We start from the raw sequence: 288,358 nt of genomic DNA, 5'->3' as shown, positions 1-288,358 counted from the left end.
TCCGACAAGGACAGACACAGACTGCAGCGAGTTGTGCGCTCCGCTGAGAAGGTGATCGGCTGCAGTCTCCCATCTATCCATGATCTGCACGTCTCCAGGACTATGGGGCGAGCAAGTCGGATCACAGCTGACCCTTCTCTATTTGCACCACTCCCCTCGGGCAGGAGGCTTCGGTCCATTCGGACCAGAACCTCCCGTCACAAAAACAGTTTTTTCCCCCTTGCAGTTGGACTTATGAACACTTCATAATCACCTCATAACCTGCCCCAGTCACTTTACCATCATTAAAATTGCACTAATGAAGCTGCACTGTTGTTGCTCTGTATATTGGATACTGTGTATTGTTGTACACACCTTGTACATTTTATATTCATATATTTTTATTCTTTATTTTTTATTATTATATCCTATGTTACGCCGCAGCAAATTCCTAGTTAGTGAACACTGTTCACTAACAATGGCAATAAAACTAATTCTGATTCTGCTTCTGAACTAAATCAACCCCAGCAATCAGTAAGTATCACATTTTATTTTGTTTTAAATGTGTGTTGTGCCATATTCCTGTTGTAAGAATTGCACGTTAGCTCTGGCTTGTTCATCTAAAGGGATTGAGCTTTCTTTTCAGTCAGTGTATTACTCTATAGCTCTGTTTTCAGTGAGAGCAAGGGCAGCCAATCAAGCAACGGCAACCGAATAGCGCCAACACCTACCTGCATTTCATAATGAGGTTGCCAGATAAGCTCTGAAACGACGCCAATAAGGGCAAACGACGCATTCTAAACCCAGCATAGTAACATAGCTGTTTCAGAGAGCCTTTTAGGGAGGTTCTGAGCCATTACAGACCCAACCAATTTTTTTTGGGCTACATATCACATCACAGAACAAGGATTAATGCACCATTCAACCTTTCTCTATCACCTTTAAGAATGTCTATCTGAATTTACTCCTATTATGTCGAGAGGAACCAGAAATCTCAGCAGCAGATACCGTCAACAAAGATGCAAACACTGTGCTTATCAGTGCGTGTCACTTTCCATCTCATATTGGATTCCAGAATATTCTGTCACTTTTGCATGAGTAAAAGCGAGTTTCGAGCTGTCCTTAGATAAGGATATTCTCTTTTTTCTATTGAACTACTGTGTATAATTTTGACTTCCAGTCTGATTCCCTCTGTATGTTATATGTATTTATTGTATTTATATATTTATTATTTATTGTTATTGTACTCTGTGTCAGAATAGCTTCATTGACACTATATCAAAACCCTGGTTATAGGGAGACAGGAGTTTATTTAACTTTCAAATACAAGTAAGAAAATCGTTTGTTTTGACTTGGTGCCGACCTGAGGTCCGTTTCACGAAGCAAGTTTAGTGAAAACTCTGAGTTGATTAACCCTGAAATAAGGGAAACTCTGAGTTTTCCGTTTCACAAAGGGAGGTAACTCAACCCCGAGAAAGAGGGGTAACTCTAGCCTGTTTCACAAAGAGAGGTAACTTAACCTCTCGGTCAGTTACCGTAGTAACAGACTCCATGAACCTAACCTGGTCGGGACCAGGTTTTATTCAAGAATCCTTGAGTTTCTCTCTGTCTCCGCCCTCTTTCAGACACACACGCCATTTGATTTCCTCATTCATTCAGTCAGCAGAGCGAGTTCTTTTACTAGATCGTAACTTTTAGTGGCACCTTTTGACTTTAGGCACATTTGCAATCGAGTTGATAGTTGCTTTTATCAATTGTCAAGGACATGTTTTTCTTTGTTGTACCTCGTCTGGATACCAAAGTTGCAACACGAATAAGCAAAAACTACTAAATTACCATTCACTTAATCCAACATCTCTCAGCATAAGAATAAAAGTGGTTATGACTATCCGGTCTTTGCCATCGCCATCGCCCCCCCCCCCAAGAAGTAACCATGTTTTAAACTTTAATTTTATATTTCAAAGCCAATTAACCAACAATCCCTTCAAGTTTGGTCAGTTTTATATTTGGATGATGCCTCGCTTAACACATTCTTATTGATTTCCCCCCTCCTCCTACCCTGTGTGTACAGAGTGCAAGTTCCACTGCACAAATGGGAATTGCTTGCGCCTGGGCTCGTTGATCTGCAACCAGCTGAATAATTGTGGGGACAACAGCGATGAGGAAAACTGCCCAGTGGTCACCCAGCACCCTCCACCAGGCATCTTCAACAGTAAGTGCTGTATGATGCTGCTACACCTCAGCTCTTTCCTGTGTGTCAGATCACAGCAGCACACTACACAATCTGCTTTTCACTCTTCTCTGTGTCTCCTTTATGCTATTTTACTTCTATTTCATCCAAGGGCTGCCCCCAATGGAAATATACAGTTTGGATACACAGTATTTTGAAAGACTTGAAAAGTGGATGCCTTCTGCACTGCATATAGTCCATTGAATTTAATACATCTGTGCTTTTCTAATAATCAGTACATAAGAAGAAACTCCTTGAGGATGGAAATGATGTTGATACTAGTGCTTCCAATTTGTGTGCTTTTTTAAATTTCTGTCAACGTCCAGATGAAGATTGTATTTGCTTGCTGCCTTGACAGCATAAACGCTATCTATAAAATGCTTTTATAAGATGAAGTCTATACTTTTGTACTAAGGACACTAACATGTAGCCCTTACTGATTTCCAAGAAAAGCCCAGAACAATACTTCTTGCATTTGTATACATGTAAGTGTCGTAAATGCTGTTGTCCTTGAACTGGTTGACAGTTGTCTTGTAGTTGTCATGTTTTATATATATATATATATATATATATATATATACATACTTGAGATCAATGAGGTACAACAAAAATGCTACGGCAAAGGGGAGCAAGGATAACAGGTCGATGATATCGTCATCCCCACCATCCAAGAATGGTTATCAAGCCCCATTAGAAAGCCCTGACAACCTTAACCTTAAGACCTGAGATGGAAGATCACGGGTTACCTAGATACTTGGATACTGTGTGACCCTTTGCCAGGGCTAAGAGCTAAAGTATCTTTTGACCGTCTGCTAGAAGGTGTGAATGCTGCACTACATACTATACCTTTTAGGACAATCGTAGAGACCAATAAGCTGATGTAGACCACAGCTTCAGTAATCTTAGAATGCTTGGTTACAAGATGAACAATAACAAGGAGCAGTAAGGGGCAGTAGCCCCATGGAGATGAATGTTTGAGGCCCAGATCAAGCAACACAGAGGGATGTTAGCCAGCTATGAGAGCTTCAGAAAGGTGAAAGGAAGAAATACAACAAACTCTCCAGCTCTGTGTGGCAGGGTAACTTAGAGGCAGAGTAAGAAGATGAGAATAGACAAAGTGAACTTTCAAAGTCAAAGTGTACTTTATTGTCAATCCAACCATGCAATCAGTGCAAGTAATTACATAGAGGATCGAAATTGCGTTTCCCCACACACACACAAAATACGCAACATACAGTAATGCACACAGGTTAGACAAAATAAACACATGCACAGACAAATGGACGGGTGAATAATTATAGGTAGATAGTGATGTGCAAAGGTGCTGTAAGTAAAGTGCAGAATGACAGAATGACAAAAGCAGCATACAGTGGGTGTGTATTTTCATGTTTATAGACTTTCTTTAAGTGAGTTGAGTAGTCTGATGGCGTGTGGGAAAAAACTATTGCAGAGTCTGGAGGTCCTGCACCGCATGCTGCGGTAGCGCTTACCAGATGGTAGGATGGAACAGTTTGTGTGCAGGGTGAGTGGGGTCTTTGGTGATGTTGTTTGCTCTCTTGAGGCAGCGGGGCGGATACAGTTCCTGTATAGATGGTTGGGCCGATCTGGTGATCTTTTCTGCTGTCCTTACCACTCTTTGTAGGGCCTTTTGGTCGGCAACAGAGCAGCTGCCGTACCAGACTGAGAGGTTGCTGGTGAGAATGCTCTCAATAGCACCCCTGTAAAAGGTGGTGAGGGCAGAAGGGGGGAGGATCGCTCTCCTCATCCGGCGAAGGAAGTGGAGGTGTTGCTGGGCCTGCACCAACCCAGGGCTGAGAATACTGGTAGAGGATATAGGAGAAGGAAGCATGACATAACACCAATGCTCCATGGCTAGTGGATCTGACAGCTGAACACAACAATATCCCGGAACAGCTAACCATCACAGTGGCAGACATCCAAGAAAGAGTCTCAAGTAGGAAGAGCTGGACTGTACCAGGCCCTGACATGACACATACCTACTGGCTAAAGAAACTAACTGCACTCTATGAATGCACAACAGCACAAATGAACCAGCTGCACTGGAGGGGACCCCGGGGAAGACCCAGGACACGTTGGAGAGACTATGTTTCTCGGCTGGCCTGGGAACCTCCTCGGGGTCCCCCCAGAAGAGCTGGAGGAAGTAGTCGGGGACAGGGACGTCTGGGTTTCTCTGCTTAAGCTGCTCCCCCCGCGACCCAACCCCCGGAGAAGATGATGGATGAATGGATGGATGTTATCATCATTGGTATCTTTCTTCACTTTGGTACAGCTTACTTTCACAAGTAATAATGTTTTGTAGTATCATCCCTCTTCTGTACACACTGAGAAATCATTCAATGATTTGTCATACCAAGTTCCTAACAGTTTGTCAGTATTCTTGGTGAAGATTTACCATTTGCATAAATTGTATTGTCAGAAGTGAGAATAATGGTGCAGCTACCTGTACACAGGATGAATGCACCATTCATTGAGGAGTATTGTTCATTACTGACTTTTGGTCTTGGAGGTCACATGAGTAATATGTTAAATAATGAGGCTGTGAGGGACCGAGCCGGTCAAGCACAAGGACAGAAATGATTTTCAAGAAAAATGTGTTTATTCCCCAAAAATAACAAACTACAAACAATAGTTACAGGGCCCTTAAAAGAGGTCAAATGAAGAGACTAAACCCAAAGCCCAAAATCAAGGTTTTAACATAAACTCAAGCTAACGGTTCAAAAGCAAACAAAACTGACCCGACACACAACAAACAAAGGGGACTTAAATATTGGCTGATCAGACCATAGTGACACACTGAGGAAGAAGGGAAACATTTACACGAATTTAACTAACAAAAGTAACTAAACACAGTTGGCTTAAGAATCAACTTAAATGACTAATAACTAAACAAAGTTAACAAAAGCAAATCACAAAAGCAAAGAGAACTAATGCAAAAATTAAAATGAAGACTCCATAGTCTTGCCCCCTCTAGATGGTATCACCCAATCAATCTGGGATTGGAGTGTGCCAGCCAGAGTGCTTTGTTTCAGCCTAGTCCGAGGTACTCCCCCACAGCACCAACAAAAGAAAGAACAACAAATTAAATATTTGACAAAACTAAACATACAAAAGCTAACTAAATGTGCACGCTACAAATATAACTAATGCATTTTGATATCATCAAATGAAAATAAACAACCTATATATTTGTGCAACCATAAACGTGTATATGTAAACTCAAAATGAAAAAGTGTTGGTGTGTGGGGTTACCGACTGTGTGGCTGCAGGTGTGGCCCTCACAGAGGCACAAACAAATTGTCATATGTTTTATTGAATTTGTGTATTGACAAAATGTGGGTGTGCGGGTCCTGTGTTGCCCTCAGCGGGGAATGAGGGGGGACCAGGCCTATAAAGGGGAAACATCCAGTTCGTTAGTAGCCTGAAGGCTCTGTGATAAGTATACATTTAGCTAAAGGATGTGATAAACTGTGACTATGCTGTCTTGTAATTGAAATATATGTGTAAAGTCACTCACCTATGTCTCCTCTCCAGGGTGCTCGGGCAAAAGAGTCTCTACATTTAGTCTGCAGCATTTGAAGGTTCCGGGTCATACCATGTGCTGATTGGTGTAGGGGCGAGTGCACCAGAATCAGTTAGGGGAAGTCTTTTTTAGATTTAGTACTATGGTTTAGACATGCTAGGAAGTATAATTGATTGATTTTATAATAGAGGGTAAATGTATTTTAAGGTTTTTGTGTGTTGTTGTTATGGGGATGTGTAATGGGAGGAGCAGGAATCCCTTAGGGGTTTGGTTGGTAGAGCCAGAGTAGGATATAAGGCTGCCAGTTGTACCACACGCGAGAGTTTTTTTTGTTTTGTTTTTTCTTTCTTTTTCCTGTTGCTAGTAATGCTGCTAGGACCACAGTGCTCCTGGTCCGCAGTATGTGTCTATGTCAAAGTCTGTCTGATGTAAATGTTGGTGAATAAAACATCCGGTTGGTTCATCACTACCTCTGCCTCAAGCCTCCTACCTTGCGTATCCAGCCGCTACATGCCCATCCTAACACTGATGTAGACCACAGCTTCAGTAATCTTAGAATGCTTGGTTACAAGATGAACAATAACAAGGAGCAGTAAGGGGCAGTAGCCCCATGGAGATGAATGTTTGAGGCCCAGATCAAGCAACACAGAGGGATGTTAGCCAGCTATCAGAGCTTCAGAAAGGTGCAAGGAAGAAATACAACAAACTCTCCAGCTCTGTGTGGCAGGGTAACTTAGAGGCAGAGTAATAAGATGAGAATAGACTAACCCAGGGCTGAGAATACTGGTTGAGGATATAGGAGAAGGAAGCATGACATAACACCAATGCTCCATGGCTAGTGGATCTGACAGCTGAACACAGCAATATCCCGGAACAGCTAACCATCACAGTGGCAGACATCCAAGAAAGAGTCTCAAGTAGGAAGAGCTGGACTGTACCAGGCCCTGACATGATACATACCTACTGGCTAACGAAACTAACTGCACTCTATGAATGCACAACAGCACAAATGAACCAGCTGCACTAGAGGAGACCCCGGGGAAGACCCAGGACACGTTGGAGAGACTATGTTTCTCGGCTGGCCTGGGAACCTCCTCGGGGTCCCCCCAGAAGAGCTGGAGGAAGTGGCTGGGGACAGGGACGTCTGGGTTTCTCTTCTTAAGCTGCTGCCCCCGCGACCCGACCCCCGGGGAAGCGGAAGATGATGGATGAATGGATGTATGTTATCATCATTGGTATCTTTCTTCACTTTGGTACAGCTTACTTTCACAAGTAATAATGTTTTGTAGTATCATCCCTCTTCTGTACACACTGAGAAATCATTCAATGATTTGTCATACCAAGTTCCTAACAGTCTGTCAGTATTTTTGGTGAAGATTTACCATTTGCATAAATTGTATTGTGAGAAGTGAGAATAATGGTGCAGCTACCTGCAGACAAGATGAATGCACCATTCATTGAGGAATCATTTCCCCAGAGATACATTACAGTACCGTTCACTTATATTTGATACAGGTTTTTCCACCTTTCTATATACAAGTTGTTTTCACATTAATCTAGCTTTCTTGAGCACTAGCCGCGTACTTCCACCTCGCCACTGAGCATGACTGTCCAGGGAACAAGATGAGAATGTTCCCTCAGCTCTTCATGATCAATAGAACCACAGAGGAGAAGAGAGGGGAAAGATGGAGGTAAAGATGCAAAGAGAGGGATGAGGAGAGAGGGGAGGGAGAGGGAGAACGAGAGGGTGAAGGACACCAATTGGCTCTGATGGCTGTCTGCCAGGCTCCTTTGATGTGCTGCAGTGTTCTCTTTCAACAACTTTTAGGAGGAGAGGGAAAACTTTTTACAGCAGCACTTTCATCCTTGGCTCTGAGTGGGTGTGTGTGTGTGTGTCTTGCGGGCTCCTCACCTTCTCCATCTTTTCCTCTCATCTCACCCTCCCTCATTCACTGCCCTGCCTCCCACCTCCCTCCCTGAAATGCTATTCACCTCTCCAACCTTGTTGTTTTGTGAATTCATCTCACTTATTTTCTCTCTCCGTCTATCTTTCTATTGCTCCACAATGAGGGGGGGGGGAACTTTTTTTCTTTTTTTGTGGTGGGTGCAACTGTGGGGGACTTATTTCAGATGGATAGAATTCTGAGCTGGATACTTAAAATATTTGGCTTTCTAGGATGAATGTTAATGTAAGTGTCTGCGACTGGCAATATGGGAAAGCTTAACAATAATTGTAATTTTCTGAGCTAGTGCACATTTTCTGGTGATGGATAAGAGACAAAGAGAGAGAGGTGGATTGGTAGAAGTAGAGGTGGAAAAGAAAACAAGGGCGAGATTGCCAAAAAAAGATTGGCAGGGGATTGAAAAAAAGTGCAGATGGACCCAAAGGGAGAGGATAGACAAAAAGGGATTGGGAAGGAAGACGGGGCTAAACACTGGCATGGGATTAGATAGACAGGGGGGGTGGGGTGGGGGATGAAGAAGAGAAAGAGGAAAGAGAAGAAGGAAAGGAAGAGGGACCTAGAAAATGTCTCTGTGGTAATTGAGTTTACCATCTTGTTGCTGCCGCTGGCTGTTGCCGTGGTGGTGGCAGACAGATGGATCATGAATACTGTCTAGACACACTGCAGCCTGACACCCCACATCTCACTCCTTGCACCTCCTTTCCTCTCCTCTCTCCTGTTCTCTTGTCATCTCCTCTCCTTCTTCCTTCTCTCTCATGACACCTGCCAGTTGTTTTATCAATTTAGCAAAAAAGTAGACAGACAATTAACCTAAAAGTACTCGTTTCTAAGACACAGCTAATTTACATGAGGATATCTTCAAAAAAAAAAAAAGATTGCTGTTGCCTATTAATGTTAGTAATTAACAGGTACTACCGGTTCAGTACCTATTTAGTAATGATAATTAACCCAAACTCTTTTCCTTAAACTTTGTATCACTCTCAATATGAACAGTTAGGTTTGACTTGGTCATTAATGTTAAAAGCTCATTTTAAAGCAAGACTGTGTAATTTCAGTAAGTCTAATGGAAAATTTTACACATTAGAGGACATTACTGAGCTGTTTTTTCTATTTTACACTTTTTGACTTTTTGATAGTTTTACTGTTGCTACAGTAACATTTAGCAGTATCCCATAATTACACTCCGCCGTTCAGCCGTGATTTTTATTCTTGTTTTAATGATTGAAAACTACCTGCTGATATTGAAAAAGAAGATTTTGTCATCAAAGGTTCAATAACCTTAGAGACGATCACTTTGATGCTGGATTGTCCAGTATGTAAGTTATAACTACTCAGTAACAAAATATGTATACCTCTGGTTACCTTGTTCCATCCATATCAAATCATGGGTGGATTTGTTTTTTTGGATGAAAATGTCAACAAGGGTAAAAAGCTCATTTGAACTTGGTGTTATTTTTTAAACTGTACTTAAGTTTCAAACTGTGTAATCATAACTGTTGATATCCATGCAAAAAAATAAGAAAAAACATAGAAACAAATTAAAAGGGAACTGATAAACTGAGAACAAAATAAAAACAAAAATTTGTCCTTACAAGCGTAGATGAACAACATCACGTGGAATATTACTCCATTTAATTATTTTTCCAATAAAAAACTGAGCCAAAATGCAAAGGCAAGGTTGCAAGGAGAAAATGTATTTTTTTCTGAAAAGAACACAGCAGCACAGCTTAAGATATCAAAGTTGCTGAATACAAAACAAAACAAAACACAAGATTTGTATAAGAATGTTTTCTGGACTTCGTGGTAGAGGTGATTGTTGGTGATTGTGACCTAATCATATTGGAGTCAACCATGAATTCATCTGTCTACCAAAGTATTTTAGTGTCACGTCAGCAACTCAGTGAGAACTGAATGACTGAAAAGAAGAATCAAGGTGCTACAGTGGCTTGAATGTCAAGTGGCAAGACCTTAAAATACCTCTGCATTGACCAATGCCTGTTAGCTTCAGTGAATTCAAGCAACATTATAAGAGTGGACCAAAATAAATGCAGGGACTATGCCTCCTTGGTCTGTGGGGTTGTTGCTGTGGGGATCACCCTGGTCGGGGTGGCTGGGGGATCCTGCACTGCAGCCCTGGCTGTGGTGTGGACGCCAACCTGCCCTGATCTGGGCGGTTCCCAGTGGTGACGGCCTCTGTGGTCATTGGTGGGCTGGCTCCTGGTGTGGACTGATCCCAAAGATATCGTTTCCTCACCTCAGCGTCAATCGTGTATGTATTGATTTTATTATTGATTTTATTATGTAAAGCACTTTTCACTGCTTTTTGTATAAACAGTGCTATATAAATAAATAATAAAATAATGATTTGATTTGATTTTGATCACATGATTTTTATTACGTCAGGGTACTTTCTTGTTCATATGATTTCATGTTTCTTTTTTTGGTAATATTACATCACAACATGAACTCTTGGAAAACTAACCATGGAGCACGAATTTGAAACACCATATAGAAACACACCGTACAATATCACTGGTTGAATTGTAGCAACCCATATTAATAAAGAATGTAACATGGAATCAAAACATACCATATCATTGTCCACACCTCATATCTTTGTTAGGGGGCAAAAGTAGTCTATATCTTTAGTCTATATTTACTTTATGGGGTACATTGAACAGCTTCTGTTGAGGGGGTTGGTGGGGAGGCTGCTGCTGCTGATGATGTCGCTGAAGGTGGGCTGTATTAATCTTAGAGTGTAGACATTAAAAAGGGGGAGAGAATAATAGCTGATTAAACAAGTGTTAGGTGATCATGACAAGATGCAAAGATAACTAACATTAAAAATGGCTTACTGTGACCCACCATACTGCTGATTGTTTGTAAGAGATTCCGTGCTGAGAGAGGCTGCAGCCAAGGCTGACTGTTTGAACTAAACGCAACAAGTTGCTAATTCCTAAACTGAAAGGGGAACATTAATGGGGGGACAAGAATAAATGAGGGGTGGAGGTACAGCCTATATCCACAAAGCCATAATTCAAGCTGTGCATTAATTTAGGACATAGGAATAATTTAGGACACACTTTGCGCAAGACAGCAAGGTTATAAAAGTTATATATTTTATATTTATGCATATTATATTTCATTTGTGTGTACACAACTGTTATAAACAAGTACTGATTTGTTAAAATGAGAGGTTGAGAAAATCACAACTCAAATTCTTCTAATTATTATTCTTATTGATGTTGTATTTATACTAATATAGTCCAAAATTATGTGAATAATGTACATTGCATAGTTTCAGTGAATTATATTATACATCTCTCTAATGCACTTTGCCCATGACAAAAGAAACATATAGAAACAAAAAGAAGCCACACATACAGACATACTTTTTCCCCTCAGCACGCTGTGTGTGGTTAATTAGCGGCTATAACTTATGAGAGTGTGTGCAGAGTCAGACGCACACACAAAGGATGCTGCTCACTTCACTAACTTTGTCAGTCATCTTGCAAGAATACACCGTGGCGTGCACATACAAATACCGCTGTAAAACCTACTTATCGGACGGTTCTGCTCTCTCTGTCTCAGGGCACATCATCAGGGCAGTGAGGGCATGTCTATGTGGATCATGTGACCAACCGAAGGTAGATCTAAATCATTATTTTTCGTTTTATTTATTATTTTGGGCCACACAGACAGAGACTTTCACACACACACTTACAAAAAAAAAACTTTTGACAAAAGGGCACTTTGGGCAGAAAGGGCCAAAGGGGCAGGTGCTCCAGCACCCACCTCCCCCTCTGCACGTGCCTGCTGCTGGAGGATTTGGCCGACAGACTTTTGGGGTTTTAACGCAACAAACATTACAGTCCATGAGGACTATCAAGCTGATCAAAGGAGTTTTATATCTCTAAACAGCAGGGAAATACAGGGCACAAAGTATTCACAGCGCTCCACTTTTTCTGCAATATCCTATGTTACAGCCTTACTACCAAATAGATTAAATTAATCTTTTACCTCAAAAATTCTACACACAAGTATTATTTATTTATTCATTTATTATATTTAGTACACGTAATAAGTATTCACAGCATTTGCTAAATACTTTATTGAAGCTCCTTTGGCAGCAATTACAGCCTCAAGTCTTTTTGAGTATGATGCTACAAGCTTGGCACACCTATGTTTGGACAGTGTCCCCCATTCTTCTTTGCAGAACCTCTCAAGCTCCATCAGGTTGGATGGGGAGCGTCGGTGCACAGCCATTTTCAGATCTCTCCAGAAATGTTCAATCAGGTTCAAATCTGGGCTCTGGCTGGGCCACTCAAGGACATTCCCAGAGTTGTCCTGAAGGCACTGCTTTGTTATCTTGGCTGTGTGCTTAGGGTCGTTGTCATGTTGGAAAATGAACCTTCGCCCCAGTCCGAGGTCCAGAGTGCTCTGAAGTAGGTTATCAGCCCTCTCCGTTGTCGGAGACGCTCTTCGTTGCTTCCGTGCGTCGGCCAAAATTCCTATCTATCCGTCGAGGAGACGGAGACTCACGGAGACCGCAAGGGTTGTGATTGGTCGGCAAACAACATAATTTCTGGAATTACTTTTCCAGTTTAGCTCCCTCCTCTCACAACAACAACAACGCCCTTTTTTGAAAGAGTTTACTGTGTACCGGTCAACATTTGGTCAAAATTATTTGCATTTCAATATCAATAAACTCCAACTCCAACAACAGTCTTTCTCTCTCGGTCGCCAACGTTCACTGTGAGGAGTGGAACAGAGCCAGAAGGTAAACAATCAATCAACAACTTTCACGATGGACGTCGCGAGATTAGGTCGTCTAGCGTAGCGACGCCTACTGATCGGGAGGGGAATTGCCTTGCGTATCCAACATCCCGAATGAGAACTTCGAAAGGTTTAATAGCCTCTGCGTGACCACGGAGTCAGATTGGTGGATAGCGACGGAGTAGCATTCCGAGGCCTTAAGGCCCTTCTACCCAAGTCGCTCAGAGTGGACGGGCAGCCAGCTCTAGTAAGAGTCCTGGTGGTTCCAATATTCATCCATTTACAGATGATAGAGTCCACTGTGTTCATTGGGATCTTCAATGCTGCAGCAATTTTTCTGTAGCCTTCCCCAAATCTTTGCCTCGATACAATCCTATCTCGGAGGTCTACAGACAGTTCCTTGGACTTAATGTGCTCTGCCATGCACTGTCAACTATGGGACCTTTTATAGAAAAGTGTGTGTTTTCCAAATCATGACCAATCAACTGAATTTATCACAGGTGGACTGCAATCAGGTTGTAGAAAATTCTGAAGGATGATCAGTGGAAACAGAATGCACCTGAGCTCACTTTTGAGGGGTCATGGCGAAAGCTGTGAATACTTATGTAAATGTTTTACTTTTTTCTTTTTTCCTTTTTTCTTTGTAATAGATTTGCAAAAGTTTCAAACAAAACTTGTTTCACTTTGTCATTTTGGGGTATTGTGTGTAGAATTTTGAGTTAAAAGATTAATCTAATCTATTTGGGAATAAGGCTGTTATACAGAATATTGTGGAAAAAGTGGAGTGCTGTGAATACTTTCCGGATGCACTGTATCTTTCTAAAGGTCTAAGTGATTATTGGCAGAGTAATTGTTATACAAACCACTATTTAGTTCATGAGAAACCTTTAGGGAGTATGTGTGCTTTAAGGAGTGTGTTCCTTTTCATATCATAAGGTGAATACTGTAGTATATGATGCCTTTTCATTTCAGCTGGGCTTGTCTCAGCTGTCTTGTTGGGCTCTGTTGGAGTATGTGCAAAGCACAGGGAAGGAGACCAGAGGATGGTTTGGATCGATGGTCAACCCTAGCTTAACCATTTATCCCAATCCAGTGTGAACGGCAATTGGCCAGCCTTCAGACGTGTCGGAGATTCATAACTGTGAAGACTCTGTATTGACTACCAGGTCAAATCAGACTGTCTGAGTACCTTAGTAAGGGCTGTTGTGTTCGACACTTTTTTACTACTGATGCAGTGGCATTTCTTTTATTTTGGAGGCATATCATTTCTGAGAAAGAATCTGAGAAAAGTAAAAGTAAAAGTAAAAGTAAAGTACCAAATTTTAGGGGGGTAAAGAAGATTGTTCCTGTTTTCCTTTTTGCCATTGCATTTTTTTCTGATATTCTCTGTAGGTAAATTTTTATCCATTTATATATGAATCAGCTCATTTGCATTTATACAGTTTTTCTGGACTTTGTTTGATTGAAATGTTTATTGAGATTATTTACCATCAGTGCTTAGATGATTGATAAACCTTTGGGAAACAAAATAAAAGTCAAGGAACAGTAAACTTGAGGTTCTTTAATTGGGAAACAGGGTCAATAAGCCAACAAATGTATGTCAAAAATTCCCTATCCTTTCATGTTTTGCTCTCCACTAACCCTTAACTGATATATCTAGATGTACTGTATAGCACCTAAGAACTGCTATCCACTCTATGTTTGATGGCTCTTTGGTACTTGGAAAATGGTGTCTAGAGGAGTATGATATTGTTGATGAAAGTGGATATTGTAAAGGCCTGAAATCAAAACTTAAATTCAAAGACACTTCAATCATCAGTAGAGATGCCAGATCTATTATTTTAATGGAATCTTCATCTAGACTGCTTTCCCTGGGGTGGTCCGTGGCGCAGTGGGTTGAGCGGGTGCCACATGTACGTGAGGCTGTCGTCCTCGCTGCAGCTGGCCCCAGTTTGAGTCCCGCATCGGACGGCCCTTTGCTGCGTGTTGTTCCCCCTCTCTCTGCCCCCTGCTTCCTGTCTCTCTCCACTGTCCTATCCAGTAAAGGCATAAAAAGCCCCAAAAAATACTTAAAGAAAATAAAAGACTGCTTTCCCAATATGCATGATATTTTCAAAAAAGTGTTCATATATTAAGCATCTCTTTACCCTGATATATTTTCCTAAAACAAGCCGACAATATAATGCTACATTGTGAATGTCACCCAATCTGCTGTGAAACAGTCCCATATGCAATTCATAGACATCACACTGAAATAGAAACCAACTGCATAACTGCAAAAGGTATGTACATGCAGCAGTTATAAGGACAGGGAAAAAAGTTTTCAGTCAAACATTTATATGTAAATGCCGATCACAGCAAACAAAAGGTGTGCAACTATTCACATAAATAACTTGCTGTACTTAAAAAAAGTATTGATTATGCAATTGCCCATATCAGCAAACAAAAGGAGTTAACTGCATACCACAGTAGTCAAAACTCTGGTGTCTTCAAATGTATTCAAACTCACATGTAAATTATTGGTAATTATGAACCAGACTTGTAAAATCCCTGTTTACGCTTGGAAGCTCAGCAGAAGAGTGAAGAAGACAGGTGCAGGTTCTGCTGTATCTGCGTCTATTATGCAGGATTCACACAGGTGTTTTCCTTTCATGTTCGACAGTGGGCAGGCCTGATGTTTGAAATTATAGTGACAATTGATCATCAGAAACATGGTTAGTCAGGCAACTTGATTGGCTGAGGCCTACTCTGCCACTTTAAAAGTTCAACTGCTCTTACCATTCCACCACAAGGCAAGCTGGCAAAGCAATGCAATGAATTCAGGTTGGCCGCACAAGACATCATCCCACAAAAAGGGAATGTAGCAAACCTGTTTTATACCTGTGCATGTGAATCCTTCCTAATTGTTACACTGCTGTCAGGAATGGAAGTTCTACTCTAATCATACGTGTCTGCACTCATTAGATAAGAATGTTGTAACAGAGATATTAAGTTTATTAGTCCCAGATAGAGCAGAACATATACCCATCTTCTGCATTGTAAATAGCGGGCGGCTGTAGCTCAGGAGGAAGAGCAGTCACCCATCAATCGGAAGGTCGGTGGTTCGACTCCAGCTTCCATGGGCTACATGTCGAAGTGTCCTTGGGCAAGACACTGAACCCCACGTTGCCTACCGATAAATCCGTCGGTGTATGAATGTTTGTGTGAATGATTATAAAGCACGTAGTGTGTATAGATGTAGACGTGCTGTATGAGTGTGTGCGATTGGGTGAAAGTGGCATGTAGTGTTAGAAGCGCTTTGAGTGGTCAGTTAGACTAGAAAAGCGCTATACAAGTACAGTCCATTTACCATTTAAATTTATGCTGGATAGTTAGGTTGAATGAATGTGTGCCAGAATAAACCTACCACATAGCCAAAATGGGCATGTACTGCTGAATGAAATACTGAAAAACTATATAGATAAATTATATTAATATGTATATATATGTGAACAAAATACAATGCTACAATGCTAAATATCATACCAGATGTTTCAGAATCATTTGGCCCTAGAAGTAAAAACATCCTTACATTTAGCTGTGCAGTTAATGTATAATTGCTGTTTAGATATTTAAATACAAACTTTCTGATTAAACATTTAGCTGTTTAGCAAGTAGAATATATGAATGGCAAAGGAAATTAACTCCAAAAAAACTCACCAGTTGAATCTGTGGTTACAGAGCCATGTCCTGGTTTGGTCATTGCAGGGCAGTTACAGCAGATCCCAGTGGTATTTGCTTTGCAAAAGCCGTGGCAACAAGCCCGTGGTCAAGCCCCGCTAAAGCCCCAGAAGTGACAGTGGAAACACAACTGGCTCCTACACGTACTCCTTTGTCTACTTTTGGCGCTATATTCTAGATTTGACTAGTGTACAGCTTTGCATGACCATACAAACTTAAATTTCGATACAAATTACTCTGACTCTTGTTATTACCATATCTAAAAGCATTCAGAACCAAGCCTGAAAGCTTACACTACCACACATCAAACTACAGTACAACCTGCAATTTTATACTCATAAACTTACATTCAGTTAAATTCAGTGCTGTTCAGTTCAGTTCAATTAAATTACATTCGGTTCACTCAAATTAAATTAAATTCAGTTGAATACTCAATACTTTATTTTCTTATTCTTTGCAAAAGGTACTCGAAAACTCTTGAAATTGGGAGTCGCTCATTGACTCTGTAGCGCCCCCTACGATGCTTAAAAATGGTCCCCGCATTGGGGTTAGTTTAGCGTGGAATGACAAATTGCATATGATCGAACTTGTCCTACAGATTTAATGCTACAGACTTCAAACGTGGCCAGGTTACTCTTAAGACATGGGGGGGAAAATTCATGGGGAAACTTTTTCAAAACTTAAAGGGCGTGGGCGTGGCGACGCCTCAAAGTTGGATGACTCGCCATCACTCGCCACAAAATATTAAGTTGCTTATAAGTCCCACATTGATTATCCAATCTGTCCCAAACTTCATACGGTGAATGCTGGACCCAGCCTGAACGCGTACATATTACCATAGTGACATCCACCTATAGCGTCATCTGCTGGCGGTTGGAAAGATCTTTTTTTTTCCACACCTCGCATTTGATCGAACTCTTCCTACAGATTTAATGCTACCAGCTTCAAACTTGACCAGGTTACTCTGAAGACAAGGGAGGGAAAAATCATGGAGAAACTTTTTCAAACCTCAAAGGGCGTGGCCGTGGCCAGGCGGTGAAAATCGTGTGATGGCGTTTGTGGTTTGAAAGCCTTATCATCATCGAAAGGTCATGAAACTTGGCACACACGTCCACCCTGACGACCTCGTACATATGTAAAGGGTATCGTGTGTGGGTGGAGCAAAATGGCTCATTGGCGCCCCCTAGAAATTTTCAAAAACCCCTCCGCATTGGGGTTATTATGTGCTCGTACGTACGCAGAGGGTATCGTGCGTGTGGGCAGAGCGGCGCGACTACGACGTCCAGCACATGCCCCAACGTGCGCACATCTCGGTCCCGCATACAGCTGCTTGCAGCTTTCTCGTTCTATTTCTATGATATCATGAAAGTAGGGCATTTAAGTAGAAGCATGCACTGGTGATTTCATCATCTTAAACAATTTATTGAAACAAAAGCCAACAACAGTGGTGGGTATACCACTACAAAAAATGTCAATCAGTGGGGTCACATGGCACTGAAAGGATCGGATTATTGGCTAAATTACAATAAGACTGAGTTAAGTTCATGTAGACACCTTAATCGGACAAGAAATTGGCTTGGATCGGATCGGATTACTCGCGATCGAATTAAGACTCCGAGATAACTCGGTTGAAAGTCAAATTAGACGTGCTTGACGGGTGAAGCACGTGGTGAATTAGACTTTGCGTTCTGCGCATGCTCGAGATTTTTTCCCGGGGTCGTGAACCGGAAGTCGGAAGAGACGATATTACTGTTGTTGTCGCCGCCATCGGAAAGAAACAAACAACGCGATGGAGAATGCGCCGTTGTGCATCACGTTTGTGCAACAAGTAGCTCATCACAGACCAAATGTAGAGGGACGTAGCTTCATCTTGCTCTTTGTTCGCCATTTTCTCGAATACCTGAGTTTGTTGTTGGTGGTGAAGCGGTCAACCGAAAGTGGCTATATTCCCACTCTCCTTGAAGGGCAGCCCTCAGGTCATTGAGATTCTGGAGTACAGATTTACGAGCCTTTACATGGCGACTCAGCTGATCCCATATGGGATTCAGGTCTGGAGAAAGTGCAGGACACTCCATTTGAGGTACCCCTGTCTCCAGCAGCCATTCCTTAAAGATGCGACCTCGATGAGCTGGAGCATTGTCGTCTGTGAAGATGAAATTATGGTTTGTGCAGGGGCACAATGACTGGATAAATTATGTTATTCAGGTAGTATGGGCTTGTAACTGACCCATTGAAAGTGTAGGGCAGTTATGTACTGACTGGACACACCTGTCCACACTGTAAGACCACCACCACCAAAGGCTCATCTGGTGACAATAGTGGTTGATGCATAGCGCTCTCCTTGATGTCTCCAACATTGTTGGTGGCCATCATTTCTGCTCAATGTGAATCGACTGTCAGAGAACAACGCTGAGTCCCACTGGTCCCTCGTCCTGCTCCCTGACCCATGCAAGACGATGACACCTGTGCCTGGTGATGTGTTCAGGTACCCTTGCAGGTCGCCTAGGAAGCAGACCATGCTGATGTAAACAGTTCTGAATCGTCTGATGTGTGTCAGGTTGTGTTCAAGGGGAGGACCCAGGTGCAGACACGACGGGAGGAAAAATAAAGTTAAAGGGTTTTTTTACAAAAGAATATAACAAAAAGCGCAGCAAAGCTGGAATATCAAAAAACTAAACTGGACATAAAACTAGAAAACAACAAACATTAGCAAAAGGACAGACTAGGAACAACCAGGGACCGGGGGGACAAGACCAGACCAGGGGACATAACAAGACTCAAGACAAAAGTATCGAAGACCAAGGTAGGGAAGGTAATGAAGAGAATCCGGCAAGGAGTGGTTGAACTAGACAGACATATATACTGGGGAGGTGATTACTGGAGTAGGAACTGGTGGTTGATTGGAAACGGGTTGCAGGTGAGTGAATGAGAGCAGGGGAGAGACTGAGGAGAGAGAGAGATGGCAGAACACAGGGGGCAAGAGAGAGCACACTAAGGGAATACACAAAAATAAAACATAACTGAATACTGAATAAAGACACAAAACCAAGTACAAGACACAACTTAAATTCCAGATCCTGACAGAACCCCCCCCTCAAGGGCGGATACCAGACGCCCACCAGTCCAAAACAAAATCAACCCAGAAAGGGTGGGCGGAGGGGGTCTCGGAAGGAGGGACAGAACCAAAAACAAAAACCCAACCAGGGTGGACGGAGGGGGCCTCGGAAGGAGGGCAGAAAAAAAAGTCTGTGGGCCTGGCACAGAGAAGCTTTAGAGTCTGTGGTTGACGGGGCCAAGAAACAGAGAAGCCAGGAGACGAAGGGACCAAGGGACCAAGGAGACGTAGAAGCCAGGAGCCGAAGGGACCAAGGGACCAAGGAGACGTAGAGGCCAGGAGCCGAAGGGACCAAGGAGACGTAGAAGCCAGGAGCCGAAGGGACCAAGGGACCAAGGAACCAAGGAGACGTAGAGGCCAGGAGCCGAAGGGACCAAGGAGACGTAGAAGCCAGGAGCCGAAGGGACCACGGAGGGCGCCGGCAGAGCACGGACCACGGAGGGCGCCGGCGGAGCAGGGACCTCGGAGGGCGCCGGCGGAGCAGGGACCTCGGAGGGCGCCGGCGGAGCAGGGACCACGGAGGGCGCCGGCGGAGCAGGGACCACGGAGGGCGCCGGCGGAGCAGGGACCACGGAGGGGACCACGGAGGGCGCCGGCGGAGCAGGGACCTCGGAGAGCGCCGGCGGAGCAGGGACCTCGGAGGGCGCCGGCGGAGCAGGGACCTCGGAGGGCGCCGGCGGAGACAGTCAGGCGGGCGGCCAGAAGACCAGCAGTGTAGAAGCCGCAGGCGGAGACGGTCAGGCGGGCGGCCAGAAGACCAGCGGTGTAGAAGCCGCAGGCGGAGACGGTCAGGCGGGCGGCCAGAAGACCAGCAGTGTAGAAGCCGCAGGCGGAGACGGTCAGGCGGGTGGCCAGAAGACCAGCGGTGTAGAAGCCGCAGGCGGAGACGGTCAGACGGGCAGCCAGACGACCAGCGGTGTAGGAGCCGCAGGCGGAGAAGCTCAGGCGGGCAGCCAGAAGACCAGCGGTGTAGAAGCCGCAGGCGGAGACGGTCGGCCAGAAGACCAGCGGTGTAGGAGCCGCAGGCGGAGATGCTCAGGCGGACGGCCAGAAGACCAGCGGTGTAGAAGCCGCAGGCGGTCGGCCAGAAGACCAGCGGTGTAGGAGCCGCAGGCGGAGATGCTCAGGCGGACGGCCAGAAGACCAGCGGTGTAGAAGCCGCAGGCGGAGACGGTCGGCCAGAAGACCAGCGGTGTAGGAGCCGCAGGCGGAGATGCTCAGGCGGACGGCCAGACGACCAGCGGTGTAGGAGCCGCAGGCGGAGAAGCTCAGGCGGGCAGCCAGAAGACCAGCGGTGTAGAAGCCGCAGGCGGAGACGGTCGGCCAGAAGACCAGCGGTGTAGGAGCCGCAGGCGGAGATGCTCAGGCGGACGGCCAGAAGACCAGCGGTGTAGAAGCCGCAGGCGGTCGGCCAGAAGACCAGCGGTGTAGGAGCCGCAGGCGGAGATGCTCAGGCGGACGGCCAGAAGACCAGAGAAGGGGTGAGCCTAGCTGGGCCACCTCAGGAACAGGGTGTGATGTGGCAGGCGTCTGTATAGCAGAACAGAAACTGGGAGATATGAGTGTGACAATGTGTGTGAGTGATACCTGAGCAGGTGCCGGGAGAGCTGGGGCAACCAGGTGGTCACCGGGAAACTCAGGAAGGCCATGAGACTTGGATAGGCTAAGAGGCTCGGACAGGCTATCAGACTCTGGGTCTCTGGGGACTCGCTCTGGGTCTCTGGGGACTCGCTCCGGGTCTCTGGGAGCTAACTTTTGCTCTCTGGGAGCTTCTCTGGAAGCTAACTCTTGAGGCGAGGGAACGCTAACTGGCTCGGTCGCGGGGAAGCTCGCTGTCTCGGCCACAGGGGTGCTAGCTGGCTCGGCCGCGGGGATGCTAGCTGACTCGGCCGCGGGGAAGCTAGCTGGCTCGGCAACAGGGGTGCTAACTGGCTCGGCCGCAGGGGTGCTAACTGGCTCGGCCGCAGGGGTGCTAACTGGCTCGGCCGCAGGGGTGCTAACTGGCTCGGCCGCAGGGGTGCTAGCGGGCTCGGCCGCAGGGGTGCTAACTGGCTCGGCCGCAGGGGTGCTAGCGGGCTCGGCCGCAGGGGTGCTAGCTGGCTCGGCCGCAGGGGTGCTAGCTGGCTCGGCCGCAGGGGTGCTAGCTGGTTCGGCCGCAGGGATGCTAGCTGGTTCGGCAACAGGGATGCTAGCTAGTTCGGCAACAGGGATGCTAGCTGGTTCGGCAACAGGGATGCTAGCTGGCTCGGCAACAGAGATGCTAGCTGGTTCGGCAACAGGAATGCTAGCTGGCTCGGCAACAGGGATGCTAGCTGGTTCGGCAACAGGGATGCTAGCTGGCCCGGCAACAGGGATGCTAGCTGGCTCGGCCACCGGAGCGCTAGCTGGCTCGGAGGTCTGGTGGCAACGGGCTCGTCTCCTCTGGACGAAAGAGTCATATTGTTCGTAGACAGCTTGCAGAAGAAAAGTGTCATTTCTGAACTGCTTAAACAGTACCTCAAAGTCTGCTCTACGACCCACCGGGAAGGCTGAGGCGGTGGCGTCGGCACGACCCACCGGGAAGGCTGAGGCGGTGGCGTCGGCACGACCCACCGGGAAGGCTGAGGCTGAGGCGGAGGCAGAACGACCCACTGGGAAGGCTGAGGCTGAGGCGGAGGCAGAACGACCCACCGGGAAGGCTGAGGCGGAGGCAGAACGACCCACCGGGAAGGCTGAGGCGGAGGCAGAACGACCCACCGGGAAGGCTGAGGCGGAGGCAGAACGACCCACCGGGAAGGCTGAGGCGGTGGCGTCGGCAGAACGACCCACCGGGAAGGCTGAGGCGGTGGCGTCGGCAGAACGACCCACTGGGAAGGCTGAGGCGGTGGCGTCGGCAGAACGACCCACCGTGAAGGCTGAGGCGGTGGCGTCGGCAGAACGACCCACCGGGAAGGCTGAGGCGGTGGCGTCAGCAGAACGACCTACCGGGAAGGCTGAGTAGGCGTCGGTCCAGCTCGCCAGAGGTGTCACCTTGTGGTCACGTTGGCGGCGACAGCGGCGTCTGCGTCGGCTGGGTGAGGAGGATGGAGGGAACTCCCTTTGACGCATAGCGTCCAGGTCAGAAGGAAGCCCCAATTCCTCCAGCAGCAGTGGAGAGGGCAGGATTTCAATGTCCCCCATATAATTTCCTTGGAGCCAACTCATTCTGCTGCTGGGCTCCTCTGTGAAGGTCTGCTGGGTCCTTTTGAGGCCGGATTCTTCTGTCAGGTTGTGTTCAAGGGGAGGACCCAGGTGCAGACACGACGGGAGGAAAAATAAAGTTAAAGGGTTTATTTACAAAAGAATATAACAAAAAGCGCAGCAAAGCTGGAATATCAAAAAACTAAACTGGACATAAAACTAGAAAACAACAAACATTAGCAAAAGGACAGACTAGGAACAACCAGGGACCGGGGGGACAAGACCAGACCAGGGGACATAACAAGACTCAAGACAAAAGTATCGAAGACCAAGGTAGGGAAGGTAATGAAGAGAATCCGGCAAGGAGTGGTTGAACTAGACAGACATATATACTGGGGAGGTGATTACTGGAGTAGGAACTGGTGGTTGATTGGAAACGGGTTGCAGGTGAGTGAATGAGAGCAGGGGAGAGACTGAGGAGAGAGAGAGATGGCAGAACACAGGGGGCAAGAGAGAGCACACTAAGGGAATACACAAAAAAAAAACATAACTGAATACTGAATAAAGACACAAAACCAAGTACAAGACACAACTTAAATTCCAGATCCTGACAATGTGAGACTTGGATGCCTCTCACCTCCCTTAAATGTGCCTTGAGTTGAGTGGCATTCATCATCCGTTTCCGCATGACACTGTTCACAATAAAGCGGTCGTCAGTGCAGGATGTGGCCAAAGGATTTGCACTTCTATGCATTTCTGTGACTTTTCCAGTCTCTCTGTATCTCTGTTGCAACCTGCTGATGACACTGTAAGCTCAGTAGCCACATCCGTCTGAGAAGCCTCGCAATAGCGAGGTACTGTTGATCAATTGTTAGGTGTTGTGGAATGTGAACAGCATGATGAGGAGGAATATTTAAATACCAATTCTAATTGAACCAGGAAATGTATTGGTCGATTCATTGTTGTGAATTTTGCCGTTAAGCTCCTTGTTAGAGAACAGCAACTTGTGCAAAAAGTACTGAATCATTGAACAGTTGGACATGTGCATTTATAAGTTTACAGAAGGTCACATCAAAGCTGCCGTCGGCAGGTTTTAAAAATTTCGAGTCTAAAATCGGAAAATTCGAACTGATACAACTTTCAGGTCCCTCCCCCAACCTCCACCAAGCTCCAAACTGCCCCCCAAACCCCTCCCCCTCTGTGGACGAGGTTGTGCACTTGAGTTCACACCAGAGTGAGCGCACACAAGCTGGGGCAGACTCACGCTCAGCAGCGTGTGCACAAGCTGTGATTGACAGGTAGCGATTCCTCCACCCTAACGTAATTGGTTAAAAACAGCCGGGAGCACTCAATTTTTGCAAGCACGATTACAGGCTTTAGAGGGAGCTACAGAATTCGGGATTTTTCCTAAACAGCCTATTTAATATTCTACTTCCAGAATCCCATGACAGTTCAAGCTAATATGACTAAAAAAAAGCTTTAAGTTCACCTGTAAAGGTAATAATGCATTTTAGTTTCATCCTGAAATTTCACCCGAAAGCTGAATACTCCTAACTTTTTGTGAGTAGTGTATATATATATATATATATATATATATATTTATGTATGTGTGTCAGTGTTAGATTGACCTATTTTTATTAAAATAGCAAATTTAGCCAATAGATCTTTCTTGTTTTCTCCCTACTGAAATGCAACCCTAAATAACTTTATTCTTTATCAAAACTTTTATCACCAAACTTTCGGTCCATGTTAAGTGAACATTTTGGTGTAGTCTTTTTTTTGTCATCCTGTTGAATTGTGTGGTGATGGTTTTTGGAACTTTTACACTGTGGCATAAATAAAGCACATGCACACAGTGTCTTCTTTATACTGCAGGCTTGCTGTTGTGCTGATTGTGTTTTTTTGCTTCCAAGGTTGGATATTCATATATGCTTTTTCAGATATCAGATGAAAGAACAGTCTCCAGTGGCAGCTGCTGCTGCCTGTGTCTGGTATGTGTGTCTGCTTCAGTGAGAAAACAGTCCTCTACAATGTTTTCCTTTCAGCATAGTTTGCATTCCAGCACAGATATAGGGTGGAGGATTTTGTCTCCAGCTACCGCTGTAAGAAAACAAAATGTGTTGTGATGTTTTTGTCCGGCCAGCCCCTCCTCAGTGGTTAGTATGCATAACGGGCACACTTCAGTGAACAGGTCAAGGTTGGAGGTCAAGGGTGAGTGGAGCTAATGCTTTCATGCTCTTGATTCAGCTCCTCTTGGGTGTAATACCCGCCTGTCAATTTGTTTGAGCGGCGGATTTACATAATGAATTTATATTAGCTAGTTTCTCTATGCACTCCCTTATTCACTATCCTATCTCTCAGTGTTGCAGTTTCTCCGTTTGCTTTCTCTGCTCCCCCACCTCCCCATCACCATCACCCCCACCACCCCAATCCTCCTCTCATCAAGTTTACCAAGTGCCCAGAGAGCAGACTGTTAAAATGCAAACGAGCCTCATTTTCAAACTGACGCCACAGCCCAAGTATGCCTTGCATACAACAGCCCGAGCCCCGCTGAGAGGTTTCGACAAGAGATGGATGGATGGAGATGACGGAAGGAGAGAGAGAGCAATGGAAATGGAGACAGGAGGGGAATTCTCGGGAGTATGTGTGAGCGTAAATGAGAATGTAGAAGAACTCGTAGGTGTCACTCGCTTTTGCCATTCCTGCCAGAGAGGAGGTGATGAACAAACTGCTGTCCTGTTAGTCACAGCATTCCTTTCATCACACAATGATGTATTTTTAATTTATACATCATTATGCATAGGAAGAGAAGCAAGTGGTACAGGGTCACCTGCAGGTCACTGAATTTATTTTCTGTATTGCTGTCATCTTCTTTAGAAATATAAAAGTTGAATATAAAAAAAGCCTTCAGCTTGACAACATCAAATAATGTGTTGCTAATATTATAACAAGTCATTGATACACTGCACTTTCATGACTGCTTATATCACTGGAAGTATATGTCTTCTAGCATTTAAAAACCATAAACCCGGCCTGTTAACAGGGTTGAAAATGTTATTTTCATTAGACATTGCATCCATGTCAGTTGCTTAGGTTCACAGGTTACTCTTGACATTGAACACAGAAATGTTAGAAACAACTTTGAGAGATCCATAGAGATATTGAAAACACTGATTGAGAAAAATGGGAAGGGTATTTAGACACATTTTTTCTTCTATTGCAAAAATCATTAAAGAATTTGGGAAAGTCTCTTGTGAGACCAAATCTTCTATTTTTCTTCCTGTGGTAATAAGAATAAAATTGATATATTTTTTTTTATATATGGTGGTTTATTGGTCACCTTGAAACTTATATCAAGTCTCTATAAAACAAGAGTCGTTTGAAAGTTCACATCTCCTCCAATAATACATAAAACACTTTTAAGTTGGGCCTTTGCTGACATCTAATTAATGCAAATTTATGTATAGTTTTTTTAATAAGACAGACAAAGAAAAAATAAATCATATCCATTACATAACCTCTATGGAACAGATGAAAAGGTTAAACAATCTTAAATGGAACAAAAAGAATTGAAGAGCAGTGCAAAGCATTAAACATGTTTAACTTGACACACCAGACATGTTTATGGAAGGCTTGTGAAACAACGATCTCCATTCTAAAAAATAAAGCATGTAACTTATTAGAAAGGTTTTTTAACGTAAAAAATACTAGTAAACAACAAGTTATCATGTAAAGATCCAATGACAAAATCGTGTGTTGTAATCTAAGTTTCTCCGTTCTATTTAGTGGTACATTTTCATGCTTGGTAGTACATCTCTTACAGTGAACAGTACTCAGACAGAGGCCACCCTTACAGAATTTACTGTATTTGAACCAACTCAGACTCTGAGAACCTCAGGGAGGGGTCTCTTGCTGGTGCCCAGAGTCAGGACTAAACAAGGTGAGGCTGCGTTTCAGTTTTATGCTCCTAAAATCTGGAACACTCTTCCAGAAGATGTGAGATAGGCCTCAACTCTGACAATGTTTAAATCCAGGCTGACAACACGTTCTATTTAGCTGTGCATATGACAACTGAAAGTATTTTATCTGCACTCTTCGCTTTTAATTTAATTAATTAATTAATGATTATTTTTGATTGATATGATTTCATTTGTCTTCTTGCGATTTTATGTAGCTGTAAAGCACTTTTAATTGCCTTGTGTATGACTTGTGCTCTACAAATAAAATTGCCTTGCCTATTTTCTAAAGTTAAAGTATTCGCTGATAAAGAGAGGGATGAAACAAGATTCACAGATTCTCTAGCTTTACTGAGATGTAGGATCCTGTGAGCTGTATGGTTCCTGTATGGTTCCTAAGTAGGTTTGGATTTTGGTACTGTTTGTTTTAGTCAATATGTTGATGCCATTCTAATTCTTCTTGTTATCACATTTTGCAAAGTAATTAAGATTTTTAGCTATCTAAGCTAAGACATATTAACAGCATATAACTTACAGTTAAAATGTCTTGAAAAAAATCATCACTCCCTTCCACATATTACAACCTGCAGTTTCAAGCTATATGTTTTAAGATTGTATGTACTGGGTTAGCAAAGAATAATCCAAATTGGTGGTGAAAAATTTAAATGTTTAAAGATTAAAATTTAAAGCTTAAAAGTAATGCATGGATATTGTTCACCCTTTTTTTTTAAAGCCCGAAATGAAAATGTCATGCAGCTAATGAAGTTCAAAATTAACATATTTTGTCCAGTAAGTCCACCTATGTCTAATGTGTAAGTAGATCTCAGTATGTACACTGGGGGGAGAGGCACCACCAAGCAAGTAGGACAATGCGGAAGAAGAAGGAGGATCCCCCAAAGGACTGGGACAAAGTTCTCAAGAAGTTCTGATTAGATTTGGGTTCAAGAGATATGTACATAACCAACAAACTTGTCAAGAAAGGGTTGATCAACACAACTCATGGACCAGAACTCCCCAGACAAGTGATAGAAGGCATTATAGTCTAATTTTGGCACAAACCCATTACAAACCCATCACTACGACAGTGAAGTTTTGAGGTGGCCTGACTGTTTGTTGCTAGTCTGTAGGCCCTAGGTGATTGGTCAGAATTAAAGGAATGATGGATGGTGTTAAATACAAATTTCTTGATCAAAAATTATTTCACTCATCCAGAGAATTTAGGCAGGAACAGAATTTCAGCACGTGAGTTACCCAGCATACTGAGAAAGTAACACTAATGGTTTAAGAGGAAACGCTTAAATGTTTTGAAGCAGTCTTGTCAAAGCCCAGACCTCAGTCTGACTCCAGCAGAACCCATCCTGCTTGAAGGAGATTGAGGAGTTTTAAAAAGAAAATAAATGTTTCCTTAATTTTCACTTGATTTGGCAAAATACACTTAATGATTCATAGTAGTCAAGTCAAGTCAAGTAAAATTTATTTGTATAGCACATTTCATATACAAAACAATTCTAAGTGCTTTACATAAAATAAAAGCACTTAGAGGTACAACATTTCAAGAAGCATTAAAAAAAGTAAAAGAATATAAAGAGAAACAAATAAAATTATAAAATGAATTAAAATTATTAAAAACAAGCAACAGTCTAGTTAAGTTAAAAGATACCACAGATTTCATGCATAGACATATGAGAAAAGAAATGTTTTTAACCTGGATTTAAAAATGTCTACCTTTGGTAAAATTTTAAATGCGGCTTCTCCATGTTTAGTCTGGACTCTGGACTGGACTAGCTGACCTGAGTCCTTGGATCTAAGAGTTCTGCTAGGTTTATATTCTTTAAACATATCACAGATGTATTTTGGGCCTAAACCGTTCTGGGATTTGTAAACCATCAGTAGGCTTTTAAAATCTGTAAAGATTTTAAAACTGGTGTGATGTGTTCAGATCTCTTAGTCCTGGTTAAAACTCTAGTGTTCTGGATGAGCTGCAGAGATGTTTAATGCTCTTTTTGGGAAGTCCAATTAAAAGACCATTACAGTAATCGAGTCTACTGGAGATAAATGCATGGATGAGTTTCTCCTGGCCTTTTTTGGTGACAGCTTTGATGTGGCTGCTGAAAGTCAGATCTGAGTCTATCAACACTCCAAAGGTTACGAACTTGATCAGTGATTGTAAGGGCCCGAGTCTCAAGATATTTACCAATGCTGACCCTCTTCAATTTGCTACCAAACAGAATGATCTCAGTTTTGTCTTCATTTAATTGTAGAACATTCTCTCTCATCCAGGTGTTTATTTCCTCCAGACACTGACACAGTACGTCTGCTGGGCTGCAGTCGTCTGGTGACAGAGACACATAACGTTGTGTATCGTCTGCATAACTGTGATAATTGATATTAAAGTTCTGCAATATCTGACCCAAAGGGAGCATACACAAGTTAAACAGAAGAGGTCCAAGAATTGACCCCTGGGGGACTCCACCAGTCATGACCATCGCTCAGATTCATAGCTGCCAATTGTAATAAAATAACTCTGGCCTTCTAAGTAGGACCTGAACCAGTTAAGGACCGCTCCAGAAAGTCCAACCCAGTTTTCCAGCTTGTGCAACAGAATTCTGTGATCTACAGTAACGCAATGCTGAGATCCAACAGAACCAGGACTGAAACATGACCAGAATCAGTAATCAACCTAATGTCATTTTACACTTTGACCAGAGCTGTTTCAGTGCTGTGATGACATCGGAACCCTGATTGAAAGTTATCAAGACTTCCACTTCAGAAAGTGGAAAGTCGTTGAGCTGGTTGAATACAACTTTCTCAATAATCTTGGATGTAAAAGAGAAGTTAGAGTCAGGTCTGTAGTTGTTCATCATAGAGGCGTCTAAAGTTCTCTTCTTTAGGAGTGGCATAATGGCAACTGTCTTTAGTGACTTGGGAAAAATGCTTGAATAGCTGTTAACTATTTGTAAGAGATAACTTTCTACTGAGGTAAAAACTGTTTTTAAAAAGTCAGATTGAATTATGTCCAGAGTGCAACTTATTGATTTCACATGCCAAACTGTTTCCTCTAGGATTTTTAAATCAACAATATTTAATTGTGACATAATGTCAGAGTTATTTCTAGGTTTTAGACACAGATTAGTTTTCTTGTTTGTGTCACGACCTGACAGACAGTGGACCCACAGAGCAGACCAGAGGCAGACGAGGTAGACGTAAAAGGAGTTTATTCCAAGTCGGTACACGGGAAGGCAGTCTGTAAGGCAAAGGTACAAAATCGCTAGGCAAAGGGGCAATCCAGAAAAACGGGCAAGGAGTCGGAATAACCAGAAATGCAATCAATATCTCGAGAAGTAGAACGCCGGAAAGCTAGCAAAATGCACAGACAATCTGACAAAGACACACTGGGGAGCAAAGGTATAAATAAACAGAACACAGGTGAAAACAATGGGCAATCAGACACAACGGGAGTCAAGAAACCTAAAATGACGCACAACAGGAAGTGAAGGAAAATAAAACAGGAAGCAGACAAGACTATCAAAATAAACCATGAACAGCTAACACAGACCCTGACAGTTTGTCTGTGTGGCGTGAATTTTTTGCCTAATTGTTTTGATTTTTTTGCTAAAAAAGTTAGCAAATTAGTTGCACTTCTCAGTGGAGAGGAGGGCTGGGTTTGACTGTTTAGGAGGATTTGTGAGTTTTTCAACCATAGCAAACAGAGTTTGAGAATTGTTGACATTCTTATTAATCATTTCAGATAAATGCAGCTGTCTGGCCTTGCACAACTAATTTTTATAACTACGCAGGCTTTGTTTGTACAGCTCATAGTGAATCTGAAGCTTTGTTTTCCTCCACTTACGTTCAGCTTTCCTGCATTCTCTTTTCAGGTTTTTGACCGTAGTCGTGTTTCTCCATGGTGTTTTCTGTTTGCTCAAGGTGCTCTTGATTCTTATCGGTGCAACAGCTTCCATTACATTCAAAATTCTTTTGTTGAAATGATCCAGCTGTCCTTCAACTGACTTTGCGCTCATTGTTGATAACATAGCTATGGCATCCCTAAACCGAGCACTTGTTTTCTCATTAATGTATCTCTTCTTAACTGAGAAGCTGGTTGTTTGAACATTTTGAGTGATCAATAAATAAAATAAAATACAAAAATTGTCAGACAAGGCCAAATCAATAACCACAACAGAAGAAATATCAACACCTTTAGAAATTACCAGGTCCAGAATGTGACCTCGAAAGTGGGTAGGTTCTTTTACATGTTGCCACAAATAAAATATGTCCAGCACAGAAGAAAATTCTTGGGCATTACCATCCGTCATATTATCTATGTGAATGTTAAAATCCCCAGTCAAAATAAAACGGTTGAAATCAGTCAAAATTACATACAATAATTCAGAAAATTCATAAAAAAAAACTTGCACAGTTGTCTCTCAGTTATCCTGGAGATTTGTAAATGATTAAGAACAGAATTTTAGGAACTCCCTTTAAAATAAAACCAAAATTTCAAAACATGTGAAATCACCAAATGAGATCTCTTTACACTGGAATGTATCTTTAAATAAAGCAGCTTCTCCCCCACCTTTTATCCATAAAACTAAAATTTAGGGGTGCTGTTTCATTAAGAACAGTAGCACTTGTGCTTTCTGTTAACCATGTTTCTGTCAGAAAAAGAAAATCTAAATGTTGCGAAATTACGAAATCATTAACTAACAGTGACTTCTGAGTTGTACATGGTACTGTTAACAGATTAGTATTACATTTATGACAGCCCATTTGTTTTAATTCTAGTTTGATCAATTCTATTCTTGTAATTGTGTAATTATTCTAATTACATAACTTCTCAAAACTTGACACAGTTAAGTTCCTACACCTTTCTTGTGATAATTGCTTTTCTGCCTTTTTTTTCAAGTATTTAAACCTTTTTAAGTAAGAATAAAGGCTCCTATCCAACCCACTATTTTACAATTTATGTAATGCATGTAACCACAGAGCTCCTGTTTTCTCTCCCACACACGTTGCCAACAGCCCTGCAACGGAAATGTGTGGTCTTTCATGTCCTGCTTTCAGCACACTCACACACAGATGCAAACAGGCACACACACACATACACCTGACAGCGACAGGGGTCTTACACCACTGTTCATGACAAGGAGCTGCTGTAAAACTTCCCTGGAGGCCCTCAGTGGCTGTGTGTGTCACAATGAGTATATAGTTCAGTAACATGCCTTGTACTGTAGTTAGCAGCTTGTCTGTCTGCTCCAACTCCTCCTCCTTCTCCTCTTTATTCTTTTTCTTTCAGTTTCATCAACTCTGCAGTGTATACTAGGTAATAAGCACCCCTCCTCCCTCCTTATACTTAATTTGATAGACTTGTCTGTTATCCTCCTCCTCTTCCTCCCTCAGTCTATTTGGGCCCAGTGTGTGTGCTAGGTAATGATGCAGCTGGGCCATTAAAAGCAGGGGGCTATTTGACAGCGCCCCATGCCATTCATTCCCTCCACACCCCACACCCCCCTCTTACATACACACGTACACAAATGCACACACATACATGGAGGGTTTGAAAGGACCCAAATGATCCCCCACAGGAGTAAATGGAGCCGTAACCCTGAAGCCGAGTATTTCTCTCTAGAAGAGGATTGTGCATTTGTTTTGAAAAAAGAGAGGGTCTGGGGGAGCTGAAGTAAGGTCTCTCTGTCTCCACCGACTGTCTCTCCCCTTCCTCTCATTCAGCCTCCCACTTTTTCTTTTTGGAAGATTTTGTATGTACGTGTTTGAAGTCGGTCCATTTGTCTTAGACGATTGTGCCTAACTTGTATTGACTATTGTCTATGAGTGTATATGTGTGTGTGCGTGTGTGTGTGCGTGTGTGTGTGTGTTAATGTGGATGGGGAACTGAAGGTGTTAAAGGCTTGATGTGAATAGGCTTCATCCATCAGCCACATAGGTCGGCAGTGTGATTCTGGTAGTTCTGGGTGGTCCATCGTTTTAATTTAGAACGCTCGCTCTACATGTACACATTTGTCCACTGTAAGAGATGTAAGGGTGGTTGGGTGTGCAAGCTCACATTTATGTATGCCCATGTAATTGTAGTTCAGATTTACATCTATGTCCAAAGTTTTGCAGGTATTGAATTATTTTTACTGGCTTCAAAGTTGGATGAAGTCTTTCTTGATGTTGTGCTAGAAAGCCCCAAGAATACTAGATTCTTCCAGCTGCTATAACAAAAATAACAATAACAAAAACAGTGCTTATTAGATGTGAAAAAATACCTAATTAACTACTGACATTATTTATTATATCTTATTCATTACATGACACGGTGCATATGCTACTGTACTTTGATCAAGAATAAAAGCAGCAATACAGTACATTTAGCTTTAAAACAGATTGGTGTATTTTGATTGGACAGTATCCTCTTCACACCAGAACAGACAACATTCTGCTGGAATTGGCACAGATGTGAGATTTGCGTTGTTATTATTATTTTTTTCTATCAGCAATATCAGTTAGGAAGGAGAAATCACTATACTATTTAAATAAATAACTTTAGTTACATTACAAATTTGCCAAAGCTACCAGCAACCACAAACCATGGCATCTGGAAAGTCTGTGATTCCTAGTGCCACTGCTTGCTAGTGCTGCTATTTCAGCCAGCTACTCTCATCAGCTTTGTATAGATCTAAACAAGAGCATGTCAACGTGCAGCAAGTGATGTTCCACTTTCGTCATCATGTTAAGTAATTTCATATTTTTTCAGTGAAACTGTTTACATTTGATATAGTTGCTGATAGCATGTATCATATATGTAGAGGCACCAAGACAACGTCATAACTTTGCATTACCTTGGTCATTATTTGGGCGGCGGGGGAGAGGAACATTTTATCAGGTGTTGTAGGTGATTTTGAACAGGTGGGTTTTGAGCTGGCTTTTGAATGAGGGGAGTGTATCGGAGTTCCGGATGGCGGGGGGCAGGGAGTTCCAAAGGGTAGGGGCAGCGATGGAGAACGCTCTGTCCCCAAGGGTGCGGTACTTGGTCTTGGTGATGGGAGTGAGGAGGTTTGCATCAGAGGAGCGGAGATGTCGAGTGGGGGAGTAGGGGTGGAGGAGGTTTGTAAGGTATGGAGGTGCAAGGTTATTGAGGGCTTTGTAGGTGATGAGAAGGATCTTGAAGTTGATTCACTGTTTTATTGGAAGCCAGTGAAGTTGTTGAAGGATGGGAGTGATGTGTTCACTGGAGGGGGAGTGAGTGAGCAGTCGGGCGGCCTAGTTTTGAACATATTGCAGTTTTTGAAGAGCAGAGGAGGGGAGGCCATACAGGATGCTATTGCAATAGTCGAGTCTGGAGGTGATGAAGGCATGGACGAGTGTTTCGGCAGCTGAGGGGGAGAGAATAGGGCGAAGGCGTTCAAATTGCATTCAAATGTTTTTTCTATTAAATTAATATAAATTGCATTTAAATGTATTGAATGCATTGGAATGAGCTATAAAGAATCCTGCAATTGATCACAAAAAAAGGTTCAGCATCAGATTTTCCCCAATTATCATCAAACTAAGACTTACATTGCAGTTGTTGCTGTCAAAAATAATGAAGGTTGCCGTTGGTTTAAGTATTTGGAGAATCTATCATGTAGCAAATGTAGCCAAATATGTCACCAAGTCTTCTGATGTGTGAAATGGCATTTTCCAATATGTTGCCCCAAAAGTTAAGGCACAAAACAACTTGAACTAAGGTTCAAGGTTTTCTTCTTTTCAAAGCTAAAGAAGAAATTCAAGATAAGAAAAGTAAAAGACAAGACCTAAAAAGGTTAAAATGGAGGAAATTCATTGTCATAATGAAAGGCCAAACGATATGACAATGATTAGGAAGTGGTCTTTGTTAAAAGTAACTATTTCAGTTTAAAGGAAAATTTAACATGATTCTGATCTTTAAAGTGACTGCTATTTCCTCTGTAATCAGGCAATGAAAAATCTAAAATTTGTCATATAGCACAATACATATTGAATATTTATGTCCCAAAAATATAATAACAGAAGTTGAAAGTTAGGAAACTGACTTCATTTTGTACCAACAAGGGAAAACAAGCCTTCCAGGGTGCTTCTTCTTTTCTTTTTGTTTCTCTTTTTTTTTACGTCAGGCTGGTGCACAGGCTTAGATTTTAAGTGGATGCCATTTGACACTGGTGTGTGTGTGTTTGCGTGTGTGTGTTGAAGCAGAGTGATAATTATAACTGTCTGACACCTCTGGGTTCCCAGACTGGGAGGCCTCACAGAGTGCCAGTCACTCAGGCATCCATGTGTGGGAGTTGTGGATGTGTATTTCTGTGTGCGTTGTGCATGTTTCTGTCTGCATCCTACATTGCCGTAGAGAGTGAGAGCGAGAGTCCCCGTGGACGCCACATAACCATAGTGCCATATTTTCTCTTCCTCTCCTCCTTGCCACCTAGGATGCCCCAACAAACACTTTTTGATTCTAAAAATGTGTACGTGGTATGCAAATCGAAAGCTGCTTTCCCTGGACCCCAGGGGGTCTAAAGTGAGTGTGTGTGATGCCATGTTTTTGTACCAAGCAGTGAACCCCTGGTGTTAATACTCATTTGTCATACATGCCACAGCCGGTTTCTACTCTTAAGTGAGATTGTGCTGCTGTAAGTGTATATGTGTGTGTCTTTTTTATCTGAGAATCCAAGTTCTACCAGACAACTGTGTGTGACTTTTGATTGACTTTTGTGTCAGTGAACTGTCACTTCCGTGTAGGAAATGAACGCTTATATCCCTGCTGACCAGAAGTGTTGAGTTTCAGTCACGGCCAGTTGTTTTGCTGCTGCAGTTACGGCTGTTTTAAACACTCTAAAAACTTTATTGATGCAGGGAACATTGACAGAGCAACAGAGTTTCACAATCTGCTGAGTTGAAAACATTTTTTTTGTTTGTTTTTTGTTTTTTCAACTGTTGGCTGATGGGCAATGCTGATAAGTCCTCTTAAGTACAAATTTGGGTTTGTTTTAAAAAATTTGATGATAATTGCTATATTATATACAGCAATTATATATATAGACTTAAGTAGTATTAAGTAGTATTTTCATAGTATTTTGATAATACCAGTTGTGACTACACTAATAGCTGAACATACATATTTGAGTTTTCAAACACATGTTTGAAAAAAGTTTAGAAAATAAACCAATAGCACTGTTATTGCAGTATTTTGTTGGTTATTTTTTTTATTTGAGAAAGCAAAGAGTCAGACTAAATGGTATCAGGGTAGAAAGCAGAAGCTCTATCCTGATTTCTAAACATTTTTTAGTTGTTGAATTTAGTTTTTTTTTTTTGGAACTCCATCCTGTGCCCTGTATTTTCAGTGGGGCTGTGGATAGCTTTCACTTTTGTCTGTTCCATGCAAGAGAAGATGAAAAAAAAAATCTTGGTTTCCATCGCTGCTTTAATGTACTGAATATTTATAAGATGTGAAAAAAACAGAAGTTAAATGAAACAATGAAAAATGAACAAACCTTTACTAATTTGCAATAAATGAATGCACTTACTCAATGTTGTTCTTGTGAATGTTTTACTTTATTTACTGTGTATATTGATCTTATTTGTAAAGCACTTTGAGCTACATTTTATGTATGAAAGGTGCTATATAAATAAATTTATTATTATTTATTATAATGTGTTTTTTGCTTGTTGCAAGGGATACTTTATGCACATCAGGGGCAAACAAACTTATGTGACTGAACAGCATCTTCCAAGATTTGATATAACTCAGATAATCCCAGAGGTTAAAGTAAATCCTGAAGAAGTGATCTCTTAATTTATCTCTTGTTGATGTTCACGACAGTCATTCTTTTTTGTCCCCAAATAGCTCTAGTTTCTTGTTGGGACAACCACTTCTATTGAGATAAAACCACTCGCAACAAACTATAGTGCTACTGTTTGCCAACACTAAACAACCTTTGTCATTTACGTACAACTAGTTTATTGAAATGTGTCGGATTCGGATTTGTATTTTGGAGCTTTTCAACAAATTGTTTGATATCTGCTTTGCCAGTGAAAAGGCACCCAGCTAATGAGATCACCCGCATTTACTTTTTACATGTAACAGATTTTACTGGCCATGTTTAGAATTGTGTTTGCTTTTTATCCAGTTAATTTGTGGGAATGGTAATTCCATCCAGTTAGCACTGTCGCTTCACAGCAAGAAGGTTCCAGGTTCCCGACTGGGGCCTTTCTGTGTGGAGTTTGCACGTTCTCCCCGTGTATGCGTGGGTTCCCTCCGGGTACTCTGGCTTCCTCCCACTGTCCAAAAACATGCATGTTAAGTTAATTGGTGTCTCTAAAATTGTCCTTAGGAGTGGTTATGAGCGTGTGTGGTTGTTTGTCTCGTTTGTCTCTGTGTGGCCCTGTGATGGACTGGCGGCCTGTCCAGGGTGTACCCTGCCTCTCGCCCATTGACCGCTGGGATAGGCTCCAGCCCCCCCGCGACCCGACCGACGAATTCAGCGGTATAGAAAATGGATGGATGGATGGTAATTCCATCCAAGGCAGGGATTAAACCTATTTGTGGACAAATAGCGATTCTAGCATCAGTAGGTCCAAACCTTTTCCTCCTCAGCTGGTGGCAGAGCAGTGAACACAGACACACCAGCAGTGTGTAGAAGTTTGCTGTTTCTCCGCACTGTTATGTTGTCTCTTTTATTCTATATCAATCTTCAGTCTCATCTTACATTTGATTTAGCTCTTTTTGTTAAAGGTGATAGAGAATGGTTGAATGGGGCATTAATCCTTGTTCTGTGATGTGATATGTAGCCCAAAAAAAATTGGTTGGGTCTGTAATGGCTCAGAACCTCCCTAAAAGGCTCTCTGAAACAGCTGTTATTATGCTGGGTTTAGAATGCGTCTTTTTCCCTTATTGGCGTCGTTTCAGAGCTTATCTGGCAACCTCATTATGATATGCAGGTAGGTGTTGGCGCTATTCGGTTGCCGTTGCTTGATTGGCTGCCCTTGCTCTCACTGAAAACAGAGCTATACAGTAATACACTGACTGGAAAGAAAGCTCATCAGAATCAGAATTCGTTTTATTGCCATTGTTAGTGAACAGTGTTCACCAACTAGGAATTTGCTGTGGCGTAAGGTGCAAACATGTAACATAGGATATAATAATAAAAAATAAAGAATAAAAATATATGAATATAAAATGTACAAGGTGTGTACAACAATACACAGTATCCAATATACAGAGCAACAACAGTCCAGCTTCATTAGTGCAATTTTAATGATGGTAAAGTGACTGGGGCAGGTTATGAGGTGATTATGAAGTGTTCATAAGTCCAACTGCAAGGGGGAAAAACTGTTTTTGTGACGGGAGGTTCTGGTCCGAATGGACCGAAGCTTCCTGCCCGAGGGGAGTGGTGCAAATAGAGAAGGGTCAGCTGTGATCCGACCTGCTCGCCCCATAGTCCTGGAGACGTGCAGCCGATCACCTTCTCAGCGGAGCGCACAGCTCGCTGCAGTCTGTGTCTGTCCCTGTCGGAACTGACCATCTACTGAGCTGCTCGGAATCGTGCAAGGTTTGTGAAACTGTACTCCGTGAAATGCGCAGAGCAAAGGAAAAGTCGGCGGTTGTATGTACTGGGGATGCTGTAAAAAATAAATAAAAGCCATTGATCGCGAACATTGCTTTCTGGGGGAAGAATATATAACGATCGTAGTCCGCTTTCACAGCCTTGGAAGGCTCACCTGTTCCTGTTTCTCGCCGAAGGGGCGTGTCTGAAACGGGGTGGCTGTGGACTTGGGTGTGGGGGGGGGGCGATTGCTGAAAAAGTGACATCACTTTTTCACAAAAACGGATTGGGGGATATTCTGGGGGCTATTCAAAAAAGGGGCGTACTAACTCCAAAAACGTGAAAAAGACGATTTTGATTCTCTATCCCCTTTAAGTGAGGGTCAATCTGGAGGGTTTTCCACAACATATTAATTGTTGGGTGGGCTGCCCAAGTGTTTTAAGGAACCTGTTTACAAAATTAAATTTTTCTTTCACTTTCAGCTTCTTTAATTTTTCCATTTAATTTAAGCACCTTAAAAAAGAACAATGGGCCTCATGCACGAACCATTCGTAGGCACAGATTTGTTCTAAAATCGTGCGTACGAGTGATTTTAGAGAATTTTCGCATTCACCAATCTTTTCGTATTTTACGTTTTCTTTCAGGTACGAACAGAATTTACGAGTGATCCAGACCTGTCGTAGGAGTTTCGTAAAATAGTCCGCTGTTCTTCCAATCAAGTTTGCTTGACTAATGGATTGTATATTTAATTACTTTGAAGCAAACATAAATAAATATATACATTATACCCCATAATGGGGTATAATGACATTATTCTGTTTGACTTTAATTTTGCACTATCCATCCATCCATCATCTTCCGCTTCTCCGGGGATCGGGTCGCGGGAGCAGCAGCTTAAGCAGAGAAACCCAGACATCCCTGTCCCCGGCCACTTTCTCCAGCTCTTCTGGGGGGACCCCAAGGCGTTCCCAGGCCAGCCGAGAAACATAGTCTCTCCAACGTGTCCTAGGTCTCCCAGTGGGACGGGCCCGGAACATCTCACCAGGGAGGCGTCCAGGAGGCATCCTAACCAGATGCCCGAGCAACCTCATCTGACTCCTCTCGATGCGGAGGAGAAGCGGTTCTACTCTGAGCCCCTCCCGGATGACCGAGCTTCTCACCCTATCTCTAAGGGAGAGCCCAGACACCCTGTGGAGGAAACTCATTTCGGACGCTTGTATTCGCAATCTCATTCTTTCGGTCACTACCCACAGCTCGTGACCATGGGTGAGGGTAGGAACATACATTGACCGGTAAATCGAGAGCTTCGCCTTCTGGCTCAGCTCCTTCTTCACCACGACGGGCCGGTGCAGAGCCCGCATCACTGCAGACGCCGCATCAATCCGCCTGTCAATCTCCTGCTCCACTCGTCCCTCACTCGTGAACAAGACCCCGAGATACTTGAACTCAACTTAATTTGAATCTGTATATAACAAGGTCAATGGGTAACCAGCGGCTGACTTTCTACTTTTGAATGCCTTAGCGCATCAGGCTCTTGAAGAGACCGTGTAGATATCCATGTGGAGACTAAGATTAAGACTGCCAAGGACTGTACTGCTGCAAATATGCAACTTGCTAGAGTCACAACTCCAGAGAAACACGTCGACCAAACCCAATTCCACCACACGTCCAGGTCCTCACCACCCTTGGATTTTTGGCCACTGGAACCTTTCAGAGGGAGATTGGAGACAGATCGGGTGTGTCCCAGTCCTCTATGAGTCGTGTGCTCCCCTTGGTCATCAAAGCTCTCATCAGTTTATCACCCATGGTACATCAAATTCCCATATACCGCTGTCCAATAAGTACAAATTAAGAGGGACTTTCATCGTGTGGCTGGACTGCCAATCATAATTGGAGCATGAGACACATATACGCATCAAAGCACCCGTGCCCCTGTCGTGGAGCGCACTGAGCTGAAGGCCAGTGGGTGTGTCTCGATAGAGCGGGGGACAAACTACTCTATAGCCCAGAGAAGGCATGCCAGATTTGCACAATGTTGCCATGAATGAGGGTCTCCTACTACCTGAACCAGACCCAGGCAGACCAGACCAGTTGTTCTTTATGCGCCTCGATGCCATTCTCATGACTCAACACTCAACACTTCCTGGCACAGGAGCGAGGAAGCACAGCCTTATATGGTAAAATTTTGGGCGTGGAGTATGCAAATTTACTATCCTCGTGCACGTGCCCCTTAAATACGCACAGGTGGCATTCATCATTTACGCAGGCCGTTTACACACTTTTTCCGAAGTTAAGAGCGTTTGTTGAATCTGACGTGGGCGTGTTCATACGAGACCGTACGAAAAAAGTAAGAGAAATTTAGAATGAAAATACGAAAATGTTCTTACATGAGGCCCATTATCTTTCTGTCCAAGATGGTCGTGTACTGCCCTCTCTGCTGCAGGAAAATCTGAGATCAGTGAATTATTGTAATGATGATAATATGGGTGTGCTTTGAATTTAAGAGCAGCTAATTTGACCCAGTTGATGTTGCAGATGACTACTCCATGAAAAACTGTTGAAAGAGTGGCATAAATCAAAAAGGAACAACATAAGGACTGAGAAGGACATGCATGTGAGAGACAATGAGGACATTTTGGTGTTTGTAAAGCTTGCTACATACACCCCTACCACCCACTCCCTGTGAACTGCCACAAGTATAATATGATTCTATGGGAAAAGCTAAGTGTGTAGACTTGGCACTAGAAAAAAACCCAACAAATTAGAATGACCACAATTGGACTTTAAAAATGCATTTGTTGACCCCTCCACATCAACGGATCTGAAGTATAAAAGGTCAGCTGCTTCAAGTTCCTTGGGGTTAATATCAGCCATGATCTTACCTGGTCTGCCCACACGGACAAGGTGGTCAAAGCTGCCCGGAAACGCTTCTTCTTCCTGAGGAGACTCAAGAAGTTTGGCATGAACCCAGTCATCCTTACCAACTTTTATAGGTGCACTATAGAAAGCATCCTGACTGGTAGCATCTCAGTGTGGTTCGGGAGCTGCACAGCCATGGACCGTAAGGCCCTACGCAGTGCGTCATTGGTAGGAAACTCCCAACCCTTCAGGATATCTACCATACAAGATGTCTTCGTAGAGCTGGCAGAATCCTAAAAGACTGCCATCACCCATCCTTCAGACTGTTCACCATGCTGCCTTCTGGTAGGAGGTACAAAAGCATCCGTTCTCGCACCCGCAGAATGGAGAACAGTTTCTATCCTAAGGCCATCGGGCTTCTAAATGTACTATAATGCACTCTCATCACTTACACATTCGACACTTTATATACTTTACACATGCCTACCTCCACTGCTGTTTGCACTGCAACTTGCAATATTGCACAATATTGAATTTTTTATTTTACCTTATGTTCTAAGTTAGTATAGGTCTTAGATTAGCATAGACTATTATGTGTATTATATGTTCAGTATAGCTCTTGTAATTAGCGTAAAACGTATATTGTAGTATCCACATTGCCTATTTATTGTTACTGTTTTTGTTAGAGTACTTATGTCATGACATGTTACGGCACGTTATGTCTTGTTATGGTAGCTGTACGGTGTCCTGTCCTAAGATTTCAGTTCCCAGTCCGACTCTGTTGTTCTGTGTATCTGACAATAAAAGACTTGACTTGAATGTTTGACTGAAATCCTAAGAAGTCGAGCTTCTCCCAACCAAACTAACTCTCCCAGATGATATGGTTGTAGCTTGATTTACACCTGCATGTGTACTCTTAATTAGATTCACGAAACACATCTAAGTACCCTGCATCCAAGTTCCATCTTTTTGCATCTTTTGTAAAAACAATGAGGCATAAGAGCATACAGCTGATTTCCCAATAAAGCTGCTCTCATTCACTTTTGTCAGGTGGTTAAGTGTGTCAGAAATCGTGACTGAAAAGAAGCCTGTTAAGATTACGTGTTAACTCACAGCATCTCCAAGTGGTCACTCTGCTCTGATTCTTCTATTCTAATTTTATAACCGCATAACAGTCAGACAAAATGAGCATTCAAGGTATTTAAGGACAACATTGTGCTGGGAATTCAGCTATACTTATTTGAACTTCTTCAGAATAGAAAGTCAGAGGCGTTTCTTGTACGTTTTCTCACAATCTACAGCAGTATCAGACGTACTTTTAACAGTTTAACAGTACTGCTGAGCACCGATCATTTTTAGATAAATTGTTTGCAAATCCTTTTGTATGACATACAATGATCCAAGTAAATGTTTGATTATAATTTCCTTTGTAAAAGTGAAATTATATTACGCTGATTTGTGATGGGTCAGTAAGCTGTGAGCTCTAATAGAGAAAATGTACCTCACATTGCCACAAATTAACCAAAAAAATGTCTGTAATCTTGTGCGACATTTGTCAACTCAGAGAATTTGAAGAATACAGTTAACCCTTTTTTTAATCAAAGTCACACGTATAGCTTGGTTTAATTAGTGTCAGTAGATGGAGTATTACTAAGGAGTTGTGCTGAAGTTTAGTCTTTGTTTTCAGGAGAAAACACTACAACTGCAAGCTGCTTGGATGCATAGTGTGTTCGGTGCTGGCATAGTAAACCCTCACTAAACACTAAACCCACATTCAACTTAATGAATCTCTGATTGTGTAATTATTTGCCCTGCAATTATTATCATAATTATTATTATTAATCTGCACCTGACAGCAGCCAGCAGATTAAGTACTGATATTCAGGAACTCAATGACATAAAGTAACCAATGTTAACATTTTTAGAGGGTTAAAACAGCTGAATGATGTTCCAAAGGAGATTTGCTGCATTGCAGCACAAAATTAGTGTCTCCATGTGCAGGTTGCCAGATGATTGCCAGCTAAGAAGAATAAAATGTTGAATTTGTAAACATGTCCAGAAGCACAGTACAGTGTCTTGTAAACAAAGGAACAGGACTTTTCAAATAATCATCTGAAAAAAATAAAGATAAATGACATTATGAAATAAATGAATAAGCTTGTCTGTTCAAGCAGACATTTCTTCATTTGAAGATTTTTCATCTGTGCCAAAGACGATGAAAGATTCACATCAGCAGTGAATTTTAGTTCAAAAAGTTCTTCTCAAGGTGAATTTGCTAGACTCATGAACAGACGTGAATAGAGACATAGAGTTTGTGTCTTGCTCTTGACATTGAACTGCTGTACTTTGCACACAATGTAGCTCAAAGCATGTTGGTGTCAATAATGCGTTGATTATGAAATTGACTACAACTCCTATCTCTTCTTAAATGGTAATTGCCAAAAGGTTTGCTCAGCATCTGTGAGGAAAAAATATGTTTAGGAGAAGCAACACAGATTGCTACCTGTCTCTTTGTCTCTCAGATGTGGGTTCACGTCACGCCTCTTTTAATGCACCTCACCAGCTTTAGAGATATTACACATAGGGCACACACCACAGCACGTTAGGGTTGGAGGTGCTGGCTCGAGGGTGGGGGCTTTGTGCGGGGGGTGGGGGGGGGGGGGGGTGCTGCAGCACAGGAATGTGGCGCTACTCCCCCCCCTTCTCCTGCTCTCCAATTTTAAAGCATCACCTATCCATAGTCACTTAGTTGGGGTTCACACAGCACAGGTTTTGGTAACACATTGTGTTTTCTGATCAGGCAGTCAGAAAACAGCCTAAACTTCAATTTCACGACACATAGGTTATGGGTTAGAGTCTCGAGGCTACTGGGGCGTGGACCTGCTCGATGTGGCCGGGGACAGGTACGTCTGCTAGATGTTTCCCATCACCTCAATCTCCCCCTCTGTGTCCCCCAGGCTTGTCCTGTCCTGTGTGGGAGCTTGACTCTTGGGGGACCGTGGTGGGGGACCTTGGTGGGGGCGTCCCATGGGGCCAGTGCAGTGCTGTCCCGGGGGGTGGCCTGCTGGCGTCGGGGGATGCTATGGGTTTTGCCTGGGTCACTCCCTCCCACTGGTGCTTTTCCACCAAGCCCCGCCAGGATGTTTACCAACTGGATCCCCAAGGGAGTTGGTGGCCCCCTCCTAACTGGGGGGCCTGTGTCGTGCGGCTCCTCTGCCCTGCGTCCCGGGGTGGGGGGCATGCGTCTTGCCCTCGGCGGAGTTGCGATGCAGGTGTGGGGGGCCGGGGTGCTACCCTCCCCCTACCCTCTGTACCTACCTGCTGGGCCGCTGGTTTACTCAGGTTGTCCTAGTCGATGTCTTTCCTGGACTCTGGGCTGGTCCTTTTTCCTGTTGCCCCTGGGGTTGAGGGGGCTCATGCCCTGGCTGGCTCTATTGCTGGCAGGGTCTGGCTGGGCTGCACGGTGCCTGCTGGGATTGGAGGGCAATCCAGAGCACTGGTGGAGGTGCGAGGCACTAGCCCAAAACACCAGCACCAGCTGGGATCCAGCCTGTCACTGGCTGTGGTCACTGGTTGACGCTGAGTAAGTGTTGAAGGTCAACATCACTGCTTTATATCTGGCTTTATCTTTCGGTGGATAGGGGGGGGTTACTTACAGACCACAACATAAACTTCCAAACATTCATCTATACGCACCACAGTACGCCTTACACACATACTTGTCATCGTCAGTTTTTTTGTCTATTGTCTTTATTTGTCCTGTCCTTTTGCGTTCCACTGCCAGCAATTCTAGTCCTCTCTGACTAAATCAAGGTTTTTTGAATCAGTAAAGCTTGTTAGATTAGATGGTCAAAGAGGGCTGGTGAAGGACACACTCACCATCACTTGCACCTATCCACAAGAAAAAAATGCAAGATTAAATTGCATATATAAGAAAAATTGTTTCTTGCCAGACCTTGGCATCAACCAAGTGTGCTTACATCTTTCTATCTTTTGCATCTCTGTGCTAAGTGCTATTGAATGCCTGTACGTTATGAGCATGTTAACCGGTAAATCTCGCCAAATAAGTTTTGAGATTCATTTTGATACATCTTGCAAAATGTGTTAACTCACTCTACACATTCTAATTGGCTTTCGTTTGAACTTGAAACTCACGAATGAACCCCGCTCTCCCTTCTGTGCAGTTCCAATTCCAATTAAGTTAATTCAGACAAGGTATGGTAGGAGCACTTAAATATTACAAGGATTTTGATTGGACCAATCAGGCCACACAAACATTCACACATGCAGTGATGTTACAGACAATCAAGAACACAAATACTCAAGCCCATTATGATAGTCATGGCAGTTGAGACTGATGTTTACAGAGTGACATCCAAATTCTGGCAAGCAGTTTATCCAAATAACAAACACTCCTTTAATTGTGCAGCGAGAGAAGGGAGTTCCACAAGACAGCCCCAAAATTCTGTTCTCCTTTTTTCCCTTTCCAGCCCTTTCTGTGCAACAGCACACACACACACACAAATCTGCTTCCTTCAGTACCCTTTTTTCATCTCTTTTACTCTCACTATCTCCCTGTCTGGCTTCCTCTTTGGTCGGAGTTGCGCTGCCCTTTTCAAAGTTATTCCAAATGCCTCAGGCCATTAGTATTCAGCTTAACACTGACTCTCTTTGTTTCAAGGAGAAATGGATAACTCTTTGCCTAATTTTGCAATCAAAAACTATATGATTCACCAGGTACTTCTTTCTTCATGTCTTTTCAACCCCCTGCCCACAATCACATGTGTTCTGCCCGCCCACCCCTCCTCAGTTGGTGCTAGTATGAATCGATTTGGTGGAGATTATTGCCATCGTGAGCTGCTTGTGAAATTTATTTTCTTCTGAAATTTGATTTTTTTTCGGCCCTTATTTTTTTCCTTGCAAACAATATGCTGCTCCACATCTACCTGCCATTTGTTTAATCCATAGGCTTTTTCATCCTCTGTTAAAGTTTAATATGTCTTACACACATAAGCGCACACTGTATAATCTGTATGGTTATTTGTGTGTTTGTCCGAAACAATGACAGTGACATATGATAAGAGCCCACTCTTGTTCCTGGAGAACTTTTTGTCTCTTTCTCGTGCAGTATGCCCATTCATCATATAACACACACTCACACACACACACACACACACACACACACACACACACACACACACGCGCACACACACACACACACACACACACACTTACTTACACTTGTCCATCCATCACACTTGATCCTTGAATAAACATGCTGAATCTACTTCACCTGTTGAGAGCCCACCACCTTCAGTCAGGAAAATGTCCAATATTTATTCAGCCTAGTGGTCTGTGCGCGCGTGTGTGTATGTACATATGTAACCCTCGACCACTTCTGGCAGTCTATGCAAAGTCTACTGTCTTCAAAGGCAGCAGGTAGTTCAACACACACACAAACCGTGTCTCCAACGTGATTTTGAACGTGAGAATCAATGTGAGAGCAGGTTTTGCCCTGTGATGCTTTCAGATATCGACTGAGATGCGTGACTGCCTGAGGTGGTATGTGTATCTGTAAATGTTCTGATGGATTTGCAGCATCGTTTAACTGCTGTATGAGTTTTTTTAACCACACAGACAGAAAGGCAGATGCACAGACACACAGGCGGTTCACTACTCATGACAGCTCACTTCTGTCTTCAGGGAATATTTACAACAGGTTGGTAGATGCTTTTAAATTGCCTAAGACTCTGTTGATAAATGTTTTATTTCTTTAACATACATTGACTCGTGAATTTTATATATCTCAAATTCAATGAGCTTTCATTACTCTTTCAAATCAGTTGATTTTGCCAATTGTGTTTTAAGCACTTGATCTTAGTGTCAGTAGTCTTCAAATTGAAATTGTTTAATTTATTCTAGTTTTTATATCATAAATATATCCATCTATATTGTTGGACATCATAAAAAAGAAACTCATAGTTACATGATCCTTTTTTCATTCTAAAATATCTGACAATGACTTGGTTTCTCATGTTACAAAACTAGTTCCAGTGAATATCATCTTCCCATGCAAGTCACTTGGTAATTTGAAAACAGATTGTCTGTTTGTTCATAAATTAACCATGCTCCTTTGTCTACGTATGTGTCACATATTGCCAATTGTGGTACAGCCAACAACAGTGTGTGGTTTCCATAGTGACATATTGATCATTTTTGGCTGTGGGACGCCATCATCTCCTCTAAGGTCCCAATGTTCATCAGAGATAATGACTAAGATGAGAAGGACAAGGTGTGTGTCTGTAGGAATGTCCCAATTTTTGTACGTTTTATATGTTTATGTTATATGTCCCAGTGTCACTCCCCTAATGCCAGCCAAAACTGCTCCTCACACCACAAGAAACATCTTTTTTCTTTCTTTTTTTTCCCCACAACCACAAGCTACCCCAGCCTCTCACCAACTGCACACCAGTCACAGCGGGGTGGGGATACAAACCCTGGTTCGGGTAGGGGGTAGAAATAGAAGAGGTAAAGATAAGTAGGAATGGGATTCAAACCCTGGTTCGGGTAGGGGCTAATGAAAGTATAGAGGGTGCCAAAGGTGGAGGCAGGACAAGGCACATTAGCAGATTCAGCAGACAAACTCACCTAAACAGTCCTACAATCACTAAAAATGCCAGCAAAAACAAAGCTATACAGGCCAACTCACCTAAAATGGCCACCTGGTTTCAAAAGGCTCACATGGGCCACACCCTCCACTTAAATATCCTGAACTTCTTCTTTGCTTCTTCAAAGAGTCTGTTTTCCATAAGTGCTCCCCCTGTTGGGCCCCCAGTTACTATTGCTTCTTCTAATCCAAATCCACTGACTGGACTTTCCTGCCTCATCTGACACTTCCTTCACTATTTTCCTCACACTCTGTCCACTTACACTCAGTTCCCTCTACAACGAGACAACAGACTTTGCAACAAATCCTCTACAGCCTACTTCCACTGGACATATCCTAACTTTCCATCCTCGCTGCTCTGCTTCTGCCCCCAACTCCAGATACCTAAGCTTTTTCCTTTCATATGCTTCTACTACTAATTCCTCCCAAGGAACACTCAGCTCTATGAAATAGACTCTCATTCTACTCCTAGACCACAAGTCTATATCAGGCCTTAGATTTGTAGAGGCTATTTCCTGGGGAACAACAAGCTTATTTCCTAAATCTACCTGCATCTCCCAATCACAAGCATCCTCTAAGCTGCCTTGCCTCGTTATCGTCTTTTTAACTTTCTCCCCCTCTTGAACAAACTGACACCTTCACCTTAGACCCTCCTAAGTTTACCTGCCTTTGTTTATCTTCTACCTGCAGCTAAGCTTCTTAATACTTGGTTTTGTCGCCATGTATACCGGCCTTGTGACAGACTAACCTTACAACCTGACAAAATATGCTTTAGAGTTAGAGTACCTTAACATAACAAACATAACGGGTCTCCATTTACCCAGAGTTTTGGGTTCTGGGGAGTTGGCAATACATCATATTCTTCTCAAATTGATTGATTGATTGAATTTTTTTGTTTGTTTATTTAGTCATTTATTATTATTATTATTATTATTAGTTAGTAGTAGTATTTTTTACTAGGATTGGTATTATTATTGTTGTTGTTAATATACAATCATTGTAAATATTTATAATTTTTTTGAGCTACTTGACTAATTTGAATTTCCCCCATTGGGGGATGAAGTATTTTTCTATTATATTCTATATGTTGCCCCTATCAAAAATCTAATACTCCTTTCCTCCATACTCCAGCTCTTTCCAACTAAGCTTTTTCTTCTCTACACCTTCCCAGTGCAACCACCATCCCTGCTTAGCCTGAGCCACTACCTTTGTACCCCTTAACATTTCCTCCTGTCTACGAACCTGCTCAACAACTAGCTTTCTCTTCTCCTTGGGACCTGCTCTACTCCACACTGGTTTGCCTGGGCCAAGCCCCAAGCCTCCCCGGCCTATTTGCACATTACCCACAATCTCTGCATGCCTACGAGTTGCTTCTACTTCCTGAGCTGCCGTTCTTGGATTCCACTTCCTCCCCTTGGTTGGGTAACACCATTCAACAGGGAACAGGGAAACACGAGTTAATGACCACAATAAGGACACATATACATAATGTCATTTGAGAAATTGAACAGGGGAAAAAGAGAGTAAAGTGAGGTAAGGTGTGACAGATGAGCTCCCCCAGCAGTCTATGCTTCCCGGACATTTACTGGCAGCTTATTCCAAAAGAGAGGGGCCTGATGACTGAAGGCTCTGCCTCCCATTCTACTTTTAGAAACTCTGGGAACCTCAAGTAAACCGGCAGTTTGGGAACGAAGTGCTCTGTTAGGAAAATATCTTATAATGAGATCTTTAAGATATGAACGAGCTCGGTCATTAAGAGCTTTATATGTGAGTAGAAGAATCTTAAATTCTATTCTGAATTTAACAGGGAGCCAATGAAGAGAAGCTAAAACTGGAGAAATATGATGGATCAACTGAAGGCTTTTCAGAGAATATGTGGGACAGCCCAATAATAAAGAATTACAGTAGTCCAATCTTGACGTAACAAATGCATGGACTAGTTTTTCTGCATCACTCTGAGACAAGATGTTCCTGATTTTAACAATATTACGAAGATGAAAGAAAGCAGTCCTAGAAACCTGTTTTATATGCGAGTCAAATGATCAATTCTGGTCAAAAATAACTCCAAGGTTCCTCACTGTAGAACTAGAAGCCAAGGAAATACCATCTAAAGTAACTTTATAGCTAGACAATTTCTCCCTAGAGCGCTCAGGTCCAAAGATAACGACTTCAGTTTTGTCTGAATTTAGAAGCAGACAGTTCTGAGTCATCCAGGTCTTTATGTCTTTAAGACATGCTTGTAGTCTGACCAACCTATTGGGTTCATCTGGTTTTATAGATAAGTACAACTGGGTATCATCAGCATAGCAATGGAAATGTATGCCATGCTGTCTAATAATGTTACCTAATGGAAGCATGTATAGAGTGAAAAGAATCGGTCCAAGCACAGAACCCTGAGGAACTCCATGACTTACTCTGGTGTGTAAGGAAGATTCTTTATTTACAAAAACAAACTGTAATCTATCAGATAAATATGACTTAAACCAGCCTAATGCAGTTCCTTTAATCCCAATAACATGTTCAAGTCTCTTTAATAAGATACTGTGATCGACCGTATCAAATGCAGCACTGAGATCCAACAGGACAAGCACAGACACAAGTCCGCTATCAGACGCTAAGAGGAGATCATTGGTAACTTTCAGCAGTGCTGTTTCTGTGCTATGATGCACTCTGAATCCTGACTGAAACTCTTCAAACAGATTATTTCTGTGTAAATGATCACAAAGCGGAGACATGGCAAGTGGGGCGTGACAAACGGGAGGAAATTTTAAATTTTATGCCCATCTTAAATGCTTTTCTTTATTGACAATAAAGATAATTCACTAAACAAAACACCCACACACAAACAAAGTAATAATAAATAGCTAAAATTATGAGAGAGCATTGGGAGACCGGGAGAAAAACGTAACCTGGAACTAAAGTGCAAAAACAATGATTGACATCGGGTTGTTAATTGCAGCTGGACAACAATTGTGGCGGGACAACAAGGTAGCAGGTAGCATAACTGTGAGCAACATGGATACATTTGTGACTCGGACCAAAAAGGAGCCAGCACCATCACAAACACACAAGACAGAGGGGCCAAGTCAACCAAAAACCCAACCGAAAAGAAAATATGATGAAAGCTATCTTGGTCTAGGATGTGTGTACCCATGAGCACTCTGTGTCTGAAGCCGTTAGCAGCAGACAGCATGAGGCCGAACAAATTAAGGAGACACCTGGAGATAACACACTAGTGATGTGCGATTCGTGAGTCAATCGTTCAAACTCGAGATTCTTTTTACTGACTCGGGAGTTACGAGTCATTGTCTCCATTAACCAGTTTACTGACTCACCGCTGCTACTGCCAGCTAACTGTAAAGAGGAGACATGCCACACGACTGTTATTCTTGCACAACTGCAATTGCTTAAATGTATAAAGCTAATTGCTGTATTAGCTCCGTGGCTGAAGTGGAGCTAATACAGCTCACAGCTCGCTCTCCCTCCCAGCTCGTAGAGCCCCTCCCATACAAGAGAAACTCGCCAGCTCTCTGCTCCGCACGGTTCAGGACTCGTGATTCATACCCGACTCACAGTTCACAGGCAGCTCACAGCTCGCTCGCTCCCTCTCCCTCTCCCATTTTGAAGGAAGCGGGAGTTCATTCATTCTGTACATAATTATTTTATTCTAATGGTGCACTGTTGAATGTTAGAATATTATTATTTTTGCACTATTGTTTAGGTTATTTAAATGTTCTATTTGTGCACAGTTTCATACATTTTATCATAATTTTGCTCTGTTTCACACTGAATGTTAATTTATTGGCTGTTTGGGTTATTTTAAGTTATTTAGAGAGAAAGAAAGAAAAACAAATGTTTCGCCTTGGAGAATTCTTGATTTTTAGCCTTTTTCACAATGATTTGGGACATGGTTTGGAACCTGATTCATTTTAGTGAGTGACTCATACAAACTCGAGTCAGTAAAAGGAATCGAGTATCCCATCACTATAACACACCCCTGTCACGTTAACAAGCCACTGGATTTCCACTAATGCCCCTTTTCCACCGCCGAGCTAGCCCTACTCTACTCGTTTCGATATAGCGCGACACTACACGGCACCATTACCATTTCCTTTTCCACACAAACCGTGACCTGGAAGTGGGCGGAGTCGGCCCGTTCACCACTAACGGGACGTCGGTTTCAGGTGACTACAAAGTGTCACGCCGCGGTTAGTCAAAAGTAAACACAACGATGGAGTGTAATGTGTAATGCAGTTGACAATTCATATTGTTTAGTTAAACCAAGCTCTTTATTAAAAAAGACAGTACAAAAGTAAACAGCAGGAGTTGTCTCAGATACAGGCGTTGACGCCAGTGTTGGTGCCGGTGGAATGCAGATAGGAGCTGTTGCGTCAGCTGCAGATTGCGATGCCAATGTCGTTTGGAGGATCTACGCTGACCTCAGCAACCGAACACTCATCGGTTGCCAAAACCGAGTCTTGAGGGAAAAAAAAAAAAAAGGGTGAACATACGAAACGCATACATGTAACCGCATAGGTGAGACACTGTGCTAGCCTTCCAAAACAGCGTTGTTTGCTAGCTCACTCAGAACAACTTACATGAGACACCTGTGTAACTTTTTACACAAGTTAAAGACTGAACATGTATTTGTTACGATATAAAATATTGCATTTGTTAAAATATAAGCGTTGCACCAAGGGAATAAGAACAACACTTACCATTTTCCATCGCCTCCAACAAAGACGTCGTCGTATCCACGCCACTCTCCTTACCCCGGTTCGCCGGGCGGTGACCGTAAATGCCGTACATTTAGTCGAACCACTTCCATGTCTTTCGGTTTGACCCACTCCGGCTGTTGTGGTCCTTTACCTGCCGGTAGTCACTCTTCAGCTTCTTCAGCTTGTCTCGGCACTGCTGAGAATTCCAGTGATAGCCATGGCTAGCCATCAGCTTGGCTATATCCTGGAACACCTTCTCATTTCGTGTCGCTCCGTCCAGTTCCTTCTGTATGCGGTCCTCGGCCACCACACACAGAAAGGTCTGCACCTCGCTCATCGTCCATGGGTTGGCTTTCCTTCTCTGGTCTTCCATCTTCGCAATTCTGTTTATTCTCTGTCGCTCTCGCAGGTGTGTTTTCATACATGGCGGGTGTTTATTTAAAGCTCCCCGAGCTTCGTCGTGTGTATGACGTAATTTCACCTGACCAATCAGTGGACAGCACTGATCACGTTTTAGGATCGGCTAGTACCAACTAGACCCACCTCTGAAGCAGGTACTAGCAGGTACTAAAAATCGTAACGGGTCCCACCTTCAACCCGCAATGGAAAAGCTCCCAATCAGGGTAGAGTCATACCGTGTGGAGCCGTACCGGTACGAAAATGTTCGGTGGAAAAGGGGCATAACGCAGGGACACTTTTATTTTCTCTTTTTGAATTTTGTGTTATTTGATGTTATTGATTTTGATTCATTATAAAATATGACGTTACTTGGTGTTAGTTCAATAAAGTTGAAATGTAATTTGTCAATATTTTTGTTGGGGCGACAGTGGCAGGTGGGGCTTTGAAATCCCCACTTGTTCAAAGTGGGGAATGACCAAAAAAGTTTGAGAACCACTGCTCTAGGGGTATTTTCTTTAATCTAATTGTAGCTTATGCTGGTTGTAACAAAGCTGCTAAGCCTTGCTACCGCTACCATGGATTGCTAGCACATGGCAGCACCTTTGGGGTCTTTGCCTCCTGTCAGCTGTTTTTCCAATCTGTCACATTGTCTTTCCCTTGTTGTCAGCTTCCCTATTCACAACAGTCACTAGCTAGGCTAGATTTGGATTTAAGGTAAACACAAGAAACTTGTGCTAAAGAAAAAAATGGACCAGACTTGGTGAATAATTCCCTATACTCCCTATATAGATCAGTGAGCAGTGCTGACCAACATGTCATTTGGGTCATCAGCTGGGAATCCCTATCAACATTTTCCCAGCTTCTGTTGATGTATCCTGAGTTTAGACCAGGCAAAACGAGATACAGTTCATAATCTCTCTAGTATGGTCTGGGTCAAGCCTCAGGACAGCATATCACCAAGTAGGCATACTGATCAAACACCCAAACTACTCTCTGTGCTTACTTCCACTGTAAAAAAAGTAGCTCCTTAATCTTTTTGAATGAGTGAGTCTAGTCAAAATTATTTGGGCCTCTTATATTTGCAACTCAAAACTTTTGAGGAATACACAAAGCCCATCACCATAGATGAGCTTCATAACATGAAAATTACCTTTGGATCGCTGTCTAGATTAACCACACCTATTTTCCTGTCAGCCTTTCTCTTTCACCCTGAGCTATATGAAATCCCAATGCTGTATGAAACAGCTGGCAGCAATCCACTGCTTCCCCGCAGACAACTGTGGCCTCATATTGTAGTTGACTCTCATTTTGTCTGCTGTAAACTGCAACGTGAACGTTGAAGATCACAACATGATAAACAGTAACAGTCATCTGCAAAAACCAGATGGAAAATTCTGAGGGCCAACTCCATTAGAATACAGTCTTGTAGTGATGTCTGTAAATGAAGGAACTGGCATTCACACAGTTTACAATTTGATCTTTTCTCTCTGAAGAAGTCCCACAACAGAGTTTTTGCAGTATATAAGATCTTTCAATCCACTTAGATCAAATTTATTGGAGCTATCTCTTCAGAACAATGATGTAAATAGTCCAAATTGATTTTATTGGTTGCTGTTACAGTTACACATCAGATTCACAAGCAGAAATACCTGTAGTTTACATTTATCTCTGTTAATTATACAATGGACGTCAAATATGACTGGTGACATTGCTCCTCCCAGGTCATGATTAATTCATCTGAACCTTAGCCTCTGTGCTGTTCCTGCTTTTCTCTCTCACCACCTGTTATCCCTTTGTGCTCTCCATGAGGGATTCACTACTTGTCATTGAAAATGAATGGAAAGCTCAGCCTAGGTGGCTTAGTGTTTATCTCCCTGCTCTTTTCTCTTCTCACCCTCCTAATTTTAGTGAGATTAGCGTGAGAAACACTAGTCACTGCCATGAAGATGAAGCTGTTTTTTTCTTTTCAAAATATTGTTTTTCATTGACCTATTGATTATTTCACTGATATTTGTGGGATGGTCTCATCATAATAGTTGTTTTATCTGAGTCACTCAAATATGATTTTATTTTGTGTCATCTTTTGGTCTTATTTTGAATTTTTCTGAATTTCTTCTATTTTTATTTTTTTTGTCATTTTGATGATTTGATGGACGCATCGGCTATGTGTGCATATTAGTGTGCTAATGAACTAGGCTAAGACAGTAAACATTCCTTGCTATGTTTTGAGGTTGTGTTCTATTTCACAATTAAATATTTAATTCCTAGGAAGTGTTACTATCGCAACCTCTGAATCAAGTGTAGAATGTCTTTTTTTTAATCTACAATCACCAGTCTTCCTAACTTATATATTTACATTTCTTTTATTGAATATAAGAAAGAGACTCCATGTGATTTCATGCTTGCCGGTGTGTCCTACCTTGATTTTGATTAGAATAACAGCTCAGACGGGCAAAAAGTCTTTTTTAGAACACAGTTACTGCTGTGATGAGCTTAAAAGTCATCTTTCAAAACCAAACGGATAAAATAACAGAAAGAGGAATATCATGTCTATTGAGAATTTTCTTTTCTTTTTTCTAGAATCAGAGGATTAACCAGCTGATTACCTTTCTTCCACTATGTGTGCCTATTATTCAGCTCAACATAATGCATGTAAAAAAATTACAGCCTCGCCAGCTTATTTGCTTCAAGTGCTGCTGCTGAGACACGCAAATGAAAGAAGATGAACTGTGCTCATGGTTTGAAATAATACAGAAAAAGGAGAGGAAAGGGGTCTTGTACTCCCTCTCTCTCTCTAAACGCAGGCCTGTGTTATTGTGAATTAAATTGAAATGGAACACAAGAGGATGAAGAGTTTGAAATGCAGGGAGTAGAGGAAGGGCAGGGAGAAGGGCGAGATAAGGGTTGAGAGGCTTAGAGAGGAAGCGCGCAGAATGAAGAGGAAGCATGGAGGCAGAGAAAGAAGTGGGGGGATGCTGAATCAGAGAGGGAAGAGAGAGATGCTGCGATAAGTACTGCAAAGAGGAAGTAGGGCTGTCAAGATGAAGACAAACTCAGACAGAGGGAGAAGAAGATTAGAGGCAAGCTTCGACATTTCGAAGAACAACTGAGGAGAGAAGGAGAGCAAATAAAATGGCAAGGAAAAAGAGTGATGAAAAGGACTAAAGACAGGCAGGGAGAAAGAGAGCGAGGCCAAGGAAGTGTCTTCAGGTTGCCAGCCAGGAGGAAGTGCCAGCCACTGTAACCACGGCAGTGGCACACGTCGCTATGGGAACTAGCAAACCCGAAAAAACACCAGTCCAGTCAACAAGGCCAAGCGGATTCGGTCCTTTTTCTCAATGAAAAAATAACAAGTAATCATCTAAAGCTCAATTCACCATTTGTAACCTTTTTATATTTTAAAGGTGGGGTATGAGATGTTTTCTGGAGCATTTTTTATCATATTGTCTGAAAACCTCCTTGGAAAAAAAATATATATATTTTAGTCCATTGTAGAGGGTGTAGCAAGAGGAAATGTCTGACCAATAGAAGTAATGATGAGAGTTACTTCTATTGGATTGTGACATGCCAATGAACCGTCAGCCCGCCCCCCCCCCCCCCCCCCCTTCCCCCCCTGCACGTTCACAGACTCGTGACTCGTTCATGTGTTTTGAAGGCGTGGTTTCGAGGGGTGGGCTGAAGGGAGAGGCAAGGTTGTGTATTTTCAAAAATATAGCTTGCAGGAACCGTTTTTCCAAGATCTCATACCCCACCTTTAACTGCAGTCACATGATCTGCTTTCACACTTAGAAGCCTACTTTGTGAGAGAAACCAGTAGTACTGGTGTGAGAAGCATGTGGTATATACAACCTGCAGCACATGTCCACACTTATTGGAAGATTGCTTTGACATTTTAAGGACAGATGGCTAAAGCCACTGCTGTCGCTGCAGGCCAATGACGATAGACTCAGACGTTCAGCTCACTCCTCTAAAATGCAGCACTTAACATCAATTGTAAAATCCTCCTAGCCCGCCTGTGTCCTGCAACACTGTTGCTCATCTTGGTAAGGCAGAAGCTGTGATGGACCATACGTCCTACTGATAGGTTTTCAGTAATACCTTTAAAATTTCTAAATACCAGGGTGCACCTTAAAAAGTTGTTCCGCAGGGTTCAATCTCAGCTAATAATGATCATCTTAGATGTGGGCAGTCATGTAATGTAGGGTTTATGCGGGTATACATGCAGGAGTATTTCCACCTATTGCTTCAGTAATGCACTCACCACTCACTTGTCACAGGTTGAATACATTAAATCCATGAATCAGGTGCAGTTAAAAAAATTGTGATACTTCCCTCCAAATGTTTTGTTTGTTTATTTTGTGTTTTATTTTCATTGTTGTTAGGAGCTTGAAAGACTATAACTGTGCAGCGTTTCACTTACAGAAATTAAGTCTGAAAAAATTCATTAAAAGAATCTTAATTTTGTATTACAGGAATTTGTTTTTTTTGGGGGCGGGGGGCTGCACAGTGGTGTGGTGGTTAGCAATATCACCTCACAGCAAGCAGGCTCCTGGTTTTTTTGGAACCAGACTGGGGCCATTCTGTCTGTAATTTACATGTTGTGCCCATGCATACATGGGTTCTCTCCAGGTACTCTGGCTTCCTCCCCGTCAGTTTTTGATACTAAAATTAACCCTAGGTGTGAGTGTGCGTTGTTTGTCTCTGTGTGACCCTGTGATGGACTGCCGACCTGTTCAGGGTGTATCCTAACTCCAAACAAATGGTAGGTGGGAAAGGTTCCTGTTATCTGTCAGTGAGCTAAGTTAAGCTTCATATTTACTGTATAGACGCTTTAGTAACAGTATCAGTGACAGGAATTATGTCCATAGCCACGAAAACCTGCTACTTATGGGAAATTGTTTGACAGAGATGGATAATTTAGACTGGATGGAAAATAAAATGGGTCAAGTGTTAACTACCATAACAGGAAAGTTGGTTTATGAATTTTTTTTTCCTAATAATTTAATTGAGTGGACTCAAGTTACAAATGGTTATCAATAAAATATAGTAACCATACAGCTGAGACGGTGACATTAACACATAGTCAGTTGCTGTCACTGTCACAGATTATTTTCTAAAATCATTAAGTAGGTCCAATTAGAAAAAGTACAAGCAAGGTGTCATATTGCACTTTGTCATGTTACATTATGGTCTTGTATCTACCAACTGTGAAAACTGTTGCATACAACATGTTATTGTGTGGCTAAGGCATGTGTACATCCTCCAAAAGAACATGAAGGCCCCATCCACACGTATCTGCTAAAACAAATATATTTTTCTACGTTTGGACCTGTCATCCACATGAAAACGCATAAAAACGCATCGTAAACGAATGTTTTTAAAAACTCCGGGCAAAGTGAAGATTTTTGAAAACTCCGTTTATGCAGCTGCGTGTAGATAGAGATAACCGGAGTTTTGCGTTTTCGAACGTCACAATATGCGCCAAAACAACAACAAATCTGCTTTAAAGTCTAAAGTGCGACCTTTGTTTACTGAAGAAGCATGGATGCCTTGAAAACTGTGGTGGTTATTATTGTGCAGGCGCTGTTTACTGCCTTGATTTTACACGCCCAAGTCGTACTCCCAGAGGAATGGCGTGACAATTTCGCATGTCCCGGTCCTCACTCCTGTCGCTGTCGGAATTATTACGTCCTCATATCGAGGGGCAGTCCACTGTCATGCGATCACCTGTCAGTGTGCTCAAAAAAGTTGCGTGCACACTTTATTATTTAGCTGACGAGGGCAGATTGCGCAAAACAGCAAATGCCTTTGGGTTGTCAAGACAGGTGAAAACGCAGATGTTCGGTTATTTGTGGAAGGTGTTTTTTTCGAAAACGAGGTAATGTGGATACAAATTATTTTATAAAAGGAGGGGGGGGAATAGTCGGTTTTAAAAATACCCGGCTACGTGTGCACATTCGTTGGATCCCACACATCTCCTATTTATCGGGCTTATTTCAGTAAACTGGTGTCTGTTTGTGTGTATGAAAGAGAGAGAAAGACCGAGAGGTTGATAAGAGCAGAACAAAAGAGAAAGAGGGGTGCTTGCATGCTGTGACTTGTCCTGGTCAAATTCAGACAGCAGTCAGGGTCCCTGTGGCCTCCCAGCAGTGTGGCGTGACACAGCTACTAACTCTCTGCACACAGATGCACACACACACACACACACTTGTCCGCATCCAGCCCAGTGCCTTCAAGCCGGAAGTAGGACAAATAAAAGAGGAGAGAAGAAAAGGAAAAACAGGGAGGCAAAAACAGGACATTTAAAATGAAAGGACGAAGAAAACAAAAATAGGCAAATATACAGAAAGAAACACACATACGCAGCCAGATTTGATAGAGGCAGCGCATTGCGTGATCTGTTCTCCAGTGCATTTATGGTGCCGGTGGAGTTGCTGAGTGTTTTTTTGAAACTAGGTCATTGTTCCTCCCACTCAGCCTGTCTGATCCAGCACATAGCCCAGCTTTTTTTTTTTTAAACCAACTAAGCACCTCTCTTGTCTCATCTTTTTGGCTGGAGGAAAAGAGGGATTTTTAAGTCAAGCACTTTTCACACTCACACTTTTTACATACACACACACACACATACATATATATACTGTATATAAATGTATGTATATATGAACAACCATGTACATACATGAGCACATGCTGACACAGATAGCAACACATCAATTGAGAGCTCAAGCACATCCACATAGATGACCAATGAGGCTGTCCACTTTACACAAAGAGGTCTTCTGAGGAATGTCCAATATATCCACCAGTGATCTCCACCCTCCTGATGGTGATGGCTCTGCACTGACAGATGAGCTTAGAGGTTTTTAAAAATTTAAGCTTCTGCATATTGACCGTCCTCAGATTGAATTATATAGTCATTTATTCATCACTCATTTCACACAAGGAAGTGTGACACACTCCCCTCGTACCAATCTGTGAGACAACTACACTCACACTCTAACACGCACTACAGGCAGAACAGACAGGAAGGGCACAGGGGCAGAGGCTCTGCTATCCAGGATGACTAATCATTGCTAACTGTGCCAGCAGAGAAGCAGCGCTAGGAGGGGAATGGTAGGGGGCAAAATGGGAGAAAGGAGAGGATGTCGGAGAAAGAAGGGACGTGAAGAGCGGTAGGTAGGTAGATAGCAAAGATCTGAATGGAGGACATGACGGAAAATGATGAGAGCAGCAACACACACGCACACGCTCTCTTTCACAAACACACACAGTCTACACACTGGTGATGCATACGAGAAGTTAATGTCAACGTAACCTAGCGCAAAAGGCTTCGATGAAGATAAAGGAAAAACAAATTCCACAATTCAACAGTGCAAACCTCACAAAATGCTTTTTTGCAGCAGCAGCATCGTAGTCTATCCATGGGTATTTATCTTTCCAGGGTTTGAAACACCCATTCCGACATCCTGCCATTCCGACATGCAAACGTCTCGCCATTCCGACAAGCAAACGTCCCACCATTCCGACAAGGCTTTCCACACAAGGAAATGTGAGTTACTCAACAGATAACAGTCCCTTCTTTCTGTTCATGCATTTTACATTTTAAGACATGTGTACAGATGTGATACAGTCTTTAAAAGCGTAATTAAAGCCTCTCCCCCTCTCTCTCTTGCCTGTTATTCTTCAAAGCTTGTGATGTTGGAATGATAATAAATTGATACTGAATGATTATTAAGGGTCAAATCTACAGTCAGAGGGGAGGATCAGGTGGATGTGGGCTTATTTCGGATTTTAAAAATAAAAATAAAAATTGATGGCACTCAGGATCCATCCATAAGGGCTCTGTTGTTACTATTCCACTATAAATCTGATGTGTGCATGTAACAGCTGTCATGTAGGTGTGTCGGATACCGTCAGATCCTGACAATGTCATGAGTCCATGGTAATTTTCAAAACGCACTCCAAAAGTAAATTAATGATATTTAAATAGTTTATTACACAAAAAGGAGCAACAAACATAGATAAACACTGTTCACTTATTGATTTAAAACTAATAAACTAATAAAAAATAATAGTAATATGTTTTGGGTAGCCTAATATATGAAATTGGTTTTATTTGCAGCACCGGAATGTCCAAAACAGGTGAGCTGTCATTGATGTCTCTAATTGCAATTATTAATGTTGCATGATGTCAGCATGCAAAAGACGCATGGGCTCTATGGAGATCTCCACTCCAGCTGGCTGCTGTGACAGGTCACTGACACTGTATTTATGCTTAATCTAACATGTTTCAGACTCGCCCGATTTACATTAATACCTGTATTTTGATATTTGAAATTTCAGGGGATTTTGATAATAATTTATTATAGTTGGTTGTGAGGTTGTGGAGTTCCTCTAAAAAAAAAAAAAAAAAGGCTTTAATAGGCTATTAAAGGAATTGTCAGAATGGCGGGACGTTTGATAGAAAATTAAGTGTTGCCATTTCGACCCATGTCGGAAATAGCGCGACGTCAGAATGGCGGCATTTAACCACCTTTCCAACTAGCTTGAAAATTTGTCCATTTTGTTGGCTAAATCAACCTCTATGCTAGTTTAACAGCAAGTTGCCGTCCAGCCTTTTTGGCGTTTTATCTGACATCACAACACAATGTGTTGATAGGTAGCGGAGTCGTCATTAGCAAATCAATGACAAGTGTAGGCTGCCTGTTACATGTGGTACTCAGGAATCTCCATGGGTGGTCCGCCCTTGAAGCACCGACGGAATAGGCGCTTAAGCATCCGGCCATTGACACGTGCTGTTCAGCTTGGACATTCAAAAGGAGAAAAAAATAAAATAAATAAAAAATGGACCAGACTCAGTGAATAATTCCCTATACTCCCTTTAAGGCAAGGCAAGGCATCTTTATTTATATAGCGCATTTCATACCACAGGCAACTCAATGTGCTTTACATAAAGACAAGGCATTTAAAAGATAAAAATTAAAACACAGTTAAAAGCAATCAAAGAAGAGGGGGGAAAATAAAAATATAAAAAATAATCATTAATTAAATAATTTAAAAGTGAAGAATGCAGATAAAATACTTTCAGGTGTCATATGCACAGCTAAATAGAACTGTTTTCAGCCTGGATTTAAACATTGTCAGAGTTGAGGCCTGTCTCACATCTTCTGGAAGACTGTTCCAGATTTTAGGAGCATAAAACTGAAACGCAGCCTCACCTTGTTTCGTCCTGACTCTGGGCACCAGCAGGAGACCCCTCCCTAAGGTTCTCAGAGCCCGAGTTGGTTCATATGGCTCTAACATGTCAGAGATGTACTTTGTTACTTGACCATGAAGAGACTTGTACGCAAGCAGAACTGTTTTAAAGTCTATTCTCTGAGCGACAGGAAGCCAGTGCAGAGACCTAATAATATATATCTAATAATATAATATTATATAATAATAATATATAGATATAATAATAGTATAGAATTTAATATAGATCAGTGAGCAATACTGACCAACATGTCATTGGGGTCATCAGGTGGGAATCTCCTTTCATCAGTGTTTCGTCTAGTTGGGCCCACGACACCTCCAGGAGGCAAGACAATGACCACTGGCATCCCAGAGTCACCCCCCTAATTTTTTTTAATTTTCATTTATTTTATATTTTTTTTACAGCCACAAGCTACCTCAGCCTCTCACCAACTGTACACCAGTCACAGCGGGGTGGGGATACAAACCCTGGTTCGGGTAGGGGGAGAAATAAAAGAGGTAAAGATAAGTAGGAATGGGATTCAAACCCTGGTTCGGGTAGGGGGTAATGAAAATAAAGAGGGTGCCAGAGGTGGAGGCAGGACAAGACACACTAGCAGATTCAGCAGACAAACTCACCTAAACAGTCCAATAATTACTAAAAATGCCAGCAAAATCAAAGCCATACAACTCACTCTCACCAACAGCACACCAGTGACAGCGGGGTGGGGATGCAAACCCTGGTTCAGGTAGGGGGAGAAATAAAAGAGGTAGAGATAAGTAGGAATGGGATTCAAACCCTGGTTCGGGTAGGGGGTAATGAAAATATAGTGGGTGCCAGCATAGCCGGATTAAAAGAATGGGCTGAAAGGGCTGCAGTCCCGGGCCTCGCCACTAGGGGGGCCTCCGGTCGCTGAACGTGAAATGACAAAAAATAATAGAAAAAAAAAAAAAAAAAAATGAGCGAAAATGTCGGGCCAAAGGAAACACGAGAGCGGAGCAAAAAAAACGAAAATTACAAGCAATCAAAAAGGAAAGAGCGACAGAATTATTACAGAAAACCCAAATTAAGATGTGGAGTAGTCAGCCTGCTGTAGCAGCTACCACCGCTAGCCAACTAACCAGCCCAACTAGCCAGCAATAGTGCTACAATCTCTGAGGAAACAAGTGATGGAGAAGAACCAGTGGGTAATGTAGCAGATAAGCCTGTTGATTCTGAGGCAGGGGTGAAAATAGATATATCAACAGATATTGCATGCTGGGGAGAAGTTACTGAGGAGATGCGAAGCTATTGGGTCGGAAAGGGAATTGAAGCACCCACACCGATTTTTCGGCTTCTGAAAGGAGCTATAAAAATCAGAAGCGATGTCTGAGCAAAACATTGTTCAGTCGCTCGCTCAGAAATGGAGAGAAGGTGGCAAGAGAATGGTTGTCTTACTCCTCATCTACTGGAAATGTGTTTTGTTTTTTTTGCAAACTATTCAGTAACGATTCGTCCGCTTTCAAGCACGGATTCTCTGATTGGAAACATTCAGTTGACTGAGTTGAGATGCACGAAGCGGGCCAGCCCCACAGAAAGGCTGTGCTTACTTGGCTTGCGCGCACGCAGGTGCGTGGGATTGACGCGGGGCTGCAGGATCAACTGAAAGATGAGGCGAATTACTGGAAAGAGGTATTGAGGAGAGTTGTAGCCGTTATAAAATTTCTGTCAGAGCGTGGGCTCGCATTCCGGGGAGAAAATGAAACACTGGGCTCAGAGCACAACGGGAATTATTTGGACATCTTAGAGTTGCTGGCCAAGTTTGACCCTTTTTTGGATGAACACTTAAAACATTTTGGAAATAAGAGGCGGGGGACACCCTCCTATTTGTCATCGACTATATGCGAGGAGTTTATTGCACTCATGGGCCAGCAAGTTCAATCAGAGATAATAATGCACCTACAACACGCAAAGTATTTTTCACTTATTGTGGATTCTACACCGGATTTGAGTCACATTGACCAACTAACATTTGTGGTGCGTTATGTGTCTCAGGAGGGCAAGATCTTTGAGAGATTTTTTAAATTTCTGCCCATTTTTAGCCATACAGGCGAGTCCCTTTTTGAATCTGTCACAGGTGTGCTGCAGGACATGCACATAGACATTAAAAATTGCAGGGTACAGTGCTTTGACAATGCGTCTAACATGGCAGGTGCGTACAAAGGATTGCGTGCCCGAATTCAGAAAATAAACCCCCTTGCTGATTGGATTCCATGCGCGGCCCACTCCCTGAACCTTGTTGGGGTCTGTAGTGTGGATTGTTACCGTGACGCCAGCTCTTTTTTTAGGCTAGTTCAATCCATCTTCACTTTTTTCTCAGCTTCGCCTAGCCGCTGGAAAATATTAATGTATGGACAATTGAAGGGCCTCATCCTGGTAATTAGCCCGGGCCTCAGAAAGTGTTAATCTGGCTCTGGGTGCCAGAGGTGGAGGCAGGACTAGACACACTAGCAGATTCAGCAGACAAACTCACCTAAACAGTCCTATAATCACTAAAAATGCCAGCAAAAACAAAGCCATACAACTCACTCAAAGCCAACTCACCCAAAATGGCCACCTGGTTTCAAAAGGCTCACATGGGCCACACCCTCTACTTAAATATCTTGACCTTCTTCTTTGCTTCTTCCAAAAGTCTGTTTACCCTAAGTGCTGCCCCTACTGGGCCCCCAGGTGCTATTGCTTCTTCTAATCCAAATCCACTGACTGGACTTTACTGCCTCATCTGACGCTTCCTTCACTATTTTCCTCACACTCTGTCCACTTACACCCAGCTCCCTCAACAATGAGACAACAGACTTTGCAACAAATCCTCTACATCCTACTTCCACTGGACAGATTCTAACTTTCCATCCTCGCTGCTCTGCTTCTGCCCCCAACTCCACATATCTAGAGAGGCACCTGGCTGCAGACCTCCACTGTCAGGCCCCTACCTCCACTGTCAGGCCCCTCCGCTGTCAGGCCCGGAAGTGAGAGAAGTGAGGACCTTTTTTGGGGGGTGGGGAGGACATTTTGGGAGGTTCATTTTCACCTCCCGTTTAAATTCGAGAGAGACCTGCGAGAACGCATATGTACGAAAAGAAGAAGGAAAATGAGCTTATTTTACGTGTAGCGGTGAGTTTCTGATTTTTATTTTCCATAGAAAGTACATGCATGCTTTCTTGTGTTCTTCGTCAATATAGATGCCGTTTTAGTAGTCGTTATAGAAGTTATTAATGACGCAAATTACCGAATGTTACATGTCGGTTTGGGTTGTCGTTTTGAAGCTAAGTTAGATGATTTCAAAGTTTACTTTCACAAATGGTGTTTAGCATCAACACCTAAGGATTGTTAACTTTTTAGTGCATAAAATAAAGTAACTGTTCGCATATTTGTTTGTATGTAACGTTATGAAACTTTTTTGTAAACTCTCTGTGCATTAGTTGGGCATGGTCACAAAGTTACAAACAAAAAATGAGCTTGATCAAGGGACCAGCCCAGCAGGAGTTACAAGTTGGGCCCAGACATACACTACTTGGCTTCAAGTTTTCTATATGTCATGTCAGGATGTATTTTCTTCATCATAACAGAACGTTTTAAATTACTTAAGTGTCTTGTTTTATCCACCTTCACTTAAGTTAGCACAACATGCTGCAGTCAGGTCCATTGCCCCCTGCGTCCCAAACACCTCTTTAAACCAACCAAACCAGGCAGAGTTCGGCAGCATTTGGAGGTCCACATCAAAAACGCCCTTACATTTGAAGGTAATGCCATTGCATTTTAGATTAAAGATATACGTGCACACACACACACACACACACACACACACACACACACACACACACAAATGTGTATCCTTATGTATGTTCATGTGACTTGTTTGTCATTCTCTAACATAAACATTTTCTTGACTTGCTCTTAGATAAGAAGACATGCCACTGCAATTTGACTTGCAGGAATGGGGGACATTATCATTGTCTCATCTGTGACACAACTGTAATTAGAAGGACAGACATGGAAGCGCATGTAAAGTCTTGTTCCATACAACAAACATCCACCTCAGCTGCTGCCCAGTCCAATCCGAGTCAGGATTCATCCTTCATCTCCCTGCAACCAAGTCCGTCTGCATCCCCATCTCCAGACCTTCTCGTGCAACAATCAATTCAAACATCTTCTATCATCCACTCCTCAGCAGACACACAATTGTCATTGTCATCTCCTTTGATTTCCTCTTCTGTTGAAACTGAAAAAGGTTGAATGTCCCCTCTGTTCACTAACTTGCCATCTGAAAAACTTGGCCAAACATATGCAGACGAAGCGCCTCAAAAAAAATCAAATTATGTAACTCAAACCAACCATTTAAAGAGTGTCTATGTGGATGCCAAAAATGGCATTTCTGCAGTCCAAAAACGACTGCAAAAAGGACAGGACAAAACCTGGGGCCGAGTACACAAGGTGCAGTGTGAGTTGGAGGATTGCAAACAGTACTCCAAAATGGCATCTAGAAGTGGATTAACTTTCACACACTGCCAACACATCCGTTCTTTACAATACAGCACAGATATAGCCACAGAAGAATTCCTCAGAGAAGATATGTTAACAGAAATGGTGCACTTAAAGTTTTTTGGTAATTCAAAAAAGTCAACCTGCCTTAAAAGGCAAAAAATATGCATAGGCAGCACATGTCCCTCTCTGTGTTGAGGTATTATTTGTGGAAAGCTCAAAGCACTTCTGTTTTTCTGTCCATGAGCCAACTTTGCACTATTACAGTTGCCTCGGGAGGATATTTCACTGCACATTGTACTGTGTATGATTGTGTATGTGACAAATAAAACAATCTTGAATCTTGAATATTTGTAACGCACAATTCCTCAGCAAACACATGGCATTGCCCTTGTGCCAAACCAAGGATGTCATGTGTCCACAACAATATCAGCAAATGGCATTTATTTCAAACGAACTGGGATATGTTCAGAACAGAAGAAACCATCTGGGGTGATCCTGAAGCCATTCAAATTCATATTTCACAACATTGAAAAAAATTTTGGCCTATTGTGAATGTCTCACTGAGTAAAGGTCTACAGAACATTTGATCATGTTGTGACTTGGTGTATTTTTTATGTTTTCTCATTGATCACTTAATAATTTGACTTGGATTATACTGTAGATATCAAGAGTTAGGATAGTATCTAGTGGTACTAAGGTGTTCCAGCAGCACATCAACATAATTAGCATAGACATAGAACCAAACATGAAATTTATGGTGGTTAAGAATAAATTTACAGAAAAATACAACAGAAAAACTAATTGAAACAAATGTATAGAAAAAGAGCAGTGCAATAAAGTCAAAATTAAATGATAATGAAACGGCAGTGACGTACTCTATAGTATGCAATAAAATGTATAGGCCTATGGCATCTTATGAGATGTTGGCTTATGAATATGGGTAATAGCTTAAGAAAAAATGTGCACTGACCAAACAAAATTTTATTATACAAATAAAAACAATATATACAATAGACCGGGAATTGATAGATTTTATGTCATACTGTTTACTATTAATTAATTTGTGAGGAAAACGATTCAACCGGAAGTGCATTCGCGATTTTATTTTGAAATATACGCTGTGCATTTCCGGGCCTGACAGTGGAGGTCTGCAGTTTTATTTTGAAATGTACGCCGTGCATTTCCGGGCCTGACAGTGGAGGTCTGCAGCCAGGACCTCTTGCATATCTAAGCTTTTTCCTTTCATATGCTTCTGCTACTAATTCCTCCCAAGGAACAGTCAGCTCTATGAAATAGACTCTCATTCTACTCCTAGACCACAAGACTATATCATGCCTTAGATTTGTAGAGGCTCCTGTGGAAGAACAAGCTTATTTCCTAAATCTACCTGTCTCTCCCAATCACAAGCATCCTCCAAGCTGCCGTGCCTCCTTATCGTCTTATTAACTTTCTCCCCCTCTTGGACAAACTGAATTGCAACTCTCTTCACCTTAGACCCTCCTAAGTTTACCTGCCTTAGTTTATCTTCAATACCTGCTGCTAAGCTTCTTAATACTTGGTCATGTCAGTATGTATACTGGCCTTGTGACAGACTAACCTTACAACCTGACAAAATATGCCTTAGAGTTGCAGTACCTGAACATAATGAACATAACGGGTCTCCATTTACCCAGAGTTTTAGGTTCTGGGGATTTGGCAATACATCCTATGTTGCCCCTATCAAAAATCTAATACTCCTTTGTCCATACTCCACAGTTCTTTCCAACTAAGCTTTTTTTTCTCTACACCTTCCCAATTCAACCACCGTCCCTGCTTAGCCTGAGCCACTACCTTTGTACCCCTTAACATTTCCTCCTGTCTACGAACCTGCTCAACAACTAGCTTTCTCTTCTCCTTGGGACCTGCTCTACTCCACACTGATTTGCCTGGGCCAAGCCCCAAGCCTCCCCGGCCTATTTGCACATTACCCACAATCTCTGCATGTCTAAGAGTTGCTTCTACCTCCTGAGCTGCCATTCTTGGTTTCCACTTCCTCCCCTTGGTTGGGTTTGGAACCACCTTACTAACTACCACATCTTTACTCCCAGCTAACAGGAGCTCTGTCCTAACTTTAGTACATGTAAACTCCTCTACTAGACTAGATACTGGGAGCTGGAGCATGCCTTTCCCATTCAGTGCCACAGTACTTAAGCATCTAGGAACACCTAGCCACTTCCTAATATAAATACTAACTAATCTTTACATTTTTTCTACAACAGATAATGGAATCTCATACACAGACAGTGGCCACATCAACCTAGGAAACAATCCACACTGCAGACACCACAGCTTCAACTTTCCTGGAAGCCCTGATTTATCTATTCTATCCAGTCCCTCAGCAACATCTTTCCGAAACTGCACTGCCCGCTCTCCATCATTCATGTCTGCCTGGTACCACCTGCCTAAACTCTTTACTGCTTTTTCCCTAATTATTGGAATGTTTTCTTCATCTTTTACAAACTTTCTATCACTTAATTTCCCTCTACTTATTGAGATACTTCTAGACTTAGTAGGTTTGATTTTCATACCAGCCCACTTTAGATTTTTATTAAGTCTCTCAAGTATTCTCTTCATACATGGCATTGTTGTAGTCACCAACGTCATATCATCCATGTATGCTCTAATTGGTGTAAGACGCATGCCATCCTGACGTCTCTCTCCACGCTCTAATAATTATCTCCATCGCCATTGTAAATGCTAATGGAGAAATTGTACACCCTGCCATAATGCCTATTTCTAGCCTCTGCCAACCTGTTGTGAAATCTGCTGTACTTAGGCACAGTCTAATATCCTGAAAATATGCTCTTACTAAGTTAACAACTACTATGGGCACTCTAAAATACTCAAACGCTTTCCAAATAAGGCTATGTGGCACTGAACCAAATGCAGAAATATAACATGCAAGTCTTTTTTCTCAATCTTGGCTGTCTGAATCTGATGCCAAATCATGCTAGTGTGCTCTAAACACCCTGTGAAACCTGGTATTCCTGCCTTCTGCACAGTAATATCTATTAAGCTATTCTTTTCTAAATAACTAGCTAATCTCTGTGCAACTAAACTAAAGAAAATCTTCCCTTCTACATTTAGGAGAGAGATCATCCGGAACCAACTCAGGTCCGAGGACTCTTTCTCCTTTGGAATAAGAACGCCTCCTGCCCTACGCCATGCTCTAGGAATAACCTGTTTCTCCCAAACTATTCTTAATTGCCTCCACAAAAACTTTAGGATATCAGGTGCACTTTTATAAAACCGGTAGGGGACTCCATTTGGCCCTGGGGCGACGAAGCCTTTGCACGCCCAACTACCTCCTCAACCTCTTTCCACCTAGGTGGTCTAACATCCATCTTATGAGCTATCTTTCCTAATGGTGTCATGTCAGGTGGAAGGCCTACTACTCTACGCTGCTCATGATCTGAATATGTATTTCTTAGATACTCTTCCACCTCTGACTTTGTTGCCTTAAGTTGCCCTCCCTTTTCCTGGTTAAACAATCCTTTAACAAACTTGAACGGGTCCCTGTAAAATGCAGTCCTTATATATTCTTTCTTCTTTCTCTTTTTCCTAAGACATTCAGCTCTACTGAGTATTGCTAGCCTGCTTCTCAATTCTTCCTGCAAAACATTAATTCCCTCTCTCTCTTCTTCTGTAGCTCTTTTCCACTGCTATCTTAAATTCCTTCTTTCCTTAACCAATTTCTCCATTTCTTTTTGCCGTCTAGACTTAACAAAATGTACTCTTTCAACCCTCTTTCTATCTTGCACCCCAAACCTTTCTACACCATAGGAGTAAATTATATCTCCCATCTTCTCTAGCCTATCGCTTGCATTTCCTCCTAACCTACCCAATATTATCGACAAATCTTTATTGACTGCCTCCCATTCTTTGTTACTATTTGCCCTAGGCCACTTAACTCTAGCTTTCTGCTCCATATTTCTCTCTATAACTGGCCTATTCACCTCAGTATCAGCTGCATCCCTTCTTAGAACCTCCTCCTCCCCTCCATAGCTGTGTTATTGATATCCTTCGGACTGTGGTTTTCAACCTGCCGCTGGACTTCATCCGACTTACTCGATTGACTTCTTAAAAAGTACTGATCGATTCGGCCACACTGCCCTTCCTTTACCACACATCTCTTTCTTCCCTGATGCATTTTAAGGCCTCTAACTGATGTTACTTGTTGCCAGCCACAAGGAAAAAACCTGGAGCTTACTTCCCTCTAGCCTACCACTTTTATTTTGTCCAACTACGCTCTCTTTCCTCTGAGAACTATTCTGGTCAGTTCTAACCCTAGAGAATAGGTCCGTGCCCCTAGCCTTCACTGAGTCGCGTATCCACCTCATAGTCATGTTCGTTCTGGACATAAGAGTATTTGTAACTTGCACCCCTATCAATCTCTCTAAATAGAAAAGTCTTGAACTGTGGATGAGAGATAACCTACTAAGGCTGAGGGGGGAAAAGGAACATAAACACTCCAAGAAAGCTCTTCAAACCTGTGGATACCCACAGTGGGACTGTCAAAACAGTGAAGAAATCTGGACGAAACAATACTCGCGAAGCTAGAAAAAACAGGCGCACACATATTGTGATTCCAGATCTGGCAGGAGTCTCAGACGAACTTAGAGGGATCTTCTCCAAACATGACATTCCAGTCCACTTCAAACCAAGGAGACAAATCCTCCTCAGACAGAGACTGGTTCACCCAAAATACAAAATACCCAAACAAAAACAGAGTGGCGTCATAAATAAATGGCAGTGTTGTGTTGTGAGAGGAAGGAGCTAAACTGGAAAAGTGATTCCGGAAATGAGATTCCGGAAATCTCCGCGAGTCTCCGTCTCCTCGACGGAGAGATAGGAATTTTGGCCGACGCACACAAGCACGGAGAGCGTCTCCGGGAGGGTTTCCGACGACGAAGAGGGCTCTCCGTGGCCTTTCCCGGTAGACTTCTATATAGGAGAGACCAAACGACAGCTCCACAAGCCAATGGCACAACATAGAAGAGCCAGCTCTTCAGGTCAAGACTCAGCAGTTCACTGACATCTCAAGGTAAAGGGACGCTCTTTTGAGGACAGTAATTCTGGGTAGAGAAGACAGATGGTTTGAGAGAGGAGTCGAGGAAGCATCTATGTTAAACTGGAAAAAACATCTTTCAACAGAAGAGATGGTCTCAGGAATCACCTTCCCAGTTACAATGGGACATTGTCTCTCCTTCCTAGAGAGTTTCACAACCATTCACACCTTGGATCCTGTGACCAAAATTCGCTCTTTCAGACAGGTGACTTGACTTAAACGACACGCACACTGGTCAGAGGGTTCAGAAACACATTTGACGTTCCGCCAAGTGTGAATGACCCCTCTCTGCAATAAGCTGATATTTTCCACCATCTACTTTAGAACTGAAGAAGCCTTTCGGATGAGGGGTGAAACGTTTTCAAGATCCAACAAGTCTGGTTGCCCTTATTCAAGCTCTTATAATTTGTATACAACTCTCCTTAACTAAATAAGAGTAACCTGTTTTCTCACTGCTCCTATTTTTCCATGTGCGATCCTTGGTGCGGTAAACCCTGCACAACATGTTCTGGACCACTTATTTCACTAAGATTTTGCTATGCTTATTTATGGTGTGACTGTACTAGTGACAACTGGATAATCACAAGATTTTTGCTTCATTGTGACACATTGCTTCCAGTTGCAACCTGTTTTAAATCATGTCTCAAATACTGGCCTATAGCACGGCAGCTATTGAGTCAAGCCATGTAAGTACTAATAATAATTTCTGCAATAATAAAAATGCATTTGCAGTTGGATGTGTGCTGGAAACAGATAAATGTCTGTGTTATGATGGTGCAGACTAGGCTATTTCAGTGGCAGCACCTACTTTGGACACAAGGACAAATTATCAGCAAGGTATCCAGCGTTTTAGAAGTGACAAAAAAAGCTATTCTTTCATGATGAACTCAGATTGCATTAATGAACAACATCCCTTTTCCTGAATGACCAAAAGAAAAATTTTGGACATAAATCTAAACAGATTACTGTTCACGGATGCACTTGACAGCAGGAGATTCTTCACTGGAGATATGTTCTCACAACTAGAGATATGCCACAGTATCTCCAAGGAGTGCAAAGGAAGTGAAATGCAAAAAGTATGTTTTGAAAATTGTAATGTTTGGTTTGGAGTGGGTTGATGATGACTATTGAGATAGTGTAAGGCAACAGACAGCAAAAAAAAACTCTGTTAAGAGTGCATTGTTTATTGTGTGTGTTTAGCCCTTGCCCCATTGTAGGAGGACATAATGAAGTGCTTGTATGGTGGTCTCAACATACTAACCTGGACCTACACAGACAAATTTCCACCCCACTCTGTCCTACCCCTACTGAGTTGGGTGATAATAGAGCACTGTGTCACTGGGCTGCAGAGGGGGAGATATTCATTACCTGACCTGTGCTGCTGTCTGGGATACAATTGACTCTGACAGCTCTGTAATGCACCGACACAGAGGGAAGTAGATGGATGACTGAGTGGAGAAAGAAGGGGCTGATAAAGGAGCCGAGAGGGGGGCAAAAGAAAGATAGAATGGTGAAAAAAGAGGGGAGAGGATAAAAAGCATGCAGATAGATGAGGGGATGTATAGAAAGAGAAAGAGAGACACAGATACACAAGAGGGGAGAGAAGTGAAAACAGAGAGTAATGGAGATTGAAAGATTATTCAGAGATATGTTTTCATCTATCAAGCTAAATGAACTCTTCAACTGTTCGAAAAAAATGTGAATCGTCTCGTCAGCTAGTTTGGATAAATGTGCAGCCTAACGTGATACACATTCACTGGCAATTTGGACAAAGATTTTGACAGATCATTTCAAGGGCTCGGGGGCAAGTTGTACTTATCGTCTAACTGATGCTGATAATAGGTCATGTTTTTTTTACAAATAAATAAAGAATGAATAAATGTACCCTACCACCTAAACTAAATCAAATTTTAAAGTGCCATGAGATGATATTTGTTGCGATTTGGTGCTTTATGAGTAAAAAAACTGAATCATTGGACCCTATAATTATCACACAAAGGATCATTTCCATCCGGTCCATCACCAGTGGCATGCGGCAGAGGAGCCACCCTTTTGATGGCCTCCTGGCGTCAGCAGCCTACATTCTGCGGCTTTCCCTGGGGCTTCAGTGTGAGGTTTCCAGCAGCACATTGGTGTCATTTGGACTAGTTAGGGTGCAAAGGTCTGTACACTAACTACGCTGCGTCCCCACAGTGACTCCTGCTTCTGGCTGTCCATCGGGAATCTTATCTGCATTTCACGGTCATAAGTGTCAGAACGTCGTGGCGTGGTGGTGGTAAGAGATAGGACCCGGATGCAGATATATAAACTGAAAACTCGATTTATTTCAAAGACTGTCACAAAAAACGCAGCTGAGCCGGAATACAAAACCTGACATGAAACTGTGATTATGACAAAACCTGACAAGGACAACACTAATTCCAGAATGAGTGATGGTGAGGATCTGACGAGGAACATGAACAAACCTGGAGACTAAATACAGAGGATGGTGATTAGTGAGTGAAGGCAGCTGAGGGAAGAAACACAGCTGAGTGAAGCTGACACCCCACCCACAAATTCAAGCAAACAGATTGATCGGTTAGTGCTCCGTTTGTGCTGGTTTGTGCCGTTAAAATTTTCGTTTGTGCTGCTTTGGTTTCTGAGATATCAAAGATTATTTTTTAGGTCATCCAAAGGTCACCATCCCCCCATCTTGCTCCAAAACAAACCAGAGTAGTCTACTTTTTTAGTGCTTCGTTTGTGCTGGTTTGTGCCGTTAAAACGGCAATGTCAATGTTATTTGCAGAAAGAGATTTTAAAAAACAAACTTACCTTATGTTCTTTCCTGCGTTAGCAACATACAACTTACTAGCCTAGAAATCTAGACGCCCCTAGCAACCGCAAATTGAATTTGTGGTCGTTTTGCGAGGCTGAAAATCGAAACTTAATCAGGCCAATCAAATCGTGAGGAGCGGGGTCGGAGGCCGGGCTACCTAGTGACGACAGAGGTGCAACGTTTCAGTGTGTAGTTCCAGAGAGAGGTAAACAATGGCTGCGCCCAGCGAACAGTCTTTCGATTTGGCTTTGGCAGCGACTCTAGAAGATTTAAATATACATTTTTCTTTGCGAGACAAACAGATAACTGCACTTAAGTTTTTGTTGAAAAAAAAGGACGTTTTCGGAGTTTTGCCCACCGGGTACGGTAAAAGTTTTATTTACTAGCTTGCTCCGTAATCCTTCTTCATCGCTCTGATTGGTTGTTGCGTGGCGTTGAGTGCAGAGGCAACTTAACAGACAACCGTTTATCCCGCCCACACTGCTATCACTAGACCCCTGTACTAGACCCCTGTCACTCCAGATCCTGACACCATAGAGAGTGTTGGAGAGAGTGTACGCTGGCGCGTCTTGCAGCCGCTGCTCCTCCGGCCTTTTGCTCCGTTTGAACGAAGATCATCTGCTTACCTGCTGATATGTCTCCGATTACTATTCGAACCTGCTATGTGTGGCTGGTTTCTGCCTGGATTATCCTGTTTTTGGTTTCTCATCCAACGACAGCACTACTCCAATACTCTGCTGCTGAGCTTCTTCAGCTCCGGTTACATCTACATGGGCCACCTCCATCAGCTCTGTTCCTGCATCGTGATATCTTGTATCTGCCCCGTCGAAAATATATTCACCGAGGCTCTCACCGGATCTTCTGCTGTGACAGACCGAACTCCATTAAAACTACCTGGTCTACTGTTCGTCGTCGATCGAGGAGATCTGGTCGCCATACTGATCACAGCGTGTTGGCTTGCCTGGCTCGGTCAGCTAACACGGCTGTCAGCTACAACAAAACCATCAACTTTGGTCTCTTCAACATCCGCTCACTTACAAGTAAGGGGGATCTTGTCCAGGATATTATCTCTGACCGTAAGTTAGATTTTCTGTGTCTCAATGAAACCTGGCAACAGCCAAATGACTTCGCTCCACTTAATGATGCTACTCCTCCGGGGTTTGTTTACATCACTCTACCCCGTGATTCTGGCCGGGGAGGAGGCGTTGCAATAATCTATCGCTCGAAGTGGAGGGTAGCGCCGATAACTGTTCCCGTTTGTCACTCGTTTGAAGCAACTGTATGTCAGCTTTCTGGATCAACTCCCACTGTTATTGCTGCCCTGTATCATCCCCCGAAGTATAACAAAGATTTTATTACTGAGTTTACAGGATTTGTAATGCAACTTTTCACAGTTTCACCAAACATAATACTCCTGGGGGATTTTAACATTCATGTGGATAGGGATAATAATCCTCTTACCAAAGACTTCATATCCTGCTTGGACAGTGTTGGACTTCACAAGTATACTAATTTTCCCACGCACATTAAAGGACATACTTTGGATTTAATCTGCTGCTCTGGTGTCAAACCTGTTGACTGTAAAGCTGACTCTTTTCCGTTTTCAGATCAAATGTTTTTATCATTTGGAGTTAATATTTCTGTGTCTAATTCTAACCCCCCACGTATTATAACTTTCCGTAAAATTGAGGACATTAACCTAGATAATTTATCTTCTTTTATCAACAGTCTTCCCAGTGTTGAATGGTCGTCCACTACAGTTGAATTGCTAGCACACTACAACAAACATTTGTAGAACCTTCTAAATAATCTTGCTCCACTTAAAACCAAATCTGTTTCATTTACTCATACAGCACCTTGGTTTACTCCCACCCTCAGACAGTTAAAAGCAAAAGGACGTCAACTTGAAAGACTCTACAGGAAAACTGGTCTAACTATACACAAAGACATGTACACAAACTACATTCTTCACTATAAGGATTCCATTTCTGCAGCCAAATCCATATATTTTTCCAGTTTAATTAGTTCAAATGAGGGTAATTCCAAGGCCCTCTTCTCTCTGCTTACAAACATCACAAAACCACGAGATTCACTCCCTCCTTATTTATATTCCTCTGATTTTTGTAATACTTTGGTATCTTTTTTCACTTCAAAAATATCACATATTCATCAACAACTGTTACCCTCTGCGGCTTTAATGTCATCAGTTCCAGTTGCCGTTACTAATTCACTTTCAGTCTTCACTCTCCCCTCAATCGCTGACGTCTCCAAATTAATTCAACAATCAAAATCTTCAACTTGTCAACTAGATCCTCTTCCAACTACTCTTGTCAAGGCTCCTCTTCCCTCCTTGTCCCCTTTGATTACAGACATTATACACTCCTCTCTCACCACTGGTGCTGTCCCTCTTGCTCTCAAAACTGCTGCTGTAACCCCAATTCTAAAAAAAACCTGGTTTAGATCCCAATAATTTCAATAATTTTCGTCCAATTTCAAATCTTCCATTCATTTCCAAAATACTTGAAAAAATAGTTTCTGCTCAACTTCATGCTGATCTATCCTGCAATAATCTATATGAACAATTTCAATCTGGTTTTCGTCCACTCCATAGTACTGAAACAGCACTCCTGAAAATCACTAACGACCTCCTCCTTGCTGCTGATTCTGGTTTATTTTCCATACTTCTTTTGCTTGATTTGACTGCAGCGTTTGATACAATCTCACATAATATCCTTCTCGACAGACTTTCCTCTTTTGGCATTGTAAATATACCTCTCAGTTGGTTTCATTCATACCTCTCAGGTCACACTCAGTTTGTTCAGTTAAAATCATTCACATCGCATTCTGTTTCCGTTACTTCAGGTGTTCCTCAGGGCTCTGTCCTGGGTCCCCTGTTGTTTATTGTCTACCTTCTCCCTCTTGGTGATATTTTTCGCAAATATCATATTCAGTTCCATTGCTACGCGGATGACACCCAGCTCTACCTCTCAGCTAAGCCTAATTCTACACTTCCACCTTCATCCCTTACTGATTGTCTCATTGAAATTAAACACTGGTTCACCTTGAACTTTCTTAAATTAAACAGTAGTAAAACAGAACTTCTTCTAATTGGCACTAAATCAATGCTAACTAAACTTCATAATATTTCTATCTCATTTGATAACACCACCATCTTTCCTTCCCCTCAGGTCAAGAGTCTGGGTGTCATCCTCGATAGCAGCCTTTCTTTCAATTCTCATGTCAATAATATTACTCGGTCTGCTTATTTCCATCTTCGTAATATCCACCGTCTCCGTCCTTTTCTCACTCCTCACTCAACTGCTGTTCTAGTCCACAGTTTGGTCACCTCTCGTTTAGATTATTGTAATTCTCTTCTGTTTGGCCTACCTCAGAAAACTTTACATAAATTACAGTTGGTTCATTCGCTTCCTATCCCATATCGTATTAACTACAAAATACTTCTTCTTACCTTTAAAGCTATTCACAATCTTGCTCCTCCGTATCTTTCAGACCTTCTTCACATTACTATACCTGCTCGTACCCTCAGATCCTCATCCTCTATTCATCTCACTGTTCCCCCCGTCCGTCTTGTTACTATGGGGAGCAGAGCATTTAGTCGATCTGCTCCCCAGCTCTGGAACTCTCTTTCACCTGATATCCGTAACGCACAAACATTACCACATTTCAAATCCAAACTTAAAACTCACCTGTTTAAATTAGCCTATGCATTGTGATTACTATTGCACTGTTTTAATTAACTTTATTTTTTATCTATTTGTTATGTATTATAAATTGTGTTTGTTTTTTATGTAAGGTGACCTTGAGTGCCTATGAAAGGCGCCTATAAATAAAATGTATTATTATTATTATTATTACAGCTTTTTGCTGTAGGGGTCTGGCTTGCTAGGCTAACAACTTACAACATACAACATACAACAACTTCCCACTGACTGAATTGGCGAAAAGAACTGACTGGAACAAAACAGAATGACTACAACCTGCAGCTGATGAAATTCATTGCCCCCGATCAATATAGTGAAGTCATTTGATCACCTGAAAGTAAAACGTAACTCAGAGACGAAAGCAGCACAAACGCCAGTTTTAACGGCACAAACCAGCACAAATGGAGCACTAAAAAAGTAGACTACTCTGGTTTGTTTTGGAGCAAGATGTGGAGATGGTGACCTTTGGATGACCTAAAAAATAATCTTTAATGTCTCGGAAACCAAAGCAGCACAAATTTTAACGGCACAAACTAGCACAAACGGAGCACTAACCGATCAATCTGTTTGCTTGAATTTTTCACGTGGGTGGGGTGTCAGCTTCACTCAGCTAAGAAACACAGGTGAAGTGGCCGAAATTCCTATCTATCCGCCGAGGAGACGGAGACTCGTGGAGATTTCCGGAATCTCATTTCCGGAATCACTTTTCCGGTTTAGCTCCTTCCTCTCACCACAACAACATCGCCATTTTTGAAAGAGTTTACTGTGTGATGGTCAACATTTGGTCAAAATGATTTGCATTTTAATATCAATAAGCTCCAACTCCAACAACAGTCTTTCTCTTTCGGTCGCCATCGTTCACTGTGAGGAGTGGAACGGGGCCGGAAGGTGAACAATCAATCAATCGACTTGCATGATAGACGTCGCGAGATTAGGTCGTCTAGCGTAACGACGCCTACTGATCGGGAGGTGAATTGCCTTGCGTATCCGACATCCCGACGGAGAACTTCGAAAGGTTTAATAGCCTCGCGTGACCATGGAGTCGGATTGGCGGATAGCGACGGAGTAGCACACCGAGGCCTTAAGGAAATCATGGCAAAACTAAAGATTAGAGAAAAACCTAAAACATTACCAAAAAATGCAAAACATAAGACTCCTAACATGACAGACATGACAGTGAGTACATTTACATCTGCATTGCTTTCATCCCACTCAGAATGAAGGATTTTTGATATTCAACAAATATAGACAGACTGCAGTCCTCCAAAACCCTAACACTGTATAGCTCTCACCCGTAACACAGCGTGTCATATACCAATTGGTTAGAAGTTAGTTTGAGCCAGAGAGGCACCAAGAACAACCAATACAACAGTATAGAACAAAGAAACAGGGTACAGAATAGTAGAGACAATAGCTGCACAAAACAATCTTATTGTAATTATAATAATTGTAACACTTTGTTTCACTCAATCACTAAGCAGTTCTCTGCCCTCCCCCTGGTGGAAGCCTGGTGGGCTTGAAATTACAAACCTACAACATTTAAAAAAACAGGATTAAGATACTAATCTATCTAAATACTCTGATCAAAAATAAGAGACTTTTTTTAATTGAACAAAAAAGGAAAAAAATAATCTGATGAATATTTCAACTTGCGTCTTTCACTGCATAAAGATTTTCATTGTGTAGCATCCTAGAGGAGGGGCAGCATCAGTTTTAATGCTCCTTATTTGTCCACAGAGTATGTGGTATGGGACTTTATTAATTGTAGCCCACCTGCATTTTCACCATGGCTCCGAGAAAAGCACACAATCACTGGAGTTACAGTTGTAAAACTTGAAGCTTATAAATGCTTCTTTTGCTTTGGGTTACATCAGAGTGAGTATGATGCAAGTGAACGTTGTGTTATGTACCAAAATAATGAATTATTATATTATTGTTGATGCCACGAAAGGAGCAGAATTTGGACTGTTGAGATAGTGATAGATAGCAAATGTGATGAACAGAAACTGTAATGTATCTACAAGATACATCCTCACACTCCCTGTGGAAAAGTAAAGAGAAAGAGAAAATATATGAAGAAAACTATGCAGCATATACCACAGGCACCTACAAAAACATTCACACTGTCGCTAATCTGTCAAGGCAACAAAGGGAGGCAAGTCAGGGTGGCATTTGCATGACAAACCTGACCCTGCTATGTTGATTGAAGAGAAAACTGTTGTAGGAGACAAGCTGACTGTGTGGTATGGTGCCTGCCACCTCTGGGTGGGCCTCAGAAACCAGAATCAGAGTGTGTGTGCAGGTAGGTGGCTGACTGATTTGCTTGTGAGTGAGCTGTGTGAGCCATGAGGTGGTAGTTAGGGGTTATGGGATTTAGTTGGATGGCAGGAAAACAGAGAAGCAAAATTCATCAGATTATTGTTTTGTGCTGTGTGCTTGTGTCTGTGAATGTGTGGGAAAAGGTATTTATGTGTGTCTCTTTACAAATGCAGGGGGGATGTGTGAGTGCGTGTTCCTATTTGTGCCTGTAAGTAATTTCTTGTTACATAGGTTCGTGTGTGGTTGTGAAAGGCAGTTTAGATGCATAAAACACTATGCTTTGTGTTGACGTAACTTAATAAAAAAAAGTGTATGTCTGTGTTTGTGTGCATGTTTGTCTTCACTCTACCTAAATCCCCAGATTGGCAGAGCTGAGGGTTCAGACATATGCTGTCCCCGTTGCTACAGTCAGGCTAATCTAATCCTATCATCACACACACACACTTTCTCTATCGACTATTGCTTGCTTTTGAATCAAAAAGGGTAGTCGCCCATGCACACCCCCTCTGACTCATACACTTTTTTCTGAAATGTCTTGCACACTGTGAAGAATCACAGTGATGCCTGGCATGGCTTGCAGTACTGTAGCTCTTTGCACACACAGGGCTTTGCTGTATGACAGATGTAGGTTGACTGTGATTTCTCTCACTTGTTGAACAGCATGTGGGTGCTCACAGTGTTTTTGTCAGCCTCAGTGTATCTGATGTCAATTCTTTGACTGTGTCTAAACAGAAAGTGCTTCACCCACATTTTCACTCATTTGCCTCACAGGCATCTAACAGAACAAATATCACTCTTTTACAACGAACCTATCTTTTGGCACAGGTGGTGTGAAGTCTTGCAGTGTGTCCACACCAGTGATCTGAAGTGTATTTTACATAACTACAAAGGTTGCTCATTGGCCTGTGAACACTTCTAAAACATAGAAAATCTACATCTTAATCCTGTTTGTCAGTGCATCCTGTGTTGACACAGAGCTGATGTTTCTGCTAACATGCCAAAGTCTTCAAATCTTCAAAGATCCATATGTAACACAGGGGGCTATTGATTTGTCTTATTTGGTTACAAAAGTTTGTGACATAAGTGAAATTACTTGGGAAGGGCAGCCATTATAAGAGCTGGTTGAGGTCTCCAGATTCTAAGGAACGGAGCTTTATTTATTTTCACCCTTAGCATAGAGAACTCTGGATCAGTCTTCATTAAAAGGAATGACATAGTGCTTCCAACAACTCCTTGTTGTAGCAAAAATCAAAGTGATGCTCAGCTACTTTTATACAGTCATACGATTAAGAACAGATTTTATTGTCATGCCTACACACAAAATTTGTCCTCCACTTTTAACCCATCCAGGTTGGCACCTGTTGACACACACATGCACATGGTCACACACTCATAGAGACAGATGCCAACCTGGAGCAGTGGGCAGCCATTCACAGCACCATGGGAGCATGGGGGCGCAGTGCCTTGCTCAAGGGCACCCCAGCTGTGACAAGGAGGTGCCCTGACACCAATCATTTTGAGTGATGAGTGTGGGAATCAAACCTGCCAACCTTGCGGTTATTGGACAACCAACTCTAACCACTGAGCCACGGCTGCCTAATACTTGGGATTCATAGATATAATTGATGATGTTGATTGTGAGCAATCATTCACAATGTGACAAAAATATGTTTTACTTTTCTCTTTTTTTCTTAATATTTTTTTTTCCTGTAGAAATGAAGAAATATCATCTCACAGTTGTTCATGTTGGGATAGACTACACGAGACACAGCATAAAATAGGTATTATATTGTTTTCAGTCCATCTTTTGGATGGATATCATTTCATCACAGCAGACCCACACTGATGCTTAAGTGTAGTGACAAACTCTTTCCACAGTTTTCTTTTGTCTAGAAGAACTTCCATTCCTGACTGTCTTCGATCTCATGTTTTCAATGGAGGTCAAGCAAAGTATTTAGAAAAAGACCAAGGAGGTTGGTAGTTTGACTAATGGTAGTATCCCCACTTTGATTTCAATTAAGTTTACCCAAACAGATGAAGATGGGTAGAGAACATATGACAGAATGAAGCAGCAAAAGGTTGCAGCAGCTATTGATAAGTCTAGAATCATGTGTAATCTTTCCTACACTTCATGAATTTGTTCAAACGTTATTACAATTATGGCACACATTGTGGTTACAGCCAACAACAAACCCACCTGGATTATCGGAAATATTAAGGTTATGTTCAGACAGACATTAGCCCGAGAAAAATGCTAGTCTCTCTTTTGATTGACACTATTCTGGCAGCACAGTGGGTATGTAAGAATAGAAGGCAACAGAAAAAAATGTGACAGAATGTCATGTGACAGAAAACTGGAACCAGGCTCAGTTTTTGCTGCTATGCAACATGACGTCATCCGGCAAGATATTGCTTTAGTGCATTACATTCCATTATTTTTCAAATCTTGAAGGATATGCATCTTTAACATCATCTATTAAGTTTCTCCTCGTATTAGTGATGCAACCCTATTCCAACATTAGCTGGATGCTATTATTCTAGCTGGACTCCCTGGATCATTGTAATGATACCTGACACATTAAACTGATTGCAGTTGCTCAGTAATGTGGCTAGTCAAATGTTTACAAGCCAGAACAGAAAGGACAAAAGTTTTTAAATCAATCATGGGTAGCTGAACAATTTGAGAGGTGTTTACGCCACAAGTGTACGCGTATCGGCTAAAGGCTATCAGCTAAATTTTGCTTTAAACACCTTGCCTAAATCATCTAGCAATGCATAATACGTCCATTCAAATAACACAGCACGATGTGTTTTTTACTTTTTAGTTCTCACAGTGAACACATTCATTCACCAATTGCCCAATTGTGTCTCAATGTCTTCTTTTCTTCTACAGCTACCTCCATTGTTTTTTATGTGTACAACAGAGTGCAACAGTATGAAGGCCAATAAGGAGAAACTGTCCAAAAGAGTGTTTTTTAACCCCTAATGGTAGGATTTATCGCAGCAGCACTAACGGTACACCGAGGCCATCTAATTCTTGGAGTTGGGGAGTCGTTCTGGTACTGTGAAGTGGAGGGACCATTATTTCATGTGAACACTTTAGTTTGAAGCTTATTGTGTCCTTATGTATTCTCAGTATAATGATGATCTTCAACAGAAGCACGTTACATTAAATAAAATGCACTTTAATATAACAACATGGTGCATGAAATGATTACACAAACAGAGATTGAGGTGTTTTTAGCTGCCTTTCAGATGGCACTGAAGGCCTGTCCTGTGGAAGAAGCACATAGCTATAAGGTTTGGCTAAGCCTATAACAATTACTTAAATGATAATAATGATACAATCTCTGAAACTGAAAGGTGGATTCCTGAATGTGGTTTCTTACCCCTTCTGTTTCCTTTTCCAGAGTGTTTCAGTTGCCTGAAATTTTAAGGTCCTGGAAGAAACCATGCTTCAGTAAAGGGGGGGTGGGGGGGTATGGGATTTAGACTACCCTCTTAGATGGAAGAGCTTAGGAAAAAGGAATTGGTGGTAGTCTATTAAAGGCTCTCAGTTAATACCAGTGACTGCTAGTATGACCTGAGACTACCTGAGAGTAAGAGGTTGGTCAATGTGTGTCGTGTCATTTCAATCAATCATCTATCCATCCATCCATCCATCCATCCATCCATCCATCATCTTCCGCTTGTCCGGGGATCGGGTCGCGGGGGCAACAGCTTGAGCAGAGAAACCCAGACGTCCCTGTCCACGGCAGGAACATAGATTGACCGGTAAATCGAGAGCTTCACCTTCTGGCTCAGCTCCTTCTTCACCACGACGGGCCGGTGCAGAGCCCGCATCACTCCAGACGCCACACGATCCGTCTGTCAATCTCCTGCTCCATTCGTCCCTCACTTGTGAACAAGACCCCGAGATACTTAAACTCCTCCACTTGGGGAAGGATCTTATTCCCGACCCGGAGAGGGCATTCAATCAATCAATCAATCTTTATTCATATAGCGCATTTCATACCACAGGCAACTCAATGTGTTGGCGGTTGGTGGTTGGGGGTGAATAAACACCTGGTTGGTCTGCACCAAATCTCTGCCTCAAACCTCCTGTTTAATCCAGCTGCTATAGGCCATCCTTACACTCAGGATGGATCTTTAAATCTTCCTTGTTGCTATCACTTGCAAAGTATGATTGTTTCTTCTTTTACAGTACACATAGAGTTATTGTAGCATAGTTTTTAAGATCATATTTAACTTTTGTTGTGAGCTCCACTAACAATAGTGGTTCTGGAAATTTTCTCACAATCTTTTAGCATTTTTGCTCTGAATCCAGTATCAGAGTAGAGGCATAATATGACCCTGGACAGCCGTGTCACAGTAAATAATTGTAATTTTGGACATTGTGGCATCACACCAGCCACCAGTTCAGCTGCAAATGGCAAAACCCTGTGACCTCACTTTCACTTCATGTGTGCATGTGTGTTGAGCTGGTGTATCTCATTAGTTCTAGGTTAAATCGGGGAATCCAGGCAGTGACAGGTTTATTAAATATCTCAGGACCCACAGTAGACATGGCAGGGAGGGAAACCCCCACTGCTCGTGTAATTAATGTGGCCACTCAATGCTCATGTTTGGGGCCTCTGTGTGTTAGGGACTGTGTATCTGTGTAAGCCTGTATGCCTTTCAGTTTACCAGAATGAATGTATTTGTTAATGACTGTATGTGTGTGTCCCGGGACAGTTGTTTTCCCAGTGATGTGAAGGGACAAGGAGTGCTTGGTTTGGAACTGTGACTGAGGCCAAATTCCTGCTGAGAGGAGATGAAGAAAGAAAGAAAGAAAGAAAGAAAGAAAGAAAGAAAGAAAGATGAAGATGATGTTAGATAATAATACTTGGAAGACTCAGAAACAGACCTCCCATGATTAATTACTGAAATAGTTCTCCTTGGGGGATTCTTTACACTGATGGTTAAGTGTGTCCTGCACAGTAAACTGAAGGAGAAGCAGGAGACCTCACAAAGTCTAATGCAGAAACTTTCCCAGGAACCCCTACTTTGACTTGTGACAGGAGCTTCACTTAAAGGGGAAGTTCGGGTTTTTTTAAACCTGAACTTTATTTCTTGCTTAAAATATGTACATCTATTCACCGATTAGAGTTTGGTAAAAGTCGGCGTCTTTCGGACGCTATTTAGATCACTCGAAATCCGCGTATTTCCATATAACGGGAGTGAACAGGGCATTGACAATACAGCCTCTAAATAACGCATTATATGTCTTTATTTCATCAATACTTTAAGACGAATGAATGAATGAACGCGTACTATTGCACTGTTAGTTCACAGCTGCCGTGTTGTTGTTATTGGGGGCTACCGGAGGGCTTATAGGGGGCTTTCTACACACGCGTCTAGTGGGATGATGTCATCGCTGCAGCACAGCTTATTTACTCCGTGCTCTGTGACGGTTGGCTATCTTCACATGGAGTTTGCTACTGCTAGTTTTGAGCAACATGGCAGAATATTTATCAGATTTTGACGACATGGACGACGACTTTGAGTACGATGGAGTGAATGAGCTTTGTTGCAGCGGCGCGCGTCGATGACGCTTTCTTGGCTTCATGGTTTTTATGTCACAGCCTGAATGTTTATGTTGAGCTTGTATAGCCCTTTAAGTTTGAATTTGTCTTCTTTCAAAGACTACCTTTAGCATGATCATACACCATATCGAGTGTTGCTCAAGTTACTTTCAAAAAGTAATTAGTTATAGTTACTAGTTACTGCTCCCAAAAAATAATTGAGTTAGTAACTCAGTTACCACATTGTAAAAGTAATTAGTTACTCAGCAAAGTAACTGTGGCGTTATTTTTTGTGTTCTATAACGCTGTTATGTTCTATAACATCTTTAACATCAAATATGTTTATATTAACTGATTGAATTCATTCAAGGTAAACACAAGAAACTTGTGCTAAAGGAAAAAATATATATAAAAAATGGACCAGACTCAGTGAATACAGTGGAAACCGCTTATAGTGATCACGTTGGTCCAGAGCCAATTTGAACACTATAAGCGGTTGATTACTAAAACCGAATTTTTATTTTTTCATTTTTTTTTGCTATTTTATTTTTTACTCCCTTGATTCCTTTCTGGACGTCTGCTTCTGCCCTATGCTTCTGCCTCGCTAGCTAACGTAACGAGTTGACACCGGGCAGCAAGCCGAGATGTTGCGGCGAAGCTTGGCATTCCTCAGGCTACCTTGTGTAGTCTAATTAAGCAACGAGAGACAGTCATGAACGACGGAGAAAGAAAACGACGGCGCCCGGGAAAAGCACCTGAGGAATGCCAAGCTTCGCCGCAGCATCTCGTTGGCTCGTTTTTGGTAATTTGTCATACGCCTCGAGGAGACTACGTTTTTCATTCAGAGAAAATGACTTCCTTTTTCCAGCCATGATTCGCGCGCTTGCTGCCCGGTGTCAACTCGTTACGTTAGCTAGCGAGGCAGAAGCATAGGGCAGAAGCAGACGTCCAGAAAGGAATCAAGGGAGTAAAAAATAAAATAGCTACACGTAGTTTTAAAATTATTTTTGCACATGTTTACATTCATAAAATGGCCAAAAATGAACATTATAAGCGGATTTCTTGATTACTATAAACAAATTATTTAAACAGCATTTGTATAGAAATGATTCTGTCCCAAGCCTTTTGATCTATATAAGCGGTTGATTACTATATCCGTGACCACTATAAGCGGTTTCCACTGTATTTCCCTATACTCCCTATATAGAATATATAAAAACACTAAATACAGTAATTTAGAACATTCGTTATTTATTTGAAGTCAATAGATTGCAGCCTGCCATATGATGCATAGAAATAAATTAATAAATAAATTCTGACCCGAAAAATCGAGTGTTGTTTGTTTTCGAGTGGCTCCGCCTCCTTCGCTTGGGCTCACGCTAGCTGCATTTGGGCTTGGGGTTGGGTTACCAGCTTCAGAAGCAACAAGTGCTTCATATTCGCATGGGTTGATGTGAGGTGCTTCATTAGATTTTAATTACTTGAGGCAGACGTGGATAAAGTTGTTTTCCCTGGGCATAGCGTTCATGTTACATACACATTCTTGCCTTTTATCTCCACGGGTGAGAAGTAGTGCCGGTACTTCCAGTTAGAGAACGCTACCTTTGAACTTCCCTGGCTCGTCGCCGCTGTCTTGTGTGTGTTTAGCGCGTGCAGTGACACAGCGTGAGTAGGGCATCCGTACATCCGCCCACACAGCCAATCATCATCGCATTTGCAACGGTGTCATCATCCCCACCCCTGCTCTCTCCAGGCAGTGTGCAGCTGATGTGTAACTGAAAGCCTACAACCAAATTGTAGTTACGCGCCACTTTATATTCTCAGTAACGATAACGGCGTTGTAACGATGGGGAAAGTAATTAATTAGATTACTCCGTTACTGGAAAAATAACGCCGTTAGTAACACCGTTATACTTAAACTCCCAACACTTACCATATCACAAAGTAGAGATAATCTCAAACTAGTTTCACATTTGGGACAATGACTTCAGTGGCCTCCCTAGTCACCAGATCTAAATGCAACAGAACACATTTGGCTTGTGGTAGAATGGGAGATTGGCAGTGTAATTGCATAGCTGAGTATCTGCAGAAATTATGTGATGGATCACATCAACATGGAACAGAATCTCAAACTAATGTTTCTGAAATCCACTGCAACAAGAACTGATGCTGTGTAGAGAGAAAACATCAACCCAATCTCGTCTTGGGGTGTTTATTGGACCAAATGAAGTAATATCTTCATTTATTAAGTAAACAAATTTGTCTAAGCTCTGTGCTCAGATTTGGCGAACACAGACAGGAATATACAATTGAGATCTTCATTATTCACCTATATAGTACCTGGGTTAAGGCTCTAGCATGGTTGCCGCGTCTGCTAGCGCGAGAGGTGTTGATGGCGTCACGATTTCGGGCCGGCTACATATAATGGCGCAAGTCGATGCGCCAGTAGTTGCAATTTTCTCCGTCACAGAGGTGGCGCTGCTACGTTAAGGTTACCGCTAACTACTCTACAATGAAGAAAGTCGAGAAGAAAACAAAGCCACTGTCAAGAGAAGGAATACTGTCATTAATGGTACTGCTGCAGTATTCGGATCATTTATTCAATTACAATTATTTAATTCAGTTAAAAGAAGCCCCCGGCATCACCACTTGGAGTCTCTGCCCTCTTCTTTGCCTTCACGTATCTGTCCTGTAGCTTCTTCCACACATTCTTACAGAACTCTCCCTCTTTCCCCAAAGTTCTGCCAATCTATCCACGAGTTTTGGGAGTTTACGTGGTCCCTGTGCTGTTTCACTGCAGTTTCGTACAGGTGCCTGTACAAACGCACCTCCTGACTGAGCCTGGTCTCAAATTGGTCCATCCGGTTTGTCGTTCTCGGCGCAGCCAAGTTACAAAAATTGACTGGTGCACGACAACGCGCTGCGCCGTCTTTTCAAGGCAAGCACCATGCCTGAAACGTCATTTTGACGTCATGTTCCGCCACCGCCATGAGCGACGCATCAACTGTAACTCCGGCTTCAGGTAGCTGTGGTTCCTTAGTGGCTGGACTTATTTGATAAAGTTGAAGCCCAAACAATTTATTAAACTTAAACTAGATCGAATAGATCTGTAAACAAAGAGCTCTAATTAAAGATATCTTGTGTAATTTTGACTTGAGAATGGACATTACACAATTGCATAACAAAAAGATGCAAAAAACGTGGAACTTGAAACCATTTCACTGGTGAGCTCAAACAATTTGATCATCCCTGTAAAACATGTTGCTTATAAGAGCTCTCAGCCAACTATTTATAACCACTGTACAAAGAAGTTAATTGGTACCACAGTGATCAGAAGCCGCTAGATGCAAGGGGTCATCCCAGCATTGCTAGGATTCTTTCTCTTTTTGGGGCTCAATCTGAAAAGATTTTTTTCACCAACCACATGTCGACTACTACAAAGTGAAATTGAAATTCTGCACTGAATATCTGCTTCTACTGAAAATCGTTCATACTCCTTACTTAAGACCTGATGTATTGTTGAACTTTAATTAAGTATTTCTTTAAGCTTTTCATTCATAAATTGATCAACTATCATGTAAATCATCTTTGTAGGGTATTTTCGAAAAACTAAACCAAATTCTTAATAGGTTGGAGCTTTGTGGCTGACGCGTGTTCCAGGATCCAAAGAAAGGATAACTTATCTTCTACCAAAGTCACGTTTTGTATTTTTTATTTTAAAACAAATAAAACAACATAAATGAATACAAACGAAAATATGCCTCCTAAACTTTTACAAATCTAAATCTAAGGCTCCACAGACCACGCACGGTAACGGCACGGTCAGAAAACCGTGAGGCACCAACCTTCCACCTGCCGTGTCAATCTAATGCCTACTGTCCCAGGCACCTCGCGCTGAGTTCTAAAGTGATTAAAGGTCTACTATGTAACTTCCTGTAATTATTCTAAATCCACATTTTAACCTTGTACATATGTTTTTAACCTAAATTATTAATTGTATCAATCATGAAATCAAATAAACATCAAATATCTTATCAATATGAAATTATAATAAGAAATATTGTTTTCAAATACACATAATATGGGGCAAATTCAAAACTAGGTATAAAATAGGCATCTGGCGCCTACAATCTTTAATGTCTTTTTTCCCCCTCCTTTTGAAAATGTAATAAAAACTTTAAAAACAGAATGCATGGGTCATAGTGAAAGCAACAGCATAAAATGGGACCATGAAATAAGGACCTAGCAGAGAGAAGGGCTTGATTAACTGCTTTTAGTATGCTGAATGAGAGGGACTGGACAGTGGTAAAAAGCAGACAGAAATGAAATGATGATATAGGCAGCTCTCCCACCTGCATAGACAGATTGCCTCGCCAGCAAACCAATCACTCTGTAAAGAAGCAGCCTCTCACAGGGCGTCACTGGGCAGACAACAAGAACCCACTCACACACACAAATCAGAGAACTTTGAATATATTGCAGCACAAACCATTTCCCAGGACACTGCGAAATGTTTTGTGCTCTGTGTTACTGGCTGTCTGTTCAGACTTGAGATACATTTTACATGCTCTACTGTATATCTATAGAAACATCTGTCACTCGTGTTTTAAATGTGAAAGAAACACGTATGTCCAACTGAATAGTGATTGAAATTTATTGTGCTTTGAAACCAGAGTGAAAAAGACTTTGCTGAACCAACCACACCCATCAGCCCCCACGCAATATTAGTCTGATATAATACTGAGTCAACACATATATAGGCTTACAATGAAAATCGGCTTTTGGCACAATGTCCTACATAGTGAGGAAGAGTGACTACAGATTCTGCATTTTCTGCATCTGCAGAGAAAGACTACAGTATTATAGTTAGGTTTTTTTTTTGCTAGTTAGACATCCACTGCTATTTTTTTTGTGATTCTGAAGCTTGGAATACCAGCTTGAGTTCAGAGGACCTTTTAATTTGTAAAGGTTAGAAAAGTAGAAAAAGGAAGACTATTTTATTTAATTTCAATGGATATACAGTATTTCACCTTCAGGTCACAAATATGATATTGAATGAATCAGAGAGCAATACCTGTGTAGTTCTGGGGTCCGTTTCACGTAGCAGGTTCAACCAACTCTGAGTCTATTCCTGATCTCTGAGTTGATCTACTCTGAGATAGAAAACCCTGAGTTTTCGGTTCCAGAAACGCTGATTTGAGTGAGGTTAATCAACTCTGAGTAAGTTCACCTTGAGTTTAGCGCGTGCACCACAACTTTAAAAAGCCAGCATCAATGGAGCCCCGATTCGACGAGTCACCTTGGCAACGGGGAAGAGGAGGGGCTACGTTTTTCACCAACCTCGAATTGGAAATCTTAATGCGCTCATGCGGCGAGTTTCAATACGTTTTTAGAAATAAGTGCAACACCGTTGCAGCAGCAAAAGTGTAAGTTTAAATGTAGTCCTTTGCAATCACAATAATATTACAGGGAAACTGCTTGAATGGTAGCCCATTCATTTATTTCATTTAGGTGCAATCACGCAGGGGAGAAGCGCACTGCAGCAGTTTAAGATGAATTATAAAAACATTGTTCAAACAGGTGAGACCTCGGCAGGAGGTACCTCATTTTGATCATGTTTTACACTGTAACATAAATATTAAGTGGCTATTTGACTGTGCAGTAATTTTATTCCCAACATAATGCTGTTTTCACACACATAAACTATGTCTTCTCATCTATACCATCCATCCATCCATTATCTATACACCGCTGAATCCGTCAGTCGGGTCGCGGGGGGGCTGGAGCCTATCCCAGCGGTCAATGGGCAAGAGGCGGGGTACACCCTGGACAGGCCGCCAGTCCATCACAGGGCCACATAGAGACAAACGAGACAAACAACCATACACACTCACAGTCACTCCGAAGGACAATTTAGAGTCATCATCTATATCATGTTCTGTTAAATAATTAAGCCTATTTAAACTAACACAGACTTCTACTGAGCCAACAGAAAGAAGGCAGATGCCCGTAAAACGGGTGGTGCCCAGCACCGCCACCTCTAACGGGAGGCCAGTGGCTGAGGGAATCCCCAGAGGGAATCCACCCCCAAGACACGAGTGCCTTTATAAAATATAATAGGCCTATATATGTCTTTTTTAAGCCTATTCATACAAATATTTATTTGTCTTTTTTTTCTTTTGTCCCAACACATTCTGATGGTGCCGCTCAAAAAGATAATTGTCTGTAAATGCAAAAATCTATGCGCGGTCTGATAACCATCTCCGACGAATATTTATTTCTCTGCGCAATAATGCTGCACCTTCATCCACGGGATCGTTGTCAAAAGGACATGTTCGTGAAAAAAGTTGCCTCCTACTGTGCCTAATGGACTTCTAGAAGTAGAAGAACTCGCTCTGCTAACTGAATGAATGAGGAAATCAAATGGCGTGTGTGGCTGAAAGAGGGCGGAGACAGAAAGAAACTCAAGGTTTCTTGAAAAAAACCTGGTCCCGACCAGGTTAGGTTCAGAGAGTCTGTTACTCCGGTAACTGACCGAGAGGTTAAGTTACCTCTCTTTGTGAAATAGGCTAGAGTTACCCCTCTTTCTCGGGGTTGAGTTACCTCCCTTTGTGAAACGGAAAACTCAGGGTTTCCCTCATTTCAGGGTCAACCTACTCAGAGTTTTCACTAAACCTGCTACGTGAAACGGACCTCTGTACAGCAACTGTACAACAATAATAGAGTGAGAATAAAAAGCAAACAGAACTTTGACGTAAGCAACCTTTAAAACAGCACCGGCTGTCCTTAGTTTACCTGCATACAGTTTTTTTAAATACATATGTAGGTTGTTGCAAACATCTTGCAGGCTTTTGTCTCCTTGTGGACTTAATGATGTTGAGTACAACTCTTTGGGGACTATACGAATTGTGACAAGACTTATTGTGTTCAGCTTTGTTTGTCAATGCAGCTGGAGGAGTTTGGGTTGGATTTGACACATTTCTGAAGGTTCTGATTATTTCAATCTAATCATCCAAAGAGCCTGAAACTTGCTTAGTGTATAGCACAGCTGCAGACCCACTCTTGTACTTACTTTCTATACTGTTGAAGGAAGTACCCCCACGGACAGTTGACAATCATAGTGTATAGAAATATGTTTATAGAGACTTACAACCTCTTTGTTGGTATTCTGACAGTAAAATAAGATTAAGTGTAAGCAGATGAATACAGCAGAGCATCTTACTTCACAGGGGAAAAAGTGTAAACATTGACACAATTATTTTACTTTAATGAACACCTTGATGTTAGAGAAAAGTCCAAGCTTGTTTGCAAAAGAGAAATGATCACTCAATTTTGACTTGTCTACCAACCAGGGAACAGCTGTTACATCACTTCATCTTTTCTATCTGCAGTCAAATAGACTGACAAACAGAAGAACAAAATCATGATCCTATTGTGTAGTCCTCAGTGGAACCCCCCAGACCTTGGTTAACATCACGTAAAGACTATCATTTTGGAACTCAGACATTTTACTTTTCACTGTCACATTTAGAGAACGGAGGACGCAGATGCAGGAGATGTAATTCCAATGCTTTATTAGGAGGACAGCAGAATCAACAAGTTCCTCTTCAGAGAAGCTAAACAGGCTATGAAATATTATACTTTTCCAAAATGGGAAAGTATATCTATATAAATGATCAAACTCAAAATCACTCCTCTAAAGGAGGAAAAAACAAAGGACCATGAAACTTTAAGATTAACTAAGGATCACTCCTGCTGCGGAGGAAAAAACAAAAAGCCTCTCCTAAAAATCAGAGGAAATACACTATGATAAACTTACAAACAAAAACCACTCCAACTAGGAGGGAAAACAAGAAGGCTATAAACAAAAACTAACACTGTAACTCTTACAGGTTCTAATTTATCAAAATTCACTATGAGAAACAAAAAACACTCTTTCGAGGATAAATACCACTTGGTCACTTGGTAACTTGGAAACAGGGCTTGGATAACAGGCTTGGCAAAAAGGCGAGGATGATGCACTTCATACGGACAGATACAACACACTGGCACAAGACAGGGGGAGACGCAGACTCTTAAGCACACCGGGGTAATGGGGAACAGGTGGATTCATTCATACGACAATCAGACTGGAGCACGAGAGGAAGGGCAAGTGACCTGAAACGAGAGAGAAGTTAACCTTTCAAAATAAAACAGGAAATGACAAAACAATACATGAAACGAGACAAAAACCCAACTTAACCTCACCGCGGTGTGACATTCACCATAGCACAATGTAGGACTTCTTGTACTTCTTCTTGTAATATCATAAGGTATGGAATTGTCCAATGTGAATAAGGTTTTCTTTGAAGAGTTTTTTTGTCAAAAGGAAGTTGAGATGTAGCTCAACTGTTGTCTTATTTTGGCTTCTGACAAGGGTTAATTTGCAGTGAAGATTGATGAAGTATTTAATTTTCCCACATACTCATCAAATACTGCTAAGTCCTCTTGCATTAGTGCAGTGGTAGTTTCAGACTGAATCCCAGCATGGAATTGAAGTGCAAGAATTCAAGAGAAGAAGAATCATTCTTCATCTTGCCATCAAGAGTTAATCTATTTAATCTACATATTAAATAGATATCACAAAATATTCAAGGTTTCTGCATTTGAACATATTTCTGCTTTGAGTCATACTTGCAGATACTCCAGCTTATGGCCAAGCTTCGTAGCATCTGTCAATATTCCTCACATATGGAGACATGGATCAAATAAGCATATTTTTTTCTGCTAATTCCACCCTGTCAGACGATTTATCCACCACAAATGAGATACCACTGCTGACTCGATGCAATGTTAATGTTGCAGTATTGCCTTGCCTTTAGTGTTAGCACCTCAGCAGTGAACACCGTGGTTACAAGCTGTTGTGGGATGATTTGTTGACTCCCCATAGTCCTTCTTGCTTCCAACGCAATGAGAAGATGGGGGGTGACGGCTCCTTTAGCAAAGCAAGCTGTGAGAAGCGACGTTTTCTGGCCTGATACAAGCTGTTAACTCCGAAGTCCTTCTATAGAACTGTAGAATGGCAGCTATGCAGACTGTGGTGAACGCTGGCTCGGCTGGTACAAGCTGTCACGTGCTGGGTTGTTTATGAGCTGCATGACCAACGTGGGAGCTAACAAAGCCATGTGGTTTGATAATGTTTATGTATATTAAACCCAGCTTGTTCAGGCAGGAGCCCATTGGAAGCAGCTGTGATAGTGTAGGCTATGTTAGCTCGCAGGTTGCGCTAACCTGCATGTCACTAAGTTCTGCTGGGGTGGTAGCAGGTCTGGGGTGCTGCAACATGTTCTCACTTCCATCCATCTGTCAGCCCTTAATCTGAGCTCAATATCTCTCACCTAATGTAATGTTTTCAAAGTATTTCTCAATATTGAAGCTTTACCATTTTGTGTGGCATTACCAGGCAGGCAGAAGAAGAGAGGTCTTGGAGTGTTTGGATCATGGTAACTTGTTCACATGAGCATCCATCTGTTCCAAACCTGCTGTCATCACAGTCAGTTGCTTATGTTGTGACATTCTGAGATGTAAGAAAGGGAGGATATACAGTATGAAGCTGGCTCAGCTGAAATTAGTTGTTGTTCCAGATGTTTTTTTTAAATGAAATAAATCTCAAAAATAAGATGGACAATAAGTAATCTACCTGGGCATAAAGTTAATATTTTGTCAAATTAAAAAGTCATCCAGAAGTAATAGAAGAACATATGAAAATACGTTTTCATCCAAACAATAGCGGAAAAAGACAGACACTAATTTAATCAAAGTTAAATTAGTCTTCATAAAACGTCAAAATCATTTTAGATTATACATTGTTTCATCTAATTGAATGGCATGAAATAAAACAGCAGAACACAGTTAATTACTGTTTTTGAGTTTCTCTGCTGCATGTTGTGTGTTGTAAAACAAAGTCCATGTATTACCTTCAAAATGTGTGTGCTAAAGAAAGAAAAGCTGAGGATAATTATCCTCTATTTAATTAGAGAAACATGACATTACAAAAGTAATAGCTAAGAGTTCACTCATGATAAATATGTACGTAGATTTTGTAAAAAGAAAATTATGTAAGCTAACCCATTTGGTTGGTAACAAATGTGCATTCCACTCCTTGTTGATGACTTTACACCGTAAATTTGAAGCTGTCAGCTCCATTATATTGATATGGTGGAAAGGGATCCGAGTCACAGGGTATGGTGTAGTTTTGACTTGAGTTTTGATTAGTAATTTGCATCACAGTTATGAGGCCATAGAGACGATACTTTTTCATTTCATGAAGGAAGAAAGGAGAGCAGAGCGCTGCAGACAAAGGAGACATGGGCCGTTTCTCAATATACGTTCTTGTCCGTACTTGTGTTCTTGTGTTCTTGTGAAACGTCATCAGTCGCAGCCCAAGTACTGATGTGTACGGATGTGTTCTCGACACGCCCATTTTACCGAGGATGCATCGATAGCTAACTTGTGCTAACTTGTCAGCGCAAATATCCCACAATGCACTGCGCTCCTACCCGAGCCGAAATCAACAGGCTGAAGCTGATTTAATTTTAGCTCTAAACTCTTTAAATATATCACTTTATCCATGTTTAAAACATTTTGAGGCGAGAAAGTAGCCCTTTAGATCCCGATTTTATCGTTAATTTGTCTTAATACCAGCTATTTACAATTTTGTTCGGAAGAATTCTGCGCCTCAAACTTGTCACACACACGCACACACACACAGAGAGACGCGAGAGAGAGCACTTGGATGAAAAAGCCCAGCTGTTTAATCAGAGCAGGCTGCCTCGGGCACGAACAACGCATCGTCTCAAAACTGAAAACGGAGCGTGTGTACTTGTGATCTCCCGAGTTCATTCTTCCGAGGTTGACTAGCAAGAACATTCTCCTCAAGAACACAAGTATGTTCTTTGCATTCTTGGTATTGAGAAACGGCCAACGTGTAAGTTTAACTTATTAAACACCCGCCGGTTGTGTCTGTGTGGTATGAGGAAACATTTCAGCCGTGATAGCATGACAAGGGGCGTAGCTACCGACCACCACACACCTCTGTCAGATGTGTTCCCATAGAACCATGAAAAGACCCGACCTCGGAGAAGGAGCTAAATAGTTATAGAAACTGAGGGAGATAGCCCTGAGTTCCTGTATGTCCGAACACGGGAGAAAACGGCCCCGCGGATTAAAAGGTTATTAAAACTGCCAATGGTTCCTACAGTCCGAAAGCGGCTATAGTCTCTCCAATGTGTCCTGGGTCTTCCCCGGGGTCTCCTCCCAGGTTCACTTATTTGAAATTAAGTGAACCCAAATTCAGATTTGTGGCACTGTGACTATGAACAAAAAGACTACAAGACAATGATTCCCTATCCCTCCATGCGTTGAAGTTTTCTCAAGTAAGACACCAAACTCCCCATTACTTCCAATAAGACCCTTGGCTCATTGGTGTGTAACTGTAGAAATGATATTGCTGCATATAAAAACTCCACTCTCCCCCTTTTTGTGGGCAGTACCCTTCTTTCAAGCTCGGGTACTCTGCCAGAGGCGTGGGAGCTTGAGGTTTCTACACAGTATCTTAGCTGTTCCTAGAACTACGCTCTTTTGATCACAGATTTCTGATGTTGTTCCTGGGATCTGCTGGAGCCACTCTCCAGTTTGGGGGCCATGACCCAGGGTGCTCTGATTACCATTAGCACCACTGCTGCCTTCAATTCTCACATCTTGAGACTGATTATCTGGAGACCTGGGGCCTCATGTACAAAGCGTGCATACGCACAAAATAGTGGCGTACGCACCTTTTCACATCAACGATAAGATGTATCAAGAACGAAAAGACCGTGGAAATGCCTCACGGCAGCTTCAGGGCTGGCGTACGCACTTTTCTGCAGCTGTTGATTCTTTGGCGACACCTAAGGTGATGTTGGGAAACTGTTATAATAAATAAATGTGAAAACAATTAGTCCTCAGACAGTGATGTGCACATTTGAGATAGTTGAACAATTAATACTGATAAACAATTAATACACCCATGTGTCTCCATTTACACGAGTGGATATAAAAGCAGCGCAAAGTGGTGCAATGCATACCATTAAAAACAATGGCTGCTTTAAAAGTATTTGAAGACTTTGCAAATGGTGCAATTCGAAGAGAGCGTGTGTTCACTACAACAGAGAGGATTAGCTGGCATATGATGGCGACTGACTCATTAGCCGTTTTGAGGGAAATCCTCCTAGAACTGTGCGCAGAGCTGCGGCCGGCGTTGGAGCGTAATACAGCGAGGAGTCATGCGCTGCCTGTGCTCACAGGTGATGTGCACACTGGGGTTCCAACCGGAGCATTCCAGGGGCAGGTGGCCAACCGATTGGGACTGTGCCAGTCTACCCAGAGCCGAGCCATGCCAGGCGCGTGGGACAGAATTATCAGCATCTCAGCCACGTATATCAAATTCCCAACAGGCCAACATTAAAGCTCAATTTGAAGCGAGAGCCGATTTTGTAATCGGGGCTATCGACTGCGCACACATTGCTATAAAAGCGCAATCACATGATGAATTTGTATGTTAACAGGGAACATTTTCATTCATCATATGTATTTTCATACATATTTTCATCAGATCATATGTGATGCGTAAATGCAATTAACCAACATTGTGGCGAGGTGCCCTGGTTCAACGCACGATTCATACATTCTGAGTAACAGCATCGTTGGGAACAGACTTACAAGGCGGCACTGTGCGTGATGGCTGGCTTCTTGGTGAGTAACTTCATTCTTGTAATTGTCCTAATATTATTCCCCGTGATGCGCATTGAGTATGTGCGCCCCCAATTTCTATCCCGTTTTCACAGCATCATTATTATATTATATATATTAGTCGGTGGTTAAAGTTAGTTTCTTGCTGTTTTTTGCTGGTTAAACTTCAGTTTAAGATCTTTCTAACAAGCCCCTGATCGTCTCTGTGGGCATATATTGTGGACAGCGTGCCAAAGAACACATTTTTGCAGGCCTTCACTTCAGAAAGTAGCACAGACATCTCGCTTTCCGTGAAGTTCTTCTTTTTTCCCGTCTTATTCATCCTTTTTTCTTTATTTTCTGACCGTACACAGAGGGGGATCGCAGGTGCAGGGCTCATTTAAATGTGATTTACGTATTTAAGTAGGGGCGTGGACAGGGAGGAGTCGGGTGCTCCGACGTGCGCTCAATTCCACGTTGATTGGGATGTACAAACGAAATGTGCTTGGATTAATGCGTGCGCACAGATTCATACATCCGACGTTGGAGGTCATTTGGGTTTGAGCGTACGCCATGTTTCAGTAGGAAATCCACGCAAGTCTTTGTACATGAGGCCCCTGGTGCAGGGAGAACAGCTTACTGCTCAACACTGTCAAGACAGTGGAGATAGCTGTGGATTTTAGGAAGAGCGCAACCCCACCTGCCCCCATCATCCTATGTGAATCCCCAGTAATTGTGGAGTCCTTCCACTTCCTGGGCTCCATCATCACCCAGGACCTGAAGTAGGAGCTGAACATCAGCTGCTGCCATGGCCAGGGACAAGGCCAGATTGCAGCGTATAATTCCCTCTGCTGAGAAGATGATTGACTGCAACCTCCCAAGTCTCCAGGATCTGTACTCCTCCAGGACCCTGAGGCATGCAGGCAAGATTGTAGCTGACCACTCCCATCCCGGACACAAACTCTTCGACCCACTCCCCTCTGGCAGGAAGCTGCGGTCCATCAAGACCAAAACCTCAGACCACAAGAACAGTTTCTTCCCCTCTGCAGCTGGCCTCATAAACAAGACCAGGGACCCCCACTGACACTGATCCCTCGAACCCACCACCCTCTGCACGTTACATTAATGTGTACTATCTCCTCCACGGACTGTCTACACCAGGGATGTCCAAAGTCGGTCCTCGAGGGCCGCTGTCCGGCAGGTTTTAGATGTTTCCCTGCTTCAACACACCTGATTCAGATCAAGACCTCATTAACAGGCTTGTGTAGAACTTAACAATCTGTTGAAGAGATCCATTTAATCTGAATCAGGTGTGTTGAAGCAGGGAAACATCTAAAACCTGCAGGACAGCGGCCCTTGAGGACCGACTTTGGACATCCCTGGTCTCCACAATACCTGTACATGCTTATTCCATTGTTCCACTTCCACTTTTACTTACTGTTCTTATTTATTGTTTTTTGTCAAATTTTTCCGAAAACAAAGCACCACACACCACAACAAATTCCTTGTTTGTGTAAACCTACTTGGCAATAAAACTGTTTCTAATTTCTGATTTTCAACTTCCTCCTTCAGCCCTTGATATTTTTCAAGCTTCTCGTATTCCTTCTTCTGGATGTTGCTATCACTTAGAATTGCTACATCTGTCACTACTGCCTTCACTTCTGGTTGTACAATTTCCCTCAGGCTGAGTGCAATATTTTAGCAACACTTTTGCACTAAGTGCATTTTATTTATTTTTTATATTTTTTATTCCGAGTGCTGGCACATAGCACTTCCATACCGTTTTTATATTGTACAGTGTGTATAGCTTGCATATCTAGCGATCTTGACCGGAAGTCGAGGAACGACATTTCGTTGTCAAAACTCACTTGTGTTTTTTGTGCAATGACAATAAAAGAAAGTCTAAGTCTAAGTCTAAGTCTCTTCTTCTGTAGCCTCTCGACTACCACGAAGTAAAGGTGGTTAACCACCACCTGCTTATCCGTCTGGATCAGGAAGTCAGACAGGATCTTAGCTCTGTCATTCTCCGCTACCTTTCAAGGTGTCTCCCATTTTGACTTTATGACTTCCAATCCATACTCGGCACAGATGTTCCCATACCTGCCTGCATCTTATACCCTGCTACTATATTCTGGACTGTCTCAGAAGCTTCTTTGGACAGCCTACGTTGGGTTCTTGTCTGAAGTGACTTCTATTGCTCTTGTGCTCAAAGCCTGTTCTCGAGCTGCCATTGTTAGTGCCTCTGTGCTGTCCTTCAGACTAGCTTTTTGTAGCCACTGATAGGACTTTTCGATATCAGTCACTTCTTCAATCTGTTGATGGTAAATGTCATGCAGAGGCTTATCTTTCCGTGATAGTTCCTCCTCTTCTTTCTCGCCTCCCCTGGGTTTCAGCAGCCTGAGATCTCCCTTCTTTACTCCTGTATATTTTGATGGCACTGGACTTGGGCAAAACCCTCTGTGCATAGAGAGGAACTTTCTTATCTTGATATCACTGGCTTCTATCTCCTCCTTTGACAAGGTCATTATGCCAGCGGGGCATCTGATGACTGGCAGGGTGTATGTGTTGATGTCTCAGACTTTGTACTTCCCATTCAGCTGATTCTTCAGGACTGCCTCTTTCTTTGTTGGTACTTGTTTGTGGCTGACTTCCTTGCAGCATCTTCATGGTTGCCATTTGCCTGTGGGATCCAAAGGTATTTGTAGCTGTACTCAACATCTGTTTTAGTGCCCTCTGGTAGTTCTATCCCTTCAGTCGTGATCACTTTGCCTCTCTTTGATATCATTCAGTCACATTTTTCTAGTCTGAATGACATCCAGATGTCCTTGCTGTATATCCTACTGAGGTGTATCAATGATTCGATGTCTCGCTCAGTCCTGGCATACAGCTTAATTTCATCCATGTAGAAGAGGTGGCTGATGGTCACTCCACTTCAGAACCAGTATCTCTTTTGGCGTGTTTCCACTATGCAGTCCGGGTCGGGTCGGAACGGTTCGCTTATTTCAGTGTTTCCATTACCACGAAAGCCTACTGATCCGTACCGTACCATTACCATTTTCGTAACCCTTCTGCTTGGGGTACCTAGCACACAGGACCGGTTCCAGGCTCTGCTTTCCGTTGTTGGTGAGGAGGCTGTGCAGCGGGAGCTCGATGGCGCTGTGCGAAACGAAAAAGTTTTCCAGCTGATTGCCGCAAAAATGGCTGAGAGTGGTTTCAACCGGACCGCAAGCCAGTGTCGCATTAAGCTGAAGAAGCTTGGAGGTGGTTCGAAATTATGGATGTTATTTGTTATTTGCTGTTATTTGCTATGTACGCTTCGGGCAGGCACTCCGCCCACCCCTGAGGGTCCCCTTTGTACAGTGGGAACGCAAGCTGACCCCAAAGCGACCTGACCCGTACCGTACCGTTCCGAACCGACCCGTGGAAACGAGGCTTTAGTGATGATGTGGCTGAGGGGGTTCAGGCCTATTCAGAACTGCAGTGGGGACAGATCATCTCCTTGGCAGATACTGCACTTGATATTAACTTTGGATTTGGTTTGGATTTGATCTCCAGGGTTGTCATAGTCCCATTGAGTTCTTGATATAGGCTCTTCGTGTCCTGTTGATGTTGTAGAGTTCCAAGCATTCCAGTATCCATGTGTGCGGCATGAAGTCATAGGCTTTCTTGTTATCACTCCAGGCGTTGCACAGATTTGTATGTCTTGAGTGACAATTCTGATGATCAGTAGCTGGACTCTTTCTTGGGTATCTGCCACCATGATGGTTACTGGTTCCTGTTCTGGGAATTTGCTGTGGTCAGTTCTCAGATCCACTAGCCATGGAGCATTGGTGTTGCGTGATGTTTCTCTCTCTCATATGCTCTTCCATTGTTGTTCATTCTCAGCTTCTCTAGAAGTACACTAGAGCTTCTCTAGTGTACTTTCTCAGGCGGGTAGCCAGAGCGGTGAGTTATTTGGCAGTCTCGGGTATGTATACAGTCTTTTGCAGAGTGTCCTCCGGGCGAGTCGTAGTATGGTATGGTGGCTGTATTAGTAGTAGTTTCCTCTTCATAGCACCTTTCTGAAGCTCTGATAGCGGGCTAATCTGGATAATGTGCTACCATGATATTGGCCTCAAACCTTCGTCTCCATGAGGGGTTCTACCCCTTACTGCTCCTTGTGTTGTTTATCTTGTAGGCATCTCTAGGATCACTGTACCAATAAGCTAGTGTACAGCATATTAGTATGTAGTATGTAGTGCTGCATTCACATTTTCTAGTAGACTCTCAGCAGGTACTTTGTCTCTTAGGCTTGGCAAAGGGCCACACAGGCTCTGATTATCCAAGTTACTCATTATGTTCTTTTCTGATCTTGTGTTAAGGCTATCAGAGCTTTCTAATGGGGCTTGGGATGATGATGTATCCCCCCTGAGCTCTCGTCCTGGCTCCCCTTTGCCGTAGCATCTTTGCTGTACCTAATTTATTTCTAGTTGTGAAAGCAGATTCCATTTTTCAACATTAAAACACTGGGCCAGAAGTTGTTAGATAGTTTAGATGTTTGGTTTCGAAATGTCCATTGGTCCCACATCCTTTGCACATATCCCTTCTCACTATCTGGAATAGTAGCATTCCAGCAATGTAAGATTTCCACTCTATTCCATGAATGTCTTGTTCCAGGAGCCAACATACCATCAGTATGTCCTGGTCCCCCAACACCTGACGCGGACTTTGTTAATCAGGGCGACATCTGAGCCTCACTGACTTCAATATCGAGGTTGCTGGAGGCATGTCCTGACCGGGAATCGAAACTAATTATGTACCAAAGGTGATAATACCACTTTGCCAACCTGCCAGTTGCTTTATATGTGTGGAGCTATAACAACAGCTATGACAGGTAAGATAAGATAAGGATCTGGCTATGATCAAAAGAAACTGCGCAGTATACCATACACACATACACACATATATGTACATACACATATATATGTATATGTCTATATATATATAGACATATATATTTGTGTGTGTGTGTGTGTGTGTGTGTGTGTGTATGGTATACTGCCCACTTGTAAATAAAGATTAACTTAAAACAGGTGTGAAGCAGTCCCCAAACTTTAAGTTGAATTTGGATGAGAAACTACAAGAGGAGGCGAGACCCCATAGCAAATGAAAAACAATAAAAATAAATTTAAAAACCTGAGGTAAACGTTAAACTTCACAAAGTCCAAAAGAAGATAAACAAGACTGAATGTCAAAATCCATACAAAAACACAGCAAAAAACAGAGGCCATGACAGTTTATCATGTCATCTTAGCTTGTGAGCCCATATCATTATTCACAACTTGGTTCTTCCTCCCAAGTGTCTAAAAAGATAATTTGGTTCATTCATTCAAAATATCCATCCATCCATCTAACGCTTCTCTGGGGATCGGGTCGTAGGGGCAGCAGCTTGAGCAGAGAAGGCCAGACGTCCTCCAGCTCTTCCCGGGGGAACCCAAGGCGTTCCAAGGTCAGCTGAGAGACACAGTCTCTCCAACGTGTCTTGGGTCTTGGGTCTTCCGGGGTCTCCTCCTGGTGGGACGTGCCCGGAACACCTCACCAGGGAGGCGTCCAGGAGGTATCCTAACCAGATGCCCGAGCCACCTCATCTGGCTCTTCTCAATGCGGAGGAGCAGCGGCTCTATTCCGAGCCCCTCCCTGATGACCGTGGTTCTCACCCTATCTTTGAGGGAGAGCCCAGACACCCTACGGCCGCTTGTATTTGCGATCTCGTTCTTTCGGTCACTACCCACAGCTCGTGACCATAGGTGAGGGTAGGAACATAGATTGACCGGTAGATTGAGAGCTTCGCCTTCTGGCTCAGCTCCTTCTTCACCACAACGGGCCGGTGCAGAGCCCGCATCACTGCTGACGCCGCACCAATCCGCCTGTCAATCTCCTGCTCCATTTGTCCCTCACTCGTGATCAAGACCCAGAGATACTTGAACTCCTCCACTTGGGGAAGGATCTCATTCCCAACCCAGGAAGGGCATTCCACCCTTTTCCGGCTGAGGACCATGGTCTCGGATTTGGAGGTGCTGATTCTCATCCCAGCCGCTTCAAACTCGGCTGCGAACCGCTCCAGTTAGAGCTGAAGATCACGGCCCAATGACGCTAACAGAACCTCATCATCCGCAAAAAGCAGGGACCCGATTCTGAGGTCGCCAAACCGGACCCCCTCAACGCCCTGGCTGCTCATTCAAAATACTGTCAATTTATTCTGCAACCATGCTGTTGACTCTAACTGCTAAAAAAATTGTGCTAATATGCTTACACTGATATTGCAGATTAATTTGTGTTCAACAGTTTCAATGTTAAGTAAGTTCACAGTCAATGCTATCATCTGTCACTGACTATCCCGAATCACTCCACCCATTTCCCAACAGTTGGTGCACCTATTTACTACATACGAGGTAGTGCAGATGGAAATGCAACTATGGAGGGAGAGGACAAATGTGGTGGCATTGGTAGAAAAGTCAGGTATCAGCCTATGGGTTTTATTAATGATTGTTCTAACTCTCATGACAATCCACTTCATAGCTGGAGTTTTTTCTGACAGAACAACATAAGCCGTTTTCGGACTGTAGGAACCTTTGGCAGTTCTAATAACCTTTTAATCCACGGGGCCGTTTTCTCCTGCATTCGGACATACAAGAACTCGGGACCATCTCCCTCAGTTCCTATAACCATTTCAGCTCCTTCTCCGAGGTCGGGTCTTTTCAGGGTTCTATAGAACACATCTGACGGAGGTGTTTGGTGGTCGGTAGCTACGCCCCATGTCATGCTGTCACGGCTAAAATGTTTCCTCATACCACACAGACACAACCTGCGCGTGTTTAATATGTTAAACTTACATGTTGTCTCCTTTGTCTGCGGCGCTCTGCTCTCCTTTCTTACTTCATGAAATGAAAAAGTATCCCCTGCGCTCGATCCTTCGTCTCCTGATTCTCTCTGTGTGCTCTTCCAGCCTCGATATTAGATGCCTGATGTGATCGTCCATGATTAATATCACCATCATGCACACAGTGGCCTCCCCACTCTCCATATTAGCTTCTTTGTGGTCTTTTTTCTTCTCTCCTTACTTTTACCGGGTTTTGTTTTGTTTTGTTTTGTTGTTGAATGTGGCGCTAACGTAGCATGTCGCTGACGCAGACGGCTGCGCGCGCCGCATCAGTCCTGACCTGGTCCCGACTCATGTGTGAATGCAGACTGAAACAGTTCCGCTGGGGAAGGACAGTTATCAGAACGAAATTCGAGTAGGACAGTTCTTAGAACTGCGTTCTTAGAACGGCTCTGTCCGAAAGCGGCTATAGACTTAGAGCCACACTAAAGCCAGATTCCCACATACCCATTTCAAGCATCAATAGTCTTGCTTCTCATTCACTTTTAATTGAGATGTTGCTGAATTGAATACTGGGCCTAACAGGTCAACTTGTTTCAAGCAGAATTGAAGGCACCAGCCAATCAAATTGCCTGAATGACCGTGTATTTTGTGACTGATTGTTGCTGCAATTCAAAACATCAGGCCCACTCACCATTAAGAGTTAATACATTGCATCCTGCCTAACAATAAAAGCCAACGTGTTCATTGGAAGGATTGGATTCAGTCTTTTAAGACTGGCACCAGCTGCCTCCAGCTGGTTTACAATTAATGTATGTAATCGCTTGAGTGCAAACTCTGTACTGAACTCTCAACACTTACTGTTAAACAGGAGATGGGGCTTCCCTCCTTTGACTGAATTCAACTCACTCATGTAATGAGACAGTGGTTTATAGAGTGTGCAGAGCTCAACGTCTGAACAACAAACCTGTTAATCCAAAACGGTTGCTGGGAAATTCCTGCAGTGAGAATAACTGTCACATTAAATAAAAGCAAGCACTTGCATATCCATTCTAACGTTTCTGTTAAATCTCTGAAATACAGTTTTCCAATACAGAGTCTTTACTGTGAGAGCAAGCTAGCTGTCCATGCATTTGTATATTAACATGATGCTCAAACACAGATTTTAGAGGCTGCATGCATGTGTGTATGTTTGAATCAGTGATAATATTCTATGTATGCTTCTGTATGCTGATGTTTGTGTGTGTGTTGACTCTTTACAGCAGGGGACTGTAACCTGCATCATCCGCTCTCTGTAATTACTGCTGTTTATGGCAGCATAAACCAATACACACACTCCCTATTTGCTCTCTTTCTTTCTATCTCCCCTTCCCACACTTTTACACACACACACCTTTACTGCTGCTGTCTCACTGGCTGTGTGATTATTGCCGTCTGGTTTGTGGCTCTTATCAGTGTTGTGACGGAAGTAGCTGTCAGGGACACAAAGACACCTTGGCCCTCTATTGCTCTCTATGTTGCTTTTTTTCCTTTTCCTTTGGTCTTTCTTCTCCTCTGTCAGCTGTACTCTGTCCTTCATCTGGTGGCGATGGAGTGTTTAAGTTGCGGCATTGCATCTGCACTCACCAAGCCACACCGTTTGCCAGTTCAGGAGATTGGCATTAAAGTCAGACATGAGCTCATCGTCCCAGCTGGGCAGACAGCCCATTACAATGCTCAGCAGGGCCCTACCGCAGGGGTGAAGAGAGCTCAGTACCTGCTGATTATCTACTCTTCTTCACTGTCTGTGTCTCTGGGTCCTTCTTTCTCTCACTCTCAAGCTTTTGTTTCTATTTTTTTTTTCCATTTTTATCTTTTCTTTCAGTCTTTCTCTTCTCTTTCCCATTATGTCCCTTTTCTCTTTTAGTGTTCTCTTATCTTTTCTTTTCCTCTCCTGTATTTTCCCTATTCTCTATTTTTTATCTTTTCCTTTCCTTTTCATTTTATGTTCCTTCATCTTTGCTTCTTTTCTTTTTCCCATTTTACATCTTTCCCTTTTTCTTTTGTTTTATTTTCCTTTTCTCTTCCTTACATGTTTTTATGTTTTCCCCTTTTGTCCTCCTCTCTTTTCCTCATCTGTCTCTTACACTTATACTTATCGGTCATTTCTGTTCTTGATCTACCTCTTCTTTTATCTCCTCCTCTCTGTTTTTTTACTTTTCCTTAGCACCTTCATCACTCATTCATTTTCTCATCTTCTCTTCATTTATTTATTCTCTCAGTCAGTGTCCTCGACCTCTGGCTCCATCTCTATGTCTCTTTTTCAATTTCTCTTCTATTCACACCAAATCTGATCCACACGCACACTCTGTATCTTTATTTGTTCTGTCATCCTCCTTTCTCTTTTTTATTTTTGTGCTGTCTGTTTCTGGCACTTTGACACACGTGCAAAACTTTTCAGTGAAAACTATGGTGTCATTGCAGTGGTGCCTGAAGCAGCAAGAGAGGCAGGGAGGGGTCATTTTTGCAATGATGGGGTGGAAACAAGGTATGTGTATATGTGAGTGTTTTTTGACCTGAAATAACAGGGATGAGAAGCCAGACAGCTGCTGCACCTGTGCGGACAGGATATGACACGGCACTGCAGCCAGACAAATGCAAGAAACAGCAAATATGATGTGGCATGCCAGACGCTTTTATTGAACGCAGCTCTCTGCTCCGTAGTCTGACTGTCTGGAGAGGCCTCTCTGTTACTTAGAGCTTCACTGAAGACAGAAAGCTACAATAAATGAACACACTATTTCATTCTCTTATTTGCAAGCAAGCCAGCAGCTGGTGAGATGTGTTGCAGTTAATTCATGAGTCCATTCAGCTTTGATATCAAGGCTGAGTCATATCCATCTTTTGTTCTTGGAAATGACACTTGGAATGGCGTTCACTAATACTCCACACAGAAGTCACGGGGTGGTTTGAGTTATTAGTCTGACTGGAAATGTTATGCTGAGTTAAAGTGGATCTTCGTCATACACAAGTATTTTAATCACAAATGTCCCATGATGGAGGATGCGCCGACAGGAAGACTTAGTGATGTCATGAAGAAACTGCTCCTGCGGAGATTTTGCTATGAATGTTTTCTTATTTTTTTCCAGAATACACAGAATGAGGTGTAAATATTCTTGTGCGAACACATATGCTAAGTTGACAATAGGTGAATGGCGGATGGTGGACTTGAAGGAGAAATGAAGGCTTGTGACACAACAATCGACTTGAAGGGTGTTGAGTGTACGAGGCAGTTGAGGAGGAGGCTTTGTTGGTGGGGGTGGGTGAACTTGAGGGAGAAGGAATTTGCGGGTACGCATCGTCAGTAGTGTACCTCTGGGTCATGGGGTGTTTCGGCCTTCAACACTATACACCCTCTCCAGAGGCGGCCAGCTGCAGGGTGATCAGTCCTGAGCTTGCGTCCCAAGCCCAATTAGACATATCAGGGGACTATGCATGGCAGGGGCGTCCAGTTCCCTGAGTCAGGCATAGGCTGGCTGACCGCATACCTCCTGCTGCACTACTTGGGGGCCCAACTGGGGTCGTTCCTCTTCAGCCAAAGCCACTGGCTGCTCCTTTCGGCTGCCTCTGATGCGTCTTTGACGGCTGTGCGCAGGCTCTGGCCCCTAAGTCCCATGTCCCTCAGTAGTTTTGCTATGAATGAAAACTTGTATGATCTGTAATCTGTCTTTTTTTGCTGATTCTACATATAACTGGCCTCTTATTTAGTGCTTTATGTGGCCATATCTGCTTGGACATGGTCATTTACCCCCAAATGCACCAAACAAGACTTGGAAAGCTGTTTCCATACATCTGTTTTTAATTGCATTTTCAGTATCTGCATGAAAAACAGTGGAAACAGCTGGGATTTTTTCTAACAGATTTGAAAAAATCTTGAGCCATGGTAAAAAAAAGGTTTACACATTTGACTGAGATGATGTTAGATTATTGAACACCAAAAAATATGGCTTTGCAAATAATACAATGAAGTCAAATAAGCCACAGCAGGAATCATTAGTGCATATATACACAGGCATGTGTAGAAGGTGTTTTTTTTTACTATTTTTCTCTTAATTCATTGAGCATTAAAAAAAAGCTGATTTTCTGATTTTTTTACATTTCCCATCATGCAGTTTATGACCCTTCTTGTCCCTTCCATACAGCAAAAATACTCAAGTACATGTTATTTTAACTGTGTTCTCCTTTTAAAGCAGCTTCTATGAATGCTTCTGTTTCTGCATTTTTCCTGGGTCCTCTTCTGTGTTCCCATGTGGTTTCTGATAGAGACATGGTGTAATTGATTTTAAAGTTTCAACCCATGCTCAGGTGAGGGTTTTGGTTTGAGAAGTAATGGAGTGACACAAAAGTCAGAAGGAGAACCGAGGCCAATGCTGGGGAAGTGGAGAAGTTTTTCCACTCCATGTATGGATGATGCATAAATCAGACCTTTTTCCAAGACCAGCCACAAGATGGCACTATGAAGTAGACTCCAGCACCTCACAGGCTTGTTGCTCTGGAAGTCATGTTGTTGTTTTTTTTTAGAAAGTGGAGGGATTCAGCTCATTAGTTATGTTTTTTCTCTCTCTCTCTCTCTCTCTCTCTCTCTCTCTCTCTCTCTCTCTCTCTGTAAAGGCCTCTCTCTGTAAAGGCCTAATCACATCTTGATGCATGCATTTTCCCATAACAAACATCTCAATTTTCCAGCATCTGTTGAACGTTTTTTATTTCTTCAGTCAAAAAGAATGCTCTCCATATGAGGATGATATTGGCCAAATATACTCTACACCTGAACACATACATGTATGTAAAAGGCTTCCCGTGGCCTCAAATTAAACTGTAGAGGTATTGCCATCAATAGTTGTAGTTGGGCGCAAACACACAGTGGGAATGTTTCTCTTCTTGCCTCCCTTCAATATTCACAAAAAAGATATATTGTTTTAGATTTTTTTAAGTTGCATTACATAAACATGCTTTGAATTAAGTCATAAAGCAACAACAGTAACACTCACAGTGAACTTCTAAATAAGAATCAGTAGTAGGAAACCCCACTTACAGTTCCTAAAATAGATGCGTGCACACGTGCCAAGCATGATAAACCTATCAACCTAAAGTTAGTATTCCTCAAATACACGATGAGAGAGACATTTCCCAAGAGACGCACAGAGGGGTTATGTGTGTGTGTGCGTGTGTGTGTGTCTGAGTGCAGGCTGCAAGCAGGGGGATGGTAGAGGAGCTGGTAGACTGAAGAGCATTTGGTATTCAGCTGTGCCTAGTATTTATCTGTCTGCTGGCTGTCTAGTCTGGTCTGGCCTGTTAGTGGTGTCACCCTGTGTGCTCCCCAGGGGACTAAATTGATGCTCCAGACAGACTATGAGTATGTGTGTGTGTGTGCGTGTATGATGTTTATGAGTGGATAGAGGTGGGTTGTAAGAGTGTGAATCAATGGTTGTCTGAGACTGTCTGTGGATGAAAGCTTGTCTGGGATGTGTACCATCAGAGTGACCTCACATCAAGACATGGGGAAGAAGTGTCTGGATTGATATTCTTCTTTGGCTGACAGCACTGCACTGTGTATATATTTGTTGCTTCAATACAATTATGACAGCTGCCAGCCGTTTGTACATTGCGTCAGGGTTACGTGTCTGTTTTTTCCGCTTCCAAAGGTGTCAGTGCACTCATGCAGGAATGTGGATTTCACTGGGAGCTGCTGTCAAGGAAAATGTTTTTGCATGATTGGATATAGAACTTGGCTAGTGATGCAGCACTTAATGCAAAGCATCTGTTGGAGATCTTTACCAATTTACTTATTTTCCTTTACAGAGATCCATTTAATTCTATTGCCTTACTCTATTGGTTGCTGGTGTCAACGGAATGAAAATGGTCAGACTGCACGCGCTCTGAGCAGGCATTTCTCATTTTTCAATCCAAACAAACTTTATTCTTGATTTGATTTTCATCCACATTACTTTTAGCAATTCCTGCAAGCGTGGTTTATTAATTTTTTGTCCTGTTTTGATGGAAGGCCTCCTTGAGGTTCTTTATCATCAATGTATATAAAATGTGCAAAAAGTGTGGGCAGTGCTATGGAAATCAATTATAAAAATGTTGTATTACTGGCTTCTGCAATTGACAAAATGCTGTGGCCTGCTCTTATACCCCTTTTCATCTGCTTTGTCTAAACCGCCGTGGCTGGCCCCATTAGCTTGATTTTATCATCTGCCATGGACCTGTCAGTCCTGCTTTAGTTTTCATTCCTACTCTTACAAATAGCTAGTAGTTATATAAGATAGTTTTTAGTATCTAAATATTTTAAGCATTCGCAAATCCCTTCGTAACCCAGGCGAAAAGGAGATTTCCAGTTTGAAAAACAAATATATGCATAAGTAAAAGTTGACACACCAAGCACACGGTTAGCTGCCGTGAACATCACGTAAATATTTGTTATAATTGTTTTTTGGATTGAGTGGGGCCTTTCGCTGTGTTCAGGTCTGTTACTAGCCCCTTTGCCTGCACAGATGTGTTACGTGGTCAGATTCAATTAAATTGACTTCAGTTTGATTTATATAGTGCCAAATCACAACAAATGTCATCTCAAGTCACTTCAATAATGCAGACCAATTCAAGCCAATTAGAGTCCAATTCATTGTAATCATAATTCAGTCAAATTCAATTAATTAAATTCAGAATTAGTTCAATTCATACATACAGGTACAGAGCCAATTCAAAAACAATTTCCGAGCAAAGGAAACCAACAGATTGCACCGAAACTTCTCTTTGGTCCAGTCTCCCGTCCTGAGCATGCATGAGGCGACTGTGGAGAGAAACGACTCCTTTTTAACAGGAAGAAACCTCTGGCAGAACCAGACTCAGGAAGGGTGGCCATCCGGCTCGATTGGACAGAAAAGAGGGGACAACAAACACCATAACACCATTCAACGGATCCCTGTTGAGACAGGAAAACACAAGTTAGTGACAACAATAATGCCAAACATACATAATGTCATATGAGAAATTAAACGGGGGGGGGCAAAGTGACGAAAGGTGTGACATAAGAGGCCCCCCAGCAGTCTAGGCCTATAGCAGCTTAATTATGGAATGTTTCAGGGTCACCTTAGTCATCCCTAATTATAAGCTTTATCAACTATAACTACTCAATGCCGCTGCTACACTTTCAAACATGATATCAATGTGTAAGGAAGCCACTTCAGTCGTGGTTTGAAAAGTACAAGTGAAAATGCCAAATGATTTTATTGCATTTTTCACCTATGGTCCTCCAGTTTTTCTTATTAAATATGACATAAAGACTACTGCTCCCTTCTGCGCTGGGGTGTTCAGGTGCTACTTTTTTGCACAGACGTAGGCAACACAGGGAGACATAGCAGGGGGTTCTTGGGTCCATAGACCGCAGTTAAAGCTGGTGGTCTAGAGTGGAATTTAGAGCCACTCTTAGATCTGAACACCCTAGTTTATTTTTAGACTGCAGACAGCCATGGAAAAGGATGTAAGTGTGTGCTAGGTGGAAGGGTTTGTACTTTGGGTTAGTTTCAGAGGGGAAATGTTGGGTGGGAAGGAGCCTCACCTCTGTGCTGCACATGTGGCCTGGAACCACAAGAATAGGGGGGGTTACCTCAAGGTTAGCCCCTTTAAAGAGCCGTCTTCATTGGCTACAGCCTGCTGTAACAAGGAAGTGAAATTTGAAGCTCTTTCCCCACCCTCCCTAAATAACACACCGAGCCAATCCCCTTTGGATCTCCCCCTGCTCTGCCCTCCCAAAGCCATTGTCAGCAACGACCTGTCTGTCTGTTGGCTTTCTGAGTCCTGACCCACCCACTGCCACACACACACACACACGCACGCACGCACACACACACACACACACACACACACACACACACACACACACACACACACACACACACACACACACACACTCAAAGCCTCAAAGCCTCAAAGCCTGTTTACAGCGTTCATTTAAAGACACTCACCTGCAGAAATCTTAAATACACTGACTGACTTTTCCAATTATCCCTTAGCATGAAAGAAAAACTAAAATCGACTGATAGAGACAAAATGAGCCCTTGAATAAATGTTTTTTTTAATGTGGACTACTTATGTTGTCATGTAAACAAAAGTGCATTGCGGCTGTCATTTTTTAATCTCAGATTTGTATCATAAATCAAAACGTATATCTTGTGTGGGTTTCGCTGCTCAGAACGCTTTAAGGAAGATCTAGTTAGAAAGTCATAGTACAGACATTGTTTTCTGCTTGGTAATGTGGCATTTCGCTTTGTGTTGCCATGATTTTGGCCAAAATGGACTTTGCCAGACGTGATATTTCTATGGGCTCCTGAAGGTACCACACTACAACCCACCCACCCTATTGCTCCTTACAAGAAATCTGATTGGCCGTAGTCTCACTCTTTCTGTTGTGGGAGGGGCTCCAGCTCGCTGTGTCTGTTCTGTTCTGGCAGAGGAAGGACAGCTGCTCTTAGCGGCGGAGGAAGGGAGTGAAAAACTGTCATGCCTGAACAAATGGCCCGTTCTCGAATCGTCTTCTAATACACTCTACAAGCCGCTTCAATAGAAAAATGGCGTGAGAGAAGACGTGTGAAGATAGGTGCGAAACTGTCGGGGGTTACTCTTAACGGCGGACTCTGTTGCCGCTGCCTTGAAGTTCTCTGCTGTTTTTCCGTCGGGGGGGGCCCGACGGTGGCGGCGGCGGCGGCGGCGGCGGCGGCGGCTCTATCCCAGGAGCGGTGTCCCGGTCCGCCCAGCCCCATGCAAAACGTAACGGCCCCTGGCGGCCCCAGCAACTCCAATGTCACCTGCTCCTGCAACTGCACCGCTTCCCAGCCACAGGGAATGGAGATATGTGAGTAATAGTAGCTACTTGTTTGAAGGTGTCCTGTCCCTGAAAACCTACCCAGACTTTAGTTCTTTATCTGTTTTATGTGTACTCTTCTGTGTTGTGGTCGCAGAATGACAACAAATCAGACTTAATTTTCAACCAAGACGCTAAAGGGGCTCCCCTGTGAACTTGAAACGTACCGCTTTTTTTAGCACGAAAAATTCCTACAATAAACCTTGAAATAGGACTTGCAGCATGTTTGTACTGCCTCACCGATATATGATGGTAATTTAAGGCCTGTTCGTGGTTTTTACAAAGTCTTCATTATGATTGTTTGACTTAAAATGTCTCTGTTGCAGTAATAAGTAAATATATCAAAACAAATTAATAGAATAGGTCTCTTTAAGCGTATTCAATTAGCAATTGATATTCCATGGATTTACTGTTGTACTCAACAATTAGCAAATATTTAAATAGCATTACCAATAAACATGCTTATAGTTTATTTTGAATTGCTACTGAATTGAGCTGAAATTAGTTTATTTGATCATTTTCACTTAAAATCGTTTAAAGTTGGTGCATGTATTACTTATAGGCCTCCATTGCTCTGCATATGCTCTGAGATATCACCACAGAGGGTTAAATAGTTTGCCTGTCAGCACAGACAGGAAACGCTGGAATGGTATGTTATGTCTGTCTGGCTTCTGAGCTGCCCAAAGAGAAACTATCATTATCAGCTCTACCCTAATGCTGCTGCCTGCTTGATCCAGTGCAGATGTTCCTCTTTATGGCTGAAGCAGAGCGTTCTGGAAAAAGCAGACAGCAGATAAACACATGTAGGCAGACTGGTAGCAAGGCAAAGTATAGTAAGACAGAGTGTATGAGTGCATTGTGACAGATCTGCAGACAGACCAAGACAAATCAAGGAGACGGGCACATGGTGGACTTGCAGACACACTGGTAAATTCATAACCAGGCAGCCAGACAAGTACCAGCAAAGATATAAGCAGTGAAGCAGACTGACACCTCTGAAGCCAGACAGGCAGATAAATTGACAGACACACTGACAAGCTACAGACGTACAGAGAGATGAACAGACAGAATTACAGTGATGTGTAATTTCCATTGGGACTCAGGCCAGAGCCGGGCAACATGAGGTGAACGCAGGATATTAGATTTAGATCTGGCATCATAGTCTGGTTGTGCTGACGTCACATTGTAACCAAGAACTGTGTGTGTGTGTGTGTGTGTGTGTGTGTGTGTGTGTGAGCCTGTCGGGCAGATGGACTGGTGTTCCACCATTCTTTGGCACCATGGTATTGCCTGCCATGAAAGATATACATAGTCAGCTTTGAACTCTTACATGCACAGATATATTGATACAGCAACAGCTTGATTAGTTAATCCAGGAGACAAGAAAGTCAAGATGATTGTGTTGATTGACACGTTTCGAGTATTAGGCAGCAAAGCAGACTTTAGAGTATTTAGGGTTACGCACGTGTCTTTGTACTTTGAATAAATGCTGGCCTGGTATTTTCACTGCATTACTCGTCATCTTAACATCTCACTAGTTGGTGGGAGCTCCATTCTCAAGTGGTTTGAAATAGCTGTGTCCTCCCAAAGTGGCCGTCTTGTTTGAAAAGAGCTCTTGTTTGTCGGCTGTGTTGTTATGCAGACTCTGCAAGGCTGAATAATGCAGCTCATGCTTTGATGATTTATTTGGATGAAGAAAAGAGCTCCTGTTTTTTATTTTAGGGAGAGCAGGCCATCTCGCTGGTGTGTTTTCTTTTTTTTTTTTTTTTTTTTTTTATTCAGACAAGGTGGAAAACTGAAAGGAACTACGAACATAGAAGGGTCACAGAGCAATCGGTGTGTCATGGCCAGGAACTAAACTTAAGCCTTCACACTAGTTTTTAAAAATATCAAATCCTTTATTCTGTAGCTGTTGCTGTGCTTGGTGTCTTTGCATGGTGCAGTTCTCTCTTATTGTAGGTGTAGTATTATAAAGTCCTGAGGTCAACCAGTGTGCATTCTTTAGCTTTAACTTACACATAGTAAGTGATGGGAGAGGCTGAGAATCACTTCTCTAGCATTGACCACAGAGATGTTAACTGGATTCACAGTCACAGTCTTTTGTGAGAGTATAGGCCCTGCAGGCTGACACTACAAGCACGTGTTCTGAAAACATTTTCCATTCTGAAGGCATTTAATTTAGTATAGACTTACTGCTATCAGCCTTGTCTTTCTAAACCCTGTGGGGGGAAAAACTCTGTGCCAACTGTGTGAGGTCATATCACTTGAATTTAGGGATGCACTGATCCGATATTTGGATCGTATATCGGTCCCGATATTGACAAAATATATGGATCGGTTATCGGAAAGTACAGCCGATCCATGGGGCCGATCCATTAACTTAGTTGATCTGCGAAGCTTTACGTCACACATCCGCAACACGTGCGCAGCATGCCGGGAAAGTTGACTAAAGTTGCATTGCAAACATGGAGAGAAAGGAATTGGCTATATGGAGGTATTTAACTTTAGCAACACCAATAAGTCCTACAGCTGGTTGCAATATATGTAAAGCTGACGTTGCAAGAGGTGGTAGTAGTACCACCAAATATAATACTGCAAATCTAATTAAACATCTCCTGAGGCATCATGCCAAAGAGCATGCAGAAATCCAGCAGCTAAGCAAAGGTAAAGGAGCAGGAAGAACAGCGCAGCAACTAACTTCAGACAGGAGAAGTTTCCACCAAACAGTATTAAGGCTGCTAAAATCTCCAAGCTAATTATGGAGTGTATCGTTTTGAATGGCCAACCTTTTTCACTTGTCGAAAACATTGGTTTCCGTCGTTTAGTTGAATTCTTTGAATCCAGATACATCATCCCGTCACGGAAATATTTTTCTGAGACCGTACTGCCAGAACTTTACAAGAGAGTCTGTGGATACATCTCAAAGGAGATAAAAAGAGGTGAACATAATGAGCTTCACAACTGACATCTAGAGCTCCGAAGTGTGTCCCATGTCACTTCTAAGTTTAACTGTTCACTGGTTGGACACAAGATGCACTCCTGGCAGTGCGACGCTTTAAGCTAAAAACTTCCTTGGCTCACACACCGGCGACACAATTTCAACAGCCATAAAGGAAATGCTAGATCGATGGCATATTCCCTTGAGCAAAGTGCATGTCATTCTGACCGACAACGCAAGGAACATGAAAAAGGCAATGAACAACTTGGGCTGCTTTGCTCACATGATACAGTTCGTAGTCGAAGAGGGACTGCTATCACAGCGGGGTGTGAATGATGTCCTTGCCAGTTGCTGACAAATTGTGGGGCATTTTAAGCATTCCAATCTTGCATATTCACACCTGAAAGACATTCAAGTCCAGATGCAAATGGAGCCTAAACGCCTGCAACAAGACGTGAAAACAAGATGGAACATCACCTACTTAATGATACAAAGCCTTCTGGAACGGAAACGAGTTCTCTGTGCCTATGTTGCTAACCACGATGACCTGCCAACAACACTGACTGCAAACCAGTGGGCCTTGCTGGAAAAAAACAGCATTGTTTTAGCACCATTGGAAGAGTTAACTAGGAAGGTAAGCTCTTCCACCTCCTCCACAGCCGATGTCGTTCCAGCTGTTACTGTCCTCAGACGCATCCTGGCCAGGGAGGGCGATTCAGATACTGCATTAAAACAATGAAAAGGACTTTGTTAAATGCTCTCGACAGACGCTTCAGGACTGGAAGACGAACCCCTATAGTCAAATGCCACTTTGCTGGATCCCAGATACAAAGACAGGTAAGATTGTAAACTAATCTGTTATAATATAGGCCTATATTATCATATCACACTATAATAGTACCTATAATACTATCTTATCTTATTATTCTGAAATGAATGTGATATGATGCTATGATGTATAAAACATTTTAAAAGGTAAAATAAATGACTTTGATCAACCTGAAATATCAAATCAAAGATCACTATGAGGTGTGTATTTTAAATTATAATGTATATACCAGTATAAGCAATGTTTTCTTTTTGTTTCAGATACTTTGCAAATGCACACTCTGCAAAGCTTACAAAAGATGCACTAGTGAAGGAACTTGAGGAAGAAGACTCTAGGAGCATCACAGCTGGAGCATCTGGGGCTGCAAAGCCACTAGAAAAGGCTCCATGGATGGAAAAGGCAGCAGCATCTTCAAGTAAGAGCAGCTTTATGAAAGAATTTGACCAAATTCTGGAGGAATGGGAGGATCCTGGTGTTACAAACAGTTCAAGCCCTGCAGTTGATCTGCACAGACCATCCCTACCTCAGACAGCCCATACCAGTACTGGGGAACCAACAATCATTGCTTACCTGGTCTTGCTGCCACTGTCACAAAACACCTATGGGCCTCCTGCACTAGTGTGGAGAGTGAGCGACTGTTTAGCACTGTTTCTGACATTTTGGATAACAAGAGAAATAGACTTACAGCAGAGAGAGCAGAAATGCTTGTTTTTCCTAAAAATAATCTACCATTGCTGCTGTGCATTCAGGATTTAGACTAATTACAGGTTATATTAGAGGTCTGAGACTGCACTATGTTTAAGTGACCAAGTTAATTGTTTATTCTGAGGACAGAAAAGTTTTTTAAGTACTTTCCATTGCTGTTAGAGATATCTTTCAGAACTCCAATAAGTCCTCATGAGTGATGTGAGACTGTACTACATATTTACATGTTTATAATGTTTGATTAATTATTGATTATTGTTTGTACTTTTTATTCTCAGGTTCAACTGCTATTTTAAGTTTCATAGCACAATGTTTGATAAGGATTGATTAATGATTATTGTTTGCATTTGTTGCACTTGTGCACTCATTCTCAGGTTCAGCTGCTACTTTATTTAAGTTTCATACCATACAGGTTATATGAGAGACTGCACTAACTACTGTTTACATGTGTGAACAAGTCAATTCCTTATTCCAGGTACAGATTTTGTATTTTATTCTAACATACTGTTGACATTTTGCACTAAATATATTTACATTAGATATACAATTTTATTTGTGAAGGATTGCAGTTTACATCTTTGAAAAAAGCTACTTATTCTGTTTCAGTGTTCTGTTTTATTGATTTAAATTTATTTCTAACTTTTATTTCATTTAATTTTATTATCAGCTGGTTCACACATTTTATTAACAAATAAAGAATGGTTCATTCCTTATATTTAGATCTGTTATTTTGTTTCATTTTAGGTTAAGTTTAGTTTGCAAAGGAATATTTAAGTGGGGGGTTAAGTATCACAATCACAATGGTCAAAGTCAAGAATGATATACTACATGGGATAAAACCAGCTATTGTCATGTGTGGCTCCCATATGAATATATTCTATAACATCCTTAGCACGTTTGTCTTTTAAGATGCACAGATAACAGTACATATACACTCTCCTCTGGGGGAAAGTTCTGGTTTCCATGTGCTGAAGACTTGAGTGGCTGTCTTTGTCTGCATATGTAACATTTAATCTGCAGCAGAGGCAAGTCAGTCAGACGGATGAAAACTGCCTGATGTGTAATCCTGTGAGTGGTGTTGGTATGTAGGTGACAGCAGGGTCAGCTGTCAACTAACTCAGGCCAGGGATGCACATGGCTACTTGTTGACTTCCCCTCAAACATATGGACATATGGACATATACACGTATGACACACTAATTTATAACCACATATATGCACTCACAAATGAAGACCTAGACAAGCACTCTTCGGCTCAGCAAACATTTACCCTGCAGTCTCCAGCCAGACAGCCAATCCAATCTCTCACTAAGCTCTTTGTTGTTTGTTTGGGGTTTAGTTCTTTGGTTTTTTTGTTTTATTTGTTGAGGTGTTCTTTATTTGGAATTACTTTTCACAGTTCCATTATTAATGAATTTTAATAATGAGCCTTATTTCAAAAGAATACTTCAAACTGTGAGCATTAGCAGAAAGTCTGGGCCCTTAAGGATGAGAGTAGCAAAGGCAACACACAGCAGTGACTTTTGCGATCACTGATCCTGTTGTAATTAATTTCACAGAGAATTTCTGCAATCGGTTAGTGCCTCACTGGACTCTCACACAGTCTGCCACCTCTCCTGAACTGAGAGGTTATAGCACTGAACAGCAGCTCTCAGCTTCCATACATAAAGAAAGGGTTTCTTGTTGTGTGTAAGACAGCGATGGCAAGGGAACCCCAAACCCAGTCTTTACACCTCAGCGTTGATCTGCGGGTTCACCCGATGCCGGTTTGAGTAACTTTAACTCATTTAACTCTTTCTGATAAAGAGCACATTGAATTTCATAAGGATTGTGAAAACTTTGGAAGAAAGCATAGGTTTTTGCCATTTGATCGAGCATCAGTTGAAAAGTGTTGCTGCTCTTCTCTGTCTTAGATCCTAATTCAATATGCTGAGTAAGTCCAGTATATTTATGGAGTTGTTGTAAAATCATCATGTGTAGTTTTTTTTATAATTTCCTTACATTTTGTGAACCAAACAACTGATCCATTTTGGCAGTTTTTAGCAGATTAACAGAGTTTCTTTTTCAGTTGTTGCAGATTGCACAAGGTTGTTCTAGCCTTGTGTGGAAGCTTCATTATGTTAGTGAGTGAAAATAGTTGAATTCAGGAGAATCCGTTGTTTTTTGGTAAAGCTTTATTCCTGAAGATTAAAACGGAAATATTCTGGATGTTTAGACACCAGTGTGCAACAACCTTTTTTAAAATACAAATATTGGATTCTGTCACAATTCTGTTCTAGGCATTTGGTTTTGAAGAAGCTTTCCTAATTTTGACTTTCAAAATAAGAATGAAAATACACTCAGTAGCACCATTAAAGCTGTCGAGCAGTACTCTTAACTCAATGTGGGGTCCATGTTTTGGTTTTTACTTACTCATCGTGTCTTTTAAAGCTTTTCTTATGCACAAAGTTTGTTTTGTTAAAAAAAATTTTAAACTGAACCTGTTTGTTTATGCGTATTTTCCGTCTGGCACCTTTTAGGATGACTATTTATGCATAGCACAAAGAAGTATAGATAGCGCTGTTGATGTTGCCTTCTGTATTTGTTTGGGCTGAGCGTGTCTTTATACGTTACCAGTGCCCAGGATGTTAAACCATTTATTATGTCATGTTAATGCTACAGGGCTAGAGTTGTCATGGTTTTTTGGCATCTTTTCTTCTATTTGACTGCATTTTTTGGTCTTAAATCAACTAGACAACCATTCAGTTTATTGTTTTTCTGTTTTGAAATCCCACTTCTTATCTGACAGCTGTGTAGCCCTGTGTTTCTGGAATCAAACTGACAACCCTTGCACCTACAAACACTGTGAATGCAGCTCAGAGCTGCTGCTTCGCTCACTTCAGCTGAACAGGTCAACCTGAGGGTTGCAGCTTCCAAAGTCCAAAACATGTAAAAAGTGCGTCCCTCTATACTTGTCCTGGTAGCAATCTCCCTACTCCATGCTCCATCCCCAACAGTTTTGTCAGTGGCTGCTGGGATTCTCTTTGTGTCTAGATTCTACACCCCCAACGCACATAGACACCCCCACCCCCGAAGTTCCCAAAATGCCCTGGGGACTTGGGCAGATTTGTAGCTTCAGTGTGTTTGAAGACAGGCCATCCATCAAGTATGTGTGCGGTGCCGATGGTTGCGTGGAGGAGGGTTTTAGTAGACTGGTCTCTTGGTCAGGATTTGTTTACACACTGCTTGACTGTCTGGGATGGTAAAGTGCTCATGTCACATGACGCCAGGTTTGTGGACATGGATGGAACATATTGCAGTCAAACAAGACACTCTTCTCCAGACACATTGGCAAACAATACAGAAGCTTTTTTTCCTCTTTTTTTTTCAGACAAATGCAATGCATGGCATGTTTACTACCCTTTGTGAACCCACATTCTTTGAAATTACAAATGGTGCGTTGTATCACATGAACAAAGACAAAATCTGAAGTGCTTTACCGCCAGCTGTTTATTAGATTTTTGTTAATCCGTTTGTTTATGTAACCAGGAAGACTCAGACAAAGGAATAATGGCATTCAAGTGGTTTGCAGGGTTTTGCTTGGATTATGAAGAAATTTACAAGCTAGTTTCTAAGTGGGTTGGGCTGCTGTGAGGTTGGGTTCTGATGCCTCTAAGATTATTTGAGTGCTTTTGGCAGCATTTAAAAGTCCTTTAGATAGCCATGATCAGCCATTTCATTCTGTATACAAATGAAATCTTTTGCATGAGCTTCTGACATTCAAATTGTCTGTAACAGACGACTGGACTCTGACAGACCATCTGATAATTCAGCATACAGTTAGAACTTAGAAATGAGCAGTGTAGCAGGGTCAATGTACTTGAAAGTAAATTATGTAGAATGCTACAGTTTACCTGCAATCCTTTCTTTTAGAAATGAAAGGGACTCCTGTTTGTGGAACAGGTTTAGTTTGCTTACGTGGTCATAGAAATAGCTGTAAGACATGAAGTGACAAAAATCTGAAGACCACAAGTTTGAAAATGTAAAGATGAAACTGGTTGTATGATTAGAGAAGTAAGCATATACAGTGGGGTGCGAAAGTTTGGGCAGCCTTGTTAACTTACCTGATTTACCTTTTATAAAGCATTGATTGTTTGGATTAAAAAAAAAATCTGTTAAATATAGCTGCAAGCAGCAATGTGGGGGCCTAGCAGATTGGCACAATAGGGAATGCTTGGGCTGCTCAGGAATGCGTCGTGAGTCCATGCAGCAAGTTTGGCCTCGATACATCAATGGATCGCAGAGATTTGGCCAAATGTCCCGTTTGCGCGTCGGCGTAGAGTTTGATTGGCTGTCACGGGCAAACGTAAGTGAAATAAGAAAATCCACATGATAACTTATGTGTGGCTTGGTCTGAAGATTCTATGTGCCAAGTCCTGTGGAGATTGGACAATCTACGTGGCCTAAAATGTGTTTTGAAGGTTTTCGATTAAATTCAAAATGGCGGAAAATCCAAGATGGCGCAGATGACGACATGAGGTGCGTTATCCTCGTCTCTATCCAGTGATTCCTTTGGTACCTCATTTATGAATTTTGGACCAAGGGGTCCAAAGATATGAGCAAAAATGCATTTTTGCTACATATAGCGCCACCTATTGGCCAAACGTCACCAAACTTCCTGAGCCTCTTACCTTAGCGGTCTTGAGTCTGTGTTATAAGTTTGACGTTATAACATCAAATGGTTGCCAAGATATGGCCTCACTTCCGGTTTGGCGGCATCAACCTCGAGTTTGATTGGCGTTTACGGAAAAATGGAAGCCTAATTAAAAATTCCACACGATAACTTTTATGCGGCTTGGTCTTAAGAGTGTATGTGCCAAGTTTCGTGAAAATTGGACAAACTCTGTGACCTGAAATGCTTTTTTTAAGCTTTTTGATTAAATTCAAAATGGCGGAAAATCTAGGCATACGCAAATTGACGTCATAGGGTGCGTTGGACTCGTCATGATCCAAGGATTCCAACGATGCCTCATTTGTACAATTTGGACCATGTAGTCCAAAGTTATTAGAATGAATGCACTTTGAACTTTGGCGTGTTGGTGGCGCTAGAGAGTACGCTCTTGGGCCATGAAATTTCTTGAGTTTTAATTTGGCACTCGGCTGATTGCGTGTGCCAAATTTCACAACTTTTTACCATAGCGTTCATGGGCTGCCATAGACTTCAATTGCAGCGGAAACGGAAAAGTAATAATAATAGGACTAGAAAGCTGCAAGCAGCTGTGAGCGGGACCGAGGTGTGCGTACGTTGGATGTGCGCGCGTTGGGCATGCGCTGGATGCCGTAGTCGTGCAGCTCTGCCCACACGCATGATACCCTCTGCGTACGTACGAGCACATAATAACCCCAATGCGGAGGGGTTTTTGAAAATTTCTAGGGGGCGCCACTGAGCCATTTTGCTCCGCCCACACATGATACCCTTTATATATGTACGAGGTGGTGAGGGTGGACGTGTGTGCCAAGTTTCATGACCTTACGATTGTGATAAGGCTTTCAAATCACAAACGCCATCACACGATTTTCACCGACTGGCCACGCCCACACCATTCTGAGTTTGGAAAAGTTTCTCCATGAATTGTTGCCCCCATGTCTTAAGAGTAACTAGGCCAAGTTTGAAGCTTGTAGCATTAAATCTGTAGGAGGAGTTTGAGGTGTGGAAAAAAAAGACGTTTCCAACCACCAGCAGGTGGCGCTGTAGGTGTTTATTACTATTTTATATATGCGCGTTCAGGCTGGGTCCAGCTATCACCGTATGAAGTTTGGGACAGATTGGATAATGTGTGTGGAAGTTATAAGCGACTTAATTTTTCATGGCGAGTCATAAATTTGAGGCGTCGCCACGGCCACGCCCTTTGAGTTTTGAAAAAGTTTCTCCATGATTCTTCCCCCCCATGTCTTAAGAGTAACCTGGCCAAGTTTGAAGTCTGTAGCATCAAATCTGTAGGACGAGTTCGATCAAATGCGAGGTGTGGAAAAAAAAAGACGTTTCCGACCACCAGCAGGTGGCGCAATAGGTGGATGATACTATGATAATATGTACGCGTTCAAGCTGGGTCCAGCATTCACCGTATGAAGTTTGAGACAGATTGCATAATGTATGTGAGAGTTATAAGCGACTTAATTTTTTGTGGCGAGTGATGGCGAGTCATCAAACTTTGAAGCGTCGTCACGGCCACGCCCTTTAAGTTTTGAAAAAGTTTCTCCATGAATCTTTCCCCCCATGTCTTAAGAGTAACCTGGCCAAGTTTGAAGTCTGTAGCATTAAATCTGTAGGACAAGTTCGATCTTATGCAAGGCGTGGAATCAGTCAAAAATGGCACGAAAACGCACTTTCCATCCAAAATGGCCGCCTTCCTGTGTACGTGGGACCATGGCGGCAAGAGACTTTTTTGTGCGTCTGAGCATGATGAATGAGTGTACCGATTTTCATTGTCCTACGCGAAACTAACCCCATTGCGGGCACCATTTTTAAGCATTGTAGGGGGCGCTACAGAGTCAATGAGCGACTCCCAAAAATATAAAGTTTAGATTCTTTCATGTCGTCGACTGGCAGGTGGCGCTCGCAAAATTTCCTGAGTTTTTGCATACCTTTTGCAAAGAATAAGAAGAAGAAGAAGAAGAAGAAGAAGACGGAATAATAACTAGAAAGCTGCAAGCAGCTGTGAGCGGGACCGAGTGTGCGTACGCTGGGATGTGCGTACGTTGGGGCATGCGCTGGACGCTTGGGCTGTAGCTCTGCCCACACGCACGATATCCTCTGCGTACGTACGAGCACATAAAAACCCCAATGCGGAGGGGTTTTATGAAAATTTCTAGGGGGCGCCACTGAGCCATTTAGCACCGCCCACACACAATACTCTTTACATACGTACGAGGTCGACAAGGCGGACGTGTGTACCAAGTTTCATGACTTTGCGATGATGATAAGGCTATCAAATCACAAACGCCATAACACGATTTTCACCGCCTGAACACGCCCACACCGTTCAGAGTTTGGAAAAGTTTCTCAAGATTTTTCTTCCCCCCTAGCTAAAGAGTAATCTGGCCAAGTTTGGAGCTGTTACCATAAAATCTGTAGGAGGAGTTCGATCAAATGCGAGTTGTTGAAAAAAAAGACGTTTCCGATCACCAGTAGGTGGCGCTGTAGGTGTATATGACTATCTTATATGTGCGCGTTCAGGTTGGGTCTAGCAATCACCGTATGACGTTTGGGACAGATTGGATAATGTATGTGGGAGTTATAGGCGACTTAATTTTTTATGGCGAGTCATAAATTTGAGGCGTCGCCACGGCCACGCCCTTTGAAGTTTGAAAAAGTTTCTCCATGAATTTTTTCCCCCATGTCTTAAGAGTAACCTGGCCAAGTTTGAAGTCTGTAGCATCAAATCTGTAGGACAAGTTCGATCAAATGCGAGGTGTAGGAAAAAAAAGAAGTTTCCGACCACCAGCAGGTGGCGCTATAGGTGGATGTCACTATGATAATATTTGCGTGTTCAGGCTGGGTCCAGCATTCACCGTATGAAGTTTGGGACAGATTGGATAATGTATGTGGAAATTATAAGCGACTTCAATTTTTGTGGCGAGTGATGGCGAGTCATCGAACTTTGAGGCGTCGCCACGGCCACGCCCTTTAAGTTTTGAAAAAGTTTCTCCATGAATCCCCCCCCCCATGTCTTAAGAGTAACCTGGCCAAGTTTCAAGTCTGTAGCATGAAATCTGTAGGACAAGTTCGATCTTATGCAAGGTGTGGAATCGGTCAAAAATGGCACGAAAACGCACTTTCCATCCAAAATGGCCGCCTTCCTGTGGACGTGGCACATTGGCGGCATGAGACTTTTTTGTGTGTCTGGGCATGATGAATGTGTGTACCGAATTTCGTTGTCCCACGCGAAAGTAATCCTATTAAGTGGACCATTTTTAAGCATTATAGGGGGCGCTACAGAGCCAATGAGCGACTCCCAAAAATATAAAGTTTAGATTCTTTCATGTCGTCGACTGGCAGGTGGCGCTCGCAAAATTTCCTGAGTTTTCGCATACCTTTTGCAAAGAATAAGAATAACGGAGGAGAAAAATAACTAGAAAGCTGCAAGCAGCTGTGAGCGGGACCGAGGTGTGCGTACGTTGGGATGTGCGTACGTTGGGCATGCGCTGGACGCTGGAGCCGCGGCTCTTCCCACACGCACGATACCCGCTGTGTACTTACGAGCACAGCATAACCCCAATGCGGAGGGGTTTTTGAAAATTTCTAGGGGGCGCCACTGAGCCATTTTTCTCCGCCCACACACGATACCCTTTACATACGTACGAGGTCGTCAGGGTGGACGTGTGTACCAAGTTTCATTACCTTGAGATGATGATAAGGCTTTCAAATCACGAACGTCATCACACGATTTTCACCGCATGGCCACGCCCACACCGTTCAGAGTTTGGAAAAGTTTCTCCTTGAATTGTTGCCTCCATGTCTTAAGAGTAACTTGGCTAAGTTTGAAGTTTGTAGCATTAAATCTGTGGGAGGAGTTTGATAAAATGTGAGGTATGGAAAAAAAAGACGTTTCTGACCACCAGCAGGTGGCGCTGTTGGTGGATGTCACTATTTTATCTATGCGCGTTCAGGCTGGGTCCAGATATCACCGTATGAAGTTTGGGACAGATTGGATAATGTATGTGGAAGTTATAAGCGACTTAATTTTTCATGGCGAGTCATAACTTTGAGGCGTCGCCATGGCCACGCCCTTTGAGGTTTGAAAAAGTTTCTCCATGACTCTTTCCCCCCATGTCTTAAGAGTAACCTGGCCAAGTTTGAAGCTTGTAGCATTAAATCTGTAGGACGAGTTCGATCAAATGCGAGATGTGGAAAAAAAGAGATGTTTCCGACCACCAGCAGGTGGCGCTATAGGTGGATGTCGTTATGATAATATGTACGCGTTCAGGCTGGGTCCAGCATTCACCGTATGAAGTTTGGGACAGATTGGATAATGTATGTGGGAGTTATAAGCGACTTCATTTGTTGTGGCGAGTGATGGCGAGTCATCGAACTTTGAGGAGTTGCCATTTCCACGCCCTTTAAGTTTTGAAAAAGTTTCTCCATGAATTTCCCCCCCCATGTCTTAAGAGTAACCTGGCCAAGTTTGAAGTCTGTAGCATGAAATCTGTAGGACAAGTTCGATCTTATGCAAGGCGTGGAATCGGCCAAAAATGGCACGAAAACGCACTTTCCATCCAAAATGGCCGCCTTCCTGTGTACGTGGCACCGTGATGGCATGAGACTTTTTGGTGCGTCTGGGCATGATGAATGAGTGTACCGAATTTCGTCGTCCCACGCGAAACTAATCCTATTAAGGGGACCATTTTTATGCACCGTAGGGGGCGCTACAGAGCCAATGAGCGACTCCTAAAAATATAAAGTTTAGATTCTTTCATGTCGTCGACTGGCAGGTGGCGCTCGCAAAATTTCGTGAGTTTTCGCATACCTTTTGCAAAGAATCGGAAATAATAATAATAACTAGAAAGCTGCAAGCAGCTGTGAGCGGGACCGAGTGTGCGTACGTTGGGATGTGCGCACGTTGGGCATGCGCTGGACGCCATAGTCGCGCAGCTCTGCCCATACGCACGATTCCCATTGCGTACGTACGAGCACACAATAACCCCAATGCATAGGGGTTTTTGAAAATTTCTAGGGGGCGCCACTGAGCCATTTTGCTCCGCCCACACACAATACCCTTTACATACGTACGAAGTCGTCAGGGTGGACGTGTGTACCAAGTTTCATGACTTTGCGATGATGATAAGGCTTTCATATTACAAACGCCATCACACGATTTTCACCTCTGGCCACGCCCACACCGTTCAGAGTTTGGAAAAGTTTCTCCATGAAGTTTTGCCCTCATGTCTTAAGAGTAACCTGGCCAAGTTTTAGATTTTAGCATGAAATATGTAGGAGGAGTTTGATCAAATAAGAGGTGTGGAAAAAAATGAAGTTTCCGACCACCATTAGGTGGCGCTGTAGGTGGATATCACTTTTTTATATGTGCACGTTCAGGCTGGGTCCAGCATTCACCGTATGAAGTTTGGGACAGATTGGATAATGTATGTGGGAGTTATAAGCGACTTAATTTTTTATGGCGCGTCATAAATTTGAGGTGTCGCCACGGCCACGCCCTTTAAGTTTTGAAAAAGTTGGCCAATGATTTTTTCGGACCATGTCTTAAGAGCAACCTGGCCAAGTTTGAAGGTTTTTGCATCAAATATGTAGGAGGAGTTCGATCAAATGCGAGGTGTGGAAAAAAAAAGACATTTCCAACCACCAGCAGGTGGCGCTATAAGTGAATGTCACTATTTTATATGTGAGCTTTCAGTCTGGGTCCAGCATTCACCGTATGAAGTTTGGGACAGATTGGATAATGTATGTGGGAGTTATAAGCGACTTCATTTTTCGTGGCAAGTGATGGCGAGTCATCAAACTTTGAGGCGTCGCCACGGCCACGCCCTTTAAGTTTTGAAAAAGTTGGCCAATGAATTTTTCCCTCCATGTCTTAAGAGTAACCTGGCCAAGTTTGAAGTCTGTAGCATGAAATCTGTAGGACAAGTTCGATCTTAAGCAAGGCGTGGAATCGGTCAAAAATGGCACGAAAACGCACTTTCCATCCAAAATGGCCGCCTTCCTGTGTACGTGTCACATTGGCGGCAAGAGACTTTTTTGTGCGTCTGGGCATGATGGATGAGTGTACCGAATTTCGTCGTCCCACGCGAAACTAATCCTATTAAGGGGACCATTTTTAAGCATCGTAGGGGGCGCTACAGAGCCAATGAGCGACTCCCAAAGATATAATGTTTAGATTCTTTCATGTCGTCGACTAGCACGTGGCGCTCGCAAAATTTCCTGAGTTTTCGCATACCTTTTGCAAAGAATAAGAAAGAAAGAATAATAATAAACCTTACAGATACAATAGGGTCCTTGCAGTTTCACTGCTCGGTCCCTAATAATAAACCTTACAGATACAATAGGGTCCTTGCAGTTTCACTGCTCGGTCCCTAATAAACCTTACAGATACAATAGGGTCCTTGCAGTTTCACTGCTCGGTCCCTAATAAACCTTACAGATACAATAGGGTCCTTGCAGTTTCACTGCTCGGTCCCTAAAAAGCTACTAATCCAATGGGTTCCTGCAGCTTTGCTGCTAGGACCCCCAAATATAGCTGCAAGCAGCGATGTGGGGGTCCTAGCAGAATGGCACAATAAGGAAGGCTTGGGCTCGAAGGGGCCATGAGTCCATGCACCAAGTTTGGCATTGATACATCAATGCTTGCAGCGATATGGCCAAATGTCCCATTTGCGCGCCGGCGTAGAGTTTGATTGGCTGCCATGGTTAAACGGAAGTGAAATAAATAAATCCACATGATAGCTCATGTGCGGCTTGGTCTGAAGATTCTATATGCCAAGTCCCTTGGAGATTGGACAATCTCAGTGGCCTGAAATGCTTTTTGAAGGTTTTTGATTAAATTCAAAATGGCGGAAAATCCAACATGGCGCAGATGACGTCATTAAGTGCTTTGACCTCGTCTGCATCCAGGGATTCCATTAGTACCTCATTTGTGACATTTGGACCAAGGGGTCCAACGATATGAGCAAAAATGCATTTTGGCTACATATAGCGCCACCTATTGGCCAAACGTCACCAAACTTCGTTGGCCTCTTACCGTAGCAGTCATGAGTCTGTGTTATAAGTTTGACGTCATAACATCAAATGGTTACCAAGATATGGCCTCACTTCCGGTTTGGCGGCGTCAACCTCGAGTTTGATTGGCTTTTATGGAAAATCGGAAGTCTAATTAAAAATTCCACCCTATAACTTTTGTGCGGCTTGGTCTTAAGAGTCTATGTGCCAAGTTTCGTGACGATTGGACAATCTGTGTGACCTGAAATGCTTTTTTAAGCTTTTTGATAAAATTCAAAATGGCGGAAAATCTAGGCATACGCAAATTGACGTCATAGTTGGACTCGTCATGATCCAAGGATTCCAACGGTGTCTCATTTTTTAAATTTGGACCAAGTAGTCAAAAGTCATTAGGCTGAATGCACTTTGAACTTTGGCTTGTTGGTGGCGCTAGAGAGTAAGCTCTTGGGGCATGAAAATTCTTGGGTTTATGTTTGGCACTTGGCTGATTATGTGTGCCAAATTTCACAACTTTTTACCATAGCGTTCATGGGGCTGCCATAGACTTACATTGCAGCGGAAACGGATAAATAATAATAATAGGAAAAGCTACTAATCCAATGGGTTCCTGCAGCTTCGCTGCTAGGACCCCCAATAAGAAAAGCTACTAACACAATGGGTGCCTTCGCTGCTAGGCCCCCAATAATAATAGGAAAAGCTACTAACTCAATGGGTTCCTGCAGCTTCGCTGCTAGGACCCCCAATAATAAGAAAAGCTAGTACAGTGGAAACCGCTTATAGTCACGGATATAGTAATCAACCGCTTATATAGATCAAAAGGCTTGGGACGGAATCATTTCTATACAAATGCTGTTTAAATAATTCGTTTATAGTGATCAAGAAATCCGCTTATAATGTTCATTTTTGGCCATTTTATGAATGTAAACATGTGCAAAAATAATTTTAAAACTACGTGTAGCTATTTTATTTTTTACTCCCTTGATTCCTTTCTGGACGTCTGCTTCTGCCTCGCTAGCTAACGTAACGAGTTGACACCGGGCAGCAAGCGCGCGAATCATGGCTGGAAAAAGGAAGTCATGGAGGAGCATGTGTCCGAGGATGGGTGCTGGAGAGCGGATTGAATGCGCGTGTGACCGCTGGAAGCTCCAGGCTGGTTCTTGTAAGATGGGAGGCCGGTGTTCATTCGATTTCTCCTACTTGTCGAGAATTGCTACTTTGTGGTTTTGCGCATGCGCCGAGCCGATTCTCTAAGTTTCGTTTTCACGCCAAGTAGCACAAATCGACAGAACACCGGCACGGAGGAGCATAGATCCGAGCAGGGGTGCTGAAAGGCGGATTGAATTCAAACTTTTTTTTCTGACTTGTAAGAAAAAAAATGCACCGGCGGCACAGCAGAGAATAAGTAACGTACTGTATTTGAGTTAGCCTACAGTAGATCTGCGCACTGCGCAGTACTGTAATTAAACTTGCATAATAATAAAATTCAGTAAATGCTGAAGCTATCCGTTTCATTTAATTTTTCTCATTGAAAAACGATACAAATGGCATTTAGATGATATTCTGCATAAAAAAATAAGTGAAATACCTGTACTGTAATACAAATTCGGTTTTAGTAATCAACCGCTTATAGTGTTCAAATTGGCTCTGGACCAACGTGATCACTATAAGCGGTTTCCACTGTAACACAATGGGTGCCTTCGCAGCTTCGCTGCTAGGCCCCCAATAATAGGAATAACTACTAACACAATGGGGTTCCTGCAGCTTTGCTGCTAGGACCCCCAATAATAAGAAAAGCTACTATTTCAACCCCAATAATAGGAAAAGCTGCTAATCCAATGGGTTCCTGCAGCTTCGCTGCTAGGACCCCCAATAATAGGAAAAGCTACTAACACAATGGGTTCCTGCAGCTTCGCTGCTAGGACCCCCAAATATATCATATAGGGAACAAACACAGTGATATTTGAGAAGTGAAATGAAGTTTATATGAATTACAGAAAGTGTGCAATAAGTGTCTAAACAAAATTAGGCAGTAGGGCTGCACGATTATGGAAAAAATCATAATCATGATTATTTGGATCATAATTGAAATCACGATTATTAATCACGATTATGGAACAACGATAAACAACTGAATTTTATTGCACTTCTTTCCAAAAAAAAAAAAAACAATTTCTTCTTTAAATGGTTATACAGATTAATTGTGTTGCCTTGCGGTGCCGACACAACTCTTCCACAGTCTTTGCACAACACCTGCTTTTGTTGGACATCGCTAGCCCTGAATCCGAAGTAGCTCCACACAGCTGAAATTGAGCCCCTTCGAGGGACGAGCTCGTCCTTCTCACCAGAGAGACCGGCTGTGGGCTTACCTTCTGCTGCAGCTTCAGCTTGGCTCTCAGTCATTTCAATCATCCTCACCACCAGTTTTTTCTTCCCTTATATCACTACTACTCTGCTCTCACCACTTGAACTTGACACCACTGCTGGCTGCACTAGTGAGGAGCTGCGCGCTTAACTTGCTTGTGGATCAGTTAGGCGGCGTAACGAGTAGGTCCATGTTCGCCCCCTGGTTTTTGGCGGACTACTGGTTAAATGCTTGCATGCTAGAGTATAATGCAACTGAACCCGCATTAAGAAAATAAATGTAAAAAAATCGCGATTTTCATTAAAATTCGATTAATTGTGAAGCCCTATTAGGCAGGTGCATAAATTTGGGCACCAAAAAAAAAAACGTAACTCAATATTTAGTAGATACTCCTTTCGCAGAAATAACAGCCTCTAAACGCTTCCTATAGCTTCTAATGAGAGTCTGGATTGTGGCTGAAGGTATTTTAGACCATTCTTCTTTACAAAACATCTCTAGTTCATTCAGGTTTGATGGTTTCCAAGCATGGACAGCTCTCTTTAAGTGACACCACAGATTTTCAATAATATTCAGGTCTGGGGACTGAGATGGCCATTCCAGAACGTTGTACTTGTTCCTCTGCATGAATGCATTAGTAGATTTTGAGCAGTGTTTAGGGTCGTTGTCTTGTTGGAAGATCCAGCCCTGGCACAGCTTCAGCTTTGTCACTGATTCCTGGACATTGGTCTCCAGAATCTGCTGATATTGATTGGAATCCATGCATCCCTCAACTTTAACAAGATTCCCAGTCCCTGTACTGGCCACAAAGCCTCACAGCATGATGGAACCACCACCAAATTTTACTGTAGGTAGCAGGTGTTTTTCTTGGAGTGCTGTGTTCTTTTTCCTCCATGCATAACGGCCCTTGTTATGCCCAAATAACTTTATTTTAGTTTCATCAGTCCATTCCAAAATGAAGCTGGCTTGTCCAAATGTGCTTTAGCATACCTCAAGCGGCTCTGTTTGTGATGTGGGCGGAGAAAAGGCTTCCTCCGCATCACTCTCCCATACAGTATCTCCTTGTGTAAAGTGCGCCGAATAGTTGAACGATGCACAGTGACTCCATCAGCAGCAAGATCATGTTGTAGGTCTTTGGTGCTGGTCTGTGGGTTGACTGACTGTTCTCAACATCCTTCGCTTCTGTTTATTCGAGATTTTTCTTGGTCTGCCACTTCGAGCCTTGACTTGAACTGTGCCTGTGGCCTTCCATTTTCTCACAATGTTTCTCACAGTGGAGACTGAAAGCTGAAATCTCTGAGATAGCTTTCTGTATCCTTCCCCTAAACCATGACAGTGAACAATCTTTGTTTCCAAACTTTCGCACCCCACTGTAGGAGGTAGTCTGGTTCATAGGGGCCGGTATTTACAATTCTTTTTGACAATCGCCAACACCTTAAATGTGATTAACCTGAGGCTACTTAGAAATCGTATTGATAGCATTTGATATCATTAAACTTTTAGATTTCATCAGATGAAGGGAAAAACGAAAACTGGTAAAATTGATCTTCCAAAAAATAAAAAAGAAAGAAAGAAAAGCAGTATTTCCCGCAGGAAATTGCTTAGTCAAGGTGGTAAGTTGTCGACCGGGGGGGGGGTACTTGGAATGTGACGGGGGCTGTTAGAGCAATAACGAAGCTGTAACACTTTTTTATTTACATTGTTAACTATTTACATTAAAAAAACAGAACAGCGATGTGGGGGCCTAGCAAAATGGCACAATAGGCAAGGCTTGGGCTGCTCAGGAAGGCGTCGTGAGTCCATGCACCAAGTTTGGCATCGATACATCAATGCATCGCAGAGATACGGCCAAATGTCACGTTTGCGCGTCAGCGTAGAGTTTGATTGGCTGCCGCGGGTAAACGGAAGTGAAATAAAAAAATCCACATGATAACTTATGTGCAGCTTGGTCTGAAAATTCTATGAGCCAAGTCCCGTGGAGATTGGACAATCTCAGTGGCCTGAAATGCTTTTTTAAGCTTTTTCATAAAATTCAAAATGGCGGAAAATCTAGGCACATGCAAATTGACGTCATAGGGTGCGTTGGACTCGTCATGATCCAAGGATTCCAACGATGTCTCATTTGTGAAATTTGGACCAAGTAGTCCAAAGTTATTAGGCTGAATGCACTTTAAACTTTGACGTGTTGGTGGCGCTAGAGAGTAAGCTCTTGGGGCATGAAAATTCTTGACTTTGGCTTTGGAACTTGGCTGATTACGTGTGCCAAATTTCACAACTTTTTACCATAGCGTTCATGGGGCTGCCATAGACTTCAATTGCAGCGGAAACGGATTAATAAATATAGCTGCAAGCAGCGATGTGGGGGTCCTAGCAGGACGCCACAATAGGCAAGGCTTGGGCCGTTCAGGAAGGCGTCGTGAGTTCATGCACCAAGTTTGGCATCGATACATCAATAAATGGCAAAGATATGGCCTAACGTCTTGTTTGCGCGTGGGCGTGGAGTTTGATTGGCTGCCACATGCAAATGAAAGTGAAATGAAAAAATCCACATGATAACTTTTGTGCGGCTTGGTCTGAAGATTCTATGTGCCAAGTCCCGTGGAGATCGGACAATCTCAGTGGCCTGAAATGCTTTTTGAAGGTTTTCGATTAAATTCAAAATGGCGGACAATAAAAAATGGCGCAGATGACGTCATGATTTTCCTTGGCGAGAGAGTAAGCTCTTGGGGCATGAAAATTCTTGACTTTGGCTTTGGCACTTGGCTGATTACTTGTGCCAAATTTCACAACTTTTTACCATAGCGTTCATGGGGCTGCCATAGACTTCAATTGCAACAGAAAGTAGAGGAATAATAATAATAATAATAATAATAATAATAATAATAATAATAGGAAAAGCTACTAACTCAATGGGTTCCTGCAGCTTCGCTGCTAGGACCCCCAATAAGAAAAGCTACTAACACAATGGGTGCCTTCGCAGCTTCGCTGCTAGGCCCCCAATGAATGTGTACAGTACAACAGACACAACATATGGAGGGAAAACATTTAAAGTGCTTAAGTGCAAAATTGTCTACTTATGGCACATTTGGCAACTTGTGTCACTGCACGCTATCCTCCTTGGCTTTTCAAAAAAAACTTCAAGTGCCCTGCTGTAATTGAACTGCCCCACTGATGGTCCATTAATGCTGATTTTCATACAGGCTGTGAGGCTGTCACCCTGCAGCCTATTCCGCAAGTCTGTCTTGATCTACAGAAAGACAAAAAATTTTGATTTTTACTCACAGCTGTCAACTAACATTCTGATTTTCAGATAGTATATTAATGATAAGACTCACCCTGTTCATGGCTGAGAAGTCTCTCTCACAATTGACACTGGAGACCGGTATGGTGAGGGCGATGGCAGCCAGAAGGGACAGGTTAGGGTAGAGGAGATGCAGCTCATCGTACCCTGACGCCATTGATGTTAGGACTTCCAATTGGGACTTGTCCTGATGGATTAGGGAAAAAAAGTCATGTAAAACCAAGAATCTACATATAAGCAATTTAGGATTGATTACGTAAGGTTATTTAAGATAATGCCTCACCTTCAACGTTCCTGAATTGACAAGGACCTTGAATGACTGCCACTCCTGTATAAGTGCACTCTCATTGATGATGCTGAACTGCTGGGCAAGCATCTTCAGGTATTCGAATGCAGTGGTGTCTTGCAGCCTTGCCCCAAAAATGCTGAATGCTCCAAGTATGCCAACTTGTTGGAACCTCAGCTCCAGATGTTTAATCAGACCATCTATGTAAGGCTCCATGACCTATCAATGAGTTTTCCTTAGTTGTACCTAGGGGTAATTTTAGAAATTGAGACTAGTAATATAACTCAATAGCCGCTTTCGGACAGACCGTTCTAAGAAAGTAGTTATCAGAACTACCCTCCTCGAATTTCGTTCTGATAACTATCCTTCCCCAGCGGAACTGTTTCAGTCTGCATTCGCACATGAGTCGGGACCTGATAGGGACTGATGCGCCGCGCGCAGCCGTCTGCTTCAGTGACGTGTTAGCCGTTAGCCGTTTAGCGCTACATTCAAACACAAAACAAAACGGTAAAAGTAAGGAGAGTAGAAAAAACACCACCAAGAAGCTAATATGGAGAGCGGGGAGGCCACTGTGTTTATGATCTGCATGATGGTGATATTAATCATGGACAATCACATCAGGCGTCTAATATCGAGGCTGGAAAAGCTCACAGAGAGAGTCAGGAGACGATACTTTTTTATTTCATGAAAGAAGAAAGGAGAGCAGAGCGCTGCAGAGAAATGAGACCAGTGTAAGTTTAACTTATTATACACCCGCCGGTTGTGTCTGTGTCATATGAGGAAACATTTCAGCCGTGATAGCATGACATGGGGCGTAGCTACCGACCACCACACACCTCCCTCAGATCGTTCTATAGAACTATGAAAAGACCCGACCTCGGAGAAGGAGCTAAATAGTTATAGGAACTAAGGGAGAAAGCCCCGAGTTCCTGTATGTCCGAACACGGGAGAAAACGGCCCCGCGGATTAAAAGGTTATTAGAACTGCCAAAGGTTCCTACAGTCCGAAAGCGGCTATAATTGCTTACCTGAGTCTGGAAACGGCTCCAGAAGGTTGTGGAGGTAGGCTCCCTTCGTCTCGCCATCCTCTCCTCTTCGGCATCAATGTTGAGGAGGTTCACCCTCTCCGTCACCTGAGCAAGAAAGGACCCAGGTGCCTGCTGATCTCCTGCTTCTTTTATTTGCCGCAGAGTCTCAATGGTAACTGGAACCTTATGAGTGAACTAGGGCTGAACGATTATGGAAAATAATCTAATTGCGATTTTTCGCGCCAATATTGCGATTGCGATGCGATATGCGATTATTTTTTAAGGTCTTTGTCTTCTGTATTATTAAACAAAGACAAGCAATACATCATACAGTATGGCTAAAACTATATTACATTAATTTTAAACTGTTCTTTCCTGGAAGACAGACCTCTGTTATGATGACATGAGGTGATGCATGAATTGATGACTGACATTTTTATTTAACAAAACAGTATATTTGAACATACAACAATGGTATATTTTGAGCTTACAAACATCTGAGCATAAAGTGTTGACAAGGAACAAGGAAACACATGCCATGAACCAAACTTCTACAGTAGTACAAATATGGTCTGTACTCACAAAACGATGCATTTAGAAGTTTGTACATAGTCCAGGAGATTATTATTATCAACACAAGCCTAATAGCTTCTCTGCTGCTAAAGCTGCGTCGACGTCACTTCCTTGATCTGGGAGCTTCAATGTAAGATGAGGGTTGATCTACTACTGTAGACAACAAAGTATATGCTATATTCTACATGAATTTTTATGTTGTAGAGTTGTGAATTTATTTTATCAATGGAGAAATTAAGCAGCCTTGCTTTGTTGTCTACAGTAGTAGATCAACCCTCATCTTACTTTGAAGCTCCCAGCTCCCAGAAGTGACGTCGACGCAGCTTTAGCAGCAGAAAAGCTATCAGGCTTGTGTTGATAATAATAAACTCCTGGACTATGTACAAACTTCCAAATGCATCGTTTTGTGAGTACAGACCATATTTGTACTACTGTAGAAGTTTGGTGTCATGGCATGTGATTTTAGTGTGGTAATTTTGGAGATACTGCCAGGGTCCGTTAGCGCTTGTAGTCTACTAAGCTATTCGGGATAAGCTAACTCGGCTAAGCTAACTCGGCTGATGTTCGGCCAAGATCGGAAAAACTTCGGGTGGGCTACTTGGCTGGATGTCACGGTTCAAATGACCCGGTGAATCTACTCCGAACCATCACTTTAAAACCAAAATAGTCCCACACGACTGATGTGCAGTTCCTCTTTGAAACTAGCATCCCCGCAGGGTCTGGTTCTGTTGAGCCTGAGGCCATTGTGTAGGTTACAGCTTTGTTTGCGAGTCCTCTCCGGTAGACTGTTTCATAACTTTGCTCCCCGTGTCACGTGACCTGAGTGCAGCCTCTGTGGTTAGACAATCTCGTTTGATCATATCACATGTTTTACTCGCGCATGTCACGTGAACAGAGTATAATCGCAGCCTTTTTTTTTTTTTTTTTTTTTTTTTTTTGTTATAATCGCAGCCTTTGCGATTAGAAAATTGCACTTGGTCATATCGCGATATTATCGCAAATGTAATATATCGTTCAGCCCTAGAGTGAACCATATGTAAATCAGCAATTACATGTACAGTGGGGACAAGTTAATGGTATAATTTCAGCAATAATTGAAGCAAAGTAGGCCTACTAAAGAAATATATTTAATAATGGCTTACATGCTCACTGATTGCCAGGAAGTTTACGTCCTCCTTCTGAAACAGCTTTGACAGCTGGGTCAGGTGAGGCAGGATATCGGCCTGCATAAGAACTGCAGCAACAAATCGGTAGGTTGCACAGTAAGTGTACAACCCCCGAGCCTCTGGGTCTTTTCGGGTGTCTGCCTCCTCTGCTAAAGTGGCAAGGACGGCAGGCAAATTTCTCTGAAGGTTTGAAATGGCCTTTTCCTGGGACAGCCACCTAGTGTCCTTAACCTCCTGGAATGGCATTTCAAAATGAATGAGATCTGCAAATTCAAACTCAACTGCAAATTTCAATTAGGAATTTTCTGTGAACCATTTTCTCTTACCGTGACTTTTAAGTCTGCTACATTGAGGACAGCTGCAGCTCTCTTAAGAGCGCTGGTGCGGTTTGCACTATTCCGAAAATACAGGTGCAAGTCCTGCAGGTGCTTCCGGAATATGTTCATGTAAGGGACCTCCTGTGCGGCATCTTTGCACACAAGTGCCAGACGGTGAGCGGCACAGTGCACCGAGACCAGTCCTGGCCAGGTGTCTGACAGTAGCTTAGCAGTACCATTGCGTTTTCCTACAACAAAAAATGTGTTAGAATGTAAGGCACAATAATTATGAACTTAAGTCAAATTACTTTTTACTTCACATTTCACATAGGCTACTCACATACCTATCATCACTGCTGCCCCATCTGTGCCAAGGCCATAGATGCGGTCCTGAGGTATTTGTTTTTTTATTATTACCTCTTTTACAGCATTTGCAATGGTTGAGGCTGTGCCATCTGGTATTGCTACTAGATCAAGAAATTGACAGAAAAGCTGTCCATCTTTGTCTGTGTACCTAAAAAGTGTAAATGCATTTTTAGAGTGCTGTTTTTACATACAATGACTCTTCAATACATTTTTTTTAAATTTGTATTAATTACCTGATGTGAATGTCCAGCTGTTTCTGAACAGACACATCTGTGGATTCATCCATTTCGATGCCAATGGCCTTTGAAGTCCTGATGACATTCAAAATCGGCTCCTCCACTACTGCAGCCAGTATTTGGAGCAATTCATCCACAATTCTGTGTGATGTGTAATTTATCCTTTGATCAATCTAGAAAAATATAGGCCTATTACAATTTGACCAATACCACACTTTTTGTGTTTAAGACTTCAACACAAGCACACACAGACATAGTAGCCTACATTGTATTTTTAAGTCCTACCTTCAATTTGGCAAAATAATCACAGCCAAGTAGTTCTGCAAGCTCCTGTAGTGTGCCATAATTCGTGTGATGCGCCATTTCTCTCTTAACAAGCCAATATAGACATTTAAACCCACCAATTATGGCCTCATGTTCTAAGTTCAGGATGGGCTGAAATGCTTCACTGATGGACAGGTCTAAAATGATCATTAAAAAAGGGAGGAGTTGTATTTTTATTGTATTTATTTTGTGCAGTTATCAAATCAATCATATGAAATAATAAAAAAAAAAAACATACTTCGACCCGACTGGGCAGTCATGGCAACGCTTGCAGAGTGATGAGCGGACCTCGTGTGTTGGTCAAGCGCGTCTCTCCTATAGTTAGTGCAGGGCACCTCAATGAATGAACGCGCTGCAGAACCACGTGTAACACGGTGGCGATTGGCCCTACATATTCTGCAAAACATCCCTGCAGGACAGATTGGGTGTAATACAACTTCTATGTCAGAATATATGCCCCCCCCCCAAAAAAATAAATAATAATAATAATAAAATAACACTCGAACAAAATCAATGTCAGCCTACACACCGTGTTCAGTATGGTACAGCCAACCTGCATATTTCACGTCTGTACCCCACTCTGGGTTCCACCCACTACTTCTGTGTTTAGAACTCGAAGTTTGAGGGTGTTCCTGAGGTGGTGAAGGAGGCGGACGGCTCGATGCAGACGCCGGTGAAGTCGACCGACTCCTCTGCTCGAAATATCCTGAAATTGTAGTCTGCTTTTTCCCTGCCATTCACTACGCACGCGAGAAAGCAAAAAAAAAAAAGCCGCGTGTTAACGTCAAACAAACATGCTAGCATATCGAAATTAAGACATAAAGCCTATCTTAATTAAACAGAGCACATAAGCAAGAATTTGGTCTGACACAGTTCAAATAGTAAGTTTTCATGATCAGTTATAATTAATTGCCTACCTTTTCGCATATCATTCCCCAATGACGACGACGAAGACAACAGTTATTTCCAGTGTCTCTTCCGATGATCAAAGAAAATTGGTCCTGGGCCGACAGACTCCATATATCCATATCCAACCAGTAGGTGTCGCAATTCAATGTTATCAATGCTGTCTTGTCTGAGCCTGGCAAAGCATTATTACCACAGATTCTATATGGCTGTGTTATTACTTCGGTTTAAAAAAGAAAACATTTTTTTTTTTTTTTTTTTTTTTTTTTTTTGGGAACGTTGGCAAGGCGGTAGTGCCAGTTCGCCAAGGCGGCCGCCTTGACTCTAATGCGCTGCGGGAAACACTGAAAAGCATCATTTTGACCATTGACTGTCCTGATTTCTTCTAAAGCATACCGACCTTGGTCAAGTTGAGTTATTGGTGATATAGGTGCCAGATTTTAGACGAGGCAGAAGATTAGTTTAATCAATGACTAAATCATTAACAGACCACTGCAGTATGTGACAGCAAGTTGTGGTGTTTAGTTTGGAATTTGTGCCCCCCTCAGTGTTTATCACACAAAGTCTTTGCATTATGTCACAGGAAGACACTGATTGTGTGTAATCAGCTCCACCTGTGACAACAATGTGTTATTTATGTCGTCTTTAGACACAGAGATCAAGAGATAAGGGTAAGGAAAGTTTGTGGCTTCAAGAAATATGAAAACAGCTCAGCCAGGAGTCAAGTGGCACAGGATATGTATAGGAGTAAGTAAAAGAAGCCTCGGGTGCCCACATCCCTCTTCTGCTTCTGTTCTTCCTTTTCTCTCTTCATTAGCAATTCAGAGGGCTGTCTGATTTTTGGTCCCTCTCCATCCCAGTCCAGACACCCATCAGACAGTGGTGTCTGATACCTACCTCCCACCCCATCTCCTCTTCCCCTCTCCTCCTACTACAACCACCACCACCTCCTCCTTTCCCTCCAGCAGCCACCAGCTGACCCCAATCAGGCACAGGGCCTTGTCTATTGTCTGGTTTGGGAGAGCGGACACTCACTAGTGCACCCACACATAAATATACACACATGGAATCAGACAGGGGGTCAAAGAGAGATAGACTGTCTGGTGTAGTCTTGCCTGCCTCCCTGACTACCTGACTCCCAACCCCCCATCTATAACGCAGCATTTCCCTTCTCCAACGCTCCCTTCTATTGCTCTCTTCTCCTTTCTTCTCTTCACGCAGACTTGCCAGAGCTACCAGAAGCATCTGATGCTTGTTATGCAAAGTGTTTTTTGGATTGACGTTAACTAAATAATATGAGCATCATCAGCAGCTATTTGCAGTCTTGTCTGGAAAGTCAACTTTTTGTTCTCATTGAAAAATAGAGCACCAAGGATGAGGCTGGGGATGTTGCATTTTGGTTATTTGTTGGTCCTTTTTAATCCAGCATATATCATCTCACTGCCAGAAATACTGGCAGGAAGCTTGATCCACCTCTGACAACTGCCCTTCAAACTTTCACTCTTTTCAGTCAGTAAGTTATGTTGACTGGTTTTACAGATGGAAGAGGATACAGGGAGAGTTAGAGAATAACATGACATAACAAATAAAATGGCACACTTACAGACAATATGTTGACCCATTGTCTTTTCTGTAATGGAAAAGGCAACAATTAATTTTGTCACCCCTTAAATGTCCACATTTGAATATCATAGGGTGCTGACTGACACAGTCTGCATTTTTTAGCTCCCATCAAGCTTAATATAATGTGGGAAAAACTAGTTACTGTTCTAATTGAAAGTGGTTGTCATGGAAATAATAGATCTCAGAGTAAAAGAGAGCTGAAGAGACAAACACATCATGTAAGCTAACAAAGTGTTGATTTGAACTTTCTTTGGGCCATTTGTGTTCTTTTTGTGAAATTTACACACTGACTTCTAACAGTTTTTCCTGTTAAATGTTTCTCCTCTTGAGCAGGTTTTAATAGTTTTAGTTTAGACAACTAAAAAGTATTAACCAAGACAGGGATGGTAAATTTGCTGCTGATTGTCCATCTCTGATCTCCACTCTTGGCATATTGCCAGTCTCCTGACTAATGTTAGTGATGATGATGATTAGGTTTTCAGCTCGGTGCAGCATGGAGATCCTGTGTGTAAATTATTGATATAGGTCATAGTCACAGCTTGGCCTAGCTCAGTGCCATCCCAGTACTGTTGCAGTATATGGCCCCTGCTTACCCACAGCGTCCCCCATCTTGTCAGACAGATTAACCCTGCGGATCACCTCACACCGAAGAGGTGAGGATTCGTAAAAGAGCCTCACCAAAGATTGCCAATAAGAAAATATGTTTTTTTTTTCAATATTTTTTTTTTCCTTTACAAATTCTTAAAAGGTACACCCTCTGATGCTTTCACTTATCTAAAGAGTCCACACGATTGTGGTCTCCAATTAGTTACGGCAGATGTGCCATTTTTTTCACAAGTTGACACAATAAACTCTGGCCTTAATAGAATGTCTGACATGCTGAAGTCGAAATAATACAGAGACACTACAGCAGCTCCATGTTCAGTCATTTATTTTCACCTCTATTCAAGCTGATTATTTGGGTACGTGCAGTTCCTCTTCCACAGGTTCTTTTAGGCATAGTCTCAGGGCAGGGATGGTAAATTTGCTGCTGATCAGTGTTAATTTCGTCAGCTTTTTTTAAATTTAGTCTTAGTCTTATGTCGAAAATCAATTTTAGTCTTAGTCAAATTTTAGTCATTTTAGTCAACACTGTACATAATAGAACTTCTCCGCACACTGCTTCTCTTTTTAACATATATCACACTGTACAGAATAAAACCTCCACACACTGCTTCTCTTTTTCTCTATTTTATTTATATAACACTGTGCAGTAGGGCCGGCACGGTATATGTATTCGTACCGAACCGTCACGGTACGGGGGTCACGGTTCGGTACGCGCATTTCCACGCAGAATACACACGGTACGGAAGTTTTCTGAACGCGGAACTGTTATTTTGCAAGAGTTTCCTTCAGGACCCATTTAAACACTGCCACATGCAAGGTCTGATTGGTCCGTAGAGATATACACTTTCGGACAGAGTAGTTATAAGAACGCAGTTATCAGAACTGTCCTACTCGAATTTCGTTCTGATAACTGTCCTTCCCCAGCGGAGCTGTTTCAGTCTGCATTCGCACATGAGTCGGGACTGATGTGCCACGCGCAGCCGTCCGCGTCAGTGACGTGTTAAGCCTGATTTATGCTTCAGGCGCAAAGCCTCTGACGCTCGGACGCAGAGCCTCTGCGAGCGTCAAAATCTTGACCACTCCCCCACGCAGAGGCTCTGCGCGCGTTGTCGTGCACCTCAGAAAAATCCTGACTACACGTCGGACGCACGCAGACCACCAACGGAAGTGCGCAGACAAAAGCGGCTGTGATTGGTCCGCGGTGTGCCTTTCCGGTTGTCTGTGTGGCTTCCTCCTTTGCATTTTCGCCAACTCCAATAAAAGAAGCTGTTCTTCTTCGATGTCGAGCAACTCCAGATCCATATCTTGCATACACTTTTTTTTTTTTTTTTGAAAGATAAACGCCCCCGAAGTTCTCGTCACCGCCCACCGAAATTCTCGCGAGGGGAAACTGCTGTGCGTCCCGAGAAATTCCAGACCGAGGTTGCAGAACCATAACATGAAAAGTGGTTCGCGACCAGAGCAAAGCAACACGTCAAGATGATAGACGCAGAAGTATAATCCGCCCTTTAGCCGTTAGCCGTTAGCCGTTTAGCGCCACATTCAACAACAAAACGGAACAAAACAAAACCCGAGAGACGAAAAAACACCACAAAGAAACTAATATGGAGAGCGGGGAGGCCACCGTGTTCATGGTATGCATGACGGTGATATTAATCATGGACAATCACATCAAGCGTCTAATATCGAGGCTGGAAAAGCACACAGAGTCAGGATCAAGCGCAGGTGATACTTCGTTTCATGAAGGAAGAAAGGAGAGCAGAGCGCCGCAGACAAAGGAGACAACGTGTAAGTTTAACTTATTAAACACGCGCCGGTTCTGTCTGTGTGGTATGATGAAACATTTCAGCCGTGATAGCATGACATGTGGCGTAGCTACCGACCACCAAACACCTCCGTCAGATGCGTTGCTATAGAACCATGAAAAGACCCGACCAATTACGTCTCCCAAATGTATTACAACAACCCCTGGATACGAATACATGCAGAGCAAAACAAATTACCGAAGCAATTGGAATTTACATTGCATCTCACTGCACGAAAAGAGGGATTTGTGTCACTGTGGACGGCAGTGAACATCCGTGAATTTGCCTAATTTTCGGACGCACCTGGGCGCTTGCAGGCAGACAAACTTTAAGTTTGTTGAGCGAGAAAATCGTCGGAAACGAACCCGACTCGCAGCGGGCTCTCACAGCGGGGTGCTAATGGCTCAGCGATTAGCACCCCGCTGTGAGAGTGCCTGGACCTCTCACTGGCCTCGCTGGTATTGGACGAAAAAGGCACGTGATTACATAAAAAAGCTCCTGTAAAGCTGACCGCCCATTGGCCAATAAGGTTAATATATGCATACTTTATATGGTCATATCACTCAGCAATTATGATTAATAATTGTGATTATGATTACTAATATTCCTGGGATGTTTGTGTACTTCATATATTCACGTCATTCTTATAAGCTGCACTATGACTAGGCTATGAATGCAGGCATGAATGACGTGAATCTATTGAGGAAATGAAAAAGGAAACTTTTTTTTTTTAAAGCGCTTTTATTGCCACACCACACAATGTACATAGCTTACATTGTAATAAGAACCATATTGATAATAAAGAATTGAAAACTATATACACACACACTGCTGTAGCCTACAATATACACAATAAGTCTAAACGCCGCCGTTTGGAATCCGCATTACTCCGGTCCCTGCAGGGTCTGCGGGAGTTGTCAGACGTCCTCATCCTGGATCAGAAGCTGGCTTCTGGGAGCTGTTGGAATAACCAATAAATAATCAAAACATAGTCTATCCATGCACAGCATATTGACAACTTGTCTATAAAGTAACGAAAGTCATATTGACAGCGTATATGTTCTTACTCTCTTTCACTCTTCTGTGGTGAGACTGTGAGTATTTCGGGTTGGCTTCAAGACGCGCCTGTAGCACAGCACACAGGTCCGTCACGCAGCTAAAACAAACAAACAAGAGGAATGAATAAAATGACCAGTGCTTAAAAGTATCAGTGCCAGCCGTGGTAAAAGTCAGCGCCGCTCACCCTCGATAGTGTCCCCGTCTGCCTCTCTGAAGTTCGGACTGTTTGACACCGCCTCCTTCGAGCGACTCGTTACATCCATATTGTGAGATGACAGTAGCCTGTAAAAACAATAGTCCTATGGTTAATAAAAAAAAACTGCATTGACGTAACGTAACATCGGGTCCAACTCAACTAGATATTGGGAGAACATTCACTTATTCTTACCCTTGACCTGGATTATAATGCCACGGTGAGTTATGCAGGCGGCGAACTGCTTCCTATAAATTGAAAACACGAAATTCATTTTTTTAAATAAAGCAACTCACACTGGTTTTCACGTGATGGACACAATTAAGTTGAGTTTAGCCTAAAGCCACAGTCAATAACCTACTCTTACCGCGATTTTCGGATTCTGTATCCGCCTTCTCTTGGGGGTGCGCTCTTCAACTTCTCTGGAATGTAACTTCAGTCCGTTCTCGACGGCCATCTTGCCTCCAACCTAGCGAATCTCTGGTCGATTCCCTCCAGAACCCTCTCCACGACCGTATCCACAGTGCTGGCCACCATACGAGACATTCCGGTCATAGCATTCAACAGGACTTTCATTTTATCTGCCTGTAAGCAAGTGAGTAAGTAAGTTTAATATACAGCACATTTAAAATCAGCGAGAACTGTCCCAAGTGCTGTACAGTGTCAACAAGACTAAAATTAAACAATCAAATGGTCATGTGCAAGTAGAAAAAAACACACAAACCTGTAGACCCGCAGAGAGTTGCTGGGGAGTTGAAAGCAAGTCGTCTTCCAGCCATTGTATTCCGCAAACCAGGGCAGTTTTCACAGCACGGGACCTCAGCGATTTCTGTCTGCCTTTCTGCCGCCAGATCTGCTCCTTAAACTTTTTGTTTACACTGCACGACACAATGTTTCTCATACGTGATTGAACGAGAGCTTATGCGAGCCGTTAAGCTCCACCAATCATATGCGTATACGTCATTACACGGAATACTCGCGAGACAACCTCCCGTCCTTTTGCTATTTAATGTTGTCTGACCACAGCTGGCAATTTGCACTGTTTTGACACAAAAATGGACTCTGCAAGGACAAAGAAAAGACCTCGGCGATATTGTGACCATTGTGACACCGAATTAAGCCATACACAATAAAACACTGAGCGCACTACTGCACATTATGTATACAGGCCAGATTTCTATATTTTTATTTCTATATTTCTATTTTATTTAAGAAACCTTTTAGAATATTGCTGTTGCATGCTTATTTTATCTTTATCTTATCTTTATTATTATACATTTGGACATCCAGTGCGGGCAACAAAGAAAAGAATTTCATTGTTCAGGGAAACACGTTTCTAACTGCACATATGACAATAAACCTTTGAATCCTTGAATCCTTGAATTTTGCCCACAAAAAGCGGTATTACAAAAGAGGTGTTTGGGAGAAAAAAAAAACAGATATGCATCACCTGTCACCAGCAGACAGCGTGCACCTCTTCTTTTTCAAGACAACACAGCAACAAACTTGGCTGGAGTTGGAGGTGATAGTGATGAACGTGTAGAAACAGGCCTGCCCACCCCCCACCTCACCTCACCCCACCCCACTTGAAAATGACTGTGGCAGCTCCTGACCTGATCACTGGCATTTACATATTAAAGGCTCTCCTAAGTAGGGGAGGGGAGGGGGGCATGGGGGAGCAGTTGCCAGGTCAATTTGCGACAATTTGGGCCAAGTTTTCACTTTTACCACCGCAAATGCAGGGGCTTAACGTATGCGGACATGTAAGGGGCCCACATACATCCACAAATCCCTCTTTTCATGCAGTGTCTGCTATGCGCCCATATTCCACTGTAGAAGAGGCAGGATTCAGATATCTATTACATGTGCTCGAACCTCGCAACACGCCTCCTTCGGCACTGTACCGAAAATGTACCGAACCGAAGGGTCCGTACAGAGGTACGTACCGAACCGTGAGTTTTTTGTACCGTTCCACCCCTACTGTGCAGAATAGAACTTCTCCACACACTGATTCTCTTTTTTACATATATCACACCACCACCGGCATCGGCGGCATGATCAATCATTATCATGCAGGTTGTTTTGTTGTCCTTCGCGTTGTAAACGAAATGGCTCCATACATCCAGGCGTTGTTTTCGCCCAGCTCCAACAAACCGTATACCGGTATCCGAGCCCGACGCCATTACTGGACTGCAAAGTTGAACTAGCTACGGTTAAGTTATAGCTAGCTACCGGCTACGTTACTTGACATGGGAAGGGCCTAAACTCAACTGAACTCGACTCACTGAACGACTACTGATTGAGCCACGCGAGGCACTGTGGGACAGGCACCGTGCAGGGACAAACAGGGCAACAGCGCGTAATCTTCTACGAAGTTCAAGAAACACTTATATCAACAGTTACAAATTAATTAATTTACAATTACATTTTTTTAATGTCCATTCGTCCATGGCTTGTAAATTTCGTCTTGTCTTAGTCTCGTTAACGAAAATCATTTTTTATTCTCGTCATATTTTATTTTCTGGAAGCAATTTTGTGCGTCATCGTCTCTTCATCGGCACGGGAAAAAGGGGCGTTAACGAAATATTTTCGTCATCGTCCTGGTTGACGAAATTAACACTGCTGCTGATTGTCCATCTCTGATCTCCACTCTTGGCATATTGCTGGAATCTTGCCAGTCTCCTGACTAATGTTGGTGATGATGATTAGGTCTTCAGCTCGGTGCAGCATGGAGATCCTGTGTGTAAATTATTGATATAGGTCATAATCGCAGCTTGGCCTAGCTCAGTGCCATCCCAGTACTGTTGCAGTATATGGCCCCTGCTTACCCACAGCCTCCCCCATCTTGTCAGACAGATTAACCCTGCGGATCACTAACACCGAAGTCTGCACAGGGTGAGGAATTGTAAAAGAGCCTCACCAAGGATTGCCAATAAGAAAAAATGTTTTTCTCAATACATTTTTTTTTCTTTGCAAATTCTTAAAAGTTACACCCTCAGATGCTTTCACTTGTCTAAAGAGTCCACACAATTGTGGTCCCCATTTAGTTACGGTAGATGTGCCATTTTTTTTCACAAGCTGACACAATACACTCTGGCCTTAATAGAATGTCTGACATGCTTAAGTCAAAATAACACAGAGACACTACAGCAGCTCCATGTTCAGTCATTTATTTTCACTTCTATTCAAGTTGATTATTTTGGTACTTGCAGAACCTCTTTCACAGGTTCTTTTAGGCATAGTCTTAGAGCGAGTCCTGAGTTGAATTGGCCCAAATTTTGAAAACGTTTGCAGCAGAACATAACAGCTGCACTGAAGATACATTAATTATACGTCAGATTATGGTGTTGGGATATACAGTGGCATGCAAAAGTTTGGGATGATACATTCTGGTCAAAATTTCTGTTTATGTGAACAATTAAGCAAGTGGAAAATATGCTTTAGAATTTGTTGGAATTTGATGGAATCCATTCTTCCCTCTACACGTGAAATGTTCCCCGTGCCACCAACTGCAATACAACCCCAAAGCATGATCGATCCATCCCCATGCTTAACAGTTGGATTGATGCCCTTTTCATGAAATACTGTGCGGGAAATTTGACTGAAGACAAGTTTTGGTGCAATCTGTTGGTTTCCTTAGCTAGCAAATTGTTTTTGAATTGGCTCTAAATGAATGAATTGGATTGTTTTGAAATTAATTATGATTACAATTAAATGAACTCCCATTGGCTTGAATTGGACTATATTATTTAAGTGCCTTGAGATGACATTTGTTGTAACTTTGCGCGATATAAATAAACTGAATTGAATTTAATTGTGCCCTTTGTTCTCCAAACATACCTTTGCTCATTCCGGCCAAAAATGATATGATATCCAAAAGGGATGAAGTTACAGATGATACAATATTTTTACATTTTAAACAAAATCATGTTTTATTTTCATCGTTTACATTTTCAAAATAACAGAAAAGGAAAAATGGCCGGGGCAAAAGTTAGGGCACCCAATATCTAGTAAAACCCCATTTGGCAAGTATCACAGCTTGTTAATTCTTATTGTAGACAGCCAAAAGTCTTTAAATTCTTGTTTGAGGATTTACGTCCATTCTTCCTTACAAAAGTCTTCCCTTTCTGTGAGGTTCCTGGGCTGTCTTGCACGCACTGCTCTTTTGAGGTCTATCCACAGATTTTCAGTGATGTTAAGGTCAGGAGACTGAAGGCCACGGCAAAACCTTCAGCCTGCACCTCATGAGGTAGTCCATTGTGGATTTTGAGGTGTGTTTAGGATCATTATCCATTTATAGAAGCCATCCTCTTTTTAACTTCAGCTTTTTTACAGATGGTGTTACATTTGCTTCCATAATTTGTTGGAATTTGATTAAATCCATTCTTCCCTCTACCTGTGAAATGTTCCCTGTGCCATTAGCTGCAATACAACCCCAAAGCATGATCTATCCACCCCCATGCTAAACAGTTGGACTGATGCTCTTTTCATGAAATACTGTGCCCTTTGTTCTCCAAACATACCTTTGCTCATTCCGGCCAAAAAGTTTCCAAAATGCATCAGGCTTGTCTAAATGTTCTTTTTCAAAATTCAGATGCTGTATTTTGTGGTTAGGACACAGAAGAGGTTTTTCTTCTGAAGACCATATTTGTGCATGTGTCGCTGAACAGTTGAACAGTGTACCACAACTCCAGTGTCTACCAAATCTTGCTGGAGGTCTCTTGCAGTCAAACTGCTTTTCTAGCAATCCAGACCTTGTTTTGACTTCCACTTCTCCTATTACCTGCCATTTTCATAATTACATTCCAAACTGAGGAAATTCGTACCTGAAAACGCTTTGCTATCTTCTTATAGCCTTCTCCTGCTTTGTGGGCATCAATCATTTTCAGTTTCAGAGTACTAGGCAACTGCTTAGAGGAACCCATGGCTGCTGATTGGGACAAGGTCAGGGGAGTCTGGGTATTTATAAAGCTTTGAAACTTGCATCACCTGGTCTTTCCTAACAATGATTGTGAACAAGCCTATCAGGCTAATTAAGGTCTCACACAACTAGGTGCTACTAGGTATTAACTGAAGAGTGCCCAAACTTTTGCTGAAGCCCTTTTTCCTTTTCTGTTATTTTGAAAATGTAAAAGATGAAAATGAAACATGATTCTGTTTAAAATATAAAGGGAATGTATCATCTGTAACTTCAGGTCTTTTAGAAAAAATTTCGTCTTCCACTTGCTTAATTGTTAACATTAACAGAAATTTTGACCACTATGCCACTGTAAATCGCTCAGCACATTACTGGAAGAGCATTATTATCGCGTTTATTTCTTCAGTTTTTTTTCAACTTCTGAGATTTTTCAACTTCCCACTTCTCCGATAGAGCACATGCACCATCATCTGGAGCAAATCTGAAGGTGAGATAAACCAAAAAAAAGAGCCTGGATAACCTTGAAAAGTGCTATAAGGTCTCCCTTCTGAACAGCTTACTGAATTACATGATTTTAGATGAATGGGGCCCAAAACAAAAAAAAATGTTGGTAGTGACTCCAGGTACCCACATGCATGCTGTCAAGCACAGAAAAAAGATTTTTACATAATATGTCCCCTTTAATGGAGAGGTTTTATGGTTATTTGTAAGAAAGTAGCCTTCTGTGATGAATTGTACATCTTTGTGTGTAAGTTTGTGGGTGGGACTGTTCAAGAATCCCATCCCATGTGCCACATTACTTTTCCTCGGCTAATATCAGATTTTCCCATCAGTAAATGTCTAATAGTATGGCTGAATGTCAAGAGATCAGAACACATATTGACATAACACACATGTTAGATCCAAACAGACACAGAGACACGACCTCTCAGCTGTTTTGTTTGCAGAAACACACAGACTTGCATTTCAGTGACTCTAGGTAGTGACTAACAGTGAATCACACGAAATCCAATGTTGTATAATCCTGTTTTTATAAAAAAAAACAACTCACTCTAAAACGTTTCTTCTCCTAAGCCTCTAAGAAAGGCGAATTATAAACCCTCTGAGCTGGACCTAACTTTTACCCTCCTAAAACAGAGGGAAAGCCACCACAATAAGCAGCACTGAGAGGTTACTGAAGTGATATAGAAGTGTGTCTGTACGTAGGCGTTATTAATGTTTTTATGTTTATGCATTTGGCAAATGCTTTTCTCCAAAGCGACTGGTAGGCGGGTAGGGTAAGTGGGGCTTGCCTAAAGACCCCTACTGGAGATAGTACATTTCATGCAGGGGATTTGAACCCAGGTTACCCAAATGAAAGGTGGCACTATCCAGCCCTAGCTGTTGATGTCTTTACCCCTATTTTTTTAATGTCGCCCAAAAGAGTTCTGCCATGTGAAATCAGATACTTCCTTTCAATCTTCAATATTCGCCTTGAGCTGAACTCCCCAAGAGCCACTTTTACAGAGAGGCTGAGAATGAGAAGAGAAAGATGTAAAAAGTTGGTGTGGGTGGAAAGATAGAGAAGTAAGAGGAAACGAGAGCGTGAGGAGCGGTCACCATGTCTCTGTTCTTTCACTGCTCTTTATATTGACTGTAGGAAGTGAATTTTGAAGATAGTCTCAAAAACAGATTAGCTTTATTTATGGACAGAAAGTCCACCACATAGGATAACCTAAAATTTTCTCAGTTTTGGAAACTTCAAGCTCTGAGATTATTAGGGATGTCCTGATCCGATCACGTGATCGGAAATCGGGGCCGATCACGTGGTTTCAGACTTGATGGAAATCGGACGTTACATCCCGATCAGGGATCGGATATATAGCCTATCTATATATGTATATTTATTCTCATTATTTTTTTTTTATCAGAAGTAATATTTCAGAACAAATGGAATATAACAGCTTAGTATTAGCTGTTATGTAATGGTACAGAGTCAGACCGTCTCAACCATTTTCTAAGGTTTTTCCTTAGATGCAAGATGGCGCCGCGGATGGCAGCCACGGTCGTTTGGTGCGCGTTGTTTTGTGTTATTTTGTCTGTTAATAGTGTGTTCTGTTATAATACCGGGGGCTCTTACACCAGAGAAGAGCTCATGAACCTCAGGGACTCAACCCCTGATGATTTACTCCCCACTTTTATCGCCTCATCTGTGGATTTATTGGACATTCTGGCCTCAGCTGCCCTCACCTGTGTTCATGCAGTGAAACGCCGGAGGAGAGGAAAAAGGGCCGGTGCGCTCGTGCGCCTCCGCCGACGCGGACTTCGCACACCGTTACCTGGAATATTTCTCTCCAACGTGCGTTCACTGGGAAACAAAGTAGACGAACTTCAGCTGCTGTTGGCAAGGAACAGAGACTTTTATTCATCTTCCGTTCTGTGCTTCACGGAGACGTGGCTGTGTGAAACGATCCCGGACTCGGCCCTGCAGCTGGCAGGCTTCCAACTCCTGAGAGCGGATCGCAACACAGAACTCAGCGGCAAGAAAAAAGGTGGAGGTCTCTGTTTCTATATTAACAGTAGCTGGTGTAACGACGTGACAGTAATTCAACAGCACTGTTCTCCTGTTCTGGAAACTTTTTCCATAAACTGCAAACCCTTCTACTCCCCCCGTGAGTTCGTTTCATTCATACTGGTCGGTGTTTACATTCCACCGGAGGTTAACGTGCAGGAGGCACAGCGCACACTCGCCGACCAGATACTGTGTGTGGAGCGGACAAACCCGGACTCCTTAGTTATTGTTCTCGGTGACTTTAACAAAGGAAATCTCACCCACGAACTCCCCAAATACAAACAGTTTATTAAATGCCCGACCAGAGAGGAGAACATTCTGGATCACTGTTACACCACAGTAAGCAGTGCTTATCACGCCGTCCCCAGAGCTGCACTGGGTCACTCTGACCACGCCATGGTCCACCTGGTTCCTGCATACAGGCAGAAGTTAAAGCTCTCTAAACCTGTTGTGAGGACATCCAAGAAGTGGACCAGTGAAGCTGTGGGAGATCTTCAGGCGTGTCTGGACTGCACCGACTGGGACATTTTCAGGGCTACTTCCAACAGTCTGGACGAGTTTACTGAGGCTGTCACGTCCTACATCAGTTTCTGTGAGGACATTTGTGTACCATCACGCACCACGGTGAGGTACAACAACGACAAGCCTTGGTTCACAGCGAAGCTCAGACAGCTACGGTTGGTGAAGGAGGAGGCGTTCAGGAGTGGAGACAGAGGCAGATTTAAAGAGGCCAAGTACAGGTTTAGCAAGGGGGTGAGAGAAGCTAAACGACTGTACTCTGAGAAAATCCAAAAACAGTTCTCAGCCAACGACTCTGCCTCTGTCTGGAGAGGGCTCAGGCATCTGACCAACTACAAGCCGAAAACCCCCCACTCCCTGGATAATCTTGACCTTGCCAACAGCCTGAATGAGTTTTACTGTCGTTTCGAGAGACAATGGGACAGTCCTGACACCATCCCCCGTGACACCATATCCCAACCCCAGCCCACCAGCCCCTCCCCCCCCACCACAGCAACGACTCTCTCCATCCTAGAGAGAGATGTCAACAAGCTCTTTAAGAGGCAGAACCCCCGCAAAGCAGCTGGGCCAGACTCTGTCTCTCCCTCCACCCTGAAGCACTGCGCTGATCAGCTGTCCCCGGTGTTCACAGGCATCTTCAACACCTCACTGGAGACATGCCACGTACCATCCTGCCTCAAGACCTCCACCATTATCCCAGTCCCAAAAAAGCCAAGGATCACAGGACTTAATGACTACAGACCCGTCGCCCTGACCTCTGTGGTGATGAAGTCATTTGAGCGCCTTGTGCTTTCACACCTGAAAGCCATCACGGACCCTCTCCTGGACCCCCTGCAGTTCGCCTACAGAGCCAACAGGTCTGTAGACGACGCAGTCAACATGGCCCTCCACTTCATCCTCCAGCACCTGGACTCCTCAGGAACCTACGCCAGGATCCTGTTTGTGGATTTCAGCTCTGCCTTCAACACAATCATCCCGGCTCTGCTACAGGACAAGCTCTCCCAGCTGAACGTGCCTGACTCCACCTGCAGGTGGATCACAGACTTCCTGTCTGACAGGAGGCAGCACGTGAGGCTGGGAAAACAGGTCTCAGACTCCCGGACCATCAGCACTGGTTCCCCTCAAGGCTGTGTTCTTTCCCCTCTGCTCTTCTCCCTGTACACCAACAGCTGCTCCTCCAGTCACCAGTCTGTCAAACTCCTGAAGTTCGCGGACGACACCACCCTCATTGGACTCATCTCTGGTGGGGATGAGTCCGCCTACAGGTGGGAGATTGACCATCTGGTGACCTGGTGTGGGCTGAACAATCTGGAGCTCAACGCTGTTAAAACAGTGGAGATGGTGGTGGATTACAGGAAGAGCCCAGCTCCACTCACCCCCATCACACTGACAGACTCCCCAGTCCACACTGTGGAGTCCTTCCACTTCCTGGGCAGCATCATTTCCCAGGACCTCAAGTGGGAGCTGAACATCAGCTCCCTGACCAAGAAAGCACAACAGAGGATGTACTTCCTGCGGCAGCTGAAGAAACTCAACCTGCCAAAGACGATGATGGTGCACTTCTACACCTCCATCATCGAGTCCATCCTCACCTCGTCCATCACCATCTGGTACGCTGCTGCCACCGCCAAGGACAAGGGCAGGCTGCAGCATGTCATCCACTCTGCGGAGAGGGTGATCGGCTGCAATCTGCCATCTCTGCAGGACCTGTACGCCTCCAGGACTCTGAGGCGTGCAGGCAAGATTGTGGCCGACCCCTCCCACCCCGAACACAAACTTTTTGAGGCACTCCCCTCTGGCAGGAGGCTGCGGTCCATCAGGACCAAAACCTCCCGCCACAAGAACAGCTTCTTCCCCTCTGCAGTTGGCCTCACCAACAAGGCCCGCTGTACCCCCCCACTGACATGACCCCTTATCCCCACTGACACTTTATATATTGACGTTATATTAACGTTCTGTCTTGTCTTTCTGTCAGTACAGAGTGCGTTACATTAACGCACTCTTCTTAAAAATACTTTGCACATATTTAAAAAAAAAAAAATAAAAAATAAAAAAAAAAATTCTTTTACATTTATTATTACTTTATTCTATTATTATTATATATATATTTTTTTGTCTTGTTCTTATGGCACCAAATAGACCAGGCCAAATTCCTTGTGATGTACAATTACTTGGCAATAAAACCTTTTCTGATTCTGATTCATAGACATAATATACGTAGACGCCTCATTGCGTGCTGGAACGTGACAGCGTCACCGCCATATTGGGAGGGCCTCCTCACTCTAAGCTCGCACCAGAATCAATTGGAGTCAACGGAGAGTGAACAACTATGTTCGTATTTAGTGCAGTTCACGGTTGCAATAACCAGCGCAGTATTGATACCAGATCGCGTTGGATTACCTTTCACAAGTAAGATTAAACAGTAATTTTGGTTATTTTACCATATATAATATTATGTCATCATAACTAACGTTACTTATGTGTAACGTTATTACAGCAGGAATTGGTACTCTCTCTCATTGTCTCTTGCTGGTTTTTTTTCTTCTTCATATTTTGAAGGTTTCCCAGTGATACAGGCTTGAGGAGGCAATGAGAAGTTGCTATAAGACGGGAGGGTTTTGTTGCGACTGAGTCGTCAAAGCTCTGTAGTGAGCATTTCAAGCCTGGTGATTTTGACAGGACGGGTGAGATTGTTAGGCTTAGAGATGATGCTTGTGTCATTTGTGGTGTCTGTATTTCACAAAGTAAGGCTGCACCACATCGAAAAATTAACTATCCTGGAGTTACAGAGTGTCAGCGTATGCGAGAAGCTGTGCAAAACAGTAATTTTTCAAGGGTTTTAGCTCCCCAGTCCCAGTTGCAAGCCTAACGGGGTAGTGTAAGACGCTGGAATGACCTGGAATTATAATGCTTACTTTTCTAGACCTTTGAAAAAAATGTACTAAGCTGGTACAGTATATATGTGCAGTATTATATTACATATAGCCTACTGCATCAATGTTTACTTCCACCATATTTATAATTCCACCATTTTTAGAACTGTATATATCTTTTTTCTAATACATTTATAACTGTTTTTACTACTCGACACTTTATTTATTTTATTTTTTTATTTACGACACTTTATTTTATTCATTGTTGTTGTTTTGTCTGTTTTTCCTGAGTGCCAACAAAATTTTGTTGTAGGAATACAATGACAAATAAAAAAATCCTTGAATCCTATATGGGAGCTTGTATGTATATGTGTTACAGAGGGTCGTGTGTGTTTGTGTGAGAGAAAAATAAATTCAAATGAACAATCAAACTTGTTTCTTTATTAAAATATAAAATTTATATTTAAATTCATTTATACATTTATCAATATGAAATAGCCTACCATATGTCTTTGTGAAAGAGCGTAATACAAAGTGATTCAGAATGAAAGCACGTATATTTAATGTGTGACTTTAAAAATACATATACATGATATAATTACGCTGCCTATTGGAGATACAGCTCCAATAGGCAGCGTAATTATATTATGTATACTCTCTATACATAGACGCCTCATAGACTGACACTGCCAATTGGAGCTGACGTATCAGCGCGGCCGCCATCTTGGCTGGGTCTCCAATGCCCCCACATTGGATTTATTTCGACTGAGGATGGTGTATATCCCCAACTACAATGATCATAACTCCCCGAATATTTACCGGATTTTCACACGGTTTACAAACGTGTTACAAACGACAGAGATTTAGTTATGATACAGGACGCTGTCACACATTAAAAATACACCATGCTTTATTTTGAAGCATTTTGAAGAATTTTTCGTTTTTAATTTTTTGTTCTCAATCTGTAGAAAATGCTGTGAACACCTAATTATGCATGAAAAAAAAATACCGTGATATACCGTGAAACCGTGATAACGTGAAAAAATACCGTGATATGTATTTTTGGTCATACCGCCCAGCACTACCTCAAGGTGATTTTTTTTTTGCTGATTGTATGGAAGAGCTATATGGCTGATATATGTGTAAGATATGGAAGAGTTATATGGCTGTTATATGTGCAATGTTGTGTATAGTGCCTTGTGTTTTTTGTATTGATAAATGTTTGCTACTTGACACCTTAATTTCCTTCGGGATTGATAAATAGTACTCTACTCTACTCTACTCTATTTAACCCTACCTCCGACGCATGGCTTGTGCCTACGTCATTGTACACGCCCAGCATTTTATGTGTTCCGTGTGACGCTCTGCCACAAGGCAACGCCCCCTGAACTCGGCTTCAGGCGACACGGGTCACCTAACACGGCAAGTGTTCACATTGCTCGACGCGGGTCGAAGGTGCAATTTGGACCCGCTAAGGTAGCGGGTCGCAGTGTGAAAGGGGCTAAAATCACCAGGTTGAAGTGCTCACTACAGAGCTTTGACGACTCAGTCGCAACAAAACCCTCCCGTCTTATAGCAACTTCTCATTGCCTCCTCAAGCCTGTATCACTGGGAAACCTTCAAAATATGAAGAAGAAACAAAAAACAGCAAGAGACAATAGCCGCAGCATTCACACTGTAGGAACCTTTGGCAGTTCCTATAACCTTTTCAGGAACGGGGCCGTTTTTTCCCGCATTCGCACATACAGGAACTCGGGACCATCGCCCTCAGTTCCTATAACCATTTTAGCTCTTTCTCCGAGGCTGGGTCTTTTCTGGGTTCTATAGGAGCACATCTGACGTAGGTGTTTGGTGGTTGGTAGCTACGCCCCTTGTCATGTTGTCACGGCTGAAATGTTTACTCATACGACACGGACACAACTTGCGCGTGTTTAATAAGTTAAACTTACACGTTGTCTCCTTTGTCTGAGGCGCTCTGCTCTCCTTCCATCCTTCATGAGACGAAGAAGTATCGCCTGTGCTCGATTCTTCGTCTCCTGACTCTCTGTGTGCTCTTCCAGCCTCGATGTTAGACGCCTGATGTGATTGTCCATGATTGATATCACCATCATGCAGACCATGAACACGGTGGCCTCCCCGCTTGCCATATTAGCTTCTTTGTGGTGTTTTTTTCTTCTCTCCTTACTTTTCGCGGGTTTCGTTTTGTTTTGTTTTGTTGTTGAATGTGGCGCTAAAGTAACACGTCACTGTCGCAGACAGTTGCGCGGCATCAGTCTCTATCAGGGTCCCGACTCATGTGCAAATGCAAACTGAAACAGTTCCCATGGAAGGGCAGTTATCAGAACAGAATTCAAGGAGGACCGTTCTTAGAACTGCTCTGTCCGAATGCGGCTAATGAGAGAGAGTACCAGTTCCTGCTGTAATAACATTACACGTAAGTAACGTTAGTTAGGATGACATAATATTATATATGGTAAAATAAACAAAGTTATTGTTCAATCTTCCTTGTGAAAGGTAATCCCACGCGATCTGGTATCAATACTGTGCCGGTTATTGCAACCGTAAACTGCACAAAATATGGGCATAGTTGCTCACTCTCCGTCGACTCCAATTGATTCTGGTGCTAGCTTAGAGTGAGGAGATCCAGCCAATATGGCAGCAACGCTGTCACGTTCCAGCACGCCATGAGGCGTCTACGTATATTATGTGTGGAAGTCGAGCCGATCTGGTACCTACCTGCGAAGCAGAACACGGCAGCAGCTTGAAGCTGGGGTGCGAATGTCCACGGTGTGCAGGTAAAGTGAATGTAAAGTGAATGACAAAAACGTTACGATTGCAAACTGTGAGAAATGCAAACTTGGGGTTTCCAGAGGTGGCCAGGACATCGCTAACATCCTTGATGAGAACAGGAACAGGCTCAAACCCGACAAGGTAGAAATGTTGGTTTTCATCAAGAAAAACGTACATTTCCTTCTGTGAAGCCAGAGGAGGAGAGTAAGAATTAGTAGTGCAGTTCCGAAAAGCACATTATTAGCCTTACTTTATATCACTGTGGCACTCTTATTTGCTTATTTGTTTACATGCCTGCCAGGTATTTCAAGTTGAGCTGCTGCTCGTTTTTATATTACACATTGTTGCACTAAACTACAATGGGAAGAATTTGTTTATTACTCGATTCCTTTTTTTGTTCAAGCTACCTCACAGAAGTGCTCTGTTTATAAGTGTTAAATGATAAAATAAGGAAAGTAAAATAAAAATTAATGGACATCCTGGATCTGTTTCTTCGCCGTTCTTCATTTTTTTAATGTACTGTAGAAGTATCGGATCGGGACTCGGTGTCGACAGGGGGCAAAAAACCTGATTGGGACATCCCTAGAGATTATTGCCTTTACCCAAAAGGAGGGCAACCCCTTTTTTTTTTTTTTTATCAATTTTCCCATCATTGAGGACAATTTTACAGGGATTCTGTAGGGTAAAGTAGTTTCATTAAAAAGCTGGTACTTCAGTCTATGATGCTTAAGACTGACATGGCAAGGTTAGAGCATAAAAAGCCAAAACAATCTGCACGAATAGATAAAGAATAAAAGTGAGAAGACTAGAACTCTTGGTCTCTATTCCACTGACACTAACAACTAAGCATACAACCTTGTAGCAGAGCCTTTCTCTACATTATATATTACTTAATATATTATCGGGTCTAAATATTTGCCAGCCACACATCTCAGCATTCATCCAGATGTAATTTTTTTAAGTGCTTCAAGAGCAATCATCATTGAACTTTATTGATATCACTAAGGTTGCTGTAGTGGATAGAGGTGCGTCTTAGAATGTAGCCCTCCAGGAACAGATTTTATTTTTCTGAAAGGCTAAATGAAAGACTGCATTGAACTACTGATACTAGTGATGTAATAACTTTTATGCCAGTTGTATGGGGCTTTCAAATTCCCTGCATTCCTGCTTCTGTGCTCACTGAGTGAAGCTGTCAGCTGCTGAGGCGTGGTGGGTATACTGTATTACTGCAGTGTCTGGGTTGGTCTTCAGCCCAGAGGAGTTCTATGAGAAAGGCACAAATCGCTTTCTACATTTGACCATCTTCCCCTTTCTTTCAACTTCAATCCCCCCCTCTATCCCTACCACCCTGTGTCTATTTATACTTCCATCGACAAGACTAAAACATCCTTGGCATCTCCAAAACACTGCCACCATTACTCAGAGTACGCCCCCCCCTGCCTGCTTCTTCTTCTTTTTGTAGTTCCCTCTGTTGTTGGCAGCTGTTGCTCAGCACTGCACCAAGGTTCAGCCTGCGGTCACGGCCAAGTGCTTGAGAGAAGGGGAGAAAAAAAACTTTTTTGATAGGACCCATGCCTCCCACCCTTATAAATTCCTCTTTTTTTCTATCCCTGTATATGCCCACAACTTACTTCTCCCCCCACCCCTTGCTTTCCTCTCAGTCTCTGGCTGTTCTTTATCCCAGCTTCACTTTCACTGTCTTTATCTTTCCTTTTGGTCTTTCTTCCTTCCTCTCTTTTCGATCTCTCTCTGTCCTGTTCCTGCCTAATCCTGCCTGCCAGGCATTGCTTCATGGTTGTTAAGCATCTCAACCCGAAGGGGCAAATAAAAAGGAAAAAAAAAACGGAGGGGAGGATGGAGAAGGCGCTAGTCATCTGCTAAGGTCTATTGAGCAACTTAAGCGTGGTTGTTTTGCTCTGTTGGCTCGGCACAATGAGACCGCATGTGGAAGACATGTTTACACCTTTTCATCTGAGGGTTAGAGGGAGAGGGAGAGGGGGAGAAAGTGGTTGGGAAGGTAGGACACAGAGGAGGTGGGATTCAAGAAAGGGAGGCAGACAAAAGTGTGTGTGTGTGTATATGCCATCCATCCATTATCTATACCGCTGAATCCGTCGATCGGGTCGCGGGCGGGCTGGAGCCTATCCCAGCAGTCAATGGGCGAGAGGCGGGGTACACCCTGGACAGGCCGCCAGTCCATTGCAGGGGCACATAGAGACAAACAACCATGCACGCTCACACTCACTCCTAAGGACAATTTAGAGATGCCAATCAACCTAACATGCATGATTTTTTGGACAGTGGGAGGAAGCCAGAGTACCCGGAGAGAACCCACGCATACACGGGGAGAACATGCAAACTCCACACAGAAAGGCCCCAGCTGGGTGTTGAACCTGGAACCTTCTTGCTGTGAGGCGACGGTGCTAACCACCACACCACCGTGCAGTGTGTGTATAAGTATATATAAAATTAATTGAAAAAGAAGAGGTGGAATACAGAGGAGGTTGAAAGGGCAAAAAGAGGAGGAGAGCAATAACTGATGAAAGAATAGATGGGTTGAAAAGAATACAAATGGAGGAGGGTGAGAGGAGTGTCACCAAAAAGAGAGGGAGAGACAGACATAATGAAAGAGAAAGAGGAGAGACTAAAATAGAGTAAGAAAGACAGTCAGTCTTGGAGGAGAGATGGCCAGTGTGACATTGAGTCATAGCAAAAAAATGCCACGCAAGCGTATGCTGCAGTTGAGGAGCCATCTTTTTCTAAAATGGAAACCAGTTACGATTTGCAGGCATTGATGAAAAAACTGTGAGCATATTAAACTGAGTTATTGGTGACGGACGGAGTGTAGTTGCACACCAGAGGAGGAGGCACTTTGTCTTTTGGGAGATTTTTTTTTTTAAGTTGCAAAGTTCTTTTATTTTTTTGTGTTTTAAGCTGTTTTTGTTCCTCTTTCTCAGTTGCTGAAGAATGAAATTAGATGACAGCTGCTTTACCTGTTACTATCAGTCATTGCGATGAACGAATTGGATTATTTTATGAATAATTATGATTACAATTAAATTAATTCCAATTGGCTTGAATTGGACTTTATTATCTAAGTGCCTTGAGATGATATTTGTTGTATTTGGCGCTATATAAATAAAAATGAATTGAAAAATTTAATTGTGTGGATTGTTTTTCGTTCTTTAAATCTTTAAAATTTCAGTGAAACAGTGTCATCCCAGTATGCCTGTCTTACCTCAGCAGAGCATTCAGCTTCAGCTTGGATGTGTCCCATGTCTCCCTGAAGTTCCTACGTTCCACCCTCAGCATCACTTGCTGTCTGAGTTTGTCTGATTGCGGCAGCCACAGAGTTTGCAGCTCATATACAGCAAGCAGTCTGGAGGATGTCTGCCTCATCACCCCTACTGATGTTGAAAGCCGCTTTATAGTTGCACCACAAATCTACCTGGCTTGTGGAGCCGAGGTGTGCGGTGGCTTGAGGGGACGAGAGGGGGTTTCTGCTCTATCAAACTAACACATGCCACGAAAAACACCAACAGAAAAATCGACAAATACCACTAATTTCTTCCTCCTCCACTCCTATCTCATCTTTTCAGTTTTGTGTTTTTTGTGTGTGGTTTTGTTCCCATTATTTTCCCACTGCTCCACTGTAGTTTGTTTGGTGTCAGAGATGAGACGCAAGACGTTCAGCTTTGCCGTTGGTCTACCTTTAACATCTGTCTGCCTTTACCACATTCTCCCTGCATCTCAGTGCCTTCCTTTGCTATTGCTTATGCTCTCCCACTGCTATCTTTCCTCCAATATCCTCTCTGTGGCCCACCTCTCTGTCTCACTTCAGCCTTAGTTATGTTCTCTGTATCCTATCATTCTTTTTCCATCTGTGCTACTCTGGCAGCTATCTGCTACTTCTTTCAATTTCTTTTTGCTGTTGTTGTGTTTTTTCCTACCTTTAGTTCAGACAAAACCTTGCAAGAAAAGCAAACAGGAAAAGAAAAGAAAAAGAAAACACTTGGTGATCCCTGATCACTGTGTCAAATTAGCCATTTATTCGGCTACTATTTTCGTTGGTGGATTGAGGTATATTTTGTGCTTTAGTGAAAATTTCCAACATGAAGTGAGTGAGTGACAGAGTAAACTTGAATATATGTGTTGTCATTTATGGGTGCAGCGTCTTTCAGTGTTATATTTGTGGAGCTCTGTGGCATAGAGGAATAACGTCAATCCGGCTTTGAATGCACACACATGGCCTGTGTGCCATTTTGTCCTTGGGTTGTTGATGATTTGCATGTGATAAGACAATGAGGCTAGCAGTCTTCTTCTTTTATGCAGCACATTTACATGCACAGTTAACTTGAGCTATAGTTACGGCTAGACTGGGCTATCTGACTGACCATCGTCCTTGTCCCAGTTCACATTCATGGTAATGGCATCGAATTATTGACTGAAATATGTCTGATGCCACAACACTGTTGACTGTGAGAAAATGTTCAAGTCATTGTGCCTCTTTTCTCTTTCTTTGTGGGAGATCAGTGTACATTCAATAGTTGCTTGAACTGGGATTTTTTTCTGATAACTTGGTGGTTATATAATCTGAATCTGAGTAGAGCGACAGTTTGAAAAAGCCTTAAGCTTAATGGGAAGCTTTTCATTCATAGTATCACATCTTCAGCCATCTGACAAAACAACACAAACACACGGACATAAAGGACCTTTTGAGACATGGCACAACATGTTACAGTACGAACAGCTCTAATACTACAAAATATACCACAATCCATAGAGAAGTCAAGTCATACACTGACTCCAGCTGACCCTGGTCAGCATCCTCACACTCATGCGCACACACTCACTTTAACCTTGACATCAGTTTGACCCCCCCCCGTCAGGTTCAATCACTCAGAGAGAGGAGACAGTCTGCCTTTATGGCAGAGGGGTGGGAGTTCAGGGGTGTCTAGACACTATCCTGCATGTCTGGTCTGATAATGTACGCACACACATAGACACACACACACCTGTCTGCAGGCCAGCTCTGCACCAAGTGAAGTGAAATCCTACCGAGCAAATAATTTCTCAAACATTGCCCTCCTCTCTGCTTTACTGCTTATCATGAATATTATAGCAGTAGAATATTGATAATATTAGACTGTACTGTAATATTCATGATATGTTATCACAGAGACCCGTGTTTTTCCTATCTTTGTTCATGTTATATTCATGCAGATGGAGATGATATGGTTACGTTAGTCCTTTTCAGGAGTAAAAGTAGAAATTTATTGCCAGCTCAGCATCAGACCTCGTCTTTACGGCCTACATCAGCAGTAATCAAAGTTGAGCTCTGTTAAAGGAAAAAGTGGAAAAGATGGGCACATGTGATAAGCTCACTTAGGATGCAAATGCCCTGATACTTCTCCTTTAATCACAATCATGACATGAGATATCCTGATTTCAGCTTTTCAATTTTTCATGGTGCTAATGACAGTTGAGAGTGTTACCTACAACCGAGCACAAGTCAGAGGCAATCTGCTTTGTAATCCACTGATCCTCTGTGATGCAGTATATACAGGCTTTCTGATTCTCCTGTGTTGTGCTAACAAGAGAAGAAGGGATGAATAAACAGAGAAGTAGGGATGTGAGGGGGAGTGGAGAAGAGAGACAGCTGTGGAGCTGTAATTGTTTGTTCTCTTGTTGCCCTGAGTCCCCATAGCATGTCTGGCATCTCTCTCTCTCTCTCTCTCTCTCTCTCTCTCTCTCTCTCTCTCTCTCTCTCTCTCTCTCTCTCTCTCTCTCTCTCTCTCTCTCTCTCTCTCTCTCTCTCTCTCTCACTGTCTCTCTCTCTCTCTCTCTCACTGTCTCTCTCTCTCTCTCTCTCTCTCACTGTCTCTCTCTCTCTCTCTCTCTCTCTCTCACTGTCTCTCTGCTTGCATCTCTCTCCTTCTCTGACACATTATTACATCTTTCCTTCTTTATCAGCCTCTTGTCTCCTTCTGTTCCTTGACTCCAAGATACCTGTCTAATGGGTATAGAACACACACGTAAACCAGACCCCTCTCCTCAGGGTTAAGGAGCACTAAACTAGTTAATTTGTTTCCACAGAGAGTCTGACTGACTGTGGTGGAGGCTGGGGAGGCTGTAACTAGGCTGATAACTACTACATGCTGTGTCTCACACAGGCACTTATACTGTGTTGGACTGTTGCTGCCGTCTAGACATTGCAGTGCGCATCTCTCCCAAGGGAGGGAGAGAGGTGTTAGGTGTTTGTGCACCTCATTCCCTCCTTTTCTCCCCACTCTTTCTGCCCCCTCATTACTGAACTGTCTCTTTCCATCTAGCTGAGCCGTTTTTTTTTTTTTTGTGCTTGCGTCCGTTTCCTCTGTCTCTTGGTCTCCATCCATCCTTCTCTGTGCCACAAAATGCGTATGTGTGTTTGTGTGTGCCAGCCAGGTCGCTGCCATGACGCCCCAGCAGCTCCAGGCCTTGTTGATCACGGCACCGTGCCCAAGGGTTCCCATAGCAACGGCAGTGGCAGCAGACAGGCCTGTGTGCGTCTGTGTGTAGAAGTCTGTGTTTGGTGTGTGTGTGGGCCCAGAGTGGTGGACAGCAGGCAGTGAACTCGTCAGGCCTTTAGTTGGGCAGCAGGAGAAGGATGAGCAAGTTGGAGCAAAGAAAGCAGCCTCTGTTTTGATTACTGTGCCTCTCTTTTTACTTAACACATACAATTTAGTATAACACAGGTTTATAGTTTATGACTACACAAGTTTAGCTTGACAGCTATGTTCGAAAACCCCCAGCTTGAGTACCCAGGGACTCTGATACCAGAACAGTGAATTAGCACTTCAACCACCTGCTGCAAGTCATATCTGAAATGGTACAGCATTTTGCAGTCATGTACAGTTTTGATTGCCAGGTGCAGCTGTAATAATGTCTTTTTCATAACTGAGGTCTTGAGTGCAGTAGGAAACAGGAAACGACAGCAGAGGAAATGAGCCAGCTGCAGGATTTTGCTGAGCTTGTCTTGCAGTATGTAAAGTAAAATTAAAAAAAGAAAACGCCTCACTTGCTGCCTCCACATTTTGCCCTGGTCTCAGTTTAGCAGAAGCCAAGTCATTCAGACAGAGTTTCCAATGTCATATCCATCTTTTCTCTGCTGCCCTGTCATTTACAAAGGACACCGGGTCATGCTGGATTTTCCTGCAGACTCTTTAAACTGCTGCTTTTGGCTCTGGGACTTTGTCCCTTGGCTTCAAGGATTCATGACAGCTAAACCTCAGCCTCTCTTCTGTCTAACAGAGAAAACATTTCCTTTGCTGGTGGGAGTAGCTCCCCTACTCTGAACTAGCAAGCAGTTAGCGTGGTGTTCCTGCATGCCGTCTCTACCATCAATCATACATCTACTTTCAAACCTGAATACCACAATGCATTCATCTGGTTTTGGACAAAAGGAAGTTCAAGTGCAAACTAAACCAGCCAAACCCGGTTTTCTCACTGAAGCGACTCAAATGTTAAGTTTATTGAGAAATAACAATGGGCCTCGTGCAAGAACATTTTTGTATTTCTATTCTAAATTTCTCTTACTTTTTTACTAAGGTACTAAGGTCTCGTACTAACACGGCACGTTAGATTCAACAAACACTCTTAACTTCGGAAAAAGTGTGTAAACGACCTGCGTATATGACCCACCTGTGCACGAGGATAGTAAATTTGCATACTCCACTCCCAAAATAATACCATAAGGCTACGCTTCCTCTCTCCTGTGCCAGGAAGTGTTGAGTGTTGAGTCGTAAAAATGGCATTAAGGCGCAAAAAGAACAACTTTACGGGCTCTGAGATCGAAGTTCTGCTTTCAGAGATCCAAAAAGGAAAATCTCTCAGTTTTAGCATGTCAGCAGTGGCATTACGGGACCTGCTAAAGCGAAGAAATGGGAAGTTATTATGAGTGCTGTTAATTCCATGTAACCTGTACTTCGTAATGTCACCGAAATAAAGACGAAATGGTTTGATATGAAAATAGCTTAAAAATGCGCTTGATGACTGCAACTAAAACCGTGCAATTAGTTTTTGCCTCATCATGATGGACCTTTGATCGGGCGATCCATGAGGGAGGTCTTCTGGCACCACCCCTGCTGGGTCTGCCTGGGCTGGTTCAGGTAGTGGGAGACCCTCGTTCACGGCAATATTGTGCAAAACACAGCATGCCAGATTTCTCTGGGCTATAGAGCAGTTTTCCCCCTACTGTATCGAGATACACCCACCTGGCCTTCAGCTCACCTGTTGTGCGCTCCACAACAGCACGGGTGCTTTGATACGTATATGTGTGCAGTCTATTGATGGGTGGAATTGGGTTTGATCGGCGTGTTTCTCTCTGGAGTTGTGGCTCTAGCAAGTTGCATATTTGTCAGCCATTCGTCTGTCTCCGCAAGGATATCTACACTGTCTCTTCCAAGAGCCTGACGCGCTAAGGCATCCAAAAGTAACAAGTCATCCGCTGGTTACGCTTCCCATTGACCTTGTTATATACAGAGTCAAATTAACCTTCAATTAGTGCATCATTTAAGTCAAACAGAATAATGTCAGCATCATTATGGTGTATAATATATTTATTTATTTATTTATGTTTGCTTCAAAGTAATTAAATATACAATCCATTAGTCAAGCAAACTTGATTCGAATAACAGCAGACTATTTTACGAAACTCCTATTACAGGTCTGGATCACTCGTAAATTATGTTCGTACCTGAAAGAAAACATAAAATACGAAAAAAATTGGTGAATGCGCAAATTCTCTTAAATCACTCCTATGCACGACTTAAGAACAAATCTGTTCGTACTAATGGTTGTTGCATGAGGCCCAATGTTAGAGGCTCCAGTTGAATGTGTAGTCTCCATATATAGCCTGATTTCATTTTGGGCTGAACAAAGTAAGCCTGTACACCCTCGTTATTTGTAGAAGTAAATGGACTGTACTTGTATAGCGCTTTTTTAGTCTAACTGACCACTCAAAGCGCTTTTAACACAAAGTGAGTTTCCCCCACTACGAGCAGGAATGAATGCCTATCCAGTAGTATTCAGTGCAAGTTCTGGAGAACTCTGCACTCCAAAAAACGGTTGCTAGAATAGTGTATGTGTGTGTTGTGCTTTACTTTTAAACACAACTTACTATAGAGATTAATTGCATGTATACTCTGGCCTTAAGCCTTTTGTGTGTGTGTGTGCTAACATTCTGCTGCCATTTTAAACACTAAGTCACATTTTCTCTCTGTTCCAAACTCAGTTCCATAGGCAGTATTAAGGCTGAGTTATACTTCTTTTAACTGCCCTTGCGCTTTCTTCTTGCGCGTATGTTAATGGCTCGAGACGTTTATACTTCATTTAGCTTTGTCGGCGCTTGCGTGTGCTGCGTGGCGATTCACCGCCAGGACAGTAGGTGCAGTAGCGGGTTTTTTCAATGACAAGCCTACTATGATGAAAGGAAATTCACCGCCAGGACCTCTTCGAGTGATTCATGCTTCTTCTTCTTGTAAATAGCCGGTATTTTGTCAGATTTTCAACACCTTGGGGGTCTAAACGACTACTTTCTCGCCTGAAAATGTTTCAAATGTTGCTAAAGTTATATATTTACAGAGTTTATAGCTTAAGCGAAATCAGCTTTTCAGGCTGGCTGATTTGGGCTCGGGCAGGAGTGAAGTGCACTGTGTGTAAACGCTCTGCATACTGTCAGATCGATGAGTATGTCGTTTTCAAGTAGTAGGCTTGCGTCTTTTCTTGCGTGAAGTTTAGAAAATTGAGGTGACACACGCAAGCTCGCAATGGGGGGCTTGCAACCGCGCAAGGGCTTGCGTTTCTTCTTGCGTCTTGCTTTGCGTCTTGCGTTACCGACTATAAACCAGGCTTTAGTATCTATTGTTGGGAAAAGACAGTTAACATGTTCAACACTGAGTCCTTGGCTTTATTCTGGATCATTTTCTAGAATCCATGACCACTTTAAAAGAGATATTACTTTTATATGAATAAAGTGAATTTACTCTTTAAGGTGTATAAATTCACCATTGCAAAACTTTTGTCACTTTGTCTTCAGAAAGTGCTGTGCCCTGATATTGGCTTTTGTTGTTTGCTGTGTGTCTGACAGCTTCTTTTCACTGGCAGGTCAGCTGAACTGTCTGACCTCCCACTGGCCTCGCTCTCTAACTCACATACTCTCACAGGTCAAAGGGCTGTTATTGGGTCAGTGTTTGTGTGTGTGCTCTCTTTCTCTCCGTGCTGTTCATGCGTTTTTGTAGAGATTGGCATTTGATATTGGAGCCAGCTAATGCTGCAGCTCCTGTTTGTCTTTGATAGGGCCAGGTATCACACCTCTGTGCTTTTCAGTACAGCCGTGTTGGTGGCACTGAGAATCACATATTGCCAAGTTCATGTTCTGGCACAGGAACTGGTTGCACATCATCACATTCATGATCTGTCTTCCTTCCAGCGTCTTTGGAAGTGGAATTTGATACCCTCCACTGAAACCAAAAAGACATTGTTAGATGATTTTTCTGGTTCTGGTGGATTCTGTTGGTATGATTTGACATTTCACGTGCCGATTTGATTTATAAAAAGTAAAAGACAACATAGTGGGCTTTTCATAAATATTAGCACTATCTACACAATTAAAATAAACTCAATGGTCTCTCTCCTCACCACAACAGGGGAAAAGAAAAACAAGGGGAATACAAATGAGTCAGCCTGCTTTAAGAAAAAGGGTGTCGGAGACGCTGGGCTGGTATTGTTTTGACAAATGGATTACTGTTGTAATAACACCAGACTGGTGCTGATAATGAAAACTGCCAGCACACACTGTTCTCTGGTATATGAGGTAACCCGTGCTGTGCACTGGGCTCTGTAGCCACTGAACTTCAGTGGGTTTAGGCATCACCGGGCTCTACTCTCCCCTGCCTCTTCGTTCTTTTTTTAATTTCTCTTCCTTCGCTTCACATTTCCTTCCTTCCTTCTCAGCTCCCCGTCTTGGTTCCTTCCCCTCGCCATTCAGCGAACAAGCCGTTAACTACAGCAGCCGTATTTGTATTTTGCTCAAACTGTGAAAAAATTAACTAGAGCTGTAAAAACATCCCTGCTTGTGTTTCAGAAGTACTTCATCTTTGAGTTAGGCATCTGGTTTGTGTATCTTTTACAACAGCAAGGAGTTTGTGATATTTAACCAGCCAGCTTACAGAAGGGCTCGGCTGACTTAATTTGGTAGAGGGTGAAGTCCTCAGATGAGACACAGTTTAGCAACTAAACTTCTTTCCAACATATTTCCATTTTTTCAGAGAATTGTGCCGTTTCTCATGTACTTGCTATATAGTTTTAGTAGCAATGTGAGTGCATTGATAGCAGAATAATTCCAGCTGTCGGATAGATGACTTTAAAATCTTCTACATACATTTTTGATCCCCAGAATATAAATTATAATTGCTTAACATCCCAATAGCAGCAATTTGCCATTTGTGTTTTGTTGTTATTAACCTTAACTGCAGCTGGATTGACATAAATTATATTTAGTATCTTGCATCAGTCTCAAGTTTACTTGGTGTTTAAATTCCAAAAGTTAGTAGCATTTAAACATTCTAGAACAACTGTGCAGACACTGAGAGCCATCAGCATAGCTACAACTTTCTTTTACATTGATCCTTATGATGGATGGAGCCCTGGCAGCTCAGAGTTACCTAAATAAGAGATGGAAATGGAAAATGGTTGCTCGTTTATAATTCAACTATTTTTCCTTTAAATGGAACAGGATTGTTTGTCCAGAACTTACAGAGCTGACCGCTTATGAATTATTTTAATTCTGCGTTTTTTGTTCCGCTTGTGATCGCAGAACTGGGATCTTCACATAAAAGATTTGTCACATAAAAGAGAAGTCTGCCTGTTGTTGGTTTGCAATATTCCTAAACTCTTTGGTTAGTGTCAGTTGGTTTCAGAGTCTTAAGTTTCCCTCCCTTCCTTCACTGTGGGTTGTGTAGTTGGCTTTGTTCCTCTCAGTCCTACCCCACCTGTCCCCTGTGGCTCTTGGACTGTGGCAGAAGCACTCAGGAAATTACAGATTTTTTTTTTTAGAGAAAATATCTACCAGATTTGAGTCCTTATAGTTCAGACTGCTGAGTGTACACTGTGTCATAGTTCTTACAGAGCTGGACATGCACACAAAGACAAAAACTAAAAACACACAGTGTGCAGGAATGTCCAGCAGTGAGTAAGTGTGTGAATCAGAGGTCAGACTGTGCGCCCAGACAAGGCAAGGTGAAGACAATTACTGCTCGGGACAAACTGACACCTCACAACAAAAGAACGTCTGACACAGAGAGAGAAAGGAGATAAACTAAAAGTGGGAAACAATAAAAAACAAAAAAGAGAGAAATACAAGGAAGCAATGACTATGGGTGAGAGAAATAGAGCAAGACAGTTGATGAAAGGTGTGAAGGGTTGGGAGACTACAAGAAAAGACTTCTGTGTGAGAATAACGAGGATGGAGGTTTGGAGTTATAGGAAAGATGGACAGAACAACACAGACAAGTGGAGACACAGTCTGGGATGGGAAAATTAGAGGAGTGGAAACAATAAACAAAAGGAAAGAGAATGTCACTGTTAAGCAGTAATCGTTGTCACTCCCAGTGGTGCCCTGATCTGGAAGGTCATCCCACATCAGCACTGGTGTGTGAGTGTGTTTGTCACAGAAACACCAGTCATTCGACATCATCACAAAGAACCCACTGTACGCAGGGACAGACACCACTGGGGCAGACTATGATTTTAAGCTTCACCCTCTTGAATCTTCTGAGACACACACACACAGACACACACACACACACACACACACACACACACACACACACCCATCTGTATACTGTAAAAATCACATATTCACTCATTTTCTTGGAGTTTGACCTGTGCTGCCCCCTGCTGGTGTACACATATTCCAACAACTTGTCAGAGTTAGCAAGTATTCACAAAGATATTTATTTCTATTAAATCAAACAGAATATCAATGAGTTTTAGACCATTGATTGGACAAAAAATCTGACTATCAGGCTGAATCAAACATATTTTTTTTCCATTTCAAAATTGTTGCATAATTTTTTTTCCCCCTTTATTTAATTTTAATTGACAAACTTATTCATCAGTTATTCCAGACAACAATCTACACATGAATTGATAATAATCATGAGTTTGTAGCTCTACTATAAATCTTTCCGTCAAACCTGACCTTTATATACCCTACAGCTGGCCTTAAAGTCAGGCTTCTGAAACCCTTTTCTTCAGTGATTTAAATGTGAATCCCTCATAAATGTTTGACACTATTCCTCTTTTCTCCTTTTATACGTTTGTGCAGCTGAACTGGAGTTTGTTCAGATCATCATCATCATCGTGGTGATGACAGTGATGGTGGTGGTGATCATATGCCTTCTCAACCACTACAAGCTCTCCACCTGGTCCTTCATAACACGACAGAGCCAGGCCCGCAGGCACGACCATGCCCTCCAGCAGGTCAGTAGCATCTTTCTTTGTGCAATAAATGAGATGATGTTGGAGGGGGGGGGGGTTAGTTGATTTGGCAGTGCTGTTCACTCACCATCCATGCCAGTAACATTTTGATCCAAACTAATAGTGAGTGAAGCTCTCCCTGCGTGTCTTTCTGTTCATCTGTTCTCACTGAATGTCCCTGCCTAGTCATTTTGACAGTACATTTCTGTATTTGTGAAACAGGGCAAACATAGCTTACCAGTATGTTCCCGGCAAAGCTATGTTGAGCTAAATTAATCTTTTTTATCTTGGTTAGTTTGTTGTCCCAGTTTCACAGAGGTAACAGCTTCGCTTCCGTCTGTTAGGTGAACTTGCTGAATTGGTTTCCTCGGAGCCAGTCTCTGTCAGGCCTTGATGTTTAATTCACAACAGCACTGTCTAGACAGCAGTGGCTGTGGCAACATACTGACATGTCAAAATTCTGGCACAAACACACACGCACACTTTCACATACATACAGTGCGAAACTTCATCCAATGAAATATGCTCACATAAAAAATATAATGCAAAATTATGGATCAATTGATAACTTCATGACATGCAACAAGCCAACTTGTAGCACAGATGGGGCAATTTGGATAAATAGCCATTAGCCTTTGACACTAAAAGACACATAGACAATATAATTTGTCTATTAATCTGAAAATTTGCATGTAAATCCGTACATTTTATTTTAATGTAGACAAAAGAAAACTGCAGTTACTTGGTGATTTTTTTTTTTGTTTGTTTCTTTCTTGTAGCTTTCATCATGTGTCTTTCAAAGATTTGTAATCCTTGCACCCAAACAAGGTGCATTAATTTTGAAGTCATAAGCTGTTTCATCTTTTGTGTCTTCATTAAGATGTTAGTCTTTTTTACCTTCTTTTTTTCATACTCTCTTCTTTATGGGTCTTGCATCAAAAACCTTTAAGACAACAAGTAGCAAATCAGCAACATTGCTTGAAATCGATAGCAATAAATATAACATGGATCAAATGCAGTTTCATGTTAAATATTTAATTTTCAACCTCTGTCTTACCCTCCTTTGTTTGTCTCTGTCTTGATGCGTAGGATGGGTGTCTGTGGCCCTCAGACAGTGGCTCTCGACAAGCTGCCTCAGAGGTAAGACCACTGCCGGACTGACCGGTGTTAGAACCACAGCCCAGTGTCGATGTGTTACTGGAACAGACACACTCAAAGATAATGCCCAGTCACTTTGAATTAATTTTTGATGAACATAGACACTTTCATGGGTTAAATAATACACAACAAAGTATAAACTGCCCTCACTTAATTTGAAGTTATCAGCTCTTATGTTGGTGGTCTGTTAGGAAAATGCCTTTTAGGCCTCAGAGAGTGTTGCTACAACACAAGTGATCACTTTTTTATTATTTTTTTAGTCCCTGTAAAAGGTAAAGAAGTAACAAAACTTTTAGTACATTGAAATTTTTGGGCACAATTTTGATGGAATGCAGATAACCATCTGAATTCAACACAAGTTAATAATAGCGTTACAGGTGGCATAAGCATATCTAAGGCTACGTTCAGACAGCACACTGAAGTGACCCAAATCCGATTTTTTTTTGGCCCTATGCGACCTGTATCTGATCTTTTCATGACAGTCTGAACAGCACAGATCGGATTTTTTCAAATCCGATCCAGGCCACTTGGATATGTGGTCCTAATTCCGATACGTATCTGATCTTTTGCCATGCGACTGCAGTCTGAACGGCCAGGGCGCATTTATCCGACCTATGCGTCTGAAAAGCCGCTCACATCACAGTCCCACCACTCCTGGTTACGACGACGCACCCAAACGTGTCTTTGGATAGACGATGCCACTGCCCCTCAAAAGGCCAGGGCCAAAATCCTAGCTCTTTTTCTTTTTAATATCCTCTTTAAAATTCTGCCGTGATTAATGTGCTGGCTCCGGCTGGACAACAACTTTAAAATCGCTTGTAGATGGCCAAGTCCTGCACCCAGCCACAGCAGAAAGTCTTGTAAGATTCTAAAGATTTGTGGCTTTTAAACTCCTGCATAGTGTAGTAACTTACACCAAAGACAAGATAATTTACTATGTCCATATATGTGCACGGAGGTAACTGGTCCAGGTCTCTGTGCCATTCTGCTGCAGGGAGCTCGTAAGGATCAATATTTTGGATACTCGAGAGCTTCTCCAATTACTGCTGCTTTGCGCTTGTAATAAGCTTGTCCCTGTAAGGTCCCTTTTCTTTCGCCTTATCTTTCTGCATTGCTTTCTTTCTTTTTTTTTATTGTATTCGTCTCTGTCCTGCCGAAATGATAAATGCGGGAAATTTAAAGATATCTGGAATATATTGGTGCGCCTCCGTTAAAGCTGCATTCTGCAGGATTTGTTGTTGTCATACATAAAGTCCTAATTTTTGGCATTTTAAGAGTTTACATGATCTATCAGAACGCTTGAAGTTGAAAACGGTGACCTCCGTAGTCGCAAAATGCAAGAAATGCTTATTTTTTAACCCAAAAATAAAAAGTTATTCAACTTCCTGTCCCGCCCCATCAAAACACATGAGAACTCGTGCACGTCTACGTGCACGCCAGATGCACGTACACGACTCCTCATTCATCAACTCACCTGTCATTTGCGATCATGGAAGACACAGTAAGTAGACTAGCCCGTAATGAAGTTCAATAGTCTAGATAAATAAGCGTAGGGACGAGCCTACCTTGTATCGCGCGTGCACAATCGGTGATTGACAGGCAGCAGAGCCCAGCTCGTAACCTGATTGGTTACCTTTTACTGGTCCGGTCTGCAATTTTGTAAACAAACCTGCTGGCTTTGGAGGGACCTAGAGGGACATATAGGGGACCTAGAGAACTCATTTTTTTATGTATTGGGGTATTTAATGTACTACTTTCAGAATCCCCGGACAGTTCCAGGCATTATGCTTGAAAAAGAGTTGCAGACTGCAGCTTTAAATTCTGATGGCGTTGCCTCTGGCAACCAATAGCGTCTCCTGCCAACATGGCCAACCGGCTCACGTGACTCCTCATTCTCAATATGCATTCCTACTCTTACCATCCATGTTTACTTCCGCAAACACTGGGCACGCTCATGACGTATGACGTCATCGTACGCTCTTCTGCGCATGCGGGATAGTATGGGGCGGTAAGCCGTTCACACAGCAGGCCACACACAGGTCGCATTTAATTGCAATGTGAACGACCTCACAAAAAAATCCGACCTCACAAAAAAATCGGAATTGAGCATCAAGGCCTGCAGTCTGAACTAAGTGTCTAGTGCAACCACATGGAGCATTCTCCATTTTAATTTTAATTACTGTTTGTTAACAAATACCACAGCCTCCAGCAGCATTACTATTCAGTCCGTCCCAACTCCAGTGTTTTTGTATTGCATGCCTTAAGCCTGGTTTATAGTCGGTAACGCAAGACGCAACGCAAGACGCAACGCAAGACGCAACGCAAGACGCAAGCCGCAACGCAAGCCCTTGCGCGGTTGCAAGCTCCCCCTTGCGTGCTTGCGTGTGTCACCTCAATTTTCTAAACTTCACGCAAGACGCAAGCGCAAGCCACTGGCTGTGGTCGAAACCGCCTACTACTTCATCGATCTGACAGTATGCAGAGCGTTTACACACAGTGCACTTCACTCCTGCCCGAGCCCAAATCAGCCAGCCTGAAAAGCTGATTTCCCTTAAGCTATAAACTCTGTAAAAATATAACTTTAGCAACATTTGAAACATTTTCAGGCGAGAAAGTAGTAATTTAGACCCCCAAGGTGTTGAAAATCTGACAAAATACCGGCTATTTACAAGAAGAAGAAGCATGAATCCACTCGAAGAGGTCCTGGCGGTGAATTTGCTTTCATCATAGTAGGCTTGTCATTGAAAAAACCCGCTACTCCACCTACTGTCCTGGCGGTGAATCGCCACGCAGCACACGCAAGCGCCGACAAAGCAAAATGAAGTATAAACGTCTCGAGCCATTAACATACGCGCAAGACGCAAGCGCAAGGGCAGTTAAAAGAAGTATAACTCAGCCTTTAAACTTTTCACTTCGTGGAATTTCCTCTGTTGTTGAAGTTTCTCAAGCTATATTTTACGGAAAAAATTCATAGCACGTTGAAAAGTTTGACATTCAGTGGAAGTGAAAAGACTGGATAGGCTGAATAGTGTAGTGGTAAGATTTCATGTAGGTGACCTGGGTTCAAATCCCCTGTATTACCTCCAGTAGGGGTCCTTAGGTAAGACCTCCTTACCCTACCTAAGTCGCTTTGGATAAAAGCATCTGCTAAAGGCATAAACAGAACAGTGCTAAATGCATAAACAGAAAATGCAGTTTATGAAGATGGTATCTAAAGCCCCTTTCAGACACACACTTGAAAACGTTGGTGCAGTGTTTGATTTGCACGCGTGGTCTTCAAGACCGATTGACATCAATTTAATGGATTGGTGAAGCTATTGATATTTTTTATATCTCGTATCTGAAAAAAGCTTCTTCTGCATGAAATTGTTTGAAAGAAGACCTGAATCCAATTTGGTATCTCTGTTGTGTGATCTACATGCGTTAGTTGTGCCTTTATTGAAGACATATTTGCGTCTTCTCAGCTCTCCTTTGTTTATTTGTCTCAGTTATCTGCCCTGTAATTGTGATTAAATAAATACAGTCAGGGCACCATGAGCCTGACATATGCTTTTAAGCTGCTTGTAAATTATCGATACGTCAGGAATTGGAGTTCATATGTTGCACTGGGTATAGCTAGCACTAAACTCAAACTAAAATCAAATTTGGCATGTTCTTTAAGAATCACAGATGGAGAACTACAAACCATCACCAGCGTAATCCCTTTAGCTGGTAGTGGGTTTACTTAATGCTTCCTTCCCTCATGGAAGACCTTTTGTATTGATTGGAATGCAAAGAACATTCGAATACGCAAACCAGTTGTATATTTGCATTAAAAAGTTGAGGCAGTGTAAAAAGTCTGGCTGCACGGAAACAAGCACACGCGCTTTCATTTGGAAAGACCTGCTAGATAAAAGCCTCACAAAACCAAAGGAGAATAAGGTGCTGTTTACACATACCCGGGTATTTTGATAAACGAAGACCTTTCCCTTCGTTTGTGCCTTTCGTTTATACACAAACAGAGTTTTTTCCTCCGAAAACGAAGCTTAAAAAAAAACTCCGGCAAAAGTGGAGATTTTTTAAAAACTCAGTTTAGCGTTTGTGTGTAAACTGGTTGAAAGAGACAAAAACGGAGTTTTGGGAATGGAATGAGGAGTTATCGTCATAGTACAGAGCCCCGCCCCTATCCGCCATGTTGGCAGGATGCTAGCGTGAAAACATTTCTGTTGTTGAGAGCTATACTCGCTTGTGTGATTTTGAAAATTACAGTCATACAATGTATTGAACAACAAAGACATTTTTCACGGCTTTAGCAGTTTTATAGTCCAGCGCAACGTGTAAAAGTAGCTCAGTCTCGCTATCAGTCCACACACATGAGCCTGGTGCCATATTTTCTTCTTGAAAAGGATCCGGAAGTTCTTCCTGTCAGCGGTTCTCTATTAGGCTTCTGATTGGCTTGTGTGGAATTCTCATTGTTCTAACACTGCCACCGTCAGGCTTGGCGTAATTTAACAGCTCTTGATAGCGTATTTATGCGGATCAATGTAGACGTGTTTTTTTTTTTTTTAACGGGGCTGTGTGCACCTAGTTTTTTTTGCAAACGAAGGTTAGAAAATATGCGTTTATCAAAATACCCGGGTATGTGTAAACAGCACCTAAGATTAACAAAAAAAGACATGAGGCATAGGAATGACGAAAGAAAGCAACAAAGACGGTGAAGGGAGGTAAAAACAGTGTTGTGCTGAAGCACTCAGAGGGAATGACAGAAAGAGGAAAAGGCCATGCAGAGACAAACACAGAGGGAGATGCAAGCCAGTGAGTGTGGGTTGCTGGTAGATGCAGGGATGCTAGCTTAATGTGTGTGTGTGTGTGTGTGTGTGTGTGTGTGTGTGTGTGTGGCAGGGTGGATGGTTGTTTTTGGTGCGTCATTAATCAACAACACCTCCCCTGACACTGTCTAGACAGCCGTCTGAGAGCTGCCCTGCTCTGTTGCGCTCTGCTTCTTCTATCAGTCTCCCCCCCCCCATCGTCTTTCTATCTGTCTGCCTCCACTTTCTCTTTCTCACTTTGTTCTGTTCCTTTCAGTCTCCAGCTTTCTTTCCTTGCTCTTTTTATCTACATGGCTCATTATTCTTCTCTCCTTTCTGGACTCTACTCTCTTATCTCTGTCTCCTTTCTTTTTAAACATTTTGATTCCATTCTTTCTTTTCATCTGACTCTCTATTTCAATTGCCCCGATTCCATTCCTCTCTCCCCCAGGTTTGTTCAAAGTTCCCTTCACCCAGACCCTCTTGTCAGTGGAGGTTGGTTATTAGAGCCACAGTCACTAATTGAAAAGGGTTCCCTCTGATAATAACTCTCCACAAAAGAAATGTGTGGAACTTGATAGAAATGTTAGAAATTAAGAAATGGATCATGTCATCACAGAAGAGTTAATTGAGTTAACAATCTCTAGCGAAAGCTGGTGTCTCCACTAATGTATTGATGTATTCTCTTTTAGCAAGCAGTGTTGTTTTTATTTGACTATACTTACTCTGGAATGGCTGTAACTGGTTCTGTACTAGTTTGTACTGGCGCTGCAACAGGATTATCCGTCATTATTTGCATACAAGTTAATAACACTGTATCTGTCTCTTAGGAGTCCATAGATATTTTAGAAATATTGAGGTTTAGATGACAGGACAAGACAAATATCTGAAGTGATCATAGACTTCTCAGAGTATTCTCATCAAATCTTACTGACGATATACTTGTGCAACTTTACTGTGTTATTTTCCATTAATGTGTGATTTCAAATAAATCAACACTTGGACAAGCAACATGAAATAAAAAACAGGAGTAGAATAAATCGCTTGCTTTGCATCGAGTCCTTTGATACCTGTGAACTTGTGATGCACTTTACTATTGCAGTGCTATTTAATCTGATGCTTGTTGATGCTCGCTGACTCATAATCATACTCACTTCTCTCCCTCTTTCCTGTTTCCTATGTGGTGCTGTCTTTCTCACAGGTATTATATGCTCCCCAGGCTAGGGATCGCTTCACTGCTCCCTCCTTCATGCAACGTGATCGCTTCAGCCACTTCCAGCCCACCTACCCCTACATGCAGCACCAGATCGACCTGCCTCCCACCATATCATTGTCAGATGGAGAGGAGCCCCCACCATACCAAGGGCCTTGCACCCTGCAACTCCGTGATCCTGAGCAGCAGATGGAGCTCAACCGTGAGTCTGTGAGGGCACCACCCAACCGGACCATCTATGACAGTGACTTGATCGACATGGGGGGAGGCAGTGGCCTAGGGGGTTTGGGGGGGGGAGGGGGAAATATGGGAGCAGGAGGCCCGAGACCGCCTAGCAGTAACTCGGGTATCAGCGTGGCCAACTCCAGCAGTCATGGCCGCATGGAGGGCCCCCCTCCAGCGTACAGCGAGGTGATGGGCCACTACCCTGGCTCGGCGTTCTTTCTACACCAGCACAGCAATAACCAGAGAGTAGGAAGGCCAGGGGGGCCGGGGAGCAGGACAATCCAGCAGCAGGGCCAATCAGAAAGCACAATAGTACCTGCCAAGGCCAAGGACGGCCAACCAGAGGACTTGGTCTGATTAAAAGTATGAGGGGGCAAGTGGGGCAACCCATCCTAGACTGAAAACTTGTTCTTGTTCACCCCTGACCAGTGAGCATTGGTCTGTGTATTGATTTGTTGCTCTCTGTCTCTTTCATGTGCTCTCTCCACACTCCCATGCACAAAGAAATATCAAATTGAGCTACAACAAAACAAGAGAAGAGAGAAACCAGGAGTTGATTTAATGAGTTTCTTTGTGAAAGTAATTCAAACTGCTTGCACTGCTGGAGAAGGATGTATGCACTGCACAGAGACTTTTTCCCTTCATTTTGAGAAAGAAAGACCCTGCTGGCACAGACTGAAACAAGTTATTTTTCTCCCTTTTTATGCCACCTTGGGTGATACCCAACTGAGGAGGATGTTTTTCTGTTTTTCTTTTCTTTTTTTCTATTCGTTTTGTTTAGTTTTTCAGACCGGGATCTGTGCACAAAGCGAGAAGTGAGAATCCAGGACTTACAGAGAACACAAAAAACTAGAGACTCAAACCCAAATATTAGTGCCAAGGTTCATGAGGAAACGAAAAAAATGGGGAAAATGATACATTCTAACATTCACAACACAGAAAAGAGGAGTTACCTAAAAGTTGCACTATCTTTTTTTTTGTAAAAGAGAAAGAAGGAAAATATGTCATGTAATGATGCTTGTGTTTTTTCCTCTCTTTTTAATTTTTTTTTGTTGTTCTTTTTGAGGGGGAGGCATTCTTTTCATGGATGGACAGATTACCTGAACTCTGGCTCCAAAGTTCTTTAAACAATTGGGAGCAAAATAGAAAAAAACTCAACTCAACTCAACTCAACAGAAAACCTAACAAGTATAAGCTTATGTCCTTCCTTTTTTGTGCAAGATAAATGTACCCAGCCTACAACACCTCTGTTTGCTTACATCATCGACACAGTGAAACCTAGTAAGAGAATAACCTTTTCCTGCTTCCTCTCTGTGTTCACTTTATTCTCATTGGGGAGAAAATCTTCTTTGTGACAAACCAATGGCTGGATTAAATATGTTTAATTTACTCTGGTCATTTATTACAAATATTTCCCAAACCAGAGTAGTTCATATGCTCTGCTTAGCAACATCCAACATCCAACATAATCTAATGTTTCTGGCCAGCTAGTTTAATCATGTAAACCAAATCTCTGCATCCAACGAAACATACACGTGTCCATCGACCAGCCTAGTCACTTAACAGATTCAACTCTTTCCAAATCTGTTCCAATCATTCAGCACCTGACACTTCCTCTTTCCTGCATCCCTCTTTAGTTCCCTTCCACTGCTCATCTTGACCTGCACAGTGCATTCTGACAATATCCTTACCAAATTGGGAGCTGTGCTGTCACAACAACAGTACAAAGGAAGGTTCAGCTCTGTCTTTATATCAATTAAGCCACAAAAAAGACAACACAAAGTGATGATTCTCAATCAAGTGTGCAACAAAAATTGACTGGTTGAAGTCAAAGGGCTATTGGAGGGTCCTTTTTGTAAAAGTAACTAAAAACCTTTTTGAAAATCCAGCCTTTTTCTCTACTCATTGTTGCCTTTTCCTCTGCTGTTGTCCTTTTTCTGTCTCACTCTCTTCCTCTCTCCTTCCCCTATCCCATCCCTACATCCCCTCCTCTCATCCCTGCTTTTTAACACTGTCTCTCTATTAAACCCGTTTCATCATCCCTCCTTTTATCTGTCTGCAGAAAAAGTGTGCTCAAGTGATGCAGAGTCCGCCAAGCCCTTTAAAATGGAGACAGGAGTGGAGCCCTCGTTTGGCAGCATGCTAGTACAGTTCTCTGTTCACAGTATAAGTGGGTTGGTGTGTATGTGTGTGTGTGTTCCTGTTGGACCTTTAACAACACTGAAAAGCACTTAATGCTCCTGCTAGGGTATTGTGTATGTTCATGTGTTTGCAGCTGAGTGACTTATTAGCGGACTGCTTAGAGTTTAAAGATTCAAGGACAGTACTTATGTGACTCTGTCAAAATTAATACACAACATCAGTTAAGCTTTCGTTGGAACTCTGTGGAGCGTTTCTCGAAAAATCAGAATTGCATGATGGTCTATACTCAAAGAACATGTACACCACAGTCCAGTCAACCTGGATTTAATGTTTCATTCAAGCTGCACAAAGGAAACTACACCTGCTTTGATTTTAGCGATGAATTCACACCCTACCCTCTTCCATACTGCTCAAGGATACCCAGCTGGTTCTGATTAGAAGTCTCAGCATGTATACATTTGTCTATTTTTAGAGGAACATGTTGATGAACATTGATGTACCTCAGAAGCAAGAGATCAGATTGCTGCTGGTATTTTATATATTTTTTTAATAGTCAAAAAAATGTCGTGAAAACTTTCTGACCAACATTTGTAATCCAACTGACATTTTTGGTCGAACTTTTTTCCCAGTGTTAGGAGCGAACAGTAATCTGTGTGAACAACTGTACACTGTTGTTTTTTTGCAACCATGACTGACACCAGAGGAAACAGTGAGCTGGTTGTGGACAGTTTTCGTCTGTGGAATAACATTGCTTTGGTGTTTTTGTGAATTTTTTTTAGCAACATCGTGATCTAATGAGTCCATATAAGCAACTATATGCTCGTTTTCTTAAAGCAACGTGTTGCCCAGTGCAAAAGAGTGGTTTTCTCATGGACAAAAATAGAGCTTTGTGGCTCAATGGAGTGAGCAGCATCAGACTGTCATACACGCATCGGTGGTTTGGATCTTTATGAGGTTTAGTGACAAGTTGGAGAATATTCAAAATCACCAGGCTGAACTGGTTTCATCACTTCTTGTCCACTCACTTGTAGAGATGCAACAAAACCATGTTTGTATTGCTGAAATAACACTGAATCAAGTCTGCCACATTTTTTTAAAATAGTCAGTCATGGTCTGCTGCACACAGTGGCAGCTTGTGTGAGAGGTTGCCTTATGCATCGGCATGTTTTTGAGGGCAACGCTAATGTGGCAGAGATGATTTCTAGTAGAAACATCAAATCAGGAAACTAAGTTATGTGCCTGAATATATCTGTATGTTCCTTCTTCTTGTTCACTCACACCTAATGTCTGACTTTTATGTTCCAGAGACATCATGAAGATGGTAGTTTTGGTCAGTTTTAGCAGAGGCCCTCTAATCCCCTTGGCATCATGTGTTTGAATGTACGCATGTGTCTCGGTTGTATGTTTCTGGTCATTGTGTGTTTATCTTCCTCTATAGTTATGTTTGTTACTACATTGCTGCTGCTATTGCTGTTGCTGCTGCTACTATTGTTGCTACTGCTGCTTCGCACACCCACTCCTACACCCTGCTCAACCTCTCCCCTCTGCCCATCCTGTCCCCATCGATTCATCAAGAACTAAGAGAGAAATCTGACACCCTTATTTCACTGATTTCTGAAAAGTGGAGGCACGTCAGCCAGCCACTACAAATGTACCAACACTTTGTCCCTTCGACTGTACCTAAGCTCCTTCGAACTCCCATTTCTTCCATGTTTTTCTTTGGGGTTTTTTCAGCTTGTTTTTTATTGCGCAGTCATAGCTTGTAAATTGAGGGTTTAAAGATGAATTTTATGTTTTCTACAAAGAGGTTTGCATGTTACTATTATGTGAGTAAATAAGGTGCCTAATGTTCATGTTTGAGCAGATCACACCTCAGTCACACTGCTGCTCGGAATCCATGCAGACGCTTTATCTGGCTGACAGTCACCCCTGCCTGGCAGGATACAACAGAAGTATGCAAGGACTGCCAAAATTGATTGTATCCTTTTCTGGTAAACGATGGACAGATAGGTGGTTGGCCAAGCATTTGGCAATCGTGGACATTCTCAAGCTCAAGTGACACTGAATCTGATCCTGAAATTCATTTCAAGTCTGAATATATACATCCAGCGACCAGAGAAGCAACAAAGGGAATGTTCCCAATCTTGCAGCTCATCCTTGGAACATTTGGAGCTTTGGTTACATCTTCCCTGGCCATTGTGGGAAACAGGAGTGGTCACTCCCCGAGAAGCAGCTGTAGCCATTCCAAGCAGTAATGTGACCTGTGTGTGGAGCTGACATAGGAACCCACTTGCACTCAAAAAGCTCCCACCTTCGTTGTGCCTCACTTCCAACGGTGCTTTTTTCAGTAGTCTGTCTTTCTTTATGTTTGTTTGTATGGTGCTGTATATAACTTGAATATATTATGCACATATCCTACCCAATGGGTACCACAAAAAGATGATGTGAATAATGTAATATTATGTATATACAATATAAGAATTTTAAGAAGGCAGCCTCAAATTTGTAAATGCTTACAGTTAAAAATGTGCTTTGTCTTTTTTTTTATGAGAAAATGTGGTTTTCAAAGTATGCTTAGAATATGGTTTCAACACAAATACAAATTACTACTTATAATATTTTGCTATAAATAGTGAGTTATCATAGGGATGAGATGACCTCCGGATTAAGGACACTGTCGAGAAAAGAAATTCACTTGTTTATTGGATTCCTCTGTTAGTGCCAGCCATCACTCAGGTATTGGCTGGGGTGGTTTCTTTTGAACATGATTGACTAACCAATGTAAAGTTCTATTGCACAGATCTTTTAAGAAAAATGTTCAGCACACGCTCTCATCAGTTGCTGTTAATGCCATGAAATTTGCTCGACCAGAGGTATGATTTAAACTACGTAAATGATCGAACAATAGACGAGCAAGTTGTCCACTTTGGAAAATGACTGCTGCACACGAGAGCTGCCAGCACTTCATGAAACGGGAGCGTCTTTCCTCCTGCACTCATCTGATTTCAGTTTGTTTCAACCTTTGTTTTGTATATCTGCCAAAGTATAAAACTTGCTGAGAGCACTCAGCACTGCTACAGGTCTAGCTGGATGTTCAATTCTGGCTAATAAAGAATTTCAGCTCAGAAGGATGGTCAACAACAGGAAAGGCATGAGAGAAAAGTTTGTGGGCAATGGTTGGAAAGTTTTTACCAGCAGCGCGAAACGAGCGGGGAGAAAAATACCATTAAAAATGTCAATTAATTTTTACTCTATTATTTTGTGGAGTATTTCTTACATTACAATGGTATATGTGACACAATGTAGTAAACAAAAGTCCTGTTTAATCTGCAGTCAGTTATTTAGATTTTGTTCTAAAAGTAACTCCACTGTACAATAACCGCAGAGCATGTTCATTCTTATCTATATTGTACATAGCAACATGCCATTTTCTCTTCAAAGCACCAAATAAGTGACTGTTGTGTAATTTTAATTTGGAAAAAGTCTATTGTAACTCTGACTGCCAACAGCACTGAGTGCTGCTCAGCTCTCCTTAATATGCCTTTTTTTTGTTGTTGTGTTGTTTGTTTCCTGCACTAGCTCATAGAGCAAAATTGGGCTCAGACTGATGTTTATTCAATTTCTCCCCTGCGGCGCGCTCCCTCCTTCGACTTCTCAGAAGTCTGTACTGCTGACAACACGTAGCTGTTTGTATTGTTTCACTCTGGTAATGACAATGATAACGTCTGTCTTGACAGTATCTATAAAACTGCTTCCATCATGGGTTTTGTACCATCAATTTGCTTTATTTACTGAAAGAACCCCCCCCCCCCTCTGTGTTTTATATTTATATATATATATATATATATATATATATATATATATATATATATATATATATATATATATATATATATATATATATATATATATATATATATAGCAGAGGAAGAAATGTGTATTTTTTGCCTCTTTTATTTAAGCAATTGTGATGTAATAGGTTTTAGGCCTAAGGTCTGTTATTGCAATACTTTTACAGAAAAACGAAAATGAAAAAAAAATGTTGCTCTAAGTGCTGTTGTAGTCAAAGATTTTATGCTTGTACTTATGCTGTAGTCAGACTGCAGCGTAACAAATAAAACTTTAAAATGACTCATGTTTTTTCTATGCTTATATTGTGTACATGTAGATCACAAGGTTTTGTAATGTGGTTCCTGAGTGTGAGCAGGATTTAGGACAGATCAACCTCTCAGACTTGTCAGCTGCTTTCTGTGTTACTTCGTGATGCACATTAAAATCTTATGGGCTGACACTCAAAACAGGGTTTATAAGATGATAAGCTACATCTGATTTGTACCATGCGTTACAGAGAGGCTTCGATGATGAGTTTATCTGTACTACCAATAAAGCACATAGACGACAAGAAGTGTGGGAGCTTCATAATTGAACACATACTGAAATTATGAAGAGGTAGCTTAGAGATTTTATGTCAAACTGTCACACTGACATTCATTGAGTAAAACTATTTTTATAGATTATTAATCACCCATGCTGATCTTACATAAAACCTAAATTTACCTATTGCCCTGTGGGCAATGAAGGCCTCATGGATTTAGGGTTAAGGACAGATTTGCAAGGACAATGGGCCTCATGCAAGAACCGTTCGTACGCACAGATTTGTTCTTAAGTCGTGCGTACGAGTGATTTAAGAGAATTTGCGCATTCACCAATCTTTTCGTATTTTACGTTTTCTTTCAGGTACGAACAAAATTTACGAGTGATCCAGACCTGTCGTAGGAGTTTCGTAAAATAGTCCGCTGTTATTCCAATCAAGTTTGCTTGACTAATGGATTATATATTTAATTACTTTGAAGCAAACATAAATAAATGTATACATTATACCTCATAATGATGCTGACATTATTCTGTTTGACTTAAATTATGCATTAATTGAAGGTTAATTTGAATCTGTATATAACAAGGTCAATGGGAAGTGTAACCAGCGGCTGACTTGTTACTTTTGGATGCCTTAGTGCGTCAGTCTCTTGAAGAGAACGTGTAGATATCCTTGTGGAGACAGACGAATGACTGACATCGCGATTAAGACTGCCAAGGACTGTGCTGCTGCAAATATGCAACTTGCTAGAGTCACAACTCTAGAGAAACACGCCGATCAAACCCAATTCCACCACACGTCCAGGTCCTCACCACCCTTGGATTTTTGGCCACTGGAACCTTTCAGAGGGAGGTTGGAGACAGATCAGGTGTGTCCCAGTCCTCTGTGAGTCATGCGCTCCCCTTGGTCATCAAAGCTCTCATCAGTTTATCACCCATGGTACATCAAATTCGCATACACCGCTGTCGAACATGTACAAATTAAGAGGGACTTTCATGCAGTGGCTGGACTGCCAATCATAATTGGAGCACGAGACACATATACGCATCAAAGCACCCGTGCCCCTGTCGTGGAGCGCACTGAGCTGAAGGCCAGGTGGGTGTGTCTCGATAGAGCGGGGGACAAACTGCCCAGAGAAGGCATGCCAGATTTGCACAATATTGCCATGAACGAGGGTCTCCTACTACCTGAACCAGCCCAGGAAGACCAGAAGATGTGGTGCCAGAAGACCCCCCTCATGGACCACCCCATCAAAGTGCCATCATGATGAGGCAACAACTGATTGCACGGCATTAGTTGCAGTCATCGAGCGCCTGCCCATGGCAAGCCTTTTTAGTTTTTTTTAAGCTATTTACACACCGTTTACACACTTTTTCCGAAGTTAAGAGCGTTTGTTGAATCTGAAGTGGCTTGTTCGTATGAGACCGTACGAAAAAAGTAAGAGAAATTTAGAATAAAAATATGAAAACGTTCTTTCATGAGGCCCATTGTCGACATGGAGGTACCTCATTTTGATCATGTTTTACACTGTAAAGTAAATATTAAGTGGCTATTTCACTGTGCAATTGTTTTATCCCCAACATAATTCTATTTTCACACACATAAATGTCTTGTCATCTTTATGAATTTACCTTTGGCAGCTTCTCAGAGTTCTCACACATACTGTAAACCATGGGATGACTCTCTGTCAGTCTTTGGAGTGGTGAGAGTGGGAATCAAACCACCAACCTTCCGGTTATTGGACGACCCACTCTAACCACTGAGCCACAGCTGCCCGTGATGAGAGAAAAAATCTTAAAATATCTTGAATTCGTGAGATAAATGTGAGAATTTTCTTTACCGTCTTTATTTTTATTTTTTTTTTTGGAGTTGGCAACTTAAATATATAACATAGCATCACTTAAACAATGTGATATGTATGTATTATGCAGAAAACTTGATGCATCTTCTTGTCGAGCACGTTTTAAACAGATAAAGGCACACTGCTGCAGACCCACATTACAGCTCAGTGTTCAGCTTCTTGTGGAGACGTGGTCGTATTTTCCTCAAAAACTTCTTCCACATTGTTCCATGACGTTTTCCATCAAGATCAAGTGAAAATGTTTCAGAGAAGACTACGGGAGATCATTTTCTTCCAACTATTTGAGCAGATGCCACCCCTCTGGGAAGGTCTTTTAACACAGTCATGTTGCTGATTAGCTGTGAGATCACCTGTAAATGTACGCTAATTGTTTTTTCCCCAAAACTTTTAAAGGTTTTCAAGATTTTTTTGCCTGTTCCTGGAACCTATATATCTATATTTCTAATTGTTACTGGCTTAAAATGTATATATTCCACATAAAGTGATCCATTCCATATCGAAACAGTGTAGAGCTTCAGTCTTTTTCAAAACTTTGCCCCATTACAACAACATTGAGCAACCAGAGTGAAGCACTCGACATTTTGATATCAGACAAAGAGACATAAGCAGAAATATGATTCTTAATATTTATTTATGTATAGAATCATTTAGTTTTTTAAATTTTTGTGTAAAAATAATTTATATAAAAATATCTTAATAAATATAATGATAAATATAATACATATAATGATAAATATTACAAAAATAATTAAATTAATAGTATAAAAATAATGATAATATATATAGATAATAGAAATGGAAAGTTATGTATAGTAATCTATACATAATATGGTGTATGCATGGGTGGATTCATGCATACAAAGAAAGGATAAGGTTCCTCAGATGGATAAAAGGGAGAATAGGTCCCATGCATATAAAAGTCTGAGGAATAATCTATTGCTGGTGAAGTATAGATTCCCAAAGTTGATGGATCTTAGGGCAGGTGTAGGGACGGTACTGAATATCCGAGGGGTTCGGGCTCATAGAAGTCGGTAGGGTCAGAGGAGAGTTGCAGGGATGAATAAGCATCATGTTCAATATAATCAGGATAGTCAAATGGCTGAAAATATGTGCATGAAGCGTCAGTGGAGGGATGGAGGGATGTTTGATCTTCATATGCTTCAAATTGGTCTTCTTGAAAAGTGCCAATTGATGGATGAAGAACATCCTCCATTTCCTTTGTCTTTTCCTCAAACTCTCTTTTGTCCTCTTCCAGCTGCTGTATTTCCAGCTCCAGATCTTTTCTGTCTTTCTGCAGTTGTGTCTTCTCTTGTTGAAAGCTCTCCTTCTCTTCCTCTACTTCTCTTTTTTCCTCCTCCACTTTTGCTTTCTTCTCCTCTAAATCCTTTTTTTCTGAGTCCAGATTTTGCTTCTGACGTTTCATCTCTCTCTTTAGCTCTTCCAGGATTTCACTCTCTTTCCTCAACTTTAAGGTGACCTCTTCTAGCCTTTGCAAATCCTGCCTGTGTTGTCTTTTTTCCTCCTCCATCTTCTTCTTCTCATCTTTTACTTCCCTCCAAGCTTCTTCTAAATCTTTCCTCTGTGTTGCCAGATCTTCTCTTTCTTTTTCCACCTCAGCGATGGTCTCTTTCACTCTTCTGGTTTCATCCAGCATTTCTTTTCTCGCCTTCTGAAAATCAAGCTTCATTTTCATTCTTTCTTCATCCAGCCTTTTCTGTGTGTCCCACACCTTCCTCTTTATCATCTCCTTCTTGGTCTTTTCTTCCTGGAGGTACTTTTTTCCCTCTTCCACGGTTTTCATGCCGTCCCTGAGCTTGTAGACTTCGAATACGAGTTGTTTTTCGGTCTGGACTTTGTATTCGACGGTCTGACTGAGTGTTTCTTGTCAGCCTTCAGGTCCTCGATGTGACTCCTCAAACCACCGATGAATTCTTGGAGGTTTTTATTTTGGTGCTCTAAGGCTTCATTGGCTCTTTTGGTGTCATTGAGCTGCCTAACAATTTTTTGAACACCCTGGATAGGGATGTTCACACGTCCCCAGCTGTTTTGCAGTGACATTGCAATAACAGTTGGGTAAGCTTTGTTAGATTTAATCTTTGGTAGAAACGTGTTGCTGCTTGTTGTAAAGCGGTTTCCTTTAAGGTTTTGTTAAGTGTCTTTTTAAGACTTGTCGTTCACTGTATTTCTCTGACTGTAATTCTCCAATTGATCGTACTTGTCTGCACTTGGCTGAAGTCGATAAATTCTGGTCCGGTCTGGAATTCTAATACCCTGAAGTTCTGGACATCATCAAAGGAACATTCCGTCATCAAGCTCCACCCACAATAAGTTCTTTCAAGTTCCAATCATGCCCCACTAACATGCCCCTCCCACACACAAGACACCAATGATAAACAATAATAAACAACAGTAATAATAAAACAATAATAGTGATAAACATATATATTAATAGTAGAAAGTTATATACAGTAATATTATAATTACTGTTATATTATTTGGATGGCAGAAGCTGGCCAGACAGAGGAAGGGTCAGGGAGTTATTCATGGCTGACTACTTACATTAGAGTCATGAACGCAGAGCTACTTTATAATGTTCTTTTACTGTGCGACCCAGTTACCTGCAACTTTGGTAAAGTGCAGACTTGTTTCTTTTTATTTCTGATTTGCCAGAATAAACTTTCACTAAATGTAGACATTTTTCCAGGTTTCTTTTCTCATGGGTCTATGCATAAAATCTGCACGGTATCTTTTAATTCATCTAGACTGTTGCTTGTTTTTAATCATTTTAATTTAATTTGAATTATTTTATTTGTTTCTCTTTATATTCTTTTATGTATTATTAATGCTTTTTCCACTCCCCGCTGTAATACTTTTATTTCATGTAAAGCACTTTACACTACACACCCCTTCAAATCGAAAGGGATTTCTTTTCTCAATTAAGTATAAATCATAAAAAAAGCTGCCAAGAGAATAAACTTATACAGTCAGCGACAAATCGTTAAGTTCCGGTACATAATGATGAGAAAACATGCAAACCACGAGGGAGCGAACATGGGAAATCCAGATTCTGCAATTCTTTTAAAATGACAGATTTTCCTTTTTGGATCTCTGAAACCAGAACTTCAATCTCAGAGCCCGTATTCTCATGACTCAACACTCAACACTTCCTGGCACAGGAGCGAGGAAGCACAGCCTTATATGGTATCATTTTGGGCGTGGAGTATGCAAATTTACTATCCTCGTGCACGTGCAATTATATACGCACAGGTGGGATTCATCATTTACGCAGGTCGTTTACACACTTTTTCCGAAGATAAGAGCGTTTGTTGTGGTGTTTTTTTTTTTTTTTTGATGATTTATGGGGTGACTGGGTCTGGGTCTGGGTCTTGCTGTCCTCTGGCCTGCTTGTGCTGTTCCTGATGGGGGGGGGGGGCATTGCCTCTCCCCGCTGCTCGCGCCCTCACCCACCTGTGGGCACGTCTTGACTCCCGGGGCCCTTGCCCAGGGGCACTGGGGCGTGCGCTGGCCCACTGCGGGTGGCTGTCTGGGGCGCCTGGCCCTCTCGGGTGTTGGGCGGGGTCTCTGCCGGGGGGTTTGGTGGTGCTCGGGCTCGCGGGGATCGGTTCCGGCACGCGACCCATGTCTGGGTGGCGGGGGCCTTGCGGGGCTGGTAGGCTGCCACCTCTGGTCACCGGGGGGCCTCTGCCCTATGATTGTGGAGGCTCTGTCCGGGGCCTTGCTCTGCTGTCTTTTGGGTGGATGCGTGGTTGTCCCTACGGTGTGCTTCCCGGGTTCTGTGCTCATTGGGGGCTGTTTCTGCCTGGGAATGGTGGCCCTCTTGGCCTGCTTCTGATTGCTGGGGGGGGGTGTAGATTGTGGCCCTATACACTGATATTTAAGCATGGTTATTATGTGGGACCATCTATGTGTATTGCATGTTCATGCACACACGCACACACGCACACACACACACACACTCATGCTCGCTAATCAGTTGTTGTGTTTTCCTGTGGTTTAAGGTCATCTGTATCCACAGTTGTATTATATGAGATTGCTGCTGCTTGTGCTTTTTTGTTTTGTTAGATACGGTTCTTTTAGTAGGAGGCTCAAGAACGGACCGAAGTAATTCAAGTGAAAATGAAGTGTTTATTTGTAGTCACACGTCAAAGCATATCAGCGCTGGGCTCAGTGGAACAGAGCTCCCGCAGGAAGTCTGTCAGACTGGGCCATGATTTCTGGTTATCATCTGTACTTATTGCATAGGTTGGACTCACATTCGACCGAGTATGATTGGACATGAGTAGGTTCAACATGCTTCGTCATATTCTCTGGATCAGCCCAAAACAATGTGTGTGTGTGAATCTGTCCTTGCTTTCCCAGGCTTTCCTAATTGTTTTGTCTTTCTACTCCTGGATCACTTTAGGTCATAATGGAAAAGTACTGAGACTTGTTTCATTCATAATGTCTAAGAACAAAGCCAATTTTAACAATCCCCCTTTTGAAGTGATTTTATCATTTCAACTAATTCAGTTAAATAACTGAGGTAGGAATGTAATATTCTGTATTGTGTCACATCTGTATTAGCAGTAGCAAGACTTTAGCAGTCACCCCCCAAACTGCAAGAGCCACTTACCTTTTGAGATGTAGCACAACCAGTTAGGAGACGTCTGTCATCCCCCTTTTGATGTGACTTCATGTGTTATTATGTAAGCTTATGTGAAAGCTGTTCATCATTGCAATTAAAGCAGCAAGCAAGTCTTCATTGCACAGGCATGTGGAAATAGTAAACATAATTCTAATGCTTAAGCTACACTTTCAAGTCAGGACTATTCCATCATTTTACTCAGAACAGAAACTCTTTCCGAGAGGGTTAAAACCTTCATAAGTCACTGATTATAACTCTGCAAATAAGCACATTTAGAAAATAATTGTGATGCGTTGGCAAAACCTTCTATTTCAGGAGTATTAATCAAGATTCTAGAAATAGAGACTCTTTTCTAGTAAGTTTAAAACCTTCCTTACTCAACTGATAATAATTCCGCAAATGAGCACATTTCTTAATAGATTATATGTAGAAAATAATAATTTGCTATATGTATTGTGTGTATGTGGCCCCGAACCCATCGTCTGTGTGGACTCTTTGTTCATTATGGCCTAAAACCTTATGTGGCTAGCAAGGCCTTGCTTCCCCATAAGTACCATAACAACACAATACTGATTAATCAAAAAAATTCACATCATTTCTATTCTACTGACACTCAAACATTGCATAAGGCCATTAACATTACCAGCAGGCTCGTCCACCGTTTGCAGCGAATAGGAGCGAAAACCCGATGGCTTAACCGGGAAAAATTCACCTATGGCCCCATTTCCATTTAGCGACCGACCAACTTATTACCGTTCAAAGTCTAAGGTCCCGCTCCAAACAGCCGAGTCACCCCACTGGCAATTGACATTCTAAAAAATGATTCATTATCAGCCTTTAAGAGGAATTAGCTAAACACTTTAAAAATGAAACACAACACATATAAATTTAACCAAGGCTCGACTATATGAGTATATTAGCCTCTTGAACAATTATGATTAACTTTTCTTTTAAATTATATATCTTTCTTAGATGACCACATGACGAGTCGTGTGGTCTCTTGTAGTCCAATCCTGTCGGTGCTCGGTTTTCCTCTTGGCTGAACGTCTGTTCAGCATTCTGATCCGGAACTAATCTTGGAAGGCGAGGTCACCAGTACATCACTTCCTTGAGGGATATTCAGCATCCCCTCCCTAACTAATTTTCTTTTGGGATAATTTTGTTGTGTAGTTCTCCACCATCATCTTGGCATGATGGGCAAGGCCTCCCAGAACTCAAGCTTATGAGTCCTCCGGCCGTACGTCCTGTAGTGGTTCTGAATCTGTGGAATAATATTAGCGAATCTCGCAGCGCAGTAGTGCAAAATGTCATTTGCACTGTATTTCTATACTTGGGGCATCTCTCTCTTTGAAAGGTTCAATTTAAATGCCCAATTCATTCTTAATTTATTTTTCGTATGGACCCCAAACAAAACCAAAACCAAAATAAAGAAAATAAATGAAAATCAAATAAAAATTCATAAAATAAACATAAACAAAACAACTGGCCAGTTGGTATAACCCTTGGTTTTAGGAACTAGAATAGTGATCAAGCTGCTGTGCAGCCTTAATGAGATATTCAGTGTCATCTCCTTATTTTGCTGTGAAAAATTCAAATTATTTAGGGAACACATCATCACGATCAACATCAACATCAACATCAGCACAGTTGGTATAATCCTTGTTTTTAGGATAACTCTGCTGTGGAAAAATCATCATTCAGTTTTGGGATCATAACAACACACAAACAAAAACAAACAACACTCAACACCAGACACCACAGGTTAGGAGAACAGATGACAACAGATGACAAACATATATTGCATTTTTGGGTCTGCCCAAGCAACCCTCATGTTTTCATTGGGGCCTAAGTATACAAACAGTGGTCTTCATATTATGAGTTTGATTCCATGTCTTCCTTTTCCAGGTCTGGGAAGTCTTAATGCAAAAGAAGATACAAACACACACAGAATTTTTGGGAAAATTTGAGAAGTTTTGGTAAACCATGATAAATTGTTAATTAATGACCGAACTGCTCCACTGCAGTTTCTCCTCCTGTGTTGTTGTTTGCTGCAGGACAGAAATATTTGTAGTTAGATCTCATTTTGGGAGCAGCACAGCATCAAGAAAGCAGACATTTTTCCAATGACGAACTGATTAAGTTGTTTAGGATAACTATTGTCTGTCCTCTCTGAATTCAGGTCAGATCGTTAAAAATAAAATATCAGCATAATCTGCTTTATTCTTACTTGTTTGCTAGTAATAATGTTGTTTTAATTTTTTACCAGTGGCTGTTTCGTGATGCTGAGCCGTACACAGACAGTTCAGGAATAGCATTAAGTTTTTTCCGGTTCTAATTGAATCAGAAACACCTCATGTGGTACCAACGGTGTGACATCAGAGCTGTTCCTAACCTTAACATGTTTCCATAGAGATATTAAAAGCCTAGGTTAATTTTATTTCTTTATTTATCCTAATTCATCCTTTATTTCTCTTTGAGGATCCATTATGTGTGGTGTGTGTGTGTGTGCGTGGCTTTATATGTGAGTGTGCATGTGTCTGTATGTGGCCTTGGGTTTCACTGCTTTGTTTGATCTGAAATATTGTCTTTGATGAGAAGTGCTATGTAAAGTGCTATATAAATAACGTCTGATTGATTGATCGATTTAGTGTAGTAGATTAAAACTTTCTGGTCATCTCTAATGGAACGTCTTCCGATGACCCAAAACACCTAATTATAGAACATTTCATTCATCCCATTCATATCCTTTTTCTTTCACCCACAGGCACTGACTCAGCACAGTTTGAATTTCCATCACGCCACCTATTGGCGTCCTTCTCCTTTTCCCTCAGGTAGCCCTTGTCCCCCAAGCCGTTAGTGCCCCCTTTGGGAACACCCCCTTTGGGAACACCCCCTTTGGGAACACCCCCTTTGGGATCTCCTCAGCCCCCACTCACCATGGCCATCGCTTGGCAACCGAACCTTTTTCCCACATTCACACAAGTCCTCATAGTGTCCCAAAAAAGCTATGGACAGGGTATTTTCTCCCAGTCCAGGCCTCATGTGGGACCACCTGAAAACATTCATATATAGGTCATGTATTATATATCACATAAAATAGTAGGTTAAATAATGCATAATAGGGATAGCTTCAGCCAAAGTTAAGTCTGTGTCTGCATAGATCTTTATTTTGGCTAACCAAGTTGCACTCTGCTCACTGTTTTTAAATGCGCCATAAAAACAAACCTTGACTTGTCTTGTTATGGCTCAGTCTTTGCTGCAGCTGTCCTGTTGTTATTCTCCTAATGCCCTAATTTATTTAAACTTCTATGAAGCACTTTGCTGCTTTATTAAGTTAGCATATTAATTGTTTCATAAATCTGTTGCAGATAAGTAGTTAAATGATTTAGTTAAATAGTCAAATGGTTTAGTTTGAATCTAAATATTGGTGATAACTATTGAATTGGTGACCTGAGGCAGGAAATTCCGAGCAGCTAAAATTTTAAAGTCAAGTTAATGTCTCCTAATAAGACCAAAGGCTAAGCCTCAATAACTTTAATATGTTATCAAATTGTTTGACATCTGACCGTCTGGCCGTGATATTAAATCCTAAATCCTGGTTTTTTAACTTATGTCATATGGTCTGACTGCCTTATCTCAGTCCTGTTTCAGGTGGAATCATAAAGTTTCACTTTGTAGAACATTTTTTCAGATTGTATTTTAATTAAAGGAGCAAATCTCCTAAACACTCTGCTTGTGTATTTGACTTTAGCTCTTTAAGAGAGCTGTTAAATCCTATTTCAGCAACAATTTGTATGAATGTCTCAAACACTGTTCTTCCTGGATTTATTGTTTCTTATCTCATCTCTGCGATTTTTTCATTGTAAAGCTGTTTTCAGTTTATATACAGTACATACTTTGGTGTCTTTGTTGTGGGATGAACCACGAATGCCAATTTTTTGTTTGTGTGTTTGTTCTCTGCTTGTCTGCTTACTGGTGTCTCTAAGGCTGGATTCCCCACAAAAGCCGTGGATTGTCTTCAGTTTTGTTTTTACAGGTGTAGCAGCTGGTTGTCTGACTTTTCACTGTTTTTTATGTTCGTCTCTTCATGTTTCTGTTCCTTTTTTTTTTCCTTCTTCGCTCTCCCTCTCTCTCAGTCCCCCGGTCCGGTTCGGCACTATCATCACATCATGTTAAGTATTGTAACAAAAATAAATAAATAAAAATAAGGAGTTAATGAGCATTAAGGGGAGATTTACATTTAGAAAGCTTCCCTTAGCATAGCAAATGTGTTTGGCATTAACAGTATTCAGATTACGATTCTGCTGCCATAATGCTGGACAGGACAAGGGGTTAAAAAAAAAAAAAAAAGCATGCAAGGTTGCGGCTTGAATCTGCTATAGGCCTAAACTGCTGGGGCGGACTCTTTCCTCTACCTTTCCTCACTTTGCTCTCTTTTTTACCCCCTCTCAAATGACATTATGTACATTTGGCATTATTGTTGTCATTAACTTGTGTTTCCCTGTCTCAACAGGGATCTGTTGAATGGTGTTTTCTTTCCACTCAACCCCCAGCTGGTCGAGCTGGTTCTGCCAGAAGTTTCTTCTTGTTAAAAGGGAGTCGTTTCTCTCCACAGTCTCCTCATGCATGCTCAGGATGGGAGATTGGACCAAAGAGAAGTTTCGGTGCAATCTGTTAGTTTCCTTAGCTTGGAAATTGCGTTTGAATTGGCTCTGTATGTATGAATTGGACTAAATTTGAATTAAATTCATTATATTTGATTGGATTGTTATTACAATGAATTGAACTCCAATTGGCTTAAATTGGACTATAATATTGAAGTGCCTTGAGATGACATTTGTTGTAATTTGGCACAATAAAAATAAAACTGAATTAAATTAAATTAAATACGTGGGAGGCAAATTTGGCTCAGCCACGTGAGACAGAGAAGCAGCTAGCCAGAAAACCACAAATGACAGCGGCCTACTCCAAGGAGATCCACAAACTCCTCGAGGCTGGCTATGTCACACCTGTGTCACCGGAAGAGGCAAAGAGCAAACATTCGTGGTTCATCCCACAACAGCAAAGAGAGGATAATGTTCAATTGCTCTTTTATATTCAAGAGTCAGAGTTCGATTGACCACCTCCTGCCAGGGCCCACACTGGGAGCCAGCCTGCTGGGAGTCCTTCTCAGGTTCAGGGAACACCCAGTCGCCATCAGCAGTGATGTGAAGGGGATGTTCCACCAGGTCTGTCTGCTGGAAGAAGACAAACCTTTCCTTTGTTTCCTGTGGTGAGACATGACGGTAGATGAGAAACCCCACTATCTACAAATGCCGTGTATTCAGACATACATATCAATACGTGCAGCCACCTGACAATAGCCGCAACTGTTAGTGTTTACAGCTCGGAAGCAGGGGACTGCTCGGTCTGCACTTCGGTCTGCACGGTCTACACAGTCCGCAGTGATACGAAGGTAGAGAGAAAATAGCGCCAAGCGATTGTGAGGTCTGACTTTTTCTGGATGAACGATTTTGTGATGCAAATCTATTACTCTTTTGAACGCATATTGTTTTGAGAAGCAAAACGCTTTATTTTTGTGGCCCCAGCCAACTAGCCGGACTACCTTCATCAACGCCAAAACGAGGCCGGAACTCAGCTCACAGGACGCAGCGGGGGGTAAGTCAAATTTAATAAATGATATTGCGAGTTTGGGATGTCATACAGCTTCATGTCAAAATAGGCAAACTATCTCTTTAATCTTAGGGCCTAATAATGCAGCCTTTTCTGTGGTTGTTATGTGTGCTTAATACTGATCATTATAGCATGAATAATGTTGAATTTTACATGTGCTGTTGTATTAAGGAGACAGGAGAAGCAGTTGTGAGTGAGCAGGTTGAAGGAGGACAGGGGGACAGAGAGCAGGCAGGAGGATATAGAGCAGGCAGAAGAAGCACAAGAGGACAGAGACCAGGCAGAAGGAAGACAGGATGAGAGTGAGCAGGCAGGACTAAGTAGTAACACGGTGAGTTGGAAAGGAGACTACAAAGATGTATTGCCATCATTACAGATATTCAGGCAAATATAGATTTTATAAACTGATAAAATGCCACACCCTATTGTTCTCAACTAATAAGCTAGGACGTTTATTAAAGTGTTGGCCACTTAAAGAATATCAACATCTTTCTGAAGGCAAGGGGAGCTGAAGATCAACAACCACTAAATGGTACAGCATCAAAGTCCTCAATACTTTGTTAGTGACTGCTGACTGCAAAAGTTGTTTGTGTGGAACATTATGTGCCCAATGAACTGTAAAATGGTGATCAGCATCTGCAGACTGCAGACATTTAGTTGAACAAGCAAGATACTGTAAGGATTGTAAGACTTCTGTTAACTGAAGCACGTGCATGCGCTGCACTGGGTTCCCTTTACACCCTGGAGAAAATGTTGAACCCCCCAATTGTCACTGTATAATTCACACACTGCTTACGGATTCAATGCCTTATCATCAGAGAAGAGAGAGAGAGAGAGAGAGAGACCCCTTTCCTGAGTGAAGCAGCAACAGGTAGAAAATATGGCTGGAAAATAATACATGAATGATAAGTTTATAAAATGCTGTGGACAATTGTATTCTTTATTTAGATTCCAATAATTTAAGAGGAGGAGCAACCACATGGCTCTAATGGTCGAAACCTAAGAGTGAGGGAGAGCATCAAGAGACTCATCAGACAGGTACACAACAATGTGAAAGTGTGACAATGTCATTATACAAGGACAATGCCAGTAGAAGTGAAAAATAGATGCTGTGGCTTGTGGTATTCTTACTTTCTGTTATTGATGTAGAATTACAACCCAAAAAATCTAGCAAGTAATGAGAGAAACATAATGGTGTGGTGGGGGACTGCTACCCTTTTTTCAGGTTATAGTAGCAGCCCCTCAATCAGGGTTTCACTCCCGTCAGGAAGACACGGACCAAAGTTCTTTGATACAGATGGTTTATTACAACAGTCACCACCGTCGAACTATAAAACACAACGCACAATTAAACATGTTTCACACATACAGACCCGTACACAACACAGCACAAGAAATACAGATCACCACACTGGCTGCACCCCTGAGGGAATGAGTCCACCATGTGGCTTCTTCAACTTCTTCAAGTGTTACATCGAATTAAGTCCGTGGTGTGGAGTGCTACATCAAAAGTCCGTCACTCAACAATAAACAAAAATTATTTCCTCTTGGCTGAGGTGTGAAATAAAGAAATTAAATATTCATAAACAGTGTGAAATAAAAATATCATACAAAACATTAAATGATAACATAACTAATATTTATGGCAGTTAAACTCCCACCAAATAACAGTTATTGTGATTTCATTACACACTTTGATTTTACACCTTTGTTTAAACTTTACATGCTGTTCTTGACGTATATGAAGTGAACTATTACACTTATTCTGCTTCAAGCAGTAGAACAGTCTTTTTCACAGGCCGGTCAAGATACACTGGCTTATGAGTACGTTTCCCTTGTTTATCTAAGGTTGAGTCACTGACTAACAGTTTCACCTTTCTGACCTTTTCATCAGCACTGGGATACACTTCTGTCACTCTTGCCAATTTCCACTGATTTTGTGGAGAACTGTCCTCAAATGATAACTATGTCATTCACCTTTGTGCCTCACTTGTCTGTCTGATTTGTCTCTGCTGAAGATTAAGGAGATATTCCTTCCTCCACCTAACCCAGAAATCATTTGACAGAAACTGCACCTGTCACCACCTCTTACGCAAATACAGATCCTGTTTCACAAATTGACCAGGAGGGGGAGACACTATGCTGGACTTCATCATGAGAATGTGGTTGGGGGTCAAAGGTTCCAGACTTGTGGGATCATTTAAGTGTTCGATTGTCAGAGGTCTGCTATTTATAATGGCCATCACCTCATACAGAAATGTTCAAAGTGAGGCTCAAAGTGTCAAGTCATTTAGCAGACTGATCCAGGATTGCAGTGAGAACACTTCTGATTGTCTTTATTTGTCTTTCCCACACACCCCAAATGGCTTGATGATGTTCATTATGAACTCACATCCATATTCCTTCATTTGTTAATGGTCAAGATCCTGCATTGCATTCATGAACTCTCTTTTTGCACCTACAAAGTTGGTGCCTTGATCACATCTCAGCCGTCTCACATTCCCACGGATTGCAATGAATATGCGCAATGCATTGATGAAAGTATCTGTGGTGAGATCATCTAACATTTCTATATGTACAGCACTTGAACACATACATGTAAAAAGAAAACTTCTTCACTTCCTTTCTTGCTTCCTTCACATAGAATGGTCCGAAGCAATCTAGGCCACAATATTCAATTCAATTCAATTCATTTTTATTTATATAGCGCCAAATACAACAAATGTCATCTCAAGGCACTTAGATAATAAAGTCCAATTGAAGCCAATTGGAATTCAATTAATTGTAATCATAATTATTCATAAAATAATCCAATTCGTTCATATAGAGCCAATTCAAAAACAATTTCTTAGCTAAGGAAACCAACAGATTGCACTGAAACTTTTTTCTTTTTCGGTCCAATCTCCCGTCCTGAGCATGCCTGAGGCAAATGTGGAGAGAAACGACTCCCTTTTAACAGGAAGAAACGTCTGGCAGAACCAGACTCAGGAAGGGTGGCCATCCGCCTCGATCAGCTGGGGTTTGAGAAGACAGAAAGAGAGAGAGAGGGGGGGGGGGGTGGCGGCACTGTAACACCATTCAAAGGATATCTGTTGGAACAGGGAAACACAAGTTAATGACCACAATAATGTCACATATACATAAAGAGAGTAAAGTGAGGAAAGGTGTGACAGATGAGGCCCCCCAGCAGTCTAGGCCTATAGCAGCTTAACTATGGGATGTTTCAGGATCACCTGAGCCATCCCTAACTATAAACTTTATCAAAAAGGAAAGTTTTAAGCCTGGTCTTAAAAGTGGACATGGTGTCTGCTTCCCAGACATTTACTGGCAGCTTATTCCACAAGAGAGGGGCCTGATAACTGAAGGCTCTGCCTCCCATTCTACTTTTAGAAACTCTGGGAACCTCAAGTAAACCTGCAGTTTGGGAACGAAGTGCTCTGTTAGGAAAATATCTTACAATGAGATCTGTAAGATATGATGGAGCTCGGTCATTAAGCGCTTTATATGTAAGGAGAAGAATCTTAAATTCTATTCTGAATTTAACAGGGAGCCAATGAAGAGAAGCTAAAACTGGAGAAATATGATCTCTCCTGTTAGTTCTCATCAGAACTCTGGCTGCAGCATTTTGGATCAACTGAAGGCTTTTCAGAGAATATGTGGGACAGCCCAATAATAAAGAATTACAGTAGTCCAATCTTGAAGTAACAAATGCATGGACTAGTTTTTCTGCATTACTCTAAGACAAGATGTTCCTGATTTTAACAATATTACGAAGATGAAAGAAGGCAGTCCTAGAAACCTGTTTTATATGTGAGTCAAATGATAAATTCTGGTCAAAAATAACTCCAAGGTTCCTCACTGTAGAACTAGAAGCCAATGAAATACCATCTAGAGTAACTATATAGCTAGACAATCTCTCCCTGAAGCGCTCAGGTCCAAAGATAACGACTTCAGTTTTGTCTGAATTTAGAAGCAGACAGTTCTGAGTCATCCAGGTCTTTATGTCTTTAAGACATGCTTGTAGTCTGACCAACCTATTGGGTTCATCTGGTTTTATAGATAAGTACAACTGGGTATCATCAGCATAGCAATGGAAATTTATGCCATGCTGTCTAATAATGTTACCTAATGGAAGCATGTATAAAGTGAAAAGAATCTGTTTTGTTACAATCGGTAAATCTTTTATTTTGAAACAGGAAATACATGTAGAATTTCAGGTGACTCATTTCCTTGCTTATAAACAGGAAGTGAGGAGAGGCATGCTGCAGAGGTGCTGTATTTGTTAGTTTTTTCTACCATGTTGAATCTGCCTGCATCTTATGCTCTTTGATGGCATCGTTGGTATGTATCAAGTAGTTTTATTGTTATTAATGATTGCAGATTCACAGATTATTTTTGTGTCAATATTTTTTAGAAGTTTATGCAGAAAGTCTATTGAGTCATTATAGTTACTGTTACTGTTGTTAAAATTCATATAAGGGAAGAAATGTGAATAAATAGTTGATTATACGTTAAAATATGTTAAAAATACAATGGTTTTGCAGGTAAAAAAGGTAATAAATACATGAAAGGTAGCAATTAAAAACAAGCACTTTAGTTGATTTAAGAATCAGTATATTTACATGGTGTGTGTGTGTAAGTATAAAGATGAAGCAATTTTATTTATATTCATTAGGTCTTTGTGTGTTTTAGTTTTACTCTTTCTTACGTCATTAAACCTGTGGACAAGGGACAACTGTCTCCAGAGTCGTGATGTTAGGAAGGAGTTTGTCTAACTGCCAAGGTGTATCACAGCACATATATTGAGGGCAGCATAGAATCGGTCCAAGCACAGAACCCTGAGGAACTCCATGACTTACTCTGGTGTGTGAGGAAGATTCTTCATTTACAAGAACAAACTGAAATCTATCAGATAAATATGACTTAAACCAGCCTAATGCAGTTCCTTTAATCCCAATAACATGTTCAAGTCTCTTTAATAAGATACTGTGATCGACCGTATCAAATGCAGCACTGAGATCCAACAGGACAAGCACAGACACCAGTTCGCTATCAGAGGCTAAGAGGAGATCATTGGTAACTTTCAACAGTGCAGTTTCTGTGCTACGATGCACTCTGAATCCTGACTGAAACTCTTCAAACAGATTATTTCTGTGTAAATGATCACAAAGCTGAGCTGCAGCTATTTTTTCAAGAACTTTAGACATAAAAGGAAGATTGGATATAGGTCTATAATGAGCCAACACTTCTGAATCAAGAGTAGGTTTTTTTAAGAAAAGGTTTAATTGTAGCAACCTTAAAAAGCTTAGGTACATATCCTGTCAGCAGGGACGCAGGGACACATTTTCACCAGGGGGTGCTGGGGGGGGATTCATTTTTTTTAGATGCAATTTCCTGCATTCTAATCAATTTTAGGGTGAGGAATGGCGAATCCTAGGCTATCTGACTTACTCTCGCATGTTTTATGTAGCCTAAACAAGGAGGCTAGATTTTACCATTTCTTTTATTTTAAATCTCACGTTGAAATGATCAAGTTCTTCTTGATGTGGAGACGAGGACGCGTTCAAGAGTAAATCGCGCTGCCCTGGCAGTTTGTCTTTTGTGCATGGGCAGTGTGAAATATGTCAAAGTGGTAGTAGCAATGCTTCAATCTAGGCTATGCGATGCACTCGCGAGACGTGACCAGGATTTCAAACAGTTTTGATTTTCTTGCGATGACTGCTGATCGCAAGTTGGTCGTGAGGTGAAATCGCTTGTAGGCCAACACTCAGCCAGAGCGCGAAACTGTACCAGAGAGTGTAGCTGTCCATGGTACCAAACATCTAAACTATGTTAGGTCGTACATTTTAGGTGGCAAAAACAAGATAACCATAACCTTAACAAGATTATGCATATGTATCAACAAGGCTATAAGCTTATATTTAATGAGACACTCACTGTACTGTGGAAGCAGCCGCGCTGATTCTCCTCAGACTTGCGCTCATTCAATGAACTACAGCAAAGTAATAATGAAAAAAGAAATACACAGGACCAATTAGGCATGCATTAGTCTGCTATTCTGAAATAGTAGCCTGATAACATAAAGGAAACTAGAAAAATAATTAATCAAGCAGCAAAACCACACAACTAGCTGAGAACAATTTAACCAAAGCGAACTTAATTAAAAGCATTGCTTACCAGATGGAATAACTCCAAAGGTTGCCTTGCGCTCTGGTGTGGCACTTATGAACTCCCTCATAAGGGCGTGGATGTCCACTGTATCCAAGATATCTTGGTGCAAGTGGAGTAGGGCTAGGTGCAGGGGCGGTCCTAGGGGCGGGCAGACCGGGCAGGCGCCCGGGGCGGCATCGTGGAGGGGGCGGCATCGCGGGGGAGTGAAAAAAAAAAAAAAAAATAAAAATAAATGAGCCAGCACAGTATTAGGCTACAGGTGGTGATGGACCAAAAGGGTGAAAACGGACGGAGAAGGAAATAATGACAGGTCAGTCTGCTAACCTAACACTACACCGATGCTCCCACCACAACGCACAGTGAAGTGCAACATCTCTCTGTAAGCAGTAGGGGGGTTGGGGGCGCCAGCCGTAAATCAGTGTCGGACCGTGACTGCGTTTCTGCCACAGAGGTGCAGGCGCCCGGGCCGGCATCGTGGGGGGGGGGGTACAAAAGAAAATGATGAAAATAAAAAAAAAAACGATCCAAAAAAAAAAAAAAAAAAAACGAGGGTGAGGGTGAGGGCGTGGGGGGGGGGGGGGGGGGGGGGGGGGGCACCAGCACCGGGTCTCACCCGGGGCGTAAATCAGTGTCGGGCCGCCACTGCTTACTGGTGCTCTCACTACAGCCAGTTAGCGTTAGCTGCTCGTCGTCAGTGCTGGAGTGGGAAAGCTGCCCTGATGATAATGAAGGCGTCTCGTCTTCCTGAACTTCCTCGTCATAGGATGACTTTTTTTCTTTGGATTTTTGCCCCCCTCCATCTTTAAAGAAATCTGAAATCCTTTTCTGGCTCATTGCTGCTAGCTTGACACTACAAGCTAAATAAACAAACGTCTCTCCCGTCACACTGTTCTACGCCACTGTTCTTTCCGGTCTGGTTGAGGTCTAAAAGTTTATCATTCATTTCAAACCAAATTTTTAAAAGACATTTAAAACTACTTATAAGTATGAAAAAAGTAGAAAACATTCATATTTTGTGTTTTTATTTTAGAATAATAATTAGGGGCAGGGCTGTAGTGGAGGGTAAACGCACGTAAACGCCGTTTACGCACCTCTGGAATTTAGGAAATAGCGTTTACCCACCTCTAAATAGCGTTTACCCACCTCTAAATAGCGTTTACGCAGCTCTTAATGGCAATTACGCACGTCAAAGTTCCCTGCGCCTTGTGATCTGCCGTTGGAATAATCCAAAATAAATTTGGTGTCATTTAAAAAATATTGTTGAACATACTTAACGCTTTAGTAGGAATCATTTTCATCTGCTCTGTATTCGGGTATGTGACCTTCCAATCAGTGCCTTTCGGCTGCGGCGGCGACACCAATCAGGATCCAGGGAATATGTAAACACATACACGTTGTGTAGTTGCCTGCCTGCCTACCTGTTCAAAGTTAATCATCATGGATATTAGGAGATATTTGAAGAGACCATCCAGTGCTTCCACTTCCGCAGATGCCAGCAAAAGGCCTCAAGTACAAAGTAAGACTGACAGAGATCGATTTACATGAGTCGTTAAATGTGCTTTATAAATAAGTTTGACTTGATGAATTATGGCAATGACAGAACGAGCTTTCAGATTAGCTAATGCGTAGTCATGCTATCCTTGTATTGCACTCGTCACCGCTAGTCATTCTACATCACGAAAGCTAGCAATGCCACCAGTGTAATTTTACAGCAATAATTTTACAGCACGAGACGTTCTCGTGCTTCAAGGTGAAATGAGAATAGCAAATCAAATAAAAGGTCAATTGTCATTCTAAATACCGCAAAAATACGATTTATATGATGGCTTATATATGATTTTTTTTTAAACAGCCATTGAATTGGCACGTGTAAAACAAAAATAGCAATCTTATATTTTCTAAATATAAAACAATATAACAAAAAAACATGCTGTATAGGCTATTTATGCTGACATAGGTAGTTATAGCCTACATGAGTGATCCTTTAACTTATGTTGTCAGTGTAATTGGCAGGCTGCTTAACTGGTGTTCTCAGCCCCACAACTCTTAGGCTACGGCTACACGAAAACGAAACGAGGTTTTTTTTGAAAACGGGTACGAAAATTCTTGCGACCACACGGCAACGCGCTGCTGTAAAGACTCAGGTCCAGACGAAAACGGATGAAAACGATGAAACGATGCAGTACACACGCCACTGTGTCACGCCACGCTGTGAGACAATAGAGAAGTGTTAAAATTGGCTCACAGCGTCAACGTTTCACTGACGCAAAAACGTTTTAGCTGTAACAATGGAAACGAAACGAGGCCGTTTTCAAACTTTCCCACTCTGGAACCCGTTCTCAAAAACTATTGTTTTGGGGTAGTGGGAACGCCGGCTCCGTGTGGCCGCGACAGCGAAACGATAAGAAAAAGTATCGTTTACAGTGAAAAACGTTTTCGTGTAGCCGCAGCCTAAAATTCTACTTTTTTCAGGCAGTGATGGTACAGGCAATGAGGCAGAGATCACAGGGAGAGGAGAAACACCAGGAGATCAGATAGAGATAGAAGAGGAAAGAGGAGGAAATGAAAGAGGACCAACAGAGAATGAGGAAACAGAGAAAGATGAAATAGGAGATGAAGAAACAGGTAGTGCGAGAGGAGTAAGAGAAGAAACAGGGACAGGAGAGATGGAGAGTGGAGAGTCTGAAGTAGAGGGAGATGCAGAATCTGAGACTGAAGACACAGTGAGAGGAGAAAGAGAGAGCAGATGCCATCCCAGTATCTGGACAGAAAAACAACACATACGGTTTAAAAAAGATAACCCTTGGCTGATGGTCAATGGTGAATATCTTGGATGCAAAATCTGCAAAAAAGTGTTTAAAGAAACAGGAATGTGTCTCTCAAATGAATGGGCCGCAACTAAAGTCACACACACACACACACACACCATATCTACTGTAGATAGTTCTTACTCTACACCAGTGTTGGGGAAGTTACTTTAAAAATGTAATCCGTTACAGTTACAAGTTACCTTGTTTAAAATGTAATTGTAGTGTAACTTTTTGGATTACTTAAAAAAAGTAATGTAACTAATTACTTTTGGATTACTTTTGGATTACTTTTACCTATTTATGGTATAGGATAATCTGTATATTATCTGTATGATTCCATCTGTATTTATCACATTTATTTATACCATGATATTTTTCTTTTCATTGTACTGCCATAACTACATTATACATTCTCTGCACATACATGCATTTCTCTAGGTAATTGATCTATTCTGCACATATCTATTAACCATCTTTCCTTACACTAGCTGTAAATAACTGCATTTTATCTCTAAATACTGCATGCTATACATCTGCACGCGTTACACTTGATAAGATGCCAAACTGCATTTCATGAATACATGTGCAATGACAATGAAGTGCTCTACTTTAGTAATAAATAAGCAAAGTAAGACTTTTACATCACATTTTATTTTTCTTTGCACACCGCCCTGAACACGCTCGATCTCGTCCGATCTCGGAAGCCAAGCAGGGTCGGGCTTGGTTAGTACTTGGATGGGAGACCGCTTGATTGTGTAAGATTGAAACAGATTAGATTGGAACGAATATTGGACATAGACCAGAACATATTTGTATAAAAAAGATGATACAAAGTGCATTTTTAACAACAATATAAATAATTAAAAAAGACAAGAACATTCTTAAATTGAACTACAAAGTGCATTTTTTAACTATATAAATAAATAGGCTCTGTATAGCTCTACTTGCTAAAACACTTTGAAACACTTTGAAATACTTTGATACACTTTGAAATACTTTGAAACACTTTGAAACACTTTTCTCAAACAAATAAACAAAAACAAACAAGATTTTTGTCCTCTTTCTCTTACAGATGGCACAGGAGAAGTGGCATCACACAGGTAAGTCACAGGTATTTAATTGACTTTCCTCTTTGTTAATTCTTCATCAACCACATTTCTGAAGTGTTCAAAACTATCAAAGACAACACTGTCAAAACCAGAAGTGGTTGATTTCCTTGTTGCTTGGCAATAGGTGAAAATTTTCTGGCTGTTTCCAGCAACTTTGTCCTTGGAGGGTGCGTACCTCTTACGCTGCCCACCACATTGAGGTACTTGGCAGGCCCCACATGGCTTCGACAATTTATGAGGTATGCTTGGTTTGGATGGCTGTGCAGGGGGCGGTGCTACAGGTATGAAACGAATGCTTCCCTCAGTGCATGATGGCCTGTGAAGTAGCATGGAGGGAGCCTGTGGTTGTGCAGGAACCACCAGGAGTACGGCTGCTGCAGACACTCTGGGCGCTATGTGCGTGGCTGCAGCAGGCTTAGGCTGAATGGGCCGTTTCACCAGCTCTGGTTCTTCACCTTTTAACCTGCCAATATAAAACATACATGTGGTGATGAGTGGAAGAACGGTTTGTCCACACACTACAAAAGTGCTGTAAATTTCCACCTTTCTTGCAGGTGAAATGAAGTGTTTAAACAACTTACCTCCGCTTCTCACCACGCCTTTTACCAGCAACGTGATGAACGTCCTGGTACTGCACCTGAGGTCCATCTGGTGGTGACAGGGATGTTGGCATAGTTGGAGCTGGTGGCATTTGCTCGTTTGAAAGTACTGTCCGGTGAGGCTTTGCTGTTGGTGTTACTGTAGCCATGTAGTTGGCCTTCTTCTCCTCTTTGGTGATGAAATTAGAGATGGATCTGGGCAGAGGAATGGAGAGAGTGCAGAGGATGGGGTCGTCTCTAACTCTGTCAACAATCCTTTTGTACTGCCCCTTTATGGAAGAAGTTATTTTACTGGGGGAGGAGAGGTGACTGGTTGGTGGCCGATTTTTGAGCATCTTGATAAGGAGGTACAACAGACGCCTATCCTCAGTCACCTGTGCTGCCTGAGGATACCTCATCCACCCAAACTTTGTCTTCTGGGCTGCTCTGGTCTCGGGTGTGTCAGCCCCAAGATACCGGCCAAACAGGGTGTAGCCCCACCTGGACTCATACCTCTTCACAAAGTTGGCAGCGGCCTTGTCCTGCTCCTGGAGACAGCTGGCAGCAGGGACAATCTTCTGCCTGAGGTCAGCTGGCACAAGGTGGAGGTGACTCCTGTCTGCCAGTTCAAGCGTCAGTAAGGCTAACGCCTCCACTTTCCTCTATTCCTGGCAGGTGCAGATGTCTCTGGGTCATCATCACATCCTGCAGAGTGGGACTATCCTCCTCTTCCACCTGTTCTGCTTGTGTGAGGATAGCATGTTTCCTACAGACGACATCAATAGGATCCTCCTCTGCAGGCATGTCAATGCCTTCATCTGCCATCTCCTCCTCGCTTTGCTCAGCCGACTCCTCTTCATCACGAGCCTGCTCTTCCTCAACTGAAAGTATGTAATTGTACTAATCACAAATGTGTCTGGCCAGTTATAACCACTTGTCTATATCATTGTGGCGTTCTCACAGCCACTGCGGGTTCTTTCAGCTGTTTGACTAAGGATGACTGAGACCTTGTGGCAGTGTAATGCTTTCATTCTTTTCTTTTCTTTTCTTTTTGCTCGGCTCATTGATCGGCTCTTTCAGCGCGGCCTCCTTCCTGCACTTCCTGCGCTTCGAGCCGGTTTGTTCTCCTTCTCTCCTCCGTCTGGTTCCAGCCCGCTACTGTGTTTTATAAAGGAGAGTGATTAGACAAGTGGATGCTGGTGTACTAATGACTCACCTGGTGCCGCTCCCCTGAGCTCTCTCCACACCTCTCTCCTGCAGCTGATGTGCCACGCCCCCTCCACATACCTCCACCGCCCGACTTAGGCTGGGGAGCCGCCCGGCCTAGCCCACTACCCCCCCCCCCCCCTCCTCCTCCTCCTCATGCGAGCGGGAGAGGAAGTCGGCCACAGCCATCTGTGCCCCCGGCCTATGGATCACCTTGAACTTAAAAGGTTGTAGCGCAAGATACTAACGGGTGATCCGCGCGTGCGGTGGAGCCACTGGAGGGGAGCATGGTCCGAGCAGAGGGTGAATGGGCGCCCCAGCAGGTAATAACGCAGAGCGCCGACCGCCCACCGGATGGCCAGGCACTCCCTCTCCACCGTGCTGTACCTGGCCTCCCTCTCGGACAGTTTCCGGCTGATGTACAGCACTGGGCGGTCCACACCCCGCACCTACTGGGACAGAACGGCCCCCAACCCCCTGCCCGACGCATCAGTCTGCAGGACAAATGGGAGAGAGAAGTTAGGTGTGTGGAGAAGAGGCTCCCCCGCAGAGGGCCTGCTTTACCCTCTCTCTGGGGCCCCGAACAACCCGAACGGAAGTGTGATAAATTGGTACAAACCGTACGGAGTGGAGAAGGCCGTTTTTTCCTTGGACTCTGGAGACAAGGGAATCTGCCAGTACCCCTTGGTCAAATCCAGCGTCGTGAAAAAACGAGCAGAGCCCAGGCGATCCAGGAGCTCGTCGACCCGGGGCATGGGATAGGCATCAAACCGTGAAACGGCGTTCACCTTGCGATAGTCCACACAGAACCGAATAGACCCATCCTTCTTGACCACAAGAAGGATGGGGCTACTCCAGGCACTGTGGGACTCTTCTATTACGCCCATTTCAAACATGGCTTTCAATTCTGCCTGAACCACTTTTCTCTTGTGTTCAGGTAACTGATAGGGCCGTGAACGCACCGTCACGCCCGGGTGAGTCTCAACCTGGTGTTGAATAAGGCTTGTGCGTCCTGGCAGGGGGGAGAACACATCAGCGAACCGCTGCTGCAACTGGGCTATGTCTGCTCCCTGGGACGGTGAGAGGTGGCTTTCACAAAGAAGCGAGGCTGGATTGTTCGATTTTGGTACCTCAGGCCCCAACTCATCTCTCTCTGCAATTGTCGTCACCAAGGAAACAGACTCCGCCTCCCTCCATGCTTTCAGGAGGTTGAGGTGATAAATCTGTGTTGCACCTCCCCTGTCAGATCGCACAGCTCATAATCAACGTCACCCACTCGTCGTGTGACCACAAATGGCCCTTGCCACTTGGCGAGTAATTTTGAGCTGGAAGATGGGAGCAATACAAGCACTTTATCTCCCGGTGAAAATTGTCTTAACTGAGATCCTCTGTTATACAGCCGCTGCTGACGTTCCTGGGCCCGGAGCAAATTCTCACGTGACAACTGCCCTAGTGTGTGAAGTTTTGCTCTCAGGTCCAGGACGTACTGAACTTCGTTTTTACTGGGGCTCGGACCTTCCTCCCAGCTTTCTTTAACCAGGTCCAAAACCCCGCGTGGTTTTCTGCCAAACAGCAGTTCAAAGGGAGAAAATCCCGTGGAGGCCTGGGGTACCTCACGCACTGCAAACAGCAGAGGATCTAGCCACCTGTCCCATTTACCACTATCCCCGTGCACAAACTTACGGATCATGGACTTCAAAGTCCTATTCAGGCGCTCAACGAGGCCGTCAGTTTGAGGGTGGTAAACACTCGTTCGAATGGACTTGATTCCCAATAATCCGTACAGTTCTCTCAGTGTTCGTGACATAAATTGTGTGCCTTGATCAGTCAGGATCTCTTTCGGGATCCCGACTCAGGAGATCACTTGAAACAGTGCCTGTGCAACACTCTTTGCAGATATGCTGCGCAGTGGCACTGCCTCTGGATATCGTGTTGCGTAATCCACCAGGACTAACACAAAGCAATATCCGCGTGCGCTTCGGTGAAATGGCCCAATGAGGTCCATCCCAATCCGCTCAAATGAGACCTCGATCAGCGGTAATGGGCGCAAAGGCGCTCTCGGGATGGCCGGTTGGTTAACCAACTGGCATTCGGGGCAGGACGCACACCAGCGGCGTACGTCTGCCCGAATGCCTGGCCAATAGAATCGGGCCATAACCCGGTTCAGCGTTTTTTCATACCCCATATGCCCAGCCATCGGGTTATAATGAGCCGCCTGGAAAACCATTTCCCGGCGGCTTTTCGGGAACAACAACTGTGTTACTGTTTCCTCTGTCTGAGTGTCACGACTCACTCTGTACAACCTATCCCTGCACAATGAAAAGTGTGGATATGTTAACGCTGCGTCAGGGCGCACCACGTGACCATCAATTTTTATCACTTGGTCAAAGGCACAGCGTAGAGTATCATCACGAGACAGCTCAAGTGGAAAATCTTCCATGGAGTCAAACACGGGAACCTGCGGCGCCTCCTGTGAAGGCACCGCCGGCTCCCCCTCCCCGTCTGCAGTGTCGGACAACCTCGCGTCACCACTGAGCACAGCGCACATATCCCATGTCGCAGCCTTCACACTATGCTTTTTTCCCTTATAATGAATTTCCACTGGAACTACAGGGTATCTGTGAATATCCCCATGTACACACCTAATATCGCGGCGAAAGTGACCGGGCTGCCCGCACCTCCAACACTCCTGCACTGCCACCTGAGGAACCCTCTGCGGGTCGTGAGCAGCACCTGTAGCGGCTGGAACCTGGGGTGGAAAGAGACGGGAGATGTTAGTGCGGGGCAGTGGCGATGGTCGGGCAGTTGCAGTGTTGTGCGTGAACGAGTTCAAAAGAACGCGTTCATTGAACACGCAAATTTTTTCGTGAACGTTGAACTGAACGCAACACATTTTTTAAGAAAGAACTTGAACGTGAATTAGTTCACATTATGTGTCATGAACGTTGAAATTTGTTTTCCATTGAAAACTGAGTGACATCTGTTTTCTCTTTTGAAACGCAACGAGAGAAAGTTCCTCCCTCCTGTATTCTCGCTGGTGCCGCTTAAATCATGTATCACCAGATAGAAATGGTTTTGACATTGTGTGCGCAATGCAATGCGGGCAACGTAGTGTCTGGCTGAGAATAATTGAATAACATACTGGTTTCCGCACGTCTTTACCCGTGATGAATTGCAGCAGAGCGGGGTAGGCATAGCAACGCCGCGTAGCAGGCAACGACGAGAGCGCGGAGGGCTGGAGGAGCGAGCGAGCGAGAGAGAGAGAGAGTGAGAGAAAGCGCTGCAATTAAAAAAAAAAAGGCTAGTGGAAGTGATGGCACGGAGACAGACACCGATTCTCCTTATGAACATTTAAAACAATTTTACACTCTTGCAAACCAAGACCCCGACGGCATTTCATATTATATATTTTTTTTAATGAAATGCTGGTAGATTTCATTGCACTAAGTATAGAACTGGTCTACCTTGTCTGTACTGCTGCAAGTTTCATCACCTGGTAAGAAACCCACAATTGCAGTGTCATGAGCAAATGTCTACAATGAGCAGTTTCAAAGAACGCATAGTGATTTCTAGCTCGTAGTGTGAAAAAAAGTAATTATTTGAATATCTCACGAAAAAAGTAAAATGAACTGAACTTTGAACTAGTTCAGAATTAAAATTGTGAACTTTGAACGTGAACTGTTCACTTTGAGCATGTATGAACTGAACTTGAACTAGTTCAGAAAAGCTGTGAACTGGCACAACACTGGGCAGTTGTGTGGTGTAGGGGCTCGGCTGCGGACTGCCCCCTTCGGGGCGCTGGTGTGGGACGGCTGAGCGTTGCTGGCCGAGCCTCCGGTGTCCGGCTCCGGGAGAAGACAGCCAGATGGTCCTCTGTGAGGGTGATTGCGGTAGCCAGCTCCACAGGTCGGTGACAGCGCACCCACTCTGCCGTACCCGTCGGCAGCCCCTCCACAAACTGCTCCAGTACGATCTGTTCCAGCATCCTCTCCTCGCCGTTCGATCCACCTGGCTGCAGCCACCTAGTCACCACGTCCTTCAGCTGCTGAGCGTAGGTAAAAGGCCGGTCCGTGGGGCCCAGTTTTGTCCCCCTGAAACGGCGGCGATGGTCCTCCGTTGAGTAGACGAGGCGATCCAGGACTGCCCTCCTGATCGCCTTGTAAACGCGAGCGCGCGCCGGGAGGCCCAGCGCCGCTGATTGGGCGTCCCCCGACAGGAGGGGAAGCACCCGTACCGCCCACTCTTCCTCTGGCCACCTGCATGGCTCCGCCGTTGCCTCAAACATCTCGAGGAAGGATTGTGGGTCGTCCGTTGGCGACATCTTGTGTAGTGCGACCGATGCGAGTGGGGGAGCTGGTGTTCCCGCTCCGGCCTGCTCCACCATAAATAAAGGGATATTCTTGCTTCATATGTATGTTTATTGTTTAAGCGTGCAATTAAATACTTTACCTCTCTGGGCATAGTAATTCCTGGCAGTGAAGCTTGTTGACTGGCACATGGCATATTCCACACCAAGGAGCTCCTCCTCTTCTGGGTCCCTGTATCGATCAGGGTAGGGCACAGGAGCGGCGAAGTTTGGCTCCAGGACATGATCTCTGCCGAAAAGCGCCTCAGCCTGCTGATTCATGCGCTGGATCTGCCGTACATCCATGCATGATGTCTGCCGACCCTGACCACCACCGACTCGAAGTGACTCCATCCGATCGTTCCACTGCACAGCAAACGCAACCAGATATACCGGAAACACAAGACCAATTTATGTATTATTGCATATGCTTAGCACACACAAGTTATTAAAGCTATAAAATAAAAAGCATTACTGATAGAAATGTTGCTCTTTTGAAGTATTGTGTTTATTACTTACCTGGAAGGGCATGATACCACATCTCTGAGAAGGAATGGCATTGTGCGTGCAACCCCTCCAAGGAGTTACTGCCTCTCCGGCACCTGTCCTTGTTCAGCTGAACACCGTGCAGCACAACCACCTTCACAGTGACGTACAGCTGTATGCCAGGGGGATCCTGTAAAACACACAACAACTTTCTTGTTTATTCTGGAGTCCGTTGAAATGTTGCCATATTAGTTTAGATGGTTTTACAATGACACATGATTATGTGACTACAAAGACATTAGCCCACCTGCATACAACTAAGATGCTTGCTTGCAGTTGCCCAGTGAGCATCAAGTGCCTCTGTTGACTTGAACAGGTGGATGCCATCGATATCAAGGCCCGCTGGTCCCTTGAACTCAGCAATGATGGACTCAATCACTGAAGCTGTAACATATATTAACATAGAATTAGGGCTCATCTTGTAGTGTGATGCTTCTATTTCATGAAATGAATATGTGGATTCATTTTACACTTACGTTAACACCACGGGTATGTCCTCAGCCTTCGGGAGAGCTTTAAGACCTAAACCCAATTATTTGAATCAGGTGTGCTGGAGCAGGGAAACATGGGAAACATGCAGGGCAGTGTGCCTTGAGGACCAGGGTTGGGAAACACTGCTTTGGAGCATGAAGCTTCTTGTGCCTATAGTCAGGTTAGACTTCTAAGTGAAAGTCCTGTTGCACACACTGCACTTGTGGCTCTTCTTCTCCATGTTTGACCTTTACAAAATAAACAAATATCAATTCATTCAGTTTTCCATTTCTTTATTTAATTTTATTCATCTATTATTTTGTATATCTTTCGATTTTTTTTTCTCCCATCTATTGTTTTTCACTTGTAAACCTTTGTTATTCAGGTCACAAATTAACAAAGCATTGTATAAATCAAGGATAGATGTACTGCTGATACACTGTTTGCTTCACAATAAAAATATTTGAAACATAATTCAGTTTTCCAATACAGCTGTACAAGAATCGTATTTTGTCCTGTTTTAGATACCTACCTAGCTAGCATGTTTTGATAGTAAAACGGATTATAGTCAACTGATTAGGTAAACTAAGATATAATATAATAGATTGACAATCATAAATTTCACAACTACAGTAGGTTATAGATTTGTTAAAATGCTGTCATGATGACAAAAGTGATAGAATGTGAATAAATTCTCACAACAAGATGCCAAACTACCGGCAGGTTGTTAATTGCCTATATTGGATTTCTTATGCTTATTGAATACTTAGAACCCCGGTTTGACTTGTCCTCTCGCCACTATTTCACCGAGAAAGCTCCGCCAGCGCTTCAGAAGAAGGTTGGTGACAAACTACATCCTGTTATCAGACGTGCCCCATGTTTCGTTTACCACACACATCTGGAGTTCGTCTGTGGCTCCGATGTCACTCGTGAGCCTCAAACCACACATTGGATCGACTCCAGTTTAGTTTTACGTCGCGCGACCTTGCATGCTCAGGAATCTCGTGGATCCCACACAGCAGAGCGCATCCGACAGGCGATAGAAAAGATGCTAAACATCTGGGGAATCGACAAGCAACGGGTCCACGTAATTTTACGCGACAAATGCAAATATGAAGAAAGGCATGGGGGATATGGGAGTGCGGAGTTTGGGCTGTGTCGCGCATTCAGGAGGGCCTGCTGTCCCAGCGGAGTGTGACAGACATCCTGGCCAATGCGAGGAGGATTGTAGGCCATTCCATGCACTCCCCGCTGGAACTACTCTCGCCTTGAAGATATCCAGATGGACCTGAATATGGATATCAAGCCCCTACAACAAGATGTGCTGGTGAGATTTCTCTCATAACATTATTTGATTTATTTCCATGCACTTTATTTAGTAGGCCACTAATAATTTACTTGCACTGCACCTGGCTTTGACAATTTACACAATAAAGTGAATCTTGTTCTCTTCTGTGCAGATGAGGTGGAACAGCAGCCTCTACATGCTGCAGAGCATACTGGAAGAAAAACGGGCTCTAAGTGTCTTTGCAGCTGAGCCAGCAACACTGCCAGCCAACCAGTGGGAGCTGATGAAGAACACGGCTGATGTGCTGGCCCCCTTTGAAGAGGTGAGCAGGGAGACTGCAGCTGATGTGATCCCTGCCATGACAGGTCATTTGTATTTTAATTATTTTGTTTTGTAACATTTATTGATATTGTTTGAAAGAAACCATTCATTCATTCATTCGCCCTCAGACGTGTTCTGTCTCGGGAGGACGATGACCAGGGGATCAAGATCATGAAGAGACTCTCCTGGAGGCTGTGGAGAAGCGCTTTGCTAATGTTGAAACTGAGCCAATCTTCTTCATTGCCACTCTGCCAGATCCCAGATGTAAAGATTGGCAAGTATAGTAAAATTAAAATGCACCGTTTGTACATCATGTTCATATTTATATTTTCGGTTGCTATGCGCCGACCTTATCGGCAGCAAGTCTGTGTAGCTCTCAATTTTTCTCATCGTTTATATGATTATTTGTCATTTTTCATTTTTTGTTTCTATCTAAACATTTTTAGTTAGTTTTTATTGATCTGCTTTTTTGTTTTAATTAATTTTTTGACAATGTGCACTACTACTAAAGCAGTGTACACAAGAGAAGAACTGTTGGCACTGTCAAGGATTGGACGCGGAATTAAACATCCAATTCCGACCGAGCTTAAAAAGCTGTACCGTGGATGCAGAGCTGGAGCGAAACTAAAGGCAAAGAGGCACAACAGGAGGTGGAGGTACAAACCTTTTCTGCCCTCGGTGATTATGGGAAACGCTAACTCGCTACCAAATAAGTGTGATGAGTTAGAGGCGCTTGTGCGGAACCAACGGCTGTATAAAGAGAGCAGTTTGATCTGTCTGTCTGAGCCCTGGCTGAACGACAACACACCAGACTCATGTGTGGACATACCCGGCTTCACAGCCGTACGAGCGGATCGAGACCTGAGTACGAGCGGCGGTAAGCGGGGGTGTTATACTGTTCTTTAATCAAAGATGGGTAAACCCCCGCAATGTGACCGTTAAGGAGAGGGTTTGTTGTCCAGACATCGAACTGCTGTCAGTTGGTTTCCGTGTATTCTATGCGCCCAGAGAGTTCCCATACACAGTCGTCATCGTTGTTTACATTCCACCGAGTGCGGCACAACGGCGTGTGACGTCATCCATGACGCCGTTGCTAGGATACAGACCCAGCATCCTGAGGCATTCATTGCAATCACAGGGGATTTCAACCACGTCTCTCTATCTTCCTGCCTGACTGGCTTTGTACAGTATGTGGACTGTCCAACACGTGGAGAAAAGACATTAGATCTGTTCTATGCTAACGTGAAGGAGGCTTACAGGGCAGTGTCTCTTCCACCACTGGGTAGATCTGATCACAGCATGGTCTATCTACAACCCACATACAGACCATGTGTACAAAGACTTCCTGTTACTACCAGATCTTTCAGGAAGTGGTCACCAGAGGCGAGTGATGCATTGAGAGACTGCTTCTATGTTACAGACTGGGCTGTACTGCTGGAGGAAGATGAAATGGACATTGACATGGACAGGAGGGTCAGCACCATCACATACTACATTAACTTCTGTAGGGACACTGTGATTCCAGTCAGGACTTTAAGGTGCTATCCATATAACAAACCATGGATCACCAGTGACATCAAAGACCTCCTGAACCAGAAAAAGAGGGCGTTCCAGAATGGGGATAGAGAAAGGCAGAGGAGTGTACAACAGGAGCTTAAAAAGACATTACGTCGGGCTAAGGTGTGAGTACAAGAAAAAGGTGGAGAGACAGCTGGAGAACAATAACACCAAGGAGGTGTGGAGGGGCATGAGGACCATCACTGGATACAGACTGAAGAACTCTCAGTCTGTAGAAGGTGATGTGGACAGAGCCAATACTTTCAACCATTATTACAACAGGTTTGACAGTGTGGCTTTTCCCACCTCTGCTGCTGCTCCCTTCACCCCCACCACTACAGCTGCTTCCTCTATACTGCTTCCACTGCCCTGCTGTACTTCCACCTCAATGGCAACCTGCATCGCCAAGCCTCCTCCTCCGCCTCCGCCTGACTGCACCTCTACCTCTGCTGTCACCAACAAGCTTCTTCTGTCCAACTGTACCTCCACCTCTGCAGCAACTTCCACCGCCTGGTCTTCTGAGCCCAGCTGCACCTCCATCTGTGCGGCAGCTCCCACCGCCTGGCCTCATCAGCCCAGCTGCACCTCCACCTCTGCGGCAGCTTCCACCACCAGGCATCCAGAGCCCAGCTGCACATCCACCTATGCGGCAGCTTCCACTGCCAGGCCTTCTGAACACAGCCACACATCCACCTCTGCAGCAGCTTCCACCACCAGGCATCCAGAGCCCAGCTGCATCTCCACATCTGTGGCTGCTCCCACCGCCTGGCCTCCTTGGTCCAGCTGCTCCTCCACCTCTGCAGCAACACCCACCACTAGCCCTCCTCTGTCCAGCTGCACCCCCACCCCCATCTCTATGGTTGATAGCAACATCACTCCAGTCGCCATCCCTCCGCGACAACCTCTGTGTCTAAATATAGAGGAGGTTGGAGCTGAGCTCAGGAGACTTAAGCCAGGGAGGGCTTCAGGCCCAGATGGAGTCTGTCCAAGGCTTCTGAGGGACTGTGCTGGTCAACTAGCAGTCCCTCTTCAGAGGCTCTTCAATATGAGCATTCAGATGGAAAAAGTCCCAGTACTGTGGAAAACTTCTTGTCTCATACCGGTGCCCGAATTAGGGCAACCGGTGGAGCTGAATGACTACAGACCGGTGGCTCTGACATCTCATATCATGAAGACCTTGGAGAGACTTCTTGTTCATCGCATGAGATTGCAGGTTGCTGAGGCTCTTGATCCCCTCCAGTTTGCCTACCAGAAACACATAGGAGTGGAAGACGCGATTCTGTACATGTTGCATCGGGCATATGCTTATCTGGATGTGCCTGGTTCATATGTGAGAGTCATGTTCTTTGACTTCTCCAGTGCCTTCAACACCATACGGCCTCCCTTACTGAAAGACAAGCTGCTCGGTATGGGTGTGGCCCCCTCCCTGACATCATGGATTATAGACTATTTGTCTGCCAGACCACAGTATGTCAGGATGGGGAAATGTGTTTCTGGAACACTGGAATGCAGTACTGGGGCTCCACAGGGTACTGTTTTGGCTCCTTTTCTTTTCACCCTGTACACATCAGACTTCAAGTACAAATCAGAGTCCTGCCACATTCAGAAGTATTCTGATGATACGGCTGTTGTGGCATGTGTGCGCGGTGGACAGGAGAAGGAGTACAGGGACCTTGTGGAGGCCTTTACTGACTGGACCAAAAAGAACTGTTTGCTCCTGAACACCACCAAAACCAAAGAGCTGGTGGTGGACTTCAGGAGATCTAAAACCCCATACCAGTCAGTCTGCATTGATGGAGAGGAGATAGAGACTGTTCAGACCTGCAAATACCTGGGGGTGGTGCTGGATAATAAACTGGAGTGGTCTGCCAACATAGTGTACAGGAGGGGCCAGAGCCGTCTCTTTTTCCTGAGACGGCTCAGGTCCTTCAATGTCTGCAGTGATATGATCTGCATGTTTTATCACACTATCATTGAGAGTGCACTGTTCTATGCTGCTGTCTGCTGGGGGAGTTGCACTACAGACAAAAACTGTAGGCGCCTTGACAAACTGGTGAAAAAGGCTGGTTCTGTTGTAGGCAGAAGGCTGGACCCTCTCGGTGCTGTGGTGGAGAAACGGATGAGGAGGAACATCCTCTCCACAGCATCCTGACAGGACAGAGGAGCAGCTGCAGTCAGGGCTGTAGTGGAGGGTAAACGCACGTAAACGCCGTTTACGCACCTCTGGAATTTAGGAAATAGCGTTTACCCACCTCTAAATAGCGTTTACGCAGCTCTTAATGGCAATTATGCACGTCAAAGTTCCCTGCGCCTTGTGATCTGCCGTTGGAATAATCCAAAATAAATTTGGTGTCATTTAAAAAATATTGTTGAACATACTTAACGCTTTAGTAGGAATCATTTTCATCTGCTCTGTATTCGGGTATGTGACCTTCCAATCAGTGCCTTTCGGCTGCGGCGGCGACACCAATCAGGATCCAGGGAATATGTAAACACATACACGTTGTGTAGTTGCCTGCCTGCCTACCTGTTCAAAGTTAATCATCATGGATATTAGGAGATATTTGAAGAGACCATCCAGTGCTTCCACTTCCGCAGATGCCAGCAAAAGGCCTCAAGTACAAAGTAAGACTGACAGAGATCAATTTACATGAGTCGTTAAATGTGCTTTATAAATAAGTTTGACTTGACGAATTATGGCAATGACAGAACGAGCTTTCAGATTAGCTAATGCGTAGTCATGCTATCCTTGTATTGCACTCGTCACCGCTAGTCATTCTACATCACGAAAGCTAGCAATGCCACCAGTGTAATTTTACAGCAATAATTTTACAGCACGAGACGTTCTCGTGCTTCAAGGTGAAATGAGAATAGCAAATCAAATAAAAGGTCAATTGTCATTCTAAATACCGCAAAAATACGATTTATATGATGGCTTATATATGATTTTTTTTTAAACAGCCATTGAATTGGCACGTGTAAAACAAAAATAGCAATCTTATATTTTCTAAATATAAAACAATATAACAAAAAAACATGCTGTATAGGCTATTTATGCTGACATAGGTAGTTATAGCCTACATGAGTGATCCTTTAACTTATGTTGTCAGTGTAATTGGCAGGCTGCTTAACTGGTGTTCTCAGCCCCACAACTCTTAGGCTACGGCTACACGAAAACGAAACGAGGTTTTTTTTGAAAACGGGTACGAAAATTCTTGCGACCACACGGCAACGCGCTGCTGTAAAGACTCAGGTCCAGACGAAAACGGATGAAAACGATGAAACGATGCAGTACACACGCCACTGTGTCACGCCACGCTGTGAGACAATAGAGAAGTGTTAAAATTGGCTCACAGCGTCAACGTTTCACTGACGCAAAAACGTTTTGCTGTAACAATGGAAACGAAACGAGGCCGTTTTCAAACTTTCCCACTCTGGAACCCGTTCTCAAAAACTATTGTTTTGGGGTAGTGGGAACGCCGGCTCCGTGTGGCCGCGACAGCGAAACGATAAGAAAAAGTATCGTTTACAGTGAAAAACGTTTTCGTGTAGCCGCAGCCTAAAATTCTACTTTTTTCAGGCAGTGATGGTACAGGCAATGAGGCAGAGATCACAGGGAGAGGAGAAACACCAGGAGATCAGATAGAGATAGAAGAGGAAAGAGGAGGAAATGAAAGAGGACCAACAGAGAATGAGGAAACAGAGAAAGATGAAATAGGAGATGAAGAAACAGGTAGTGCGAGAGGAGTAAGAGAAGAAACAGGGACAGGAGAGATGGAGAGTGGAGAGTGAAGTAGAGGGAGATGCAGAATCTGAGACTGAAGACACAGTGAGAGGAGAAAGAGAGAGCAGATGCCATCCCAGTATCTGGACAGAAAAACAACACATACGGTTTAAAAAAGATAACCCTTGGCTTATTGTCAATGGTGAATATCTTGGATGCAAAATCTGCAAAAAAGTGTTTAAAGAAACAGGAATGTGTCTCTCAAATGAATGGGCCGCAACTAAAGTCACACACACACACACACACACCATATCTACTGTAGATAGTTCTTACTCTACACCAGTGTTGGGGAAGTTACTTTAAAAATGTAATCCGTTACAGTTACAAGTTACCTTGTTTAAAATGTAATTGTAGTGTAACTTTTTGGATTACTTAAAAAAAGTAATGTAACTAATTACTTTTGGATTACTTTTACCTATTTATGGTATAGGATAATCTGTATATTATCTGTATGATTCCATCTGTATTTATCACATTTATTTATACCATGATATTTTTCTTTTCATTGTACTGCCATAACTACATTATACATTCTCTGCACATACATGCATTTCTCTAGGTAATTGATCTATTCTGCACATATCTATTAACCATCTTTCCTTACACTAGCTGTAAATAACTGCATTTTATCTCTAAATACTGCATGCTATACATCTGCACGCGTTACACTTGATAAGATGCCAAACTGCATTTCATGAATACATGTGCAATGACAATGAAGTGCTCTACTTTAGTAATAAATAAGCAAAGTAAGACTTTTACATCACATTTTATTTTTCTTTGCACACCCTTGCTTGTGTGTGTGCGCCAGTACTTCCGGTGAAAACTTCCGGTGATTTGACAGCTAGCGCGTCAGGTTATGGCCAGTGGCCGTAAACAAAGGTTAACTTATAGCCTAGAAGAAAGATGATAATATAACGTAGCTAAAAAGACTAGCTTTCTTCAGTAGCCTAATGCTTACCGATTTAGCAAGCCTAGCAGCCTCGTTGCTAATGCTAGCCGCCGTAACGTTAGCAACCATACCCGACGTCAAGGAGTTGGCTGAGCAGGGGCAAGAGTATGGGGCTGGCAGAGTTAACTTCATAATGGGTGAGTGCAGGTTTCATTCACTTGTTTTCATTCTTTCACAGGATTGATTCACTTCATTGGTTTATCCGATTGCTGGCCGCCGAGCCATTATGTGTCTGGGTTTGTGTAGGTTACTGATCATGGTTGTTAGCCGATAGTCAGGTTGTGTGATGTGTGTGTGAGTGTGTATTTTTTCTATGGGTACATGCCATTGACTGTATGAGCGGTCTGTGCTCGTTTTTTTATTTTTATTTAATTAGATTGGAGATACTAATTAATACTGAGGGGGGGCTGGTCCCGGGGAAAATTGCCAGGGCCGATTTTTTTCCCCAGTCCGACCTGCCGCTCTGTACTTCTGTCACTGCAACCTCGCACAAATTGTAATCCTGTTAAGTAACCCCCATTCTCACTGAATGTAACTGTAATCTGAGTACATCGTTTTTGCTTGTACTGTAATGGATTACAGTTACTTTTATTTTGTATCCTTTTACCGTAACGCCGTTACATGTAATCCGTTACTCCCCAACCCTGCTCTACACATACTTTTCTTTACTGTTGAAATTTGAAATTTAATAAACTACAAACTACAAACACATTTGTTGACTGTCATTGATTTAATATGACTTTAACTGATAACGTCATGGAATATGGCCAGGACAGCCATACAGATTCGCGACACCTTGCGTTGCTTTGTGCTGTGTCGCGTTGCGTTGCGTCGCGTCACGGTCTGTCTGATCAAAAAATTCATAGTTTACCCACCTCTAATTTGACCACTACAGCCCTGGACAACACCATTGGAGGAAGAGATGATTCCTTCAACACCTTCTTCAGTGAGACTGGAGCTGGGAAGCATGTCCCCAGAGCTGTTTTTGTGGATCTGGAACCCACTGTCATTGGTAAGTGTCATTTCATGTGGTCTGAAATGAATTTGGGCACATTTCTGTCTCTAAATATCTCTGCAACTCGTGGTTAACTTTTCTCTCTCCCCTGCCCAGATGAGGTGCGCAAAGGGACCTACCGCCAGCTGTTCCACCCAGAGCAGCTGATCACTGGCAAGGAGGATGCTGCCAACAACTACGCCCGTGGACACTACACCATTGGAAAAGAGATCATTGACCTGGTTGTGGACAGGATCCGGAAGCTGGTGGGTGAATTTAACTCTTAATTTAAAAGATCATCATTAGAACATGAAACTGAATCACATTCATGAATGTAATGTTTACTGTTTGCTCCTTCCTTTCCTCAGTCGGACCAGTGCACCGGCCTTCAGGGGTTCCTGGTGTTCCACAGCTTTGGTGGTGGCACTGGCTCTGGTTTCACCTCCCTGCTGATGGAACGTTTGTCTGTCGACTTCGGGAAGAAATCCAAGCTGGAGTTCTCCATCTACCCGGCTCCGCAGATTTCCACTGCGGTGGTGGAGCCCTACAACGCCATCCTGACCACCCACACCACCCTGGAGCACTCGGACTGTGCTTTCATGGTGGATAACGAGGCCATCTATGACATCTGCCGCAGGAACCTGGACATCGCGCGTCCCACCTACACCAACTTGAACAGGCTGCTCAGCCAGATGGTGTCCTCCATCACCGCTTCTCTTCGTTTCGATGGCGCCCTCAATGTTGACCTGACGGAGTTCCAGACCAACCTAGTGCCTTATCCTCGGATCCACTTCCCTCTGGCCACTTATGCCCCCGTCATCTCTGCTGAGAAGGCTTACCACGAGCAGCTCATTGTGGCCGAGATCACCAACGCCTGCTTCGAGCTGTCCAATCAGATGGTGAAATGCGACCCTCGCCACGGTAAGTACATGGCGTGCTGCATCCTGTACCGCGGTGACGTGGTGCCCAAAGACGTCAACGCCGCCATCGCCACCATCAAAACCAAGCGCACCATCCAGTTTGTGGACTGGTGCCCCACCGGCTTCAAGGTGGGCATCAACTACCAGCCCCCCACTGTAGTTCCTGGAGGAGACCTGGCAAAGGTGCAGAGAGCCGTGTGCATGCTGAGCAACACCACCGCCATCGCTGAGGCCTGGGCTCGACTGGACCACAAGTTTGACCTGATGTACGCCAAGCGGGCCTTCGTCCACTGGTATATGGAGGAGGGGAGTTCTCTGAGGCCCGGGAGGACATGGCTGCTCTGGAGAAGGATTACGAAAAGGTGGGCCTGGATTCTGCTGAAGGGGAAGGGGAGGAGGAAGGAGAAGAGTATTAGGACGCTCATGGAGGCGCTGAGCAGGAACCCAGTTTCCAGATGTTCTTACATGTGTTCTGGACTTGGATGTTTGCCGGTTCGGTTCTAGGTGTTTTCTAATCTGTTGTATGAACAGTTTTAAAGTTAACTTTTTAATAAATGTTATTTGAAGCATGTTAATTTAGTCTCTTTATTTTACCTTATTGTTTAAAGAATGAAATTGTTGGACACTTGTATCTGATCAAATATAGACAGAATAATTGCTCTGCTGCCAGCAGCATCCGTTATATCTTTGTCTTTGGAAAATACTTCCTGATAGAAAGTTGAAAACCAGTCAGAATTTAAGTGCTGGTATCCCTCACTGGGTTCTCATTTTGGTTTTTAATAGCATGAGTTCTGTTGGTTTTGTTACCTTCATAAGTTCTGGAACATATTGCAAATGTGGTAAAGACTTCATTTCTGATTCATATCTGAAAGTGTTTTTTTTTCTTTTTAATTTCTCCAATTTAGGGTTGTGTGAATCACCAGTTTTTTTTTTTGTTTTTTTTTTAAAGTTGTAACCGAAGTCCTGGAGAAAAACAATTTTTTAAGGCGTCTGCGTATCCGGTCTTTCAGCTCAGAGTTTGAAATATAATAAAAGACAATAAATGTGCCCAATGTCAGCTGTTATCTTTTATAACTGTGTAAACTTACAGGTGGTACTTTAACCTTCAAAGGAATGAGTTATTAAAAAGTTATCAAACGCTTTCTGGGCATCTGTCAATTTAACTTAAGTCCAAGCTGTTACACATGAATGAATCAAAGTTTTATAATCCTGTGAGCAGCAGCAAGCAGACACTTGTTTAAAAACCGACATTAAACAGGTGACTTCACCTTTTGGTAAATTAGAAGATGGGAAATGAGTTGATTCCAGTGAAGAGCCTAAAAAAAGCAAAAACAGCCATTTGACATTAAAGTTTGAAAAGAAACAAAAGATTCCATCTTAAAAAAGGTCAAACATTAAGGATTTGAGTTTCTGAAAAAGACTAAATGAACAAAACAAACCTGTGAATGAATTTGAGTGGACAGGCAGCCTCCTGATACTGTAGGTTAAAGGTTGCTGGACCTTCGGTTTTCTCTCCAATCAAGACTTATTATCCTTATTTTATATTATCCAAGTTCATTACCGTCTGGATTCACCTCACAAGGTTTGTTGGTAGAATCATCACCAAGGTAACGAAACTGATTTATTCGTCGATTCAACTCAAGTTAAACTGTTGGTTTACCTTTATAAGATACTTTGATGATGCCAGATCCTGATACGAAGGGAGAGAAAATAGGACCAAGCGATTGTGAGGTCTGACTTTTTCCTGGAGAACGATTTTGTGATGAAAATGTATTACTCTTTTTAACGCATATTGTTTTGAGAAGCAAAACGCTTTATTTTTTAAACCCCAGCCAACTAGCTGGACTACCTTCGTCAACGCCAAAACGAGGCTGGAACTCAGCGGGGGGTAAGAAAATGTTCATAAATAATGTTGCTTATATGGGATGTCATACAGCTTCGTGTCAAAAGAGGCGAACTATCCCTTTAATCTTCACGGGAGAGAAGAAATGAAAAATGAAACGACTACAGGAAGATAGTGAACCTCAGTGGGCTTTAATACAAGTCAGACACATGGCAGAAGACAGGGAGACATGCCTGTAACTGAAGTACTGGACATTTGATGTGATAAACAGTAAATATCAGAGCTCATCAACATGAAGCAGACGGAAACGTGCTGACTGCTCACAATCAAACTGCACTTTACAAAAACAACTTTGTACTGATTACATACGACTGATGTTTACTTCTTCAGAATAACTAAGGTCCACAATCTCTTTTTCCTGGTGAACAGAACAACCTTGATGTTGACGGATCTATGAAACCCTGTAGCATGTGGACATTAGTTTCTAACACCTGTTCTTATAAGCATGTTCATGCTGAGCGACCCACTTTGGGTATGAAACATTTACCCCTGAAACATCTAACAGGTGCCATGTTATACAAAGTGATGTTAGCATTCACAATGGCTATGCTAACGTGTGCTAACAAGCTAATGTTAGCTTTTAAGAAACAACCTGGCTGCACTCTGTGTGTAGGAAGAAACAAGCTGTCCTGAGCCTGTTAAAGTCTCGGGGATGGAATAATGTTAACTTTTATTTACACACATCGATGTTACACTTCATTCCCATTCAGGTTTTGGCACCGAATCTGCACACTGACATGAAGGACGGACGGACGCCCATTCAGTCCATCGGCTTCAGGAGAGTTCCTGCTGAGAGCAGATCGCTCCATCAGCAGACGAATCCTTCTCCTCTTCTCCCTTTTTGTTGGGGTTCCTCCACCAGCAGCTTCAGGCAGCTCAGGTGATGCAACGCTCTGAGGACAGAATCATCCATCAATACTGCAAACAGCACATCCTGCACATCCTAAAAGTAGAATGGGAGGCAGAGCCTTCAGTTATCAGGCCCCTCTCTGTGGAACCAGCTGCCAGTTTGGCAAATAATATAATACAATATATAATATGTTGTTGTGTTGGTGGTAAGTCTATTTTTTTTGGGTGGGGGGCAAGGCCGTAAATCTAGCCATGGCTGCCCTGCAAAGATGGAGCCTGTGGAGGCCGAAGCAGGGTGTTGCTGCTCTTTCAGTAAGTTGACCCGCTGACTTGTTTCCTTACTGGAACTGATGAGTCACTACCAGCCAAACTGAAAGTAAAGCTTCAGCCTCAGAGTGAGCCGTGCCTCAGCCGCTGATCAACAGGAAGCCAGGAAGCCAACGCAGTCTCTGAGCGCAGTCTCTGAGCGCAGTCTCTGAGCGCAGCCGGCGAGCGCAGCCGGCGACACCGCCTCACCGCAGGCCTGCAGCAGGAGCGACTTCCTCTGCGATCTGAAGCTGCAGACGCAGGGAAATCCTCACCGAGCTTCAGGAGAAAAGAGTGAACCTCCAACAGGACGGTAAAACATGAGGCTGAAAGAGAAGCAGCCCTCTGACTCGCTAATTGAGGAGTTTCCACAGCATGAACACAACAAATCACAGCAGGATGAAGCCATTTTTGTTAGGATTTGATGTTTTTGGGGTGAGTGAGCGATCTGGCTGCAGAGAGGATCTTCACTGGAGAGTGAGCCAGTTCTGAGTGGTTGCACACCTGAGGCCAATCCATCATCAAGCTGGCTGGGGCTTAAAAGAAGAAGGAAGATCACCTTGCGCCGCCGGATGATTAACCCAGACGGTACTTCCAGCCAGAACGTGTATCGAGTAGTCTAAATAAGATTTTTGCATCCTTGTGAATTCCGAACTTCTTGTGTACTTTCATGTGGAATCTACTTTTTCCCTCCAGAACAATCCGAGAGCCCAGTCTGTCCTCAACCTTCCCTCAAAGACGCAACGAGCAAACAGCTGTCACATACCTCCTTCCTCTGCCTGCCCACTCTCCAGTGCGACGCCTCCAGCAGACTTTATCCTCCCGGACCCCTCTCTCACCCCTCCCTGGAACACCAAGGGAACCTTCTGCAGACCCTCCACATCTGTCTTCCACCCCGTCCACGTCTCCCCCTTTCAACAACCAAGTAAGCTTATCCTTCAGTCATCTGCTAAGGACCCATCTACAACCACTAATCCGTCTGCTTCCCTTCCTCAGACTTCACCACCATTTAACATCCCTTGTCCTGTTTTCTGGATCCCTGTTGTCCCAGCAATAAAAGCATTCAAATCTACTGGTTTTCCGTGTTGATTCTGCATGTGGGTCCGAAAACTTAAAGGCAACATGACAATTTTTAGCCCAAACACATGTGAACAAGGCGCTTAATCTTAACAAGTTTAACTTGTTTTTTTTATTCTTCAACTATAAAATACGATAAATAAATTCATTCATTCAAGGCTTTGAATTTGTTTAGAAGTTGATTATGTAGTAATTACAGTAATTATGTGCTCCGTCATAGGAATAACACGGTATGAAAGAAGGCTGTAGGTCAAATCAGCCGTAAGGATTCTGTCTAAGTTAAATGGATATTTCGCCTCTTTTGACATGAAGCTGTATGACATCGCATATCAGCAACATCATTTATGAACATTTTCTTACCCCCTGCTGCGTCCTGTGAGCCGAGTTCCAGCCTGGTTTTGGTGTTGATGAAGGTAGTCCGGCTAGTTGGCTGGGGTTTAAAAAATAAAGCGTTTTGCTTCTCAAATTGGATTATTTTGTAAATAATTATGATTACAATGAATTAAATTCCAATTGGCTTGAATTGTACTTTATCATTTAAGTGCCTTGAGATAACATTTGTTGTATTTGGCGCTATATAAATAAAAATGAATTGAATTGAAAACAATATGCGTTCAAAAGAGTAATACATTTGCATCACAAAATCGTTCTCCAGGAAAAAGTCAGACCTCACAATCGCTTGGCCCTATTTTCTCTCCCTTCGTATCACTGCGAAAAAAAAGCTCTTTTGAACGCATATTGTTTTGAGAAGCAAAACGCTTTATTTTTTAAACCCCAGCCAACTAGCCGGACTACCTTCGTCAACGCCAAAACGAGGCTGGAACTCGGCTCACAGGACGCAGCAGGGGGTAAGAAAATGTTCATAAATGATGTTGCTAGAAAAGGGTGGAATGCTCTCTTCGGGTCGGGAATGAGATCCTTCCCCAAGTGGAGGAGTTCAAGTATCTCGGGGTCTTGTTCACGAGTGAGGGACGAATGGAACAGGAGATTGACAGACGGATTGGTGCGGCGTCTGCAGTGATGCAGGCTCTGCACCGGCCCGTCGTGGTGAAGAAGGAGCTGAGCCAGAAGGCGAAGCTCTTGATTTACCGGTCAATCTATGTTCCTACCCTCACCTATGGTCACGAGCTGTGGGTAGTGACCGAAAGAACGAGATCGCGAATACAAGCGGCCGAAATGAGTTTCCTCCGCAGGGTGTCTGGGCTCTCCCTTAGAGATAGGGTGAGAAGCTCGGTCATCCGGGAGGGGCTCGGAGTAGAACCGCTGCTCCTCCGCATCGAGAGGAGTCAGATGAGGTGGCTCGGGCATCTGGTGAGAATGCCTCCTGGACGCCTCCCCGGTGAGGTGTTCCGGGCCCGTCCCACTGGGAGGAGGCCCCGGGGAAGACCCAGGACACGTTGGAGAGACTATGTCTCTCGGCTGGCCTGGGAACGCCTCGGGGTCCCCCCAGAAGAGCTGGAGGAAGTGGCCGGGGACAGGGACGTCTGGGTCTCTTTGCTCAAGCTGCTGCCCCCGCGACCCGATCCCCGGACCAGCGGAAGATAATGGATGGATGGATGGATGGATGGATGTTGCTAGTGTAACAAGCCTTAATTTGGCTTGTGTATAATTCCACAAAATTATTGTTTTTAACCTGACAAGACTAGTCAGGTTGAACTTTTGTTTTCTTTTTCTGTTTCTGTACATTCTTTTATGGGGGAGCAACATTCGCGACAAAAGACACAGTCCCGCCTAAACTCTTCGTCTTTTTTTCTGATGTTCGGTGAGGAAAGGTGAGCTCCCATTTTGTCTTTTATATTTGGCATTTTATTTTGTCAGGTATGCTCCATGTTTTACTTTTTTGTGCTAATGTTTGCGTCATTGTAATCGCGGTGCTCTTTTTTCTGATGTTCGGTGAGGAAAGGTTGAGGAAAATAAAGACCTTCGAAAGAGCAGCAGTGTGGTCTCTATTCCTTCTAACCTTAACACAACACAGAGGTGACATACCGGTTACATTAGTATGGGATGTCATACAATTTCATGTCAAAAGAGGCGAACTGTCCCTTTAACGTATCTCTGTCCGTACCCGGAAGCCCTTCTCCTTGTCGGTTTTGATTTGACTGTCGAGGTGTTTCAGCGTGCTGGTGAAGCCACGGTAGATCAGGTACTCCGTGACGGGCTCGTCTGTCCTTTCCACCGCAGAACCCATGACCTCTGACCCCGAGTTTCATACAGCTGGGCTGCCCCTGTGTGTCAGCATGAAATATAAGGCAAGGCAAGTTTATTTGTGCAGCAGAATCCAACAACAAGGCGATTCAAAGTGCTTTACAGAGACATTTAAACAGTAAAAATAAAAAGCAGGATTTATATTTTAAATAAAAAAGAAAGAAATAAGAACAATAGTTCAAATATGATTAAGTTTTGAAACTGAAGCTTCAGATTTGGAGCTTTGTTCAAATGCAGCTGAAAATAGGTGTGTCTTCAACATGGACTTAAATACACTGAGTGTTCCAGTGTATTTAATAATATGTATTGCATATGAAGTGAACAATTCGTGAACAAACAGAGCAACGAGCACTTTTAAAGTAGCTCAATTAATCCAACGCTTTCTGTAATTAGTCACTATGTAAAACTTTGCATCTCTCCAACACTGCAAACTGCTCAAATATATCCAAATTCACAGGCTTTAATGTCACTGACTGAATGTCGGTATTTTCCGCCGCCTCGAGTGTTCGAGTTCGAGTGTTCGAGTTCGAGTGTTTCCGGATTAAAAACAGCCGCGAAACAGAACCGAGAACATGAAAAAAGTCATTAAAGTTTATTTTCCGCACCCAGCAGAGAAGAGCAAGAGAGCTGTTCTTGTCATAAAAATATTATCAACAAAAGAAACTCTCTTCCTGTTGTCCTCCTGGTGGTCATGTGACGAGCTCATGTGACGTAGCCACAGGACCGCACTCAGAAACCTGGAGCGCCATCTGTCGGCTAATCCCGATATTACTTCAGTTTAAACATTACATACTTACATATAAAAACTATAGCTGGGCAACGATTAAAATATTTCATCTAATTAATCACATGATTTCCCTGATTAATCGCATTTGTACGCAAAATCCAAAAATGAATCCAAAAGTAGTGTATAGCTTTTAGCATTTAGTTTTATTTTAAATGTGCTGCCATATGAATGAAAGTGCCAAAACATTTGTTGTGCAAACACACTTTTAACATCAGCATCTTTATGTAGTTTTTATGTAGAAGCCTCGCTCCACTGTCTGTTTCCTTGAATGACTTGCTGCTATCAGTTGTGTGTTTTGCCTTTAAGTGATATTTTAGATTGGAAATACTACGGTGAAAAGACAATTCAACTTGGCAGTGTTTACAGATGACTTAGGTTCTGTCGACTCCGCCGTCTGGAAGAACCTTAAAATGAAAATGGCCGAGTAAAAGTTCTGTACCCTTCTCCATGTTTGGTGGATCCACCGATTACTTTCTTTTCCGGTTCTGCAGCAGACAGCAACAGACTTTTACAAAATAAAATGAATAATACAACAGGTGGTCCATGGCATAGTGGGTTGAGCAGGCGCCCCATGTACAGAGGCTATAGTCCTCGCTGCAGCTGGCCCCGGTTCAAGTCCCACATCAGACGGCCCTGTGCTGCGTGTTGTTCCCCCTCTCTCTACCCCCTGCTTCCTGTCTCTCTGAACTTTCCTGTCCATTAAAGGCAAAAAAGCCCCAAATAATAATAATTTTAAAAAACTGCGTTAATGCACCGACATTAAATAATTAACGAGTTAACTCGCCAGGCCCTAGTTTATAAGTAATCACACCACTGACAAGGTTTTGCATTTGGTCTCAACGCACCATTTTTATTTTTGAAGAAAAGCTAATTTCTAATTAAGATAAAGAGCTTCATGAAAGATTTATTCTGTGATCACAGCATTGAAATGGAAAATGTGAACCCAAACTGACAGCAGGATCAGAAAACATCACTCCCAGATGTTGATCATCAGCCCGTCGCTCCCAGATGTTGATCATCAGCCCGTCGCTCCCAGATGTTGATCAGCCCGTCGCTCCCAGCCGACAGCAGACTCTCCCCCTGGTGGTCAAACGTCACACTCTGCACACCGCTGCTGTGCCCCACCAGGCTGCTCGCCGTGCAACAGTCCGTATCTATCAGCCTCACCACAACATCGCTGCTGGACACTCCCAGCAGCTTCCCCGATTGGCCGACAGCAGATTTCCTGACGTCCCACAGGTTGATGATCCCACCAGAGTCCCACGAGGCCACGAGATGCGTCTCAAAGCTGAAGGCTATGGCAAGCCGAAAGTGCCTAAATGCGCATCTAAGTATCACGTTAAGATTGAAATTCACCCGCTAAAAGCGCCCGTTTCCCGGAAATTTCGCCGTTTTTTTCGCCGTTTTTCACCAACAAGCGCCGCTTTTTACGTCCGCAATGATGGTTCCACAAGACGCGTGGACGCGCGTTGTCTAGGTAAGGACGCGCGTAAGGAACGTGCGTGTTGACCTGACACTACGCGCGTTCAATATGATAATATGATAATAATGTCCTTCCTTCTTTTCCGACAGCCAATGCATTTGAAGTGGTTGCGCCCAATCGCTGATCAAGGCAGCCAGACCAAGATAGTTCAGCACAGATCTGCTTTGTGGAAAACTCTGCACAGATCTCTGTGTGGCAATGTTGCCAAAGTTCACTGCATTGTCGTTTCACAAAGCTTTAATTTTAGGAATACAACTCCTACACATGCACTTCGCTGTTATTTTGAATCCATTTCCATGCATTTTTTCGTGTAAAAGTGTTTTCCATCGACATACATTGCTAACTAATGTTTTGTGCTTTAGAAGTCGTATCTGTAATAGTTCCTCTCAGCTTCAGAAAGTGGTGGTACAGTGGTTAGAGTGACTGATTTGGCATGAAAATCTCTTGCATCAGTGCAGGTTCAAATCCCACAGTGCCAATTTCAAGTTTTCCCCTCATATTCTCTCTTGTCTCTAACCAAGCCCGTTTCTTAAGTTTTTTCTCTTTAGGCTATCCCTTGACCGAAGGCAAGCGACCATGTTTCAACATGCCTCTTAAAGTCGCACCTTCGAATCCCGTGTGAACTCTTGCTTAAATGAGTTATGTTATCTGCAATCAATCAGGAGCAGTGGCTCTATAAACTTCAATGAACTCTCGCTAAAATTTAAGTTACTGTTATGTTATCTGTAATCAATCTGGAGCAGTTGCTCCATACATTATATACTATTATGTTTTATTCAGCTTCAAATGACTTCAATCCCCATCAGAAAACATGCAAAAATTACCAATGACTAAACTAACAATATAGCCTGTGTTTCTGTGTACATGTAGTTCATAATGCTGAAGGAACTGAACCAGAAAAAAAATATTTATTTATATTTACATGTTAGGGTCAGTGACAAGGATTTGCATAATGAGAAATTATACAATGTTCCACTACACTATTCTAAATGCTTCCATCAGGTCTGCTAAAATGTATATTTTGGTTTTCTGCTATGTAAAAAATGCCCGATTGCCCCTGAATATGTCAAATGACAATAAAAGACGGCAATAAAAAGTGTAATATAAATGTAAGTGCAGTTGTTAGCTAATATCATTCCATCCTTTGAAAATTGATTTTGTTGGGATTATTTCAGAATGGAATTGTATGTGGTATTGCTGTACAGAAACTAAAAAAAAATGTTGTCAGCACATTGGAATAGAGGACTATTGTAAAACTTAGTAACTATGAAATGTCCTGCAAAACCAAAATATATTTATGGAAATTGTTGGCTACACCAATAGACACAAACTTTTAACCAGTCTGTATCAATTAGTGCAACACATATTTTCCATATAATTATCTTGATTTTAGTGCCTGTTTCCTTTGTAAAGCCATATTAACATTTAATTATGCATATGTGAGGTTCTCTTTCAAACTAGCAGGTGTTGTGAAATAGAGATATTATACAAACAAATCTGTAACTCATAACAATTGTAGGGTACCCTAACTATTAAGTTGACTGTGTGTGTATGTTGAAATTTTCATATGGTGCAACACCAACACCCAAAATATGTTGAAGACCTTGAATTGACAATGATGGAGTCTGAATGCTGTGCAGGACCTTCTCCAACACATCCCATGATTCTCAATGAAAAGTGATAATGATGTCCATGAACCAGCCTGCTGCAATGAGTTGCTTCTCATTTCTTAAACAACCATGTCAGAAGACGCATCCTGTTGCTATGGAAAAGATTTTAGTCTGTTTGAGAAGGGTGCAATCATTGCCATAGGCAATCACTTACACATTTGATGTCGGCTCTACGTGAATGTTCAGCTACAGTATGTACTCAAAGAATGAGGATAGCTGACTTCCTGGATATAGTGAAAGACCGGCTTATTCTATTAATGGTTTTGTCTCTGCTGATGCCACAGGCATATTTCAAGATCACAATGCTACAAATGCACAATGATCACAATGCCACAAAGATCATTGGGCTCAAATTTTGAAAGTGTTTCAGAGACCATAAGACATACTATTCACACATTCATTTCAAACCACAGAATCCAAAACATAACCCTACTGAGAATCTTTGGCATGGGCTGGAGAAGGCTTTGTGTAGCGGTCAGACTCTACCATCATCAATCCAAGTTCTTGCTGGAAAATGAATGCATCACTAGATGGGCATCTTCTGAAATTGCAGACACTTATCAAAACAATGCCACAGCAAAGCATCCCTTTATCAAAGATGTAGGTGTTTCAACAAGAGTGTGTGACCATGTTTTTGGTGGCAACTATTTTTGGCAGGGCAGTGTATGAATGTATGCTTATGTGTGTGAATAAGTGAATGATTCGTAAATTACTAATATTAATACAGAGACAGACATGCGTGTGTGCAGACGCGCGCACGCAGGCAGGCTATTCTCCATCTTTTGCATTAATTCAATGCAGTGCCCTTTTGAAGGTGGCCTTACCGGCACTGTGTGCAGACCAGGAGGGTCACTCAGGATGGAGAGGCAGGGCATGATGTTCTGAGGCATGGAGCTGCCGCCGGGGTTTTGAAGATGACTGTCCATCACCATCAAGATCATTAATCACAACAGGAATGACTGCTTCCATCTGCGCACGCACGCACGCACGCACACACACACACACACACACACACAGATTCTTATACAGACAATGGCAATTACTTGCAATGAAAACAACAGAGAGGTGGTCTAACATTTAACTACTGTATTTGTTGGATTTTTTTTTGGGGGGGGGGGTGCAAGTAGAGTAGAGCGAAATCAACCTAAGGATCAGGGGCTATTCCAAGATTATGTTGAAGTGGTAAACCTGGCTAAGTTGACCTACAGGAAGTGGTAAACCTGCTGATAGATAGCCCACATGTGATATTTAGTTAATGAAATGATCACTCTAGGCCAGAGGTGGGCAAACTAAGGCCTGGGGGCCACATGCGGCCAGCAGAGTCTTTACAAGAAAGAAAACTTTTACATCCAAAGTCTTATAATAGCTATCCAAGACAGGGGTCTTGCAGGTTTGAGAGTAGCAAAGCACATAGGCTAACGTTGACATGACAAGAAATTAACACAAATCATGGACGAGATCAAATGTCCATTCAAAGTCCTTTTTCCGTTGTACACGCAGTTACAACAAGTCAATTTTCCGCCTTGCCATGACTGATTAGGCTACTGTAAAACAGCTCACCAGAATGGTGCAGCCAGCACTGACTTTCATACAGACAATTGCTAATACTTGACGTCAAAACATAACAGGCACAGGTCATGCAGAGACGTGGTCCTACGTTTAACTGCTGTATTACACTAACAAATGGTCTTTCCAAAGATCGTGAGATGAATGGAATATCAAGTTTTTACTTTTATGAAGGTTTACAATGGTTTACAAATATTAGCAAAGAACACAAGCTAACTTCCACTCGTTTCCCGAACTAGCCAACTTTTCCCCATTCAAAATAAGGCAAGGCAAGGCAATTTTATTTATAGAGCACAATTCATACACAGGGCAATTCAAAGTGCTTTACAGCTACATAAAATCACAAGAAGGCAATAAAACCATTAAAAAGGAATAAAAAAAATAAAAGAAAGAAATTAAAAAAGAAAGAAATTTAAAACCCATTAAAATAATCATTAAGTAATTAAAAAGTGAAGAGTGCAGATAAAATACTTTCAGGTGTCATATGCACAGCTAAATAGAACTGTTTTCAGCCTGGATTTAAACATTGTCAGAGTTGAGGCCTGTCTCACATCTTCTGGAAGACTGTTCCAGATTTTAGGGGCATAAAACTGAAACGCAGTCTCACCTTGTTTAGTCCTGACTCTGGGCACCAGCAGGAGACCCCTTCCTGAGGTTCTCAGAGCCCGAGTTGGTTCATATGGCTCTAACATGTCAGAGATGTACTTTGGCGCTTGACCATGAAGAGACTTGTACACAAGCAGAGCTGTTTTAAAGTCTATTCTCTGAGCGACAGGAAGCCAGTGCAGGAAGCCAGTGCAGAGATAATATGGTTGTATTTCCTGGTTCTAGTCAGGACTCGAGCAAAATAAACCCATTGGCAACTGATCAAAATCACAAACAACACAAATTCATGACGTTTGATGCCTTATACAACGTTCGTCAAAGTTTACAACAAGTTGCGTACCTGATGAGTGGAGAAATGAAGAAAGAAAGAAGGAGTCGGGATAACTGCTTTCGTTCCGGTGCTCTGTCTGGTGTTATTGTGTGAAAAGCAGCTTCATGACTAGAAGAGCAACTCTTTCCGAGCACATTCTCCAGTCAGGTAGCGCCCTCTATGGGTTATTTGAATGAACTCATAAGTGCCGGTTCGAATCCCGCGGTGGCGATTTCAGTTTTCCCCTCGATTTGAGTTTTCGAATCTCACAGTGGCAAAGTTGTCTCTACCCCCACATACTCACTCTTGCCTCTCTAGCTGTCTCCCTTCCACTGAACATTTTACCGTTTTCTATTTTTTTTTATTCCTTTACATGATTAAATGCTTTTTTCACTAACAAAAGCAAAAACTGAAAATGGATCCCATAGACACACACACCTTACCAGGGTTAACCCATTTTATCCTAAGCCCTTTTTGGGGAAAGGTGCCCTCTGCCTATTAAAACCTAAATATCTCAAGAAACCAAGAAATAAGTTGCATTTAAAAGCTAGGACCCTCATCTTGCATTATAATGTGTTCATTCAGCTCTAACATCCCCACATTTTTAATAAAAAAAAAACCTCAAATCTTAAGAGCCTGAATGCAGCGTATATGTCGCTCCAGTAAGCAAAGCAATGTTTCACTAACACACACAACAATGTAGTTGGACACCAAATCTAGACAGCAATATTTGACACCAAAGCTAAGGCACCACACACACGCTTCTGTATGTTCTAAGTCTGAATAAAATTAAACCTGTAGTAATAATTCCTAGGTTAAATGTTTTCATAATTTCAGCTTAAAATTGCTCCAGTCCAAAGATACTGTCAGTGAGCTTACTGAATGGAATCTTAAACCCCCAACTGCGCAATAAAAGGTCATTATGTCATTATGTCTGACTGTTTTTTTTTTTTCATCACAGCACAACCAAGTGACTGCTTCTCATTGCGGTTTCCAAAAATAACTTGTTGAACTTCCGTGTACAAATACGCATTGAAACATCCAAACTGTGTTGCCTCAACCATGAGGATATCGAGGCATCCATTACTTTAATGCTTTCCAGAACAAAACGTGTTTGCATGTTAGACCCCAGGACCACCACAGGAAAATGCAACCCATGAAGAGACCATTAAAATATCAGATACCAATAACCAACAACAAAGATAATCTACCATGTTTTACAAGTCATGCAATAAGGAGTGGGCGCGTAGCTATCAACTGCACAAGACACGACAAGCAGGAGAGTAGAAATAAGATAGGTGTTGGATTTGAGAAAGTGAAAAGTGGGATGCCATAACTAACACACACTTGCCCAAGACACAGCAGAGGTCCTTGTGACAGGCCGAGAAATTGAAGATTTCTATATGCTGGCGCAACATTACAAGAGAAGTATATGAAAATATATCAAATGGGTACATGTTTGTGACTGATTTGATTGAGTCAGGATGACAACTTGGTCGCAGGCAATAAATGGGAAACTAAACGAACGAAGCGGTGAATAGCTTAGACTGCATTGGCTAGCTAGCGGGTTTTTTCAAGTGCATTCTAACCTCAAGCTCTCCCTGCTCAGTCACGTCTTGTCTCGCCGTCTCCTCTTATCATGGTTCCCCAGCTCGGACAACCATCTCCTCCGCCTCCTACTCCACCACCTGTGCGCTCGTTGATTTAGGCTACCGGCGGCCCCACTACCCCAACCCGAGGTCGAGCTCTCTGGTTCCCCATCTCCGACGGCCACTACCCGAATCTGATCGGTCGAATTTGTGCTTTAAGTCAGTGATTTTAGCACATTTGGCTGCGTCGTCTTTTAGTTGTTGCTCTCTTCCTTACGCTTCGCTTCTCATAGCCACTCTTTTGTCTCTCCATTTTGCGCTTTCTTTATCCTTATCTTATCTTATCAAAATGCGCGAGGACCTGGTGGGATATGCCCGGTAGCCTACGCCAGATAGCCAGTCCAGCCCTGCTTGATACATACATCTGTATGTATTTGTGGTAACAAAGATATCAAAGCCATTCATGTTGCACTGTCATATCAAATCAGTTAATCTGTTCTTGAATGTCTAGACAGTGAAAACTGTCATATTATTCCCGTCAATCTAGCTCGAAAAAGAGCAAAACATAGAACAAATTGCAATAGTAATGGTTCCTACCTTTTAGTTATCCTTAAAAGTGCACTGTGTAATATTTTCTAGTAGTTTATTTCCGAAATTCATAGTGCCCATTCACAAATGTTACCTTTTTCATGAATACTTACCACCACGATCACATTTTAATTCATTATGACTGGAAAAATGGCACTTTTCATACATGAAAAGGGGGATCTTCTACATGTTCGCCATTTTGAATTTCCATAAATACATTTTTAGCTGCTTCACTTGCAGTAGTTTGGTCATACTGAAAATATTAGTTTATTACTTTGTAAATATTCATGAAAAGATCAAATTTGGCAATAGGTAGCACAGTTTCAATGAGCAACAAACTTGCAATACGTACCACCATCCTACACAGTGCACCTATAAACCCCCTTGCATCACATATTAAAAATCTAGCGATTTATATTTAGTGGAACATACTTTTTGTCAAGTTGGAGATTTCCCATCCATTTGTCCATAGGCAGACACTATATGAGATACTAGGTGAATATGGTAAAATTTTAAGCTGTGACATCGATTTCAAACTATCACAGCTTATGTTATGTTTAGCCCGTTGTTGCACATTTCACCACATTTAAGTAGGTGTGACCTCATTTGCATATTTAATTATACTGTATTTCAGAAAACTTGCAATACAAAAAATATTTGTCTTATGAGTAAACAACTCTGAAAGTTTCAAATTGATATCTCAGTCAAAATTTTAGCCTATTCATCTAGTATATCCAATATTGTCTCCCTATTTTTTGACCTTGAAAAAATAGTATGTTCCGCTAAATATAAATTGGTAGATTTTTTAATGTTTAGATATACCTAGGGATTACAAAAAATTTGGAATTTGTTGAATGTCAAACACTAGATTGACTGGACTATATTGGCACTGTAAAAAAGGGCGCTCATGTAAAAAGCTTGCTTATGCACAAAACGGCTATGTAAGTAACTTTTCATGCAAATGGTCAGATGTACTAAGACTGACTTAACATGAAAAAGTGCATGTGTACTAAATTTCATGTGAAATCGGATGTACCGTGTGATCAATCAGCATGGAAACGTGGTTATGCATGGACTGATACATTTGGAATTTTGGCTGCTAATGTCTCTTTTTAAAAATTTCACATACGCAAAGATTTAGTAGGGAATCTACAGACGTCTTAGTACATGAGGCCCCTGCTAATTGGATTCTATACTGGTTTATTGTACATTATGTTTCAATGTTTATTTATGTGTGCACTTTATGGTGAATCTTTGAAATCCCACGTTTACTTGACTTATAATGACAATGACTGCATTCTATTCTATAACAGTCTATTCCACTTGGGACGTGTGTATTCGAGCATGCCAGACAACGAACTGGATGAAGTAGTCACAGAGCTGGTGGCTGGCAATGACATGCTGGGCCCTGAGTCTATAAGAGCGACATTGCATGCAAGGGGAGTCCGTGTGCAAAGAAGAAGGGTGCGGGAAAGCATGCTGCGCACAAACCCTGGGGGTGCTGCGCTGCGATCATTGCTGCAGAGACCGGAGAGAAGAAGTTACTGTGTGCAAGGTCCAAACTCTTTGTGGCACATTGATGGAAACCACAAGCTCATAAGGTATTTGTCTTTTCTAAATGCAGTTATTCACAGATATTAGCACTTGCAACTTTTAATGTCATTGCTTACATTAACATTAAGAATGTGTTTTTAGGTGGAGGATAGTCATCCATGGTGGGATAGATGGCTACAGTCGCCTGGTGGTTTTCCTTAGAGCCTCCTCTAACAACCGCAGTACTACAGTGTTGGAGAGCTTCATCAATGCTGTGGCTCGCTATGGTGTTTTAATCGCTAATCGCTGTTTTAATGTTGTCTCTTGAATTAGATGGAGAATTGTCAGCCACGGAGGAATTGATGGCTACAGCCGCCTCGTATTCCTCCGGGCATCGGACAACAACCGGAGTGCAACTGTGTTGGACAGTTTTGTGGGCGCTGTAGCCCGACATGGACTGCCTTCTCGAGTCAGGACAGACAGAGGTGGAGAGAACAACGCAGTCTGCCTCTTCATGAACATTTTCCGTGGTCTCAGGCGAGGAAGTGCCATTCAGGGACGAATTGTGCACAATCAGCGGAATGAGAGGCTCTGGGGTGACATGTGGCGTGGGATCACAAATGTCTACCACACACTGTTCCATTTTCTGGAGAGCGAAGGAATAATTGATCCCGACAATGAAAGGCACATATGGGCACTGCATTTCATCTACCTCCCAAGGCTGAACAGGGACCTGTCAGACTTTACCTCTCAGTGGAATCACCACGGCCTGAGGACGGAGAGGCATATGAGTCCCATGCAGCTCTTTGTAAGAGGGTACCTCCAGCAACAAGCAAGAGCCTCAACAGCCATGCAGACCATCTTTGGGGCTCCTGGTCCTGCTGCTCCAGCTCCTGCTGCTCCTCCTGTTCCAGCTGTTGCACCTGCTGCTGCTGCCGCTGCTCCTGCTGCTCCTGCTGCTCCTCCTGCTCCTGCTGCTCCTGCTGCTGCTGCTGCTGCTGCTGCTGGTCCTGCTGGTCCTGCTGTCCCTGACCTTCCAGCAGATGTTGCCCGTTTGCTCGACTGGCCAGAGAGGGTTGCTGTGCCTCGGATAGATTTTAATGTCGAAGGTGCAATAGAGGACCAGATCCGTGCTCAGTTCGATCCCCTCTGTGGCCCTAGGGGTCAGCATGGAATACCAATGATGCGGGATCTCGTGTCCTTCCTGGACGCATTGTGATGCACAAGTAGGTCCTTCTTGTCCCTCCACATTGGTTTCTTTCCAGTTAAGTTTTGTGTGTGTGAGTGTTTGCATGATAATGTTCCACCATACCTTGTACCGTTCAACATGTTACCCTCTTGAAGTTCCAAGTGCACAAACCGACCAAATAAATGCTTCTTGTCATGGGCCAGTCGGACCTATAAATATAACAAACAGTGACACTGATTGTAAAGACAGTTGGGTTACTTATTGTGGGGTTTTTTGTTTTTGATTTTTAATATTACTGTTTAATTTGTGTTCACAGCCACAGACTCCGTGCCCTCTTACGCAGGACAGACAGGCTACGGAGATCCCTTTTCCAATGGGCCATTCATTCAACTGTTTAACACACCGAAGGGCACCAAGTCAGACATCATCATTGGGGGCTGGATTGCCTAAACCCCCATGTCCTCCTTTCAATCAAGGATGCTAGAATTTTTTCACTACAATACTCTAGAACATCTTCCAGTGCATATTCCGCACTATTTTCCACAATCACGGAACTGAACATGTTTATTTTGTGATGGACAACTGTTTTTATTTCATTTATTTGTTCACGTCCATCTTGTTATTTGTATATGCTGTGTAGGGCATTAAATGTAATCATTGTGGTGCTCCCCATTCGTTCAAGAGGAGATTACAGGAATTTGTCAACAGCGCCTGGACACAGCCGAGCGGCTTTGCTCTGTTCGGTGCTTCAGCACTTTTTTGTGGACAGATACCGTCCGTGGTGAAGTGTCCTTTTGGACCCGTTTCATTTGCACTGGATATACCCTTTTTTTACCCCTTCTGTGGAATATTCAACCGGCGAACAAAACTCCACTTTCGGTCGAGGGACATTGACAGTGAAAGGGTCATATCTGCAATACTGCCCTGTCTGCGTGTGCGCTCGCTTTCGTGGATCAGACACCTGATGTAGGCAGATAGCCTCATTGTCCTTGTACTGTATATATCCATATATTGTAAATAGCTTTGTGTTTAATGTATTTTGGTTCAATTTTGTGTATATATGCCTTTTTGTATCTCTTCTAATGTATCTTTGGTCACTTGTCACTGACCCTAACATGGATTTATTTTTCTGACAGGCACGGAGCCAGTTCTCAGAGGATGGCACCAGCAACATTAGATGGAGGGTCCCACTGTCTCCGCACCCAGACTTATCCGACCACCGCCAGCAGCTGTGCCTCTTCTCCAAATGACAGCCAACCTCACAACAGGGCTCCACCATCTCCACACCGAGGCGCATCACACCAACGCACACCACTACCACTCTGTGCTTTACACCACTCCGTTGCACCTCTGCCTGACTGGCTGTGCCGTAGCAGCTCCCCCACCTCAGAAAGGGGAAATGAGAAGAAGTGATATGATTTTGTTGGTTGACCCATATGTTTTGCTCTTTTTGCGCAGTGTGTTTTACTGTCTGTATGCATTTAGCTGTGGGCAATACATTCCATCTGTTTGTGACATGTTTGGAGTATATCGTCTATTCCATCTGCCTTTATACAGGTTTTAAGTGCATTTGATAGTCTTGAAATGTGTATTATGTGTAGGCTGCTAGTTACCTTGGTTTCCTTTGGGATCATTAAAGGGATTCAAATCTACTATACTACATTAAGCTATCACCTCACACAAATGAGTGCTGTTCTACATGCAGCTCAGAAGGTGGGGCGGAGGGAGTGAGAAAGACTGTTAATATTGTAAATATAAATAAATATTTTTTTTCTGGTTCAGTTCCTTCAGCATTATGAACTACATGTACACAGAAACACAGGCTATATTGTTAGTTTAGTCATTGGTAATTTTACATGTTTTCTGATGGGGATTGAATTCATTTGAAGCTGAATAAAACATAATAGTCAAGCTGGAATATCTCCTGGGTAATGGTAAGTTCAGTGTGGCTACTCCTTATAGAATAGTTAGGCCCGTTAACAGGAACGGATGGATATGAAAAAGAAATAATTTTTGTCCAATACCACATAAAAACTAGATACAGCTTAATTTGATGGGGGGGGGGGGGGGGTGATTACAGATTGATTACAGATAACATAACAGTAACTTAAATTTTAGCGAGAGCCACTGCTCCTGATTGATTACAGATGACATAACTCATTTAAGCAAGAGTTCACACGGGATTCGAAGGTGCGATTTTAAGAGGCATGTTGAAACATGGTCGCTTGCCTTCGGTCAAGGGATAGCCTAAAGAGAGAAAACTTAAGAAACGGGCTTGGTTAGAGACAAGAGAGAGTATGAGGGGAAAACTTGAAATTGCCACTGCGGGATTTGAACCTGCACTGATGCAAGAGATTTTCATGCCAAAGCAGTCACTCTAACCACTGTACCACCACTTTCTGAAGCTGAGAGGAACTATTACAAATACGACTTCTAAAGCACAAAACATTAGTTAGCAATGTATGTCGATGGAAAACACTTTTACACGAAAAAATGCATGGAAATGGATTCAAAATAACAGCGAAGTGCATGTGTAGGAGTTGTATTCCTAAAATTAAAGCTTTGTGAAACGACAATGCAGTGAACTTTGGCAACATTGCCACACAGAGATCTGTGCAGAGTTTTCCACAAAGCAGATCTGTGCTGAACTATCTTGGTCTGGCTGCCTTGATCAGCGATTGGGCGCAACCACTTCAAATGCATTGGCTGTCGGAAAAGAAGGAAGGACATTATTATCACATTATCATATTGAACGCGCGTAGTGTCAGGTCAACACGCACGTTCCTTACGCGCGTCCTTACCTAGACAACGCGCGTCTTGTGGAACCATCATTGCGGACGTAAAAAGCGGCGCTTGTTGGTGAAAGACGGCGAAAAAAACGGCGAAATTTCGGGGAAACGGGCACTTTTAGCGGGTGAATTTCAATCTTAAAGGGGAACTGCGGTATTTTCAACATTAAGCCTCTTTTCTGAGTCGTCTGCAATGTTTTAGAACCCCCCTCACCGCTTTTTTGATGTTTACTGCTGTCTCTGGTATTTGCCTAATTTTGATTCTTCTCAACCTGCTTCAGAATGGCAAGTCATGCGCATGTCTAGAAAGGTCCGTAAAAGCACAATAAACGTCCGTTTTCAAAATAATCAACTCACCGGAGTGGTTACTGGTGTGCACTGGTAATCCATATCAAATTTCGTTGCGAAAAGTTGCTTCTGTCGTGTTTTATTTGGCAGCTCGTTTATGCTCGCACTATTTTCTTAGCGGTGGCGGAGTAATATCAACGAACATCCAGTACAAAATGTCAAATAAAACACGACATGCGCATGACTTGCCATTCTGAAGCAGGTTGAGAAGGATCAAAATTAGGCAAATACCGGAGACAGCAGTAAACATCAAAGAAGCAGTGAGGGGGGTTCTAAAACATTGCAGACGACTCAGAAAAGAGGCTTAATGTTGAAAATACCGCAGTTCCCCTTTAACGTGATACTTAGATGCGCATTTAGGCACTTTCGGCTTGCCATAGAAGGCAGCGTGGTTGCAGGGGTGCTGGTGTCCATGTAAAGTGGTGGCTCCGACGCCCCGCCTGGCGTCCCAGACGACCAGAGTTTTATCAGCGGAGCAGGTGAGCAGAAGGTTTGAGGAGGGCAGGAAACAGACTGTGCTGACGGCAGCAGTGTGACACCGGAGGGTGAGTCTGCAGCGGCAGCTGCTCAGGTCCCACAGCTTGGCGGTTCTGTCGGCAGAGCAGGAAGCCAGGAAGTGGCCGCAGGAGTGGAAGGAGCAGCCCCAGGTGGGCCGAGTGTGACCGGACAGAGTACCCGAAGCTTCGTTCAATTCCCTTGAGTGACATCTACTGGCAGTAGCGATTGTTGCACCAAATGAAGCCCTGCGAATGTGATGCATCTCTTGTGTATTATAATAACACTATAATAACACTTATGTATGTATGTGTGTTGTACATGTGTGTTTTTAGTAACTCATTAAATATTGAGTAATTTACCCATGAAACAATGATAATTTAAAAATGATGTGAAAATTTTTTGTCATTCATGTTTTCTTTGGGAGTGTGCATGGTGTAATAAAGAGGGTGCTTGTGTTACTTCAGGTGTTTTTATTCAAGAAAAGTAGTTTTTGCTCAGTGGAAGGGCTCAAACAGTTTCTTTTTTTTTTGAGACAATTTCTCCAGCAACTCCCGGCTGGGGCCTTTCTGTGTGGAGTTTGCATGTTCTCCCCATGTATGCGTGGCGGGTTCTCTCCGGGTACTCCGGCTTTCTCCCACTGTCCAAAAACATGCATGTTAGGTTAATTGGTGTCTCTAAATTGTCCCTTGGAGTGACTGTGAGCGTGTATGGTTGTTTGTCTCGTCACGTTACGCTGCATCTTGGGTAGTTTGAGTATGACTAGTAACCTCATGATGCATACCCAACATTTCGGAGAATCTAGTATGCATCCGGGAACTTAAAATTTTTTTTTTGAATTTTTGTCGTAAAGTGGGTGTTACTGACGTCATCATCGTGCTACTACCACAGACAGCCCACAGACCCACTTTACGACAAAAATTCAAAATTACAGTAACCCGGATTTTTTTAAGTAAGCGACGCACCTCCACGTTATCAGTGCTAGTGTACAGTAATTAATAAATTATAAACAGCATAGTTTGTGCCTGTATAACATTGCCCATAGAAAACCGTTTCATGGCCGAATATCTCAAGAAAGCAGCCAGACGCCTCTCGAATATATTCGGAACAGCTCCAAATTACCAACAACAAACAGGGGTGAGTAGAACATGTTATAATGTGAAATCAAGGGCCCAATGTAAAAAAAACGGTCTTGTCCTTTAAGTGGCTAGGTCTAAACATGGCCATCACAATTAAGAGAAGTGCTATTTTGCAAAAAGGTCACAAAGTTTCACCAGCATTTATCAAAAAGCAGAGTTTTTTTTCCTGAGATTAAACAATCTTTTCTGAGGGTAAGTATGATGAGAGCTCTTTAAGCCACAAGGAAACACCAGGGGGCTCCCCACTTTTCCAGCGAATGGCTATACATTTATTAGCTGCAATTAGAGCCAGTCTGATAAAGCGAACTTTGTCCCTCACATTGATTGGCAAAACTGGGATGTCCCCCAGTAGCGTCAGTCTCGGGTTGGTTGGGATGTCTACCCCCCCAATTCCTTTAATATTGTTTAAGATAGACCTCCAGTATTGTTCCAGACAACTACATGTCCAGAACATATGTAGAAGAGTCCCTCTTCCCATCTTACATCTAGGACAATATTCTGAATAGCGACTACTTATTTTGTGAAGGCGTTGAGGTGTCAGGTAAACCTGTATAAGGTTAAACTGTAAAATTTTGTGCCGGCTATTATAGGAGAAAGACTGAGAGCTATCACAAATCAGCTTCCATTCAGAGTCCTTGAAAGCATAGCCGATCTCCATTTCCCATTTAACCTTTGCATTAAGGACTTTACTTTCTGTAAGGCTCATGAGTCTGTTATAGGCAAAGGACAGAAAACCCTTAGAATTATGTTTTTCTCGCATCATAGTATCTATCTGGAAATCCTCTAGAGGGGTAAGTTTCCCACCCTGTTGTAATCTAATATAATCTGTAACCTGTAGATATTTTAAAAAGTGCGCTGAAGAGAGTCCAAAAGAGGATCTCAATTGTTCAAAGGATTTTAAATTATTGTGCTCATACAGATGTCCAAATGTACATATACCTCTATCATACCAGTCTCTAGTAATGCCATCTCTCAATGCCCCGGGTAAAACAGGATTAAAATGGAATGGAGTAAATCTGTAAATCGTGCAGACACTTAGGAACTTTACTCTGATTTCATGCCATATTTTAGATGTATGTTTTATCATTGGATTTTGCGTTATGCATTTCTGCCTGTGATAGGAGTTAATGAATGGGATACTGTTCGATTTGTTCTAAGTTTTTAATCCATATCCAGATAGCCCTAGCTTGAGCAGCCCAATAGTATACCTGAAAGTCAGGAAGGTTCAGCCCTCCTTCCTCAGTTGGACGACACAAAGTTTTGAGCTTAACTCTGGGAACTTTATTGTTCCATAGGAATCTAGAAATCTGTTTATCCAAGTTTTTAAAGAAGGTTTTGGGGATTGGTGTTGGCAGTGCCTGAAAAAGGTAAAGAAACTTGGCTAGGACATTCATTTTTATACAATTTATTCTGCCAATTAGGGATATAGGTAGAGACTTCCACCTGTCCAAGTCTGCTTCCACTTTCTAAAAAAGGGGGCCATAGTTGAGGGAGAAAATGTGGTCTAGTTGGTTGGTACTTGCAGACCAAGATAACAAACCTTATGAGGTTCCCAACGAAAGGGGATATTTTCTTTTGATAATTCCTGGGCAGTTGAATTGAGAGGCATTATCACACTCTTATTTGTGTTTATTTTGTATCCAGAGATGCAACTATATTCATCTAGTAGGGTGCAAAGAGCGGGGAGCGATGACGCTATGTTGATCAAGTATAACATTATATCATCAGCATATAACGAAATGACTTTATTGCGGCTAAATCCAACACCAATTAGTTCAGCGCCGCTGTAGGCTAAGCAGGGGGAAATCAATTGTCTTAATGATGTAATGTCCACACACTCACTCCGGTTTCTTCCGTTTATTGCTGTCCATATCATTCAGACTCCAATAGTCCTTTCCAATTGCAAGGTAGAGCAGAAACGTTGAGACAAAGGCTTTTAGTCCATGCGATGTGAGCAGTGCGATGCGGTACACAAAAGGATAGCCTTCCCCCATACTCACCCCACGCCAAACTGAACTCGCGCACAGGTGCCAGGTAGGGCTAATTAAGGGCTTCCAATTGCGCACCACACACGCCCAGTGTCACACCCATGTCCAATAATAACCAATAAACAAAAACACAAATCAAAGTGAACCAATAACCATAAAGTGTACCATAATGAAAACAAAAATATAAAGAAAATAATTATGGCTCCTACATTCCGGCCCCTAATTATGCTTCAGGCCATAATTACAATTAACCAAATATGTAGGAGACAACACGTATAACCAATATTATAGCCACTATTATTGGATTTAGAACTCCTGAGAATAATCTTTTAATGCATTTTTCTCTAAGTTGTGTTTCTCTTAATTTGTCATCCATACAGCTAATTAGTCCTCTGCTTCCTGAAGAAGACATAATTTAGTGATGGGTCTCTCCAAGAATCCAGTCTTTGTTTTGACACGCACTCTGCGGACAAATCCGTTTCTGTCTGGATCTGCTTCCACAACTCTTCCAGTGAGCCATGAATTGCGTGGAGCAGTGTCATCCACAATGATAACTAGATCTCCAGGGATGAAGTTCCGTTTGATGGCCTGCCATTTCTGCCGCTCCTGAAGTAGAGGTAAGTATTCTTTCAGCCATCGCCTCCAGAATAGGTCGGACATGTACTGAACCTGTCTCCATCGTCGACGGGCGTACACGTCTTCCTTCTGGAATACCCCTGGTGGTAATGATGGTTTGCACTTGAGCAGCAAGAGATGGTTGGGTGTCAATGCTTCCAGGTCATTCAAATTGGTCGATGCTTTAGTGATGGGGCGGCTGTTAATGATGGCTTTGACCTCACAAAAGACTGTGTGGAGGCCCTCTTCATCAAGGCTCTGTGTTCGCAAGACAGAGTTCAAGACTTTCCTCACAGACCTTATCAGCCGCTTCCACACTCCACCATGATGAGACCCAGTGGGAGGATTGAATATCCATTTCATGCCTTTCTGGAGGAGGTAGCCACTTATCTGGACATGATTCCATTTCCCTATTGCCTCTCTCAGTTCTCGCTCGGCCCCAACGAAGTTCGTTCCATTGTCAGACCGTAGCTCCAGCACTTGGCCTCTCCTTGCCACGAAACGTCTGAGGGCATTAACGAAGGAATCTGTGTCTAAGGATGATAGCACCTCTTAGTGTACCGCTCTTATAGCCAGGCATGTAAAGATGACTCCATATTTCTTGATCATACTTCGGCCACGTTTGATTTCAAAGGGTCCGAAGCAGTCTACTCCTACCCTGGTGAAAGGTGGCTCATCAGGAGAAACTCTGTCACGTGGAAGATCTGCCATGCGCTGACTTGCTGGTGCTGCATTCAGCCGACGACAGACAACACACTTTGACAGGGTCTTCCTTATGGCAACACAGGCGCCTGGAATCCAGTACTTCTGGCGCAACTGTGACAGTGTGTGGTTTCGCCCACCATGACCCGTAACCTGGTGCACATGATTGAGGATGAGAGTGGAAAGGTGGAGGTCCTTAGCCAGAATGGCTGGATGTTTTGCCTCATCTGGCATGGCGGCTCGATCAAGCCTACCACCGACTCTCAGTACACCATTTTCCAAGATGGGGTCAAGCTTATAGAGGTGACTACTTTTCTTCACCCTCTCTCCATTCTGTAGCCATGCCAGCTCCTCCGGAAATTTCTGTCTTTGGCATAAGCTGATGATTGCCTTTTCCGCCTCAGCAAACTCCTCCACTGACAGAGGTGCTTTGTTCACAGCCTGCACCCTCACGCTCTGCATCTTCTCCTGCAGTCTCCTTTCCAGCTGTCCTCCTGCACCAGACTGAGTGAGCTCTTCCAACAGCTCTTTCCTCCTTTGTTGACAGTCTAACATCCATTTCCTGAACCGAAGCAGCCAGCCGACAGCTCTCCTCAGCCGTGTCCAAGACGAGAAGTGTCCAATGAATCGCATGACTGGGTCAGCCTGTTCTTCAGCTCGGACAGCATTCACAGACACAACTGACAAAACAGACACGACTGTCTTGACCTCAGGGTCTTCTGCGGAGAGCTTTCCGGAGAGTTCAATGTTTGCTGGCCACTCAACTTCAGGTTCCATGAGGAAGCTTGGTCCCAGCAACCATTCTTCTGACTTTAGAAACGTGTTCACTCTAGTTCCCCTAGAGGCCAGGTCTGCAGGATTGCTAGAGGTGTTCACATACCTCCATTGAGAGGATTCAGTTGTGGAGAGAATCTCTGCTACACGATTTGCTACAAATGTTTTAAATCATGAGGTCTTGTTGTTGATGTACTTAAGTACAGATGTACTGTCACTCCAGAACACCGACTGTTGCAGAGGCATCTTTAACTCTTTTCTCCACAGCTTATCCATTCTGCTGGCAATTACTGCTGCAGTAAGCTCCATGCGTGGGATGGTAACTGGTTTTAACGGTGCCACACGGGCCTTTCCCATTACAAAGGCACAGTGAGTCTGTCCATCGATGTTCTGCTGCAACAGGTAAGTTTTATTAGCGTACATGTTACATACACATTCTTGCCTTTTATCTCCACGGGTGAGAAGTAGTGCCAGTAATTCCAGTTAGAGAACGCTACCTGTTAACTTCCCTGGCTTGTCGCCGCTGTCTTGTTGTGTTTAGCGCATGCAGTGAGACAGCGTGAGCAGGGCATGATCCGCCCACACAGCCAATCATCATCGCATTTGCAACGGTGTCATCACCCCCATCCCTGCTCTCTCCAGGCAGCATGCAGCTGATGTGTAGCCGAAAGCCCACAACCAAATTGTAGTAACGCGCCACTTTATATTCTCAGTAACGATAACGGCGTTGTAACAATGGGGAAAGTAATTAATTAGATTACTCCGTTACTGGAAAAATAACGCTGTTATACTTAAACGCCGTTATACTTAAACGCCGTAATACTTAAACGCCGTTACTCCCAACACTGCTGATAAGTTTCACATAATCTGCATCATTGAGCAGGTATGTGGGGAAACGCCATAGTCTATTCCCATTAGCAATGTTCCTCTGGGCCACCAGCAGCATGAGAGGAGCATGATCTGAGTGGGTCATAGGTAGATATTCACACGCAGATATAAGGTGGATTCTTTCAGCATGAGCAAGAAAGATGTTAATTCTGGAATAGCTTTTATGAGCATGTGAGTAGAAAGAGTACTCGCGTATTAGTTTATGTCTTTCCCTCCAGACATCCACAAGCTTGAAGTCTACCAATTCCTTTTTGAGTGCCTTAGCTGCTTGGGCTAGAATATGGGGATTTAAAGAAGAACGATCTTTGGATGGGTCCAAAACTAGGTTCATATCTCCACCTATAATGATCTCATTAGAGGGACATGTAAGTGTGAAAAACAGTCTTTGAAAGAATTGAGGGCAATCCTAGTTTGGGCCATAAATATGTAAAGGATGAATAAAAGGTCTGCCCCTGCCACTGTCGTGTCAGTTGGGCATGTTCAGCATCTGTTAAGTGGGTCTCCTGTAGCAGAGCTATATCTATTTTGTGGTTTTTCAGAAAGTTGAGTACTTTTTTACATTTTGACAGTTTGTTGATGCCATTAGTGTTCCATGTCAAATACTTAATAGCCACAGATGTCATTTCCCCTGTCTACTCTCCCCATAAGTTAATGATGCAATAAAACCAGTTAGGGTAACTATCCCAGGCCACTGCCTCATCTAACCCATTAATTTCCATGTTGTGTACAGTAAAAGCAAATATAAAGGTGAGAAAAGAAAAGAAAAAGACAAAAAAGGATAAACCAAACCCTTTAACCCATCTTCCTCCCCAACTGAGGAAGTGCCAAACCCTCATTCTTCTTGACGGTTTTTTAATGCAGCTGAAACCCAACTTGCTGCGTTATTGAATGGTACCAATCCTCTCTACAACTGAAATAGTCTATTAGCCTAATATACTAGTCATTTAACCAGGATTACAACAAACATTTACACTCAATTAAACCGAGAACACATTTTAAGGGTGTTATAACGTAGAACAGAGAACATCGAACCTCGTAGTTAAAAAGTAATCATTGCCATAATAATGTTGCCACTCTCGTTATCTAAGGAGAAAAGAAAAAGGAAAAACAAAACAAAAACATCCTTCCAGGCACATATATAAGCATCACAACGGTAGATTACTTACATTTGGAGCCCATGATGTAACCAATGAAGAATTCCACTCAGCGTCCACAGGAAATAAAAAAAATAATAGTGGACTCGTAGACATATCGTCTGTACCAGTGTCAGAGAAACCAACGCACAGTAACGTTGCCTCAATAGAGCAATAATCCCACGATGAAGAATTAAATTAAATCGGAGCAGACACAAAAGTCCCCAGTCAATGTCAATGACGGCCCGTGTTAAGCAGGCACAACGAAGCGGTAAAAATCCGCCCAGGTATGGACAGGTGAAACAAAAAGGGAAAGAGCTTCCTCGCAATCAAAAGTGGATCCTGTCCGTACGTGGCTGCTTTTATTTCCTCACTCTTGTGAAGAAAGTTGCGACACCGAAACATGAAGCAAAATAATAATAATTAGCCCATGGTATCCGGCTTGCTGGAGTCTCGTGGCAGCACGTCTGGGTGATACTTCTTCAGATGATTTTCAGCCGCTTTCGGTGTTGTGAATGTGCGCCTTCCTCCCTCCAGATCCATGGTAAAAGTGGTTGGATGTAGCAGTCTGAAAGTGATGTTCTTTTCCCTGAGGTTTCTTTTCAGTGGAGCAAAGGCTTTCCTCTTTTTGTACAGGACTGTAGACATATCTCGGAAAATCATAATAGTCGAATTGCCATATTATAGTGAGCTTTTGCTCCGGGCAGCATCGATGATCTTGACAATATCTAAGAAACGGAGGAGTCGATGTTCTGTCGATTTGTGCTACCTCGTCGAGAAATGCTACCGCCGCAAAAACCGATAGGCGTGTCTATTGATTCAAGCTATCCTATCAAAAAATGCTACTTTATGGTTTTCTACCTCTGTATATCAAATAAAGTCATAAAGTAAGTGTTTTTGTCTGTCATGTGTGTAATTATAAAACGTGTAATGAAATTGATTTATTTAAGAGGGTAGCATATTTTGATAGTCCAGTAACACCCTGTCAAATAATGCTCCCCCTTCTCAATGCATTCATGACAATGATGGAGCAGAGTCACCTAAATAAAGACAGAAGTGTCCCAAATACAAAAATCAAATGGTGAATGACACCCCATTTGTGCATGTTAAGATAACTGCTTGTTAATATAAGTGTAATATAAGTGTTTTATTACTTTGTATGTCTTCCAAAAGAGAAAATAATCAGACGCATGGTAGCAAAACATTATGGGCGTGAAAACGAAACTTAGAAAATCGTCTCGGCGCATGCGCGCGCATGCACAAAACCACAAAGTAGCAATTCTCGACAAGTAGGAGAAATCGACTAAACACCAGATCACAATGGCACGGGGTCTGACGCCGTCTGTTGATCGTTGTTGCAGTGACCTGTGCGCCCGTTCTACTTCAAAAGTTTCCCCTTCTAAACCAAGTATCTTGGGTAGCCATTTCTGTACGAAAGCGACTGTGTTCTTCCCCTCCACTCCTTCTGGAAAACCAACTAGCCTCAGATTTTGTCTACGGGCTCTGTTCTCTTGGTCATCCAACTGTTCCTTCACCACTCTCAGTTCGCCCTCAGTAGCTTTTTTGTAGTCGTCAAACTCGAGCTGCATGGCGGCTAGGGAGTCGTCAAACTCACGTTGTTTCCCCTCGATGCACTTGACTTTATGACAGATGGCTTTGTTGTCTCTAATAACTTTCTCCATCGTTTCAGAGAATTTAGAGAACCGTCCCTCAATCATGGACTGAATCCTCTGTATTCCTTTCTCCATCTCGGATATGAACCTTTGTGGAGGTTTATCAGTTAGCTCGCGGCTATGGCAGCTAGCATCTGACGGGGACACTTTGCTCTTCTCGTCCTTTGCTACTGCACCTTTATTCTTTTTCGGCGGCATAGTCCCGTTTTCAGTATCTTCGCTTATTAAAGTAGAGTTGACGTCAAATTATTTCAGTTCAGAATCGAAAAAAGGCTAATATTAGCAAGCTATTGAACTGAGGTTGGCACCACGCGTCCTTTCTCTATGCCTCCATAACCGGAAGTCCTATGTTTTATTTATTATTACATATTAACTGCTGGTGGTGTCCAGTCACAACACTTGTCCCCACCCGTGCATTAGTCCAGCTGTGTGTGGTGGTCTCACAAGGACAAACTTATCGTTGTGTCTCCGCTGGTTGTTGCCAGTTTGGATCCATCAGGGTGAAAACTGCAACCCGATAAACCAATACCCTAAGGCACCATATGAATATGTGTCACTATCACATGTGGAATGTAGTCTCAAGCAAGGTGGTGACAGAGAAATGTTGTGCAGCTTCAGGGTACAAAGCTATAACTAAGTTTCTGCGTGAATAAGTCCTGCAGAAACCACTGATCTCCAGTAGTTTAAAAGAGCATCAAACATCTGCAGCTCATCCAGAACGCTGCTGCTGGAGTTTTAACCCGGACTAAGAGATCTGAACACATCACAGCAGCTTTAAAATCTTTACTCTGGCTTCCAGTCAGTCACAGAATAGATTTTAAAAGTCTGCTGATGGTTTACATCTGTGATATGTTCAGAGAATATAAACCCAGCAGAGCTCTGAGATCCAAGGACTCAGGTCAGCTGGTCCAGTCCAGAGTCCAGACTAAACATGGAGAAGCAGCATTTAGCTGTTATGCTGCAAACAAGTGGAACAAACTGCCAGTGGAGATTAAACTTTCACCAAATGGAGACATTTTTAAATCCAGGTTAAAAACGGTTCTGTTCTCATGTGTCTATGCATGAAATCTGCACGATATCTTTGAACTTATATGGACTGTTGCTTGTTTTTAATCATTTAAATCATTTTATTTGTTTCTCTTTATATTCTTTTATGTATTTTTAATGCTTCTTCCACTCCCTGCTGCAATGCTTTTATTTTATGTGAAGCACTTTGAATTGTTCTGTACATGAAATGTGCTACAAATAAATTTGATTTAATTGTCCAGTTAAGCAGCTATATTCCTGTTATCATGGTGCATAAAGTTGGAGTTCCAAACAAGACATTTGAGCACCTTCCAGAGTTTGCATTCTCAGCTCTGACATCCAACTTTGCAGTAAAAGCAGATTGTTCCAAAATAAATGTATCCCAGGTAGTTTGAACCGGCATTGTATGAATTGGACAAATTTGGATTATGATTGCATTACAAGCATTACCATGAATTGGATTAGAATTGGCTTGAACTGGACGGTCTCTTTGAAGTGCATTGAGATGACATTAGCTGTGATTTGAACTGTTTTGGACATGAAATGTGCTACAAACACATTTGACTGACTTTAGTCAAAAGCACTTGATTGCAGTTGTTCCACTTCGGTAATAACTAGGGCTGGGCGAGTTAACTCGTTATTATCGCGTTAACTCGCGCCGATAAATATTTTATTGCGCATTAACGCAGGTTTAATTATTGTAAAAGTCTGTTGAATGCATCACATTCACACAGTTACAGCAAACACCACGAAGCATGGAGTAACACCTCATCCAGGCTGGCAGACTTTGTGAAGAAGATAAAAATAAGAAGAAGATAAATGTAACACACGATTCAAAACAACAACAAGATAAGAGACAACACATAGCACAGCTCTTCAGTTAAGCCTCGTTTCCACTGTCAGTACAGTTCGGGTCGGGTTGTTTTGGGGTCAGTTTGCGTTCCCACTGTACAAAAGGGGACCCTCAGGGGTGGGCAGAGTGTGTGCCGAAGCGTAAATAGCATCCATAATTTCGAACCACCTCCTTGATTCGACACAATGCGACACTGGCTCGCGGTCCGGTTGAAAACACTCTTTTTGTGGCGATCAGCTGGAAAACTTTTTGGTTTGGCACAGCGCCATCGAGCTCCCGCTGCACAGCCTCCTCACCAATAACGGAGAGCAGAGCCTGGAACCAGTCCTGTGTGCTCGGTACCCCAAGCAGAAGGGTTACAGACATGATAAAAGGTAGTGGAAACACTGAAATAAGCAAACCGTTCTGAACCGACCCGTACCGGACCGCATAGTGGAAACGGGGCTTTAGGCAACTGCCTTACACATGTACTCAATTAATAAACAATTAAAAATCTAACCGTAGAACCAAATCTAAATTAAAAGCGAAATAAAAAAATGAATTGGCCTAATAGTGGTGCCTGGTGATGACTTGACTATATGAACATGATGTACAAAAGGTGCATGAGCACGGGAGGACTTGATCCCCTGGTCATCGTCCTCCCGAGACAGAACACGTCTGAGGGCGAATGAATGAATGAATGGTTTCTTTCAAACAATATCAATAAATGTTACAAAATAAAATAATTAAAATACAAATGACCTGTCATGGCAGGGATCACATCAGCTGCAGTCTCCCTGCCCACCTCTTCAAAGGGGGCCAGCACATCAGCCGTGTTCTTCATCAGCTCCCACTGGTTGGCTGGCAGTATTGCTGGCTTAGCTGCAAAGACACTGAGAGGCCGTATTTATTCCAGTATGCTCTGCAGCATGTAGAGGCTGCTGTTCCACCTCATCTGCACAGAAGAGAACAAGATTCACTTTATTGTGTAAATTGTCAAAGCCAGGTGCAGTGCAAGTAAATTATTAGTGGCCTACTAAATAAAGTGCATGGAAATAAATCAAATAATGTTATGAGAGAAATCTCACCAGCACATCTTGTTGTAGGGGCTTGATATCCATATTCAGGTCCATCTGGATATCTTCAAGGCGAGAGTAGGCCAGCGGGGAGTGCTTGGAATGGCCTACAATCCTCCTCGCATTGGCCAGGATGTCTGTCACACTCCGCTGGGACAGCAGGCCCTCCTGAATGTGCGACACAGCCCAAACTCCGCACTCCCATATCCCCCATGCCTTTCTTCATATTTGCATTTGTCGCGTAAAATTACGTGGACCCGTTGCTTGTCGATTCCCCCAGGCCCGCCGCTCCGCATACGCAGAGTACGCAGAGCGCGTAGGGCCCCAAGTACCTGGCGGGGCCCCCAAAATTAAGTTTGTTAAAAAAAATTCATGATAGTTATTATATTATTACATTAAAGAAATTATATAAATTAGTCATGAACAGGCCCAGCGTGGTTTTTCTTAATTGTGTGCCCTATTACTCGATTAGGGCAAATTAGATGTGTTTACCTTATCTAGGCTATACCCCCCCGCCCTTCCTGAAATTGTACAATGGTTCCTGAATGGTACAGTCTTCAAAGTTACCGCATCGGAGGTGGTGGAGCATCCTCCTACCTGACGTTTTCCGAGTTATGCCCGTTAACAGTGAAGAAGATTTAGAATGTCAAGTAAAAGATTTTACTTTAGGCTCATTACCACATGATTCTGGCGCTGACAAAAGAAAGAAAAGAAAACGGAGAGATGTCGCTCGTGCATCCCTTGCTGGTAAGTTTGTGTTTTTGGTGTAATTGTTTTGCTAACCTAACGTTCAGTGATATTGCTGCCAGCTAACGTCAGCAACCTAGGCTTGGTTAGCGATTGGATTTGACGAAAAGTTTGGAGTTACGAACAAAATCTACGAATGCTGGCGACCGTGTGTAGAGTTTGTGTAAAGTACAGCACTGTCACACGTTGAGTGGCGTAGCAGGCCGCCAACAGGTGTGATGGGAATGATTGACATCTACCCATCATTCCCCTAAAAAGCGAGAAAAGTTAACAAGACAAACGCCGTAATGGCATCATAAAGAAGTTATATTAGTGGCGCGGAAAAATGGAGGAAGAAAAACGGCCTGAGGACAAAGGTAAGGCATGTGTTGGGTGATGTGGGCTGGATTGCTGGAGGTGGGACATTTTTTGTGTTTATTTGTCCTGCTAGCTAGTCTCGGATAAATGTTGTGTAGCTGGCTGGGATTTGTTCGTTATAAACTCGGCTTCAGTGTTTGCCTCATGAAAGTTTGCTTATATAAGATGAGTATGTCACACGTGAATGAACAGTCAGTCCTGCCATGGGAATGACTGACTGACTCCAGTTTATTCAGATTCTAGCAGGGAGGGAGGCATGTTGTTGTCCTGCTCTGTCATTGTTCAGTGGAAGTTGTCTCTCAGGCATTTGACACGATTTTGGCATGACTTAGGATTAATTTACTAAGTTTGGTGTGTTATTTATAGGCCTCTAATTAGAAGTGTTCTACTGTTAGTTTTTTAAGTGATATACAAATATTAGGCATCCTGTTGATTATTTTAGAATATTGTGGCAGTGGATCATTTTTCTTAGTTTTATTACTTTAACTAGTACAATGTGTAGATGAATGCAGAAACTTCTTAAAAGTGACAACTTCAAAAACTCTTTTGTTCCTCTAGCCATCAGGATGTACAACAGCTTTAAGTGATGGCACTTCTGTATTTCACTGGTCACTTTATATTTCACTTTGGTCTTATTTCACTGGTCACTTTAGATTTTTAAACTGTTTTTTTAAATAGTTTTTTTAAATTCTTAGATTGTTTTTAAAGTGTTTATAATTGTATAAACATTTTTTATTGCTTTATGTCTTGCTACTGGATGCTTGAATTTCCTTCGGGATCAATAAAGTATCTATCTACTTTGTAATTGGGTACGATCTTTAAAGTTTAATATTTTAAAAAAACTCAAAATCTTTTATTTATTGTTTTCTTTGTATTATATATTCTTATTAGTTTAACTTGCCTGAGTGGTTCAACTTAAGATGTTTAATTTAAACTCTAGCCTGTTTTGCTCATAAAGTGTAATAGATCTAGTGTTCCATCTAAATGGTTAGGAATCTCTTCATTGTAGTTTGACAAACTAGGGGCCCCCAAACGGTATCTTGCTTAGGGCCCCCACAAAGTTAGAAACGGCCCTGGATTCCCCAGATGTTTAGCATCTTTTCTATCGTCTGTCGGATGCGCTCTGCTGTGTGGGATCCGCGAGATTCCTGAGCATGCAAGGTCGCGCGACGTAAAACTAAACTGGAGTCGATCTAATGTGCGGTTTGAGGCTCAAGAGTGACATCGGAGCCACAGACGAACTCAAGATGTGTGTGGTAAACGAAACATGGGGCCCGTCTGATAACAGGACATGTAGTTTGTCACCAACCTTCTTCTGAAGCGCTGGCAGAGCTTTCTCGGTGAAATAGTGGCGAGAGGACATGTCAAACCGGGGTTCTAAGTATTCAATAAGCATAAGAAATCCAACGTAGGCAATTGACAACCTGCCGGTAGTTTGGCATCTTGTTGTGAGAATTTATTCACATTCTATCACTTTTATCATCATGACAGCATTTTAACAAATCTATAACCTATTGTAGTTGTGAAACTTATGATTGTCAATCTAATATATATCTTAGTTTACCTAATCAGTTGACTATAATCCGTTTTACTATCAAAACATGCTAGCTAGCTAGGTATCTAAAACAGGACAAAATACGATTCTTGTACAGCTGTATTGGAAAACTGAATTATGTTTCAAATATTTTTATTGTGAAGCAAACAGTGTATCAACAGTACATCTATCCTTGATTTATACAATGCTTTGTTAATTTGTGACCTGAATAACAAAGGTTTACAAGTGAAAAACAATAGATGGGAGAAAAAAAACGAAAGATATACAAAATAATAGATAAATAAAATCAAATAAAGAAATAGAAAACTGAATGAATTGATATTTGTTCATGTTGTAAAGGTCAAACATGGAGAAGAAGAGGCACGAGTGCAGTGTGTGCAACAGGACTTTCAGAGAAGTCTAACCTGACTATAGGCACAAGAAGCTTCATGCTCCAAAGCAGTGTTTCTCAACCCTGGTCCTCAAGGCACACAGCCCTGCATGTTTCCCATGTTTCCCTGCTCCAGCACACCCGATTCAAATAATTGGGTCAGGTCTTAAAGCTCTCCAGAAGGCTGAGGACATACCCGTGGTGTTAACGTAAGTGTAAAATGAATCCACATATTAATTTCATGAAATAGAAGCATCACACTACAAGATGAGCCCTAATTCTATGTTAAATATATGTTACAGGAGACAGCTTCAGTGATTGAGTCCATCATTGCTGAGTTCAAGGGACCAGCGGGCCTTGATATTGATGGCATCCACCTGTTCAAGTCAACAGAGGCACTTGATGCTCACTGGGCAACTGCAAGCAAGCATCTTAGTTGTATGCAGGTGGGTTAATGTCTTTGTAATCACATAATCATGTGTCATTGTAAAACCATCTAAACTAATATGGCAACCTTTCAACGGACTCCAGAATAAACAAGAAAGTTGTTGTGTGTTTTACAGGATCCCCCTGGCATACAACTGTACGTCACTGTGAAGGTGGTTGTGCTGCACGGTGTTCAGCTGAACAAGTACAGGTGCCGGCGAGGCAGTAACTCCTTGGAGGGGTTGCACGCACACCTGTAAAATGCCATTCCATCTCAGAGATGTGGTATTATACCCTTCCAGGTAAGTAATAAACACAATACTTCAATAGAGCAACATTTCTATCAGTAATGCTTTTTATTTCATAGCTTTAATAACTTGTGTGTGCTAAGCATATGCAATTGGTCTTGTGTTTCAGGTATATCTGGTTGCGTTTGCTGTGCAGTGGAACAATCGGATGGAGTCACTTCGAGTCGGTGGTGGTCAGGGTCGGCAGACATCATGCATGGATGCACGGCAGATCCAGCGCATGAATCAGCAGGCTGAGGTGCTCTTTGGCAGAGATCATGTCCTGGAGCCAAACTTCGCCGCTCCTGTGCCCTACCCTGATCGATACAGGGACCCAGAAGAGGAGGAGCTCCTTGGTGTGGAATATGCCATGTGCCAGTCAACAAGCTTCACTGCCAGGAATTACTATGCCCTGAGAGGTAAAGTATTTAATCGCACGCTTAAACAATATACATACATATGAAGCAAGAATATCCCTTTATTCTTCATGCATATTCTAGCAATGACAGTAAACATGATATAGACAAGTGGTTATAACTGGCCAGACACATTTGTGATTAGTACAATTACATACTTTCAGTTGAGGAAGAGCAGGCTCGTGATGAAGAGGAGTCGGCTGAGCAAAGCGAGGAGGAGATGGCAGATGAGGGTATTGACGTGCCTGCAGAGGAGGATCCTATTGATGTCGCCTGTAGGAAACATGCTATCCTCACACAAGCAGAACAGGTGGAAGAGGAGGATAGTCCCGCTCTGCAGGATTTGATGATGACCCAGAGACATCTGCACCTGCCAGGAATACAGGAAGTGGAGGCGTTAGCCTTACTGACGCTTGAACTGGCAGACAGCAGTCACCTCCACCTTGTGCTAGCTGACCTCAGGCAGAAGATTGTCACTGCTGCCAGCTGTCTCCAGGAGCATCACAAGACCGCTGCCAACTTTGTGAAGAGGTGTGGGGCTCTTCACAAAGGTGGGGCTACAACCTGTTTGGCCGGTGTCTTGGGGCTGACACACCCGAGACCAGAGCAGCCCAGAAGACAAAGTTTGGGTGGATGAGGTATCCTCAGGCAGCACAGGTGACCGAGGATAGTCGTCTGTTGTACCTCCTCATCAAGATGCTCAAAAATCGGCCACCAACCAGGCACCTCTCCTCCCCCAGTAAAATAACTTCTTCCATAAAGGGGCAGTACAAAAGGATTGTTGACAGAGTTAGAGACGACCCCATCCTCTGCACTCTCTCCATTCCTCTGCCCAATCTGAATGCCAGATCCATCTCTAATTTCATCACCAGAGAGGAGAAGAAGGCCAACTACAGGGCTACAGTAACACCAACAGCAAAGCCTCACCGGACAGTACTTTCAAACGAGCAAATGCCACCAGCTCCAACTCTGCCAACATCCCTGTCACCACCAGATGGACCTCAGGTGCAGTACCAGGACGTTCATCACGTTGCTGGTAAAAGGCGTGGTGAGAAGCGGAGGTAAGTTGTTTAAACACTTCATTTCACCTGCTAGAAAGGTGAAAATTTACAGCACTTTTGTAGTATGTGGACATAAACCGTTCTTCCACTCATCACCACATGTATGTTTTATATTCACTTATGGCCACACCGTCCTGAACACGCCTGATCTTGTCTGATCTCGGAAACCAAGCAGGGTCAGGCCTGATTAGTACTTGGATAGGAGACTGCTTGGGAATACCAGGTGCTGTAAGCTTTTTTCTCTGCGCCCTGCATGTCTTTTTTTTAAACATCTGACCATCACCCTGTGACACACACACACAAACACACAGACAGACAGACACGAGGAAGTTAACCAGCTTCGGCTGCTGCTGATGATTGGTTGGCAGACACCTCTGTTTCTGTTTGGCTCTCAGTCTCAGATCCTGGATCTGCTGAGATGTCCCAGGCCATTGCTGCCTTTGATCCTCATACATTTAACTTTGTCCTGAGAAAGAAGATGTTCCAAAAAGTCAAACAGGGACTGCTTTTGCATTTGACGTAGCCAAACTGTAGGCGCCTGGAGAAGCCAAAAGGCTTACAGCACCTGGTATTCCCAGGCGCGCTCCCCTCCAAGTCCCTATCGCGACCAATGGTTGAGCGCTGTTGAGCACAGTTGAGCGAATGGTTGAGCCCTGTTGAGCACAGTTGAGCGCTCAACCCGCCAATCATTGAGCAGGGATTTTCCGCCGCCAATCATTGAGCAGGGATTTTCCGCCAATCAGCATCATGCCTGTCGCCACCTGTCCCGTTCGTCCTGTTCGTCATTTCAGCCGTCATTTCGCTCACGTAAGTCTAGACGTGCTTAACTCGAATCTTTTGGGCGATCCGGGCTGATCGGATCATTTCGAGGAGGGGATTCGAGTTATACGGATCACTTGAATCACTTGAGTCACTTATTAAAAAAAAAAAAAAAACTTTCTGCCGTTTAGTGGCTATACGCCTCGCCTTTTTTTTGTCCCATTTATCAATTCATTTTGATAAATCAAAGAGCAGCCTACGGCTACAAGTTCATTCATTTATTTTTGTCAAGTAATAATTCAATGCCATTTTATCTGAAAGCCAGACACAACAGCTAGTGTGTGCATTTACACAGCGACAAATGTGGTAGCATTAGGTGAGGCAATGCTGAGTTTAGACCTACAAGTAAACAACATGGAATGATCTTGCCCTCCCTATATCACTAAATGATTATTTTTCAACGACTGTACAAGATGCATGAAGCCACGCTAACCGAGCCTGTAGCGAGCTACAGAGGCTTCAGCAGTCAGATGGGTTGACGAGTCGACAATCCTTGCTGCTGGCAGAATCGAAACTTAAAAAGATCCGAGTTGGCATGGATCCGCTACTTGCCCGTCTGACCGCTGAATCGCTGGCTCTGGGTGACTCAGCGGTCAGACGGGCAAGTAGCGGATCCATGCAAACTCGGATCTTTTTAAGTTTCGATTCTGCCGCGTGACTCGTCTGGCCGTGAGTCACCCAGAGCCGGCATGATTCGCCAGACTCAGGCACCCGCTTCCACACAGAAACAACTCAATATACGATCTGACAGAGCAAGGATCCGTCATGAAGTGGCGCTGGCTTAACTAGAGAAAAAAATGCAACGGTACGAAGTTGGAACATAAGTGGTGGTGTGGCTCATAGTCATTTATACAACTAAGAATTGCGAGCGAGCAGAGAGATAGAGCCAAGCGCGCCGCGAGCAGAGTGAGCCGTTCGAGCAGTTACGAGTCAGTGGGGATTCGTCCGGACGGATCAGTAGGGCACATGGCTCACTTAACCGGCTCGTGACAAACGGGGCGGGAGTTAGGTTTCGTTTCACTCAGTGTGTGTCTGTGACTGTGTGTTCGTGACTGAACACCATGCTTGAGAATGACTGTAGCCTAGTAGGCAACTAAAGAGGGATATATATATAGGCTATATATATATATTCCGGTTTAATCTTTTTTTTAAGGCGGATCAAATGCATGCCACCATCCGGTCTGCCCGGGTGACGTATTTATCCGGGATGAAAACCGGATAACCCGGATTTTGTTACAGCTCTACGTAAGTCTAATCTTCTTCAGTGTACATTAAATTATCTCGGTGCTGGTTTTGATGAATGAAAAGATTCTCTGAAAATTGGCAACTTCCTGCGTCAGAAACGTCATTGTTTACATATACGTTGTATAGACAACGTAGGCAATTGACAACCTGCCTTCCGGTAGTTTGGCATCTTATTGTTGTGAGAATTTATGCACATTCTATCACTTTTATCATCATGACAGCATTTTAACAAATCTATAACCTATTGTAGTTATGAAACTTGTGATTGTCAATCTATTATATATCTTAGTTTACCTAATCAGTTGACTATAATCCGTTTTACTATCAAAACATGCTAGCTAGCTAGCTAGCTATGTATCTAAAACAGGACAAAATACGATTCTTGTACAGCTGTATTGGAAAACTGAATTATGTTTTAAATATTTTTATTGTGAAGCAAACAGTGTATCAACAGTACATCTATCCTTGATTTATACAATGCTTTGTTAATTTGTGACCTGAATAACAAATGTTTCCAAGTGAAAAACAATAGATGGGAGAAAAAAAAATCAAAAGATATACAAAATAATAGATGAATAAAATAAAATGAAATGAAATAAAGAAATGGAAAACTGAATGAATTGATATTTGTTTATGTTGTAAAGGTCAAACATGGAGAAGAAGAGCCACGAGTGCAGTGTGTGCAACAGGACTTTCACTGAGAAGTCTAACCTGACTATAGGCACAAGAAGCTTCATGCTCCAAAGCAGTGTTTCCCAACCCTGGTCCTCAAGGCACACTGCCCTGCATGTTTCCCTGCTCCAGCACACCTGATTCAGATAATTGGGTCAGGTCTGAAAGCTCTCCAGAAGGCTGAGCACGACCCATTCATTTGAATCAGGTGTGCTGGAGCAGGGAAACATGGAAAACATGCAGGGCAGTGTGCCTTGAAGACCAGGGTTGGGAACCACTGCTCCAAGGAGAATGAGTGTGATGTGTGTGGTAGAAGCTTCACCTTCAGCCATCAGCTGAACTCCCGCCTGAAGCAGCACCTGTATCCACACATTCCTCTGTATAGGCAGGGAGAGGCCAAGCTGCTGTGTTCAGACGCAGCTAAGACTGTGACAGAGGCCCCCAGCAGAGCAGCAGACCCTGGACTGCAGAGGCTGCTGCCAAGAAATCTGGAGGGAAAATGTGACTGGAGAAATCCTCTGCATTGATGGAACAAAAAAGGTTTGTATAAAATATCCCTTTGATCTGGATTCTGAGTGTTCAGTGAGAATACTTTGTAATGCACAGACATGTTGTAGGAAAGACTGTAATATGAAATAATATGAATGTAATATGAATGTTCTGCTTTTTAGGTCCCCAAGAAGATATATGGTGATGGCCCGGGCACCATGCATTATGTCACCAGTGTTCTGAACGAACGGGGACAGTTCTTGACGACGGTGGTGGTGGCAGCTGAGTCTGAGGGGTGCTACAGGCGTATGGTGAGCGGTCTGATTGCCCGGTTCCAACGTGCAAACGCTCCGGCACCAAAGGTCATATATGCAGACAACAACTGTTGTCGGTAAGTTTAAGAACAATTCCAAATAACTGATAATGAAATCAACAATTTAACTGACAGATGAAACGGTTAACATTAAATCACATCTTTTTACAAGGAACACATACTGTATAAAATCTTGATATCATTTCAGTGACAGCGGTTCCTCCTTCCTGGAGACTCTGTTCAGACACTGGGTGCAGAAGGGTGCTGTGTACCACTGGCAGCACCGCTGGGATCCTGCTGTGATCCAAGAGTCATTCCAAGTATGGGGCGTCCATGAGTGCTTTGGCAGGTGCAGTGCTGGCCTACAACAAGGACGACATGATGCTCTTAGTCCAGGCTGTCAGGAGTGGCAAAAAAGAGTTGTACGCCAGATGTTCAGACGAGGAAATGATGGCCTTCCAATAGAATAGAATGTGATATAATAATAATACTACTACATATAAGAATATTTTCTTGCACTATTGCACATTTGTTGGATGAGAATATATGTAATTTTGTTTATATTGTGAGCAGAAAAACATCTGGTGCTTTATCTGACTCTGCCATTAATAAAATGAATTGTTTGTACACTTATTGGCTGGTGTTTGCATATCTCTGTTCCTGAAAAAAGATGTTACTGCAAGTTTTCACTTTCCCCCAATAGGCAGGATTTCAGAAAATGAGCTATACAATATTTGAAGGGGTATTCAATGTTGTATGCTGTATGCCAGGCTCAAAAATGGGTTGTAAGCCTCCTAATTACCACAAGAACATAGGCATAAGCCTAATAACATAGGCAATGTACTACAGGTAAATAGGATAGAAAATTTAAGTATCAAATATCTACATGAAACATCCCAGGCTTGTTCCTTACAAACAGTATTTTTTATAGCAACAATCTTTAACCTGACTTTATCACATTTTCAGATTTCTACATCTGAAATGTATGCAAATTAGCACATAATTAATGATGTAACACCTAATTTGTATGGGAAAACATAACATTAACACAGTAATAACATAATCTCATCAGTCTACATAAACTCAAACTGCAAATAATACAAACAACATTCAGCAGCCAAGTGGATTTCAATCATCCAGGCCTCATGCATGCATGACATCTCTGTAAATAAGAGTTCAGGCCAGTGAACACCAGGGGGCGTCCTTCTTGATCCTTTTTTGATCAATCCCAGGTTGAGCAATAGGGACTTGGGGGGGTCATGAGCCATTCCCAGGCGGTCTCCCATCCAAGTACTAACCAGGCCCGACTCTGCTTAGCTTCTGTGATCAGGCGTGTTCAGGGCAGTGTGGCTGCAAGCCAGCAAAGGGATCACAAACCAGCTTTTTATAGATTCTGAAACAGAATCTGTTATTGTATTCTGACTTCTAAAATAGAACTATACTGTTTAGAGAAGACGCAGTTTATGAGCATATCGTGGGATTGAGCTTCCCTTGTTTCTCTATATGACAACGGACACAAAACTACACAAAGGGAACAGAGGAGCTTGACAGACACTAAGTTATCTGAGAGTCCTATTTTCAGCTGCAGAGAACAATCACATCAGGGAAGTCAATGTGCAGGCTCAACATCAGCCTCTCAAGCCAACTCTCTGGTAAAATAGGGGAAACGTATGGTTCCAGCACCTATATAGCATATATTTGTCACAGGGACTGTGGCTTACAGCCACACCGCCCTGAAAACGCCTGATCTCGTCCGATCTCAGAAGCTAAGCAGAGGGTCGGACCTGGTTAGTACTTGAATGGGAGAACGCCTAGGAATACCAGGTGCTGTAAGCCTTTTGGCTTCTCCAGGCGTATGCAGTTTGACTATGTCAAATGCAAAAGCAGTCCCTGTTTGACTTTTTGGAACTTCTCCTTTCTCAGGACAAAGTTAAATGTATGAGGATCAAAGCCAACAATGAGCTGGGACATCTTAGCAGATCCAGGATCAGCAACATGGATCACAGGGTGATCATCAGATATTTCAACAAAAGACACGCAGAGGGAAGAGAAAAAAATCTTACAGCACGTGGTATTCCCAAGCAGTCTCCCATCTAAGTATTAAGCAGGCCCGACCCTGCTTGGCTTCCGAGATCGAACAAGATCAGGCGTGTTCAGGGCGGTGTGGCTGTAAGCCACTGACCCTGTGACAAATAGGAAGGCTATTCCTGTGTTTCTTTCTCATTTAAAGAGGTTTATGCATGGAACCTACTTAGAATGGATATACATGAAGGACAAAAGAGTTTGAACTTGTTTTGACTGAAGGAATTCCTTTTATAGAAAAAATACCAATTTGGCCTTAAAGGTGGGGTATGAGATGTTTTCTGGAGCATTTTTTATCATATTGTCTGACAACCTCCTCACGAACTCCGTTGCACCCACTAAAATAGGATGTTTGGAAATTTTTTTTTATATTTTAGTCCATTGTAGAGGGTGCAGCAAGAGGAAATGTCTAACCAATAGAAGTAATGATGAGAGTTACTTCTATTGGATTCTGACATGCCAATCAACCGTCAGCCCCCCTCACCCCTCCCCCCTGCGCGTTCACAGACTCGTGATTCGTTCATGTGTTTTTAAGGCGTGGTTTCGAGGGGTGGGCTGAAGGAGAGGCAAGGTTGTGTATTTTCAAAAATATAGCTTGCAGGAATCGTTTTTCCAAGATCTCATACCCCACCTTTAACTCGCAAAAGTAAGGCTATTCCTGTTTTTCTTTCTCAAACAAGGTCATTTAAAGAGGTTTATGCAGGGAACCTACTTAGAATGGATATATATGAAGGACAAAGGAGTTTGAACTTGTTTTGACTGAAGGAATTCATTTTAAATCAAAAATACCAATTTGGCCTTAACTCGCAAAAGTAAGGCTTTTCCCGTGTTTCTTTGTCATACAAGGTCATTTAAAGAGGTTTATGCATGGGACCTACTTAGAATTGATATATATGAAGGAGAAAGGAGTTTGAACTTGTTTTGACTGAAGGAATTCATTTTATATCAAAAATACCAATTTGGCCTTAACTCGCAAAAGTAAGGCTTTTCCCGTGTTTCTTTGTCATACAAGGTCATTTAAAGAGGTTTATGCATGGGACCTACTTAGAATTGATATATATGAAGGAGAAAGGAGTTTGAACTTGTTTTGACTGAAGGAATTCATTTTATAGCAAAAATACCAATTTGGCCTTAACTCCGCAAAAGAAGGCTATTCCTGTGTTTCTTTGTCATACAAGGTCATTTAAAGAGGTTTTTAATGGAACCTACTTAGAATTGATATATATGAAGGACAAAGGAGTTTGAACTTGTTTTGACTGAAGGAATTCATTTTATAGCAAAAATACCAATTTGGCCTGAACTCGCAAAAGTAAGGCTATTCCTGTGTTTCTTTGTCATACAAGGTCATTTAAAGAGGTTTATGCATGGGACCTACTTAGAATTGATATATATGAAGGACAAAGGAGTTTGAACTTGTTTTGACTGAAGGAATTTTTTGTTTATAAGCAAAAATCCGAAATTCATCTTAACTCCGCAAAAGAAGGCTATTCCTGTGTTTCTTTGTCATACAAGGTCATTGTGCAACCCTCGTTATATGTTCCGAATATAACTCGGCAGTAAGATAAACACCTTTCGTTCATCAAAACTCTGAAGACAGTGATCAGTTTGTCCACAGGTTTATTGACTTAAAAAAGGGTGAAACTGAAAACAGACAAAAAAGAAACATGCTTGTAAAATGTACTTCTTATACAGTATATAGTCTTAGTAATACACTGTATCATACTTTTAATCAGAAATCAAATTCTTCCCTCTTTAACCTTTTAACTTCTTCATGCTTACAAATTAACTGCTTATTTATTGTTAAATCTACCAAAAAAGTAACTTGTTGAGTTTTAATGTGTTCTCACTCACACTGTTTACTATCTTATAAACATAAGATAAACTTAAAATGAATCTGTCAATCAGCTAAGTCGCCATTTTACGTACCAACATTCACAGAAATAATATTGTCCTCCAATCCACAAACAACTCTTAAAATGACAAATAATTCACTATAATTCAACGAAAGAACAAATGATAAGATTACATACCGACGATGCTTCATATGGCATGAGATGTAGGCAGATGTCTTAAGATGGAAATGGGCAACTGAACTAGCTGTTTTACTGCCATGTGCTTGCACTTCCTGTTTCTCTTAAAGGGCCAGTGCTAACAAATGAAACAATGAATTGAACATGCAAAAACATACTAACTAAAATACAATGACAGAACAGTCATTTAAAGAGGTTTTTTAATGGAACCTACTTAGAATTGATATATATGAAGGACAAAGGAGTTTGAACTTGTTTTGACTGTAGGAATTCATGTTATAGCAAAAATACCAATTTGGCCTTAACTCGCAAAAGTAAGGCTATTCCTGTTTTTCTTTCTCAAACAAGGTCATTTAAAGAGGTTTATGCATGGGACCTACTTAGAATTGATATATATGAAGGACAAAGGAGTTTGAACTTGTTTTGACTGAAGAAATTCATTTTATAGCAAAAATACCAATTCGGCCTTAACTCGCAAAAGTAAGGCTATTCCTGTTTTTCTTTCTCAAACAAGGTCATTTAAAGAGGTTTATGCATGGGACCTACTTAGAATTGATATATATGAAGGACAAAGGAGTTTGAACTTGTTTTGACTGAAGGAATTCATTTTATAGCAAAAATACCAATTTGGCCTTAACTCGCAAAAGTAAGGCTATTCCTGTGTTTCTTTGTCATACAAGGTCATTTAAAGAGGTTTATGCATGGGATCTACTTAGAATTGATATATATGAAGGACAAAGGAGTTTGAACTTGTTTTGACTAAAGGAATTTTTTGTTTATAAGCAAAAATCCGAAATTCATCTTATCTCCGCAAAAGAAGGCTATTCCTGTGTTTCTTTGTCATACAAGGTCATTTAAAGAGGTTTATGCATGGGACCTACTTAGAATTGATATATATGGGTGACAAAGGAGTTTGAACTTGTTTTGACTGAAGGAATTCATTTTATAGCAAAAATACCAATTTGGCCTTAACTCGCAAAAGTAAGGCTATTCCTGTGTTTCTTTGTCATACAAGGTCATTTAAAGAGGTTTATGCATGGGACCTACTTAGAATTGATATATATTAAGGACAAAGGAGTTTGAACTTGTTTTGACTGAAGGAATTCATTTTATAGCAAAAATACCAATTTGAACTTAACTCGCAAAAGTAAGTCTATTCCTGTTTTTCTTTCTCAAACAAGGTCATTTAAAGAGGTTTATGCATGGGATCCACTTGGAATTGATATATATGAAGGACAAAGGAGTTTGAACTTGTTTTGACTGAAGGAATTTTTTGTTTATAAGCAAAAATCCGAAATTCATCTTATCTCCGCAAAAGAAGGCTATTCCTGTGTTTCTTTGTCATACAAGGTCATTTAAAGAGGTTTATGCATGGGACCTACTTAGAATTGATATATATGAGGGACAAAGGAGTTTGAACTTGTTTTGACTGAAGGAATTCATTTTATAGCAAAAATACCAATTTGGCCTTAACTCGCAAAAGTAAGGCTATTCCTGTGTTTCTTTGTCATACAAGGTCATTTAAAGAGGTTTATGCATGTGACCTACTTAGAATTGATATATATGAAGGACAAAGGAGTTTGAACTTGTTTTGACTGAAGGAATTCATTTTATAGCAAAAATACCAATTTGGCCTTAACTCGCAAAAGTAAGGCTATTCCTGTTTTTCTTTCTCAAACAAGGTCATTTAAAGAGGTTTATGCATGGGATCCACTTGGAATTGATATATATGAAGGACAAAGGAGTTTGAACTTGTTTTGACTGAAGGAATTTTTTGTTTATAAGCAAAAATCCGAAATTCATCTTATCTCCGCAAAAGAAGGCTATTCCTGTGTTTCTTTGTCATACAAGGTCATTTAAAGAGGTTTATGCATGGGACCTACTTAGAATTGATATATATTAAGGACAAAGGAGTTTGAACTTGTTTTGACTGAATAATTCATTTTATAGCAAAAATACCAATTTGAACTTAACTCGCAAAAGTAAGGCTATTCCTGTTTTTCTTTCTCAAACAAGGTCATTTAAAGAGGTTTATGCATGGGATCCACTTGGAATTGATATATATGAAGGACAAAGGAGTTTGAACTTGTTTTGACTGAAGGAATTTATTGTTTATAAGCAAAAATCCGAAATTCATCTTATCTTCGCAAAAGAAGGCTATTCCTGTGTTTCTTTGTCATACAAGGTCATTTAAAGAGGTTTATGCATGGGACCTACTTAGAATTGATATATATGAGGGACAAAGGAGTTTGAACTTGTTTTGACTGAAGGAATTCATTTTATAGCAAAAATACCAATTTGGCCTTAACTCGCAAAAGTAAGGCTATTCCTGTGTTTCTTTGTCATACAAGGTCATTTAAAGAGGTTTATGCATGTGACCTACTTAGAATTGATATATATGAAGGACAAAGGAGTTTGAACTTGTTTTGACTGAAGGAATTCATTTTATAGCAAAAATACCAATTTGGCCTTAACTCGCAAAAGTAAGGCTATTCCTGTTTTTCTTTCTCAAACAAGGTCATTTAAAGAGGTTTATGCATGGGACCTACTTAGAATTGATATATATGAAGGACAAAGGAGTTTGAACTTGTTTTGACTGAAGGAATTCATTTTATAGCAAAAATACCAATTTGGCCTTAACTCGCAAAAGTAAGGCTATTCCTGTTTTTCTTTCTCAAACAAGGTCATTTAAAGAGGTTTATGCATGGGATCCACTTGGAATTGATATATATGAAGGACAAAGGAGTTTGAACTTGTTTTGACTGAAGGAATTTTTTGTTTATAAAAAAAAATAAAATTCATCTTATCTCCGCAAAAGAAGGCTATTCCTGTGTTTCTTTGTCATACAAGGTCATTTAAAGAGGTTTATGCATGGGACCTACTTAGAATTGATATATATGAGGGACAAAGGAGTTTGAACTTGTTTTGACTGCAGAAATTCATTTTATAGCAAAAATACCAATTTGAACTTGCAAAAGTAAGGCTATTCCTGTTTTTCTTTCTCAAACAAGGTCATTTAAAGAGGTTTATGCATGGGATCCACTTGGAATTGATATATATGAAGGACAAAGGAGTTTGAACTTGTTTTGACTGAAGGAATTTTTTGTTTATAAAAAAAAATAAAATTCATCTTATCTCCGCAAAAGAAGGCTATTCCTGTGTTTCTTTGTCATACAAGGTCATTTAAAGAGGTTTATTCAAGGGACCAACTTAGAATTGATATATATGAAGGACAAAGGAGTTTGAACTTGTTTTGACTGAAGGAATTTTTTGTTTATAAGCAAAAATCCGAAATTCATCTTATCTCCGCAAAAGAAGGCTATTCCTGTGTTTCTTTGTCATACAAGGTCATTTAAAGAGGTTTATGCATGGGACCTACTTAGAATTGATATATATTAAGGACAAAGGAGTTTGAACTTGTTTTGACTGAATAATTCATTTTATAGCAAAAATACCAATTTGAACTTAACTCGCAAAAGTAAGGCTATTCCTGTTTTTCTTTCTCAAACAAGGTCATTTAAAGAGGTTTATGCATGGGATCCACTTGGAATTGATATATATGAAGGACAAAGGAGTTTGAACTTGTTTTGACTGAAGGAATTTTTTGTTTATAAGCAAAAATCCGAAATTCATCTTATCTCCGCAAAAGAAGGCTATTCCTGTGTTTCTTTGTCATACAAGGTCATTTAAAGAGGTTTATGCATGGGACCTACTTAGAATTGATATATATGGGTGACAAAGGAGTTTGAACTTGTTTTGACTGAAGGAATTCATTTTATAGCAAAAATACCAATTTGGCCTTAACTCGCAAAAGTAAGGCTATTCCTGTGTTTCTTTGTCATACAAGGTCATTTAAAGAGGTTTATGCATGGGACCTACTTAGAATTGATATATATTAAGGACAAAGGAGTTTGAACTTGTTTTGACTGAAGGAATTCATTTTATAGCAAAAATACCAATTTGAACTTAACTCGCAAAAGTAAGTCTATTCCTGTTTTTCTTTCTCAAACAAGGTCATTTAAAGAGGTTTATGCATGGGATCCACTTGGAATTGATATATATGAAGGACAAAGGAGTTTGAACTTGTTTTGACTGAAGGAATTTTTTGTTTATAATCAAAAATCCGAAATTCATCTTATCTCCGCAAAAGAAGGCTATTCCTGTGTTTCTTTGTCATACAAGGTCATTTAAAGAGGTTTATGCATGGGACCTACTTAGAATTGATATATATGAGGGACAAAGGAGTTTGAACTTGTTTTGACTGAAGGAATTCATTTTATAGCAAAAATACCAATTTGGCCTTAACTCGCAAAAGTAAGGCTATTCCTGTGTTTCTTTGTCATACAAGGTCATTTAAAGAGGTTTATGCATGGGACCTACTTAGAATTGATATATATTAAGGACAAAGGAGTTTGAACTTGTTTTGACTGAAGGAATTCATTTTATAGCAAAAATACCAATTTGAACTTAACTCGCAAAAGTAAGTCTATTCCTGTTTTTCTTTCTCAAACAAGGTCATTTAAAGAGGTTTATGCATGGGATCCACTTGGAATTGATATATATGAAGGACAAAGGAGTTTGAACTTGTTTTGACTGAAGGAATTTTTTGTTTATAATCAAAAATCCGAAATTCATCTTATCTCCGCAAAAGAAGGCTATTCCTGTGTTTCTTTGTCATACAAGGTCATTTAAAGAGGTTTATGCATGGGACCTACTTAGAATTGATATATATGAGGGACAAAGGAGTTTGAACTTGTTTTGACTGAAGGAATTCATTTTATAGCAAAAATACCAATTTGGCCTTAACTCGCAAAAGTAAGGCTATTCCTGTGTTTCTTTGTCATACAAGGTCATTTAAAGAGGTTTATGCATGTGACCTACTTAGAATTGATATATATGAAGGACAAAGGAGTTTGAACTTGTTTTGACTGAAGGAATTCATTTTATAGCAAAAATACCAATTTGGCCTTAACTCGCAAAAGTAAGGCTATTCCTGTTTTTCTTTCTCAAACAAGGTCATTTAAAGAGGTTTATGCATGGGACCTACTTAGAATTGATATATATGAAGGACAAAGGAGTTTGAACTTGTTTTGACTGAAGGAATTCATTTTATAGCAAAAATACCAATTTGGCCTTAACTCCGCAAAAGAAGGCTATTCCTGTGTTTCTTTGTCATACAAGGTCATTTAAAGAGGTTTATTCAAGGGACCAACTTAGAATTGATATATATGAAGGACAAAGGAGTTTGAACTTGTTTTGACTGAAGGAATTCATTTTATAGCAAAAATACCAATTTGGCCTTAACTCGCAAAAGTAAGGCTATTCCTGTTTTTCTGTCTCAAACAAGGTCATTTAAAGAGGTTTATGCATGGGATCCACTTGGAATTGATATATATGAAGGACAAAGGAGTTTGAACTTGTTTTGACTGAAGGAATTTTTTGTTTATAAAAAAAAATAAAATTCATCTTATCTCCGCAAAAGAAGGCTATTCCTGTGTTTCTTTGTCATACAAGGTCATTTAAAGAGGTTTATGCATGGGACCTACTTAGAATTGATATATATGAGGGACAAAGGAGTTTGAACTTGTTTTGACTGCAGAAATTCATTTTATAGCAAAAATACCAATTTGAACTTGCAAAAGTAAGGCTATTCCTGTTTTTCTTTCTCAAACAAGGTCATTTAAAGAGGTTTATGCATGGGATCCACTTGGAATTGATATAAATGAAGGACAAAGGAGTTTGAACTTGTTTTGACTGAAGGAATTTTTTGTTTATAAAAAAAAATAAAATTCATCTTATCTCCGCAAAAGAAGGCTATTCCTGTGTTTCTTTGTCATACAAGGTCATTTAAAGAGGTTTATGCATGGGACCTACTTAGAATTGATATATATGAGGGACAAAGGAGTTTGAACTTGTTTTGACTGAAGGAATTCATTTTATAGCAAAAATACCAATTTGGCCTTAACTCCGCAAAAGAAGGCTATTCCTGTGTTTCTTTGTCATACAAGTTCATTTAAAGAGGTTTATGCATGGGACCTACTTAGAATTGATATATATGAAGGACAAAGGAGTTTGAACTTGTTTTGACTGAAGGAATTCATTTTATAGCAAAAATACCAATTTGGCCTTAACTCGCAAAAGTAAGGCTATTCCTGTTTTTCTTTCTCAAACAAGGTCATTTAAAGAGGTTTATGCATGGGATCCACTTGGAATTGATATATATGAAGGACAAAGGAGTTTGAACTTGTTTTGACTGAAGGAATTTTTTGTTTATAAGCAAAAATCCGAAATTCATCTTATCTCCGCAAAAGAAGGCTATTCCTGTGTTTCTTTGTCATACAAGGTCATTTAAAGAGGTTTATGCATGGGACCTACTTAGAATTGATATATATGGGTGACAAAGGAGTTTGAACTTGTTTTGACTGAAGGAATTCATTTTATAGCAAAAATACCAATTTGGCCTTAACTCGCAAAAGTAAGGCTATTCCTGTGTTTCTTTGTCATACAAGGTCATTTAAAGAGGTTTATGCATGGGACCTACTTAGAATTGATATATATTAAGGACAAAGGAGTTTGAACTTGTTTTGACTGAAGGAATTCATTTTATAGCAAAAATACCAATTTGAACTTAACTCGCAAAAGTAAGTCTATTCCTGTTTTTCTTTCTCAAACAAGGTCATTTAAAGAGGTTTATGCATGGGATCCACTTGGAATTGATATATATGAAGGACAAAGGAGTTTGAACTTGTTTTGACTGAAGGAATTTTTTGTTTATAATCAAAAATCCGAAATTCATCTTATCTCCGCAAAAGAAGGCTATTCCTGTGTTTCTTTGTCATACAAGGTCATTTAAAGAGGTTTATGCATGGGACCTACTTAGAATTGATATATATGAGGGACAAAGGAGTTTGAACTTGTTTTGACTGAAGGAATTCATTTTATAGCAAAAATACCAATTTGGCCTTAACTCGCAAAAGTAAGGCTATTCCTGTGTTTCTTTGTCATACAAGGTCATTTAAAGAGGTTTATGCATGTGACCTACTTAGAATTGATATATATGAAGGACAAAGGAGTTTGAACTTGTTTTGACTGAAGGAATTCATTTTATAGCAAAAATACCAATTTGGCCTTAACTCGCAAAAGTAAGGCTATTCCTGTTTTTCTTTCTCAAACAAGGTCATTTAAAGAGGTTTATGCATGGGATCCACTTGGAATTGATATATATGAAGGACAAAGGAGTTTGAACTTGTTTTGACTGAAGGAATTTTTTGTTTATAAGCAAAAATCCGAAATTCATCTTATCTCCGCAAAAGAAGGCTATTCCTGTGTTTCTTTGTCATACAAGGTCATTTAAAGAGGTTTATGCATGGGACCTACTTAGAATTGATATATATTAAGGACAAAGGAGTTTGAACTTGTTTTGACTGAATAATTCATTTTATAGCAAAAATACCAATTTGAACTTAACTCGCAAAAGTAAGGCTATTCCTGTTTTTCTTTCTCAAACAAGGTCATTTAAAGAGGTTTATGCATGGGATCCACTTGGAATTGATATATATGAAGGACAAAGGAGTTTGAACTTGTTTTGACTGAAGGAATTTATTGTTTATAAGCAAAAATCCGAAATTCATCTTATCTCCGCAAAAGAAGGCTATTCCTGTGTTTCTTTGTCATACAAGGTCATTTAAAGAGGTTTATGCATGGGACCTACTTAGAATTGATATATATGAAGGACAAAGGAGTTTGAACTTGTTTTGACTGAAGGAATTCATTTTATAGCAAAAATACCAATTTGGCCTTAACTCGCAAAAGTAAGGCTATTCCTGTTTTTCTTTCTCAAACAAGGTCATTTAAAGAGGTTTATGCATGGGATCCACTTGGAATTGATATATATGAAGGACAAAGGAGTTTGAACTTGTTTTGACTGAAGGAATTTTTTGTTTATAAGCAAAAATCCGAAATTCATCTTATCTCCGCAAAAGAAGGCTATTCCTGTGTTTCTTTGTCATACAAGGTCATTTAAAGAGGTTTATGCATGGGACCTACTTAGAATTGATATATATTAAGGACAAAGGAGTTTGAACTTGTTTTGACTGAATAATTCATTTTATAGCAAAAATACCAATTTGAACTTAACTCGCAAAAGTAAGGCTATTCCTGTTTTTCTTTCTCAAACAAGGTCATTTAAAGAGGTTTATGCATGGGATCCACTTGGAATTGATATATATGAAGGACAAAGGAGTTTGAACTTGTTTTGACTGAAGGAATTTTTTGTTTATAAGCAAAAATCCGAAATTCATCTTATCTCCGCAAAAGAAGGCTATTCCTGTGTTTCTTTGTCATACAAGGTCATTTAAAGAGGTTTATGCATGGGACCTACTTAGAATTGATATATATTAAGGACAAAGGAGTTTGAACTTGTTTGGACTGAATAATTCATTTTATAGCAAAAATACCAATTTGAACTTAACTCGCAAAAGTAAGGCTATTCCTGTTTTTCTTTCTCAAACAAGGTCATTTAAAGAGGTTTATGCATGGGATCCACTTGGAATTGATATATATGAAGGACAAAGGAGTTTGAACTTGTTTTGACTGAAGGAATTTATTGTTTATAAGCAAAAATCCGAAATTCATCTTATCTCCGCAAAAGAAGGCTATTCCTGTGTTTCTTTGTCATACAAGGTCATTTAAAGAGGTTTATGCATGTGACCTACTTAGAATTGATATATATGAAGGACAAAGGAGTTTGAACTTGTTTTGACTGAAGGAATTCATTTTATAGCAAAAATACCAATTTGGCCTTAACTCGCAAAAGTAAGGCTATTCCTGTTTTTCTTTCTCAAACAAGGTCATTTAAAGAGGTTTATGCATGGGATCCACTTGGAATTGATATATATGAAGGACAAAGGAGTTTGAACTTGTTTTGACTGAAGGAATTTTTTGTTTATAAGCAAAAATCCGAAATTCATCTTATCTCCGCAAAAGAAGGCTATTCCTGTGTTTCTTTGTCATACAAGGTCATTTAAAGAGGTTTATGCATGGGACCTACTTAGAATTGATATATATTAAGGACAAAGGAGTTTGAACTTGTTTTGACTGAATAATTCATTTTATAGCAAAAATACCAATTTGAACTTAACTCGCAAAAGTAAGGCTATTCCTGTTTTTCTTTCTCAAACAAGGTCATTTAAAGAGGTTTATGCATGGGATCCACTTGGAATTGATATATATGAAGGACAAAGGAGTTTGAACTTGTTTTGACTGAAGGAATTTATTGTTTATAAGCAAAAATCCGAAATTCATCTTATCTCCGCAAAAGAAGGCTATTCCTGTGTTTCTTTGTCATACAAGGTCATTTAAAGAGGTTTATGCATGGGACCTACTTAGAATTGATATATATGAGGGACAAAGGAGTTTGAACTTGTTTTGACTGAAGGAATTCATTTTATAGCAAAAATACCAATTTGGCCTTAACTCGCAAAAGTAAGGCTATTCCTGTGTTTCTTTGTCATACAAGGTCATTTAAAGAGGTTTATGCATGTGACCTACTTAGAATTGATATATATGAAGGACAAAGGAGTTTGAACTTGTTTTGACTGAAGGAATTCATTTTATAGCAAAAATACCAATTTGGCCTTAACTCGCAAAAGTAAGGCTATTCCTGTTTTTCTTTCTCAAACAAGGTCATTTAAAGAGGTTTATGCATGGGACCTACTTAGAATTGATATATATGAAGGACAAAGGAGTTTGAACTTGTTTTGACTGAAGGAATTCATTTTATAGCAAAAATACCAATTTGGCCTTAACTCCGCAAAAGAAGGCTATTCCTGTGTTTCTTTGTCATACAAGGTCATTTAAAGAGGTTTATTCAAGGGACCAACTTAGAATTGATATATATTAAGGACAAAGGAGTTTGAACTTGTTTTGACTGAAGGAATTTTTTGTTTATAAGCAAAAATCCTAAATTCATCTTATCTCCGCAAAAGAAGGCTATTCCTGTGTTTCTTTGTCATACAAGGTCATTTAAAGAGGTTTATGCATGGGACCTACTTAGAATTGATATATATGGGGGACAAAGGAGTTTGAACTTGTTTTGACTGAAGGAATTCATTTTATAGCAAAAATACCAATTTGGCCTTAACTCGCAAAAGTAAGGCTATTCCTGTGTTTCTTTGTCATACAAGGTCATTTAAAGAGGTTTATGCATGGGACCTACTTAGAATTGATATATATTAAGGACAAAGGAGTTTGAACTTGTTTTGACTGAAGTAATTCATATTATAGCAAAAATACCAATTTGAACTTAACTCGCAAAAGTAAGGCTATTCCTGTTTTTCTTTCTCAAACAAGGTCATTTAAAGAGGTTTATGCATGGGACCTACTTAGAATTGATATATATGAAGGACAAAGGAGTTTGAACTTGTTTTGACTGAAGGATTTCATTTTATAGCAAAAATACCAATTTGGCCTTAACTCCGCAAAAGAAAACTATTCCTGTGTTTCTTTGTCATACAAGGTCATTTAAAGAGGTTTATGCATGGGACCTACTTAGAATTGATATATATTAAGGACAAAGGAGATTGAACTTGTTTTGACTGCAGAAATTCATTTTATAGCAAAAATACCAATTTGAACTTGCAAAAGTAAGGCTATTCCTGTTTTTCTTTCTCAAACAAGGTCATTTAAAGAGGTTTATGCATGGGATCCACTTGGAATTGATATATATGAAGGACAAAGGAGTTTGAACTTGTTTTGACTGAAGGAATTTTTTGTTTATAAGCAAAAATCCGAAATTCATCTTATCTCCGCAAAAGAAGGCTATTCCTGTGTTTCTTTGTCATACAAGGTCATTTAAAGAGGTTTATGCATGGGACCTACTTAGAATTGATATATATTAAGGACAAAGGAGTTTGAACTTGTTTTGACTGAATAATTCATTTTATAGCAAAAATACCAATTTGAACTTAACTCGCAAAAGTAAGGCTATTCCTGTTTTTCTTTCTCAAACAAGGTCATTTAAAGAGGTTTATGCATGGGATCCACTTGGAATTGATATATATGAAGGACAAAGGAGTTTGAACTTGTTTTGACTGAAGGAATTTTTTGTTTATAAGCAAAAATCCGAAATTCATCTTATCTCCGCAAAAGAAGGCTATTCCTGTGTTTCTTTGTCATACAAGGTCATTTAAAGAGGTTTATGCATGGGACCTACTTAGAATTGATATATATTAAGGACAAAGGAGTTTGAACTTGTTTTGACTGAATAATTCATTTTATAGCAAAAATACCAATTTGAACTTAACTCGCAAAAGTAAGGCTATTCCTGTTTTTCTTTCTCAAACAAGGTCATTTAAAGAGGTTTATGCATGGGATCCACTTGGAATTGATATATATGAAGGACAAAGGAGTTTGAACTTGTTTTGACTGAAGGAATTTATTGTTTATAAGCAAAAATCCGAAATTCATCTTATCTCTGCAAAAGAAGGCTATTCCTGTGTTTCTTTGTCATACAAGGTCATTTAAAGAGGTTTATGCATGTGACCTACTTAGAATTGATATATATGAAGGACAAAGGAGTTTGAACTTGTTTTGACTGAAGGAATTCATTTTATAGCAAAAATACCAATTTGGCCTTAACTCGCAAAAGTAAGGCTATTACTGTTTTTCTTTCTCAAACAAGGTCATTTAAAGAGGTTTATGCATGGGATCCACTTGGAATTGATATATATGAAGGACAAAGGAGTTTGAACTTGTTTTGACTGAAGGAATTTTTTGTTTATAAGCAAAAATCCGAAATTCATCTTATCTCCGCAAAAGAAGGCTATTCCTGTGTTTCTTTGTCATACAAGGTCATTTAAAGAGGTTTATGCATGGGACCTACTTAGAATTGATATATATTAAGGACAAAGGAGTTTGAACTTGTTTTGACTGAATAATTCATTTTATAGCAAAAATACCAATTTGAACTTAACTCGCAAAAGTAAGGCTATTCCTGTTTTTCTTTCTCAAACAAGGTCATTTAAAGAGGTTTATGCATGGGATCCACTTGGAATTGATATATATGAAGGACAAAGGAGTTTGAACTTGTTTTGACTGAAGGAATTTATTGTTTATAAGCAAAAATCCGAAATTCATCTTATCTCCGCAAAAGAAGGCTATTCCTGTGTTTCTTTGTCATACAAGGTCATTTAAAGAGGTTTATGCATGGGACCTACTTAGAATTGATATATATGAGGGACAAAGGAGTTTGAACTTGTTTTGACTGAAGGAATTCATTTTATAGCAAAAATACCAATTTGGCCTTAACTCGCAAAAGTAAGGCTATTCCTGTGTTTCTTTGTCATACAAGGTCATTTAAAGAGGTTTATTCAAGGGACCAACTTAGAATTGATATATATGAAGGACAAAGGAGTTTGAACTTGTTTTGACTGAAGGAATTTTTTGTTTATAAGCAAAAATCCTAAATTCATCTTATCTCCGCAAAAGAAGGCTATTCCTGTGTTTCTTTGTCATACAAGGTCATTTAAAGAGGTTTATGCATGGGACCTACTTAGAATTGATATATATGGGGGACAAAGGAGTTTGAACTTGTTTTGACTGAAGGAATTCATTTTATAGCAAAAATACCAATTTGGCCTTAACTCGCAAAAGTAAGGCTATTCCTGTGTTTCTTTGTCATACAAGGTCATTTAAAGAGGTTTATGCATGGGACCTACTTAGAATTGATATATATTAAGGACAAAGGAGTTTGAACTTGTTTTGACTGAAGTAATTCATATTATAGCAAAAATACCAATTTGAACTTAACTCGCAAAAGTAAGGCTATTCCTGTTTTTCTTTCTCAAACAAGGTCATTTAAAGAGGTTTATGCATGGGACCTACTTAGAATTGATATATATGAAGGACAAAGGAGTTTGAACTTGTTTTGACTGAAGGATTTCATTTTATAGCAAAAATACCAATTTGGCCTTAACTCCGCAAAAGAAAACTATTCCTGTGTTTCTTTGTCATACAAGGTCATTTAAAGAGGTTTATGCATGGGACCTACTTAGAATTGATATATATTAAGGACAAAGGAGATTGAACTTGTTTTGACTGCAGAAATTCATTTTATAGCAAAAATACCAATTTGAACTTGCAAAAGTAAGGCTATTCCTGTTTTTCTTTCTCAAACAAGGTCATTTAAAGAGGTTTATGCATGGGACCTACTTAGAATTGATATATATGAAGGACAAAGGAGTTTGAACTTGTTTTGACTGAAGGAATTCATTTTATAGCAAAAATACCAATTTGAACTTAACTCGCAAAAGTAAGGCTATTCCTGTTTTTCTTTCTCAAACAAGGTCATTTAAAGAGGTTTATGCATGGGATCCACTTGGAATTGATATATATGAAGGACAAAGGAGTTTGAACTTGTTTTGACTGAAGGAATTTTTTGTTTATAAGCAAAAATCCGAAATTCATCTTATCTCCGCAAAAGAAGGCTATTCCTGTGTTTCTTTGTCATACAAGGTCATTTAAAGAGGTTTATGCATGGGACCTACTTAGAATTGATATATATGAGGGACAAAGGAGTTTGAACTTGTTTTGACTGAAGGAATTCATTTTATAGCAAAAATACCAATTTGGCCTTAACTCCGCAAAAGAAGGCTATTCCTGTGTTTCTTTGTCATACAAGGTCATTTAAAGAGGTTTATTCAAGGGACCAACTTAGAATTGATATATATGAAGGACAAAGGAGTTTGAACTTGTTTTGACTGCAGAAATTCATTTTATAGCAAAAATACCAATTTGAACTTGCAAAAGTAAGGCTATTCCTGTTTTTCTTTCTCAAACAAGGTCATTTAAAGAGGTTTATGCATGGGACCTACTTAGAATTGATATATATGAAGGACAAAGGAGTTTGAACTTGTTTTGACTGAAGGAATTCATTTTATAGCAAAAATACCAATTTGAACTTAACTCGCAAAAGTAAGGCTATTCCTGTTTTTCTTTCTCAAACAAGGTCATTTAAAGAGGTTTATGCATGGGATCCACTTGGAATTGATATATATGAAGGACAAAGGAGTTTGAACTTGTTTTGACTGAAGGAATTTTTTGTTTATAAGCAAAAATCCGAAATTCATCTTATCTCCGCAAAAGAAGGCTATTCCTGTGTTTCTTTGTCATACAAGGTCATTTAAAGAGGTTTATGCATGGGACCTACTTAGAATTGATATATATGAGGGACAAAGGAGTTTGAACTTGTTTTGACTGAAGGAATTCATTTTATAGCAAAAATACCAATTTGGCCTTAACTCCGCAAAAGAAGGCTATTCCTGTGTTTCTTTGTCATACAAGGTCATTTAAAGAGGTTTATTCAAGGGACCAACTTAGAATTGATATATATGAAGGACAAAGGAGTTTGAACTTGTTTTGACTGAAGGAATTCATTTTATAGCAAAAATACCAATTTGGCCTTAACTCGCAAAAGTAAGGCTATTCCTGTTTTTCTTTCTCAAACAAGGTCATTTAAAGAGGTTTATGCATGGGATCCACTTGGAATTGATATATATGAAGGACAAAGGAGTTTGAACTTGTTTTGACTGAAGGAATTTTTTGTTTATAAGCAAAAATCCGAAATTCATCTTATCTCCGCAAAAGAAGGCTATTCCTGTGTTTCTTTGTCATACAAGGTCATTTAAAGAGGTTTATGCATGGGACCTACTTAGAATTGATATATATGAGGGACAAAGGAGTTTTAACCTGTTTTTGACTGCAGAAATTCATTTTATAGCAAAAATACCAATTTGAACTTAACTCGCAAAAGTAAGGCTATTCCTGTTTTTCTTTCTCAAACAACGTCATTTAAAGAGGTTTATGCATGGGACCTACTTAGAATTGATATATATGAGGGTCAAAGGAGTTTGAACTTGTTTTGACTGAAGGAATTCATTTTATAGCAAAAATACCAATTTGGCCTTAACTCGCAAAAGTAAGGCTATTCCTGTTTTTCTTTCTCAAACAAGGTCATTTAAAGAGGTTTATGCATGGGATCCACTTGGAATTGATATATATGAAGGACAAAGGAGTTTGAACTTGTTTTGACTGAAGGAATTTTTTGTTTATAAGCAAAAATCCGAAATTCATCTTATCTCCGCAAAAGAAGGCTATTCCTGTGTTTCTTTGTCATACAAGGTCATTTAAAGAGGTTTATGCATGGGACCTACTTAGAATTGATATATATTAAGGACAAAGGAGTTTGAACTTGTTTTGACTGAATAATTCATTTTATAGCAAAAATACCAATTTG

At 42.1% G+C, this 288,358-nt stretch overlaps 1 protein-coding gene, 2 long non-coding RNA genes and 4 pseudogenes across 3 annotated transcripts; 5 read left to right on the top strand and 2 right to left on the bottom strand.

Annotated features, from left to right (window-relative positions):
• Positions 1–114,000: 114,000 nt before the first annotated feature.
• On the top strand, positions 114,001–187,265 carry LOC142379632 (low-density lipoprotein receptor class A domain-containing protein 4-like). Its single transcript, XM_075464693.1, has 4 exons — positions 114,001–114,420; positions 173,776–173,930; positions 175,017–175,067; positions 181,074–187,265. Exons 1-4 carry the CDS (start codon positions 114,327–114,329, stop codon positions 181,665–181,667), a joined length of 894 nt encoding a protein of 297 aa, XP_075320808.1. The 5' UTR covers positions 114,001–114,326; the 3' UTR covers positions 181,668–187,265.
• LOC142380645 (uncharacterized) lies at positions 146,341–146,787 on the bottom strand. The gene is made up of 3 exons (XR_012769850.1): positions 146,750–146,787; positions 146,574–146,662; positions 146,341–146,464 (listed from the first exon to the last, which is right to left on the bottom strand). It is a non-coding gene; the product is annotated as an uncharacterized LOC142380645 (long non-coding RNA).
• Positions 187,266–204,305: 17,040 nt separating the features above from the next.
• Positions 204,306–217,500, top strand: LOC142380644 (uncharacterized). The gene is made up of 4 exons (XR_012769849.1): positions 204,306–204,347; positions 210,060–210,087; positions 211,350–211,561; positions 216,344–217,500. It is a non-coding gene; the product is annotated as an uncharacterized LOC142380644 (long non-coding RNA).
• An 8,300-nt stretch (positions 217,501–225,800) lies between these two features.
• Positions 225,801–227,474, top strand: LOC142379631 (tubulin alpha-1B chain-like; annotated as a pseudogene).
• A 38,058-nt stretch (positions 227,475–265,532) lies between these two features.
• Positions 265,533–265,651, top strand: LOC142380946 (5S ribosomal RNA; annotated as a pseudogene).
• A 5,018-nt stretch (positions 265,652–270,669) lies between these two features.
• Positions 270,670–270,790, top strand: LOC142380935 (5S ribosomal RNA; annotated as a pseudogene).
• A 220-nt stretch (positions 270,791–271,010) lies between these two features.
• Positions 271,011–271,129, bottom strand: LOC142380947 (5S ribosomal RNA; annotated as a pseudogene).
• Positions 271,130–288,358: the final 17,229 nt, after the last annotated feature.

This window comes from Odontesthes bonariensis, chromosome 5, assembly GCF_027942865.1.
Source record: "Odontesthes bonariensis isolate fOdoBon6 chromosome 5, fOdoBon6.hap1, whole genome shotgun sequence".
Classification (NCBI taxonomy): Eukaryota; Metazoa; Chordata; class Actinopteri; order Atheriniformes; family Atherinopsidae; genus Odontesthes; species Odontesthes bonariensis.
This window is presented reverse-complemented; position numbering and strand designations above follow the sequence as displayed.

What these genes read in the sequence shown, in the direction of transcription:
- LOC142379632 (XM_075464693.1), top strand. Translation starts at nt 114,327, where the DNA reads ATGCAAAACGTAACGGCCCCTGGCGGCCCCAGCAACTCCAATGTCACC. An exon ending in GCCACAGGGAATGGAGATAT is followed by an intron (nt 114,421 to 173,775) that starts GTGAGTAATAGT and finishes ACGTTTGTGCAG; the next exon opens with CTGAACTGGAGTTTGTTCAG. An exon ending in ACGACCATGCCCTCCAGCAG is followed by an intron (nt 173,931 to 175,016) that starts GTCAGTAGCATC and finishes CTTGATGCGTAG; the next exon opens with GATGGGTGTCTGTGGCCCTC.